General features: G+C 50.4%; 4 protein-coding genes across 10 annotated transcripts; all 4 read right to left on the bottom strand.

The window, feature by feature from the left end:
• Positions 1-61,854: 61,854 nt before the first annotated feature.
• EPHB2 (EPH receptor B2) lies at positions 61,855-206,219 on the bottom strand. 3 transcript variants are annotated; one of them, XM_074892588.1, is made up of 16 exons: positions 206,041-206,219; positions 164,545-164,609; positions 160,099-160,783; positions 120,439-120,594; positions 119,505-119,840; positions 97,825-97,949; positions 90,128-90,290; positions 89,353-89,461; positions 89,048-89,163; positions 86,498-86,620; positions 85,830-86,077; positions 84,894-85,109; positions 81,825-81,974; positions 76,986-77,179; positions 76,166-76,321; positions 61,855-73,169 (listed from the first exon to the last, which is right to left on the bottom strand). In XM_074892588.1, the coding sequence occupies exons 1-16, from the start codon at positions 206,102-206,104 to the stop codon at positions 73,061-73,063; spliced, it is 3,015 nt and encodes a 1,004-aa protein (XP_074748689.1). In that variant the 5' UTR covers positions 206,105-206,219; the 3' UTR covers positions 61,855-73,060. The 3 variants fall into 3 exon arrangements, with proteins under 3 accessions (XP_074748689.1, XP_074748690.1, XP_074748691.1); XM_074892589.1 differs by having other exon boundaries at positions 89,096-89,163; XM_074892590.1 differs by having other exon boundaries at positions 89,096-89,160.
• A 26,438-nt stretch (positions 206,220-232,657) lies between these two features.
• C1QB (complement C1q B chain) lies at positions 232,658-235,332 on the bottom strand. 4 transcript variants are annotated; one of them, XM_074892756.1, is made up of 3 exons: positions 235,162-235,332; positions 233,751-233,910; positions 232,658-233,383 (listed from the first exon to the last, which is right to left on the bottom strand). In XM_074892756.1, exons 1-3 carry the CDS (start codon positions 235,330-235,332, stop codon positions 232,809-232,811), a joined length of 906 nt encoding a protein of 301 aa, XP_074748857.1. In that variant the 3' UTR covers positions 232,658-232,808. The 4 variants fall into 4 exon arrangements, with proteins under 4 accessions (XP_074748857.1, XP_074748858.1, XP_074748859.1 ...); XM_074892757.1 differs by having other exon boundaries at positions 233,751-233,913; positions 235,162-235,211; XM_074892758.1 differs by having other exon boundaries at positions 235,101-235,201.
• A 988-nt stretch (positions 235,333-236,320) lies between these two features.
• On the bottom strand, positions 236,321-238,492 carry C1QC (complement C1q C chain). The gene is made up of 3 exons (XM_074892731.1): positions 238,389-238,492; positions 237,560-237,749; positions 236,321-237,323 (listed from the first exon to the last, which is right to left on the bottom strand). Exons 2-3 carry the CDS (start codon positions 237,738-237,740, stop codon positions 236,767-236,769), a joined length of 738 nt encoding a protein of 245 aa, XP_074748832.1. The 5' UTR covers positions 237,741-237,749; positions 238,389-238,492; the 3' UTR covers positions 236,321-236,766.
• Positions 238,493-239,660: 1,168 nt separating this feature from the next.
• On the bottom strand, positions 239,661-241,926 carry C1QA (complement C1q A chain). 2 transcript variants are annotated; one of them, XM_074892775.1, is made up of 3 exons: positions 241,805-241,926; positions 240,861-241,029; positions 239,661-240,716 (listed from the first exon to the last, which is right to left on the bottom strand). In XM_074892775.1, exons 2-3 carry the CDS (start codon positions 241,021-241,023, stop codon positions 240,148-240,150), a joined length of 732 nt encoding a protein of 243 aa, XP_074748876.1. In that variant the 5' UTR covers positions 241,024-241,029; positions 241,805-241,926; the 3' UTR covers positions 239,661-240,147. The 2 variants fall into 2 exon arrangements, with proteins under 2 accessions (XP_074748876.1, XP_074748877.1); XM_074892776.1 differs by lacking the exon at positions 241,805-241,926 and adding an exon at positions 241,586-241,699.
• Positions 241,927-286,696: the final 44,770 nt, after the last annotated feature.

Genomic DNA, 286,696 nt, shown 5'->3' with positions numbered 1-286,696 from the left:
TGGGTACTGTGTGTCTGGGTCCTGGCTGGTGAGGTCCCTGCACCACTGGCCATGTTATTGTCCTTCGCTCCTGGTTTCCTGTCCCGTAGGAAGCAGACAGCCCTCTTGCTTCCTGACAAGAACAAACTCCTTTCCATACATTTGATTTATTTAATACATTTAAAGAAAATGCGTTTTTTCTTCCTCAACTTCCCAACGTGTTGATGCAAAAACATCCTGCTCTTGGAACATACACAGTCATCAAATGTACCTGTCCTAGATGCCACAATCTTACTGAATATTTGCAGGTTGTTAATACACATGAGGTAGTCCAATCTTTCTGCCACTGAAAAACTATAGACTACCTACTGTGCATTATGAGATTTTTGACAGTTACCTCAATCTGCAGGTCCTGGATTCATGTGATTACTATCCACCATTTCAGTGAAAACCTGTATTTCTAACCCTTTTGGTTACAACATGAAAATGCCATGCTAAAGGCTGATTCTAGAAGATAAATGAAAAGCCAGAAACTGTTACTCCTGGCCCCAAAGTGTCATCTATTTCTTTTACGTTTTAGATCTGCTGATGCTGAAATTAATTTTTTAAACACTGGGAAATTCCTTCCACTTTCTGGAGCATAATTATGGCAATCTGACACATCCCATTCTTTTCTGTATTTAAAGCTACACCAAGCTACACTGCATTTAGACTTTGCAATTCCAGGTATACAAAAAAGTTTAGCATCCCAAGCAGGTATCTTTACCATGTTTGCTTCTGGGAGAACTTTATGTAACCAGAAGGAGCCCTGCTAGCATGAGATCCATGATGCACTGTGTGTTTGCACTGTTCATAGGACCTTGTGTGAGAGCCAGATGCTCAGAGGCGTTGTCATGTTGGCAGCGCCTGCTACAGGCTGGGCATCCCTCCAGGCTCTGCCAGGGAGCAGCAGAGCCCTGAAGTTTTGGGTTTCCTCTTTTTCCTCAGTCACAAAGCAAGATGAAGACTTTCTCATCTCAGCAAGGGAAGGATGAATGTGAATTCCCATCAGTGCTCTCACAACAATAATGAAGAGAAAGGAAGAAAAACAGTAAAACTGAAAGCATGATAATTGCCTTATTTCATCCAGCTGCCTTGGGCCTCAGAGAAACTGCTTGTCTTTGAGGATTAGGCCTGACCACATGCCTCTGTGCAAGGATCTTTGCTATATCTACTGCGGATTTAGTTCTGTGGAGAGGAACAAGGAGGACCATGGCATTTCCCTCACTTCCCTTCTGCAGTCTGGTGTGTGGGCATGCAGCCACTCCATCCAGGCAGCAGCTGCATCCAGCTGGATTTGCTGCTCTCCCAGCTCCTCTCTGCTGCTGGGAAGACACAGTAAAGAGACCAAAACCCAGCACGAGTAGAATCATAGCATCACTCCGGTCAGAAAAGACCTTTAAGATCATTGAGTCCAACTTTAAACCTAACACTGCCAAGTCCACCGCTAAACTGTGTCCCTAAGTGCCACTTCTACATGTTTTTTAAATACCTCCAGGGATGGTGACTCAACAACTTCCCTGGGCAGCCTGTTCTAACGCTTGATATAACCCCTTCAGTGAAGAAATTTTTCCTAATAATCTAAACTAATCTAATATACAATCTAGAAAAATGACTCTGTGATGTAAGCACTCCTTCACACCCTGTGCCCTGGCTGTCATGTGTGCTCTTTCATGGGTTAAAAACACCTTTGTATTTTCTTGGCTCAGCAGGATGCTAGCATTGGCTCGGGCCACAGGGAGGGGGTCTAGACTCAGTGCAGAGAACCCTGACCTGCCACAGGCGAGCAGAGCCCATAAAGCTCTGCAAAAAAACCTCCTGTGCTGGGTCTGAAAGGGGCTTCCCTCAGTCCATGGAGCAATAGTGAAGGCACCACCACCACACGTCTGTACAGATCACAGCTGGATCCAGCTTTGGCTCCCTTTCCTCTTTCATACATGTCTCAGAAGTCTGCAGGGAAGCTGGATTTTTACTGAGCCGTTTCAAAGCTCTCTCATTAACTGCTTGCCAGCAGCCAGTTCTCTGATAATGGGTATCGCCTCTGGAAATTGCAGCCCCATAGCAACAAGGAGTTTAATGGCTATTATTCCTAAATGAAGGACACAGCTTTAGTAATCCACCTCTTTCTTCTAGCAAAGACCCTTAGAAGTGATGATTTCCCTTCACAGGTAAGGCAGAAAAATACACACAATCACAGGTATGTTAAAAAGACACAGCCTGGCCAGGTAGTGCAATTTTTAATATTTCAAAATACTGCTTTTTTTTCTTCATGGAGTCAGATGAAGATACAGGAATCCTGTAGGCATTTTGAAAATTGAAAGGTGCTGATCTCCCTTGCAACAAACAACAGGAAATCTGTTATCAAGGGTAGGACTCATTTCATCTGATTTCCAACAGAGACTTTTGGGACCCTTTTCCAGTGCTTGTCCACTTTCAAGTTGAAGAAATTTTCGTGTATGACCCACCGTATGGCAACATATGCCCATTGCCACTGTCCTTTCTCTGTGCAGCTGGGTCTGTCTCTGCCCTTTCTGCAGCCCCTTCCGACAGTGGAAGATTCTACTAGATCCCCCTCAGACTCCTCTCCTTCTGTCAGACCAAACCCAGCTCTCAGCTCCCCTCATGTCTTGTGCTCCAGCTCCAACTACCTCAGTGACCCTCCTCTGGATCAGGTCATCAACATTTCTCCCATATCAGGGGGTCCCAAAAGTGAACATGGCAGGTGCACCCACCCCGATGAAGATGGGGTCTCCTGGCTGTTGTGACAGAGTGGCTGCTGATTTCAAGCCCTTGTTCTCAGGTCTTTACGGTAATTGGGGCCTTCAGCCAATAAGAGCTGATATTGATAACAGATCAGATTTGACTCGGGTATAAATGGAATCCCCTTGGGGAGCCATTTTGAGCCAGTCCCCCCTGGATCAGCATGGCTGCGGTCAAGGATTCTCTCCTTGGATCAGGACGCCGCCCAAGGAAAATCCTTGAGGTTGAGAACCCTCAATTTTCAGGTGAGTGATTGAATGTTTTGGATTGTTGTTAAATCCTAGGAATTTCTTGAACTGACTGTGCAGTAATAGTTTTCCTCTCATTGACATTCAGATCTAGCATTTATTAATGATTGATAATGAATGAGAATGATCTGTCATTCATTAATGATTGCAGGAGTGCCAATTGATTACACTTAAAATAAATTTTAAGTATTTGTTCTATTTGAAAGCTTCTGTAACAGGTACTCCAGATTTGCCCTCATGAGTGTCGCGTAAATGGGAAGAATCACTTTGACTTGCCAGCTATACTGGTGTTAGTACTGGTGTAATAGCCCAGTATTAAGTTAGCCTTCAATGACAGAAGGGTGCATTCAACGCAAGGACAGAAAAATCTGGAAAGATCATGTACAGCTCTTTTGCACCACCCTCATCCCAGCAGGCAGTGACAGGCAGGCAGCATGATAGTGACAAAGATGCTTCAAGGCATCCTGAGGGGCTCTGGACCTCATCAGGCACTCAGGCTATTTTCCTGTCCCCAGTAAATCCAAGCTGACAACTTCCCTCTCCACAAGACAGACACATAGACCATCGTCCCCTACTGCAGGGACCCCTGGTGCAACACTGCTCAACCCTGTCTCCATGATCTCATGCCACTGGCTCTCACAGATGAATTCCCTTCCCCATCAATTTCTGCTCATGCAACAACTCTGTCACCCCTGACATGGCCAGCAGGGAATTTTTAGCTTCCTTGGACATGATAAACTGATCTTGGGAAGATGAATACCCTGACCAGCTCCAGCCAGAATGAAGTAAAACCATAGGTTGTCCCAAATGTCCCTAGGATATGTAGTGGCCTCACGCTGCACATGCCCAGGACTATCCTGTTACTTTCCTTCCCTGCCTCCCATGTGCCACCTTCACCCCCCCCATCACCAATGGAATCAAAAATAAGAATAGTTTGAAGTTATGGAGAGGGCTGGTAAAATTGGATTATCAGCTTGCTCGGGTGGAAAGAAAGGTTTTAGAGAAGGTACAGGGTGGGAGAGAGTTGGCAGCATGAAGGTGCGCATGGATAAGCAAGCAACCCTGGGGAGGGCCGAGGACAACCAGCAGAGAAGATACTGGCTGGATGCAGTATCCAGTGTACGTTCTCCAACCAACCTTCCTCAGCACCAGGGAAATCACAACACCCCTGGGTCATTCTTTTGACCAAGTACAACTCCACCCGGTGAAAGCACTCTCATCCTGCAGGTTGGGCCTGGCACAGGGGGATCCTTCATGCATGAGTGTTCGTGTCTGTGACACCCCATGGTGTCACTGGGCTCATGTGTGGGTGGGGGAGCAGCTGACTGTGGAAGCAGATTCATGCAATACTTGTCCTGGGGTGTGCCTGCTCTGACAGAGAGGACAAGATGCACAGCGACAGTGCCTGACCCCTGTGGCCACCTGCACTCACCAAGGTCGATGGCACTACACATCCTAATAAACACACAGCTTGGAGGACCATGACTGGCTTAGAAATATGAAGTTTCTAAGAGTGTTTCTGCAGCTTGTTTTTGCAACTCTCGAGATTGCATCGCCTGCCTTTTTTATGTGCCAATGGGGCTGCAAAAGCTTTCCAAAGTTTTTAATGAAAGCAGCATTTCTCTCACAGTCATCCTGGGACTCCAAGATCTGGGAAACTCTGAATAGTATAAAAGTCATAATAACCTTTTAACATCCTTGTATATCCTCTACAGAGTGGACAGAAGGCTTGAGATCTATATCTCACTGAAGAGCCACCTAACCCAGACAGAGAATTCCTGCTAGATACCAGCATGACCCCAGGGAGGAGTTTCATAGCAGCTGTGCACCCCTTCTCAAAAGAGCAATATCCTGGAGCATATTACAGGATACTGGAGCTGGTGTCTGAATGTCCCAAAAACAATTAGATACCAGTGTACAGTTAACCACTCCAGCCAATTTCCATGGTTGTGCAAATGAAGTCACTGCATGTAAGAAGAGTTTATTCAAGTCTTAAAAGCACAGCTTGAAAAGCTGCAGATTCAGTGGCAGCTAATGCAGGGAAGCTTCCCCTTCCCGAACCCAACGAAGCGTGGGGGAATTAGGGCAGGTGCTGGGGAAGGATGTGCAGGGCTCCCCAAAGCCTGGGTGCGCAGGCTGGGCTCTGTTCTGGGGAGTGACCTCCCCGAGCCTGCGTACAGCTGGTGGTGTCTGGGCTTGTGCAGCCTCACACTTGCCACACACACCAGCCTCTGCCAAGCAGCACACCCACAGCATGACCAGGGACAGAGGCAGAGAGATGCTGCCAGCAGCACCAGCTTGCCTGCTTGCACTGTGCAGGCTGAGAAGGTGTGGGCACCCTGTACCCCAAAGAGGTGGCACTGGGATGCCTCACCTGCAGCCTGACCCTGGCTGCTGCCGACTGAACCAGCCAGCGACCTGCTCTGCCCTGCCTCCGGGTACTTTAAATAGGTCAGCAGCAGGTGACTGGATGAAATTACCCTTCATTTTATTGTAAGGGAGCTGCAGACGAGGTCCTTCCCTGTGGCTAACAGCAGGGTTTTTCAGTGACAATGTAATGATTTTAATCCAGCAGTTTTTATTAACTCCTCATGTGCTGTGTGCCTGTGACAGTTCAACACCACCAGCCGAGTCAGGAGGATGTTGTCACTGCTCATAAATGTGCACAGGGACATGTCCCAGACATCACTGTGGGCCACAGTGGTACAAACACCTCACTGGGGAGCCAGTGAAAAGCCTTTCTCTGTGCTCCCCTGACTCTGCAGAGACCAGCAGCCAGTGTGGAGGTCTATAACAGTGAAGTGCCAGTTTAGCCTGGAGATTAAAACCTCTCAATTTCTGAAGGTAAACAGAACAACGCTGGTCTTCACATGTCCCTGGGTGCAGTGGACTTTCACTATGGCAGAGAGCAAGTAGAGTCACAATAAAGGGCATCAGTATATGGACACTGTGGGGGCACTAGGACACCAGGAAAGGCAGAAGTAGGGATTGACTGGTGGACAAAATTAGCTCTCATTGTGGGTGAACATGAGGGCAGGGATGCCTCACTGGGGAAAAAGAGAAGGATGAGGGCTGAGAATGAGCTCAGAGCTGGAGCAGGCTTCTGGTGTCAGGTGTTCAGTGAACTGCATAGAGGAGAAAGAGAGTAAATCATGATTGTGTGAATCAAAGAGGACTGACCTGTCTTTATCCCTTGTGTTTTGATGTTAAATCTGCCTTATTTTCCCAGTCTGCAGCAGACCTCTAGAAGAAGGAAAGCTGACATCCCACCTAAGATGAGATAGCCCTGAGCAGTGCTGCTGGGAACCATCCCCATTTGGCTGTGGTCTTTGCTGTGGTCACTTCTGCTCCTATAGAGGCCAATACTCCAGTGGGGATCTCTGTGCTTTCCCGATAGACCAGGTTGGCTGAGAAGAATGGGGTCAGTGGGGAAGACTCTATGTAGTTTCTTCCAGATGTCTGCATCCAGTTGTTTCCACATGTTCTCATCACCCAAAGATCCTTTAGAAGCCAGCAGAGATCAAATAAGCAAACCCAGGAGAGCCCAGGGTACAATTTACATGTTTTAAGGTAGACATTTATAGCAGACATCTGAGTGGTACCCTATGACTGGCCATAGTACTTAATAGGATGGTTTCAAAAATCTGCCTTAGCTGGTCCCAAGAAGGCAAAGAAGAGGGGCCTGTGGTTCTGCATGTCCCACAGGCCCTACCAGGAAGGGTGGTAAGTACCCCTGATGACAGCAGCATCAATGCCTTGAACTGTCAATTCCGGTTTTCACCTTTGTGAAGCAACGTAAATGAAATTCCCAAGCAGGGGCTCCAGCCTCTCATACTGCCCACTGTTGAGCACTGTTGAGGCTGGGATTCACGCAACTGTCATGCATTTCTCCATTTTAGTAGTGGACTGGACTGCAAAAGTCTGAATATTGAATGCTTGGCCTCGGCAAGCCCAGTCAATAAATGCTGAGAAAACCACTCTCTGTAGCGAACATGTGGGATTTCCAGCACAGAGAGCAACACGAGGGACCCTGGTTTAGCAGGTGCAGCAAAGAGGCAGGAGACAGTCTCTGAGATGGGCAGATCTGGAGAGGCGAGTGATGGGATCCAAAAAATTGAGTTCACCATGTCAGAAGCTGTCCTGTGCGAGATGCTTGGAGTCCCAGTGCAGCTATCCTTGCACACACATGAGTGCAGGAGGCTGAGCTGACTGAAAGGTGACCAAATAGCACTGCTGCTGGTGAAGGTAAAGGCAAACTAGTCAGCATGCAGAAGTGACCCTATGGTAGAAGTTCTCCATTCTGGATAGGTCAGAATCAGATGGTTTGGACTAAAGACACTTAGAATGACGATATCTGGGGCAGCAACTGGCAATGAGAAGGGTTAACGGACATTTTTATCACCCTTCAGCATGCAGGAGGGCTGCATTTCTCCTCTCTTTTGGTTGAGGACCCCTTACGCTTTTCCAGAAAAGTGTGGGAGAACCTTAAGCCAGGATAGTTTATTTGAGACTAGAAGACATAAAACCGGGGTTTCCTGGGAGCATCTTGATCTTCGAGTGTGTACAGAGGCATGAACTTTTGCCCATGGAACTTGCTCTGGATCTCACCTTATACATTGGCTCCCTGAATACTACCATGGCAAGTTTCTGCCATAGGAGTTAGCCTCTGGCTACTCTGAGACACAGCCTTCTGGCCTAGTCTCAGAACAGGCATTTTAATCTTTGTTGCTAAGGATAAATAAGGTCCATAGAGACTGTGCAGGGCTAGTGTAGGGCAGCCCACCTTGGACTGGAAAGGGGAGCAGGTTGCCAGGGGCAGCGTGTTCAGCTGAGGTGGCCCCACTGCCAGACGGACCACGACAGCAGCTGTGCTGGGACAGTCCACCACCTGTTTCTGAAATTGGGACATTCCCAGATCCCAATAGTTAGCCCAGGAGGCAGACACAAAAGAGGATGTAAAAAGGACAATTAAGCCAGTATAGTGTTTCCTGCCACTGAAAAGGGGAGGCATCCTCTCCTCTTGTTGCTCTTCCTGCCCCCCCACTCTTTCTTGACTCCTCTCCCTTTCAGTATCTCATGTGCTTGTCAACCTTTCTGCAAGGGGGTTCAACTCACAAACGTACTCTAGGAGCACCACTGAGGTGTCTGCTGAGCACCTCTGAAGAAGTGGAAGGTAAAGCAAGACCTCCCCCTTGTGCTGAGCTGTCACATCATTGGATCTTTTAAAACTGCAGCCTTGGACAAATGTTGCAGATGTGAAATTATTAAAGGAATAGTCTTGCAGAATCCAAAGAAGAAAATTCCTTTTGTTTCGACAGGTAGGACAAACTTACTCAGGTCCTGCAACAGAATGGTGGAGACACTTTGCCTCTTCTGAGTTGTAATTGGGTTTTCCTGTTTGTTTCATAGGATGTCCTTCAAGCTGGAAAGGACCTTAGGAAGTGATCTAGTCCAGCCTACTACTCAAACCAGGGTCAGCTCTGAGGTCACACCAGGTTAATTATGGCTTTTTCCTGTATTTGGAAACCCACAAAGTCTTCTGGTCTTCTGACAACTGGTTTGGTATCAGTATGGCTCTTTTGAAGTCTCCTTAAGGAAGATTAATTGCTGAAAGATATAGCTGATGACTACTGTTTCCCATTGGCCTGAGTTTTAGGGATATGACTTAAAATCTTACTAGCTTGCCCGGGTGGTAGCCTGAATGCACTGTAAACAATGGTGTCTCCTGGCTCTCAGTCTGGGAAAAGAGTGGACACCATTGCTCCATGTCCATCCCACTGAACACTGGTGAAACTGAGGCACAGAGGAGAGGAGGGCACCCTGCTTCCACTGTGGCACGGAGGCAGTTCAGCAGCCCAGTGACACAGGCCTTTTTTTAACAAGTGAAGGCTTTCCTCTTCCCTGTTGCCATGGGATGAGTGCAGGGCATGAGTAGGCTGTGTGCCCAGAAATCCCTGCAACGCATGCTGCAGAGGACACATGCACTTATTCAAAATGGGGAAAGCCTCTGTGCAGCTGCTCCACTCCAGGATGGCCAAACAGCATGACTGAGACCTGAGATATCTCCCACAGCTCCCACAAAAACTCGGGCAAGGAATAACTGCCACTTATGAACCAGTCTTGGCTACATTTGATCTAGCCAATAACCTTCAGAGTAACCTTCTCTATTAATGAGATTATCCAAATTTATGGTGAGTATTGGCCTTTCCATCTTGTTTAGCATTTCTCTTGCCATTAGGCATTTGCTCTGCCCATGGCATATGGGAAGGAAACAAGCCGTGAACTCAGGAAGGCTGGAGATGAGAGGGTTCTCAGGGAAGGAGAGCTTGGAGTTTAAGTAGTAAAAACCTGCCATTGCCATCAGCAGTGCCAGACCTGTTTGCAGTATGCCTATGGACTAGGTTCACAACCATAAAGTTTCCTTCCTGATCTGTGCTACTCTTCCACAGCCACAGTACCAACCAGCTCCACATGATGCATTTAGCATGTTAACCTTGTGCTGCTGTTGTGGAAATCCTGCCTCACGCCAGCATCTTATGCAGTTCTGACACATGCCCAGGACAGCAGTCTGGCTGTAGCTGTGGTCTTTGGCTGGGTGAACGTTTCTGCTCCATTGTCCATGCCACCCTGAAGGCCCAGGAGACAGGTTTTTGTTCCACCCCACAGAAGCCACTTCTGCTTTGGGGGAAGAGCAGACACTGCCGACTCTGTTGTCCAGGGGACATGGATGGCACTTTCTGCAGAAGCAAACACACCATGACAATGCAATCTATCTGTGCTCTGTTTATTTGGTGCTTTGTACAGCAGCTTCCTTCTCTTTCACAGAGCACTGTGTAGTCTTGGTTTTATTTGGTTTTTCTGTGCTCTTTGTTTATTTGGTCTTCACAGCCCTGTTCACTTTCAGTTCATGAGTTTTCATTGCCACCCTGCAGTTTGTCTTCAGATACCTACTTGGGAGAAGGAAATACAGGGAAATGCTGGACATGCCTCAGGAGAAGAGGTAGCCAGCAGCAGTCTCTGATGTGTTGTTGCAAGACCTCAGTTAGTTTGTCCTACAAGTTGAAGCCAAAGAATCTTTGGATAATGTAAGGATATTTCTCTAATCCATCACAGAATCACAGAATCATCGAGGTTGGAAAGGACCTTGAAGATCCTCCAGTCCAACCATGAACCTCACACTGACCGTTCCCAACTCCATCAGATCTCTCAGCGCTGGGTCAACCCGACTCTTCAACCCCTCCAGGGATAGGGACTCCACCACCTCCCTGGGCAGCCCATTCCAACACCTAACAACCCCTTGTGGAAAGAAATACTTCCTAATATCTAGTCTAAACCTTCCCTGGCGCAACTTGAGGCCATTCCCTCTTGTCCTGGCACTGGTTTCTTAGCTCAAGAGACTCATCCCCCCTCTCTGCACCCTCCTTTCAGGGAGTTGTAGAGGGCCAGGAGGTCTCCCCTCAGCCTCCTCTTCTCCAGACTAAACCCCCCCAGTTCCCTCAGCCGCTCCCCATCAGACCTGTGCTCCAGACCCTGCACCAGCTCCGTTGCCCTTCTCTGGACACGCTCGAGTCATTCAATGGCCTTTTTGGAGTGAGGGGCCCAAAACTGAACCCACTCACCGAGGGGCGGCCTCACCAGTGCCGAGCCCAGGGGTGCAACATCCCTTCCCTGTCCCTGCTGGCCACGCTATTGCTGATACAAGCCAGGATGCCATTGGCCTTCTCGGCCACCTGGGCACACTGCTGGCTCATGTTGACACAGCTTCTGGCAGAGGTTTTACGTTGGGCAAGTGGAAGTGTGAGACATTTGAAAAAATACATTTCTAATGTCACAGTGCAGTGATGGGCTGTCCTTGCATTCGTTACTTGAGCAGGGCTGTGTCCCCCCTACAAAGACAGTCATGGTGCTGATACCACATCCAAACCTACAGAAACAGCATATGAAGTGTTAGGTTTAACCTTAGTGAGACTCCTACTCATTTCTTGTGCTTCACCTATCTAACAGGGAAAGTGTGTTAAATTAAAACTAAACTGTTTATCATTTGCACATGATAAAAATACTACTCACTATGCAAACTGGGTATAGAGAAAATAGGAGCCCACTCATGGGCTCAATATGCATTGCAAACCAGCTTTAGCTCTTCAGAAATGGTGGACAGGTCTTCACAGGTTTCCTGACAACTCTGTACAAAACTTAGAGCTGGGACTTACTACAACGTCTGGCCTGGGATCATTGAATCATAGAATGGTTTGGGTTGGGAGAGACCTTTAAAGATCACCTCATCCAACCCCTCTCTGTGGACAGGGATGTCTTTCACTGGATCAGGTTGCTCAAAGTCCCATGCAAACTGAGCTTGAACACTTCTAGGATTTGGGCAGTTCCCGCAGTTCCTCTGGGCAACCTTCTCCAGTGTCTCATATGTCATTTCCTCATTTTCTCACATGTCTCATATATTAATTTTGGAGTGAGACAAGGACAGCAGAATATAGTCCCAGCCTTTTCTGTGTAAATGCAGTCTATCAACTGCTGTCCCAGGGCAGTGGATTCTTGCTGTAATGTACTGAAACATTTATATTGTTGCTCACTTTTAACCTCCTACTTAGTCATATATAGTCACTAAGGCACACAGACATTGGGTAACTTGCCAAGAAACTGATGGTATGTGCTGATTTTCAGATAAATTTACATGAATTTGCATACATCTCCCTCTCAGTTTGCATTCATTCCCTGTGATGTCCTCAAGAACAAGTAAAATATTGTCTAGTCTGAATGAGTCAAAATTTTCTACTTCTCTTATGTTTTCTCTTTCTGATATTCATGTTTCATCTACTAGTTGATTTATTTTCTTCCTTTTCTGCTGCGTTTTCCACCTCCCTTCCACCTTTAGCTATCATAGCGATCTATTCTTTTCTACAGTGTAAAACTATTTTTATCAAAAATTATTCTATCAGTTGTTCACAAAGCAGGTAGTATCCCAAACTGTGGCACTGACTATCCAATTTACACAGCACTGGTTGTTCACAGACATTTGTTCACAGACAATTTTAATATGCTGCTTCGTTTTTCATTTCCTTTCCTGTATAAATAGTTCTCAAGTACATGTCTGAAATTGGCTTGGTGAAAAGTTTCAGGTAAGTAGAATTCCACACAAACAAATATTGAAGAAAAATTATCCTAATAGGTATTTGCTGTGCAGGTGAGAGAGCCGTATGCAAGATCGCAGACTGGGAATGTCTGTTCTGCAGGGAACAGTGTAGGTCTGGGGAAAAGCAGATGTTCCGGGAAATGTCTTTGAGGACACTGTGGGACCTGACTGAGCAAGAGCTAATGCTATTTTGGACATTTTTTTCCTAATATCTTACCTGAACCTTTGTTGTCTCTGTGGCCCTTGTTTTATTGTTTGATATCACTAAGAAGTGTTTGGCTTCATTCTTGGTGTAACTGCCCTTCAAGTATTTGGGGCTGTGAATACCAGCCCCCCAGCAGCCTCCTTAACAACACAAAACAACTCCTTTTGCCTGTCCTCAGGCCACGTGTCTGAGACTCCTAACATTTCAGCCACCCTCTGCCAGACTTCCTCTGTTGTTTTTTCATATCCTTCTTGTTCCAGGAGTGGGCTCGGGGAACGGACAGACTATTCAAGATGCGACAATAGAAGCACTGAGTAGATGGATAAGGTAACTCCCTCCTTCCTTCTGGTCACAGTCCTAAAGCAGCCCTGTTTGTGGTTTCCCTTATTTGCCATGAGAGTGCACTGTTGACTCAATTTCAGTTTGTCCTCCTGCTGGTCCTTCTCAGCAGGACTGACTGATTGCTTCCCAGTCTGCACTGATGCCCGGGGTTATCCTGCCCTGGGTGCAGAGCTTGGCTCTCCTAGCAGCTGAACTTTAGGAGGCTCCTGTTGGCCCAGGCCTGGAGTTTGTTGAGGTCCCTCTGGACTGAAGCTCTGCCATTCACGTGCCAGCTACTTCCATATATTTTGTGTTCTCTGCGAATTTTGTGAGGGTGCGTCTGAACTATCACCCGGAAAACATATGAAGATAACTATAATAGTCCGCTGCTTGACTCTGGGATACTTTGATTGTTACTGGAAGTCAGTCATACTTCAGTCTGATTGTACCCACTGATTATTGCCCTTTGATACGGTTGGTCCATTGCTGCAGCCTTTAACTCAAGATTTTTCATTGTATTATCTCAATGGTGCCCAGCCTTTCCTGAAACTAGTTTTCTATTCTACCACCTCATGTTACCTCCAGTGCTTCTCATCCCATTCCCTCCACTTACCACCTCAGCTAACTCTTCACCTGTGGGATGCACCGCTTGGCTTGAGTCAGACTCTTTCCATCCTGGGATCACTGCCACATTGTCTGTGCTCTCAAATCACTGCCTCTTCCCATGATTTCTGATAGCTTCCCTCCTAGGAGCTCCCAGGTACAGTCAGGTTTCGTGAGACGTGTGTTGCCCAGCCATGTTCTGGGGTGCAGAGCCAAGGTCTGGGAAGCCTGAATGTATTCCCATGTGGGTCTGTTTTCTCTGGCCAGGCATTATCCCAGTTATTTGCCATCTCAGTGCATCTCATCTGCCTTCCACTGTGCCTGTACACTGATTCATATGCTTCAGGGAAAAGGCCTTTACAAAGGTATCTGTACATGGCCTATTTAGCTAATCATGATAAACAATGAGAGGGAAAATCTACTTCAGCGATCAGGAAGGAACTATTTATGGTCAGTGGGACAGAGGAAAAGAGATGGTGATATTCTCAGACCTTCCCCTTTATATAAGATTGTTGTCATGCTAAGAGACACTCTTTCCCTGTTTTTAAGTCATAGGTGAAATACTTGCTTATTTGTACATATACTTAATACCAACTATAAAGCACAAATCTAATCAAGTATCTAAATCATATAATCAAACCCTTAAGAAAAACCTAAAGATTACTCCATGCTTGGCATATAAATAGATGCCACCAGAAACAGGTGAGGCCCTCTAAGACAGGACTTCCTTCTGATACAGGGGACTTTGCATAGGGAGTTCTGCAAAAGGTGTCATTTGGGGAGCTTAGACTCTAGCAGAATTGTAATTATTCCATTGCCACAGAGGGAGGAGGGACCAGGGCTGATCCTGAAGGATGTAAAGTTGGAAAAGTACTTCTTTAGCCAACCCTCATGGAAGGGAGTGGGCAAGTGCATTTTGTCTTGATTAAGGAATGACGAGGATATTCTTCAAATTAACATTTATTAATCTCACCCTCTCTCTTTTGGGGTAAGATTCAAACAAGGGGAACAGTGAGCTTTTACTGACAGTACTAGCACAGCACATGTTACAGCCAGGACATGACATTCAGGAAGCCCAGCATCAGACACCTGTGTGATGAAGAAATATCTTTGGCTTTAATTAAACCAGATGAATTGGGAAAGAAAAGCAGACAAATTTCTGTTAGTGGGTAAATACAGCTATACATAACTATGCAAGCTTTAGCTACAAACAATATTTAACTGATGTTTAGAGTTAGTATTTCAAGCTATGTACCTTTCAATTAGCAATTTGCTCTGCTAACGGTTTTTAAAACTAGGAGGGAAAACTGTAAATGTAATCTCTATCTAAGAAAAAAACATTTATAACCTTACTCACCCCTCAAAATGCATGCCTCCTCTTTGGAATCAGGCTTTTTTTGTTTAGGTCAGTTCACTGCCTTTTTATCTGTTTTGTCTGCAGAATTCCTCAGGGCATCTCACAGCAGGCAGTGTACCAAGAAGGGTTAAACAAGCTGGCCAGTGTGCCCAGAACGTTCTTGACTTTCATTACTTGTTATGGCATGTAAGATAGAGAACCCATCATGTTGTCTTTAAAGGAAAATTGTGTTCCTCTCCCTGCTTTAAGTGTGTCAGCAAACTGTTTGTGAAGAACACAATTTACTTAGCCTTTCAAAAGCCTTCGTCAAAGTTCCTCACTAAAGTCACAGAGAGCCAAAGGCACCTCATGAAACTCAGTCATATGACAAACTCCAGCCAGCCGGGGACTACAATCAGACTCCCTAATGTGTTGTTGCAGAGGAACATGTGAACCTAGAAAATGCTTTCTTCCAAATGCCACCATCCATCTTGCTTTTGCTCACAGAAGAGCTGTATGAGTTGTCTTCAGGTAAGCACAGGCTGATTAAAAGGACATGACTGACAACAGTAAAAGACAAAAATGTTGCTTGCACAATGACTCGGGTGACTTGTCAGCAGAAAGCCTGTCCTCTGGCAGCTCTGGCAGCCACACACCACAATGTATGGGCTGTTTCTTCTCCTGTTATCCCAACAAAGAGACCAGATCCACAAGAGACCCAAAACAAGGAAACACAGGCAACAGAAAGCAACCTCACTGGAGAGTTAGAGGTGAAGCAAGCAAAATTCTAAAGTAAAAGGTCACGTTGCAATAAATGTTGACTCCTAGGTCAAAACTACTGTCCAAAAACCCCTTTTCCTCACCAATCAAGAGCATCTCCAGAGGCATTGTAAGGACACAGTAGCTGACACTCATTGGACAATGTCCTCCATGCTGTACACAACTGATCTTGTTGAGACCACCTGGGCATATGTGTCCTGATGTTTGTAAATGTGCATGTGAGAATGCAGGTGGGCAGAATCAACTTCCTTGGAAAGTTAAATTAAATCAAATCCTTTTCTGCTTCCTCACAATCTCTCATTGAGTTTTGGTACACTCACAACATACAGTCAGTGCTGAGCTCCTTCCTGGCTCTACATTAGCTTGCAGAACAGAGCCTTTCTTTTGCATTCCTGCAAAGGTATGACACTCCTTGGGGCTAGTTTGCATGGATGGATTGAGATATTTTCTCCACAAAGGGCTCTGTCCCTCTTCCCTGAACCACAGGGTGCTTGTTCCAGCTTGCATGCAAATCTCAAGAAAGATGTATTTCTGCAGATGTTTTCTGTGAAAAGCCGAGAGGTGAGCAGGCCCAGTGCCTCCCAAGGGGTTAGCAAAAGGCCAGGCTGTCTAGTCTGAAGATATCTGACAGCACAGGGTGAAGTACTAGGTCTACAGGGAAAAAATAAAGCCTGCTTCCGAACTCTTATTTGCCTTTCTCTGCCTGCAGGAAGAAAACATCTGATGGGAAAGATGAGAGGCAACGACTTGGATAGCAGGGAGAAAGACGGAGGGCTTGGCCAGGGTTGGAGACACTGCCAAAAATCTGTTTCTCCAGGCGGCAGGAAGGGAGCAGTTTAGGCCTGAGTAAGACACATCGTTTTCCATGATAAGGTGGCAGATTGTCAGGGGGCCACACATCATAAGTCAAAGACCTAGTGGTATATAATTGCATTTCCCAAAGAGCCTGCAGCACTTACTTCCTCAGAGAGCTTGGTCTGCTTACCCCAAGTCACCTAGCACTAGGGGCTTACGTGGGCCATTACCACAAGCTAGACACACAGTGTCCATCGCTGGAGAAAACCTGTGCTTGGGATTCCATGGTGACTATCTGGGGCTGTGGGCATCCACATGACCTCTCCATCACATGTCTTTGGACATTTGGACTCTCTTTCCCACAAGATCGTACATGTTCTGCCTTTGGTTTACTCATACAGAAAGGGCATGGGACCTGTTATATGGTAGGAAAAGTCAGCAGCAGTGATACGGTTAAATTACTGGTCAGATCCAGGTTTGATTCCTGGTCTCCTCTACCTTCCTTCAGACCATCACATGCTTCAGGGCCAGAGAGAATTGACGAGTCAATGTAGTTTGGCTTCGTAGTAGTAGAGACTATTGCATTTTGCCCAAATGTTATATCCAGAGACTTCAACTATGCCTTGTCTTCTCCAGAGAGCAAACTTCTGTGCACCACAGAGGGTGAGGGGCAGAAACCAATGTGCAACCAACAGCCAGGCCTCATTACAGCAGAGCATAACTAAGAGAGACATTCCTCGTTGAACCCAGTGGCTGCATGGCAAGAGGTAGCCCATGAAGACATGACAGGGAAAATACCTTCATGGAAGTCTATCCCTCCCTCCCTCACTGTGGTGTTAGTGGCTTATGGAGTAAGCCCAGAAGTCAGAACAAGGTACACAGTGCTCTGTGAAGAAGGAAGTTGCTGTACGAAGTCCCAAACACATCCCTCACAGGGGATGGAGGTAATTAAAACAGCTGAGCCCCAGTTATCCCTTCAGACCTTCTGCCACTAAACCCTCCCACAGTTGTGCAAAGGATGAAGAGCACTGAGGAGGCTGGAGGAGATAATCAGAGGCTGTCAGTGATTTTAGTTCTGGCTGCAGCCCTGTGCAGTGAATGTCACCTTGAACGTGCCCCCTCATGCTTCCGCACAAACGTAAGCATTTTCTCATTGCTGGTTGACCATAGCTGATCACCAGCTCCTACCCCAGTTCACCAGGGAGCTAACACTGGCATTAGTCTGTATGCTGAGCTTCATTCCTGATATGGGAGAGAGAGAGCTTTACCCTGTCACATGCAGATCGGTGCTTTCATCTTGGCCTGAGGGAACTGGGAGCTGTATTTTCAGGACAGGTCAGAATAATCTGATAAAGGCCACCTCAGCCTTTCCCACTGACACAGATGCTCTTTATTGTGAAACACTGAACTCTTGCCCAACACTGCAGATCCAGACAAGATGATCCTGCAAGAGCCAGAGGAAAAAAAAGGCTGTAAATTAATTCGGCTAAACAAGTTCCCATCACAAAATCCCGATCCTTTGATTCAGCACTGGTGAAAAAAAAAAAAATACAATTCCCTGCAGAGTAAAAACTGACATGGTGAGCTGCTGCAGCAGGGAGAACAAATCCCTTTAGGGTGAAAGGTGAATGGTCAACAGATCAAAATTCAGCAGTTACCAAAGACGGGGAGGCTCAGAACGATGACCTGCAATTCAGAACAGAGGTGTATCTTACCATCCTGCCATCACTACTGCCACAGGGGGCTCAGAGGCAGAGAACAGAGGAGAAAAATCATTCCTACGTACAGCAGTGAAGAGCTCTGTGCTGAGAAAGGAACTGCATTCATCCACACCGTGGCCTTACCCCAAATGTTCCACTTGGGCCAGCTCAGGTACAGGCTATTTGCTTCCTAGCCAGCCCAGGGAAACTGCTTGGAAACATTTTGACGTGTTCCAAGTTACTTTTCAAGTAAGTCATTGAAGACACTAGGTCAGCCTGAAACCTCTGTGAATTTTAACAGCAGCACTAACACCATCAGCGGAGCTGCACTGATGTGCACCCACAGAGTCTCCACCGTTTGCTAGTGCCTCTGCTCCTCCTGACCCCTTTCTGGTTCAGCGTAAGGCTATATTGTATTTCCACAGGAACAGCTTTAGTTGGAGATACCATTCCTTCTGTATAGGCCCTTTTTAACCTTTTGAATCCCAAATACTCTTCTGGGCCTGACTGTTTCTTACATAGTTCATCTCACCCTGGTTGTATACCTATCCTGCACGAATACTAATATTCATCACAGAGTTTAAAAGTGCATTATGGCTTAATAAAGTATGTCTCAGTCAAGGAAAAAGTCAGCTCACACAGCAGAAGAAACTGTTCCTTCTAAAGTGACTAACAAACTCATCAAACCATTTCCCATAGGAAACCCGTTCCAAATGCATGTTGGCAAGCCGTAGGCTAAGACAAAAGTAGATCAATTTGTTAGATAAGTTGCAGACTGTGGACAGTAGGATGGCATAATTCTGTTTTTCTTCTTGTGACAGGCAAATTTAAGACCCAGGTTACCTTAAATCATATAAAATTATTTGTTAAGGAAATAGTTTTACTTTAAGGAAATGAAGATTTACTGAGTCCTGAATGGCATAGAAAAGGGGAAGAATTCAGAGCTGTAAGGAGTTAATATATTTATAAGCGCACTCTCTAAAAGGTACTCAGTAAGGATGTATAAGGTACCTCACAAATAATTCAGTGTGTATACAGAGCCTGAAGCTGCCCAACACGTCCATGTCCCCTGAGGAGCACTGAAGACAGTAAGGATGGAGGGGGTGGGGGAAGCAATGGTCTCATGGGGAATATGATGGAGCTGTGATAGCTGAGAAGCAGAGTTTTGCCAGCACTGGACTTCAGCCCATGTCCTTTGGTAGTTTGTAAACTGGTAATCAAAATTAATACTTCCTGAAGCACCACTGCTTTCTGTGAGCGGAGAGACTGCTGAATGATCAGATCACCCTGTGGTCCTTCTCGTGGCACAGTATAAAGGTCCTGGCTCTGCTCAGTTGGTGCAGAGACCAGTACTTCTCATAAATGATTTACTGTTCATTGGCGAAGCAAAGGACAATATTGTATTTGATGCAGATTATTTCTTTGATTTTACTTTTACAAGGAGTAAAAGGAATAAATGCACCTTGTTCACCCACAAAGAAGAACCAACGAGTGGGGCTGGCACCTGAAATAAACAGTTAACTGCACAATAACATGAACAAAAATGCAATAAACTGTGGAAGGTGTTTTGTAAAAAGATTCCTTTTAATTGGTTCATGCAACTAATGCTTGATTTGATGAACCTGCCATTAACTCCTCAGTGTAACTCTGTGGCTGGTTGTGTTAACTCCTTGGCTGGGACACAAAATTCACCATGTGAGTGTAGTAAGTCTCAGACCTGGCTCCCAAGTCATGTGCAAGAAATAAAGCCAAACTTCACAATATCTTGTTTCCAGCCTTGCTGGCCCTCACATAATCAAACTGGAAGTTAAAGTCACTGCTAGAGGCATCACGGAAGGTCTGCATAGGTACCTGCAAATCAGGCACTTATCTGAACAAATTTCCCTTGTGGATTCCTGTCCAGCTCTACCAGTGGAATCTCCTATGTCTGCATTTCTCTGATGCATGCACATCCCCTACTACACACTCTTCCTCTACAGATATACCTGCAGGGCTGGGGACTTTCAGCCCAAAATGACTGAATAGAGGCTTTTTACTGAAGAGGTGTACCTTACAGCCTTGGCTGTCAGTGCTCCCGCTCGCTGCCCTGCTGCCACCCCTGCTCACACAGCCACCAGCGTCAGCCTCCGCTCGGTGTGGCTTTTTAGCAACTGAGTCACTAACAATGGCAGGGTCGGAAATGGTCACTGTAATTAAGGTCTTTATTTTCCAACACGTTTCACTGTCAGGCATGCTCCTGAACTTTTGAACTTCCCTGTCATTGAGCTGGGACTCCTGGGGATGCTTTTCTGCTACACTTTTATCCTGCTGTTATTTCCACTTATCCCCATCACCTTGGTGCTAATGGATACCCAAAACCCACAGCTAGCAGCTTTAGGTGGTGAGATGGAAGCTCCGACCCTGATGGCACACACAGATTCCTGGAGCTGACTGTGGTTGTGCCTATGACTTCATATTACTGGGGCTACCCTCAGCTGTAACTACCTACGTGATAGATGTTCGATCTGACACACTGTGCTTCATCCTCAGTTTAAATGCCCCCATCACACAGATGGTAGATCTATCCCTGCATACACCTGATCTTTCTAAACATGATTTTTCACTGCCAGTGACAAGGACTTTGGACTTTCCAAGTTGCCCAGAGAGGTTGTGGAGTCTCCATTCTTGGAGATGTCCAAAAGTCATCTGGACATGGTCCTGGGTAGCCAGCTCTAGGTGGCCCTGCTTTAGCATGGACCAAATGACCTCTAGAGATCCCTTCCAGCCTCAACCAGTCTGTGATTTTGCTATTTTCTGATGGGTTTGTCAGCCCAGCCCAGTGTACAAATATGCTAGTTGAGACTCACATCAGTAAACCGGAACGGCCCAGTGTAACATGTAATTAAGCTGCAGAACTCAACACCACAGGGTGCCTTTGTTGCTGAAAGTTGTCATGGGTTCAAAAAGCAATCAGATGGATTAATAAAAGAAAAAATGCCACCTCTGTTTTTAAAAACTCCATAAACTACAGACACTGAGAGAATACACTGAGGAATTCTGAAGAATAGTTTTGTTCTATTCTTGCATCCACCCTAAGGTATCCACCACTGTCTTGGTGGGAATTGTCTGGCCAGCTGGAGTGTTCCTGCAGGACAGCATGGTTGGAAGTCAGACTGAAGGGTACCTGCATATATCATTCATCTTAAAATTTAACTCCTCAGGAAAGGCTAGAATTAAGAGATTACCTCCCAAATCAAGACTTCAGCTCCAGTAGAGCAAGCTGAAACCTGCAGGTTCTGTTGAGATTATCCAGCACTCCACTCCTTGCCTAGGGCTCATTTTTAGACACTTCTGCTCTTTGACCTAGTCTCATGCTCAAGGGAACTGCTCAAGCAGGATGCTCTCAGTTCCTCTCATCTGTGTTCTGGATCTTCTTCCATCCCCCCCCTTTTTAAGGTCAGTTGCAGAGTTGCATGAAAAAAACCCCTGAAGACCTAACTGGTAAATTATCTCTGCTGATTCAAGGTTTAAAGCAAGCATCAAGCAGTGCTTTCCCTTCATCCCAGATTCAAAATAAGATAGGAAAAACCAGAATTTGCATGATGTTTTAGAACAGTAAGAAATACATCCAGACAGTGGTCCAGAGGACATGTCACCTGAACGGACAGTCAGACTGAGCCTCCATCCAGGTCTGCACAGCATCTTGGGGTTCACCTGTTTTGTTTCACGTGGAGTAACCTGCAGTTGACCTTCAGTCTAGCACTGAGGTGGAATTCAAGACTCTGTGTCCCAGAAATGACTCAGCTGTCTCTGACCCCTGCCAGGAGAGGTGGTGGCCTTCTCTGCTGTGGGAGCAGATGAGCACGGGGAGTGTCACATGTCACTTATTCCTGCAGTTTTCCCTATTCCTGGGATCACTCCCTTGACACATAGCAGTGCAAGCTTCTGTGCTCACCTCCCTGTTCTTAGTCTACTGCATGCTCTTCTGTTGCCCTCTACCCCAGTTTATTTCACAGCTATGACTGTGCCTGGAGACAAACCAGGCTCAAGAGCTCTCCACGGGATCATTTGAGTTAAAAGTAGTGCCCAGCTGTGATGGTAGAGGTTGGGGGGTGCCACTGGATTTCCTGTTTGACAGGGACTGTCAATATGGTTCACAGAGTGAGGATGTGCTTGTAGTGTCTGGGGTCTGAGCCAGCACTGGGAGGGAGGGGAGCAATGATGGGAGGTCATGAAGGTGGGGCAGTGCAAGGGACTGGAGTGTGCTGTATGGGGATTAAGATCTGTCACTGTCCTCCAACCACTCCTGCCCTAGGGAGACTTCCCCTACTTCCACTCCTGTAAAGCACACATTGCTACCCAAACTAATTTTCATAAGGTTTACAGATCCCTCATCTGCTGGAATAAACTGCCTCTAAGGTTGCAGTGAGATTAATCTGTGGCTCTCAGCTAATTTTGTATTGGGCTTCTGGAGAGTGTCTTATCTGTCTGACTTGTACCTTCTCTCTGAATGCTGGTTTTCTGCATCATTAGCCACTAGCAGAGTACGTGGTTAGTTTAGTCTTCAAAGATTCATGAGTGAGGACTCAAGCCAAGAAAAAAAATGCTTTCCAAAGTGGTCTTTGAGACATTTTGGAAGGATTACATTTAATTTCTAGCAATGTTCCCACCTCTCGTGTAGGTGAATTCCTGGTGTGATGTGTTAGATCAAAGACTTCAGAGACTTTGTACGTCTTCCCCAACTCTGTCCCCAGACCTTATTGGAATTGTATGACCTAAAGCTGATCACAGAATCACACACTGGTTGAGGTTGGCAGGGACTGCTGGAGGTCATCTTGTCCCACCCCTCTGCTCAAGCAAGGTCTCCTAGGGCTAGTTTCCCAGGACCATGTCCAGATGACTTTCAGACATCTCCAAGAATGGAGACTCCACAACCTCTCTGGGCAACCTGTCCCACTGCTCAGTAACCCTCACAGTGAAACAGTGTTTCCTGATGTTCAGACAGAGACTCCTTGTTTCCATTTTTGCCCATTGCGTCTTGTTCTAGCACTGGGCACCACTGAGAAGAGCCTGGCTGTGCCTTCTTTGCACCCTCTCTTCAGTTATTTACATACACTGATCAGATCCAACACCCCCCCCCCCCCAGTCTTCTTTCTTCCAGGCTGAACAGTTCAGCTCTCTCAGTCTTTCTTCACGAGAGATGCTCCAGTCCCTTCATCATCTTCATGGCCCTTTATTGGACTCTCTCTGCCATGTCCATGTCTCTTTTGGGTTTGTCAGTGAGTAGAGGGGCTGAGCTGATGTGAAGAAGGGACAGTGTTCACCATGGGATATGGTAGTGACCTCCGTCATTCCTCCCTGCCACCACAGACCCCAGCCATGGGTTTTGTACCACAGCCAGCACTGGTTGGGGACCTGCCCACAACCTTTCAGGGCCCCAGTATTCATCCGCAGTGGGTTTCTGCCCTCTTGCTGCATGCAACACATCCTGCAAGCAACGCATCTCACTGTGTGATGCATCCTATGAGCAATGCAGCTTGGTGCATGCAGTGCATCCTGCAAGCCTGCAAGGCTCTTAGATGAAACAGGAGCATTCTCAGCTGCTCCACCGTTAGTGGAAGCTGACTGCAGCCTTGCAAAGTCAAGCAGCTCTTCTCTGCCTCTCATGCACACCAGTAATCTCATCCTGCTTCCTGGCCAGAAATGTGTGGTATGAGAGGGCAGGTGACTCCTGCAGCTCTCTGCTCCTTGTACACCTTCACGTGCAGAGCGGTGGCTGCCATGCAGCAGCCTCTTCTCCAGCCCATCGTCCCCGCTTGTGCCAGAACTCTGGCAGGATTGAACAGCTAGATTGCATGCAGCCAGTCTGACACTGAGTGTCAGCAAAACCATGTTTGGACCTGGCATCTTCACGTGATTTCAACAGACAGAGCTCTAGCTTCGGTGTGACAAGTCCTGCTCTTCCCTTTCATCAGGATGTGCATGGGTCAGGGCTTTTTCTCACTGCTCAGGTTTTTCAAAGGATCTACATCAAAGCCAGCCCTTGGTTTCCTCTGTTTCTTTAGTATATCTCACAATGGTCTTGTTAAATCACAGAAACCTTTTCAACTTTTTTCCTTTCTTTCTCTCTCTCTTTTTTTTTTTTTTTTAAATCTTTTCATTGAGGGGGAAATAGATAAGGGAAGGTGGTTGTTGGGGGAAGGAAATTTCTTCCATAACATTTCTTTAGTGTCTTGCTTATCAAAGCAATGGAAAAGAAGCACCAAGGAAAATGTAAGCAGATGGATGAAATGTGTTCCTTTTTTTCTTTCTTTTTTCTTTTTTTTTTATGTAGCTTTGGAGATGTGCCTTTGATTTTCTCACCTTTCTGATATTTGTCCCCACCTTCAATCTTCAATCTTCAAATCTGCAGCTGGGGAACTGGCAAGAATTGCCCCAGTCACCCATGGAATATCCCTTTCATTTTTCTTGTCTCAAACTCCCAGCTTACAGGAAAGCTGCTAAAACCAAAAAATCCCCATATTTGTGTTAGGTTTCCTTGAGCCCGCAGGAACCTGATGCAGCTCTAAGAAGGCCAAGCTACCCTAGGGCTCACACTTCTGGTGTGGGTAATTTGGCCCAAACTGGGCATGTTGGGTTGTGTTAAGTCATCTAGGTGCCTGTCAATAAAACCAGTCAGCTCCCATCCCCTCCCTCCCCCCCCCCCCCCCCCCGCCCCCCAGCAACCCAGACCAGGACATATTCTCCAGGGTACCACCCACTTCCAGGCAGCTCTCTTCTGAATTTGTTATCCTTTTTCATTTGGCTTACCTCCTCTGAAGTTTCTTCCCTCCTGACATGAAACTGGAAATTTTCTCCAGACTGCTACAACCACTGCACCTTATACCACCTTAAGTTTCCAGCCTAAACTTAGATGGCCTCTGAATTTATCCCTATCTTTCCTTGGGCCACCACTACCCAATTGCTTAAAGCATCGCCTTCTCAGGTCGACTGAGTCCCTCAAAATATTTACAGATAATAGTCCTATCTCCTCCACACTGTCACTTTGTTTCTGGATGAAGCATGTCTTCTAGTCTGCTCTCCCAACAGTCAGTCCTTCTCCTGTGATAGCCCTCCTGAGGGATGTATCTTGGGTGGGATGTGCAGTAGGTATGCTGAGGCACAGGTCAGGTGTCCTCACCACACACCAATGTAGATCAAAAAACCAGATGGACATGTACCAAAGCGAACTCTTCCACTTGTTCCCGAAATGGCAGCACAGACAGAGCTGCATTAGCAAGAGCACAGAGGGAGGGATGGGGAACATGGGTTATTCCCATCTGCTCAACAGTCCTGGGGCTGCATCTGAAGAGCTGTGGACAGTTTGGGGGCACTCCAGTACAAGGGGATGCCAAGAAAGCCTGCGGAGTGCGGTGGAGGGTCGCTAAAATACCCAAGGGTATTGAGTTCATGGTGTATGAGGGAATTGGGTCTGTTTGACCTGGCTGGGGGAGACTCTATAGAAAAGGTGTGGTAAAAAATCTCTGACTCCGGAGATTTTTAAAACTTGACTGGACAAGGCCATGGGCAATCTGATTTGACTTTGAAGTTAACCCTGGGGAGGGATAAGGAAGATAAGTTAGAGGCCCCCAGAGGGCTTTTCCACCTTTCTGTGACTCTGTGAAAGTAAAAGCCAAGGTATAGGGCAGACTGCCCATGCAGATGCCATCTTCTTTACAGCTGTTTCAGCTACATTCATCACCCAGAGCATACCTGACTGGAGGTGTAACGCAATACTGCTTGAGAGGTTTCTAGTTCATTACATGTAAACTTCCCTGGGCTGGTAGGAAATGCTTCCTATTACACATTGTGAGGATTACACAAGACTTTTGTGGTCATTTCTCACACAAATTCAGCCAAATGATGGCGCCACGTGATCTGAACCACCCTCTAAGAGCATGGTTCCTGTATTTCCTACAAGATGTGCTGTTTGTATTCCTCTCCAGAACAGCACCCAGATGTTCCTGCCAAGGACAACAACGCTGTGCCAGCAGGAACTGCCATATCAAGCAGGGACCATCCCTAGTTCTGCCTACACACCTTATCTCTGCCAGGGGCTCTGCCTGACCCTGTTTTCCTACCTGATAGAGGAGGCCATGCTGGGAAAAGCATCCATTTCTTCCTCTGGTTCCTATAGGTAAGCCTTTAGAGAAATGTAGTCCCAGAGAAGGAGCAGATGAATTGAAGAGCAAAAGTTGGAAAATGAGATGACAAGAATCTATTGTCTTTCTATGACACCTCAGCATTAGAGAACTATCTATTGGATCAGTTTTTGGGTCTGCATGCATAAAGACAGCTGCTGGGAGTTTAGGGTTGTGGAGTTATCAGGGTGGGTGGGGTAAAGGGGATCCTCGACAGTCTGTGTAAAGGGTCTGGGTTTAAAATCAGTAATATATCCAAAGCAGTGAGACATTGCTGGATGTTGCGTGATGATAGCAGAACAGTGTCCAGAAGCTTGCAGAGGGTGGGGAGGGTGTTACCGCCTTTTCTGATTGTCCTGCCATCATAAACTGCCTCCAGCGTACCAGTGTTCTCATCTGCAGGTACACAGCCTCTGGCTCTCCAAGTCCAGCCCCAGAGACTGGCCCAAATCCAGACTGGCTCTGTTTGCTCAAACATGCCCTTGAGCAATTGCTTAAAACTTGTCTTGGACTGGGATCAAGCACTGTGACAGTACATCCTAACCTTACATCTTATCACAGGTTAAACCGGTCCAGTCAGGAAAGGTATTTTAACATTAACAGTCTGCTTCCCTTCCTCATTCAACCCTTACCATAAAAGCTGACAACTTCTCTTGATAATTTTTTGGTATCAGAGAAAATCAAATGTTCTCAGATGTACACAAAGTATTTCAAAAGTACTAAGCCACTAGAGAAGGGTTCAGCAGGGATTCCCCAGCCCACCCAGGCCTTCCTAAGTGAGAAGCAAAGCACTGCTTCCCCAGTTCTGCCTTTGGCTGTTTTGTTCCCACATTTGTTGTAATTTCAAAGTACTCTTACCCTAAGGGGGCAGCTTACAGTGTCCATGCAATTGTCAGCAAAGTGTTTCCTTAGTCTTAGGCTGAGCCCTGCAAGTGCTGAGTGCTGAGGTCCAGCTCCAGGTTGCCAGCACAGCATGGAGCAAGGACAGGCACTTTCTGATCCAGCACCCGAGAGAAGGCAAGTTGTGTAGGGTGGGATTCACAGGAGCCACATGATGCCACCCCGCAGAGCCAGCCAGTAGTAAGCACAAACATGTCTGAAATTCTTGTTTGCCTGGATTTATGACAACTCTCCAAAGCTAGAGCTCTGGAGAGATTCCAGGCTCTTCTGGGGTTGGCTCTGTGGCTCATTAAAGTGTAGCTGGAGGTGGGAAGAGCATCAGCGTCTTGTACAAAAGCCTAATGGGCAGAACACGCTCCTGTGAAAAACCACCAAAAAGGCTGCTTGTGATCCCCAAATCCAGAGCTTCCCTTCCTTAGAACAGTGCCCCAGCAGCTAGGAGGGTGCTCTGATGGGTGGAGGGTATATAGCCAACCACTCTGCTGTGAAGGTGGCCACAGCAGGAATGTAAATGACATAAGTACAAAAGAAGAAGAGGCAAGATGTGACCAGACTGTGTAACCTTGACTTTAGGGATTTCAGTTAGGAACTGGGGGAAACTGAGGTTTCTTTGCTTCCCATTGGTTGTCAGATGTCAAGTAAACACTGAGCAGAATTAGGGACACAGGGCCCAGAAGTCAGAACTACTCATGGGCCTGTCCAGCAGAACTCCTTGTAACTGCTTTGCTGGCAGGCTGGGGAATTTGCAGTCCCACTGTGCAGGATGAGCCATGACTGATACGGGACCACATTCCTGGGATGGGTGAAATATGGGTAAAAGCCAGCATGGCTTGAAGCCTTTCAGAAGCAGAAAAAAGAGGAAACAGCAGTGGCCTGGCAGCACGATGGGAGGGTGGAGGGGGCTGCCTTTGAGTGAAGCTCATGTATAATTCCCTTCTCCAAACCTGGAAAACAGTGTTCAGCCGGTCTCTCCCCTGCTGGCTAAGCAGACACAACTGCAGAGCAGAGGAGGCTCTCCTGCCCTGAGACAGCTTCCTGATGAGAGCACTATCAAAACCATATAGGGCTCAAATATCACTTCCTATCAAAAAAATTTCCTTGATTATTTCCCAGCTAAGTGAAAACCTTTGCAGGAGCCCAGACATTGCAGGAGGAGACAGGGGGAATGGCTGTGAGGACAGCACAGGGCAGCCCCATCTCCTAAACGCTTAGCTAAAATTGTTCCTCTCCCAGCATCAGTCCTCTTGCTAGCCAAAGCTTCTGCTGCAGCTGAGCATGGGCCAGAGCATGTGAGCCCTTGGGCAGCCCTATCAAGCACTTGAAAATCACCAAATATCCTCTGCACTCCACCCATGGTCCCGCATCAGATCCAGTTTCTCCAGCTGCCACAGGCAGTGTGGACAGCACATGCAGAGTGGGCAACACAGCCATATTATATGCTATTGTCATGGTCACGGTGCCTCAGTTTCCCAATTTCTTGCATGGTGAGAAACCAATGGAATAACTTCCTTCTACTGCAGAAGATAAAAAGAAGTGGTTGCTTGGTAGACAGGACTCAAAGTCTCCAAACAAGGCATAATCAAAAATGGTGTTTGGCATTGGTACTGTACTCCAAAACAGGGAACATAAATTCTCCCCTGCCTTTCTGTCACCTGCTATAGATTCTGTGCAGTTTGCATTCTTTCCATGGAGGCCTCTCATCTAACAAAGTATCAAATGAAGAGCAAACAGTAAATCACATGAGATATTTCCAGGGATGTTGGAGAAGACATTTCTAACAGCACAAATTCTTCCTCCTTCCAGAATATCGTTGCCTTCCAGTGTGAGTGTGTAAATCTCTGCCACTCACTCTGTGACTGGCTTTTGAAACAGATCTCTGGAAATCTTCGGTGGGGACACATCATCAGGCAAACCAAAATTACCCATAAGTAGGAGTGCTGGATAGAGCAGAAGAACCCATGGTGCTGTCGTTAATAGCTATTGTGAAAGGCTGGAGAATGGCTGGAAACAAATTTATTCACTGTTATCACTTACCATATCTCCTGAAAATTTGCCTGGCTAGGCATCTTGCCTGATAATAAACCTCATTCTTTACCCTTATGATGCTCTGTGATGCTTCTCTCTAATGGGTGCAGGTACCCAGGGACAGAACCTGGCACCTGTGTACAAAAACGTCAGTCCCATAACCGGACAGGAATTAGGGAACTGGGACAGTGTGGGCAGTGGATCAACCAGTGGTGAAACAGACACATGGGAGCAGAGCGAAAGAATGCGTAAGGCTAAGTCCATAGGAAGAAATCCCTGGGAAGGAAGGCAAATCAAGAGACTGAGCTAGAAAACTTAATGCCTGGCCCAGAAAATGAGGGAAAAAGGAATAATTGGACATGAAAGAAGGAAGGCTCGGAGTAAGGAAAGCTAGCCACATGCAGGGGATCACAAATAGAGAGAAATCATGTTAGCTAGGGTCAATATTTCACATACTCTCCTAATCACATCTTCCTAGCTCTTTCAGCAGGAGCCCAGGCCAGAGCACTGAGAATTCAGTATTTCTGATAATGGAGGACCCCAGGCTCTTACCCAGGTTTGGCTTTTCAGCTCATTAGCTGTGCAGGGAGACAGGGAAGTGGAGGACAGACAGGAGTCAGGGAGATGAGACCCCCTCTCTTGGAGATTATATGATGTGCGCATCCATGTGGGGAGGAATTACCTTGGCCCAATAAGTGCAAGGTGTTTTCACACTTAATGCGTTTCCCCAAGGTCTCCAGCAAAGGTGTCAAGGTGAATATCAAGCAGACCTGAGGAGCCCCAGGAACTGGGCTAAGGAGGCAGTTGCCATGGTAACTGAGTGGCTTATAGGTAGACAATATTGAATGATATGTCACATTCATAAACTCACTGCACTGAGGCAACGTCTCAGAGGAGCCGTTAAAACAAACCCAAGACAGAGCAGAGAGTGAGCTGGGCTGGGGCTGACCTCCCGCTGCCACGCTGCATGCACAGACACGTGTGTTGTGTTGGGGCGCTCCAGGAAGCGGGCACAGATCTCCTGGTGTGAGCATGGTTGTGCTCGCAGGTGTGTTTGCAGCCAGAAGGGATGCACAGGACTGGGCTGTGGCTGTTCCTGGGGTTCGGTTCCCTCTGGATGCACATCACAGGCGGTGTGCTAGAAAGCGCATGGCCTGATGCTTTGTACTTTGGCAGGGGACATAAACACAAGCGATGTCCTGAGCTGCAACCAGAGCTCTGCCACCAAATCACACTGTGCCTGGGGCAGGTCGCAGCAGCAGCTGGCCTTTCCCATTTGATGCATTCAAAACAGCACAAAAACTATGATGAAGTCACCAAAGCATAATGATCTGATTTTAAGGAGCAGCGATTTCCTTGGTACTGGGACAGAGACAGACCCCTTATGCTCATTTTGTGAATGGCACCCAAATCTCAGGTATCAGAGTGATGGAGGACATGGACTTAGAAAAATTTCCACGGACTTTGTCCTTCCGCTGTGGGAGGGTCTGTATATGATGCAAGGTCCCATTGAAGGACTCTGAAGATGGCAAGGACATAGTCCATTTGACCTGGCCCCAGATATCATAGATAGGTCCACATTTGAGCCAGAGCCGGGCCGTGGCTGGAGCAGAGCAGCACACACAAATGCACCAGGTTTGGATAAGGGTGTTGGTTTGAAGATGGTAGAAGTGTTACACATGGGGAGCTTGTATAGGAATGGCAAGGTCCCCTGTGCTTCTGGATCTCGTGATTCTTCTGCAAGTACAGAGTAGGCTCAGGGTTGGCCTTAATTTCCTAAAGAAAATTCCTCCAGTCCCATAGGACCTCACCTACTTGCAGGATTCAAGCAACTGCCCAGCCTCAATTATCTCCCTCCCATACATGCAGTGGAAACAAATCTGAGCAAAACACATTTAAAAAAAAAAAAATCTCTTTATTAATAACAAATTGAAAAGATTGTAATTTCTCCCTAACTCTCTGTGTATCCAAGGCAAAAATCATGGAATTATTTTTCCTCAGCACTGTTTTCAGACCAGTTTTGCTAAGTCAGCTGGCAGAGGGTTTCACTCTTGTTCATTAGCTTAGTAGAGCACCAGTTTACAGTGGTGATGGATCAAATCCCTCACCTGTCTGAATGGATTTGATCCCCAAAACTTTAACACAGTGGACTACTCAAGATTTTGTGGTGAGGGATCTTCCAAATTGAAGCTGTTCCCCTTAGGACATGGTGCTAATGAGAGAAGAACCCTTTATCTTACCGATTGAGGCTTTATACCTATAGAGCACTGTATGCCAACAGTAAATGGAAAGAGCAAGAGAAATGTTCTCGCTCCTCCGTGGTAGCAGACAGCTAGTAGCTGCCATCTGGTATCAGACAGCCTGTGGTGGGGTATATGTTCAGAGGCTCAGGCAGAAGATGGATATGAACCCAAGCTTCCCACAGTCTGCACCACTGCTGCCTGAGCAGGGCTTTGGATTATCTTTCCTGGTTTTGTGGACAATGTCTAAGTCTGATGGGAAAGAACCAACCAAGGGAGCAGGGAATGATGCTGCTGACTGCAATGGTGCTTATTTCTGGGCAGAGGTGGCAACAGAGCTTCTGCAGAGAAGAGAAAATTGCCTCATTACACCTGAAAGTTGGCATTCTCCATTGTTATTTCACATGGTATGGGGAGAGGTAGGGAAGTTCAAAAGCCAACAGATGGATCCAAACCACAACATTATATTTTAAATTCATGTCCTGACCTAGCTCAAGATTAACCTTTAGGATAAGCCTTACTAAAGAGAGCTGAACAGTGGCATTTCTCTCTGTTAGCACACAGTGATACCTTAATGTACTTAGGATGTTTATGTTCCTCCTTCTCTCCTGGAGGGATCAGGTCTCGAGTTCCCTGAAGCCCACACCCTAGTATTGTTCACAGCACTTGCTGGACACAGCCAGTGAAGTGGCGTCACTCTGCATTTCAGCAGCAGCTCAGCACTGAACAAGTGAGCGGCCACACCCCGCAGACCTACATAGAGGTTGTATGGCATATATTCAAACCCCGGCTTCCCTAGGCCTAAACTGGGAAGTTGGTGCTGCTGGGCACAGGTCTGGACTATGTAGAACATGTCTTGCTGTCACCCTACAGCACAGAACTGAGCCAAGATCATCCCAGAGATAGGCATCTAGTCCCTGCTCTTTGGACGTAATTCTTTTCCTTATTGTCCTGGTTTAACCAGGATAGGGTTAAGTTTCCCCAGCAGTGGGGGAGGAAGCTCTAGCCGGGTTATTCATATGCCATGCTGATGTCAGGTCCAGGCGCCAGAGTGCGGGAAGAATCGGTGATCACGTGGGGTTCACGCCGCTGGGTTTTCTCTCACTGCTGTATTGGTAGATATTTTGCCCCGTTCATTGTTATTACTATTATTGTTATTGTTGTTGTTTGTTGTGTTGCTATTGCACTGCTGTATTAAACCTCTTCTTATCTCAGATCGGGGCTTTGTATTTCATTCCCTTTGTGGGGGAGGGGTAGCGGCCGTGTGGTCTCAGACCCCGGCAGGGGCTAAACCATTACACTTATCCATTAAATGTCAAATGTAAAATGCCTAAGCAGTTAGAGCAGAACCTCAAGGCAAGTTTCTCCATCAGGTGCCACACAAGAGACTTCTACCTGCTTGTTTCACACACCTGTGAGTTTTATGCTCTTTTTCCAGTTTCAAAATAGACACAGTGAGTGAGGGCGGTGGTGGGAGGTACTTCTGTTCTCCTTTCCCCAAATAATACAGATTTCCCCTAATACAGATTTCAGCTGGGAGGTGGGATGTAGCCCTTTGTTTCTCGGGCAGGTGCTCTGATTGCAGGATATGACACAGTCATAAGTCTTTTATAAGATAGAGGTCTAAGTGTCTCAACATAGGAATAAGTTTCACGCTCCAAATCCCAGTTTCACAAGTTACCTGAGTGCTGCTCTTGGATAGACACATGCACTCACGTGGAAGAAACTCCACACAACCTATGTCATTGTCATCTCCAATGTAAGGACGCGGATGTTCACGTGCTCAGCATCGTTGTCAGAAATCCTAGTCTCTGATCCTATTTTTTCAATATTCACTCTAGTGTATGCAGATCCCCCAAATTCAGCATTACAAATCCCATCCCTGGATTTGGGCTGTTACTCCTCATGTCTGGTAGTGATGCACACAACAGAGCTAGAGTCCATCATGAATTTAGCGAGATCATTGTCATGATGAGGGAGGAGTATGGACTAAGAAGGAAGTTGAACATTAATAATAGCGGAGAAAATTTGTCTGTGTTGATGGATGGTTCTAGTATGAGAAAATCTAAACAATTTTATGCTGGACTTGGGAAAATTTGTGAATTGGGCTAAACCCAATGAACCCGAGAGCACCTTTATGTTTCTTTGTGCCCACAAAACACATTGCAGAAGCATACAAAGGAACTTCTTTTCCCTCTCTGATCCCAAATAATTGTTTCAAAAGACGTAGCCTCTTTTAATAGGTGTCTGTACTGGGTATTTGTGACGAGGTTTTGGTAGCGCAGGGGCATGCAGACGTGGCCACTGTGGGAAAGGTCAGGGGCTGCCCTGTGCTGGACACAGCAACGGACCCACCATAGGCCAAAGCTGAACCAATAAGTTAAGTGTGTGGTGCCTCTGTGAAAACATATTTAAGAAAGTGCAGAAAATGTTGGATGGAGAGAGCCAGAGAACAAGAAGTGTGAGAAACAACAGAAGGAACATCAGGATCAGAGGAGGAGGTGCTGCACGGCAGAACAGGTGTTACGTGCAGCCTTGTGGAGGACCTGTACTGGAGCAGATGGATATTCCTGTCAGGAAATACAGGCTGTAGGGGACCTGTGCTGGAGCAGAGGAAGAGAATGAGAAGAAAGGGGCTGCTACGTACTGACTGCAACCCTGTCCTGCACTGCCTGTTTCGCTAATGAAGTGGTGGGGTGTAAGTTTCAGTGAAAACAACAGGGAGAGGACAGGTGCTTGGAGTGAAGTCAACCCTGGGAAATGGGGGAGGAAAGGTGTTTTCCTTATTGTTGTGGCTTGAGCTCAGAGGGCAACTGAGCACCATGCGGCTGCTCATTCCCCCTTTACCCCCCAGTGCTGAGAAGGGAAAAATAAAGCAAAGGTGCTGCTCACTCCCCCCTTCCTCCCAGTGCTGGGAAGAAGAAAATAAAGAAAAAGGCCCAGGAAATTGATATAAGGACAAGGAGGGATGGCCCCTTCCATTATGGCACAGGTAAAAGACAGACTTGTTAGGAGAAGAAAAAAGAACATAACATTTAATACAGCCACTAACAACAACAGGTAACGCACAGAGCAGGACCATGAGAAACATTACCACATCTTGAAAACACCTTTCCCCAACCCTCCTTTCTCCCCGGGCTCAGCTTTGCTCCTGATATCCCTACCATCTCTCCCCCAGTGGTGCAGGGGGCAGGGAATGGGGGGTGCTGTCAGTCCTGCTGCTTCTTCCACCTCGGAGCAGAGGGAGGTTCTGGCATTCTCCTCCTGTCCCAGCACGGTCCCCCTCTCACAGCAGACAGTCCTGCACAAACTCCTCTGACATGAGTCACTCCCTCAGGCGTGTGGGTCCCCGCTGCGTGCTGCGGTCCTCCTAGCACCAAACTACAACAACAGGGCTTTCTTCCCACAGGGTCCTGGTCTTCTTTGGGCGCAGTCACCTGTCCCAGCGTGGGGCCCCCCACAAGCTGCAGATTGGCCTCTGCTCCACCATGGTCCTCCACAGGTGGCAGGAGGGTGGCCCTGCCATGTCACCACAGGATACAGGGGAGTCTCTGCTCTAGCACACCTCCCCCCCTTCCTCCTCCTTCCCTCCACTGACCTCAGTGTTTGCATAGATGTTCTCCTCACAACTCCACCTCACAACTCCCACAACTCCTCCCAGGTTCCCCTTCTTAAATTCGTTATCACAGAGATGCAGCTAATTGGCCAGGCCTTGGTGCAAAAGCAGGTCCGACTTGGAGCCAGGGGAGCTTCAAGAAGTTTCTCACAGGACACCACCACTGTAGCCCCCTCCTCTGCTACTAAAAAACCCCCACCACTCACTCAAACCAGGACACCTATGTGGTTTAATATTTGTCTTTTTGCTTCCCAATACCTGAATCAGTAATTGAATATATATGTATGTTATTTGGCACTAAATTAATTTCCCCAAGTCAGGTCTGTTTTGCCTGCAATGATATTTGGTAAATGATCTCCTGTCTTTATCTCAACCCACAAGTATTCTCATTCCTGATCTTCCAAATCCATTTCCTGTCCTGCTGAGGGGAGGAGTGAGTAAGCAGCTGGAGTTTAGCTGCTAGCTGGGACCAACCCACCAGTGTCCACTCTTTGTTACCAGATGTGTAAGTCTGCCTACATCAAAAAATGTTTTACCAGACTTCCTTTGCCAAGTGTTTCCATTCTGCTAGTGTCTGCTCATCATTACATCATTACCACACTGACCTCTGTTTCACCCAGAGCAGGCCTCAGCTGTGATGCCAGACTTGGCTTCAGATCTCTGGTCCTAGAGCTGAGCCATGCATACGTCCAGCAGAAACTCTTACATATTCTTCATTGGAGAATTAGACTTTGAAATGTCAGCTAGGTTTAAAGCTAATGTTTTTTAGTAATATCACATGCTGTAAATTTTTCTACACCTAGGCTACTCGTTCAAAATCAGTTCTCTGAGAAGTCTCTATTAGATACACACAATTCTCTATACCAGCAAAAAAGTAATCTCATATACAATACAGTGTTGTATTTAACCTGTTTTTCCCAAATACGCAACAGAGCACACACACTTATTTCTTGCATCATTATTTCTCAGTGAAGCACGACCCATCTCATATGCAATCTGTGTCATTCCTACAATTTTGGTTTCCAATGTACTTGGAAAACTTCTTAATGCTATTGATTGCAACTATGGATTTTTCTCTGCTGACCTTAACTCCCTTTATCATTTTTCTGTTCTCTTAAATGTCTGCTTTTCAGAGATTTTTAGGTATTCCCCCACTCCTACTGTTATTTACAGCTTTTCCTTTTTCAGTAGTTCAGCTTTAGTCAACTGGGAGGTGGGGAGTCAAGCAGCAGGAGCTACTGTTGCTGAAAAGAAAAGATGAACCCAGAGGAAAGAGGAATGTGGGACAGACAGATGGGGCAAGATCGGGGGTGTGGTTTGGCTGGGATACCTTTAGGGTCTGGAAGAGAAGAAATGGATGTGTGCCTAAGAGATGAGATTGCTCTTGGCAGCATCACAGCCTACATACTGAAGAACTGCGACAAGCAGTTTGGAAATGTGAGCGACTGGTGGTCTCCCGTTGTCTGCAGCTGTGCTGCACAGCTATTCTGACCATGTGGGAATCTCAGCGGTTTAAGGTATAAGTGATATGTTGCCACTTCATTGATCCAGGCAACACTGTCCAGCTGCAGGGAAGGGAGGCGGGACACGTGGAAGAAGCAGAAGGAATGGCAAAAGCTGCTCCGTCCTGGATACGCACAAGGAGCAATAAAATCAGTGCTGGACACAAAAAGAGAAGATGGGAAGAAAGCAAACACTCATAAAAATGAGAAACATCCAAAGGTTAAACAGCGTAAAGTGAAGGACAAGCATCATGATATGGCATGATAGTGTCTAGGAGAAAGAACAAGTCCAGCACTGGTGTCCTTCCCACTGCCCAAAACTAATTCAAATTGAGAATAATAAATGCTTCCAGATGATGAAAGCATGAGGTGAGGGACTTCTGTATAACTCCCCACTGTGTTTCTGGAGCACATCTCCTTTCTTTGCCCAACAGAGGAATCTTCTTTGGAACCCATTGCAGAACATGAAAAGCCGCAGCCCAAAGCCAGAGGACCCATTTGCATAACTTTATGCAAAATGTAAGAGACATCCCTGTAGTTCTTAGAGCTCCAATCCATCATGTTCCCCTAGCGAAAAATACTTTTTATGCTCTAAGGCCATTGGCTGTCTTCTCCCCTAATGTCCTGCATTCTCTTCCTTTTCCTCTCTCCTGGATAGTTCCCCCTCCTCAGCAGATCTGGCTGAGCTCTTTGGTGATGTTGTACCCATAACTGATATAAAGCTATATATCCCTTACTCTTTTCCACCACTGACTGCTACCACATATCCCTCTGAAATTTTCCTTAAAGAGACTATGAGAGGATGACCAACGTCCGTGTCTGTCAGAGTGGTGAGGCTCTGATCTGGCAAAGCAGCCTGTCGCAGACAGACACCTCTGGCCAGGAAATCCTGCTTGGAAAGTAGTATACATGAATCTGAGCCCAAAACTGTAACCTGCAACCAAAAGCTGTGGGTTAGAAGTTGTTTTAGATGAACATACTGGCCGTTGTGATAGGTCCTGCACAGCTCCACACAGACCGAGTTAGGCAAATAATACTTTAAGCTACTTTTTTCATGTTTGCAAACTGCTTATACATAGCTATAAGCATAAAAGTATTTGAATGCAAAGAGAAAAGTATCATTTGGTTCATGTAAGGTCTGGGTGGTTCACGTATTACTCCAGTCTCCTTTCTTAAGTAGAGGAGGCACCACACAGTACAGAAGCCAGCAAATGCACAGGATAGCAAGCCTTCCAGATGGGGAAACTGCACACAGGAAGCCACATCCCATCCACTGAATAGTTGGGTGTGCAGTGGGTTTGGCCTACCTTTTCGTTTTTTTGTAATTTAATCCCACAAACCTTGTACATTTTGAAAAGTACGACTAGGGAGAGACGTCTGCTAACAAAAGCTGCAGCTGGAGACAAGGAGGAGAAGAAGAACATATAAAAGACAGTCACCCAGTCTACAGGAAGAATAATACAAAACGTAATTGTACTTTGCAAGCAGATGCCCTTTTTTTTTTTTTTTTTGGTTGGGGAGCAGGGGAGGGGCAGGGGGCTTTGTGTTTCTTGGGTTTTTTTTCAGAAAAGAAGATTATGGCTTTGAAAGAAATTGAAATAATTAAAAACAAAGCTATGGAGCTGTTAGAAGAGTTAGCTAATCAGGGCCAAAAAATATTTCTGCACAAGATTTAAAGGAATTCCTGAGGCTGTTTATCCAATGTCTTCAGTGGACTTTGCATCAGTCCTTACATCTGTACTAACAGCAATTACTAAGAAGATTAGAACGTTACCCATTGGTGTCAGGAATGCTAGTCCCAGAAAAACAGTCTAATTAAGAATCAAATAATACAGCATTTAGGTAAATGCAGTGCAGCTTGATCAGGTCAAAACATCACAGCTCCTGAAGGGAAAAGTATGCCTTGTTAACCTGAAAAAGTTAATAAAATTGGAGAGCAAGGTGACCTAAATGCATGTAATTTACTTGGGTTTTTGAAACACTTTTTATAAGGTTCCTCATAAAAGACTGCTACGGAAAATAAATAGGTATAGGGTAAAGGAAAATGATTCATTCGATTAATAACTGATTTCATTAAAAGATACAAAACAAATAAATGTAATGAAAGTTTTTTCCCTAGAGTAGCAGAGGTAAGAAAAGGGTTTTCTCAGGGAGCCATTGTTCTTTTTTATAGTCTTCAATTAAATATTAAAAACTATGTTAATTATATTGTCAGTGCAAAATATACATTTAAAATATAGGAAATGCCAGTTGTTCAGATGTCCCTTGTGACAGGAGTCTGAACTGTCCATAACTTTCAGATGGCTTTTCTTGATCCTCTTCCATAAACACCCAAAGAAGCTGCTCTTAAAAACAAAAAAACCCACCCCAGATTTTATCTGGAAAAATAACAACAAAAAGGACTTTTATTACATTCTGCCCTCCAGATCTGCTTATATTCTGGGCTGAAATATCTCTGTTCAGGAAAAGTCATGGCAGACACTATTTCTCATGAACCCTTCTGTCTTCAGGAGCACATGCCTGCCACACTGACCACGGTCTCTTGTGGTTCAGGCCAGTACCAATGCTGCCATATCACGTCCCTCCTTCTCAAAGCTCCTGGAGGACTTCACCAACATACCAGCCTCTGACATGTCCATAACTCCTCTGGAGGAAAGATGACTTGGAGTTTGATATTTCAGATAGCTGGAAGGGAGGTTTATAAAGAAGTTAGTCACTGTCAAAGCATCCAATGTTGAAGTGTGAGCCTAGGTCAGACAAAGATGAGAGGCTTATGAGTTACATTGGTTCTGAGGGCTTCACACAGGTATTGCGATGCATAGGTGATCACCAGAGCCTGCAAAAATTCATGGCAGGTGTACAACCAGTTGTTTTCTGGGTGGTCAGTTTGGTCTTGCTGCCCACTCTCAGCAAACCGCCACCATTGGGTCTGTGATAGAAAGCCCATGTGGTCCAGTTCTGGACCCAGAACTGATTTATGTGCATGTATATAAGGCATATGAGGCAGGACGAGGGGTAATGGTTTTAAACTGAAAGAGGGTAGGTTTAGTTTAGATATAAGGAAGAAATTCTTTACTGTGAGGGTGGTGAGACACAGGAACATGTTGCCCAGAGAGGTTGTGGATGTCCCTCCCTGGAAGGGTTCAAGGCCAGGTTGGACGGGGCTTTGGGCAACCTGGGCTAGTGGAAGGTGTCCCTGCCCATGGCAGGGGGGTTGGAACTTTAAGGTCACTTCCAACCCAAATCATTCTATGATTCTATGATTGCTCTACATACTCCCCAGAGCATTGAGAAAGTGTCCCAACAGGTTGGAACACCAACAGTCTGAGGCAGGAAAGTGCCATTGGTGGTGCCAGTGGTGCAACAGTGACCCAGGCCCATAGGGAGGCAGTGACATTTGTGATATTTTCACAAACTGTCTATAGAAGGTTCACTGAGGTTGTGTAGCAAGAAAAAAAAAAAAAGCAGGATTCACTAAGGAGCTTGTGTTTCCTTTAACCTTCACTAGAGATGGGGAGATGTTGGAAGTACAGCATCTTTTATGGCAAATGATGAAAGCCAAATGTGACTGATTTATTTCATGTGTCCCATTCAGAGAGGTATTGTGCAACTCACTGAATTCTTGAAAAAAAAAACCCCAAATATCACAGAATCACAGAATCACAGAATTGTCTAGGTTGGAAAAGACCTAGAAGATCATCCAGTCCAACCATTGACCTAACACTGACAGTTCCCAACTACAGCATATCTCTAAGCACTAAGTCAACTTTACTCTTAAACACCTCCAGGGATGGGGACTCCACCACCCCCCTGGGCAGCACATTCCAACACCTGACTACCCGTTCTGTAAAGAAATGCTTCCTAATATCCAGTCTAAACCTTCCCTGGCGCAATTTGAGGCCATTCCCTCTTGTCCTATCACTTGTTACTTGGTTAAAGAGACTCATCCCCCCTCTCTGCACGCTCCTTTCAGGGAGTTGTAGAGGGCCATGAGGTCTCCCCTCAGCCTCCTCTTCTCCACACTAAACCCCCCGAGTTCCCTCAGCTGCTCCCCATCAGACCTGTGCTCCAGACCCTGCACCAGCTCCGTTGCCCTTCTCTGGACACGCTCGAGTCATTCAATGGCCTTTTTGGAGTGAGGGGCCCAAAACTGAACCCAGTCATCGAGGGGCAGCCTTACCAGTGCCGAGCACAGGGGTAAGATCCCTTCCCTGTCCCTGCTGGCCACACTATTTCTGATGCAAGCCAGGATGCCATTGGCCTTCTTGGCCACCTGGGCACACTGCTGGCTCATGTTCAGCCAGCTGTCAATCAACACCCCCAGGTCCCTCTCTGACTGGCAGCTCTCCAGCCACTCCTCCCCAAGCCTGTAGCGCTGCTGGGGGTTGTTGTGGCCCAAGGGCAGCACCCGGCATTTGGCCTTATTGAAACTCCTCCAGTTGGCCTCAGCCCATCGCTCCAGCCTGGCCAGGTCTCTCTGCAGAGCCTCCCTACCCTCGAGCAGATCAACACTCCCACCCAACTTGGTGTCGTCTGCAAACTGACTGAGGGTGCATTCGATACCCTCATCTAGATCATCAATAAAGATATTAAAGAGGAGTGGCCCCAAAACTGAGCCCTGGGGGACACCACTCGTGACCGGCCAAATATGAGAAATGCTTTAGTAGAAATGTTAAATGGTACAAATATGGGGACCCCTGCCTTCTTCATGAAGGTTGTCAGCACTGTAATAACCATTACCCAGGTGTCACAGTTATTTTCTGAAACAGGAATAATGCAAAAAGGTCCATCTATTGCATCATATAATATTCAAAAATTTTAAGGTTGGAAAGGACCTCTGGAGATCTCTCGATCACCTCCATACTACAAGCAGCTCTGTATTTAAAGACCCATCACATTGCTTGGGGACTTGTTCAGTCAAGTTTTGAACACCACCACTGATGGAGATCCCACAGATTGTTGAGCCACTGTGCTGGTTCCTGGCCAAAGTTTGCTTCCCCCTTGGTCCTGGTAGGCTGAAATGACATAGGTTTTCAGAAAACAGAAGCTTATGTGACTGCATGAAGTACCTCCTGTTCCTGTCCCTTTGCAACAGTGTTTTTACTTCAAGTCTCATGTTTGAAATTCACCAGCAGCCTCCAACACAGCACAGCTGATACCAGATACATCACAATATTAGACGATAAAGAGGACAGACTAACAACTTACTTAGATGTCCTCAGAAATAATGCAATTGCAGAACCAAAGACATTCTAAACTAAGATTAAATTGAGAGGAAATCCAAAGAACAGAGCAATCTGGAAACTAATAATCAGTGAACATAGCCTCCTACAGGTAGATTTTCATCTTCTCCTTGTATCGGGCAGTTTGCAACCTGACCTTATTGTTGATCCAGACAAGGCTTTGACACTGTCTTGCTTTGCCACTGCATTAGCCTCTGCTTTTCTCATGCGCAGTAAATGTTCTGATCTCATGGGATGGACGTGGGAAACATATGAGCTGTCTCATGACGCTTCGACAGCAGCTAACTACGTGGCATTATGGGGCTACATCCCGTGAAAGGATGAAATTCTCAGTACTTTCTGCACAGGGCAACGGATGCCTGACATCATGTTTCTAATTAAGAAACATGAAGGAGAGATTTTGCTCATTTGCAGAGACAGTGAAGGAAGCCACAGTTGACATATCAGACTGATAAAAAGGTTATTTTTCTCAGGGCATGGTTAATGATGCAGAGCTAGAGTAGTTTGACTGTTGTAATTATACTCACTATTACTCTTATTTGTTTGTAGGATGGTAATGCCTAGGAGTCCTGCTGGAGCCTGGAACCACGTTGTGCTAGATGCTGCACAGACACATATCAGAAGCAATTTGAGAGACAGTAATATAAATGGACAAGACAGAGAGTGGGAGGAGAAACAGAGGCACAGAGATAAGAAGAGCTTCCTGTAGATCATTTAGATCATCCATGAGGTGAAGCCATCCAAGTCTCTAGTGCTCTGCCCACCCACCTGGGTGAATGGATAAATCCCAGCTTTGAAAAAATGCTGTTTCTCCTAATTCTTTGGCCACAATTCTGACATTTAGATATTTTTTCCTAGTTGTGACTGGAAAGGTGAACATTTTTTATATCCATTCTACATCAAAATATGATATTCATTGTCATAATTCTGGTTTTTTTTGACACTATTCATAGTAACTTCTACCCTACACTAGAAGAAAAATGTAGCATACTATGAAATTTCAAAGATCACAGAAGACTTCAGAGCTTTTCTAGAAAGCTGTTCCAAGCAAGAAGAGTCAGAAAAGACAAAAACTCTCTAATTTTGTATTACTTTATAAAGCCAGACAACTGCAGTTTAGGCTATGCAAGCTGCCTTTCAGAGAGAATGGATGATTTTCAGAACGGTAAATGGGCAGGACAGGGCCTCAAATCTTCAGATGATGACTAGCTGTATGGACTGAGAAGGTATCGGACTACCAGCTCAAAAGACAATGCCAAGAAGTTAACCAATACCCAATGTCTATTAAAGTGACAGAGACCTGATACTCAGTGACAATGTGAGAAAAAACAAACTGTCAAGCAAACTTTGGGATGCTCATGTACAGGACCCAAACCAGTTATGGCACGTGGAAGGGCAAAACAGAGGCATGAAAGTCACAGAGGTACTGAGAAACCTCAGGGATGATGGAAACCAGTGTGGCTGGATGGAACGAGGTGGTGCTTTGTGTTAACAAGAAGCAGAGAGTAGAGAAATGAAATGTTCTGGCAGGGACAAAAGAGTGCTTTGATGCAAACCGCTGCCAGGAGGGATGGCTGGAGAGAGAAGGAAAGTCTCACTAGCCTCCTCTGTGCCCCTAGCTCCACCCCAATCATCATTAGTCTCCATACAGTTATTAAAAGCATTAATGGGAATTATGGGATACTTTAAAGTCTCAAAAATGGATTGAAAGATAATTACTGCTTATGTTGGCTCAGATGTTTTAGGTGATGTATTTATTTGCAAAGTAAGTATAAGACCATTTTAAACCTAGCTCCTGTATGGGTTTAAATGTAATAAAATTTGAATAAAGTGTGATAGTGAGCTGACTTTTCTCACTTTAAATTTCAAAATGGACAAAAGTAGGTCTAGAATAAAGGTTTGGAAGCTTAGAAAGGCAAACTTTGAAATCTAAGGAAATGAATTATTGAGTCTGATAAGCAGCTCTGGGATTTGTGTGCAGAGAAGGCATAGGTACTTAAAATTCAAAATTCAAAAGGGAGAGAGAGCAATGAGAAGAGGTATGTTTGAGAGGTTATAAACTGCAAAAAGATAGTAAGAATGACCAAAAACCTTTTCACATAGGAAATTAAAATTAATAATAGTAAATGGTACTTAAGCCACAGAAACCAAGAGGAACAAAGAGAAAATTAGGACAGTTGCACACGTGATGCAAAACTAGATCAAAAGTTACTTATTGCTAAGACTGAAAATATTATTTACTGCAGTTAACAGCAGCAACAATGTGATATCAAGGGCATTAACAGGAGTCCCAGTGTAAACAAGGGTAGGGCACTAGGCATGATATCATCTGAAGGGAAGCCACTATCTCACCTGATTCAGGTGAAAAATGAAAAGCTGATTCCTACCTAGACCATTAACAGCATTGGCACGCAAAATGACAAATCAAGTAGGGACGATGTATAACAACTATGCAAATCAGGGATAGTCCCCATAATGGGAGAGCAATAAATGTGAGACTTCCGTCCAGAAGAGGTAAAGAATGATTCAGACATGTGCAGGCTTGTTAGTTTGACATCAAAGTTTTGGAACAAGAGTAGATAAAACTAAGAAAGATAATTTACCAAAGCTAAATTGTTTCAGGATAGTTTAGCAACATTTCTTGGTAGGACCAGCACTCCCTTACACAAGGGATTTGGGCTGTGGAGCTGAAAGTGAATAAAGGGAGCCTGCAACTGAAGAGGTAATTACCAGAAAAGGAGAGGTTACCTACAGTGGTGCTCAGAGACAGTTCTGAAACCACCACTGTGACAGAAGCATATGAAGGCTGTAAGAGACCTCTGGAGATATAACCTCCTGCTTAGAGCAGACCTGACTTCAAAGTCAGATCTAGTCAGTATGGGCATGGTGGCCAAAGACTGAGCATTAGGTATGAGCTTCATGATTTGCAGGTGACACAAAACTGGGAAGTACTACCAAGCCTGACAGAAGAACTGGATTATGCTGTTGATTGAAATGTTTCAGATGAGGAGACATTTGATAACACAAAGCAGAGTCATGTCCTCAGCGATTCTCAACAAAGGTTGCCTTTTTTTGTGCTTGCTATAAAACAGGGGTTCAGGAGTTAAGAAATCAAAATGCCTGAACTGTTAGTGTAAGGAGGGTGGGAAAAGTTCTAAGTGTTTGCATATGGCTATTCATTTTTTCCACTATAAATACACTGGAGAGGCCAGCCCTCACACTCATTTGAGACATGTTGCACAGTTCTGCCACTTCTGTTCAGAATTACTTTAGGAGGAAATGTTCATGTGACAGAAGGAATGTATTTCCTGTGTGAATATCAAGGAGAAACAGGAACTGGGTAAGTTGGGAGATAGGTTTGTAATGATGGCTGGAGGTGGATCACGAACAAGTTTGGAGTGGAAATTAGTAGAAACCTTCCATTTCAAGAACAAAGTGCACCATGGCTATCAAGTCAGCATTCACCCAAAAACCAGTGGCCAACTCATCGTATCCCACACAGGCAAGCAGAGGAGAAGCCATAACAGTAGCAAACATGTTAGGGTCTAGAGTCACAGAGAAGTGCTTAACTCTCCCAGCACCTGCAGGTGTTCTGGCAGACAAGATCAGAATAATAACATCCCGTCAGTCAGGTACATGGATATTCTTGCACCATAGTCTTCATCACTGTGGCTAAAACATCTTTGTAAGTTCCTCTTTTAGGGAACCTGGCAGTAAACCTGAAATCACTGTGTCTTCTGGAGCATAGATGGTTTGGTTGCCTCATCCATCTGCATCCTTCTGCCCCATCTGTATTGTGTGGAATAATTAGCAGCTTTTTAATGTAGAAGAGTCCTGTGCCTAAGTAGTCATCTGTGATACACATGATGCAGAGTTTCAGCCAGGGAAGCAGAGCTGTTGGTGAAGCTGCTGACAGAGCTGGCATAAAAAATATTGGTATTGATACTGGAGCATTTTCTGAAGCTTTAAAAATCCACCACCCCAATAAAACTACTACTGGACCTGTTATGATCAATCCATAGGCCTGGAGAAAATGCATTTCCATTTTCAGTTACATTTGGTGTCATGAAGCAGAAGCAAATGTTTGAATGAAAATGCTCACAGTAATAGAGGCATTTTATCTACTAGATATAGGTACAATGTGGTTAAGTCATTATCAAGTCTTAAATGGAAAGGTGCTCTACATGGAGATAAACTGGCAAAAAGGGGAAAATTACTTTTTAAAGTACCAAGATTATGAAATGCTTTCCATTAACTGGATCCGACATATGTTCCTTGTTCTACACAATCTATCAGATTCTAAGGAAGATTTCTTCTAAAGCTAATAAAACCATTTCTGAAATATTCACTCTTTGCTCATTTGCATTTGCTTACAGAAAATTTTGTCTACTGTAAAGACAGAAAAGCAGTAATTATTTAAACTAGTTTGAGAGATGTTTAGTAATGCTTTGATTAAAATATCAATTTTAGATACCAGTAAGTTTGTGAAAAGCAGAGCGTTCAAATCATAATGACTTTTTTTTCAATAAAAACTTTCATTTTGCACAAATGATTTTGAATGAAAAGCCCTTTTCATATAAAAATTTCAGACACTCAATAGAGCCGGTGCAGAACTGAGGTCAATATGGTGACCCAAACACATCATTATAAGACAGAAAAGGGGCACATCCCTGTCAGATGAAATATGGATGAATCCACCTCCACAAGAGAATAGTTTTATTATATGGGTGATGCCCAGGTAGATCCTACTTGCCTGGAAAATTGTCCTGTAGGACTGACAAAACTTTGGTCAACAATGAAGGTGAAGGCCATTTGGAAAAGGCAATGTCAATCTAACAAATTCATATGAACAACCAAGCTCAAAGTCAGCCCTGGGGTTCCTCGTTTCAACCTACCAGGTAACAATCAGTAAAGGAATTTGTGGGGTTCCCTAGTCTGTTTCTTCACCTCTACACACGAGGAATTACACATTTATCACTCCTGATAAAAATTCGTCTAATCTGTACTTTAAAATATTCCACAATCTCCCTGGTGACTCTGACTTAAATCTTGTCATGCAAATTAAACCCAGTAGTTTCTAGGCTATTCGTAATGGATATGGAAGCAAGGCTATTCCCTCATTCTTTTCATATGTCCCCTAAATCAGCTCTTCCTCTGGACAAACATCTCAAATCCATTTTTTTCGCTCAGAGATCTCTATCCAACTGGTCTACCTCTTTCTCAAAATGTAATTCTCTAAACTGTCAATAGTACTCCCACTGTGACCCTGCCCACTGAGTACAACAAAATGATTAATGCACACGCTTAAAGAATCGCATATATATATATATAAATATTCTTTTCTTTTTTTCTGTTTTCTCTTTCAACAGCAATGTATTATGCCTGGCTCATGCTCACCTTGTGACCCATTATTGCTTCCCAGGTCCTGTTCTACAGTATTATTGCCAAGCTAGAATTTTCCTGCCCAATACTTGTTGGAATATTTATTCTCACCTGTAAGGAACAGCATGTTGCATTGGTGTGTATCAAGCTGTACTGAATTTCTTCAGTGCATTTCTCCATATTGTCAGGATTATGCTGAATTTTAATTTTGTTCTTATGACTGTCCACCTTCAAATGGAGTGAACAGAGGAAGAAAATAGGTGAAGTTGTTAGATGAAAATAGCAGCAGCAAGAAATCCTCATTTACAAGATGGGAGACTTTGGTGGGAGTTTTGAACTGCAACCATTAAAATGGGTATCCAGAGGTTGATTTGGTCTTCAGGTCAAACCAATAAGATTTGTAGCTCAGAAATATTGTGAATGACTAACCATGACTAACTCCCTCCTTTTACCTGGCAATTACTTTAACGTAGAGAGGACATGAGATGCATTACCTGTTTCAACATTAGCAGTCAGCTTGGAAGAAATATATTAGATGTGGAGCTGGCCAGAAAAACAGGATTTCTACCTTTTCTCAATAAAACTGTGCTTCTGAGACAATAAATTTCTGAGAGTATAGCAACAGTAAAGGTGACGTAGGTGTCTGCTTCACTAATGAGCAACATCCCAGGCTCTGTGCCATCATCATCAACCGAGACAGGCGTGCACCACATCCTCTCCGTAGATTTAGTGTAACTATCAAGCCTTGGATCCTTAAAAAATCAAAACAAAAACCCAAAATGAAAATATTTTGAGCTCAGTAAAAGTGTTTTTGCTAACAAGACTTCATTTAATTAACAGATCTGTAATCAGGGCTGATCTGCTATGAGAAAATCCTGTGCTGATACTTGCTGTTGAGTAGGAACACATGGGAAGTGAAGCAAACCCACAGTCAAGCTGCAATAATCGCTGGGAACTGTCTGAAAAATATTCTCTGCTGAATTTCATTTCCTCATCTTTTTCTCAAGCAATCACCAACACCAATTTTTGAGTGAGGGCTGAGTAATGTTCCACTGTTTGATCCTCAACAGTCAGTACATTCAGTATTTCTTTCATTGCACAACTAAAAGCAGACTTGTTGCATGCAGTCTGAACCAAATAATAATATAACTGGAGGAACGGAGGGGAACAGATGGATTCCAAAATGAAAATAATTCAGCAAATGCAGCAACAGCAGAGGCATGTCTTCTCAGCAAAGCCGTTCACATTGTCATGAGCTCATCTTTAACCATTAGAAATTTCTCAGCCAGAGGCCTGTCCCAGCAGTTCATATCTACACAGTCCCAAATGCAGCAGTGTGAAATACCAGTGCTATACTGTCGTTGCAAATGGCATCATGGAAAGCAATAAGAGAATAATCACTAGCGGGTGTCTTAGAGAATAATTGCCTCTTAGGTTTTTTTCCAGTGAACATTGCACACCCCCAAAAGAACTGCGTAGATACTCGTATAACTAAATGCATAGTCTTTCTTATTTTAGTTGTTTGAAAGAGTCAAACAGGTTTTAATGGGCTTATTATCACAGCTAAGGAGAGGAAAGAAGGTACAGCTGCTAATGTTGGAACAGACAACATATCTCATCTTGACCTTCAGCCCCCTTCACCACTCCACCCTCTGTCCCTGGAAAAATCCCCACCCAATCGTGCCGTGGTGTGAATCAGCACCTTTCTCTGGAGCTCTCCAATTAAGATTCAGCAGTGTTTGGAGAGCAGCAGTCAGCCCACACTGGACTAATTAATTTTTCCTGCCTGAGTAATTACAGTCCAGAGGTGACCATGAAAGCCAAGCAAATCAATTTGTGTTTTACTGAGATACTCATCAGTCACGGAGCACTAACCAAGAAGAAAAAAAAATGACCAGAGGCAGAGCTGGCCCCTGAACAACGAGCAAAAAAAGTTGCTCTAAAACTGCTAAACTTCTATGCTGGAGATAGCAAACACAGTTCACAAATTTTTTTTTTTTTTGGCCCAATCTTTCGGTTGCTACACTCAACCTCTTGAAAATTTAAACTTCCTCTCCTTCACTGGCACGCACATCCCATGCAACTGATTCATATTCTAGCCAAAAACACTTCAAAGTTCAGTTTATAAAGATGAACATGATCATTTTGCAAATGTCTCAGCAAGTGTTGGGAGTGACTTTCCTACTTTCCAAACAGAGACAATCTGCTGCTCTGCTGAACCAGTGCAGCTCAACCTATTTTCCATGAAAAACTTTTCCAAATGTGCCAGGGATCCAAGCAGACAACTGTCTCCACATGCTACTTGTTGATAAACTCACGAAATGAATCTCTCACCCTTAACAGAGAGCATCCCAGAGAAATATTGTCTCCTGAAATTCAGTTTTCTTTCTTCCCCATAGAACTTTTCCATGGAGTTCATGCAAATCCTAGATGAAGAAGCAAGTGGTTTTGGCTGGTGGTATAACAGAGATTGAGTTTTTCCTACATGGCAAAGAACTGGGACATGTGGCTCTCCCAGAACTGGGTGTGAGGATTTGTGGACAGGAGCTATCTCACTTGGAAGAGTGCAGGTGGGATGGATCTCACTGTAGAAGTGCCATGGCATAGTGCCCAGCTCCAAGTGATTCTTCTGCCCAAGTCAAACCAGGTGGAGCAGTCCAATGGTGTGCATGTGTCCCAGAGCCACTAATAAGCATGCATTCAGCCTCAGTTTTGGTGGCTAATTGTGATAAGGGCAATCCTGCTAGCATCATGTATTTGAGCTTTCCTGAAGTCTGTCTCAGCATGCCTCATCTCTTAATGGAGTCAAGGAGGGAATAACACCAACTTAGGTATGGACCATCATTGTAGAAGTCAGATATTCCAGCTCTTCTCCGAGAGATGCAGCACCAGAAAATATAGAAGCAACATCCTACATACCACCTTTTTTATCCTGAAACACCTGGATACCATCAGCTACAGACAATCCACTGGACATTCTTGAAAAAAAGATTAATATTCAGGGGATCCATGAAGACCCCTGAGGAGCACAGGGTCTCTGTCCAGTCACACATGTGCCCTTGCTTCAGTCTACAACTTGTGCCAGAACCAAGTGGAACCCTAGAGCACAGAAAGGATAGTAAGGGTGGTTTAAGGCACATCACAAAGAGCACAAATATAGAGAAGGGTGCAGGAAGCCACTCTTTGAACTGGAGAAGGTGTGGGTCTACCTGGCTGCAGAAATGTTCTTTATCTTTCCAGGCAGAACAGTGAACTGACAGGAACTGAGATGTAGCCTACACAACATTCATGTTGCTGTGATGTTAGTGTCCCTGAATGAATGTTACTGCCACTGAATAAGGGTTTGTTTGCAAATATTATGACCTGGAAGTTCTTGTAGAAATTTAGAAATGGGTTGTCTCTAAGCAATTGCACTGTGTATTCATATGCAGACAAGAATACTCACAGTAGGGACAATGAGTTAGACTACCACAAGGAAGCTGTTGACTTCCCAATCAGAACACCTGTGACAGAAAGATGTGGGTGACATTGCAGAAAGCTGAATAGAAATCACGATTTCTAGTGCAGCGGCTAAGGTATATTTACCCTGGGCCTGGAGTGTACTGCTAGTACATTAAAGAAGAGCTGGTTGGAAAAGTGGGTCACAAGCTGCAAAGATAGAAAGGTTAAAGAAACCACCAGGTCTGGTTATCTGAGTAGGATTGCATCTTGGTAGTTAGAAAGAGGAGCACAAAAAAGAAGATGTGATGAAATGGTAAATTGGGCACAAATTGAGTTGTCAGGGACAAGAGGTGGTCAACAGCATGGGAGTCAGACTGTTAGAAGTGAGTGGTAGGACAAGGAGGTGCTTTGTCACACCAGGTCTTACTATCCCTATCTATGAGTAGTCAAGGGAAACTTTTTATGATCAAATAAAAGTCTTTGGCTGTCAGAGGGGAAGTGTGACTCCCTGCCTGCTGTGCAATGAAATGAGCTGTCACAGAGCTGCACTTCTGTGATATCCAAACTGAATCACCTAATCAGCAATATTTGTCTATTTCCCCTTGTTATATTGTGTAACACCACTGAGAATTTGGGCTCCATCCTCTCTGTAACTGCCTTCAGGTAGCTGCAGATACTATTAGTCCCTCTTCACCTGGATAACCCAACCCAACTCTCTTCGTGCGTGCTTGTGGGCCTGGAACATGTGTCTGACCATTTTCGTCACCATCTGCTGGCCTCTTTCCTCTTTCTCCATATCCTTCTTGAATTAGCAGACAGGGTCCCCAAAACTGGCCACAATAAATCATGGTTGTCCTCACCAGCACTGACCAGAGAGGAAACTACTTTCCCTTAATTCTGCTTGCCACAATCCTCCCAATGTTGCCCAGGACATGGTTTGCGTGATCTGCAATGAGAGCAAGCTCTTGGCAGACATTCAACCTCACATCCGCTGTTTCCTCCAGCAGGACCTGTGACTTTTCAACAAGACCGAAAGCATCCAATGCTATCTGACAAGGGATCTGGGCTGTTTGGGATTGACTCTGGGATGTTACAGTGCATGGATAGACCTGAACAAGTGGAGAAGACTAATCAAGTGCATCTCACTGAACCATTCTCTTTAAAATATATGTGTATGCCTATGAACTCATGCATGTCTGGATACATATACATGAGCATGTGTGCATGTGTCTATGATGATGTGGGGATAAGTCTCCCAACTGCTTGCTGCCAGGGCAGATGGTTGTCTCTATAAGTTAGTTCAAGGCTTTGAGACTCTTCTGTAGGATGCATTAGCCACATGTTTTATTTGAACAGGAAGCTGAGTGGCTTTGGAGCTGTTGAGCACAAAGCACAAAGTGATTGCTGCCAGGATGCTCCTGTCATGTACACAATCCTGCTGCCAGCCATTTCAGTCAGGACTCATAAAAAGTCAGTGGCAGGGGCAGGAGGAGAACAGGATGGAGAAGAACACTTCTGCCCCACCACTGACCTCCACATCCTCTTGTCCAAGAGGTGCTCCGCAGTGGGACAATGTTCCCCTGATGAAAACCACCATGCTACACCGTGAACACGGACTGATTCATGGAGAAAATGCCATTCTCTGTTGAGGATTCTGCTGAGGTTTGGTTGACTGTTCTGTGCCTGAGGTCCCATAACTGTGCTATGGAAAGGCTGTGTGGTGATCAAGGTGCCCATCAGTGGTACTCTGCCCAGCAGCTGAGTGACCTGATGCTCTGTTTAAATCCATGGCTCATCATCCAGAGAAGCCATTTACTATAAAAAGCTGATCTTATTAACTACAGTGAAGTTGGTATTTGGGGGTTTTTTGGGGTTTTCTTGTTTTCTTTTTTTTTTACCATGCATGGAAGCTGGTTAGGTTTTTCTTGGCCACCCAAAATGACAGCCCTTTTCCAGAATTGACTTTTCTTGCCAACACATTTATTTTTAGACTTAATTGCTTTTCAATTCATCCAGATGAGCATGCTTTGAAGAAATACTGCATTTGGAAAGGCACAAGCCCTGAGATCAGCAAGAACTTGTGGAGAGGGAGGAAATTGCTGGAATTTTTGCTTTGCTCTTTCTCCATGTTTCCTTCCCATCATTCCTCCTGCTCTCAAGTGAAAGACCTTGTTTTTTTGACTCTACCCACCTCAGTGAAGCGGAGACTGAAGGCACCCTGAGGCACTATTTCCACAATGAATGGCACACCAAGAGCTTTTTGTACTTCAATATAAGCAGCTTGCAGTATGGCAAACCCACCCCATTGGGTCATAGAGGTTAATAAAAACACAGCAAATAATTTATCAACATGGTGGTTTGAAAGCCAATGTTGGTGACAATTAACAAATTTGCATCCCGGAGTAATTATATTTTGCTATAAGATAAAAACCTCCCCAAAATTATCCTGCCCCTCATGTAATGGCACCAAGAAGATGATTTCTCTTGACGCGCTGAACTTTTGAACCCAGTGAAAAAATCTTTTTTAGTTGTACGAGAGAGTCATCGAAAGTTCATTGCCCTTTCTCACATTTGCACCACCAAAGGGACATAAGGAAAAACATCAAGTGTAATATCCGTCAATGTTAGTGAGGCATTCAGAATACATCACTGATGCATAAATAACCCAAATGAAACTCCAGTGGCAGGAGGAGGTTCTGGAAGAACGGAAATACACAACAATATTTAATTATAAATTGCATCAAAATGATTGTCTTTACTCATCAAAGGACTTCTCACAATCATTTCTTTGGTTCAGATGTGAGTCTGAAATCTTGGGTGCCCCCATCTAAAAGCACTGGATTTTTCTTGGTTCACTGGCTACATTTTCCTGCCAAAGCTCATAAAAATCCAGACACCAATTTACTTAACACGAGGGGTGTGAAATCCCCACTTACGGAAGGAGAAGTTAATTGGAAAAGAAAAAAAATCATAAATCCAGGCCACTGAGCAGTTTGAATTGGCAACCTCTCCTGTGACCTTGATTTGTTGTGTTTTTAGTTTCCTGAAATGTTTTTCTCAACACAAGTTGGATGGAAAAATCTCTCCACTGGAATCACCACGCATTGGCCTTTCCTATGCTTTAAACAGAGCAGCAGGTGTGTACACATCATTAAGGCAAATGCTGATGAAAAAAGCCTTCTGACAGGACTAGCAGAAGAAAGCAGACATCCAGCTTGAACAGTCCATCAAATGGGAGCCCAGGGCTGCTAGAAGTGCTCATGCAAATAAAATTCTCTGGAGCACCTTTATTTCTATAAGCAGAAATTCAGTCAGGGATAATCCACAACATGAGCTATTGAGGAAGGTCAGGCTACACTGTCACAAAGTTTTCTGCTGGTGGGAGACACTCTGGAGATTCTCAGATGAAAATGCTGCAGCAATATGGCCCACAAAAACATAGACACACCAGCCTGTCAGAGATCCCAGTTACCAGAGGCAATGCCAGTGAGGCTGAAGAAAGCACAGGAGGATGTAGACCATAGATTGGTCTTGCACTAAGGAAGAGATGATTTTGACAGCCTCAAGTCAAAAATAGACTGTGGGAGATGTTAATTTGAAGAAAATTAAAGGCTTCCTCATCTGTAATCCCTAGAGAGGCTCTTGTATTTCTTTCTAATGTATGTCTGTTAATTAATGAGAGTAAGGCACTGTCACATGAAACCCAAAGAAAGCTAAAATTACTGCATTCCCTCCTTTTTGTGCCATTACTTTGATTGTTTGGTGAGGGATCCCTTCACTAATTCTACTTACTCACTGCATAACATTGCCAGCCAATAGCTTCTCCCCTTGCTGGTGAAGACCACTCTTGGTGAGTCAGCCAGCATTTCTATGGCTTTCAGTGGGACAGGATCTGTAAAGGAGGCAGGGAAAAGCTACTGACAGTATTGATTTGAGAATGTGATCAGAAATAATGCTGGGTCATTGAGAGATTCTTTTTAGCCTGAGCATTGTGTCAGTAATGATAGACCAGGCAGCTGTAACAATCATCTGCTGTGGAAGAAGGGCAAATAGCATGTTCATGAAATCAGCCTGTGACACTCAGCTGACCTCCAGAGAGTGATAACAGTGATAGATAATGAAACAGAGGGAATTATAAGAGGATATAAATGCAGGAGAAAGAAAACTTGAGGCTTGGTGTGGAAAACTGTAAATTATTTGAGGATTATTTGACAGATACTCAAGAAGCAAGGTAACCAAATGGAGATGTTGTACTTAAAAAGTCTGAGATAGGGATATATGGCACATGGCACAGGCTAGGGCAGGGACAGAGATCATTGAATAATCGTAATATGGGTGTATGGTATAAAGAACAAGGGTGACAAAGATACCTTGAAGTTTTATGTCTGATTGAAAGTGGCAAAACAGTTGAACAGGAGATTTCCAAGAGAGGAAAACCAATTCCTTTCTGAGTGGTATAGAATGAGACACCTTTTTTTGATGTTTTGAAAAGTTGCAGAGTTAAAGGCAAGGAAGAAATAAAGTCAGAGCAGTACCTCCTCCAGCCATAAAGTCGGCAGAAGGGATAGGAGAAAATATATACAAATAATTATTTTCTATCTTCAGGTATTTTAGACCTCTTCTGTTTATTGAAAACCAAGTGCAAATGCAAACTTTCTTTCCATGTACCAGTGAAACAAATAATAAAGTTTATATTTTTCCAGTGAAAAAAATTAATTATTGATTAATCTTCTTTCTCCCCCCCGCCCCTTCCCCTTGATAAATATTGAAAAAAGATATTTCAACCTGTATAAAAGAGTTTCAATCTTGTTTCATCCTCCCATTTTTATTCCACTAGGATGTGCTGTCCATATGTATTTATCGTCATGGTACAGCTCACTGAGACTTGCTGGTTGTTACCAGAGTTCTGGGCATGTTTTATCTGTAATAATCCATTGCAATTTCCTACAACATACCCGTTTTTTTTTTTTTTATGATGTTATTTCTTCTCTAAAAATTCACATTGGTCTTTTTCTAATCACAATTTTATCCTTTGTCTTCCTCCAATAGTCACTCACAATTGCTCGCTGCTGGATGTACATTTACTGAGTTCTAATTGCCAGTGGAACTGAACAATTACATACACACATATGTATATATGAGTATATTTCTTGCTTGCAACAAATTTGCAAAGAAGGAAGAAATCAGGAAAGATGGAAATGAGTAAAAATTCATGTTGTTTGGCAAGTCCTTTCAACCAGAAAGAAAGGGATTTTTTTGAAGTCCAAACATTTCTTCTTAGACCCTTGCATAGAGAATCATCTGCCTGAACAGTCAGACTGTTTACTCGTAACATTTTCAAAATGAAACAATCTTACCTTTGGTTCAGAATAACATCTGTAAACATTCACATTTGTAAAGCAAAAAGAAGAAATGACACTTGGAGAGTCTGTAGAACCAAAGAGGAAGCAAAAAGTGTCATTTCCAGTCTTAAGAAATACCTCAGAGATTTTGTGTGTGTGTGTGTTTTGCTTTATTTAATGAAAACAACAAAACGCAATAAAAATAATTCCATTTTGATTTGAGCATACTGCCCTCTTTCCTTGGTTTGGTAAATTAGCAATTGATTATTCAGCTTCCTCTGTAAGACTACTGACACCGCATTTATTTACCTCTCCCATTCCTCCCGTTCAGGGCATTCACAGCTCCACAATGTCTCATGAATAATGTACTAACTAGCATAAACGTGACATTTTCATATATGTGAAGTGAAATGATTAATTGAGACCCGCAGCATCCTACGATCTATGTTATCTCATCCTGGCAGTTTATATATATTAGATTGACCTGAAATACACTTTTAATTGATTTTTATCAACAAATGCAAAGAAGTGCAGTTTCATTTTTTTACTGTGCTTGTAGTCATCCTGGATCTTCACTTAAGTTGCGCTGCATTTCATACGTTGATAAATTTCTCCCATCAAGATCACACACAACACCTTATGTATATATTAAAATGTTAAACAAAATATGGCATAAAGAACTAAGAGAACAAAATACAAAATCATGCTGCTTAAAGTCTTACTGAAGTAGATATATGTCAACAATGGCAAAAAGAAGTTTGATACACCACAAAAAAAAGAATAATCCAGTACTCAGAACTGGGAAACAGCTTGGATATGAATTTTTTTAATAGTCCAAATTCATCACTAATTATCAGTGAAAATTTGGAAAGAAGAGGGTTATTATAATACTATAATTATTCATTTGAATGTCTCTAAAGAAAGATATGTGTCTTCTTCTGAAGGCCTGTGACAAAGGAAGTTGAAGCCTCAGAGGCTCTGGTTGCATATTAGGAAAAGATCCTTTCCCAGGAGGGTGGTGCAGCCCTGGCACAGGCCACCAGGGAGGTGGGTGGTGTCCACCATTTGAGTCTTCCATGAGTCATATAGACAAAGCCATGGTTGCCTTGATCTGATGTTGGGGACAGTTCCAGTGTGAGTGGGAGGTTGGACTAGAGACACCAGAGGATCCTTCCACCATCCCCACTGACATCTCTAAATAACAGGATGACTTGGAAGATGAGGGGACAGCAGAGCAAATACCCACCTCACTCTTCGGATGGCTTTCCACTGAACGTTTCTTCTGCTTATCTATCGCCCCAGACAGCCCAAGAACTTGTGCATGGCAAGACACATTTTCTGGCATTGCTGTATGCACAGAAAGCACCACTTCCAGGGTCCTTTTAGTATTCCCCCAGAAATACACTCAGACAACTTTGGGCTGCTTGATAGCATCCTTGATGGAGAACAATTCCTTTGAGTCCAGCATCAGCTCAGTCCTTGGTCCCCATTCCTATTCCAGCATTTCTCATTATGCTGTGGTGCCTGGGAACATACAGGGATCTGCATTGCAAACGTGCATGGAGAGACCTGAAGAGTCAAAGCTTTCATCATGTTCCAATACTAAAAGTGCATCAGAAAGGACTTACAGATCGTAAAACTATTAGAGGGTGTAAAATAGGAAATACAAGTGTGTACTAGATCCTGTCCCTAGGCAGCTGAATGCAGTAACATAGTGAAAAAAGATGAGCTTTCAGCAGAACTGGCCCAACAATGAGCTGGGATGCTCATTGTATTCAGTTTGGCTACTAAATGTCCTGACAAGAGTTATGTAAAGGATGAAGGATAAAAAAACCCTTGATGAGAACAATCAAGGCCCTTACTTATTTCTCTTGGTGGCAGAGGTATGAACAAAGCTGCTGAGCACAAGATAAACAAAGTGGAGCAGACCCAGAGGTAAGTGGAGAAAACATGAAAATACGAGGCAAAAATGGGCCAAAACTGTGAAAGACAAATAAAGAAATAGAGAAGAGGGGAGATAAACATGCAAAGGAGGAACAGTGCAGACAAGGGATAAAATGCCTTAAGAAAAATGCCTCACAATGGGCTTGAATCTAATAATCATAGGAAGATCAACCATTATGCAAGAGTCTGCAGACCAGAGAAACCCAAGGAAAGAAAGCACAATACCTGGGATACAAGCAGTGGCTCAGAATCTTAGATTTTATACATTTATGACACTAGCACATTACAAAATGGCAGAAATATTTTTTTAAAGCTCTGACTAGCACCAGATAAGAGTAAAACCTGCAGAGGCACACAAGCAAACAGGAAATTGAATGGGAAGTAGACATCAATGCTTCTGCAAATGAGCTGGGCTACAAAGACTTGCACTGCATTGTGCCAAGGGAGAAAGCAAACCCAGAGCTAAGCAAAGAGAAATTAAAATTTCATGCAGGGTCTAAGGCAGTGTAAGACACAAACATACCAGAAAGGGTATTCATCAGCCAAACAACACAGGAATCATTGCTTTCAGCAGTAAATTAAAGGAATCCTGACATGAAATGAGAAAGCTATAATCCATACAAAACCACAGGGGTGAAACAGGTAAGCAAACATAAAATATTCAGAGCAGACAATATGATGCATCTACTAGCAAGAGAGAAATCCTTTCTGTTAACCCAGTACTACAGACATTTTTACAACTTCAGAGCTAGCAGTTTCAATATGTGATGAGCTTCAGATGCAACTGACCTCCTACGCACTTTCTCTTGCACAGAGAAGACACGACCCTGAATGAGGCTGTGAAGATGTTGACCTGACAGAAATTGATATTGCAGAAAGCATCAGCCACATAAGTTGTGGCACGGGTGAAAGGAGCCCACAATGCACCACGTCTGTGATCTTTTCAGGGAACCATGCCTCAGGCTATCACAAATATTAAGACATGCTGAGGGTTTGTGTTGCAGATGAGAGCAGACAGATCACCAGATCCTGATGTCTGGGAAGAGAAGCTCAGTTGGGAGTACACGGAAACCATTCTGAAGTTGAAGGTTGTCCTTCAAGGTGGACTTGATTATGAAAGGTAACACTGACTCCACAAATGGATCCCTGGTCATAATGCTTCATGCTCGGTGGAGAAGCTGAAGTCAAGCCTTCCTTCCAACTGAGACAGCAGGGAATTTAAAGTTGTTCATCCTGTGACTCTGCTCTATCTAGTATGAAGGCATTTAGCATAGGAATAGGTGGTGCTGTCATACTGCCCCCAAAAGTGTGCAAGGAGAGGTGAGGCGAGTAAGATGGTTTTGAGCTGTGCTGCATGTCCTGCGCAGTCCAGCAAGTCACTGAGATGTCTGCATCTCCTAAGGCAGAAATGTAGGTGCTTAAATGGTTACGCACAGTTTTAGAGATCATGATTTAGCCATCTGGGGGCTGACCTCACATGTGGGTCTCAACCAGATGGCATCTGCAGGGAGAGCTGACACATGGAGATAGATCTCCCTCTAATGTCACTCTTCAGGTCTCTATAATTTTCAAAAATTGCAACCATACATACACGTGATAGATTCTGATTATGCAGCAGCTTCTCATCAGTGTTTTTCCACTGATGTCCACTGAGCTATGCCTGACTTGCATCAGTGTGATGGGAGAGAAACCTAAATCGCTCAACAATCACTAGCGTGTCTCTGTGGAGTGTAGCAGAGAAGCTTTTGGGGAGATTTTGGGCTGTTGTTTGTTTAACAGTTGGCTTTAAAAGCAGCAAGCAGACCGGTTACTTGGGGAATGGATGACAGAGGACAGAAAGAGCATTGTGCTGTAGACTGACCTTCCTGGGTCAGGAAACGAAAAGCTTGTAGCCCAGGAAGATCAAGTTTTTACATGACACCAATCCTGCTGAGTTTTGTCCTTAATGGTTTGCTCTGAAAGCAAGGAAGCAGGCTGGAAGCAGTCCAGGTAAGTCCAGTTTCGTATTTGGACAGCAGCATCATTCCCCTCCCCAGTGGTCCCCTGTAGTGCCAGATATTTGGATGTTGCTATATGAAAGACACATTGCTCTTATTTATCGCGAGCTTTGAGTACAAATATTCCCCCTTCCAGCATATTCTGCAAAATGGCGCCTCTATCATGTTTGTCAAGTGGTTATGGGCTCATGAGGTTCCCTTAATTGTTTGCAGGTGCTTTACACATGCAGTGCAGATGGAAGAACCCAGGTGACCAGGGCCTTGCAGCATTGGACATTACAAAGATACTTTGGAAGAGTGGGTGACCTGATGCAGAAAGTAGGGCTGGGAGGAGAAATGGAGTGCTGAGAGGGCTCATGGTACAATAACTGGTCATGGAAGAGCCAGGAGGAGACTGTCTGGTCCAGACTAATACATCAACCTGGCACCAATATTGCTGAAAAAGTGGCTTACTTGGGAAGAATTTCAGGTGTGCCCAAAGAAGTTCCTGGGAGCTGGTGCTGGCCCCATCATTTGTTCAATAGTTTTCCAACAGAGATGGGATCTTGCCCCAGATGGAGATAACTGAAGTGGCCAGTGGGGTGGGAGGTGAGCTTTCCAGACAGGAAAGAAGTTAATGCCTTTGCTGCCTTGCCAAGACCCTCCTCTGTGCTTGTTCTGCATATGGGCTAAGGGTCAGTGTCTGGGTGGGCGAGCATCAGCTGCACCCACTTCCATATGGCTCAGAACTACTTGGTCCCTCTCAAGGATCCCATTTTTTACAGTCCTCCTTCTCCTGTGGCTTGTGCCCCTTGCTGCTGATCAGTCTGGGGCTCTTGGGAAGAGTTGTCACTGCAGGAAACAAGACTCTCTAGCCAAGCACCTTTAACGGCTTTCCAGGACTCCATGAAAAAGGGGAAAACTTATTCCCCGTTTGACTACTTCCAGATTTGTAGTGCCAGAAGGACTGATGTGAATAACAGCCAAATAAAACACTTGCTAGGTTCATTGTTTTCAGTCTGATGCTTCCCATCAGTATTTCTCGTTGACAAAACATTTCAGAACTGTTATGCATTGATCATGTGCAGAGATTGGAGTTGGCAGGTTCAGGTCTTGACCCAAAGACTCAGATGTACATCCAGCTCCTGCTTTCTAGAAGTAGCTGTACAGAAGTGTCTTATGACTGCAGAAATATTTACCTCAATTATAAACATGCAAAACTAAGCTTCTCCTAACAAGTGCATGCAGAAATTTCTTTTTCCTTTGGAAAGGAAGTAGGAGGGTGACAGAATCAGACATCATAGATCTGTGATTATGAACTAAATTATTGATGTTCTTATTATCAGTCAAACTCTTTATTGTGTCTGAATGTTAAATTATGACAGCTAATGGTCTATACAGTCTATTTGGTATATTATTTATATCAATCATCTAAACTACACCTAGTTCTCTCAATGTGCATGACTTCAAGGGTTGAAAGATTACTGCAGAGAATTTGTGGATAGTTATTAAAATAAAAGCATTGAGTTCATTTCCACAGAACTTGATCCTTTCACTGATTTACAATGATCATTTAAATATGTGATTTTCCTTTTTTTTTTTTTTTTTTTTTTTTTTACATGCAGGGCTGTCAAGGGAGCAAGATTCTCATGAAAACAGCTATGATTTACTTACAACATGGGGTTCAAGTTGCTTAGACACTGCATTGCCTTGAGTTTTCTCCTCCTCTTTACAATTGTTTGTCAGTGTATTGGGCAGCTGAAATGTCATAGGACTAAAATGTCCCCTCTTGCTCCATGAATAATGATGTCCAAGCAAAATTATCACTGAAATCATAAGTTCAAATACTCAAACCTGCACATATATATTTGTAGCATCTTTTTAACTAAAGAACAAAGACAAACAAAGTGTTCTTCTGGATAATTTACAAGTGGAGAAAATGGCTACCTTTGTCAAAGAATTATTCAGACTAAAGGGTTTAAACAGGGTAACAGTGATATCAGTTTATCTTGAAGTCATTTCCCAGGCACTAAACAAATTCTAGGCATGTTGCCCTCTCTCAAAGAGCTCAATATCCTTCATGTTTGTCTACCATAATATTTACACCTGAGTAGGATTATTGGCAAGGGCAACAGTTGGACAAAGCACCTAGAAAAGAAAGCCACAAGAAAATGTTTCAAACTTTACAATTCACATTTATTTTGAAAAAATGTTTTGTTAAAAATACTCCTACAAAGGCATTGGAGCAGCAGGTTTCTGTTTCCTTTATAAATACATCTGATTTATTTCTTTCTTTATTTTTCTCAGTAACATTGACAGACATCTGACGAAGCCAGGGGAAGCCCTGGTCTGAATGGAAGACACATCCCTGTGTAACAAGGACCTGCACACTATCTCCCCATTCACAATTAAAAAAATACAAATACTGTCATGAAAAGTGTTACATTGTCCACAGGGCCACGGCCAACATACCGGATGATGAAGAGTAGGAAACCAGGGTTGGGGATGCCCCTGGAGCCCAGCTAATGTATCCTTGGACTAGTGTTAGAGGGATGACAAGATGTAGCATTGACTAGACACACTTGTCTTTGGGCAGTTGAAGGATACACATAATTTCCCAATCCTATACTGCCAGCTGCTTCCAAAGCCATGACAAGGGCGAGCCCGGCAAAATCTCCTCTCCCTACAAACCTTCCCTCGGACATAGGCAGCTCTTCCTCAAATCTTCCAGTGAAGGCTGACAGCTTCACACCTTGCACACTGGAGGAGTATATGAGCAACCCACAGTATCCCAATGCCCTAATAGGCAAGAGGATTTGTTGCCACAGCGCTCAACCACTCTATTCCTGCTACATTACTGCCACCTCCCCATCTCATCTTTCAGACTTCAGCACAAGGCTTCCTTCCCTCCCTCCAGGACCTTGTGTTTTCTTCCTTACATTGCTGACCTGGGCTTTAGTCTCTGAGCTAGGAAAATATCTTCCCTTCAAGGACTCTTTTAAGATGGAAACATAGACAGCTATGTTGACTCTTCAGTTCCTCAGAAGTCCATTCGTATATGGCATCTGGGGCTGCAGAGGACAGATTGACTATCTGTGTCCAGCTCATCCTGCATGGAGGTTTTTGAGCTCCTGGTTGCAACTCACCTGTGTCCCGCACCCCACCACCTCTCAGACCATAGCTTGGCTGCGTGGGGATCACAGCTTTCCTTGGGACAGTGCTTTGAAACACCAGGCTCCTTTCTCCAGCAGGAACTGCTACTGCTTGGCTCTGGTTTCAACCACTTGAACACTCCCACAAAACTTAAAATGAGGACTCAAAGCACACCCTGGGTAGACTGACTTCATAGCCCATCCAGAACAGACGGCATGGAGGGAGTGACACAAGACTGGCAAAGCCTTTCCAAAGCAGACCTGGGAATAGAAGTAATGTCCTCAGATTGATGGGCGTGCTCATTTACCTGTGTGTAAGAGGCAGGGTTGGACCCTTTTCCCTGACCTATTCCATAGGAACATTGACCAAGGATCCTGACACACCTGCGTTAGTTTCATACAACTTTTTACTTCTTTACCCAGGAAGATCTGGGATGCAAGGTGGCTGACGTTTCCAGGGAGGAAAGGGAGGAAGACAGATAGGCAGAGGGGGGATTTTTTCATCAGAGGAAATGTAGCTAAAAACAGGTTCCCTGCAGAGACATGCTGAGACAGCTCCAAGGAAGGGTCTCCTTGGCGAAGGCCCAAACCTAAAAAAAACCATCCAGCCCTCCTATACTGTACTATACTATGTCCAAGGAAGGGACAGAGGGCAAAGAAATAATGCAGAGAACACACAGCTGATAATGGAGGGCAAGTAATAAAAAAGAAAAAAGTGCAAGGGTCACAGGTTGTAAAGAGGATGGAGGAGTCACTGAAGGAGGGCATCCAACAGAATGCTCCCCAATGCAGGGGTCTATGCTTGGATCCATGAGTGAAGGAACAGACCCAAACCCCCAGTCTCTGATTTCTTCCCCTCCAGCTCCAGCAGGACAGCAAGTGGTGTGCTGTGATGTGTGGTCTTTGTTGAGGAGGGCCATTATGAAGAGGAGAGAAGTGAAGCCAGGACCTCAGCAAAAGAATCTGGATGATCTAGGAGAAGGACCACAGCCTGGCACACTGGAGATGTGTGCACCAGGGACTGCCCTCCTTGCAGAAGGGGTACACATCAGGGCACCCACAAACTGCAGTTGTCTGAGATCCCAAGCTCATGTTTAGTCTCTGCAGCTCCCTCACCCTCCAGGAAGTCTGTCCTTCCACCCCTGCTCAAGCCAGGTTTGTCATTGCCCAGATCTTCTCACTGTTTGATGGGACAGGGGTGACCAGACTTTGTCTGTCCACTCTGCACAGAGCTGATCCTGGGTAGGGTGAGCTGTGGTGTCTCACTTCCTTCCACTGTTGAACAGCTTGGAAGAAAAGTCTGGAGCTTGAAGGCAAGATGGTCAGTGTTTCTACTGGCCTGAGGGACCTAGCCACAACCTGAGTGTGTGACCCTGAACAAGTTCTTACTCCAGAATCACCACAGTATTTTGGGAACTCCTGACATTTGAACTCAGCTGTTCAAACAGGAATTGAACCCTGACTTCTTTGTAGCTGTCAGCCTTTATTTCTCTGTACCTCAGTCCTGTGGAAAGCTTTGGCTTGCCTCTAGGACATGTGCTTTACAGACTGTGAGGTGCTCAGGTGTGGTGGGAACAGATACAGTGGTCACTGGAAGCTGGGCTGGACAACATGAAACCCATAGCCCTGCAACTTGGTTTCCTCACATGAGGGTTGGGCTGTCCCACAATAAAAGCTGTGATTCTCATATGACCTCAGTGCTCCTGGGATCATAAACATGGGAGCTGGGATTTTCAGAGAACAAAAAAAACATCAGACAGATTATAAAACCATCAGCTAGAAAGACACTGGCCCTCTCCCTTCCAGTCCCTACTGGAGATCAGAGCCCAGAGCAGGCCAAGCAAGCAAAAGTACACCAAAGATTGTGTCCCTTCCCTGCAGCTTACAAGGGTCTGCAGGGTTACAGGACTACAAAGCCAGGGACCTCTTCAGCTCTAGATAGGCCCTTCTCCCACATTTCTGGGCTGCTCTGCAGAGGGAAATGAGTCACTGCCCATGTCAAATAGTTTTTCACTTATGCCATCAAGGTAGTCTAAGCAACAGAAGGTTTGGGTTTTTTTGTCTGGTTCTAAGCTGTCCCCAGGACATAAAGAAAAAATTCAGCTTCAGAGCTGGGCCAGCACTCATAACTGAACTTAATGCCTGTCTGTATCTTGTTCTGGAGCTCCCAACACTCAATGCCTGCTCTGCAGTGCCTATGGGATTTCACTGCAGGCACCCAGCCCCACCCTGAGTTACTCCATTGCATCGAGACCTCTTTGTCCATTTTAGAAGCTTGTCCCAGGCTCTGCCCCTACATTTTCATCCTTAAGGCAGCTCTCATGGGTCCATTTGGACTCATGGTTAGATACCCAAGCAACCAGCAGCAACTGCTCACACAGGCTGAGCCAACCTCCAATGCAGAGGGGCAACAGTCTCACTGTCAGAAACCAAACCATAGCTGAGAAGGGGAGGAAGGAAAGGCACCTCTCCTTACCCCAGCAGCCCTCTCTGTGAATCAGGTTCTCTGAATCATAAAAGAAGGTTTGAGGAAAGGATGTTTCCACAGAGAACTTCCACATCCAGAGCATGATGGACCATCAAGACAGTCTCCCTTTTTGTGCCACTGCTGTTGTTTGAGGCACTGATGACATACCGCGGCTCTGAGTCCCAGGGATACCTTGTGTTACACAAGGAATTGGGAGGAGGAAGCACGTCGTTTCCTCTGACACAGGAAGCCCTCTGGCTCCACACAGAAATCCTTCACCAGAAGGAGTGAAGAATGGAAAATCAATGATGCTCGATAGAGTGTTTGGGCTTTTAAGAGATTTAAAATGTGTCAGACCCAAGAATACAACAGTATAAAAGAAGTGTTGTAGGAATTCTGTTATACACCCCATGCCCCTAGACACCCATGACCCAGAAAAACTGGAAGAGGTATTTTTGTGTTGAGGTGGCATATACAGATTTTTCTTCCACACCAGTCATCTTTTGAATCCAACTAATGCTTGGTATCAACGTGCTCCAGCAACGAGTTCCACCCTTCAATCATTGTGCTTTGTGCCAAACAATATTCTGCTTCACCTGCCTTAGTGCTTTTACTGTGAGAAATAGTGACTACTGCTTATTCACCTTACTCACATCTTTCCAGATTTAATGGCATGAAATTTTTTATCATCGTGGTTTACCTCTGCCAGACCAAGAATCAAAAACTATTTATCTTTTATACCTCTCAAAGACTTCTGTCTGTTCCTGAGGCCCATATCTGTATGCTTCTTAGTTTCTGCGTATCCCTTTTAGTTGAGGAGGACAAAAGTACCACCACTATTCGAGAAGTCGGCACATCAGAGATTTACTGGCTCATAACAACATTCCTGTGTGAAGGCTACTGAGTGTTAATATTTGCTAGCAATTAGAGACTTCACGTTTATTCTCCACTAGCTAAGACCAAGCAAGGGTGTGGATTTGCCACACCATCTGTCTCAGGCTGGTCTCCACAATGTCTGCGAGGCACTGCTCAGTTGGGGTCTGGTGCTTTTGTCAACCTCCATCTCCCAAACTCACAAGCCAGCTCACTCACTACAAACTGGAGTCAGTGAGCTGGAAGTGCTGAAGAAAGGTAATTTGTGGGAAAATGGTGATTTGACTAACCCCAGGTTAGAATACTGTGCTTCTCCCTAGTCCTCCTTGAACTCATTCCATTAGTTTTTGCTAACATAGATGTTTGGCTATTAAAGACTCGACAAAGTTTAATCCTTTCCACCTAGACTTAGTAGGACTCATCAAAGTATGACATCTGTGCAGGAATTGAAGACTGACCTTAGAGGTAGAAGTAGAAGCTACAGTTGAGGCAACTGAAAAATTCCTGAAATTTACTGCAGTGAAAGAACTGGAAAAGGATCAATCAAACATTTGTTGTTCTTTTTTCATGAAGGCAAAATGGAGTTCCTAAAAAAAAAAAAAAAAATGAGGCATGCAAGGTCAAGTCTTGTGGCTTGTTTGCAGGAATGACAATCAGGGGCACTATGAATATCTAGCAGTCTGTGGTTAGAGTGAGCAAGTCAGTGATCAGACAGTGCTACAGAAGTGGGACTGCTGCTGCTACAAAGCACAGGACTGCAGAGAAATTTCTTGCAGAATTGAAAAAAAAAGGGAGATAAACTGCTGAATCAATTGTAAGACACCTGAGAATGCAGATTAAGACAAACAAATACTTGTGGGGAGAGAGGACTTCTTGCTTCCAGTCCCAAATTTCTGCAAATAACATTTGTCAGTGGAGTTGGCAGGAAGAACAGAGGGAGAGCATTAAGGTAAATTCCAGGAAATATTTGCAGCATGCAGGGAGTTTTCTAGGAGAACTATGGAAGATCGCAACATGTATGGAAGCAAACACAGACCAAAGTTGTGTCCTGTCTTTGGGAAGGGCTTAGTTACAAGAAGAGAAGTCATCCTGGAGAAGTCTAAAGACAAGGCCAAAATGTGACTGAAGACAAAAAAAGGTATATTCTGCATAGTAGGATGATTCTAGCGCCTCTCAGCATTGACAAGACGAAATCAGCAATACAGAAGAGAATTTTTTTGTGAGAATGGCTTGTAAGACAGCCAGTGGCAGAATTGCACTGAATTGTGAACACGGTGGAACCAACATGACAAGAAGATGGGACCAGTGCTCAAGTCACAACTAGAGCACCAGGACAGAATGTGGTTGTGTTGACTGCAAGCAGATACAGCTCAGATCATGCAACTCTGAGGACATGTCATTTGGATTAATTAATTGATAAAAAGGACTACTGGTCCTAGAGCTGAAAGCATGTCAAACACCAGTTCACTAAGAAATTGCAGTGTAAAAGGAGGGGAACACAGCAAAGAAGGTAATTTTTAGGATGTCTTTAATGGTGTTGGATAACTGTCAGTAGAATATAAAAATGAAGTTGGTGCTACATTAGTTGTTCATATAACTTTGAAGGAAGAAATGCTGAATCTTGTATGTGAAGAACTTCTAAGTATATAAAATCTTTGAAGATGGAAGAAGACCTACACTAAATCAGCCTCAAGTTAGACACTCAGGAAGGAAGATGAAATACATTTTAAAAATAGACTCCGCTAAAACAAACCAGACAACAGTGATACTTCCAGACACTCTGGATTCATACATCCAAGGCAGCCACAGATTTATTATATCATCAGAGGACACAACTGTTAATGATGCAGCAGAGTTCAAGCCCTGACTCCAGGTTTTGTATAAATCAGTCTGGAAAATATAAGAAGTTTTCTCAACTGCTCAAACCCCCCAAGAGGTTTTCTCTACAGGCCACTGCTAATCTGCAGCCTGTGTGATAATTACTGGGAAAGAACCTTTCCTTTAACACCAATTCAAAGAACAACTTCAAGGGGTGTGGAAAAAGCATTGTTAGTACAGCCAGCTCCTAATACTGATAAACCACCCTCTCTCCTTAGCTCATGACATGCCAGACCATGAGGCAACTCTGCACTTAAGCAGCCAGTGAAGAGCAGGATCCTGCTGTCGTGGCTGGCCAGCAGACCCTTTATGGCAGACCTTCCAAGCCAGAGCTATGTGAAGATGTAGCCCCGCTTTCTCCCCAGCCTTGATTGGGGTACTATTTTATATGCTCCCCTGCACATGGTTCTCTCGCTAACACTGGTGCATACTGGTCCAACGATGCTAATATAATGACTGCAATGGAGTTGTGGGATAGAACTCTACATTTGAATTACAATACTAAATTAATTCTCCATAACCAGTAAACCCTGTGACAGCCAGCCTTGTGCACGTATTACTGCCATTGAAAGCTACTGCTCAGTAGTGAGGATGCTATGAAGAGGAGAAGACAGACTGCGGCAAGCAGCTCCTCAGCTGCTGAAAACCACTAATGTCCATTAAGTTTATGAAAGGTAGTTTTGAGATTTTACTGGGGAGGGGGGGAAGATAATTTGGGGAGGGGGAGTGCCCTGTTTCTGTGTCCCCACAGCTGGCAAGGGCAAGTGATTCCTCATGGCAGTGCTGTATCTTACAAGTTTGTTTTTCCTTTTGCCTGGCACACCCCCCTGCTGTCAATGACAGCTAAAGAAAGGGCTGGCGGCAACAGCTGAAAATGACCCACTGAATATATTTTAACTTCTTACTATCCACATATGCTTTGCTTTCTCCACTCTGGCCCCTGATGCTCTGTATGATTTGAACTTCTCACTGGCCAACCAACTTAGTATTTTCAACTTAGCATCCTGCTCAGCTATCCTACTGGCTGCCATCACCAGACATAGGTGACCCTCAGCAGCAGATGGCAGTGGGAAACAGAGGAGGAGAAAGGCAGGTCTGGGAGGTAGCTTGAAAGGTGAGGGGAAATGTGAAAATTGCAACAAGCTGCCTGAAAAATCTCATTGTGATAATTTTTGTTAAGTATTCACACATGCACACATGCACATGCACAACAGTATTTCACAGTGTCAATGTTAGCAAGTGCCTTTTCCCCTTGTTACATGTTCTCCCCGTGAACTTGAATTTTGCCATTAGACTGTCATTTCATAGCAGTACATTTGATACCCATTAAATAAATATGTTAAAGTCACTTCAGTGACTCTGTCCTCCACTGGAGCATGCTCCAGAGGCATTTACAACCAAAAATACTTTACAGGAACTTGGTTTTATGGATCATTTCTATTTTAGGTCCAGTTCTCCATTAGTCCTACACAGTCAAATATAGACGGATGTCACAGCGATGTCTGGTATAAACAGATGGGAATGTGCTACTTTTAGTACCAACACCATGTGATTTTTGGTCAGAAGAAGAGACAAGGACGTGCTTTCTCTGTCCTGCAGACAGCTGCCACGGCTTTGGTGAGTTGTGGCACTGAGCTCAGTATGGTCCCATCCTTCACAGTGGGTTGGGTCTGGTAGGTAGATGTGTATAATGCTAGCCAGTGAGGAGATTCAGTGCATTAAGACAGAATGTCTCCAAATTAAGACCTGAAGTGCCCTTCCAAGCCCTGTTTAATAATGATGGGCTCTAAAGGGATGCTGCCTGGCCATTGCTCCTCCTTAGTGTCTGCAGAAATGTAAGGGATGGAAGAGAACAGTCACGAATTGTCTGGGAAGGACAACTGAAGGGCATCATGTGCTCCTTCCACATGGCTGCTCCACAGGAATTTGCTGGTGTTTTCTAGACAGACAGTTCTCCTTGCGAAGATCCCTTGTAGCTGGTTGGCCATGACTAGACAATTTGGCACAGCACCACGCTTCCCTCACCCTGGACTGCCACCAACAGCTTCAGACATGCCTTTGGGAAAGACTGACAACTGTTCCTTGTTAAAATACAGCATCTACAATGTGAGACGGAGATGCACCATGTGTGCAGGTCTCACTGTTGCTCCGTACTTCTACAGGACAGGGTGCACGGAGAAGCTTCTTGTTTCTCTGTGTGCCCTCTGCAAGCACTTCGTGTGGTTTAGTTGACACCATCAATTTTTGCATGTTGCTCTTTCAAAGTTGAGTCCATTTCCTGACCAGGAGCAGCGCTCTTTAAATGCGAAGGCATTAAAAGCATCCCTTTGTTAGATACACAGGCTAAAACAGGCTGGATATAGGACAGAGCTGATTATGTCCAGGCAACACCTGCATACAACATGCCTACAGTCCACTCATCCCTCACTCCACATCATATTCTGTCATCTGAAAGAGATGTAGAGCATTGGCATTGCTGTTAGAGGGGATGCTCTGTGGGCACCGAGCACAGAATATGTCCCTGTGTACCCTGCTACTGATGTTCACATGACTACAGATGCACTTTTGGAAGCAACAGGGAAGTACAGTATACAAATGAAAATACAACACTGCACTAGAGATTTCAGATGAATAAGGGCTGGAAGGAAAATTCCTCCAGTTAAGGTCCCTGCTGCTGAAGCTGTGCACCAAACATTGGGACAGCGCAAGAGCTAAGCAGAGACATAACTCTCATTTGTAGGGAATGGTCTGCTGCCACTCCTAAGTGCTTCATTGTTGGACCTGGTCTGAAAATGGAAAATGCTAAGTATTTCATAAATGGCCTCATATTTTATAAGCAGTCTAGGGAGGTGATGTCTGGCCACAGAGGTCTAGACAGCTTGGGAGTTTCATCCACAGCAGACACTTCCTCTTGGATTCAGCTCCTGGAAAATACAGCAAACCAGCTCCCAGTGAACATGCCTTCAACACCTCATGCTGCTGAAAATGAGTGGAGGACCCTACGAATGACATGGCAATGGCAGACAAGGGCTTGTAAACACAAGTTATGCTGGCCATGCCCAGGAGATGTGTAGAAATAGGCCACATGAGGCCAGAGGAAGGTGAGTGGTGGTAGGCATGTTTAAAAGGATACGAGGTGGTGCTGAACACAGAGAACAAGCCCGATTCTCATTTGTACCCTCCTGTGCTTGGTTGGTGGTATTTACACATACCAAAGACCTGGTCAGTAACTAAAGTATTTATTTCAGTTATTTAGAAAGCCACTGATTGACCATTCAGCTTCAACCACAGCATTTTGCATCTGGAGACCTGGCCTACTAGATCAGAGTTTTTGCCTTTGCTGTCCCAGGCTCTCCTCGAGGCGACTGGCTGAGACTGAAGATGCCTCAGAGCCCCCAGCGCATTGTCTAACAAATGGACTGGGTCCCCAAAGGGCACAGAGCACATCCACAGAGTTTGGTTACTGCAGCGAACCATCCACACCTGACAGCTAACACAATTCAGACTCCGAGAAACCACATTCCGCAAGCTCCTCTTAGAGGACCAGGATTACCCTGCTTTCTGTGGTCCGTGCACCAATCTGACACCTTTCTAAGCAGTCAGACATTTCCAAAGGGCTCTGACAGCCAGCTGTGGAGTCATCACTCTGTCCCACAACCCATCAGCCCTCCCCTGTCTTTCCCTCCCCCCTGAAAAAAAACCAACCCACAAACCCTCTGTGATGCTGCTCACCCCTCCACCAGCAACCCTGAATCAAGCAGGTGGTCATTTCTTCTTGGCGAACAACTGGAAACCCAACAGTCAGAAACATCTGTCAGGCCATGACAAATTGCAAAATAACAAACAAGCAAACAGGAGGAAATGTGCATATAAAAAAATGTTTCTCCTGGCATATTGTCAATAAGCTGCAATTTTTCCTTCCACAGAGAAGGGATTTAAGTTCTTGAATGATATGATTCTTGGAGATGTAATTTCTTTTTCATAAAAAAAACCCCCAACCAACCAAAAATTTCCAACCCCAAACTCACAAACTGGTGTTAACAAAACAAGGTAGAAGGACAAATCTCCCAACAATGACAACCAAAAAATAAAGGTACACGTCAGCATTTGTAATCAAAAACTACTACATACTGTACTTGGGAAGTCTTCTGGGAAAAGATCATTGGCATCTAGTGAGGACATCACTAAAAGTCTTGTGCATATGATATGTATGAGACAATGATGCCATTGGAGGGTGGATGGACGGACCCTTAGGAAACTGTCACTCACAAAACTGTTCCATGACAAGAGAAAATAAGAGATGTAAAAAGGATTGTTTTTTCCCATCCCCACCCCCCCAAAGCGTTACAGATTCCTTCTCATTTGTCGGAAACAGCCTCTTCTAGTCTCAGTTTATTTGTTTTTAAAAAAAAGTCTTCAGCTTTTGAAGAAGTCCATCAATTTCTGAGATGTACTTGGTTCCACAGCACCAAAGAGCTTCAGCTCTCTCTCCCCCCTTTGATTTGTTAACAGGGGCTTTCGGGAAGGACTGATGGCTGCAGGACATTCCCAGAGCCACGATCCCGTATGAGAAAGAGAAGTGCTTCTCATGACTTTTCTTTGCATTCATCTTCTTGAAAAAGTCTCATTGCTCCAGAGGCGTCTGGGCCCAGCTGCAGCAGCCTTGTGCAAGAGGAAACAGATGAAGCTGCTCTCTTCCTCTGGAGACTCCCATTGGTCTTGGAGCCCTTTTCAAGAATGCAATTGCTTTATTATTATTTAAAAATATTTAATAGGTTTTTTTTTTCAAAATATTTGTCTTTTTTTGTTCCCTTTTTCCGTTGCTTAAATTCTAGAAGCTCTTGGCGACTTCTCATTGTTGATGACAGGGCATTTCTTCCTGTTGCCATGATCCTCAGAGCAGCTGCCTGTCTCTGGTCCATGCAGAACACTCAAGAACTGGAGCTCGGACGTACAGGGGCAAAGGGGAGCAGGGCCTCAAGGAAGAGGAGTAGGAGGACACGTAGCTATCAAACCTCCACAGACTGAATTTGGTTCATCTGTGCTCTCATCACCTGGATACTGTTCAGAATTTTCTTCTGGTGTCCTGCTAAAGTGACCCCGACTCTCAGAATGTCCCTTTGGGAGGAAAAGAAACAAACACAGCATAAATATCAGAAGACATTTTCTCACAACAGAACAAGCCCATATATGAGCATGGTGTGTAGGGAGCCGAAGTCTCCACAGATTTATTCCACAAATGCAATACATGCATGCAGACCTGGTCTACTCTTTCTCTTTGACTCTTCCTGGCTTATCCTCCCAATCTTTGCATGTGATACCTACCTGCAGCACCCCCAGAGTATAGGAAACCAAATACCACAGGCTCTGCTCACTGCTTGTAAGTGAATTTGCCTTAGGTTTTCTACCTTTGTATTATTTTGTTTCTTTCTTTGCGTGTTTGGATTGTCTCATTTTGTGACACAGTAACCCATTTTTTCCATCCCTGGAGACATATGAATAGGATGTGCTACACCTTCATCAGTGTGAATCTCACTCCCTCATCAGCAGCAGATGATGGCTGTTCTTGCTACTTTCGCTTTGATCTGATGAGGCCATGAAGTGATAAACTTTTGCTACTTATCCTCTTTGCTAAATCACAGCAATCTAATTTTTGCACTCCTATTTTTAATAGATATTAGGCATCTGGGAAAAATAAAGGTCATGCCAAGAGCATAAGTGTGACTCTGCATTGGTCCTATCTGTGATCGCTCCAGCTGAGTTTGCTACTCATCTCCCTCTTGGTGGGTAAATCTCAGTCATGAATTATTCTGATCAGGGAACGGATGGCATTCATGAGCCGTGACCCATACCTGACTCTAAGGACTTTTAGTTGCCTTTTCTTCTTCTTTGAGTGTTAGGAACAGACTTTTAAGAGGAAGTGTGACAAACCCATTGCCTGTTTTAGACTGGAAGTCAATGGGCAAAGAAGGGTCAACAGGAACTCCAAGGAAAGGTGGAAAAAAATCCTCTAGCACAAGTGGCACGTGAGACTGTCTGTTTGTTTTAGAGCTTGCTTTAGACCTCATCTCTTTGGTCAAACAAAAGGAGCATGAAGAAGGAAAGCTGGGCATGGGGCTATGACACAGATTTACACATTCTGGTTGGTGGTAACTGCTTGGAAACACTACTGAAGCATGCTTCAGCCCATTCACTCTGACTGGTGTGAGAGTGAACATTCAAGACACAGCTTTGCTGCTGCCCAGACTCCTGCTCAGCAAAGCAACTGGAAACCTGCTAGCACACTACACAAGTCTGGCACCCACAATGGTATCCTTCACAGTGACTGCTTTTCTTGCTGTAAGGGCTTTCCATTCCCTCCTCTGCCCCAACCAGACGTGCTGAGCTAGGGAATCTTCCTCCTTGGATGCATTTGGCACTTTGACTTTTGCTTTTGTTCTGATTGGCAACAAAGCCCAAAGTCCTCACTGATGTTTGTAAACCAGAATAAGACTGTGGCCCTGCACAACCCTGTGCTTCCCTAAGCTTTCTGCCCTGGACATAGTCCTTTGGTGGCCCGGGTATCCCAGCATGCAGACAAACCAGTAAGAAACCTTTCAGTTTCAGGTCAGTGTTGAAACCCTGGATTTGGTGAACTGAATTAGTCTTCAGTAGAATTTACACTTTGCTGGCTATCCAAATTTGAAGAAAACAGTGTCTCATGGCAATTAAGCTCCACTTACATGACCATCTACTTCTGCAAAGACCAGTGACCATCAGAAGGTGGTTTCAAGTAATGTTGCAGCATGATTTCCCAAGGAAAAAGGACTTGGAGTGTCCTTCTCTCTATTATTATGTCCAGCCAAGCAGCTGAGAAATGTGGAAGGGAGGTTTGTCAAAACTGGTGATGTCATGAGCTGAGGATACTCTTGTGATTGTGATGAAGGCACTGGGAGAGGACTTGGAAGATACTGTGAGGGACATGGTAAGGAACTGGGAAAAGGGGCAATTAAGGCACACTGAGCATGTCTGTGAAAAAACAGACTTCATTAGTTGGACTGCCTGCAGAAATGTTTGTTCTTATATATATATTGCAAATAGCACAACCTAGGCAGGGTTGTGGTGTGGGTGTGATGTCCCAGTTTGGTCAAAGTTCTTCCCTATCCTTCAGATTTTATGGACCCTCCTTCTGTTGCGTGAACACAGCCTGTAGTGTGCCAAAATCATCCCCAGGGCCCTGGGGTTGTACCACAGATGTACTGAAACAGAATTGCCATGTGAATTTCCCGGCAGTAAATAAGAACGAAAAGCCAGAAAAGGTCAGTTTGGCTGTTTGCATTAATGGATTATGATTCATTGCTAGATTTAAAGTCTGAAATTAGGCACCAAATCCAAAAACCTTTCTGGTTACCAGGCATAGAGACACTGTAGTACTTACAGATGGCTTTAATGCTTGGCACTTTCTTAGACAGGGCTTCTAAAGCTAACTGCAACCAACCACAAATCTTTCACCAGAGGCACCAAAGCCCCAGCTAGCCCCAAGGGATTTCAAAAACCACCACAAATGGATTTCAGCTGCCTGATTTCTCTGAATAACTTGCTAAGATTTTGCCACTGACGGATGTTTTTAGTGGATGCAGAACAATTCAGAGCAAACTTGAAACCATCTGGACTTTCAGAGGCCTTTCATAGGCAGAAATTTGTTTGCAGCGTGCTTGTCTCCATCGCTAATACGCCATACATCCAAGAGGACTGCAGAATCTGAAAGTGCTCTTGAGTGGCTGGAGAATTGTCTGATGCTGGCCTGGAATCTCCATTTGTTCCATGTTGGAGTTTTGGAGACCCTTGTGAGGGTTTTCATTTTCACAGTGGGGACATGCAGCATGATAGCATGGAAATTAATTCTGCAGATACAGAGCAACAGACAGACACACCGTCTGGAGACAAGACAGAACCTGCAGAACAGAGTAGTTCTGCAGAAACTAAATAGACTAAAAGTGGATCCACAAAGCAACAAGTTCTATAAAAGTAAAACTACATCATGTGAAAATGAAAACTAATCCAATAACGACCAATTGTTGTTAAACTACTGAGACTTTTTCTTGTGCTTTGGGACTAGAAGCCTGAGCACTTACTCTACAGTCATCTGAGATACTACATCAAAGGTGGTGAAGCCAGCACTGGCAAAGCTCTCCTTGTACTGGCTCATCTTGATGGCATCCAGCCATTCATCCACAGTGTTGAAGCTGGTATAATCCGGGATTGTGCGGTCAAGTAGGGGGAGGTTCATCCTGAAAACAGAAATGGGGAATGAGCAGAACAGACAGTGGCAAGCACCCTCCATCAGCTGGAGGGACCTGGACCAGCATCACGCACAGTGCCTGCACCACACCATATTAAGAAGTACCACCCAGAAAGCACTCCATTCAACTGAGGGAAGGATTGTGTAGAGCATCAGAGAAGTCTTTCTGGACCAGTTTGTACAGGACAGGTAGGAATCATGAAAGACAATGGGATGCAGCTCTAAAATCCTGGCTGTACATTCTCATAATGGGGCCAGTGCTTCCCACAAGTTGGTGTATCCCTACCCAGTCCAGGGAAACACCATACTGCCTGACAAAGCTTTATTTGCCTCCGCTGCAGGCAAGATTGGACTACCACACCTATCCAGAAATCCCATGTATATGAAACCGAGATGCTCCTCTAACTGTGCAGAGTACACTGTCCAATTCAATAAGCTGTCTGTGTTCATCAGACCTAACCTGTCCAAGGAGAAGGACCAGAGTGACCTTGACATCTTTTAATGCCCTTCCTATAAAGGACCAAACAACACAGGCCAGGCTGCCTCTAAAATAGCTAGCGTAGAGAGTTGCAAGGACGGTACCCACCAGGACACAAAAGACAGCAGATCTGCAAATAGAAGCCAAAGGACAAGAGGAAGGCAAAGATACATACCCAGAGGAGAGAGGGGCCATGGCTTTCAGGCTGTTAGGATTTCGGATCATTTTATCTAAGGTGTTGACAATTTGCCCAAATTTGGGTCTGTGGTTTCGATCCTTCTGCCAACAGTCAAGCATCAGCTGGTGCAGGGCATTTGGACAATCCATAGGCGGTGGCAGCCGATAGTCCTGCTCGATAGCATTTATCACCTGAGAGAGGAGAAAAAGAGATCAATACAGTTGCAATAAAACCTATGTAATTCATAATGTTCCTTTTCTTAGATTCTGAGGGTGACTGGCAAGGCCAGCCATACTGCAGGAAGGCTGCTCTGCCTACGCCTAGTGCTGCCTATCATCTCAGCCACCACCACACACTGCTCCCTAACTCCCAGCCCTCTGCATGTCATGTCATCCTGTGAGGTGATGCCAGCCTTGCTCAGCTGGCATGCAGCCTTTCTGACTACTTGTGATGAGCCATGCTCATCAGTCTCCTAATCTGAGGAAAGAGCATCAGAGTCACAGAATCACAGAATAACTCAGGTTGGAAAAGACTCTTGGGATCACAGAGTCCAACCCTCAGCCCAACTCTACAAAGTTCTCCCCTACACCACATCCCCCAACAGCTCATCCAAATGACCCTTAAACACACCCAGGGAGGGGGACTCCACCCCCTCCCTGGGCAGCCTATTCCACTCTCTGACCACTCTTGCTGTGAAACATTTGTTCCTCATGTCCAGTCTGACCCTCCCCTGTTGCAGTTTAAAGCCGTTCCCTCTTGTTCTGTCACTAATTCCCTGGGAGAAGAGACCAGCACCAACCTCTCTACAACGTCCTTTCAGGGAGCTGTAGAGAGTGATGAGGTCTCCCCTCACCTTCTCCTCCTCACACTGAACAGTCCCAGCTCCTTCAATCGCTCCTCACAGGATTTATTCTCCAGGCCCTTCCCCAGCCTCGTTGCCCTCCTCTGCACTCGCTCCAGCCCCTCGAGATCTCTCTCGTATTGGTGCCCAAAACTGGACACAACACTCCAGGTGTGGCCTCACCAGTGCAGAGCACAGGGGGACTATCACCTCCCTACTTCTGCTGGTCACACTATTCCTAATCCAAGCCAGGATGCCATTGGCTTTCTTGGCCACCTGGGCACACTGCTGGCTCATGTTCAGCTGCTACATCCCTACTACTTTGAGAAGGATGTGTGAGCCTGCAGCTCCAGGCATGAGAAAGGTGAATCAGAGAGAACGGTTCATGGTTTTGGACAGGTACACAGCACAACACAACAGCGCAAACATCTCCATCCAGTGAAGGGTCTGCTTGTGAGTTACAGACAGGGGAAGGTGCCCCTGTGGTTTCCTTCCTCCAGTGGTGATTTCAACTCCTGCCAACAACCCAGCCCTTTCGGGCGACAGGGTTGTGCCATGGGACAGGGCTGGGTGCACTGAGCCAGCAGTAAGAGCTGGGTCCCCCCATAGTCCTGTGCACACACAAACTGAAGCACACAGTGGGGAGGACCAAGACCTTGGTCAGTAGAGCCAAACACAGGGGAAGTTTGCTACAGCATGCAGAGAAGGGTTGCAGCACACCTTGCCTAAACCATGCTGCAGCTCTGTGGACCAACATAAGAAGGCTCTAGCTGGTGCCTGTTTGGGCTCTCCTTGTTGCACCACATGACCTGGGAAAACGTCTGGTCTTGCAGTATTCAGTGGAAACAGCACACACACAAGGGCTAGAGGATCTTCTTCAAGGGAAAACCCATCTCCCTGTCACTGTGCACCTGTAGCCTTCCATCCTCTCCTGGGTAATCAAGGAGGATGGAGCTGCACAGCTTCTTCCAGGGGCATATGTGCCTCCAACAGAGGCATGTGAAAGGCAGGCTTCTCCTACCTTCTTGGTCTTATGAATCCTATGGTCATACACACAGCACGGGCACTGAAAGGCGAGCAGAAGGAGCCTTGGACAGTAGAAACAGGCTTGTGATGGCAACAAAAACCAGAAGTGAGGGTAAAAACCAGAACTGAGGATCCTGCAGTAACTGAAATCGGGGGCGGCATTTTGAAATGACCAGCTCGCCACAGGGATGATAAAAAAGGGGAGTGAGATTGACAGAACATCTCTCAGGCATCAGAGGAAGGACCTCGATGTCTCTGGCTATCCTCACCACGTGATCAAGGCTGCCATGGCTTTGTTCAGCCATGTCTTGCATACTTCCAAGGATAGAAATCTGCCCGGTGGGCTACCCCAGAGCTGTACCACCCTCCTGGGGAAGGACTAGACATACCCATCCAGCAGCATGGTGAATACACAGTTGAGAAGGAAGGCTACATAGGGAAAATTGCAGTTGGGCCTGGGAGAGCAGCAGGGAAGGATTGGTAGAGAGGAGACGCTGTAGGTGCTTTGGCAGTAGAAGGCTGCTGCTCCAAGGGAGGGTAGGTGGCAGATCCATGCCAAGCAATCCAGGGTGTGAGGTGGGGCATCTGGCAGGGTTTACAATGGACTGTGGCTTCAGGCAGAGAATGGATTGGGAGGGTGCTCCAGACACTGATGTGCATGGCCAAGGTGCTTGGCAGGCTGACCCAAGACAGATGGGGGCTGGCACCACTGCTGCCAAAATGTGCCAGATGGATGGACACCTCCCTCCCCTCTGCCCCTCTGGCTGGACATGACAGTGTCTCACTGGGCCTGTGAAGGTTCGACCTGAGGCATTGCTGGTGTGCTTTGTGCAGCTCTTGGCTCCCATTCAGGGATTCTCCCAAGAGTTGCAAGCTGTCCGCTGTCCCAGCTCTGTGGATGCCAGATCTATTGGAAACAGAGGGGAGGGGAAGCAAGGGGGGAGCAGGGCTGAGGAAGATCATTATGTAAGCATCAAGCACTCATCTCTGGCGTGAACTGAACAGTTTACTGACAAGCCACCCGCCTTGCTGCCATCAGACACATCCCGCGAGGGGGCACAGGCTGCACTCTCTGTCTCCTCTTCCACCCAAGCCTCCCCAGGCGCTTACACCCCAGGGTCAGGAGGCTAATCTGCAGTGAATATCCACCACGTGCTCATTCACAGGGAGGACTGGCTACAATTAAGTGGTGACAGCTTCTGGGGAACAATGTCCTGCGGCAGAAGAAGGGGAAGAAGAGGCTGGGGACAGGTGCCACACAGCAGGCTGTGCTGAAGAGATGGGCATGGGCTCTGCCATCCCCACCAGCTGAATCAGTGCTGCCTGCAGCAGGAGAAACCTTTGAGGGAAGAGTCCAGGGGAGGAGGACAAGGGAAGGGGATGGCAGAGGGCTACACATACAGAGGGATGCTGAGGCAGGGAGAAGGGCAGTCACACCTGACTGCAGAAACTGCTTGAAACTGCAGGCGATAATGAAGCATTAACAGGAAGGGAATTGTCCTTTCTGAGAAGGGCATACCCCTATCCCCCTCGCCTTTGGCTCAAACAATTGATGCAAAGACTTTTCCGGTATGCCAGGGGCAGAGGAAAGGCCATGAACAGCCAAAGATGCTTAGATATCATGTATGTGCTCCAGGCACTGGGGACTCACTTGAATAAATTCCCCACCAGGCACTAGGGAGGAAAGTGTCCCATGCTAGAAAAACTTTATGTGGCATGGATGGAGTTATATTGACTTGAAAAAGGTCTGATTTGCCATCAGGGTGGGAGGACTTGCAGAAGACAGGTGAGAGCTTGGCTCTCACTCTGTTCCTGTAAGGCAGGGTTTTTCAGAAGCCCACAGGATGATGGAGATGGAGGTGGCAGTCTGAAGGCTTCTAACGGACTTCCCAGAGGCAGCTCTGAAACAAGCTGGAAGCCAGGCAGATCCTGTAACACGCAGGTTTGCAAGACCCAGGCTTGCAGCAGAGGGGGAGGACAAGCCTCTGCACCAAGGGTCTTCCCAGAACTTGGTGTTAGATTCTGAGGGTTCACAAGGTGAAGACCACATGAAGAAGGGCAGGTCTTCAGAGAGACAATGTTACAAGAGGCCTGGGAGCTCCATAACAAAGGGGTTTTCTGGACACACACGTGCAGGTGTAGCACTCTGCATGACACTCATTGCCACTGGGTGGATGGGCTTTGACCACCCAGGTATCAGGTTAAGAGAAACAGGGAGAACGGCATTGCTATGGTGAAGGTGTGGACTGCAGCCACAGGTCTTCTTTGCATGGAGGCAAGGACTCACAGAAACCGCCTGGATCCCAGGGAGCAAGGAGCACACATAACAGCTCCACCTGAATTAGAGAAGAGTCATAAAGTATTTAAAATTAAGCATGTTCTGAAATACCTTGTGGTTTTGGCTTCTACCTGTGTACAAGTTGCTTGGCTTCTTACACATCACAGTCCAAGCTCATCATGGGAGATTAATTAGCTTGCCATCTAGTGAAAGATGTCCTTGACCATGGCAGACCATGGGTTGGACTAGGTGACCTGTAAAGGTCCCTTCTAACTCAAACCATTCTATGACTGTATAATGGACTTTTACTAAATGCCTGTGGTCTCCTGCAGATGAAGATCTGACTGCTGCTCCAGGAGCTCTCAGGTCAATGGCAGCATTTAGTTTTCCACCAGCCTGCTCCCTTTCCTCCTGGGCATCTGTCTACCACCGCTGAGGGTGCTCATACTAACCCTGTCTTACTGCAGTGGGTGTTGTACAGTCCCTAACCTCTGCCACAGCAGCACAATGGGACCAGAACAAAAGTGAAAGTTATCTCCATTACTTCTTCCAAAGGTGTTGACCTTGGACGCATGTTCCGTGACAGAGAAGGCTCCGGACATGCCACAGGCTGAGTCTAGCTGTAGCCATGCTTTGGTCTTGCAATGCTCCCAATTTCAGTGTTTCTGCTCATTGCTTATTAACAACTCACATCTTGATTGGTCATATCCCAGTAAGGCCGCTCGCCATACGACATCACCTCCCACATGACTATTCCGTAGCTCCAAACGTCACTGGCCGATGTGAATTTTCGGTACTGAATTGCCTCAGGTGCTGTCCACCGTATTGGGATCTTCCCACCCTGCAGGAAAAAAACAGAGAGGATGGTAACAGAAAGAGCAAGAGTAACTGAAAAAGATGAGTGTCCAATATTTGTCTCCAATACGCCAGTAAAATCCCAGAGGAAGGGACCACAGGACTATCCCTAATGCTACATCAGGATGGCTGTGGCTGTTCTAGCCAAGTCTGGGAAACTTTCAGGGATGATGATTCTCCGCATTTGTCTGGTGACCTGTCCTGGGGCTGCACCACCCTCCTGGGGAAGAAACTTTTCCTATTACTCACCTTAAACCTCCCAAGCCACCTTTGCTTATTGCCCCTTATTATATCATCTGGTACCACCGCAAAGAGTTTAGCTCCATCTTCTTCATAACTGCCCTTCAAGTACTGCAGGTCACTTATAGGTGTTCCTTCAGCCTCCTCTTCATCATATTAAACAAACCCAGCTCCTTCCACCTGCCTACTGCTACAGCAGTCTTTGGCATGACAAAATGCCCATTGTGCTAGTAGGGTCTTTTGTAGAAAAATGAATAACCACAAATGTAGAAAAACCAAAATTGATTCCCTTTGAATCTCCCTCTATCCTTTTGCTGTCACCTGGCTATCTCCAGAGAAGAATAAAAGGAATTAAAACACAGCCTCCTCTTCAGCCTTCTACATCTGTAGACTTTTTGAAGTCAGTGATATATCATTCTCTTGAAGTTCTCATGTGTCAGTTTGTTGATAGATACATGATCCAGCAGTTTTTGATCCTGCCCCTTTCTGGAGACAGAGGCAGAGTGAACATCTTCATTAGTATGACCTGAATGGTCACTGATGGGAAATGGGATGGACTGGGTGGGCACTGGCGTCTCCGTCATCCTGCTGGGCAACAGCAGCTCTGAAGAAATCAGCAGGACTCTCCGCTCCCATAGAGGAGTTATGCACCAAAGCGCACAAGAGTGGTGTACACAGCATGGGGCCACAGGGACCACAACGCTCTGCTTAAGCACTTGCAGCCTCCTGATTTTCCACCAGGGTCTTTGGACTTGAGCCATTCACAACTCAAGAGACCTTCTGAAGGGAAAATCTTCCCCTGTGCTGAAAAATAAGCAAAATTGTCTGTGTTTTGTGGCTGTGAGAAGATTAAGGAACATTATATTTTGTCAATGAATAACTACCACGTCTTATTAAGGGTCTCCTAGGACTTAATAGGACTCAGACCCTATACGTGCTAGAATAATGAAAAAAAGATAATGTTCCTTAATCTTCTCACACCCACAAACCTCCGACAAAATATTTTGTTTTCCACAAGAGAGGGAGACCAAGCATTTCATACCAAAAAAGATGTCCTCTCCATCAGGCATACTCTTAACAGAGCTCCTGACAAGCAGTGGATTTAAAAAAATGGCTAAAAAAGAAGTCCTAAAGCAGAAATTACAGACTGGGCATATTTGGAGGATACTCATGGGAACTCACTTCAGTGAGACCTCCCACCTCTCTGGTGATCTGACCCAGAGCTTCACCATCCTGTTCGAGAAGGAGATTTTCCTAAGGTCCAGCATGAACCTCCCAAACCATAGCTTGTGGCTGTTGCCCATCCATGGACACAAGGTCTCTGGGGTAATTATAATAAAAAACATTCATGCATCTTGGGATGTTTGAGGATGGTACATTTTGAAGAGGAAGATACTGTTACTTCTGGTGCTCTGCTATAGTGGGTACACATATTCTATCATTATAGATAATATACATCCTGCTACAGTACCCACAGTTCAAGAAGAATAAATTAGAGATGACAGAAAGAAAAGCCACAGGCACAATAACAGAAATAGTAAACACCAGAAGGTTCCACGTATTTAGCTTAACAAAGAGAAAGTTAACAGGATATAAGGATCTTGTTGTGAAAAATAAGTGTTGCTAGTGTTTCTAGAAGCCATAGGATGACTGTATAAGATCAAACGGTTGATGTTTGAAGCTACCTAAGTTCAGATGAGAATAAACACGCACATTTTTAGGTGTTTTTTAGGTATTCAACTACTGTTACAACTCACTAAGAGCTATGCCAGACATCTCATCACTGGCAGCTCCAAAAGATTTGGGAAGGATGATTTCCTATAGATCATGCCCCACCTCTATCAACACTAATTTCCAAGAAGTCCTGTCATAGGTATTGCACACAGGCATTGATCCCGTAGCATCATTGCAACGTGATGCTGTAGGCCTTTGCAAACAATGGTGTTTATGAGAACTCCTGGCTGCAATCTTACTGAACCACAACAAAGTCTTCAAATTATCCTTTGGTCCCAGTGCACGTTCTACAGCCTGAGACAGGCCGTGAATCCTTGGTGGCACTTGCGTCACTGGCACCGTGGCATTCCTGGGAAGCTGTTATGTGATCATGAAGCCATTTCTGGGAATGTTTCTCTGTCTAACACAGACTCTCTAGAAGATCAGTATCTAGTCCAGCATGCATCCATACTTCAATCTACCATTCCTGGGGTTAAGCCACTGACATGACATCAAACAGTATCGGCCTCACAGACAGCAGGGCAGCATGACTGGACCAGTGATGGTAAAAAACCTTCAGACTTGGTACCCCAAAACCAAATCTGTCAGGGAAGCATCTTGGAGGACTGCCAGCTGGGCCGTACTGGGCAGGTATAACGCATCGTCCCAACTAAGGGCTTTGTCGGGGACATGTATATGTTTGCAGAAATGTTTGGAAGAAGGCTCAGTTACCACAGGCCTATCAACAGCCACTGGACAACTGGACAGGACCTCGCAAGAGAACATCTTCCTTGGTTCATTTCATTGGTCTTTTTCCTCTGGCACCTTATTTCCATTGTTGGCACCCTGAAAAAGTGCTTCCCACATCAAGGGGGGATCTTCCCCTTTCCCTCTCTCTCACTGACTCCCTCCTTCACCACCCATCCCTCCCCCTCTGGAAGAGCAGCTTTACCAGTGCACTGGTGTAGGTGGGATCAGAGGTGTCATCCTCTAGAAAACGGGAGAGGCCGAAGTCAGACACTTTGCAGACCAGGTTGCTGTTCACCAGGATGTTGCGGGCAGCCAGGTCCCGGTGCACGTAGTTCATATCGGCCAGGTACTTCATGCCTGCTGCGATGCCCCGCAACATGCCCACCAGCTGGATCACTGTGAACTGCCCATCATTTTGCTTAGGGGAAGAGAGGGAAAGAGTCCACATGAGAGGAGCAAATTCACAGCCTGCCATGGTCAGACAAACAGCCAGTAGCCTCTTTCTACGCTTCCAGTAGCCTCTTTCTATGCTTCATGTCGACACACCTATGCCACAAGTGCAAAAGTTCCCTCTCAAAGCAAGAGGGTGGAGAGTGGAGAGCTCACAGGGGCTGGAAGTCACCCTCACACACCCTATGGGCATCACTACAATGGCTGCTGTCACCCAAAGGTGGCACATCTGCCACACCTTGCACAGGAGGGTTCAGAAGGGGCAATCTATTCCTATTAAGCAAGCAGGTTATCTTCCTCCAACACAGTGAATCATCCATTTCAAACTCAGACCTATAAATATTTTGACAGAGCAGTTGGAGGTGAAGTCCTGTTGTGTTAAAGCTATGTCAGACTGTCCCTCCATGTCCACAGAGGCAGAGTTTGTACATGCAGGCACGTATACAGGTAGGCCCAGCCTTTTGCTAGTATGAGCAGACAGACACACGTAACAGATGACAGCCTTGATGCCACCTCTACCTCTGTTCCTGAGACACAGATCTCTGGACTATGAAGCAGCTGCCTCAATGGCAGGGGATGCTGGTCAGTGAAGGGCACAGTTATACTGGCAAAGGAAGGGAACCTTCCCCTCCAGTCCTCCTCTGGCCCAACACAATCTCTGGAGCTGCACGCTCCTGGGATCTCATACCCGCAAGAAGGAGTCCAGTGAACCATTCTCCATGAACTCAGTAATGATCATGACTGGTGAACTCTTGGTGACAACCCCCTCCAAGTGGATGACATTGGGGTGGTCGAACTGCCCCATGATGCTGGCTTCACTCAAGAAGTCCCGTCTCTGCTTCTCTGTGTAGCCAGATTTCAGGGTCTTGATGGCCACAAAGATCTCCCTTTTGCCAGGAAGCTTGAGATGCCCACTGCACACCTCACCGAACTCCCCTGTGAACAGACGGAAACAGGTAGGGCTTGTCAGCCTCCCAGACCTCTGCCTTTCTCCCCGAGGGACCCTGCTCCCACAGGCTCCAGCCATGACTGCCCTGCATGCCCCTGAGCTGACCACCCACCACCTGATCTGTGCTTCCTCCCTCACTCCACACCAGAGACCTCCCTTCTGTTAGACTCATCACTGGTGAGGAGCAATGGACACGGGACCATATGCACATCGGAACTCCTTGTCTAGATGTACTTGCTGCTCCAGACCGGACCACCTTCCCCCTGCTAGTCCAGGCTGGGGCTAAGTGTAAGACCTTACTGACACCAGTCTTCCCAGTACATGTAAAGCTAACTCCTCACCAAAGCCTGAGACCACAAAGGAGACTCTGCTGCTGAGGGCCAGCCAGCAATTCACAGTTCACCTACCTGCCCCGATCACCTGCTCGATTTTGACACAAGAGATATCGATTTCTTTTGCAAATTCCCTGACAGCCTCATTGGGATCTTCGTAGGTGAACGGATCGATATAAATCTTCATCCCTGGAGTCACTGCATAAAGGTGAGGGAGAGAGTCAGACAGACAGATGCAAATAGCACGACTGATGACTGGCACCAAGGAAAAGAGAAACCTATTTGTGTGAGGGTCTTTTTCACTTCAGCAAGTCACATAATCAAGGGCATGAAGCAGACACAGCAAAGCAGTTTGAGAAACAACATGCAGAGCCATGTTTGCACAGGACTATTAAAGCTGGATTCTAATGAATATTGGCCCATAAGTCATTGTTGGGGCAGTGGAGGCCTGCATCATTAGCTAGGACTGAAACTGTGACCACAGAGAACCACCTATCTTCTGCAGCAGGATTTGGCTTTAGCACATCCAGAGGAAAAGCAAGAGAAGCACTTGCTCTCAGGAGATGGTGCATAGACACAGCAATGTCACACCATGCTCATCATGCTGCAACACTGAAGAGGACCACTTATAGAGACCTCAGCTCTGCCCCACTGGCCTTCTCTGTGTGCAGCTTCCACCTCAGCACACTGTCCCATCAGAGGCATGGGAAAACGGAGGAGGAGACATGGGCTCAGCACTCAAAACAGGAGATGGTGAAGGTCTTGGGATGTAAACTGAGGCACACGCTGCTCTTGGTTCTCTACACAGAGATCTATAGAGGGGGCAGCTCTAGGTGCTTGGTACTACTGACACAGTAACCAAGCCAGACTGACTCCTCCAAGGGGGTGTCTGTGACCCTTCGCCGGGCAGCACAAGCAGGACGGACAGCCCAGTCTGCCTGAGGCTGGATTCCCTCTTGATAGCCTCAACGCAGCCAAGAAAAGCTGTAGGAGACACTGAGGAACTTGCAAAAGCCAAGAGCTTCCTGCTAGTAGACCAGAATACACAGTGACATGTTTATGTGAAAGGCAATGGCCACGGGACCTGGTGAGGTTGGACTGCTGATGCCACCTTGCACACTACCTATACCACGGGACAGCTCTTACCTGCAGCCCTGCACTTCTCCCCTTTCTATATTCATTTTGCTGGCCTCTGGCTTGCTCCAAAATTGAGGGTATTTGGAGACAAGAGCTCACACCTTACTAAATAAGGAGCCCAACACAGAACCAGAGACACAACTCCCTGCTCCACATGTAGGATGCTGGTAGGATTCAGGGGAGTTGCTGCAACGCTTACAGGCTCCCCATGCCTTGGCAAATTAACCATAAGCTGTAGCCTCTCCACAGCAATCACTGCTGGGGAGCCGAGCAGGGACTGTGCCTTGGACTGGTGGTGTCTTGAGTGATGATGTGGCCAAAAGGCACCCCAGGCCCGTTATCAGTTTGTCTGCATCCAGTGGCATCAAGCCTGTTGCGACAGTCCTGAAGGCACAGCTATTAATGCCATCCCCGCCTGAAGCTGTCATGTTACACACCAGACCCCAGGAAAAAGTGAGAATGCTTGTTTACACATGCAGCATGGACTGACAAACAACTGAGAGTTACATTTACATAATCCTTCCTGAAGGGTGTCATTTCTCCCGGTAAGTTATAGCGATGCAGCAAGCACACTGCTGCTCCGGCACAGAGCTGCAGTTCAGTGCTCTGCCTTTTGGGAAATGCTTCCTAAGTAAATGCAGAAGCAACAGCGAGGCCTGTGCTGAAACACTACTGATGTTTTCCATTCTCTGAATAAGGCTCAGGTCTGCACAGGACCAAGGTATAAAAAGGACAGAAATCCTGAAGCTGCAAGTATAACGTGAGGTAAATAACAACAGAGATTCGAACAAAGCGGGATTACGGTGACAGGTCTCTAGTGAGGGAGGAGAAAGGCATTTCAGAGGGCACGCAGCCAGGGATTAACGAGGGGAAGGAGGATGCACTGGGGTGAGGCAGGGTGCGCAGCGAGGCCAAAAGCAGGAATGTGCTGGATATCAGGGAGTGCCTTGCAGTACGCAGGGATGTTGGAAGAGGGAGGCTGCAAGAGAGGGCATGTTATCTATTGTATTACGTATCTATACATACAGATATGTCTCCATATCTACTAAGATTCTGGGAGCACTGGGATGGGCTCTAGCAAAGGCACCACGAGGTATGTGGGTTCCTGCAGAAGGACAGCACTCTGCAGGAGGTGGGTAGGTTGGGAGAGGGGTCTCACTGCTGCCCGCAAGCTGGGCAAAGCTCAGGAGTCAGCAGCAAGGCAAGGGCTGCACTGCAGAAGAGGGTCAGGCTTCAGGGGTGTGTGTTGGATGTCACAGGGGTCTGTAGAGCATGCACAGGTGTTCACTGCACAGCTGGCATCCGACAGCATGCAGGTCTGGAGAGCACGGACTCTAGGAGGCAAGGCAGGGATCTAGATCACAAGGGACTGGTGGGGGATCTAGACAGCATGGAGATCCTCTGCTCTACACATGCACACGCCTGCCAGGCTGGGCGGCCTGAGCCCTCCCCGCACGCCACAAGGAATGAGTGAACAGGAACACAAACCGAAGAGAGAGCGGACCCCCAGGCCTGGTGGGGGGCCGCGGTACGTACTGTGGCCACTGGTATAGTGCTGCAGCTTGTCAGTGTACTCAGAGTCAGCACGCTCAAAGCCCCGTCTTCTGGAAAGAAAGGGAGTCCTGAGCACCAGTACAGGTCCATCGGGGCTGAAAGATGCACTGCAGGGGCATCTTTTTCCCCTTCACCTTCCTGTCCCCATCCTCCCCTCCACTAACCCTTCCACCTTCTGTGTTCATTTGCCACCCCCTTGCACAGCCCCAGCCCCGGGTCGTGTGCTCAGACTGACCTACCTGTTGCACACAATAACGATGACGACTACAGCAATGAGGAACACCAGTCCTGCTGCGGAGGAGCCGATGATGAGCGGCAGTTTCTCCTGGACACTGGTCTGATACTCAGCTGGCATGCAGGGAAGAGGGAATGGGTTAGTGCAGCACAGGATGGGTCTACACCAAGTTCATCAAGGTCAGAGCATGGCCCTGAGCACTGCCCACATCTGCATGGCTATTGCTAATGGGCTTCCTGGCATGGGTTTGGTCTGAGCTAGTGCTCATGCTCTCCCAGGCATGGCTTCGGTTGGCTATGACAGGGGATGTGCCCCAGCAGGAAGGTAGGATGGAGCTATCCCTTTTGAGTGGAGAGTTTAGTCCTGTGGATGCATGCTGTGCCTTGCTTCTTGGCCTCAGGGCCAGAAAACTGGCTTGGCCTGTTTTATTTAGCAGCACAGATTTAGAAAATAAAGACCCAGGTCTGCATTTGTCATCAGCAGCTGTGCACATGAAAATCATAAATTTCATTTCCTCTAAATCCAACTGAGTGGACATGTCCCCACGCCAGAAAACCTTGGCAGAAATTGGCCTAAATTATGTGATTCCCTGCATGGACCACCAAGTGCCAATGCCTCTCTCCAGGTCTTGCCAGGCTGAATAAATGCGTATGACTTGTCAACCCACCCTTGAAGGGACTAGCAGCAAGGGGACCAGCACTGCTGCCAGTGCATCTCCATCTTGTCCAAGTGTCTCTAGACTCTATGTCACCTTTATGCAGAGGCAGCTGAAGACTCACCTTCAGTCATGGTCTGGAAATACATCTTGCCACTATACCGGCCATACCCGGCCACAGTACGTGCCCGCACCTGGAAGACGTAGATGGTGCCAGCTTTGAGGTTTTGCACCGCCACAGTGTTGGTGGGGCTCTTCACTGTTGTCGAATTTAACTCACTCAGATCCTGCCAAGAAAATACAAATCTGTCATCAGAAAAATAAGTCCAGAATCAGGTGCTGCATTTCTAGAAGGAGGAAGCGCAGGAGAGCAGGGTAGCACGGGTGGAGAGCTCATCATGGGGAGACCATGGGCCTGAACAAACAGGTCATTCCCGACTGCTGGTAGGGAGATACAAAAGCAGAAATGTGAGTATAGATATCCCTGGGCTACCCACCACCTCTCAGGAAAGGCTCTGTTGAAGCTGTTAGCTAGAAAACTCAAGTCGCTTCTCCAAGCCTTGAGCTCAGCAGGGATGGGAACTGCTTTGCTCTTCTGTGCCCACTTCCTCTTAGCACTGCCCTCCTTCCTCACCCCCTCCTTCTGTGCCTGATCCAGCCTCAGCACCCTCTCCATTTGCTCTTCCCCATCTCCCTTTGCCTGTGCTAGAGGTAAAGCCCACCTGAACACAGGGTTTTGGACCTCGGGAGGAGTACTGCTACCACTGCTACCATCGCCCTACCCAGGGGTCTGCTTCACCAGGGACTGTGGCTAGGTTTTCAAAGTTGGGGAACTGAAGAGCACATTTAAAAGTGACAGTGAGACTACTTCCAAATTTTTGTCCTGACCCTTGTCTGCAGTTCTTCTAGCTGAGGACTTGAGCAGTCATATCATAATGGTACAGATGGTATTGCACTTGTGTAGGTGATGGATCCATCACAGCCCTTGGTACTTACGCCTTCAGCTGAGCATCCAGAAGCACTAGTAGATGGGCAAGGATCCCCTTGTGCTAGCCACTGTACAAGAGAACAGTCAGCTTCTGTTTCCCCCCAGGGACATGAAGAAACAGGTCAACAGAGGAGGTTGAAAGAGAGTACAAGAGAGTACTGACTGTGATCAGGGGAAGGTGGCCAGTTGCCTGGCAGCCATGAAGTCCTGAAAGTCAGTGCAAAGCAGCAATATATGCAAACAGCACAATGTTTCTGGAAAACAGAGAAATCTTATGAAAGCCAAGCTGTGAGTATGAGCCCCTATAAAAGGAGGCTCAGGCGCTAATTTTTGAATCAAATGTCTGTAGCTACATGGAAAGTGCTCATCCTTTCTGGTAACACCTCTGATCTAGCAGGCCTATGAGCAAGTCCCTGAGATCTGCTAACTTCACTGCAAAGGGCTCAGCAAGCCCAAGAACTCCCACCCTGCACAGACTCATCAGTGAGGTGAGATAACCTCAACAAGTAGGCAGGAACTGGCAGAAAGAAGAAGTCAGACACATAGTTTGTGCAATCCCATCAAGTGGGACTGAGGGTGTGATCAAGGGACTGGCCTTTTGTCTCAGCTGTGAAACTCCACTGGGGGGCATGGAGGGATTTCTTCTTGTTCCATGCTACCATAAGATCAGAGTGAAATTCCCAGTGAGGAGCAAAGCATCCACTCCTCCTCACCAACTTCTTCTGCAGTGGACTCCTAAAGGACAGAGGGTATTAAAGAGGCAGTCGGGCAGAAGGTCCCATCTTGTGATAAACCAAAGTTTCTTCACACAAGGTGAAAGTTGCACAGGCTGCTTTCTTGTGTTGCTTTGGGTGCCTGCAGGCAACAGTGAAGCAGAAGTCAACGGAGAGTCCTGCGCCCAACTTTGCACACCCTTTGCCTAGAGAGGGCTGTGTCCTTAGCCTCAGCTGCTGGACTACAGGATGAGTCAGAGGTTGTCTTGCCTACCAATAAACGATGGAGTTTGGCTTTAGGGGCTGCTGGTCTCCTTTCTCTTCTCTTCTCCACATTGCTAGTCATCTGATGACTTTGCTTTCACGTTCATTCACTTCTGAGAACAGCACTGGTGCCTTCACTCAGAGGATCTGCACAGCCAGAAACTGTGGTATCAGCAACATTACAGGTCCACAAAGAACAGTCATTCACTATGGGGCTCCACACAGCAGCCCACATTGAACTGATGCTCTCCTCATGTTCATGGCAGAGCCTGGTGCTTTCTCAATTAGTCATTGCACTGTAGCAGAATTGCAAGAGCACTGGTGTTTACAAGATGGATTTACATGACCTGGGTTCGTGCAGACTATTTGCCTCAAAGCTGCAAAGCAGCTGAAAGACAACATTCATGGAGTTAATTTCTTCTTGTATTAAGCTTTTGGTTGAGCTTGGTGTGGATGGCTGGTAAGAGAATGGTCTGGCAACAATGTGTTTCTCCAAGTGCGCGGTCAAACTCGGAGGCTTGGAAATACCGATGGCACATTATTCTACAGGGTAATGCAGAGCAGCTCCGCAAATGCCTGAGAGACCTCCACTGTTAACAGTGTTCAGGAACAGTCTTCTCTTCTAAAAACCACAACATCAGTTTTATCCATCTGGACCTAGTGCTGAAGTTGCCTGGGTATCACTGGGGTGTTTGGGAATTAGACTAATGACAATGAAAAGCTCAAGTACAGGTACACAGACAAGAAAAGAAAAGATGAGCACACAGAAAACCGATTGTCTTGTTTGTCTGATCAGGCCTCAGCACTCCCTTGGACCTTTCCCAGGCAGGGTAGGAGAGAAATAGGTCAGGAAAAGTTTACAGTTTTAGTGCTCAAGGACTTGGATGAATCCTCCCAGGCCCTTGCATGGCACTAACAACACAGTTGTTTTAAAATTATTTGTCCAGCTATTTGAGGGAACCTCATGCCTGCTCCTGGAGGACTTTAAATTGAATGCAATGGCCATACTTGCAAGATGGTTTATAGCCTGGGAAATCGATGTCTGTCTATGTGAGGAAGGTGTGCTCATAACTGTGCTCTCCTTTAATCCCAGACAGCAAAGAAAGAGCATTTACACCTCTGCACCTTTCCTTGTCAGACCCATTCTTTCCCCTTGGCATATTGCTCAGTCATCAGCTCTCCAGCGACCCGTGCATTCACTTCAAACACTTCTCCCCTTTCACCCCTCTGTGCTTCTCCAGCAGCTCCAGGGCATCCCAGGTGGTTTAAAGTCCAACTCCAAGCTGTTGTTTTTTTTGCAGAGGTTTGTGGGTGGGTTTTTTTCCTGCTGATTTTGGTTTGAGTTTGGAAATCCTAATTCAGGTAACACACTTCTTATTTCCTCATATGTTTGACTTTGAGTCCTCATCTAGTTCCCTTTCCCACGAGTCAAATTTAAGCTGAAACCAAAGTCTGAGCAACAAAGAAAGAGTTTCTTGAAATATGGATAGTCTTTGAAATGCCTGAAAGACTTGCAAAAATAGTTTCTAAAAAGTCATATTTTATCAGAAGAAAAAAAAAAAAGGCCTAAGAAAAATGTCAACTGTCTTAATTTGGCAGACAGCTCCTCTGTGCGTCTGCACAGTGGCAATCTGCTGTGGTTCCTGATGCAAACAGAGCCACACGTACAAAGCCAGACCAAGGCTGTGTGCCAACTCATCACACACATCTGAATTTATGCTCCCATGGGATCGAGTGCATTAGGAGGGATGCTCAGATGTGGTAAACAGGCTCCTGACAACCCCCCTGGGGATGGATCCATGGGGTCCACAGATCCTGGACTCTCACAGGGAACACCACTTGTGGAGAGATTTCAGGAGCATTTGGTCTTCCAGACAAGTACCTGATCAAGTGCAGTGTGGTAAGAGTGTCTGGATGCCTCTCACAGGAAAACAGGCCTGGACAGAAGCAGCGTGGGTCCCGGGCGTGGACTGGGACTGCAGGAAAGTTATTGCAGGGCTTCCTCTTAATCTTCTTATCTCACAGTTTTCCCCAGACAGACCTCCCTCCAAGGGTTTGGGCAGCATGGGGGAAGGGGCATCCCAGCTCTTGCTCCATGCTGGAGACACCAGGCAGCAGCTTCAGCCCCATGCTCGGGGATGCTGGTGTCCAACACTGCAGGCTAAAGACCAGGAAGGTCCTCTGAGCCAGCCCAGGAGCAGTGCTTCCAGCGTCCTTGGTAAGAGCCCTCGTGTCATCCAGTTCTGGCTCCTGCTAGAAGCTCCTAAGCACCACAAAGGCTACATCCAGCTCTACTCTCACCTCCACCTTTAGCTGCCTCAGGTTGCCCCTCCCTCACCCTTCAGCCCCCCAGGCAACCCATGCCCTTCCCCCAGTATTGGTTAAACACATCAAAGGGCTACTGTGACTCCTAAAACATTCACACTGGTGACTGAACTGGGCACAAGGGATGGGTTGAATGTCTTCAAACAATTACAAAACGGGTAACTTACTGCATACCCTAAGCCCAATCATTTTGCATAACAAGGAGAGCTAATTATTCTTTGTAGTGCTTGACACTACAGTGGGTCTCCAGTTCCCACACTCGGGGATGAATTTGGCAACTTTGGACAAAAACTACTACGCCCTTTCTAAATGAAGGCAACGCTCACTTTTTTAATAAGACAAACATTGGCAGGTGCCTCTTGGAGGTAAAAAACAAAATACATTAAGGAGAGGACCATAGAGAGCAGACATGTCATTCATCTGCACTGATTTGCTCTAACTACGTGTGAAAGAAAATCGTAATGTTGCCTCTGTACAGGCATTTTTAATAGCATCTAATGATAGCAATGTTATAAATAAATAATCTGTGAAATGGAAACAAAAATGTACTTTTGTTTCAGGTATTGTGAACAGCTCTGTTAACGCTAAAACACTTATTCTATTTTTTTTTAATTTAATTTATGTCTTTATATAGAAGAGAATCCATTCAAAATGAAGAGCCAAAACACTTTTTATACAAGATGCATATGCTGCTATTCTTATATTTGAACTGTTTTCATGCTAATAAAATATAATTTTCTACTGGGGAAAAAAAAATTCCACTAGAAACAACTTAACTAGCTCCAGAGATATTTTCTGAGCATTCATAAGCACATGGGACAGTTTGCAATGAAACATTTTGGAAGAAAATCACCTCTGTACAGACTGGCAGTCGAGTGAGAACACACCTGGGATGTGTCATACACCCCATCCAAATTGCAGTATTGATGGGAAGCAGGGGAAGAGCACGGCATAGCCAAAGCTGTGCGTTTTGGGACTGTTCCCAGGGATCAAGTAAACGGCTTTCAATTGCAAAACTTAGCACTAAAATGGCTAGACTAACATGAGATTCAGCTCTGCCAAGCAGCCAGAGAAGGATACAGTGTCATTGCATTGTTAAAAATCCAGAGGGCTCTTGACTGACCAGACAAAGCATATGAAGACCTTGAGTGTGCAGCTGGGACCCAGGAGCAAAGGCTAACACATGCAGAGGAGTTTGGGGACAGACAAACCTGCTGCCATTGGCCAGGCCCTACCTCTAGCTCTTGGTTATTTTTTAACCTGTTTCCAAATCCTCTGAGGTTTGCTTGCTGTGGGACTAAGCTTTGACCCAATGATCCATTTCTGAGCATGACATACATCTTTAGCTGGGGAAGAGATAAAGGCATGTCTGCCTACTTCAACCAAAGCACCAGCGAAAAAATATACCGAGAGGTTCAAATTATTCTGCCCCTCTGCTCCGCTCTAGTGAGACCCCACCTGGAGTACTGCATCCAGCTCTGGGGTCCTCAGCACAGTGGATATGGACCTGTTGGAGCAGGTCCAGAGGAGGGCCACAAAAATGATCGGAGGGCTGGAACATCTCTCCTGTGAGGAAAGGCTGTGAGAGAGTTGGGGTTGTTCAGCCTGGAGGAGAGAAGGTTCCAGGGAGACTTTATGGCAGCCTTTCAATACATAAAGGGGGCCTACAGGAAAGATGGGGACAGACTTCTTAGCAGGGCTTGTAGCAATAGGACAAGGGGTAATGGTTTTAAACGAAAGGAGGGTAGATTCAGACTAGATAGAAGGAAGAAATTCTTTATGATGAGGGTAGTGAACCACTGGCACAGGTTGCCCGGAGAGGCCGTGGATGCCCCGTCCCTGGAAACAGTCAAGGTCAGGATGGATGGGGCTCTGAGCAACCTGATTGAGTTGAAGATGTCCCAGCTCATTGCAGAGGGGTTGGATTAAGTGACCTTTACAAGTCCATTCCGACTCAAACCATTCTATGATTCTATGGAATACCAGGACAGAGAGTGCCTCAGCACCAGCACGTGGGGCTGCTTGCACTGTCTGCCAGGGCTAGTGCTCCACCTGAGAGCCTGCTGCCATGAAAAGAATCGCCTGAGCATGGCTTGGGCCACTTGTCCCCACGATCAGGGCCGCTCTGTGCCCTATGGTCTGACAAGCGGGCAAGCAGATGCTCACCTTGCGGTTGGCTGCAAAGACCAGCCATGAGTAGCAGCTTCCCCTTTAGACAAAAATTCCATTTATTTACAGTCTCCCCAAGAAAACAAGAGGGAAAGGGGAAGAAAGAAAGAAGGGGAGAGATTAAGAGAAAGTAAGAGAAGGAGAATGAACTCCCCGAGATCTTCTGTCTCTAGGTTAAGGGTCCCCAGGGAAAGGACCCCTCTTGCTTTCCAGATCTGTCTTGTTACCTACTCATCCATCTTGCCATATATTCTGGGATCATTTCCAAGGGTCAAATAAATGGCTGTGATTTATGCAATATAGGTCAGGACCTATTTAACAGCTTACAAAGAAGCTCCCCCCCTCCCCATTCTCCCTCTGGCTCTTGGTGATGAGAAAATAGGTCACAGGCAGGCAGTGGGGGGTATTAATCATTTCTTCTGGCAACTGCTGGGAAAAATATTTTCAGTTCCATTTAATCATAAAGCTTTTTAATTAGTTAGTTTGCAATTTTTAATGTATAGTTTATAAGCTGTTGTGCAAGGGGGCAGATTCTGGAAGGAGAAATCTCCTGCTCCCCACCTCCCCAGGGTAGCACAGATGAAGTTCACCAGCCAGGCAGAGCTTGGCAGGTCCCAGGACTAACATCAACATGGTTTCAGGTCTCTCAGCAGCCACACAACTCCAGCTCCATGGGATGGACACTGTGGCACGGACACTGTGGCACAGCCCTGGCTCGCAGTCCCTCTGCTCACCTGGGCAGGGAGGAGGTGGAGGGGCACGTTCCTCAGGGATGGAAGAGCCAGAGCTGCAGGACCCCTTCACACCAGCCTCCCCCAGCTCCACAGTGCAGTACGTACCCTCCATGGAGTATGGGACAGCTTCCCCCTGGTACAACACCCTGGATCAGGCTCCTGCACACAGATACCAACTCACCTTTGGTGTAAATGCACTGACGGACAGCATTACACAAAATCTCAAAGACTGGACACTCAGCTAATGTGGTCCAGCCTGGGAGCAGATGCTCCCTACCATCCCCGTTCCCCACTAACGCCCCAGTAGGGGAAAGGGAAAAATTAGACCCTGGCTACGGAGCCCTCCCTGCAATGGGTCCACCTGTCACAAGTGCTGGAGAGGTGAAGGAAAGAGGTCCTCCAGAAAGACCAGCAAATTCTTCCACACTTTGTCTACTCAGGGTCACTGGAACCACTGCTGGAGCCCAGAGGGTTGACAGCCACTGCCACCCACATGGCCAACCACAGCAAGAGAAGTAACCTATTGATCAACCAACTGCTGTAGCTGGCGTTATGCCCTTCCACAAAGCTTTGTACCACCTCCTCTCCCAAAAACCTGTGGCTCAACCCTGCCAAGGTTCTGCAGTACCTTCTCATAATATTGCAGCTCATAATCAAGGATGACTCCGTTGGGCTGGTCAGGCTGAGACCATGAGAGGGTAATGCTGTCCACGGTGCGGCTGACCTGGTGCATGATGGACACAGCTGAAGGAGCTAGAAGAGAGAGCAAGAGAGAGGCCTCAGTCACATGCCTGCACGGGCAGGACCCGCATCCCCTGGCTGGAGGCAGGCAGGTGTATTACTGCTACTTAGAGCTACTGAATTCGCTTCCAGCAGTGGCAGGGCTGTCCAGGGGTCAGGAGATCCTGTCTTTTGCTTTTTGTAGAGAGAAGTTAGGGGAGAACAAATGTTTCCATTGCTCACTAAGAGGCTGTAATTCGAAACCATGTATGGCAGCATCTCGGGCAGGAAAACAGATCATTCCCAGGCAAAATGAGCCCAGGGTGGGAGCAAACACAGTTTTGTTTCCCTGGAAAAAGCACTACCAGCCCAGCAACGTGCAATCCTCCCTACTTGCCATGGGGAAGTAGGGAGTTTTGTACTCTGACATTTGCATAGGGAAGCTTTATAAGGCACAGGCAGACTCAGGAAGCAAGCAGCTCCTCTCCACCTTGGTGTGCTGGGTCTGCAAGTTGCACATGCCAGTCAAGGGAGGTGCACACAGCAGCCTGAGCATGCAACGCAAACCTGACCTGACACGCTGACAATGGGGAGTTGCCCGCCTCGTCAGAGTGCCCTGGAAATAGCACACCCACAGACGCCACTTGTCCCATGGAGCACAATGGGACCTTCCAGCAGCTCCTCAGACAGCCCAGCCAGCTGTCCACCCCTCGCACTGCCCTGCATTGCCTACGTGGCTTGATACATGGCCAGGTAGGAACAATGCAGTCTTGGCTGGTGTCACACCGTGGGAAAATTGTCCTCCAGGGACCTGTGCTAACAAGCCCATGGGGCAGGGACCACATCGTGGAGCTGCCACTTCCCTGGGAAACTCTGACCAGCTCAGATCCTGCTTGCTGTGGACCAGGCCAGGGGAGCAAGCAGCCTGGACTGCTTTTACTTTGGTTGGCTCAGGTGTCGGTAGCAGAGATGCCACAGTATTGCAGGTATCAGAGTGCAGCCCACCACCCTTGCTGGACGGGCTGATTCACATAGATGCCCGTGCTGCCTCCTCTTCTCTGTCTGGGACCGGTGAGCTGAGCACCTGTCCTCACCCACCCTGCTGACGGTACTGCCAACACAGCCTCCACAGATGTCAGTCTGGAGGCCATCCCACACCTCACCCAGCACCAGCCCAGCCTTGGAGAGTGCTAACTCCAGCACAGCATTAGCCCTGGCACGCCTGCCAGGGCAGAGTCACTGCTTCAGCAGCTTCAGGGCAGAGGGGAAGCCTCAGGGGTGGGAGAGGACTGGAAAGTGGTAGCGAGAAAGCTTCCCCATCACTTGCATGCCAGGCCTGGTTACAAACGGATGCAGAGAGACTTGCACTCAGAAGGGCTTTTACCAGGTCCAACCCTTTCAATATTTCATGGAAGAACAACTCACTTGACAGCTCTGAGAAAGAGCTTGGAGGAGCAGCACACAATGCAAAGCACCTCTCACCTATCTCCAGTCTGGTTTCCCATGGCATCACGAGCAGCGACAGAAACCGTGCCAGCTGAGGATTGCAGACACAGCAGCAGTAGGACTGCGCTACTTGGACCAGCCTGGCTGCAGCATGTTCTTACACATCACTGTAATGAATTACAGCTGAGAAACTCCTCTCAAAGTACACCAGCAAAAGCCATTTTTGTGATCCACTGTCTTTGCCTCTTAACTACAGGTTTTCTGGATTCAGAGAAGCGTAGCTCCCAGGATGTTTAACACCTGTGTGCCAAGGGGAATAGGGGCCAGGTATGGGCGAAGCAAAACCTGCCACCACACTGCTGCATCATTTCCCTTCATCTCCCTGGGTTTCCCCACCTTGAAGGAAGGTGCAATGCAGATCAACCTCACCAAAGTGTTAGCCATCTCTGGTTTTGTCCAGCACTTAACTAAAACTGAACAAGGGCAGAAAACCTCCATCATTGGAAGTGCTCAAGGCCAGGTTGGACGGGACTTTGAGCAACCTGATCTAGTGAAAGATGGCTGAGACCAAAGCCTCACCTCCTCCCAAACATCAGTCCCTCCATCCATTTCTGGTTAAGCCAAGACTCATTACGCACCAGTCCGAAACTCTTGTCATCATGGACCTTCCCTTGCTCCACGGCATACAGCACTGCTTCCCTCCTAGCTCAATGCCACAGTCCCACTGCTTCAGGGCCCACATTTACAAACTCCTGGGATTAGTTTCTCATGCTGGTGTTACGATAAAACACAGGTAACGTTTCTGGAGCCTGTCAGCTCATGCGAGAGCTTGCTGCTTCCTTGTCAACACAGATTGCATAGGACATCCACAACCTCCAAGACAAAACATTTCTCTCTCTATGGAGAAATGCCTTAGAAGGAAGTTGCGACCAAGCTACAAGATTGTCCCACAGCAGGGATGGGGACTGGACCAAGACGGGTACGCAGACTGTGGTCTCTCTAGCACATCTGAGCTGTACACACTCTGGGAACTGATCCCACACTCATACAAGCTATTCCAGGACAGAGGCTGCACACACCCAGACCTGTCCCACCACAAAACTGGGATGTGGCAACATCCCATGATTTAGATAGAGATTCAATGGCTGACCTTGCAGCTGGAGAAGCTCCTCAGCTCCAGGTCCCTCGAGGTAGGAGTGAGATCCCTGGGATGCTCTTCTCCCACTTCCATGCCTGTATGAATCATTTGTGACTAGCCATGGCCAGGCAGCTGCATACTCAGTGAACCTGCCCTTGCCTTGCTCAGAAAAAAAGATGCAAATGGATGAGGTGGGGCTCATCTAAGGAGCCTTAATGAGGCAAATGCCCTGCATGTTGGGGAGGAGGCAGGTGAGATGAATGACTACAGCAACTTCAGCACCCTTCCTACACCTGGGGCAAAGGAGTGTCTCTGCATAGGCAGGAACCTCCACCATTGCATCTTCTCAGTAATTGCTCTTGTTATCACAGACATCAGGGAAATGCACAATAACAAAATCACAGAAAGCTTTAGGTCAGAAGTGACCTCTGGAGGTTTCTAGTCCAACCAGCTTGCAGAGTAATTTCAAAGTCAGATCGCTTTGATCAGGACCATGTCCAGTTGAGATCTGAGTGTGCCACAGGCTCTCAGAGCACCAGCTGTCTCACTCTTGTGGAGAAGAAACTTTTCTTCACATCCCATTGGAACTTCCCTCATTGCACCTTGTGGCCATTACTACTGTCCTCTCACTGTGCACCTCTGGGAAGAGGCTGGCTCTGTCTTCTCTTTAAACTTCCTTTTGAAGTGGAAGACTGTAGCTAGATGCCCCTCAGCCTCCTCCTCTCCAGGCAGGCCAAACCCAGCTCTCCCAGCTCTCCTTATATATCTCGTGCTCCAGCCCCTGGCCCAATCTAATGATTCCTCCTGCTCGACCTGCTGCAGTCTGCTGATGTCTCTGTAGTACTGGGGAGCTCCAAAGTGGACACAGTACCCAGTACCCTACATGTGGCCTAATGAGTGCCAAGCAGATGGGAACAATCACTCTCATTTTTTTGCCTGTGTTCTTGCTAATAGAGTGCAGCATGCTGCAACGCTACAAAACATGGTCCTTATCACACATCTTCACCACAGGTGAGAGCAACAGCTTGTGCAGAGAGAGGTTCCCAATTCTGTGAATAAGGGATGTGCTGGGACTGGATGTCTGAGTTTGAAAGCAGTTTAGTGGAGTCAGCCAGACCTCAGAGTGACTTTCTGAAGTCTGGTCAGAGGGAAAAGCTCCTAGCTGGATAGCAACACAAACACTCAAGCAGCTCTTGTCCCCTGGAGCAAACAGTTCCTTCACAGCCAGCTGCAAAGCTAGTGAAGACCCATGAGTCTCAGACTCTTCACCACTTCTAAGGCTGGAAGATCCTGGTTCCTGTTCTCTGCTCTGCCCCTAAGACCACATGGGGGACCTTGTACAAGTCCACATTATCCCTTTGCACTGCCGTTTCCCACCTGGGAAAAGTGGCTAGCCATCTTGTCTCATTTTTGCTGCCTGCCTGTCTTATCTAATTTTACTGAGTACTTTCAGAGGCAGAGACTGTGCTAAGGAGTTTGGTCCCCCAGCAGTATTTAATGTAATATAATAGTTAAAAAGGAAGGAGATGAAAACAGTCAAAGTGAACACAAAGAGCATCCAATCTGGCATAGTGCTACCTGGTGATAGTCTCACTACAAGGTGTGCTCCAGCTCTGACAGAAGCATCAAGCACTTTGTGACCAGCCTGAACTATGATGTAGAAAGGGCTTTTCTGCCACGGGACATGGTGAAGTGACAAATACAACAGAAAAGACTGTGAGACACTTCCTGACATGTGATGAACTCAGCTGAGCAAACATGGTAAAAGTCTCAAAATATCTAAGCTGGCTTTCCTGAACTATTGTTTCTGAGCAAACCCCTCCATTGGGTTTCTGATTATTTCAAAGCAAAGATTTTACAAACTGCAAAAAGGACCAAAATAAATTTAAAAAAAGGTCTTTGTTCTTCCAGCTGTACCCACCAGAGTACAGCTGGGCTGCTAATGCCAAAGATTCACCAGCAGCTTTTAACCTGGCCCCTGTGGGAGCACCGCGACTCCTCTTTCTTCCCTTGTGACAAAAGAAACAGAGCTTTAGGGACCACTGGACAATTTCCAGGTTGGAAATGGTCACTAAATTGGTGATAATTGTCCAATGCACAAATTGACCAGTGCTGAAGACCCTCCCTCAGCTGTTGGCTGGCCTCGTTGTCCCTTACTCATGGATTTTCTTACTCTCTGAATTACTGTGCATGGGGAAAACGGATGCTGGAAAAGGGACCTGCCCTGTGACACATAAAGGAGATCAGATTTGGAGCATTCCAGCTCTCAGAGACACTATCACTTCGAGATGTCACTCACATTAATGTGTAAGTGGAGGCAGATTTATCTTGATGGTTCTCCAGGTGTATATGTGCAGCAACAATGCAAAAAAATAAAGAGCTCCATTTCCACAGCAGATGGAAACTTACTTTTCATGACTGAAACCCTTGAGCCCCAATGTCACTTGGAGGCAAAATGAATCATTTTGAGTCCTTGAAAGGCACTTTTCTACATCCTCTTTATCTGGGACGGCTTCAGATTCTTCAGATTCCTCTTAGTGGAGTCCTGTGGTTTCTCCAAATTGCTGGAGAAATAAACCAAGCCAAAACCACCACTGGAGTGTAAAACAAGCTTAATGAAAATCCTCTAATGTAAAAAGGCAGATGACCTGTCTCCTGCTGCAACAAAATCTGCAGTGCACGGGGAGGGGAGGCAGCCAACATCTCACACGTGATGACCTCTCTGGGGCATCTTGGGAGGGATGGGAGGGATGCTTCCACAGTCATCACCTCAAGCCTCCACACTGCCACACAACACTGATCACAGACAGACCCTTGTCTAGGCTGGGCCTTGGGGCTTTGCCAGTTTACCTCAATCCACCAGGAGCTCAGCAGACTTTCTGGGCTTGGGGGCAGCTCTGCAGGATAAATCTCTGGGGGTGTTAACAGCTCTTCTTGTCTGGCTTTTCTGTGTCCCACACAGGGTGAAGGAAGCTGCCTGAGCTCAGCTACTGGAAACACTTGGGGAGGAAGGGGCTCAAGATGTGCCCTGTTCTCAGGTCTTGCCAGGAGAACCACATACCCATAACCTCCCCAAACAACACACAGGTATAACCACTGAGTTTTATCAAGGCTGTAATGACAGCTAAAACAGCACCGTCCTCAAAAACCATGCTGGCTCAATGCCACAAAGTGGACATGTCCAGGCAAGAAGGTCCCAAATCCCACCGCACAGCATATTCAGGTGCCTTCACAGAAAGATTGGGATCTTATGTCCTGCTTGACTCCCAGGAAAACTCAAACACTTACTGGGGCAGAAACATAAAATCACAACAGGGTTTGGCAAGAGAAGCACCAGAGCCACAAGACTGTTCAGCCCATTGAGTATTTAACCTTCCCCAAAGCAGTGCAGCAGCTTCAACAGCACAGAGGACAAGGCTCCACGCATACCACAGGGCTGGTCTTGCCAGTGTCAAGGTGGGTCTGATAGACATCTTGAACTGATGTTCTAATCTAGCAAAAGGCTAACAGGCAAGGAAAGTCATCCTGTCCTCTTCTGGCTGTGCTCTGCACCAGAGCCATGTTGTGGACTAAGTCTACTGGTGAGACAGACATAATGCAGGCACCATGGTGCTCCAGCCTCTCCCTGGTCAGTGTTTCTGACCTACGTAATCAGCTTAGGTGCATTATTCATGAATGCTGAAGCAGTTGGACTAAATGATCATTGTAGGTCCCTTCCAACTGAACTACAATATTCTATTCTATTTTATTCTATTCTAATCCTAGGGACCATGCTGGGGAAAATGATGAACACTCAGATGCCTCCACACCAAGCCCATAGTGGAGCTGTGAAGGCTGATGGGGGAGATATCTGCCTCTGGATTGAGCCCTTTTCTCCCACTGTCCCCCTCAGTTCCCTATAGCACCAAATCCCAGAAGTGCTGGTGGAATGGGACCCCTGGAGTCTCTGGTCCAACCCATCTGCTGCATGATGATCCCAGCACCACATCAGGGAAGGTGGAGCTTTGTTAGCTGAATCTCTAAACCTCCAAGGTTGGGGGCTTCCCCAGTTATCAGTCTCTCTGTATTAGTACCCTTTAGTCTCTTTTCATTAGCTCCAGAAATAAAATGCCAATTTTTGGTCATAAAGCACAATCTTTCTCTGTCACATTACTGTAAATGAGCCCCACCATGTCCTGCCTCCCAGTCATGCTAGCTGAGGCACATTCAGCATTTTAAAAAGCATGTCTTCTAAAGGAAAAAAAAAAAAAAAAAAAAAGAGACCAAAACTTCAGGTCTGGGCCCTGATTATGAAACTGAAGTCACTCCAGCTTTTGCTAATGATCCCTAACAGCCTCCCTGCCTTACAGAACAGCATCTGGAGTGCGTGATGGCGCTTTGACTCTGCTTTCTGACCTGCAGTTACTGCTGACAGATGTGTGAACTCGGAAAAAATCCTCATCCCAACCCCTGAGGACAGCGAATGGGGTAGAGCCTCTCGCAGCTCTGCACCAGGAGTGCAGCTGGGCAGATGGAGGCAGGGCAGCTACTCCTGAGGACAAGAGGTGACAGCTTCTCATAGCTCAGCATATACTTCCACATAATTAAGAAGTTATGATTTGTTCAGGAAAGGGATCCTATTTTAACCTACCTGCAACTGTGAATCTCTCTTGCCTGAAAGCATCTCCAGGTCTCCCTCTGATGGAGCTGCTCCGTGAGGTTGCTGTGACATGCAGACTAATTCCTCTGTGGGCAAGGACCAGGAAGCACCATGCCCACCAGCCTCAAGGGCTACTAAAGAAGTCTCTGCTAAAAGAAACTGAAACTCCATGTGACACCAATCCATCACAGCAGAGGCAGCTTAACTGTTGCTGATATCTCTGCAAGAGGCTTTGGATTTTTTAACTAAAGATTTGCTCGATCTCAGGTATGGACAAGGGAGCACGTTGGTAGCATTGTTACGCCTAAGGCCTGCTATAGCCACTATTTTACTTCCATGCCAAATAGTTACTTCTTTTTGGCTTGCCTGCTGAAAATGATAAAAAAGATTAAGGGAAAGAAGGAAAGGGAAGAAGACAAGAAGGAAAGAAATCTGACTTTTGCAGGAGAAATAGGCACTTTCTAATCACAGCAATACCTGAAAGAAGGTCATGTCAACCACAAAACCCAGGGCAGCTTGATGGGACAGTGCAAGAACATGTTGATTTTGCAGAAAATTGGGAAAAGCTACTGTAACACCCAGGTCTGAACATGTGCACAAGACTGTCAACAGAACCCAAGCAGTGAGGTAAATATAGCTGAAATGCTTGTGGTTGACCCTGTGCATAAGTTACAGACCGACATTCCAGTTTTTTTGAGGACTTCAAATTATGATGAGCCCACTGTGCCTCTTGGGAGGTTTTCCTCATGGTTACTTGCTCTGTTCTAAAACGCACATATTATTTTCAGGTTGAAATTTATGGACTTCAGCTTCCAACTGCTGGAACTTTTCTAGTTTTGCTAGCTAAATTAAGAAGTCTAGAAGCAGAATTTTGTCCTTGTGGAAAGAACTGGAAGATCATTAAAAAAATTTCTTTTCGTCTTCTTTTCTGTAATCTAAGTAGACTGAGTTTCTTGAGCACTTCACAGATTTATCAGCCCACATATCAGTCTGATGACTCTCTTCTGAAACTTTTCCAATTTTTTATTAACCTCCTTTTCAAATATAAACCTCAAAACAGATCCAGTAGCCAGTAACCATCTCTCTTAACTAAAGACAGCATCCACCTCCTCACTCAGGTTTGATATTCTTCTGAGTGCGTCCAACATGACACTTCTCTGACTCAGCCCAGTCCTCAGACAGCTTGTGCAGAGCTGCTGTTCCCTCTCTGCTGTGCACCTTCACTGTTATTTTTTTTAACAATGCCCTGCAGCATAGTGGAGGAGATAACTGCTGGCTCCTTCACTCCTTGCACCTCCTTGCTGATGCAGGATCGGACCAAACGTCTGGGGATGCAGGCTGTTTCTGCATTTCCTATAACCCCCCACCCGGTGTCCTGTGGGGAGCGGGGTGAGAGATCCTAGATGCATCCAAAATTAGTGTAATTGGTGAAACTGTTATGTAAAGCTTAGGGCAATTCATTACGATAAAACTGACAAGAAGCAGCAGGGGGGCATCACACAATGAAGAATTGTACTGGGTGAATGAGAACTAAACAGGCCCATTTTCCTCCTTGGTTTTATGTCTCTGAGTTGTACTGTTTAGAGACATTCTTAGGAAGCTCATATGTTTCCCTCCCCAGCCTATCTCCACAAAACCAGGTTTTTTCAATCTGACTGAACAAGACCAGGACTCCTCAGGACATCTGCTGGGGCACCTTCCTCTTTTATTCAGACAGCAAGAGCTTCCATCTGGGATCTGTTACCTTCCTCCCAGCCCTGCTTCTTCAACATCCTAAGGTGACTTCCTTTCTATCCCACTTCTACCTTTTCAGTACAGAGACCAAGAATAAAGACATGAAAGGGTATCAGGACTCACTTAATAGGAGAACAAGCAGGCATCTTCCTCTTTGGGCAACATCACCCAACACCCTGTGCACAGTCTGCCCTTGTGCGTGCTGGATCCAAAGGGACCCATCAGGGCTACAGGCATCCTATTGCTAATAGGCTTTGACAGCAGAAGACAATTTTCTGTGTCAGGTCCTGACTCTTGGGCCACCACAACTGCCGGGGGCTGCTGCCACCGGTTTTTAGTAGGTCTGACTCCCTGTGATGTGATGCTGTGAAACAAGCCCATCTCCCGCTACACACCAGATAATGTCCACAGCACTTCAGGGCCACTTCAGAGTCTCTAGAGCCTCGGTGCTGCTGTGGAGCCATGGAATGTCACACTGTGTGGGCTGGGAAGCTGGACTGCCGCTGTAAAGGGAATAAAACTGGACAAGACTCTGCCACGAGCCAGAGCAACACTACAGGGAACAGCCCAGGGTCTCAGACTCCCCAGGCAGCATCTTCTGCATCACTCCCTGGCCATTTGATGGGGGGTAGGACTGCGTGGCTCCAGCCTCTGGACTGCCTGCCGGGGGCCACCAGGATCTTTCTGCAACTTCTCTTTCATGATCTTTATACCCATTTGAGATGCTGCCAATTGCAGTCTGCCCCCCATTTTGCAGCTAGCCCCCCACATCCTTCACCTGCCAGTCCTGCAAGACTCAGTCTTTCACTCCTTGCCTGCCAGCGTGTCAGCGCTACTGAGATCCCGGTATAATCAAAGCATCTCCATTCCTCTGCTGACTTAGCTGGGAGAGTCAGGTTACAGGCAGCAAAACCCCTATCTCTGATCACTTTAATACCACTAACCCATGTCATGTCAGACAGAGTCAACATTTGCTCTGGAAAACACTCATGACAGAGAGAGAGCAAAGCCAACTCAGCCCATGGCCTCTCCTCAGCAACACTTTGAAATTACCCAGGGGAAAAAAAAAAGAGGTGAACAGCTGGGAGTTTTCCAGCATCTCCTCGGAGCCCTCCTGACAGATCTCGGTCCCTGGAGTGTCAGGTTACCGGACGGGGGGAACTGCTTTTATTATAGGAGGGTCAGCAGGGAATTCTGGCATTTTCAATTACCCGCATGCAGAATCGGCTGTGATCCGAGGTCAGGATTAACTGCGTGACCCCCAGCTGAAGACAGAGTGGCAGGGAAATGCACCATGATGCTGCAAGGCACCAGCTAGTCCAGAGGCCACGGGACAGGGCAGTAGATGGGGAGATGTGGGGGAGAAAGTTGATGACAGAGCATCTGGCAGTGGATGCCTGCAACTGCCCTGCAAACATGGCAAAGAGAGAGACTTAAAAAACCTTGGGATAAGAGATCAAACTTCTCTCCCACTGCCTTTACCCAGCGACTCGGCCTCACTGGGTGACCCAGGTAGCTCCAACACGTGGGAACAACATGGGGAACGGGATCCCCTGTGTGACCAGTGAGGGGCATTCTTCAGTACAGGGTTCCCAGGAGGTCCCAGAGCTCCTTCTGCACTTCAAGCCTTGCACAACACCAGAAGCTCGCTCTGGTGAGACTGAAGGGTGACGCTGTGCAGCAGTGAGAACAATGGTGTGACCTGTCACGGAGCAAGGCTTCCCTGATCTTGAAGCCACAGGGCCTGGAGACATCTAGGCTGGGATCCAGGCTTCAGCAGCACCCGAAAAACAGTGTCTGAAATGGCAGGAGCACACAGGGCCTCCATGCGAGGCTGCAGGCATGTGAAATAGGCACATGGGACTTAGGTGACCTCTGTTTCTCAAGCATGGAAAGAGTGGAAAGCTGGGACAACTCACTCTGCACATCCCTGCAGACCTGGATGTCTGGCGTATCTCACCCAAGGGACGCCTAATCCAAATCAGCTCTCCCTCCTTGCCCCAAGGCATCCCAGTCCCACAGGACCTGTTACTATCCCTGTGCAATGGTCCAGCTGTCCCCAGTCCAGGTCCCATCACTGACTGCCCCAGTTCTTCATGCTTTTACTAAGCTCAGAGTCCAAAGGCATCTAGGTATCTAACTGAAACCAAAATTTTTTGGTTAAAAACTTCTCAATTTTTCACTTCTCCAGGTAAAGCTCTCTGCTGACATTTAAGCATTGTAGGCTTTCACGCCACGGGCCCTCTTGGAGAACAGATTTGAATTTGGGATGCCTTCTTCCATGTGAGCATTGAAAGCACCACAGTAAGGAATACCTGGATGAGGAAGGGAGGAAGGGAAACTTTTCCTGACCTGCCCTGAATGGCGACCCTGGTGACCCTGCTCTGCATGGGAGGTTGGGCTGGAGACCTCCAGAAGCCCCTCCACCAGCACTTCTGTGTGTGTGACTCTCTCCTGCTAAAAGGGTTCAATACTGCTTGGACTATAAAAACATTTGTCCACTCAGTTTCTTTCCCAGTGTCCTCCCCTGTGATGGCATGTTCAGGAGCCTTTTGAAATCAATTACCTCCAGCAGAAGCTGAGGAAAGCAACCCAATGGGATGACAGCACTAGGGCTCTTTAATAAACAACATCTGCCCTCAAAGCAGCAAAAGCCTCAGGTCTGGGATGTTCACCAGACTTGCTAGAGCTCTAGAAGACTGGTATTTCATAGCCTGTGAGGTTTTTGTTTCCAAGGTTCCTGGCAAGGTGGCCCCATCAGGCTGGTACCCATGCTGTTTGTATGTGTTGAGTGTCTGGAATATTTCCCAGCAGGCCCAGCCTCCAGTCCCTTGAGTTTGTAACTACAAACACTGGAAAATCTTAAAAACATGGCAATGCAGTCCAAAACTGGTCCTGGCTCTGGCCCCATTTGAATCAACGAAGACTTTGGTGTAGATTACAACCTTTAAAGGAGTTCCTAATGCCACAAGCCCAGTGACTTGGCCCAGGCAGATGAAGGCTTTTGGCTGTCTTTATGTTCTTTGTATAATTGAGTTTACAGGCTTCATCTGCGTGCTGCCATCCTGCCTGCAGAGGAGGGCAGGACTTTGTTTTCAGCTCTGAGAGGAGGTGCTCCAGAGGACCTGAGCATCCCATCCTGCAGCCCACTGGAGTGGGTTTGGGGTTGCTCAGCACCAAGGTTGTCCCTACCTCCCATCCCCCTCTCCACGTGGAAACCTCACCTGCTCCAGATCAAGGTGAAGTCATCAGCAAAAGGCTGGTGGAAAGCAGGAACGCTGGCAGGAGCCAGCCCTCTGTCCCTCCAACTTGTCCCCAAAGATTTTCAATAAAATGCTGCTTTCCCAGAAAGTGACAATTAAATGCAACCAAAACTGTTCTTAGGAGCATACTGATTTTGAAATTTAAAACACAGAAAACTTAGACCAGAGAAATGTCTCTTGAAAGAGTGCTGTCTGCTGTAGGGCATCCCCTTGGAGTCACTGAGTCTTGCTAATTTGAGACTGAACTTGTTCCCTTGCTCTCTTTCATGGTAGACTCCACTGGGCTGACCTCCCTCTGTGGGGGAAATTTTTGAAACATCAGAGTTTTTTCTTGGGAAGAGCATTTCCTGCCCAGCCCTACCAACGCAGCAGCCTCCTGCACACTTGCAGTGGCAGTGATTAACATGGACCGGGCTGCAGTGAGACAGGCACAGCGAGGATCTTCCTGCCTGAACTGAGTCAGACAGAGACTTATCATTTTACACAGATAGAGGGGACTACTAAATCACAGGAACTCCAAGATAGACCAAGGGACAACTGGCCAGCCGGCTGCATTAACCCGATTTGCTACAACCATCTATTACGGTCCACATAAATGCACCACTGAGCAGCATCACCTCCCCAGTGTATGCTCAGCTGTTCAAGCACTGTGACCCTGAAACTGGCCTCCCGTGTGTCTGCAACCTTCCCTACCTGCCTCCAGCATCTCCACCTGCCCGAGTGCTGGCACTCGGTGCCTCGTTCACAAGCAAGGCAATTAGCACTGCGGGTTGTGTTTGCCAAGTGCAGCAGTAAAGATAAATCACCCCTCCTGAACACATAAGCAAAAGGTGAGCTCCTGAGCCACTCTGTCAGCTCCCAGCACTTGCACACAGCAGGGACAGTGGCACATTGATGAGAAGAGGGGGAGGCGCTAGTTCACCAGAAGGGACTTTTCACCCCATCCATCATGGACGGGCTTTTGTTTTCTGCCCAAAGTCAGCTCCAGATGCTTTGGAACAGGTTTCTGAAGCCCCAGGCAGGTGTGGGAAAAATGATCCTCAAACTCACAGAGTAATTTATGCAACAGGGAAGCCTGGGAGTCAGCAGGTGGAGGAGCCTGCAGAGCTGGTAGCGGGCGAAGAGCATCTGCTAGGAAAGCTGTAGCAGCGCAGCCCATACCCTGCTTTGCCAACATCCCCCCAACTGCCCACTGCAGGAGTGGGAAGAGGAATCCTGAAGAGCCAGCAGCTGGTAAAGCTCCTACCATCTGGGAGCCCTGGCTGCAGATGGTCTCCAGTGGGCAGAGGAGAAGGGACTTGGGCATGGCAGGGTCCCTCCTGAGCACTCACCGCCAGCTGCTGCAAGCTGGGGGGATGCAGCGAAGGCAACAGGCTGAGCCACCAAACAAGAGAAGGAGGGCAGCAAACGTCAAGACGCATCAGGTTTTGGTAGCAATGGCCCTGTGTACAAGGCAGTCGCGGTGAAGGCGGGAGCTGGCGATGAAGGAATGAGAAGAGGGAGACAAGAAGGGCTGCAGAGCCAGGATGGTTACGTGTGTCCATGGTAAGGTAATGCTGGGTAAGAGAAGCAGCCACAGGGATGTCACAGTTTCAGGATATTTTGGAGCCTTGGAGCAGGCCAAATTGCCACAGAAACACAGCCAGTGAAGTCCCCAAAAGAAGAAACCTGGGATTTAAGGGAGGTCAGTAATAGTCCTACAGTAGCTCAGCAGACACATTCCTGCTTGCTTTGTCACACAGGCTTCTGCCCCAGCTCTTCCGCCTGGGAGATGTCTCCACAGCTCAGAAAATTTCTGCTTTTCCACCTAAACACTATCACCAGCAACTCTGTACCATCTGCTCTTGTCCTTCTGCTTTAATCGCTCCTCTCCCTTTCTGGTGCCCCTCCAGCCCATCATGTCATTACAGGCAGCAAATAAATCTTTAAATAAATCAAGGCTGAACACACAGTGACTTTTTGGTCTCCTCTTTGTATCACGGGCTTTCCTGTGTCCTGCTCACCTGATCAGCCTTTCTGTCTACCTGCTACCATCACAGTTCAGCTCTCTTGAACACCTGGTTAGGTGTGCATGCAATGACCACACAAAGCTCCACCCAAGCTTTGTGCAATGGTAGGGAGTCTTTGCTACGGCTGGTGAACATACTGTGACTGATACAGACCAGTCTTGCATGTGTTTTTTTCACATTTTTTTACACTAGAGAGTTGTCTCCTTCCCATGGTCTGCCACCAGGTCCTCCTCAGATGTCTCCAACTGACAATTGCTGGTGTTTTTGTTGTTGGGCCTCAAATGTCTGGCCTCACCATTTCCATTGCTGAATTTCACCCTGATTCTGTTATTCCACCTCTCAGTGTCTTCTTGGAGGTACCACAGTCCTCCTCTGTCCTCCTCTGTCAGTTTTGTGCACAAGAAATACTCTACCAGATTTTGAAATATCAAGAAGTATGAGACCACTTCTCATGGACCTTAGTCAGGCACCTCAGTTCAGCCTGATGCTTTCCCATTTGGGTGGTAGTGATCTCCCGTTTAGGCAGTTCCTCAACAGACTTCCTGTTTTACTAGTAGTTTTCCAAATCAAATGTTTTACTGGTGTCCAGACAGGCAGAGTCTATTGCATTTCCTTAGAAAATCAGTGATCTCATTGGAAAAAAAACCAAGAATAAGCTACACAGACTCGTGTACAAGGGCTTGATGGGCCCTCTGTCTCTTGATGTCTCAAGTCAAGACTGGTTGCCTTTCTGAAAGATGCTTTAGCCAAAGACAGGACTGAATGTGAGGATAATTGATATGCAGGCTGATCTAAAACATCTCTTGGCTTGAACCATTGAATCTTAGCATAACAAAGAGCTATGGCCATAAATCATAGCTTGGGAGGTTCGGCTTGAACATCAGGGAAAATTCCCTCATCAGGGGGTGGTGCAGCTCTGGGACAAGTCGCTGGAAACATGAGGAGATCTCCATCTTTGTGGGTTACCAATAATTGTCTACCCAAAGCCATGGCTGCCCTGATGTAGTGCTGGCAGCAGTCCAGCCGTAGGTGGGAGGTTGGATGGGAGATCTGAAATGCTGGGATACTATAATCTCCTGCCTTTCATTTTTATACTGGAAGGCAACAAGAAATAGACATTCATAGCTTTTAAGTTCTGGAAAGCTCATTCCAAGTCTTCAAGGTGATTTCTGCATACACTTTCCCAGGTTGTTGTTTCACAGATAAGTAATTCCTGACTGCAGCCAGCTCAGGGCAAGGCTGGGAGCAGCATGAGAGAGAACTGGGGATGCCATGACTCCCTGCTTGTGTCCAGAGGAATGCAGGCCTCTGCTGTGCATCCCCCTGAAGGAGGACGCCAGCCAGATCTGATGCAAAATGGAAGTGAGAAGATAAAAGCAAGAGTCCATGTGCCCGAGGCCATGCAGTTCTCCTCTCTCTGTCTAGCCTACAGCATAACTAATGTGACAAGCAAACAACAACCTGGACGGCTGGTGAGAAGTGCTAGTCCCTACCAACTTTATATCTTCACCTTGTCTGCTACCCTGGTTCCACCCATCTCTCTCCTCACCCCTCCTCCTCTGACCCCTCCATGCTCCCTGTTGCATTTGGCTGTAAAGTTCATGGACTGTGGCTGCAAGGGATTTTTTTGGTTGAAGGTGAAGGAAAAATCCTCCCTTCTGATGTTTTGCACTTCTGAGGATCTGTCTCACCTGTGCTTCATCAGGCATGGCTGAACTCCCCAGCCTTTGTGTAAGGACCAGACGAGGCTCAGTCCAGTCACAGGACATTCACAGCAGAGCAGAGCCATGGCCCACGTCCTTGCTTTGGACCACTGAAACATTCAGCTGTCCTTGAACTCACAGGCACCTCTGAGTTTTGTCAGGACAGCCCTGTCCAAAAGACACTGCCTGGCTGGGATGCAAGTGCCTGGGCTGTGATAGCACTGCGAAGCAGAAATTCAAACCCCAGTGATGTCTGGCGTGAACCTGGTGCACAGGTGTGAGCTGCACATCTCCCCAGCCACAGGAGCCATGTCACAACATACTGCTGGAAAAGGCCACCCAGAATAATAATGCAAATAATCATAACAAGTTATCTGGATACATAGAGGGAGAAATCGTGCCAGTAAACTCCACTGCTGTGGATGCTTCTCCTGATGGGTTTATCAGGGAAGTGTATCAGTTTCCTCTGTCACACACTAGCTGATATTCACACTGTATTAGCTCTTTTTTGGCTCCGTTTGCAGCCAAGAGCCTCTGACATCAGAGTTAATCCTCCCTTCTTATCCTGTGTGACACAAGAGTTGCTCACAAAAGGGACACATTCCCAAAAATCTGGACATTCTCTTTCCTCTGTCACTGGGAGGTCCTGAATTTGTCTCTGGATACTCCAGAGCCCAGGGTTTTCTCCTCCTTTCTCAGATCACAGAAGCCACAGTCTGTTATCAAGAGGTGCTCTTTTCATCTGCTATTGAAGTCATCCCTGCCTTTCCCTCTGCGACTTTCCCGGGGCACTCAGCCTGCCTGCGGTGCAGATGGAGCCTGCAAATCCCCGCAGCACTAACACTCCCCACCCTCCCTGATCCTCCCCAAAGAATGGCCACAAATTAGCAAGCAGGGGCTGTGTGTTGTCACCAGCAAGAGGGTTGATGCCTGGCATGGCTTTCAATTAGTCAAGTGTCATTATCCTGAGCTCTGGGCCACGCTCAGCTCCTTGACCTCTGGCTTCCCTCCCTGCTCCTTCCCTCTTGGGATGCTGGCATGGCTCTCAACCACCCTCTTGGCACAGATCTTTTGTTCTGGCACGGCTGAGAAAGGGTTTTTGGTGACACCTGGTCTGTGCATGACAGGCTTGTTTTCTTTGGCCACATCACGGTCCTTTAAGACAGGATTGGCTGTGTCAGATGGCAAGTCCCAGATCTCCCTACTTGGAGAGTTGATGAGTTTTGGGGGAGAGGTGTCACACAGCTGCAGGGTGCAATAGGCAGGGAAGCAGAGGTTGAGTTGGGAGATGTACAGCATGGAGCTGGAGGTCAAGAAGCCTGCTGAGAAGAGCAGAGAGAAAACACAACCTGGCCTCAGAGGTGACAGAAGGTATGTCCTAGGAAGGCATTGGGGATCATGCAGAATTTGCTGGAAGAGGTAAATTCGAGTTGGCTGAAGACCGACCAAGGAGCAAGGAGGTGGTGGGAAGGGATGTTTATTCCAAGCTCTTTTTATTTCTATTTTGCTGCTCCTGGTCCTTTCTAATTTTCTACACTTTGAAAAGGGAAGGACCACACCTCCTGTTCTAATAAAAACTGTTCTTCTGGAGGCTAAACACCTTTAGTCTTTTTAGGACACTCACTGCAAGAAAAAGGTCCAGGAAACTGCCTCTGAGCACACGCTGGCACTGGCCCCTCTCTTTTGACCAACCTTCTCCTAAGAAGAGAGGTGACCTGTCCCTCAGGGCTCCTTTCCACACCAAGGCGTCTGGACTGCTGATCACTTTGTTGGTGGAACCGAAAAGATGACAACGCTACAGTGAAATGCAGAGAGTAAATCTGGGTAATCAAAGGTCAGCATCAACCTAAGTAGTCTACGGCCAACACCAACCTGGTCAATGCAGAATGCAAGGCCATGGGTCCAGGAGGAACTGTAGAGGATCCAGCCAAGGGTGACTGAGGCAGCCTGGGGCACAGGGCTTATGAGACATGGAGAGAGCTGGGCTGGCTGAGCCTGCTGCTGAAGATATTAAGGGTGAATTTAATTGCAGTTACAACTGCTCAGAGCTCCGTTAAAAGAAGGTGGAAACTCACTCTTCCCAGCAGGGGTAGGTGATGCAACAAGGGGCACAAGCCACAAATGAGGCTGGAAATTATGAAAAGCATCTTTCCCAGGAGGGTGATGTAGTCCTGGGACAGGTTAGCAGAGAGGTAGAGTTTTCCAAGGCTCAGCTAGAAAAAGCCAGAGCAGATCTACTCTTGGTGATAGTCCCGCTGCAAACAGGAGGATGAATCAGAGACCCCAGATGTCCCTTCCACAGAGCCTGATGGGATTCTATGGCCCAAATTAGGCACAGCAGCATGATTTTGTGGAAGTACCTCTTTGTCAAACTGCCTTTGATTTTTTTCCTGAACTCATGAGTTCAGCAGAGTGCACAGACTTAAAGTGTATGAGACACTGGGCTGAGCATCAGCATCATCTGCAACACATTAAATTAGTTTTAAAGAAGGCTGGAACTCACACTGTGTCCAGCACAGTAGAGACAGCACATCTCCTTAAAATTATTAGAGACCTGGGAGATGATATAAAAACATTGCTGGCTTCATAAAGTGTCTAAAATGGCAGCGTTGGGAATGACAACCTCTGTGCAGAGCAGTGATCATGGCTTGATGGCTGAGCCCATGAAAACGATTATAAGGTTGTGCTTGGGTCTGGAAACCAAAATGCAGGTCTTGCTTGCAGGATGGGAGACTGCATCAAGAGAAGCAGTATCTGAAGGGACCAAGACAGAAGCCACCAGGGAAGTAAGAGCCACCTGTATGGCTGAGTGAGGCAGCACTTTACACTTGGATGTGTAAAGGGAACAGCGAGACCAGCAAGGAAGGTAGTTCATCTGCAGTAGGGCTGCTGCTGGGTACAACATCTAGTTCAAAAAGAGCTGTGGGAAGATCCACATTCTGAAAAGCCACCTCATAGCAAGAACAGATGATTCAGCTTGGTCTAATTACCTCTTATTTTTCCTTGAAAGAAGCTACCCACCGCCTGTGTCTACATGAGGAGAGATGTACCACAACACAACAGCAAAATAAGTCATGTTGCTGTAAAGGCAATTAGTGAAATCCAGACCTCACTGGGGAGGGGTACAACAGTGATGACGGCAACCATCTTTCTCTGGGAGAACAAGAAGGTGAATGGTGTGTCACCTCCTTTGATCTCGTTTCCCTTTTGGGATGACGGTCACCATACCATCACACCCCCCAGTGCAACTGCTCCAGCCACACTCACTACCTGCCCTCTGGTTGCTCTACGGGGATCATTTTCTTACTCTCTTACAGCAGCTTTTTCATGGGATGCTGAAGAATTTATGATAACTGAAGGTTAGAGATGCTGCTGGTGATGTGGCATCTCTCCTCAGCCCCAAACCACCAAGCACAGGTGGTCCCCCAGCAGTAGTCCGTTTATCCCTGGGTGAACCAGGGCAATTCTGCATTACTTTCTTCGGGGCTGGGAAGTCCCTGAAGGCCAGTGGAGCGGGCACTTCGCAGGGAGGCCATCGTCCAGCTGTGGCAGGAGCACAACCCCATCACGTGTTCTGTCCTCTGCTCTGCCTGAGATGGAGCCCCAGCTGGCTGCTGAACACAGAGCAAAGGCAGAGGGAAGCTGTAATTGCTGCTTCCCCTAGGCTCATTCCTCCCCTCCTTCTGCACACTCGCCTCTCCCCACAACACCCCCCATTCTCCTGTCCCAGCTCTGTCTTTGTGTCTGCAGCTTCTGTTACCAACTGCTAATGATCTACATCAAGGCTGCCAGGCGGTGCAGAGCGTAAGCAGAAGAATTCAGAGCCTCTAATTACAGAGGAATTAGCAAGCAGACAGTTACTGTTTAGTGCTAATGAATAGATACATTAAGAGAGACATCACACAGGCTGAGAAGTGTGAGCCCTGATAATAAAGGAGTGTCAAACAAGGAAAACACAAGGAGGAGGATCCAGGAGACTGAAAAGGATTCGCCTGCAACTCAGCTCTCTGATTTTGCTAAAGTGGAAGTAGCCACAGGCAGTATATGAAGGTAACAAGCACACCATATAACTGCAAACTGCAAAAGCTGAGCATAAATAACTCATCTATAGCACAGGACCACGCTGGGGGTGTGCAGAGCTCCTTCCCAGCCCCAGGTAGCATCGCACCCACCCTATTCTCCATCAGCCATCTCTGTAAAGGAGGCTGCAACAGGTCACTGTCCCACACCAGTTCCTCTCTCCTCATCACGTGCGGACACATTCCTGCTTGCAGTCAAACCGCAGTTCAACGCTACGCTAAACCTGCCTTCAGGGCTTCTGATGACCCTGCTGCTCCAGAGCTAACTTCAGATCAGAGGTCACTCTGCTGGTTCCTGTGTGTCCAAGACATTTTTGCAGGTTACCTCTGTCTTGGCACTCTCAGCCCAACCAAGTGATGTCCATCTGCATCACTGCTGCTTTACCCCAACTAAACACCTCCTGTCCCCTGCAGCCAGCACACACCACGGTCTCCAGGCAATCCAGTGAAAATGGAATCATCCAGGACTGACAAACTCAGTCTTGAAGGTCATGCAGCGTCCAGGGCAGCCTGGGACATGTTCACACTCCTCACACACTTGCCGCAGCGCTCAGAGGGACCACAGAAACTTGCTTGTTCCCGTGCAGGCTTGTACCTTATTGGCATGCTTCCACCGTGCAATCAGACTAAGCAAAAACCCAGCCCCAGTCTGTGCTCCAGCTCCAGATGGCTTCCAGGTGGGCTGGGGGGAGCAGCCCCTGACCAGCAGCTCCAAGGGGCATCCTGCCACCAGCACAGCTGCTGCCTGGGGGCTGCTGGTGGATCTTCCTGGAGCAGCACTACCCTGATACGTCCCTTCCTCCAGCAAAACCACCCCGCACAGAGGGAGCAAGGCAAAGCCCCATGTCAGCAGAGAGCTGGAGACCCTGAATGACTTCCATCTCTGATGCTTGGTCTTCTTCACCAAGGTGATTCTGCAGCAGCACAGGATCTGGAGCAGCTTTCCAGATGGTCATCCCATGTATCCATCTCCCAGCCCCTTTTCTGTGCAGCTTTCCTTCGCGTTCACGGCCTGTCCTGGCTTTCTCCGCAGTCAGAGCAGAGATTTCAGCTTGTGTCAAAATGCTGGAGCTAATCTAACCTTTCCCCCTCAGACACCAGGAGCAGTAGCAGGGGCTGCAGTAAGGCTGCCAGCAGCAGTGAGCGCTGCTGCTGTGTCTGCAACACACCAAGAGGCACGCAACTGATGCTCCGAGGCAACAACCTCAGGAACAGTCACACACCCAGCCCCAGAGAGCGATGCTGAGGCACCAGGGGATCGTGACATGGGCCGCTCTGCTGTGGTGACAAGAAGGGCAGCTCTGCCTTGGGTCACGTTCCATCGTTTCACTGAAATAAGGGATGTTTTTCACACCTGAGGCTTGGGATTAACCCAGAAACTGCCAGGCCCATGCACTTTGGTCATCACCAGCGTTACAGAGCAAGTGACACAATGCCACATCCCAGCCCACCTCTTGTCCCCTTCAAGCCCTGTTCACCCCACAGGGTTTCACCCAGCACCTCTTGACCAGGAAATCTTTGCCCACCACCTCCCCTTCCCAGGCAGGTCCACTGGGAGACACAGGTCCACGTCTTACCAGCCTGGTTGGTGGTGATGTTCACTGATGCAAACTGTGGGGAGAAAGGGCTCTGGTCGGTGACGCCGTTCACCGCCTGGATCTCGAAGGTGTACTGGGTGTGGGCCAGCAGGTCGCTGATGTAGATGCGGGGCTCTGTCAGGCCCAGCTGGCGGGGGGCGAACTGCACGTTGTCCCCACAGCGTGTGCACGCCCCACGGCCGGAGCCACAGCTCTTGCAGATGATGTTGTACACCAGGTCCTCCCGGCCCCCCGAGTCCCGCGGTGGGGTCCACTCCAGCATCAGAGAGGTCTCGTTCACGCTGGAGATAACGGCTTGGGGGGCAGACGGGATGGCTGCAAAGGGAACAGACAGAACGCTGTAAGAGCCAGAGCCCTGCTCATCACTGCAGGACCAGCTGCACCCCCTCCTTTCTCCCATCCCCGGACAGGACTCCAGCAGGCACACACTGAGCCAGGTGCTTCTCTTGATGGCAGGGATGTGCAAAGCAATCTGGACAGCCAAAGGCAGAAATGGGAACAAAACCTGTCCTCTTAACTCAGGCTAATTTGATCATGTGGCACGCCTGGCAAAATTCACCAGTTAATTTTTGTAGCATTTGTGACTCCTGGCCTTTGCACTAATCTGCATGACAGCACGCAGGTCTTCTGATCCAGGTACAGAGCCAGAGTGAATTCATCCCCCTACCTAGAACATCACAAAACAACCCAAATTTCTGTCCTTTTTGCAATGTTTGCAAGTGCAGACTGGCCCAGGGTAAGAAAGACACACATCTGCAAGGCTCCTCTGGACAAGGTGCTCTGAGACCCCTGGCCTCCTCCGAAATCCCACTGTGACAGATGCCTTTGTTAAGCATCCCTCGGTGCTTTGACTGATGTGTGTCTCCTTTCCCAGCCACATGCGCCCCTCCCCAGTTGCCCAGAGCCCACATACTGGTGCACGGCATGTCGACAGGATCTGCATCTGCCCGGTAATATCCGTTCCGGCACACGCAGTTAGTGGCCCCTTCCGAAGTCGTCCGGCTGTTAATCGGGCAATGGATGCATCCTTCATCCCCTTGGCTGGCCTTAAACATCCCTGACGGGCAGCCTGGAAGAGAACCAAGAGCAGCGGTAAGCAGCAAGGACAGGGGCTGGCGGGGACACCCAGAGCCTGGCAGCGGTGCCAGAAAACACCCTTCTGGGCTTTGCAGAGTCCAAAGCCAAAACCTGACAGTTTGAAGTAAATAAAGTGGAGAGGGAGCAGCTGGTTTGAAGGCTCTGAGGAGGCAGGAGCCGCCTGTAGAGATGGGGAGACCTCTCCCCCCACTAGTCCCCAACCACAAGTGCAGAACAGGGGCCACATGGGGAATCTTACAAATGCAAAGGGGATTTTTAGCCACCGCCCCGTAAGAAGATGCGAGCGGCTGTACCAAGTCAGACCAAAGGTCCACAGTCACCAGAATCCTCCCCCCAACACTGGCCACCCAAGGAGCAGGGCAGGAGCCAGGCACACGCACTGCCCACAATACCTTCCCTCCCTCCAACGATTTATAGCTCAGGGACTTTCTAAGAGGCAGGCTGTTTGCATTTAACATCCCTTGTGGGATGTTTCTTCCACTAAGTTACACAGTCATTTTTTTATTCCATGCAAATGTTTTGCACCCATTTTATCCTGCAGCACGGAGCCCTACGGTGTAACTGCATGCTGCAGGAAGAAACTGCTGCCCTCTGCTTTGAAGCTGCCAGCTGCCATTTCATTGGATGCAATCTCACACTTGCACTGGCGGTGAACACTCAATCGTCATCCATCTTCCCCATGACCCCTAGGCACAAACCTCTGTCAGGCCCCAAGCAAGTTGCATAACATTCACTATTTTATTCTCCATAACATTCACTATGCATAACCATAACATTCACTATTTTATTCTCTACTCTTTTCCCATAATTAGCAATGTCCAAATTATTTTTTAACCACCAATGTTACCAACTGGACTACCTATTACAGCCCCAAGGTCTCATTCCTGAGAGACATCAGGCCGGCTCACAGCCTCTGTGCACGTGTGTGTGATGCTGGGGTTGTTTTCTCCCATTTGCATCACCTCAAGTCTATTGAATTCCAATTTCCTTCTCATTCTCCAGTCACACGGTCTCATAAGGTCCTTTTGCAACTCCACAGCCAGCCCTTGTCTTCATTACTCAGTATCATAAGCAAATTGTCACTTCTGCCATGACTGGCAGCAGCGTGCTGGGTTCAACCTCCACTGGGGCTCAGACCTCTAAGCCACTCACAGATGAAGAAGACGCTCCATTAGCAACAGCCGCTCCAAAAAATGCATGTCCAGCCATGCAGGGAGGATGAGGGTAGCATGGGGGGTGCATGGTGCCTACAGCAGCTGGGTGGTGAAGGCTAGACCACAGTGTGAGATGCAGTATTAACAGATACGGCACAGGTGGCTGAAAATATCACTGCAAAGCTTTAAACACCAGAAAGTCCTTTCCAAGTCAGGGGATCACCAATGCCAAAGCCAAAGCTCGGCAATAAGCATTTATCAGCACGGCTCTCAGTGATTACTCTTGGTTGCAACTTTCCTCCGCTGCTAATTTCTTGTGCAGCACAAAGAGCCTGGGGGGTGGCAGGTGGTCTCTGCACTGAAATGAGTTAAACAAACTTCTACTTCAGTTTGCTGCCAAGGCTTTCAGGAATGAGGCAGATCAGAAAAACAGCCTGGGAAAAACGTACGCTCGGGGTTGCTGTAAGCAAGAGCTATTATTGAGAAGTCTATTTTTTTCTTTGGAAAAAAAAGGTATTTTTTCAGTTTTCATCTCCCTTCCTTCAAAATTATCTTGACTTTCCAATGAGAAAAGCTCTACAGAAAAATACCATCAGCCTTCCTGCTTGCAAAGTCCCTCCTGCCTCCTACAGTCAAAGGATCTGCTAAAAAACTGGCTTCTCTTCATGTTGCTGGATATTTCCACGCTCCCTGTCCCCTATCCGCCATACGTCTGACTCCATTTCTGACCCTATTGCCAGCATGTCCCTCGGTACAAGCCCATCTCGGAGGGTGTTAAGCTGTTGGGAGAGGTGATGGCTGTGTAGCTCTGTTACAGGGAAGTGATGGTGGCGCTGTAGCTGAAATGATAACAGGGTCCCTGTACTAATACCAATTTTTGAAACACAATAAGATTAACACACAAAATTGCTCTAGTCTGACATCCAGGGTCACTTGATCAAAGATGTTTTAAGACATGGGCCTTCCCGAAGCTTACTTTAAAAATAACAACTTTCCTATAAGGCTGCTTCTGCATCAAGATAGAGATACAACAAAAAAATGCCCATGCTGCTGAGATTTAGCAACTGGCCCCAAGAGACAAAAAACATTTTCCTGGTTCTGAACATGAGCCAGCAGTGTGCCCAGGTGGCCAAGAAGGCCAATGATATCCTGCCTTGTATCAGCACTAGTGTGGCCAGCAGGGACAGTGAAGGGATCTCACCCCTGTGCTCGGCACTGGTGAGGCCGCCCCTCGATGAGTGGGTTCAGTTTTGGGCCCCTCACCCCAAAAAGGCCATTGAATGACTCAAGCGTGTCCAGAGAAGGGCAACGGAGCTGGTGCAGGGTCTGGAGCACAGGTCTGATGGGGAGCGGCTGAGGGAACTGGGGGGGTTTAGTCTGGAGAAGAGGAGGCTGAGGGGAGACCTCATGGCCCTCTCCAAGTCCCTGAAAGGAGGGTGCAGAGAGGGGGGATGAGTCTCTTGAACCAAGGAGCAAGTGATAGGACAAAAGGGAATGGCCTCAAGCTGCGCCAGGGCAGGGTTAGACTAGATATTAGGAAGTATTTCTTTACAGAACGGGTTATCAGGTGTTGAAATGGGCTGCTCAGGGAGGTGGTGGAGTCCCCATCCCTGGAGGGGTTGAAGAGTAGGGTAGACCCAGCACTGAGGGATCTGGTGTAGTTGGGAACTGTCAGTGCTGGCTTAATGGTTGGACTAGATGATCTTCAAGGTCCTTTCCAACCGAGATGATTCTGTGATTCTGTTTGGCCTGGCACAGGCTGACGGCTGCAATTAATATTTCTACGTGCACTGCTCTTAGAGCGGGAGAAAAATTGGGGGCTGAATGATTTTTCACCAAAAATACCAAGCTGGGATGCTAAAACCCTTTGCACATGGCATCAAAATACAGCCAGAAATTTTGGCAACTTTATTCCTCCCAGGAGGTCCCACACACCAATACGGGATAAAACAATCCTGGAAAATCAGAACTTCTCCAAAGATAAATGTTCTGAAATCATGCTGAAAGACAGGAAAATCACAGAAATCTTCTCAAGTAGTGACAACCTCCAGAAGTAAAATAAACGAACATTGTGTTCAAAACTGTTTTGTTCCCTCCAGGTTTTCCTCTGGATGAGAAAAGAGCTTTTAATTTGGAATCCACCCAATTTCTTGTTTCCAGAGTAAACAGCAAATCAAAACTGAAATCTTCACACAGGGTCTAAACCTCCTCCTGTTGGAGCAGCGTGGATGTTCTCATCCCTTGCTGGAAGGCATGAGAACACCCATTTTCTGCCCTGGGAGGTAACAGCAGCTTTGGGACATGCTGCTCCCTCTTAGGCTTGCAGTGAGGGCAGGGGCAGAGCATCCCTAGGAACTCCTGCTTGGAAGGAGAGAATTGAAACAGTGGAAGCACAGAAATTTCTACTTTATCAGAGCATCCTTCATCCCAGGAGGGCGATTACCGTGACAGCGGCTCTGGCCCCATCACTGAAGCAGAGGCAGTTTGCAGCTTCCCACGTGGTGGGTTCCCACATCTCCAGCACCAATCGAAGGATACTAATAGGGGTTCACAGGAAACATATGGACCTTTAATTGCCTCACTGCTGCAGGTAGGCATGGATGGCTGCCTTGCTAGGGTACAGCTCAGAGACAGCAGCGGGTTTGCTAAGAATACTGACTGTAGCTCTCTCAAACAAGATTGGAAATGCCTGAACAGTGCTGGGTGTCCTCGTTTCCCATTCACCCATTCCCAGGGCACAGAAAGGTGGTTGTGCCTGGGAAGGGATGTGTTTTGGGAAGGGAACACCATGGAGAAGGACCCATGAGGAGCCCTGACCTGCATTGCAGGAGGACCACGCCAGGGATCTGGGAAGGAAGGCCACTTCTGCAGCATCTGCTGCTGCAGGCAATGCTGGCACGTGGCTTCAAGCCCTCCTTCCCTGTAGCACTGCCAGGGCAGTTCAGCGGAAAAAGGCAGCCCATGGCCCACCCTGAAGGAAAAACCTTTGGCCAAACAGGGAGGGGCCACAGAGGGGTTCCCTGTTTGCTGGCCCTATGTCCCACTGCCTCTCTCTAACCAACTTTTTAATTAATCCAGTGTGAGCTGAGCAGGCTCCAAACAGGCTCCTCTGCATTAAAACCTGCCCTGTCCTTCAGAGCCCACACCAACCACTTCTGCAAACAGCTCAGAGCAAAGACCTCTCTCTTGCAATAAAAGTTTCCAAAATGGCACCTTCAGGCTGTGCTAATGGCTCTGAGGAAGGGTCCTCCTCAGCTCCCTTTCCCTGTCTTTGTTTCTCCTGGCAGCAAGGCTCCTTCCACTTGAGCAAGGCGTTTTTAATGGCTGATGGAAAACAGGCAGCCCTGACTCTGTCAGTTAGGATCCGCCAAGAGTCTTAAATCCCCAGCCTTATCTCCCAGCTGTCTCTCTTCTCCCTCCAGGGCCGGGGGCAGGATGGCTCTGCAGCCTGACATCGTCAGCATCCCTGGTGCTGCAGGACCCCAGAGCTGGTTGCCTCAGCCCCATCCTGCCTCTTGTCCTCCCCTGTGATTTTGGGAGCCCTTTCCCATGGCCCTCTCCACTCCCACTGGCATCCCACAAATCCTACGCAAACCTCTGGCTCCCTTGGCCACGCACTGTGGGACTGCGCCCACACCGAGCCCACGCCCAACAGGTACCAGCTATCTGCTCTTATAGAGAATAAAGAAAGCGATGTCCTGGGCCATGCCAGGAGGAGCATGGCCAGCACATCGAGGGAGGTATTTTCACCTGCCAGGCACTGGGGATGCTGCAGCAGGTAGTTTGGGGTTGCCCAGTTCAAGGGCAATATGAAGGAACAGAAGAGTCCAGGGAGGGTCAGCAACATGGCCAGCCCTGGGGCACAGGGCATACGAGGAGAGGTGGAAAGAGCTGGGATGGGTTTACTGGGGTAAGGGGGAGATCTAACTGCAGCTGCAGCTATTTGAGGGTAGATGCAAAGAAGACAGACCCAAACACTTCTCAGGGTGCCAGACTCTAACAAAGGACAAGGACCAGAAGATCAAACTGAACATTAGGAAAAGCTCCTTCTCCAAAGGATGGTGCAGCCCTGGAACAGGTCACAGAGGGGTGGTAGATATCCTTCCTTGGAGGAGATTCACCTAAACGCCATGGCTGCCTTGAGATAATGCTGGTGGCATCCCCGCTGCAAATGGGAGGCTGGACCCCAGACCTCAGAGCCTCCTCCACCAGCAGTTGTAGGTCACTACTACATCCATCTAGGTCACTACTGCTCATGGTGTGTGTGTATTTATGATGTTGTCCTGTGCAGAAGACTATTATGTCCAACCAGCTCTGAATTTACCCCTTTTTATTTTCATCAATTATGCCCTTCTCACAAGATGAGGTGGGTGTTGTAATGACATTGTCACTTCTCCTATATTCTTCCCCATTCTGTCCCTTACACCTTGAACCTTGTTTTGAGTTCTGCGTGCAAATGGGTCTCACTTTCGTCTCACCTGCAAAAGTTGCCCAATCTCTGCTTGTTCCTGTCCTCAGGCCTTCACACGATGGTGTTTGTCACCTTAGCAAAAGGCTGGCCTCTGGACAACCCACAGGAGCGATGCTGCCCACTGCCTTTGGGTCTGCTTAGACGTCTGCCATGGCCTGGACATTCTAGTGCTGGAGGGAGGAGGACTCAGTCCTGCCTTGCAGTGCAGGAGGCAGGTGGTAACACCCAAGCTCCCCGCACTTGGCACTGGAGTTGGCTGATAGCTTTGAAAGAGAGAGGATCTTGGACCTCTAGGTGCCAGTTCTCTGCACTCAACCTTCCTGGGGCCGCAGAGGTCCTCCAGTTTCCCTTCTGATAAATTTAATTAGCAGCCTACACTGTTACCTCATACTTGAGATAAGCAATTAATCCCACTGCCAGGTGCTGTCACTGCCAACAACTGACAGCATTTGGAGAGCAGAGGATAGAAATACAGAAGGGAAAACAGGGTTAAATGAGATTAACTGAAGGGGAATGTGGTGCTCAGATGACTTCTGTGATGTGGATTAAAGAGTTGTCAATAAAGGAAGAAGTCACAATGCAAATGTTCCTGTTTAACCCCGTCATTCTCCACAGGACAGAAATAGAAGCAGACGGCACAGGCCTGCAAAAGCATCCTCCTGTTGCTAGCGGCTTTTAGACAGGTTGCCATGCCGTTGACTGAACCAGAATCCTGCACCTTACCAGCAACTCAAGGAGACCAACTGGGTTGCATCATTTCCTCCACACACAGGCACCGCTGCTCTGGCCTCACAGCTGGAGGTGCGAGGACTCCAAAACCCACATCCCCTACAATAGTGCTCCCCAGAGGTGCCCCCCAAGCCACCTCATCTGCCTCCCAGCTTCAGCCCAGGGCTTCTTCAGATACAACCCCCCTGGAAGTGCCCCTGGCAAGGATTTCCACACTGCAGCCTCCTTGTCTGCAGCTCACCACCAGCTGCTTGGTTTAAGAGGTTACATCATATTCTCACCATCATCCACCTTTTCACTTGGTCCATGGACGGGCGCAGAGGGGCAGCAATGGGTCACCGTGGGGCTGTGACAGGACCTTAGTACTGGGGTGTCACAGAGGTTTGGAGAGGACTGGGCAGGGCAGAGTGATGCCATTTTGGGAGCTCCCCAAAAGAACACACTGGAAAGTCCTGCAAGGGACAAATAGTTCCCAACCTTCTCGCCAGGCTGTCCTCAGCCCACCCCAAACGAGCTCCAAAGACCAGGAAAACTACATAGGCCAGGGATTTGGCCTTTTCCACGCCACGGGACAAACCAATAGTGGTCATCACACACCGACCCTGCAGCACAGCCTGCTGCAAGAGCATCACCAGCCTGCTAACCAGGACAACGTTAGGCAGGGAGGACCCTCTCCCAAACTGTCACAGCTCTCCCCCAGTGCCAACACACCAACAGCAGGGCTGAGGCCTCACCTGGGAGAGGCTTCATGCTGGGGGCTTGCCAGCAAATCCCTCCTGCCATTTCCACTGGGTTCACAAGGTCATCTCCCCGCTAGCACGGCTCAGAAGTTCAAGCATCTGGTGAGACTGCTGCACCTGTGGGCATGCACACCTGCAAGCCCCCCCGCTGACCTGCTCTGGGCAGCACATCCATCAGCAGTGACGGATTCAGCTGTCAGGAAGAAATGCCTGGAATTTCTTACCTGCCCGGTCAGCTTGCAACCTCCCCAACCCATCACAGAGGCTCTTAAAAAAGAAATGGAAAGCTTTCTGTCCCTGCCTGAGAATGGGGGACTGGGGTCCTGCCAGCACCCTCAGCGTATGGATGACAAGGACCATAATCCAGCATTTCTCCTGCTAGAGCCGTTCAGTGGACACTCGAGGGGAGAGGACTTCCCTAACCAAAGGAGACACAGAGCTGTATGTTCATCATGCTGCTGTAGACCACAGGTGACTGCAGCCCCCCAGGCACAGCTCCCAGCTCACTCCCAGAGATCAGCATCCCTGGGCAAAGGCAAAACCAGATGGCGAGTTTACAGGTCCGGAGCACAGCTCTGGGGGCAGCAGATACTTTGGACCTCCTAGCTTCTGCAGACACCCCAAGAGCACTCTAGGATGTAGCTCCAACACCAAGCTCAGCAGCCAGCGGCGCTGTCCTGAAACATAACATCCACCACCCTGGGGATGTTGGGTGCTGCTGATCTAGAAGCAATCCCAGTCCCAGCACACGGGGTGATCAGGATGCCACAAGTACCTGCACAGTTTCACCACAAAACTTTCTCGGTGGCTTGGCATGCACATAAGAACCTAGAGCTTCAGATGCTGGAAACTGGGATTGCCCTAGGAGCCCTGGGTGAGCATACGGAGCGATGCCAGCCTACGCCAGACAAGGTGCCAAGCCATGAGGTTATTTCTGTGCAGTGACACACTAGCAGATATACCAAATGCCACACTTGCATTATTCAGCCTCTCGTTTTCTTCTGGTGTGGACTGATGTGTTTTCCAGCCTCTGCACGACTGCAGGATTTTTTTGGCTTTGCTTTAGATTCCTCACAATATAGTAATTTATTTTATTTTGATGTTTTAAAAAATGCTTTTCAGGCAAGCAGCATGTCCTATTTCAATAGATGTAAACACTGCAGCACTACATACTGAAAGAGAGGTTGTTTAAACAGTAAGCCAACTTTCTCCAAGTGGTCTCCAGAAGAATTTAGGACTTTCACATTTTGTTACTTTGTTTGGTCTTGTTTAAATGTTTCCCAAGGCTTCTGCCTGGGAGAGCTCTGCCTCCGGAGGGTGGTATGTTAACCATTACGGGAATGGCTCCCAACCTTTTAACACAGGGAAAGAAGCAAACCAAGCAAGTGGTGACATCAAAGTTGCACTGATGGAAAACCCCTAATCCTATAAACCCTTCCTGCTTTAATTGGTGTTAAAACAAAGATAATCTTATCTCAGCCCTATAAAAGAAGGGATAGGATGTACTCTCTAAAAGCCTTTCTAAAAGCCCTCATAAACTTGACAAACATTCCATGTTTTGAGTCGAAGGAGAATGGCTTTAATCCTAAAGGAAACATGAAAGTAAAAAGGGAGCTTTTCCTGGACAAGAGCTCTTCAAGTGGACAGTCTCCCCAGCCGTCTTGGTGCAAATCCGGAGTCACACCCCCAGCACCATGGGGCTGCTGGGGACAGGAATGCACATCCACCAAGACCAGACACAGACTCAGAGAACCAGAGCAGCCAGGGACCACATCTCCAGGCGCAACCAGAGCCAGGATCAAGCCCCCGAGTGGACTTGTGCCTGCACCTACAGGGACCCCCAGTGCATCTGTGGCTGCTTAATGTTTTTATCTGCAAATCACCTGTCTCTACCCAACTCCCTTATCTCAGATGTTGGGAGGGGCAAGTTTCAGGGTCAGGGGTGCAGAGTCTGAGATCAGGTCTCTGAAGGACATTCCTACCTGATCTAGAGGCCCCAATCCCTACAGCCAGCACGCACACGTGTTGATGGCACTACTCCCAAATTGCTCTGCCTTGACTTCCCATAGCATGAGGACCAGCGCCCTCCCACCCCACGCTCTCCTCTCCATCTCCAGCAGGCACTCTGCAGACCTCCCCTCTAGGTGCAGTTTCCAAGGGCACGAGCAGCTTTTCCAGGTGGAGGTGGGGGTGGTCAGGAAAACTTGGAGTGAGCATGTTTAATCATTATGTTTTAATGCTGCTTAGCACCCAGTTTAGACAAGTTTAAAACATGCCAGCTGGTTAAATGCCAGCAGCCGCTTTCCAGATGACAACATTGTTCTTTGTCAGCGCTAGGTGTTGAGTGGAGCTGGCATAAGGGCTGATTAAAAATGGTTAGTTATGGTGGTTTAAACCACTGGGGGTGTAGTTGCACAGTAACTTTCCTTCCCAGCCTGCAGTGAGTGGAGAAGCCGTAGGCAGGCAGCACTGCATGGGAAGGGAGGTCACACACTGCCCAGGGTGGTTGCACACTGTCCACCTCCACTTTCCAAAACGCCCTGAAGGAGTATTTCTGAAGGGCAAAACACAAGAAGAACCAGCCTTCTCCAAAACAACCTCCCAGGTGCTCTGGCACTTGTGAGATCTTTATGGAGTACCATGTCCAGTTCGGGGCTCTTCAGTGCAAGGAAGACACTGGAGCGACTCTAGGGGGGGCCACTGGGATGGCTGGAGCACACAGTGGGTGAGGAGATATTGAGGGTTGGACATGAGCCTGGAGAAGAGAAGACAAAGGAGAGACCTTACTGCTGCCTTCAGCACCCAACGAGAGGGTGTAAGGAAGATGAAGCCAGACCCTCAGAGGTAGGACAAGGCCCAAGGTGGCACATGGGAAATTCCAGCTTGACACAAGGAGAATATTTTTCTTCACGAGGGAGGTCCAAGTATTGCAAGGAGGACTCAGAGTCATCCAGGGCTCTACATCCTTGGAGACAGTCAAAGCCTCTCCCAAGGGACCGGGATGCATTCCTGTCACTCTAGCTGCCCACTACCAACAGAGCCTCCACTTCTCAAGCTTTTAGATGCCCAGCCCGCCCCCTGCTCAGTGGACCACCACTTCCCGGCTGTGGGGGATACGAGCACAGCAAATGGGGTTACGCAAACGCACTGCTGGCCTGAAGGCAAAAAAGAGCCACTTACAGCAAGAGTGCAAAGGTCAAGCAGTTGTTTGTAAGAGCAGCCTGGGGGAAAAAAACCTCACTTTTTTACTTTGCTTAAATTCATGGACTTTGCTAAATCAGTCACTTGAAATCAACAGTCCCCCTCCCCAAAGCCGAGTCCCTTGGTGCTGTCATCACACATGCCTCATGGACCACGGTGCCAGGCTGCGAGTCCAGCTCTGTCTCAGAAGTCCATCTGTCCCTGCCACCTTTGATTCATTCACGTCCGAACAGGCACACTTCTGGCCTTTGAACGTCTTTGAGGCTTCCCAAACAACCTGAGCTGAAGCAGCTTCATCCAGCAACAAGCTGCTGCAGCAACGTAGTGAGATGGACTTTGAACTGACGGGTTTTGAGCGTGAAAAGGGCTGCAAAAAAAGAAACCAAAATCACTGTGCTTCCAGTCAGCTGACTTGCTGAATGTCTGGGGCTCCTTTGAAACCCCCTGCTCCAGAGGAGATGAGGATGTACAGACAGCCTCTGAAGAAGTCCAACCCTGCAGAAACAACATCAGCTTTAAGCCAGGGCTGGAAAAGGAGTGTTGGGACTGCAAGGTTGACCATGAGCCACGTCTCCTCCTCTAGAGAGGGCACAGCTAAGAGCACTGGTGTCTGTCACTGCACCCCTCCTCATTTATACGGTCTGCCTGTCTGCAGCATTATTTAGAAGCAGTCAGCATACTATCTGCTGATGAAATAGAACACACAAAGCATTGCAATTGGAAGGCTTCACAACAGGTAGATAAGACTTTCTAAGCATGACAACCTGAGTGATAGAAATTTTGGAAACGGCAGGAATAAAGCCATTTGAGCCACCGCCTCCTCACCCCCCAGGCTGTCGTGCGCTGTGCGTGATCACGGCCCTTACACTACACAACTGTGTGCCACACACGCATAGGACAGACAGGACTTGGGAGCACACTGGCTTCTGCAGTACCAGGCAGCTGTGTGCATAGGGGCTATCACCATCAGCAGGAGAGAGGGAAGCAGGAAGAAAGATAAAACCAGGGCAAACAAAACCTCTCTAGAAGAGCTCATCTTTGCCCTTATTTGAAAGATTTTTTTGGAAAATGTGGATAGCTGTGTGGTAGGATCATCCCTACTGGCATTGCCACCGTGTTCAGGGTCCCTGGATGCCCAGGACCTGATTTGGACATCCAGGCTGCTGCATGTTCACAGCCTCATCTGAGGTCAACCCGTCCCATGGCATCACCAGTCCAGGGGCAGTAAGATCCTAACCTGACTCTGCTACAGCTCCACCTCAGACATGTTCAACCTTTCTTTCTACTGACCTGAGCCAGGCACTTGGAGGCTGGGCAGAGAGCACAGAAGCCCAAGGAAGGAAGTCATGGCTTTGTAATCAACACACGTATTTTTGACAGAGAGCAGGGAATATGATGCAGGGTTGTACAATGAAGTATGAGTACAGAAAAGCATCAAACCCCCCAATTCTTTTCAAACAGCAGGTCTGACCATCCTGCACACTGAGAAACAGCAGCATGGCCCTGTCAAGATCACCATGTGCCAGGAATATGCATGTAAGGGGAGTTAAAGCAGGGATTTTACATATTCTTTTCTAGGGAATCTTTTATAAAGCCTCCCTATTCTGCACAGCTGTAACGACTTCTGCAAATCACTCTGTAATAAATACCCAGGAGCAATTTCCACCGTCAGCATTCCTCTACACTCCATGCATCAGTTTGGTAGTGGTGTTTGTGCAGTATCAAGGGTTGCGAGGGATCAACATCAGAAGGAGAAGGTTGAACCCTAGATCCCCTGGTTCTCATTTCACTCATAACTTTCTCCTAAAGGATGCTCTGATGAGGGAAAAGCAGCAGCAAATCTGTCTATATTCATCAGAAGCAGTATGGCAGGACCTGAGAGCCAAGCATGCACGGTCAGAAAACACAGATGGGAAGAGGCAATTTTCATCATCTTGTAATTCCCCGTATTTGGGCGGGCTTTGCCTGCATCCATCAAAATGCACCTTTCACACCTGAAAGCCTTCTTCCACCAGATTTCATACTTCCATACTCCCAGATTTTCATACTCCCACTGGAAAGTAGAGAGACCTTGGAAAGGCACCACAAGCAACTTGAGATGGAAAGAATGTGACGTTGCTCAAACATAAGGTTGGGAGTACGCTGGCTGGTTTCAGCTGCATGAAAGTTGACCTCAGTTCCTGCCTCTGTGCATTTAAAAGTAACTCTCAGTAAATCATGGGTCTTCCCCAGTTTCCCAGATTGTCAGGGCTCTCCCATCGCACTTGAGGGCTTGCTGCCAGCACAGGGCATGCAGCATGAGCGCTGAACAGGTTCCCAGAGATGCCAGCAAAGCCACCAAGGACAGAAAGTACAAATAAAACACCATGAATAATAACCAAGATTGCCTCAAAAAAAAGTTGTTGTTGCCCCCAGGAAAACGCAATTCGTATTTTTCAGTAAAAATTAATTCTGGCCAAGAAATTACAGTGAAGGAATAAAAATGCATCTTAAAAAGTCACAAAGTGGCAGCAGTGGCTTTAAATTAATAAGCACAAAATAGAAGCAGTTGATAAGAGCAGCTAAACTGGTCAGTGGAAAAAACAGGGCACATAATCTTAACAGCAACAGGATGGAAATCAAGAACGCAAGAAAAACGAAGCCATAGTAAAGACATGTGCCTGTCCCCAAAAATTGTCCATTGTGACACAGAAAGGGATATATAATAGGAGAGTGGATGCATAGAGAAGGATCATTTCATAACCGACACTTCCCTAAAATTTTCCATTCCCCCTGAAAGTAGGAAGAATATCAGCGACTGGCTCCCAACGCCAGGCAGTATTAGATGACTTGTACCCAAGAGCTTTAAGACTCAGCCAAGGAAAACTGTGATGCGAGTGCTGGTGTTTATGAAATCAGCCATAGTGAGACCATTTCAGAGGACCAGACATGCTGATAACACTGTGGCGTATGATTTTCAAGGGTAAGAGGTGTTTAGCTCTCTTGGCCAAGATGATGCCACCACTGCCAGGGGCAAACAGTGGAACAGTGACATCATATAAAACCCCTGATATATTTTCTTTGTGTTGTGGGGTTTCATTTGGAGAAGGCTTGGTTTACTGGTCACTGTGCAGAGTGAGATCAGAGACACTTGGTGCGCTGGTGAGGTTGACTATCGTCCCAGCCCCATTTTGCAAAAAGTGGTCCTCAGCACCATGTGCCACGTTGAAGAAAACAGGCGGAAAAGCAGAGAGGTTGCTGCAGAGAATGGGCCGACCGTGACAGCCCAGCATGAAGCTGCAGCAACAGAACAGTGAGATCCTCAGATGGAGGAAACAGAAAGTGCCCAACACGCTGGGTCAGACTTGGAGGTGATGTGAGAACTGCACATGGGCAACGTGGTCCATCCACCAATTTCCTGGTCCCTCAGCAGCCTTAGAAAAATATAGATAGATTTGGGCTTCTTAATCCAAGCACTGAGGTCACTTGCTGCAAGGAGTCCCAAAAATCCTTCTCCAGGGACCTTCAGTGCATTTTCCCCAAGGTTAGCTGCTCCCAAAGCCCACAGCATGGCTGTGGCTGACACAAGGATTTCCTCCACCTGCAGAGGAGACAGGGAAAGCAAGCACGCTTGCCTAGGTCACAAGCAGCTGGGTTATTCAGAGCAGGGGCCGCGGATGGAGAAGGGTTTTCTTTAAAGCGCGAGGCGCCTGGAGCAGTTCCAGCCAGGGCTGAGAGCAGGACAGATGGCAGAGCCCCGCTAATCCAGGCAGGCAAGCCAAGCCCAGGACTACGCAGCTCCCTGGGACGCTGCCAGGCATGAACTCCCACTTTAAAGGCCTCACTTGCTCTTACAGATTAGCACAGCCCCCCGAGAAGGTCCCATAGGGAGACGCTCGTGTTTGAGAAGATTTGTACCCTGCCTGATGAAGGATGCTGTACTGGAGAAAAGAGGGGAAATCAGAGCCAGGCCCATGTCCCATTACAGGGGCTCCTGCTGCAATCCTCACTAATGGAGTGCAAAACCCCAAACCTCCCCACCCTGACACATCTGCATCCTTCAGCCTAGCAGAGCGCATACTGCGGCGTAGGGATGTTAACAAGGAATTCCATGCTTCTCAAGGTGAGGTCTATGTCTTCTCCTCTCTCCTGCTCCTTTTGGCTTCGTCTGCAATACAGAGGCTGGTTTTCCATGGAAAGGCAATGTTGGGGGCAAGGACACGCAGACTGACTGCAGTTGGCTTGCAAGGCAGAGCTCTGCTTGGCAGGACAAGGACCAACAGACCCTCTTGTGCAAACAGTGACTCTGTCGGGACTAAATACAAGGTCCTCACAGCAATCTCTAGGATGCTAAGGCCACCTGCCTGGTGAATTCTCCTACTCTGCTCTCTCTGGGGTCCTTCTCCCTGCTGTGTTTGTTCCTGTTATTTCATGCTCCCATGGGAAACCATCATTAAGTGTCTCCCCAGCTTGTTCTCTGCCCACCCTCCCACACAAGGATCTCATCAACCCTCACACTCATCACAGTGTGATGTCTGCTCTCCTGGACGTGGAGCCTGCTCTCCTCCTGTGCTGGTCCCCAGCACTCTCCTGCTGCCCAGCTCTGGAGTCTCTGGCTGGTCTAACAGAAGGTGCAGGGGATGTCCCCTGTGGGAAGGAGGTATCACAAAAGTGATGAGGAGGAAAGTCCTCAGTGGCTGCTCTACACCTGGTATTGGAAATGCCAGAAGCCAAATGAAGAGGTAGGCAGTAGCATGAGGGCTGTGGGCCCTCCAAACCTGTTGGCCAAGCAAGGAGTAGTGACCAGCTTTTTGTGTCTCAAGGAGACCTCGCACAATGCAGCTCATCCCTGGTTATGAACTCCTCTAGGCAATGAACGCTAAACCCAAGCAGGCACAGACATGACAAGCAACCCACACTCTTCCCCTGCACTGAAACAGGGAAGGGATGGCAGAACATCATGCCATAAAATATGGTTGATGCAGACAAAGCAGCAGCATAAAAGAGCATGGGGGCAGCTAATGACATGACCCTCAGCTCGTCTGCGGTCCCCTGTCCAGCAAACACAGCCTGTCTTGGAGGTGGCAACATGACTGGGGACCAACAGGCCTGGGGTTGTGTAGCAGTGGTTATTCATCCCTGGGAAAACACAAGCAGATGGTGCAGACCAGCCTTGCTTCTCCCCGGTGCTAGGGTGCCCGGCTGGCCACCACTGCCCCGCCAGTCCATCCCAGTACAGACAGTGTCATGGTACTGGAACCCAGATGCTCACAGGACTGCTCTCTGGTCTAGAGCTGAAAATTAAATTAAAACCGCAACAGGGACAGTTAATTAAAGCAGATTAGTGCGAGACTAATTAGGGACACTGACACTGCAACCATCAAGCCCTGCGATGTTAATTAGCTGTTCATTAATGTCAGCTCCCTGTTCAGTACAGAAATATGAACTGCCTATCTCCTGGGCTTCATGCACAGCAGAGCGCACAGCGTCACTCCGTTGCCTCCTCTGAGGGCACACCCAGCCTCTCGCCACCTCCCAGCAGAGACACTGTCACCATCACCAGCGAGACTCACCACCACCAACAGTGACACCATCCCCACCACCCAGCACAGGCACAGCCACCACCAACCAGCAATATGCTGTCACCATCCTGAACTGCTACAGCCACCAACAGCCAGGAGGTCTCTGTCCCCACCCAGCAGCAAGACCATGCCATCATGAACAGCATGACACCCCAGCACCACCTGTGAGCATCTGCCATGTCCCTCATTACTGGACACCATCCCCCATGCCACTATCAGGGAGCTGAGTGGTGCCCAGCACCTACCCATAGTACTCCCTAAAACCAGCACCCACTGACTTCCACAAGATGGACCATCCTTGCTTCCCCTCAAGCTCAGCCTTGAAAAGGTACTAGGAGATAGAATCATAGAATCATTTAGGTTGGAAAAGACCCTTAGATCCAACCACAAACGTAACGCTGCCAAGTCCACCACTAAACCAAGTCCCTAAGTGCCACATCTACATGTCTTCTAAATACCTCTGGGGGTGGTGACTCAACCAATTCCCTGGGCAGCCCATTCCAATGCTTTGACAGCCCTTTCTGTGATGAAATTTTTCCTGATATCCATCCAAACCTTCCCTGGCACAACTTCAGACCATTTTCTCTCGTCCTATCACTTGTTTCTTGGGAAAAGAGACTGACACCCACCTTGCTACAACCTCTTTTCAAGTAGTTGTAGAGGGCGATGAGGTCTCCCCTCAGCCTCCTCTGCTCCAAACTAAACAACCCCAGTTCCCTCAGGCGCTCCTCATACGACATGTGCTCCAGACCTTTCAGCTTCCTTGCCCTTCTTTGGACATGTTCCCATCCCACCACTGTGCCCGTAGTAGGGACACAAAAAAGAGGGCTGGAGGACTCTTAGAGAGACAAAAGCAAAAGAAAGGAAATCCACCAAGCTCCTTGGTGTGACTTTCCATCACCACAAGAAACTCTGTCCTGCCTGGTCTGGGAAAGGCAAAGAAAAAACAAGCAGTTGTACCTCGGATGCCAAGAGCACACACAGGTGTATAGGGAGCACACAGTGATTGTAGGAAGCACACAGGGCTGTAGTGAGAATACACCGGCTGTGACGAGCACACAAGGCAGCACGCACAGGCTGAAGGGAGCACACATGGGCTGTAGGGAGAAAAATATGGGTGGTGGAAGCAGACACAGGGTTATACAGAGCACATGTGGAGCTACCTGGAGCACAAACAAAGGTTGTAGGGAGCACACACAAGGATTGCAGGGAGCACACAAGTGCTGTAGAAAGAACACAGCCCACACATGGTTGCTGGGAGCCCAGGCAGTGACTGTACGGAGCACACACAGGGTTATAATGCACACACACGGAGGTTGCAGGGAGCACACACCGGCTGTAGGGAGAACACACAGGTTGCAGGGATCTCACACAGCCTGTAGGGAGCATACACAGGCTACAGGGAGAACACACAGGCTGTAGGGAGAAACAAATGGGCTGTAGGCAGCACACACAGGGCTGTAGGCAGCACACACAGGCTGAAGGGAGAAGCACACACTGGCTGTAGGGAGCACGCGCCAGCTGTAGGGACCACGCATGGGGCTGTAGGTGTCACACAGAGCACTCTAGGGAGCACAGACTGCCTGTAGGGAGTACACATGGACTATATAGAGTAAATAAAGCTGTAGGGAGTAAACACAGGTTGTAGGGAGCACACACAGGGGTGTAGGGAGCACGGGAGGGGCTGGAGGGAGCCCATCAGTGGCTCTCGGGATGGTACTATTCAGTAGCGTGGCGTGAGCTGCAGGTACCACGCACAGGCCCCCACCTCGATCCTCAGACAACGCTCACCCCAGCTCACATGCAGCCCACCTGGGAGCCCTACAGATGCCAGGCTTCAGCCCAGCCGAAGGACCTGCCCCACACATCCCCCAGCGGGGTCCTGGGAACACGAGAGTCCTCCTGCGTTTGGTGATGGGCATAGTGGTGAGTGCTGAGCTGTCACCCAGAGGAAATGCTCCTGCAGTGGAGCATCTTCCAAATGCATCGCAGCCGCTAGGCTGAACCAGCCCAGAAATCCATGCACACTTCTCAAACACAGCCACATTTTCAACCACACAATTCTGCACCAATTGTCTCCAGAACCAAGCTGCATTTTCACATCCTGCCCTGGAAAACTAGCAAGGATGCTCACGCTTTCTCCCCTAACCTGTTCCTGCTCCAGCACCGCAAAAGCCTCTTTGTATGATCCATCCATCACCTTTAGCCAGCTCTGGAGAAAAAAAGTGTCTTGTGTGTCTGGTGCAAACTGGTGATGGGGTGGGAGCTAAGTGAGGACGTCCTAATGGGAAGCAATCAGACTCCACTGCTTCTCCTCCCCCAGAGCATATTTAGAGCTTTCAGAAGGAAACAAAACTTGTTTATCTTAATGCTAATCAATTTATAGCAATCAAAATAAAACCCATTAGGAGCCATTCCCCATTTGAATTTCAAAGAGGTTTCTGACCCCAGGAGGCTCTGAGCTGACTGATTAGAAATTTCTGACACTAATGTGTGTCTTCGAAGGGTCCAGTGTGGCTTTAATTCCTCTCTCCTGAGACAATGATCATGTGTTAACATCTGTCAGCCCCTTCCTGCACTTAGGGGAGGGGAAATTCATGAGCATACTGAGTTGCATGGCACAGCTGGGGAGAAGGCAGCATTTGCTGGCTTAAACAGCTTCCAGAAATCCCTTGGGGCAAATCATTTGCATGATCCTTTTCTCCTTGGGCAAAAAAAGCTGGAGTGCACCAAGAAATAAAAAGCACTGATGCAGAGCAGAGGCAGCAGGTGGAGCGGTTAGAGCTCAGGGCTGGGATTTTGGCTTTTGCATCTCAACTTTGCCCCTGACTCTTTGTGTCCTTGGGTAAGCCTGCTCTGCGTGAGGGTAGCAGTGGAACACAAACAGTTAAGAAACATATAGGAAAGATTTTTTATTTGCAGCTGAAGACAGATGTAGGGAGGAGCCTCATCCTCCAAGATGGAGCATGATTGGTCCATCAGTGTTTTGTATCATGGTGAAGACTACATCTGCCTCTAGTTGAGGACAGAGTTAAAGCACAGAAACCACCAGTCCTGGCACAGGGTCCTGCACAGCTGGGGGACATGACGTGCACGTGAGGGCACAGATGATGCCCTGCAAGACATGCTGCCCTGAGGGCATCACCCCTGGTGACCACAGACCCATTTGCTGGAGCTGGACAAATATGGCTGGGCAAGAAAGTGCATTTTTTTGGCAGGGAGGTTGAAATAATTGATCCAGCAATGGAGGGATTCTACCCATTTGCTGCCACATTTCTTTGTCCAATGCAAACAAGCTGAGGGTGGCCAAACGCATTTAGGCTAAGGGTATATGCATGGTCACGTGCACCTGCGTGGGGGTGATCGATGAGGGGACAGCACAAGAACAGCATAATCCCTTGCACGCTCTTCCATCTGTACAAAGAAAAGGGGTGGAGAAGGGGTGTGAGGAGAGGGGGTAAATCTGTCCATGCAAAGGGGATGTAGCAAAGACCAGCAGGCAGTGGGCTCCCTGCTGCCTCCACGTCCCCCCTGAAGCTTGTCTCCCCCAGTAACAGCCCCCTCTGCAGCATTCCCAAGTGGGACCAACTGCCTCTCACTTTCAGCAGATTAAAGCAACTAATCTGGTTAATGAAAGCAAATCAGCCCAAACAAACCACTCTCCCCTGCAGCAGGGCGGTGGGTCACCAGGAGAGAAGCTCTCCGCCCCTGCCCAGTGCCTGGCGCTCCCAGCGAGGATGCTGAGGTGCGAGGCCTGTCACCTCCCCAGCAGGCCTGCAAGGCGAGCGGGCACGCGAGGATGCCCCTGGGACTCAGCAGGAGCCTTCAGCCTCTGCCCCCACGTCATCCGGGAGACAATCAGCCAGTTTCATCGCACTGGCCCCGGGTGCAGGATGCTGAACCTGCAGGACATGGAAAATCGGTCTGGGGTGGCAGGGTCAGCTGGTACGAAGCGCCCTGGGAGGGAGAGGGAGGGATGCAGAGGCAGGGCTTGGTGGGGGCAGCGAGGGGTGTCTCAGCATGTTCCAGTGGATGCTTTGGGCTTGTCTCGGGGCAACACACTACAGACAGCACATCCAAAGGGGGCTGCGCTGGAGGCTCGCTATCCTTCAGGCCCTTCAGCAGTCCAGGAGCCAGGGGAAGAGGAGTCTCTCCACTGCTGACACCAGAGCGAGGAGCCGCTGCCTGCCAAGCTGCTGCAGTAAGCCGCTGCACAGATTTCACGCCCCTTTGAACACCTCCCTCCTCTACCAGTACCTTCAGCTGGGCAGCCCAGTGGCCACAGCTCTGGTAGCCAATGCCCACAATGCCAGCAAGGGATGGGAGGCACGGGAAGGGCTGTTGGAAACTCCTGCACGATGGTCCCCTCGGTGGGTGCTGCCCGCAGGGACCAGAGCCCAGATGCCGAGCTGACACTGCCCACCACTCTCACCAGCACTGCTGGGTCTTCTCAGCCCCCCGGGCTGGCTGGTCCCTCCACAGCCTTGCACAGATTGGGGGACTCGGGGGCTCTGAACCCCAGGGTCCCGCACTTCATCCAGGTGCCCTTTGATGAACCTGATGGCTGGTCCTCAGCTAAAGCCCAATGCCAGCAACAAACCATATTGTTTTACATACTCCAAACGTGGAGAAGTCCCTCTTACCTCATTAGCTTGCTCTAGTGGTTAATCACTTAGAAACACATGCCCATTTTTTTTAATTTGTCTAGCTTCAGTTTAACCCTGCTGGTTCTTGTTATCCCTTTCTTTGCCAGATTAAAAAGCTCTTCAGAGGCTGGTGTTTCCTCTTGGTAATCATCTCACCTCCTAATCTTCTTCTGTTTGAGAAGCTATTGAGCTCTTTCAGTCCCTTGTGAAGGACATTTTTCATGGCTCCTGGGACCATGTTTGTGTTTCTCTGCAGCACCCTCCAGGTTTAGTTTTCGTATCCCTCTTGAATCGTGAAGAGCAGAGCGGCCTGCTCACGTGGAGGCATTTCTCTGACCTCAGTCTACAGGACAGTCAAATTTTGCATTTAACTTCTTCATAGGAGATGGAGCTTAGCACGACTTCCCAGACCTCCTCATTTACTGCTTATGGTTTCACAGGTTTTATCAGCAGAGATTTTCAACTCCCTGCTATATGCAGTTACAGCAGGTCTGGCTCTGGGCACTGCTGACCTGTGGTGAGGTCTCCTGTCCCCCCATCCCATGCTGCCACCTGAGGAATGTATTTAGACCCCAAGCTGGCTTCAGCAGCACAACAAGGTTTCTCTATTCATCTCCAGTGCAGAGGTGTTGCTCGGGTCAAGCTGGATCCATGGTCCTAGCATTTGATTCTTCATGGCATCTCAGCAGGGCTGGTGGGAAGAGACCTCTGGGGTCTCCAGGCCAGTTTCCAACTCATAGAAGGACTATGCCCAGCCCTATATTATGGCAGCTTTAGCTGTGTGCAGCTAAGCCTTGGAAATCCCTGAGGATGGTGATGCTCAACCTCTCTAGGGAACTGCCTCAGCTTTTCCAAAGTCCATCCTGAGCCTCTCAAGCTGCAGCTTGTGGCTGCTGTCCCTTCCTACACAATCTGGCACCACTGATGGGGGCTTGGCTCCCTCCTCTTTTAATTGCCTCACACAGAGCTGTAGCTGTACTTAGATCCCTTCTTGGGTTCTTCTTCACCAGGTTCCCTCCACCTTGCTGAAATCTCCTTGTGCCAAGCTCCAGCCAAGGGCTGAGCAACCCACCCTGTCAAAACTGCATCCCTCCGCTGTTCTGCACAGCACATGATGCGATCCTCTGCCAGCTACTCAGGCATTGGGAAAGAGCCTCCTGAGACAAGAGATAAAGTGGCTCTGTTAGCCTCATAGTGGTTGAAGAAACCACACTGAGATCTGGAACAAAGTTCGACATGTCCAAAAAAACACCATGCAGCCAGAAAATCCCAGCAATGTGATGTGTTTCCTAGTGGCATCCAGAGTTCAGGCCAACTGTGACAGCCACTGCATAATGCATGAATAATATCCCTGTGAACACACATATTCATGCAGATGCTGAGGATGTCATTCATCGTGGTGCTGGAACAAGAAGCCACCCTGAGCACCCATCCGCAGGCTAGAGCAGGGGGTGACGAGCGACAGGGCACAGACTCCCGACATCCCCAAATTAGCCGGGTTTACCAGAGCTACACCCACTCGCAAAGAGTGACAGCAAGATCTCAGGGTGCTGAGTGACTGGGCAATAACACGGCAAATGAAATTCAGTGGTGACAAAAGGAAACTAATGCACTTGGGGGAAAAGAGCCCTAATTATACAAACACAATGATGGGCACTAAATTAGCTATTAACATGCAGGGAGGAGATCTCAGCGGCACTGGAGATAATTCTCTGAAAACATCGGTTCAAAGCTCATCCATCATCAAAAAAAATGAGAAAATGTAAGGAATTATTAAGAAAGCAACACAGTGCAAAACAGGAATGTTATTAAGCCATTGCACGGAGCCATGTTTTGAACAGTGTTTGCTGTGGTGGTCACCCTTAGACAAGGTCATGAGGTAGATGACAGAAATTATTAGGGATACAGAGCAGCTTCCATATGAAGAGTCAATCAACTCAGGACCTTCCATTTGAAAGGAGACCACTCAGGGAGGCAGAAAAAGCCATCAGGAATATAGGAGACAGGAATGGGAATAGATTGCTTGCAATTTCTTACTGTATGCAAGGACATATTTTTTAAGATGGTGCATAATTAAATTGCATAACTTACTGCCACAAGATAACGTGAGCACTGAAAATATGAACAGCACACCAGAAGACAGGAGGAAAGATTTCTCTATCTATCCCTTATTTCTTCTACTGTCTAGCCAGTACAGACCCCTGCAAACCAATAAACACCAGGGTGTTTCTGGAAAGGTCATATTTTTCCATCACACACCAAATCACGCTCAACACATGGGAAACTCTCAGGCATCTCCTGGATGTGTTTCTGGGTCTGCCCACACCAACTGGTCAGTACCCATGGGACCTCCAGCTACCAAGAGCTGCACTCAACAGTTTCCCAGGGGACATAACCTGGAGGATGTCCACTTCTAAAGCATGTTCCAGCCCCACTAAACAGTCCCAGCTCCTTCAATCTCTCCTCACAGGATTTATTCTCCAGGCCCTTTCCCAGCCTCATTGCCCTCCTCTGCCCTTGCTCCAGCACCTCGAGATCTTTCTTGTATTGAGGTGCCCAAAACTGGACACAACACTCCAGGTGTGGCCTCACCAGTGCAGAGCACAGGGGGACTATCACCTCCCTGCTTCTGCTGGTCACGCTATTCCTAATCCAAGCCAGGATGCCGTTGGCTTTCTTGGCCACCTGGGCACACTGCTGGCTCGTGTTCAGCTGCTTGTCAATGAGAATCCCCAGATCCTTCTCTTCCAGACAGCTCCAGCCACACCTCCCCTGATGTCACACTAGGGACTGTGGACTGTGTCCCTGGAGCCCCAGCATCCCATCATGTTGCACTAAGGACCACGGACTGTGGCCACAAAGCCTCAGCATCCCACAGATGGAATGCTGCAGCAAAAGGGTCTCTGAAGCCCTGGGCTTTGCCCTTGCAACGGGTGTCCAAGCCCACCCATCCGCTGCCCATGCTAAACACACAGCACGGCACCTGCACATGCATTTAAACCTGTTCTAGGAGGCTGCTCCAACTCTTCTGCTGGCCTCCAAGAGTCTTCTGTGGAATAAGAAAACACCCCAAAACAGATCAAAGATGTCCAGAGAGAGGCTGTTTAAGGGGAAAGAGCTTCTGGGCTTCCCATTTGAGGGGTATGTTTCCCTTCATGCTCAGCCCAATGATTAGTGTTCACCAGGGAATCAGAGCTGGAAAATGAATTTGAGAAGACAGAGCAGTGTCAGGCTGTTAGTAGCTCAAAAAGGATCTTGGCTCCCCTGAGCCTGAAGGCTGAGCACTTACCATTCAGGCCCCCGTGATAGATTTAACAACCAAATGCTTCCAAGGCAGGCGGTGGCCTGCCTGCTAGGCTCTCCCGCCCCAACTCCTCCCCAAGGAGACCATTAGCACCTGAAAATGGAGAAGCCACGGCCTTGGCCTCAGCATCTGGGGTTGGACGCAGCACTGCAGAGCAAGGCTGGAGCCATATGAGAGCCAGGGCTCTGAGGCAGCTTCACGCACCGCCACTGCACCAGGGCTCATATTTTTGGAAACAGCATCCCAGAGGGCTGCAGTGGATGCTGCTTGTTCTTGTGCCAGCCCTGCCTGTTTTGGAGAGTTTGGTTAAGCTCCGTTTGGCTGCCTCTGAGTTATTCAAGCACAGAAGGGGTGTTATTGGTTACAGGACGTTTCAGATTTTTCTTCCAAGCACAGTTTGGTCAAGAAAGCGTAGGCAGAGGAGGGCAACGAAGCTGGTGAAGGGCCTGGAGAATAAATCCTGTGAGGAGCGATTGAAGGAGCTGGGACTGTTCAGTGTGAGGAGGAGAAGGTGAGGGGAGACCTCATCACTCTCTACAGCTCCCTGAAAGGACGTTGTAGAGAGGTTGGTGCTGGTCTCTTCTCCCAGGGGATTAGTGACAGAACGAGAGGGAACGGCTTTAAACTGCAACAGGGGAGGTTCAGACTGGACATGAGGAAAAAAATTTTGAGAGAAAGAATGGTCAGAGAGTGGAATAGGCTGCCTAGGGAGGGGGTGGAGTCCCCATCCTTGGGTGTGTTTAAGGGCCGTTTGGATGAGCTGTTGGGGGATGTGGTGTAGGGGAGAACTTTGTAGAGTCGGGCTGAGGGTTGGACTTGATGATCCCGAGGGTCTTTTCCAACCTGAATGATTCTGTGATTCTGTGATTTGGCCTGCCTGGTGGAACTCTGCAACGAGGTGAAGCAGCCTCTTTACACAACCATGCCAAGTCATGGCTAACTCAGCAGAGCATTATTTAAAACTATGTATTCCAAGTTTACAGCCTGGGTCTGCTCAGTCCCATCTATGGAGTCAGGGTCAAGAGCCACCTTCTTTGCAGCCCAAATGCCTCCATTACCAGTCACATCCCCCCCCCACCCCTTCATTTCTCTTCACACCTCTGGCAACAGCCGCTCTCCCCCTGCAGTGCAGCATGTGTGCTGCTTTACCACGCAGGAGGTTTTACAGGAAAGGCTGGACACAGACAGGCAGGGTTGCTCCAGGCTGCCCTGCAAAGCCAGCGCTGCACCTCAGAACACCCTGGGAACCCAGGACACCCCCTCCTCCTCCTCAGCTGCTCGCTAGCCCTAATGCTGATAATAAAGAAACCTCTGTGTGTCTCCAGGGAACCGGGACTCAGAGAGGGGCACAAAGACTCCCACAGCTGTGTGTTTGCAAACAACCCAGCTGAGCTGTGAAGAGGGGCTGAAAGCAGTAATTGTCTTTAATTAAAGGAGGTTGGAGGCATCTCAAGCTTTGACAAAAGACATTTCCAGTCTGCTAGCAGCTCCAGCACTCATCACTGCTGCAGCCGCCACCCGGCCTGCAGGTTTGAAGGAGACGTGTGACGGTGGGGACGCGGACACGCCAGCCCAAGGGTGCAGATGCAGCGGTGCCAGGGCAACGCCACACACCCGCAGGGCACGAGAGACGTGCACACCTGCACTCCAAGGAGGATCCAGCCAGTCAGCTCACAGCAGGACAAAATACCTGGGACCCCTGCAAGCCTTGTGCTTTGCACCAGATCTGAGTCAGATGTGCCTGTGTTGGGACACAGCAGCTGTCTGAAGGTGTCCCACCCTCCTGCTGGACCTGGCTGCACATGTCTCTGTCTAGGGGTGTCACCTCCACCCTGGCTGGTGTCTCACCCCTGTCCTGATCTACCCTCGTCACCCTCCTGCAGTGGTACTCGCACGTCGAGGTGCCGTGACGGAGAAGCCACAGCGCACACAGAGGTGATGCACGCAGGCAGAGGCTACACACCAAACACCAAGAGTGCTATTACTGCAGTTCCTCCCAGGCTAATTAATTAATCCTGCCCATTACTGTGCTACCTGGGCTGGTGTGGAGCTCTGTCATGATGCTGCATCCTTGCAAGCTCATGTTGAGCTAAGCAGCCCTTGCCACAGCAGGAGTATACACCACGCCAGACACGCTCATGTATGGATGCTGCCCCCACCCCGGGAGCCCTCTACCAGGGCTGGACCTCGCTCCCAGCCACACTCTGAGTTTCAGGGAGACAGTAAGCAAGCTCAGGATGCCGAAATGTCCCCCTTCCCTCCTCTCCTCCGCGCTCATGGATGAAGGTCCCCAGGGAGAGCATATTGCCCACCATACGCCGCTTCCTCCCTCTCACCCGCATTTGCTTTTGGCCTTCCAACATATCAGCGTGCAGGAAATCACAGCTCCGGTTTCCATGGAAACCCCATCTTGGCCCCCCCACCTCCCCTAAATGTATGCAACACAGTTGGGCTGGCGCAGCTGCGGTGGTCCCACGTGTCCTGCTACCCCATCCCTGGCTCAGTAACCTCCTCCTGGTTTCCACCAAGGTCCTTCCGATCCCTTCCCATAGCAGCAGCCAAGGCAGCCCTGGTGTCAGGCAACCCGGTCTGGAGAGAAGACTTCTGCTGCCAGAGAAATGTGCTGCGCTAACCTCTCTTCTTTAGGCAGGACCGAGCGGCAGAACTGCAGTTGCATCCAGTCTGAACCCTCTGCTCAGCTTTGCACGTTATGCTCTGACTGCTTTCCCACGCATACCCCCTCTTCCCACACTCCCAGCCACTCGATATCTGCCTTGCAGCTGGAAGCAGCAGAAAAACAGCCCTTGCACATGAACAAATCCCTGCCGTGGCCTCTGCAAAAGTGCAGAGAGCCAAATGCACCCAAAATCATTAAAGCTCTCGAGCATGCTGCGTGTGAAGCGCACGTGCATTGGGCTTGTCGTGTCCTAGAGGAACCACCATGCATGTTGGGCAGGTCCCCATGTGCATATTTTTGCCTGGGAAATCCTGGAAAGAGCAGCCGTGCTCTAATTCAAGAGAAACAAAAACAAACTGGGATCGCTTCCATCTGAGCCAGACAGCAAAAACCTTTCCAGAAGCAAAAAAAAGACCAGTTCTAATTATAGGGTATCCTGAAGATACACACGCTCAGATTTGTCACTCTATTTGCAAATTAATACTCACAGTGGCAACGCGAGTAAGCAGTGGGCATGATAAAGTTCCTCTTCTGGCCTCCTAATCCTCTTTAGAAAAGCTGAACAACCACCGAAAGCAGTAACCGAGGGCAGACCAGTGCACCCTGCTATTTCCAGCACCGCAGACCTTTTGCAGGTCCTAAGGCTAGGATCTGCACAGCTACAGCTGGAAGACCAAGCTTGAGATTATTTTTCCTACAACAGCTACGCCATCTCTTATTCTTCAGTCAGTGCCACAGGTCCTCTCCTAGGGTGTAAATTGAGAGTAAAACACCAACATTATTGCTTGGATCAATGTCCGAGCTGACGTAGCTGATGGTAACGGCATAACAACTGTGCTTGTGAAGGTGACTGAAAATTACAGCATTGCTGCCTCCTCCAAACAAGAGGAAGGCTGGCGAGGCACCACGCACTAGGAAGCACACTGTGGACTGCAAGTAGCAATGCAAAGGCAAATTAAGGTAATTTTTAATCCATCATTGGAGTGCACAGCAGGGGAAGATGAACAAGAAGCTTCTCTGGGTGTGAGTCACTCCCTGATTGTTTCTCCTAATCCTGTTTTCCCTGCTTTTACTCTTTCTGTTTGATTAACGAGGACTGTGTGCATACACCGAAAGGCTCAGAATTAATGTTGCTTGCCATGTTGCAAGGAAAGGCCTGCAGCAGTAGCATTTCCACTGTGGGAAACCCTCCTCAGCTTCATGCCTTCAACTACAGGAATCCTCTGGGTGATGGCTGGCATGAGCGAGCAGCTCTGGCATCCACTGCCCAAGGCATCACCTCCTCCTCCTCCTCCTTCGTCATAGCTTCCTGCAAGCCAAAGACAGCGCTATAGGATTGTGAACCATCCAGGCAGGGATGAATGGGGAGATTATCTGCCAAAATAATGCTCTTGATCATGGTGACAGCAATATGGACTCCTGTAGAATTGTCACCAGCACACGAGACTGGAGGGATAAGGAAAAAGGGAGGGGAGGGAAAGGGGGAGAGGAAGGCTCATGAAAAATGGGGGTTTCCACTGAAATACTTCAAGAGAGAGATCAGTACCTTAGAAATCCCTGGTTAAGGGTCTGATGCCCAGCAATGTCCTGCATCCCGCCTGTCCCTTGACGCTCCATGCAGCTGGGCACTTTGGGCCGCTGCACAGGGGACCAGCCCACATCCACTGGCTCTGCAAGCCCCAGGAGGATGCAGACACTGTGCTCGGGAACAGCTCTCCTGAAGGGCAGGGAGAAAGGTGGAATGGCGTGATGGAAACCACCCGCTGAGGTCTGAGAGCAAACATGCCCCTGACGCTGCACAGACCCTTCCCGTGTCTCCACAGAGAGCCTCCTGGAGAGCCGATGCTGTAAAAAGGCAGATACCGTGCATTTAATGGAGTGTGCTGTTTGCTGTTTGACAAATATTATCTGTTACTACAGCCGCTTCAGAAGTCGCTACGATCTTTTCAAAAGCCATCCAGGCTGGGAAAAAGCCATTTGGAGCAAAGCATCCGCATTACTCTACTTTATGGGCTCCACTTCAGGCTGCACTTTAATTCTTACTAATCTTGAGGGTTTGGGCATTTTGATAGTTTGAAATTAATAAAGCCTTTGTCACGTGTCTGTTTATTGTTCACTCTACTCCTGCCTCCTGTCACAGCTGCAGGTGTAACAACCATGGTACTCCTGGGATCATAATGTTTTGAAAGGAAATTGCTAGCTTTCGTTTCAGACTTAAAAATTGTCTTCTTGAACACAGGGTGTCCGTGAGCTCTCAATGTGACAATAGTCTGAAAGTGCAAAAAGACTGCAAGTAGGACTTTGTCATCCTTGAAAATTTCAGTGTCTGAGTTCTGAAGAACCAGATATTCCCTCAAAATGCATTTTGGATTTGTCCCACTAGCCATAGGAATTATTTCTAGCCGTTGCCCACCAAACCTGTGGACCTCCAGTGGGACCCTCACCAGGCATGCCCATCACCTCCCTGGCTGCCACTGCACCATCACTTCAGTACCCACAGCCCACTGCAGAGGGGAGACCCAGCCCAAGTGCTCAGGATGTGCTTGAGCGCAGAACCATACACTCAAGAGTCAAGATCCCTGTTGGCCAACTGAAACCATGAGACGGGTTTTGCAAAGGTGTATCTACTTTCTGACACAAAGAGCAAAGTCAATACCCCCAGCCAATATCCCAAGGACTCCAGGAGGATGCTAACATCTTGGCAGGTGTCATTTCAACCCATTGAAGCAAAGAAGAGCTCTCTGTCTTTGAAGACCTTGAGTCAGAGACCTGGAAAGGCTTCAGAGGAGTCACCTACCTGTAGAACACATTGTGTTCACACAGGTCCTCCTTTAGGGTGCCTTTCAAAGAAGATGCAGGAGGAGCAATACACTGAGTTGGTAGCTCTGGGTCTCAGTAGGACTTTTTTCTGTCTCCCCTTAACAGGGTGCTTTCAAGATGCAGTGACTTACAGTTTCCTGCTCAGGCTATACCTTGTTCCCCATTTTCCAGCCTTTACAACCTGCCATTCTGCAAATTACTAGTTTCTTATGTACTACACCCAGTTCCCCCACTTCCTGTTCAGATGCTGGACTCCAGCAAGGGAATCCGAGCTAGGTGGGCATGGAGCTGCCATTCACTTGGAGGAAGACTCCTCCTGAAGCTCGCTGGTAGGGAGGAAGTCAAGGATGCTGGTTCAGAGGCCCTTCTGCTTGTAAATGTATTCCCAGTGCGGCCACAGCCCGCCCAAAGCACAGCAGCGCTTTGCAGCCCTGCCTTAAACCAGCTGCTGGCCGCATCCCATGGTCTGCCGGGCTGTGCCTCTTCTTTCATGTTTCTTCTCTTTTTAATACCTAACAACATTTTTTGGTTTTTTATTTTCTTTTTTTAGACACCAGTTCCCCAAACGCCAAGAAATGAAGGCAACAAGGGGATGCCTTAGACTCACCGGACAGCACTCCCAGCACTTCTGCCTGGTTTTGCTCCACATCCTTCAGGAAACTCCTTCCTTACGATGTTTAACACCCAAGGACGCGGTATCGCAGATCGGTGTCACTGAACTTAAGGTCTCCTTCAAAATGTGAAAATGTGTATTTTGCTGGGCCAAACCTAATATAACATTGTTTGAAGTTTGGTCTATGTAAACACTGCCATCGTGTGAGCTATGAACATTTTGATTCCATTTGCTAACCTTTATGGGGACTTTTATGTATACTTTCCAGTGATATACTATCTTTCTAAGGCATATGGGGAACAATAAAGAGTTTCCCTGGAGCTAATTAAGCTAATCATGGCTTCTAGATTAAATTTTCTGTAAGATTTTTACCTTGCATCACTAATATGAAATAACTGTGCTCTTACAGAGCTATCATCTGACATCAGACCAACTTTAAACCAGCATCTCTCTCCACAAGGAATTGTCTGAGGGTATTTCCCAAAATTAAACGTTCAAAATAATCTCTTGGTTTTGGCCCGACTCACAGAAAAATCTCAAATGGAAAAAAAAAAAACCCTCAAAAGCAGTGTTTTCTCCAATTTCCCTCAAGCTACATAGGATGAAGAATATTATTCTCTTGCCCCACAAAGATTCAGCACTACACTGAACTCAGGGAAAAACCCTCCTTGATCCCCACATCTCTGAGTGTTTTGATACAAAGGAAAAACTACTGGTAAAAACCACACTCCCTTCATCTTATGGCAATAATGAGTTAAAATCCTGGAAGCCTGGGCCTGGATCCCAGCTATTCATTCCAGTTCTTATGTTTACCACTTTTGTCAGGAAAAAAAAAAAAAACAGGGAAAAAAAAAAGGGGGGAGGCCTATGAAGGAGAGAGAGGAGAAGCACGAATAAATGCTGCTCTCCTGCCGGTGTCGGCACGGGATGATGCCAGAGCCACTATTCCCCACTCACACGGGTGTAGCAAGACCAGGAATGTGGTATTTGATCCAAAATGCTGTTTCATCTGTAAAAGTAAGTCAGGGGGGGTGGGGCGGGTGGATTTTCTTATCAGGACAGACATCAGAGGCTCCCATCGTTGCACCCTGGGCACAGTTAGTGCATGTGGAGGGTCAGAGGGGACATCACTCTCTGGTGGAGACCCTCCAGCTCTGCTCTCACTCATCTCCTCCCACCTTCTTGCTGACCACAGCACCATGAAATGCCTGGGGAGTAAGGATGAAGGGAGCAACCTGTCCCAAAGTGGGAAGGAGAGCAGAGACCTTTGTTTTGCTGCAAAAGACCTTGCACAGAGAAAACAAAGGGCTTATGCAAAGGGACTGGGAAGCACCACCTATGGCAGATAGTTGCAATGCAAAACTCCACCATGTCTCTCTCAGAAATCCTGGGGGTGGCCATCTCTTCCATCAGGAAACTCCCAATAGGTTTTGTTGGACCTGAGATCTCCACCCCTTCCTCCAGCCCGAGGGATTCATGACTTGCCCATATTAATAAATGAGAATATTCTGTTCCCCTCCAAGCTTCCAGTGGGCTGCTCTCAGGTTCTCTTCTGCAGCCTGCTGGGGTCTTTCCTACACCTTCACAACAGGGCTGGGAGCATTCCGCAATGTTCCTGCTGTTCAAAAATCACACACATGTCCTGGAAAACCTCGTCTCCTCCCTTTCTCTCTAGAGAAAAGACTTTTGTGGAAGGTCTCAGCCTGTCCTTTGCCTTGAAAGTAAAATGAGAAAGCACTTCTCATTTCCTTTGCTTGCTTTTGGCCATGAAGGTCTAGTCCCTCAGAAGCAGCATTTCCTGTTCTGAGGTGAGTTGTCCATCTCCCTCCTTCAGCAGCAGAAGGCTTGCCTGATTCCTGGACGCCTGTGACCCTCGTTGAGAGGTCAGCATCTCTCAGGGCTTCGGACCACCAGGAAATAAATGCCTCAACCCTGCCATCTGACACCCCCTTTCTCTGCTAGGCTCCCCGTGGTCCTACTCCAACCTCCAGAAGCCCAAACACTACCCAGGAATGTGCAGAGAACAGGCTGGCATCTCCTCCAACTCCAGGGTGCATCAAGCAGGCTTGGAGTGGTTAATACTGAGCAGCTGCAATCCTCACCACAGCCCTAATTGGATTCACAACATGGAGGGGTCAGCAAGAAGCAGGAGGGAGAAGAATCAAAGCAATGTAAAGAAAGACGCTGTATTCTTGCTTCCCAGACGGAGAGGGAGGAGAGGGAGAAGCCCAAAGAGCAGTATCCACAATGACATCGAGCCACGGCCGGCTGGGAGCATTCAAATTGTCAACAACCCTGTAGAAAAGGCAGACAAATTCCTGTTTTGTACTTGGGAAGAAGCCAGGTGATGTAATCATCTTATAGGATGATGGTGAAATACTTTCCATTCCAGCAGTAACTCAAGATGTTAAATAGCAGCTCCTAAAGTTAAACATTGTTAAATCAGTATGTCAGGATAGCATTTACCTAAAAGTTTTTAAAGAGATGGCTCATGAACCAGTGGACAGTTAATGTTCACTTTCCACACACCATGAAGTAGTAGGATGTTTCAGAGATGTAGGAAAAAGCTATTTGTTAAATGAGGCAGTCTTAGCTATTTTAGGACTGCCACTGCAACGTCAGTACCAGTCAAATAAGGATGTGCCAGCTACAGGATTTGGTCAGCAAAGGATCAAAGGAAGGTAGTAATAGTTGTTCCAACCTACGTACATTTATGGAAAACAGATTAATGCAAATTAGCTTTTTATGGTTTTTTGATGCAATTACAAGATTGGCTGGGAGAGGTAACAGCGTTAATGCAACTCACCCAAACTTCTGCAGAGCATTTCCCTTGGTAACACATGATATTTTGATCGAGAAATTAGAGGGTCCACCAACACTGTGGGACATATTCAATGCATTAAAACTTGGCGGGCTGATACTGCTATGGTCTGAGATCTAAGCAGGGAATGTGCAGAGAGCAGGCCTGTTTCTACTAGAGCCAACAAATTTGGTTCATGCCTCTGGGCTATTTAACATTTTTATCAATGACCCAGGAGAAAACCCAAAGCATTCCCAATAAAGTTAGCTGATGACATGGAAGTTGTAGTGTGGTAAATACTGAAGATGATGGGTTCCTGATACACAGCAATCCAGATGCCTCAGTGAGAAGGGCACAAGCAAGGAATGTGCATTTCAGTACAAACACATGTCAAATCACACCTCTGGGGACAAGGATGCGGGCCACAGTGGTTATCTGCTCCAAATCCCACCAGGAATGACAAAGATCCATCAAAAGCACGCAGAGCAATGTCATTGCCAAAATGATTAAAGCAAAGGGGGGATGTAGGAAGAGAGAAATCTCAGTATCCCCTCCAGTACTCAGCTAGTCACTATGAGCATCCTGTACATGGGACGGTGGATCTGCCAGCAGAAAGGCTAAAGCAGTGCCAAGGGCCAGGAAGAGCCAAAAAAAGTGGCTGAAAACCTTACCAGAGGACCAGAGGCTAAGGATCGCTCTTAAACAGGCACATGGAAAGCAGAGGTGCAGTGATGGACAAAGTTCACTGAGGTCCGAGTGCCAGGCACAGCCAGGGATAAGACGGCAGGAGAGACTGCTGGAAGTGTTTAACGGGCAATTCTCCATCTCTGGAAACATTTACATCACTATTGGTTGTATCTGCTCCAGCTCAACCTGGAATGCTTCCTGTAAGAACTTAATTACTCCTAGGGCCTTACAATGTATTGGCTGGGTCCAGCATTATCAGTGGAGGCCCAGACCCAAAACAGAGCCAGAAATAGCCTCTTATCTTCAAAACATCATGTACGTATGGGACGCTGTAAGACAGCTAGGACATACCCTTCTCTGGCACGTCAGAAAGCTGCACGCCCCTCCAAGCCCTTAGCACATGCTTGCTGCCCTCCAAAACCCCAGCACAGCACATCTGGGACAGATCCCTGCTGCTTCCTCTGTGCTGGAGGAATAGCTCTGGGTGCTCGACATCACTGCCTCTGCACCCATATCCCCAGCACACGGTGGGATGGTGGCAAATCTGCTGCACTCCACCTCAAAATAACTTGCAAGCACAGGCAGGGAAGCTCCTCATGGAGCTCAGCTGTAGGACACATACCTGCAGGGGCATAACCCTACCAAAACCCACCAGCCCACCCTGCACAGCCCCAGACCGGGACACCCCACGTATCAGCCCACTACAGCAATAACGCCTGAGGTCACACTTCTCCCTTTAGGCTGGACTTGGGCTGAGTCAGTGCTGGAGCTGACCTGGGAGTATCCAGCTGGCTCGGTGGTGGAACCAGGCTGTGGTGTTGGTGAGGCTGGACAGGACCGGCACCAGGCTGGGGGCTGGAGCTGGGTCAGGACCCCCACATCCTCCCTCCTGGCTCTGCCCCCCAGGGAAGGAGCAGGAGGAAGGCAGTGCAGGCTCCAAAGGGACATACTGTTGAGCCCTCAGGCTCCCCACAGGGGTGGCCTGGCTCCACTTTGAGCTGGAGAAGGCAGGTGACAGCCTGGATCTTCTACAGACCACCTAGGTGACCAGGTTTCTCCTCTTTCCAGCATGGAACCAGCTCCTCTCCTCAGAAATGCCTGTGACCCCAAGGGATGATGCCACAGTAAGACAGTGTCACCACCAGCTTCTGCAGGGTAAAACCATCCCTTGTTACCGTGGCAAGACCAGGACTCCCTGTGCTCGGTGCTGTACGAGTTCAAGAAAGAAGAGCTGCAAACGCAGCGATCAGACACATGGGCAGGTGTCCTCCGAAGATGGAGGGGAGCTGGAGATGGACACAGGGTTCAACAGTTAGGACCAGCAGCCAGAGTCTCCCATCCCTGAGCAGGCAGAGACCCTTGCAGGCAGCATTTGTCTACTGTCCAGTCCAGACAGCGAAAGCAGGCAGCACAATAGCTCTGCCTCCGCCGTTGCAGAGGGGAGCCAATGAATAAGGGAGGCAGAGAGAGAAATGCGCTTAATATGCTGCATGGGAGGGACAGGCGGGGAAGAAGGGGGGAGGCGGCAGACAAAGAACAGGGAGATGGAGAAAAAAGACGCAGGCAGGGAGCAGGAGAAGGTGAAGCGGAGAAGCGGGGAGGATGGGGCTGGGCGTATCAGGCTGGGGGGGAGGCGGTGAGGGGAGGCGCGTGCGTGGAGCCCCTCGCCAGCGCAGCGGAAAGGAGCAGGGGAGTGAGTGGAGGAGCACAGTGAAGAGGAGCGGGCAGCCAGCCCCTCGCAGGGCCCTGCGGGATTGGCGAGCAAGACCCAGCAAAATGAAAATCTCTTAACCACACAGAATTGTTAACTGCCCCCAAATCCTTTTGTGCTGGGGCTGCAAGCTTAGAAGAGCTTAAGCTGTTAGATGCATGAACTTCCTCCATAAATATCCCTTGTGTACAGTGCCGTGGGCAGGCCTGCACTGTATTAGCCAGATGAAAAGCCCAGCAGAGAAAATGAGCAACTCCTTCCAGCACCTTGCAGCTGCACTGAGGGGCCGGCCATTGCTTGGGATGCCCTTTTCCACCAGGATTCCCTGACTGGGTAGGACCAGTGAGCCATGTCCCCCACGCTCCCTGCCACGTCCCATTTGGGCAACCGAGCCATGTGAGAGCACTTTGCCCCGAAAGCCAGCTTGGATTTGCTTTTGTTTTGCTTCTGGAAAGGGGCCCAGATTCCCTCCCGCCCCTCGAAACACGAGAAAACCTGCTGGCCACATGTACGAGTGAGTCCCCCAAAGCAGGCAGCTTGTACACTGCCTCCGTGGGCACTGGGGACAAGGACACGGTGGGAGGTGGGCAGAGGAGCAGCGCTGCATCCCGCAGGTCCTGGCCGAGTTGGGCTGGGGAGCAGAGCCCTTCCCCTGCTCGACCAAGCCAGGGCGACCAGCCCCTTCCCCAGTCCTCTGTGGGGCTCACTGTGGGGGCTGGGAGAGGATGGGGATGCTACAGATTGTCCTGCCAGCTCCATGGCTGGCTCTCCTCCCAGTCCCCACTCTCTGGGGGATGCTGGGGGAAAACAGAGGGTGTGTCCCCGTCTGGCACAACCCTGGGGTCCCATCCAGCCCCGATCTGCAGCCACACGTGGGAAGGGGAAGGGGGAGGGGAAGGGGAGGGGGAGGGGGAGGGGAAGGGGAAAGGAAAGGGGGAGGGGGAGGGGAAGGGGAAGGGGAAGGGGAAGGGGAGGGGGAAGGGGAGGGGAGGGGAGGGGAAGGGGAAAGGGGGAGGGGAAGAGGAGGGGGAGGGGAGGGGGAGGGGAAGGGGAAGGGGAAGGGGAAGGGACGGGGAGAGGGGGAGGGGGAGGGGGAGGGGAAAGGAGAAAGGAAAGTGGGAGGGAGAGGGGGAGGGAGGGACAAGGGGAAGCGGAAGAGGAAGTGGAAGGGGAAGGGGGAGGGGAAGGGAAGGGGAAGGGGAAGGGGAAGGGGAAGGGGAAGGGGAAGGGGAAGAGAAGGGAGAGGGGAAGGGGAAGGGGAAGAGGAAGGGGAAGAGGAAGGGGAAGGGGAAGGGGGGAGGGGAAGGGCAGGGGGAAAGGGAAGGGGAGAGGAGGAGGGGGAGGGGAAGGGGGAGGGGGAGGGGAAAGGAGAAAGGAAAGGGGGAGGGAGAGGGGAGGAAGGGACAAGGGGAAGTGGGAGGGGACGCAGAAGGTGAAGGGGAAGGGGAAGGGGAAGGGGAAGGGGAAGGGGAAGGGGAGGGCAGCCCCGGAGCCAGCTGCCCCATGGAGACGGTGGGCTTCTGGCCACCGCATGATTAATGACCGCAGGGAGCGCAGGGCCAGGCGCATGCCAGCACTGGCTGGAGAAACAGCTGCGGAGGTATCAGACCTCCCAAAATCCTGCTGCTGACAGACAAAGAGGAGACCTGGCCTCTCCCTCCACCTTGGCCCCCCTGCTTCTGCCCACGCTGCCTGGCCAGGCTGCAGGGACAGGGCTCTGGGCTCTGGGGCGTGCAAAGGGACCGTCCCCTGGCGGGGCTGGCAGTGGGATCCAGGAGCCCTGAGAAACTGTAACTGCACCACAGCAAAGCACCGTGCAGGGCTGGGTCTGCTCAGGTGAAGAAAAAAAAAAAAGGCTGAGATGGAAAAACTGACATGAATCATTTTGGCTTTCTGGTGTTGCTGTGAATGTTTCACTTGGGCCTCATAAAACACCCATCTTCCCTTCAAGGCTGGGATTAGCCAGGCTCCCTTTCCACACTGCCTTGCAGCAGTACTTCCTTGCTGCCCCTGTCACAGAATCACAGAATCCCAGAATCACCTCGGTTGGAAAAGCCCTTGAAGCTCCTCCAGTCCAACCATGAACCTCACCCTGACCGTTCCCAACTCCACCAGATCCCTCAGCGCTGGGTCAACCCGACTCTTCAACCCCTCCAGGGATGGGGACTCCCCCCCTGCCCTGGGCAGCCCATTCCAACGCCCAACAACCCCTTCTGCAAAGAAATCCTTCCTAAGAGCCAGTCTGACCCTGCCCTGGTGCAGCTTGAGGCCATTCTCTCTTGTCCTATCGCTTGCTCCTTGGGTCAAGAGACTCATCCCCCCTCTCTGCACCCTCCTTTCAGGGACTTGGAGAGGGCCATGAGGTCTCCCCTCAGCCTCCTCTTCTCCACACTAAACCCCCCCAGTTCCCTCAGCTGCTCCCCATCAGACCTGTGCTCCAGACCCTGCACCAGCTCCGTTGCCCTTCTCTGGACACACTCGAGTCATTCAATGGCCTTTTTGGAGTGAGGGGCCCAAAACTGAACCCAGTCATCGAGGTGCGGCCTCACCAGTGCCGAGTAAAGGGGTGAGATCCCTTTCCTGTCCCTGCTGGCCACACTAGTGCTGATACAAGGCAGGATATCATTGGCCTTCTTGGCCACCTGGGCACACTGCTGGCTCCTATTCAGCCGGCTGTCAATCAACACCCCCAGGTCCCTCTCTGACTGGCAGCTCTCCAGCCACTCCTCCCCAAGCCTGTAGCGCTGCTGGGGGTTGTTGTGGCCCAAGTGCAGCACCCGGCATTTGGCCTTATTGAAACTCCCCCAGCTGGCCTCAGCCCATCGCTCCAGCCTGTCCAGGTCTCTCTGCAGAGCCTCCCCACCCTTGACCCCCCAGCTGGGTGTCATCTGCAAACTGACTGAGGGTGCACTCAATCCCCTCGTCTAGAGCATCAATAAAGATGTTAAACAGGAGTGGCCCCAGCACCATCCCTGCTACAGCTGGAGGGCACTTGATCACCCCAAGCTTGGTAGGCAGAGACATTCAGTAGACAGCGAAGAGTAACTCAAAGCACAGATATTAAATGACACCTGCAGCACATCAGGACCTGTAGCTTGACACATGACCAGCCCAGCCACCAGTAGGAGACATGGTGCCCTCTCCAACGGGACCATCCAACCTGAAGTCCCAAGCAAGCATGGTCTGTCCTCCTCTCCAGTGTGTCCATCTCCCCACTACCAGCACCTTCCCTATGCCTGCTTGGTGCTCCCTGGCCACCCCTTCCCACAGCAAGAAGAGAGGGGATGCAGCTCCTTCCTTGCACTCTGCGATGCCCACTGACATATCTATAATTGATCTTAGAGAAACCCCAGCTCTGCTCAGAGTGTGCCGATGCTATCGAAACTGTAATGGGATTTTGATGTTCAGCCAGGACAGGAGGGAGAAGAGTCTGTTTGCCAAATGCTGTGGTTTGCTCTGTGCATGGTACAGTTGCCAGTGCCCATTAAACATGCAGCTCTCAGCTACCCATCTCTCTCTTGATAACCCCAGCAGCTCCTTTCTCAACCTCCCCAAACCCATGTGTGACTGGGGAGGGGCACAGAGATGGGTTTAGGCATGGTACTTTCAGGGAGGGCAGTGCAGAGCCTCTCGCTTGCCTGGGACCACGCTGGTGCTCAGCGTGCTGAGCAGGCACTCCAGGAGTCTGCCTTGAACATCTACAGCGGCAAGAGAACACGTACAGGGCAGGAGACCTCTGGCTGCTAAGGGAGCTCGGGGGCCAGGCTCAGAGGTGCCCAGGCTGGAGAGGTGAGCCTGGCCCTGAACAGCCTGTGACCAAGCACTACCCTGGGTCATTTGCACCTCACCAGGGAAATGCTGCAGACAACCTGCTCCTTCACACTCCACTACCTTTGGGTGCCTGCCCTCCCCCTCCCCTCACCCCAGAAGTTCAGCCCACAGCAAGGCACAGGGTGAAAACCAAAGTGAAAACAGCCCCAGTATTTTGGGAGGTGACTACAGATTGATGGTATGCACCATAGCTACACACACGTGTCCCTCCAAGACCTGGAGAGCACAGAGGGCACCAGCAACAGGCCACCACCCCTGGACTCAGTGGCTCTGAGGACCCAGAGGTAACGCAGAGCCTCTGCAACGGATGGATGAGCCTGGGGCTGGAACTGAGGAACTGGGGAAGGAGTCAGTGTCCACACACATGCTCCTCTCCCACGTCCCCGTGTGGTCCTCTCCCACCCCTGCCCAAGTAGGTCACTCTCAGGAGACTCGTTCAGATCCCAGCTGCAAATCCCAACTGCCACCACTGGCACGACCCATCAGCAGCGAGTCAAGCGCAAGGACCGAGACCGAAGGCAAGCGGTTACCTCTGCAGACAGTCCCATTTTCCACTGACTCATAGCCCGCCCGGCACATGCAGCGGCCGATGGGCACCAGCCACTCGCCATCCCCGTTGCAGTACAGCTTGATTGGCACATCCACCTCCTCTGCGTTGGTGATGCATGTTCCCCGGGCTGCCACCAGCGAGGTGCTCTCTGCTCCTGAGAGGGTTTCTTGGAAGACAGCCCCATTCTGGATCACACGGGGACACTTGCGGTAGAAGACACGGACAGCAATCAAGGACATGCAGCCTCCATAGTCCTGGAAGGCCAGGTAGAAACCATTCTTGGAGACAGGCCCAAAACTGCGCACCTCAGTGTTAATCTTCATCACCCGTCCACCTAGGTCCACCTGTGAGAAGCTCTCGTCGGCAGCAATCGTGTCCACCTTCATCCAAGGGTTCTCCATCCAATTAGGAAAAGTCTTGGTGGCCGAGTCAAAGTCAGACTCAAAGTAGTAAAGATTAAAAGTCTCCTTACAGGAGCCTGGGACATTAGGGATGCTGCTGCAGTCCCGGACAGAAAATTTCATCTCCACATGGATGCGGTGCGCTCCTCTCCTCCGGATGTACTTGGTCCGGAGCCAGTTGTTTTGGCTGGATTCAAAGACGTTGCACACCTGGTAGGTGCGAATCGTGTTCATGTTCTCGTCGTACCCGCTCACCTCTTCCCACTGCGGACGGGACACAGAAAGTCAAGTGGCTGCACTGAACTGATGTTCCCCACCCACCTCGCCTCCTCCCAAGCCCACTGCGTGTCAAGCGGGCAGGCTGGGCCAGCACCAGACGCCCCACACTGTGCCCACCCCATCATACAGGCAGCCCCACTGGTGCCCCGTACCTCGCCCTGGCACAGCTCCCCACACCTACGCACCTCCCTCCCGCTCCAGCAGGGTTTGACCCACACTGCACACTGGGCAGGCTCCGTGCCGTGGGGACAAGGTGGCCCAAGCCCCCAGCAGAGCTCGGGTCCACCTCGCTGCCAGCAGCACTGTGCCCCATGCCCGGATTTATGGCCAAACGCCTCTGCTGGGTGGCAGGGCGTGGTGGGGCCACGCATCTCCTCTGCAGGCAGTAATGGCTTTAGCAGGGGCTCCCGCCCGTGGGCTGCACTGTACCGCAGAGCGTCCCGGCAAAGTAACACGATGCCTCTAGCAGATGTATTCCCACTGGTGCCGCTACGGTTACAGACGTGGCAGACAGGACCCGCTTTCTCAGGAGCGAGTAACACAGCCGTAAAACCTCCTCGCCTGCTCCAGCCGGAGCACCAGTGCGTGCTGCTCAATGGGCCAGTAGCCAGAGGCCTCCCCCCAGAGTCAGGAGGGAAGGTTTATGGGAGCCTGGCTGACCCTGCTGCGTACCCAGAAAGGGAGATGCTGGACTAGATCCCACCAGTAGCCCTCATCCCTGCCCCTTCAAGGGCCAACATGCTTCGGGGTCCCTCCTGCAGGTGTGCACAGGTCCCAGCCCCAGCTGTCCTAAACTGGATCTATGGGATGTCCTATGAGCCGTGGCACAACAGTAGCATCCTTCTCAGCAAGACAGCTCAGAGATGACATATTTCCCCATGTGAAGCTCAGCCCAGCTCCCCCCAGCTGACTAAAAACTCTGGAGGAGTCTCTACAGAGCTCAGGGCTGATGTGATGCCTCCTGGCCCTGTCCAGCTCCCTGCCCTTTCCCCAGGCTGTTGTTTTCCAAATCCTTCCGTGCTCATTGTTTTCTCCATCCTTTGCAGGAAGGGGAGACTTCAGGGTGGTGCACCAGGCCAGGGCAGAGCTGCAGCCAGCACTCTGCAATGAGCACAGACAGGAAAGGGTCCTCGTGGGAGGAGAACCTTTCACCCAGCTCATCAGAGCATCTCCCTCAGCCCAGACCTTTATGGAGAGCAGAGCATCTCCCTGTGCTGTCCCCTCTCCACCCACAGCACCCTCATGATGCTGACAGCAGGGACTGGGGTCTAGCTATCATGTGACACAGTCCCAGCCAGCTGGAACAACTTCTCGTGAACTTGTTCATAAACCTGCTCAAGTGGAAGCTGAGCTGTTTCCTACGGATGTGAAACCATGAGCACAACCCTGCCCTGGATGCGGGATCACAACACCCAGGCCAGGGCAGCAGCACAGCCCCAATCCAGCACCAGTGCCAGGACTGAGGTCCGCAAGGAAAACCCTGCAGGAGCACAGCACCCCCAGCCCCTCGGCCTGCAAACAGCCTCACAAGGGCAGCCAGGACTGCAGAGACAGATTGTTCCTCGCACATCAAGCCTAACAGCCCAACAGAAGGCTGTCAGGGAAGATCCCCAAACAGCTCCAACCACTTCTGATTGGCAGTGGCTGCTAATCTGCTGCCATCGCTGGGGGAGGAGGAGAACATCCTTGCAAAACACAGGGGGAACACTTGCTTTATTTTCCAGAAATAAATTTGGCGTGGTAGTGGAAAATCGCAGGATCTCCCCAGTTTTTAGGGCACCAGCTAGGAGGGGATGAAGGAATCAAGGACAAGGCAGAAAGAAGCAACTCCCTCCCCTGCCCTGTCTCTGACGTGGCGCTCTCTCACCTGGACCACTCCGAAACAGCGTGTCAGCCACCAAGACCCAGGGATGCCCAGTACTGCCCCACACCCATCCACCCCTGTATGGCCCCGAGGGAGCCTGAAGAGCTCAGCCCTGGCCAGGCAGGAGCAGCACATGGTGGAATGAGAGTCTCTACAGCTTGGGGATGAAGAGTAGACGATGGAGGCAGGGCATGGGTACCCCTACGAGCAGCATCGGCACCTGTGACACGCACAGGGCAGGGCATGATGCACACCCAGGGACCTGCCCAGAGGTGGGGATGGGAGACGATCCCACCAGCAACACTGGAGCTGTGCTGGACTTCCCAGACAGGCATCTGCATCCTGACAGGGATGGGGGCCCTGGGAGCACCTCACGGGGCAGGCTCAGGACCCCCAGCATCCTCCTGCATCCCTGCAGCAGTGAGCGGGGGGGCTCCCGAGCTCCCTTTTCTCAGCTGGGAGAGAAAGTCACCCCCGTGCACCAGCCCCTGCGCTTCCTCGATGCTTAATTAGAAGCCTCTCCCTTTCTCCTCTCTCTCTAATTAACGTGCCGGGAGCTCAAAAGAAGAAGGCAGCACAATAATACGGGGAGACGGCTTCCAGCAGGCCCAGGCCTCATTACCACGGGGCTGGGGAGCCGGGAGCAAGGCGTGCTTTACATATGGAAACACCACAAACAAGAAAGGCTGGGCGAGGAGAGAAAAAGACTTGACCTCTGCTCCTGCCTATTGTGCACCCGTCATTCCCCTTCGGCGGCCGGGCTGGCGCTGGCGAGGCGGTCGGGCTTGCGGGCGGGCGTGGGGCTTTATCATGGTGATGGGGGAGCGGTGCCGGCAGCGCCCGCGCCCCAGCACGGCAGGGCAGCCAGGCTGCTCCGGAGCTGGGTTTAATCTCCCTGACGGAGGCTTTTCTTGGCCGTTTCTTTTCTTCTGCCAAGTCTGCTCTGGGAGGGGGCTTGCTGTCAGCCTCGGGGTGAGGTCCACAAAAATGTCTTCATCCAGCCCCTGTGGAGGGTGGATGGAGGGCAGGATGGAGCCCGAGCCACCATCTCCATGCACAGGGATGGGACACATCCCCAGCCTTTGGGCGGGCTGGATTGGGCCACCCACATGTGAGGGAGCAGGTCTGGGGGTGTTGGGCACTGGGGCTCCACGCTGCTGCCAGCCAGAGCTGGGCAGGATGCTCTGAAGCACCTCGATGCCCCACACAAACCCCGCGGAGGTGGCTGGGGCTGCTCCAGTTGTGTTGTGAGCAGGAAGGTGCAGAGACGCACTGCCTTGTCCAAGCTCTTCTTTTAAGGAGCTTGCTCTGGGTGGTCTTGGGATGTGGCTCAGGGGACTCTTGGCACCAGTAAAGCCGAGAGACAGCCGCTGCTGAGACAGCAAATGTTCCTCCATGAGATGCCAGGGACGCTGGACAGTCATTGCAGGGCTTGATCAAACAGCTGCTGTGGGTGCAACCTCACGGGCCAACGCCCTTATCCTTTTCTGCTACATGTGACAGGCAATGGGATAACAAGTGAGACACTGGGGACAAATGATAGTGGCCTTGGCATTTTGTTTCTCCCCATCCCTGATTTTTAAGTGGCTGCAGGCCAGCTTTACGGAGAGTATGATTCCTCCACCACCACATTGGCCTGATGCTGTAGGCTGAGAATTACACTCCTCCAGCACTGGGGTATTTTTTAGAAGCATCACCTCCTAGAAAGCTACTGGAAACCTCAGCTGTCATCCTCTTATACTCTTCCCACTAGACTTTTCACATGGCCAAGGCACTTTGCTTCAGTGACTGACTTTTGTTGAGTCAACCCACCTATGTTCACGTGGAGCAGGAGACCCCCAGACCAGGCTCCGCGTCCCCATAACGCGACAGGATAACTCACCCCCGATGGAGGATGCACTGTCCAGCCCAGCTCTGCCGTTGCTGTTGTGGAGTCCATCAGTGTCTCTGCAGGGGGAAGGTGAAACAAGGAGTCAGTGGCTGGCTGGTGAATGGCCTGAGGCTGGTGAAAGAGGTGGAGAGGAGCCAGCCCAGAACTGCACCCATCAAGCCCAGCCTGCGCAAAGCCCTCTGGCCAGCTCTCAGCTGGGAAGGAGCCACCTATGAGTCCCTCTACCCATCTGCTTCCCCATCCATTGCCCATTGCTCCCTGGCCCCCTTGTCTCCTGCAATGCATGGGGGCACATGGTCTTCCACACACCAGCCCAGCTGGACTTTCCTCCTCAAAATCCAGAACCAGGGTACCACAGCCCTGGAGCAGCTCTGCTCCTGCAGATGAGAGGCCCAGCCAGAGAAGGTTTTTTCCATCACCTTCTAGTTTCTTTTGCAAAAGTTGGATATTTTTTCTCAGCATTTTGCATGGTAGGCAGAATCCTTGGCGATGCAGTAGCACACGGGAAGGAAAAGCACTTTTAGAACTTAAAAGTACTAAAAAATTAAACCTATGTTAAAGCTGGTTTTCCAGGTGATTTGGGTTGAAATAGTGCTACTGCTGGCCAGTACACAGAACTCTCCCTAATCCACATGGGCAGCAAAGCCTCCTTGTCCTTTCTACACCTCATCACGCCTCCAGCGCTGAAGTTTTTTCATCCCAAAAAGCTATAGGTTGGCCTAACTACAATGATGGCATGAGAAGGGATGTTCAGGTTATGGCAACGCAAAACTTGGCCTAAAGTGTGTAGGTGTTCCCCACCCACCATGGGAATTTGCCAGACAGCCCCACTGGACAGATACTTCCACGAGTGGTTTCCACAATCTGGGTAACTGTCCATCCCCCAGGTCTGCAGTTGCATTTGTTGCAACATGGGGATTTTTCTGCACTGTGCCTGCCCAATGCTGATGTTTTAAGAAAACAGGACAATATTCTGATGTTTAGGAAATGGAGTTTAGAAACCATGCCCAAAGGTTTCAGCACACCGAGGCTGGTCATGGGAAAAGCGTGATGCTTGTGGGACAGACTCTACAGGCCAGCATACGGCCAGTGATTCTGTGGCTGAGACCAAGGTGATGCCCACGGAAATTATATCCCTCTGCTCTGTAGGGAGAACGTGAATCTGCCCCTGATTTCAGCGCATGCACTCAGGACGCTAACTGGAAAGCATCCATCGACCACATGCACAAGACACAAACACGAAATTTGGCTTGCAGCTTCACTTTCCCTGTCCTCCCAGTTAATGCAGGACAGGCAGGGAAACAGTCCGTCTTTAGGGCTCTGCAGCTCCTAAGAAGAAGTATCTCATGCACAAAATGTACACCCACTCTGTGTCAGCTCACTGAGAGCGATCAGCCAGGAGAACCCCAATATAGTCAAGATCTCCAGCCACCATCCTATAACCCAACAAATAGTGCCAGTTTCCAAGGCCACAACAGGGATGGAGAGTTACTGGCTGTAAGCGTGTCCTGTTGCTGCTCCTCACCACCAAAAATCAAGCATCCTGCCGCAAATCCCCCAAAAGCATCTCCACCTTCTCCACTTTCACTATGTTGAAAAAAAACAAAGGGAGAAAAGCTCAGCCTTGAGCAGACCCATCATTTAAGAGACAAGCCTGGATGCAGAAATGACTGCTGTTCAGCCTGCCCAACAGCACACATGAACTCCCCTTTTCCCATCGGCAAGCCAGAAAGTGACTCGGCACAGATATGCTCCTTGCACCTACTTCTGGCAGTAAATCATTTTCAGACTGTGGGTTGCTCGTTACTCCTGGTTAGAGCCAGTGGTTTCCAGTTCACGGGAAACCAGGATTTCAAAATCTGGTTTTATTCCAAGAGTAGAAAGCAAAAATAGTTCTTTTCAAATTTTCCCACTAAGAAGAGTTCTGGAAAACAGCTAGTCCACAAATGTTGTCATTCAGATTTATGAAATTTCTTTTTAAACTGAGTATTTGTTTACATAGTTTGATAATTGTGTTTATTTTATCAGAGGATCTGGCTTTTTCATTAAAACACCAGTGGCACTTTGATCTGAAAGGAAAACAACATTTTTCACACAGCGCTAGCTAGAAGCTGCATTACTTTAAAAAAACCTTAAATTTGTTACTTTATCTTAACTATCATTGACAGTCATGCATAGTGAGTATATTAATAGCAGTGACTCTAATGTAAAAGAAGATATATTCCAAAACAGTATGAATAGTTTCCCAAATAAAAATAGTATTTTGAAGCATTTTGCATTTTTAAAAACCTTTTATTTAATGAAAACTCAGTGCAATGGAAATGTGCCCACTGCATCACTGCAGAGCACGCTGCCCACAGCCCTCGCCGCTGCCCCTTATCCTCAGCTGAAGAACTGTACATCTCCTTGGAGCTCTGCAGCCGCCGCAGCTGGCCCAAGGACATCTTGTTTTGACACAAGACAAGGAGGAGTAGAAATTGGCAGGTTTTAGGCAGGTTCTTCCAATGGTCAATTATCTTCTCATAAAAGAGATCTCCCATTAATTTTAGTCTGAATTTACACTGTTTGGCTGCCAGCTATTAGATTTCCTTTTACTTGTACAAAGACTCTGCTATCCAAAACCTCCTTTCCCTCTTGTGGTGCTTAAGGGTGGCAAATTAATCATCTCCCAGATAACTAAATTAGTTGAGCTTCCTTATTCTTCCACCCTAAACCAGGTTCCTTTCTTTGAGGCTCCTGTTTATCAACCTTCTATGTGTAGGGTGGACCCCAAGAATCTGGTTTCCATTGCACACAGCTTTAACACCATGATGTGCCTCTTTTTTGCACAGCTTCTCTACCAAATTGCTGCCCTGGCTAAAGTACCATTTGGAGATGGGTTGGAATGTTAGCACTTATCAGGAGCTGCCTGAATTACACAACATTGTGAATAACTGGTCCCCAAGAATCACAGAATCATCTCGGTTGGAAAGGACCTTGAAGATCATCCAGTCCAACCGTTAACCTCACACTGACAGTTCCCAACTCCACCAGATCCCTCAGCGCTAAATCGACCCTACTCTTAAACACCTCCAGGGATGGGGACTCCCCCCCTGCCCTGGGCAGCCCGTTCCAATGCCCAACAACCCCTTCTGCAAAGAAATCCTTCCTAAGAGCCAGTCTGACCCTGCCCTGGCGCAGCTTGAGGCCATTCCCTCTTGTCCTGGCGCTGGTTCCTTGGCTCAAGAGACTCCTCCCCCCTCTCTGCACCCTCCTTGCAGGGAGTTGCAGAGGGCCATGAGGTCTCCCCTCAGCCTCCTCTTCTCCACACTAAACCCCCCCAGTTCCCTCAGCTGCTCCCCATCAGACCTGTGCTCCAGACCCTGCACCAGCTCCGTTGCCCTTCTCTGGACACGCTCGAGTCATTCAATGGCCTTTCTGGAGTGAGGGGCCCAAAACTGAACCCACTCATCGAGGGGCGGCCTCACCAGTGCCGAGTACAGGGGCAAGATCACTTCCCTGTCCCTGCTGGCCACGCTAGTGCTGATACAATCAGAATGAACCTGGTTAGCCTCACTGACTGGAAAGGTGGATGTGAAGCCAGCCAGGATGGGTTTCAATGGTAGTGGTGGGTTTGCTCCATCCTCCGTTGATGGCTGACTTCAGAACATGTCACTGCCCAAATAACAGCCTGCCACAGAGCTATCTTGCCCATATACCTGGCCAGGAGCACCCCTTAACCTCCACCTGAGGTTGAGGAGGCCATCTCCAGAAAAAATCACTGTCTCACCCCTGAGAAGTTTCTTATTTCCAGACAAAAGAAGCTCAATTCATTTCTCCAGCAAACAAAACCAGGAGTGATGTCCAATGAACCAACATATCACTCATCTGCAGGGGCTTCTCTCTGCCTCTCTCCCAGGCTCAGACCTGCTCAGATCTCCACAGCAATACACAGTGGGAGGAAGATCCCATGAAGATGCAGCCAAGTCCTGCTCTGACATCCCATCCTGGAAGTGCTGGCACAGAATCTGAACTAGCAACCAATAAACCAGGAAGGTTTAAAAAAGCAAGACAAGGCCTTACCACCCACCTCAGCCATGCAAGAGAAAGGCTGAGATTCCCCTGGGGGCTATTCCTCCTTCAGCTGGATGGGGTTTTATTGCTGCAGGGGGACTGCTTATCAAAGAGGAGTTTGCAAGATGATTGATTGTGGTGTGCAAGGATCTACACCAGGAGAAAGTAGCAGCAAACAGAGCTCCTTAGCCTGTGAGGGAAATTGCAGCTACAGCTTTGCCTGGAAGCTCAACCCGGTAAGACATGTGAAAAACAAGATTCAGTTTTACCATGGAAGGTAATTGCCCCTGAAGAGTAATTGCCAAGAGGAGCAGATCTTGCACTGTTTGCATCCTTCCTCATCCTGGGTGAGCCAGGAGCTGGAGAAGCACATGTTGCAGGAGCACACATGGGGCAGGAGGTCGCCTTGGTTCCTTCTGGACATTAAGGTATGATAACCAAGGAGATACTCATGGACACCTCTGAGTGGATGGGTGACTCCAGGCACCAAGACGTCAGTCATACAGAGCTCTGCTACATGTGAAAGCCCCACTCGAGGTGTGATAAACCCCAGGGAATGGAAACCCACCATCCTCCAGAGGCAGCTCCTCCACCTGTGGCAGTCCCAACGGGGCTGCCCTCAGCATGCTCAGCCCCTTGCAACTTCTGTGCCCGCGGTGACCTGTGGTGGGCTGCCATGGCCCTATCTCATCCAGCAGGGCTCCTGATCCTACCTGAAGGCTGCCCCACGCTCATACCCTGTCGCACGTACCCAACAGGACCAACTCCTGAACTGGGGACAACACAGACAGACCAATTTCTGGATGGGAAACCCTAAGCGCAACTGTTAGTGCCCTGACAACCATGGAGAGGAGAAGGTGCCTGCTTCAACTAGCTGTCACAGCCAATGCTTTCACAGGTGCCATCCTGCCAGTTTAGGCAGTGCCAAATAACAGGGTGAGGGGCTGGTGCCTCAGCAGCCCCATAAAGACCCCCCTGATAACCAGAACAGAGCAAACCTCTGGCAGTGATGGTCACAATATGGAGCAAAGCCACGTGGGAGCTGCAGGGGTGGGTGTCTGGCCCCCAGCCCATCTCTGGTGGCTGGCGATAGCTGCAGCTCAGTGAAATGCTCTCTCTGGAGCAGCATTTTCTCAATATTGTTGTTTGTGTTCTTCCCTCCCGCGTGTTTATCTGCAGATTCACATGCTACCCACGGCATTATAAATAAATCTGCAGCTGCTCGAAACCAGCAGACGCAACTCTGGCCTGCTTCCCACCAGCAACCGCGCTGCTCCCCACGGGACGGTTAGGAGATAAGTGCCTGTCCTTTTCACTTTGAAGATGCTTTCAATAAGGAACTTTCTGCCAGCACTGGGGCCCGTTGCCGGCACTGCTGCTCGCTACGAGGGCATGCCAGGGCCCCGGCTTAAGCACTTTGCATCTAAAGATGCATCATCACCACCATACCACCACCTTCAGATGCTCAACAGCTACGCTAAGACACCATCAGGCTGATGACCTCCTATGTCAATGACCTGGGTGGGGGACTCCTATGCTTCTGCGTGGTCTTCCTCCTGCTCAGCCACAAGTGTGGGGATCTCAGCTGCACCAGCTTCTCCCATCTGGCCAGATCCGGACTGAGACTGGTGGGCAGACCTGGGAGGGGAGGACAAGACTGGGATCACGGTGGGTGCTGTTGGTGACTGGGGACACCAGCACGGGATGGCCAGGACTGGGGATGGAGAATGACAGGACCAAGGGACAGTGGAATGGAGGCTGGAAGGACAAGGGATTAACAGAGGAGCTGTGCATGTAGCAGACACACTTCTCTGTGTCCGAAAAAATAACTTCCATGGAGTTTTGCCAATTTAGACCAATTTAGAGCATCTGGCCCCGAGTTTCTCAGAAGTCCTGGCAAGTCCTTCACATTCACAGGCTCCAAACTCATCCAGATAAAGAAACAGCTGGACAAATAAATAGCCCCACAGATAGCTGGAGCCTCCACCCTCATTTTTCCACCCACAAGTTTTTCTCTTCCCCTTTCACTTCTCACGCCAGCTCCTCCCTCAGGGTAGGAAACTTGTCAGCATTTTAATCCTGGTACAATATTATTAACACAGGGAGCAAGCTTCTCGGTTTACCCAGGATCACATCAGCTGTGGTAAATGCTGGACGTGCAAAGCAGGAAAGAAATTGCCCAGACCTGGGCTGGCAGCAAAGTCATCCCAAGGCAGATATGGGGGGAAGACCATGCCTCATCACCATCTCCCAGACGTGAACTGGAAGCCCACCTAACACACCTCATCAGATCAGTCCAGGATGGAGGGATGCTGCAGAGCGGGTGCGGTGCTGAAGCCCAGCCAGGTGGAGCAAGACCAGGATCCACACCAGAAATGCCGCAGCTTGGGACAAACTCCTCCGCACAGGCACACGTGCTCCTGAAACCGTGTTTCCAGCCTGGCCTCAGGCACAGCCACCACATCCCCATGCAGGGGGGGGCGGCTAATGAGAAACCCGTCTGTCTCCCACCCCAAGGAGCCCTTGCCACAGATCTATTTACCCTTCCAGAAGTTGAAAGGCCCCTCTCTGCCTCCTGTGCTTTACTGGAGCCTTATTATAATATTTTTGCCAGCGAGAGCTGAGAGGGGCTGAGCAAACCCAGTGGCCCTTCTTTGCAGCCCCGAGCTTTGCTTTGCCTGGCTGATGGCCAGCGGAACAAACTGAAATCCAATCCCCCCCCGGCTGACCCGCTGGCGCGGGAACAGCATGCTGCATTGTGAGCCGGCGGCTACAGGATATTTTGGATACTTCACTCAGGGATCCACTTAAACTCCAAGAGGGAGAGTGATTGATAGGGAGCGAGAAGAGGCAGTTGACTGCGATGGGACGGGGATGACATCTCGCCCCATGCCCAGAGCCCAGAAGGCCACCTCAAGGGCAGCCGTACTGGGTTGTGCCAGCGGTCCTGGTGCTGTGGACCCAGCAGACAGATACCTGGTTATTCTACACCCTTCTCTGAAAAATTAGCTCCAGCCAGACTCAGAGACCTAAGAATAAGGGTGATGTCCAGCATCTCCATCATCCAGAGCACCTCTGACCTGCCAGCCAGGCCCCCAGGATGATAGTCCTGGGGGTTAGCAAGGCACAGAGCGGGGAGGGCTGATCCCAGAGATACCACACAGCGCTGGCAAAGGAAAGATGTCACCACTTTTGGGGAGCCATGGAGCCTTTCTAGCCCCTCAGTTCACCAGGACGTCATCCAAGCCTGCCTGCAAGCCCTGTGAAACAGGAGTCAGCCCCAGAGCCAGCTGGGGAGCAGGGGACGGTGTTGGAAGCTGGTGAGGCTCAACAGCACCCACTGGGGTGCCTTCACCCATCTACCAGGTGATGCTCAGCTGCATGCGACACATGGAGACAGGACTGGTGTCAAACAAAGGGATGTCCTTAAGATGCCCCGTCCTTAGCACAGCAGCTCAGCAGCCTCACTGAAAATTCACCCCTGTGTTTTTTCCACACCTTGCCGGGTGAGCTGCCATGAGCCGGGCCATGCTTTCCCCATTCCCACCTAGACCCCTCCCTTTCCCTGATCCCCCATGCCTTGTCTGACCACACACATCACTTGGCCCATCCTCAGGGGATCAAACCCAGGGCTGGTGCTGCTGTGCAGAAAAGGGGACCACTGAGGCCATTGGTTCCCAGACCTTGGGGGAAATAAGGAAAGCAGGGCTCAGAGCAGAGCTGCACCAGGCCATTGGGCATGCAGCATGCCAACGGGTGAGCCAGGAGCCAGGGCCGAGTGTGGCCGCCAGCCAAAGCCAGCACGCTGGGAGGAGCAGCTTTACATCTCCTCTTCCCAGCCCCTCCTCTCCCTCCTCTGAAGCCATCCGTCACCACAGGCGTTGCCCTGCATGGTGCTGGCTGCCCCACTGCTGGAAAGTTCAAAACCAAGGGGAAAGCCTGACTCAACAGCCCCAGGGGTCCTGCAAGTCATCCAAGCATGTATCCTGCTTTCTAAGCACCCAGCTGACCATCACTGCCAGGCAGGTAAGCGCTAAGGATTGCCCCTCTCATCTGCCCAACCAGGCGGGGTATGGCTCAGCTCTGGCTCTCAGCTGAGAGGGGCTGGGGGTGGGAATTCAGATTTTGTGATCTTTCCGTCTGGGGCCTCTGCTGAAGAAGCAGGTTAGGCTGGATGGGAGGGAGGACTACACTCCATCCGGCTGCCACATCGCCCCAGTCATCGCCGCAGATGCATCCTTTCTGGCCCCAGTTTCTTGACACTGTGCCCCAGAAGTCAGCAGAAACACGGTAACACCACCAGAGACCCCAGAAAGCTGCTCCAGCAGCACCAGGGACCCACGGTCCTTGCTGGCAGCATCTGTCCCAAAAGGAACCGGGACTTGTAGGTGGTCTGAGTTCAGCCGAGGGCAGGCTGCCGGGAAGAGACAACGCAGATGCTAAATGCCAGCAAGCAGGGGCCCTCCTGCTGCTGCAGGGAATGCAGTAGCCACACAGAGAAGACACAGATGCAGACGTTTAAAGCCATTGCTACTGTCAGTGCTAATGACTCGGTCCCTGCAGTGGCACTGACCTCACTGTCTACGAGACACCTTGCAGGAGGGAATCCCAGGGTTAAGCAAGTGTTGTCCTGACCTGCATCCAGCCTCATCCACCCCATCAGGACAGGCCCAGCAAAGACTAAATTCCTCACTGAGCCATCTCCCCGGAGGATGGAGTGGGGCCCAAGAGCCCTCCCAACAGCCTCCAGATCTCTCTTCCTCTCTGGGGGTCACAGCGGACCTCCAGGAGGTTGGAGACTCCACACCCATGAGCTCTTTCTACAGATGCTCCATCCCAAAGGAGCCGGCAGCCTCTACCACGCGCTGCCCTGGCCTAGCTGTTAGTGTGACACAGTCACCGTACGGGGCTGACCCCGCAGCACAGGCGGACACACGGCTGTCACCGCTGGAGATGAACACAGAGCCACTACCCTTGGCACGCAGCAGTGGATGCCACGTACAGCTCCTGGCTGCAGCATCTGGGGGAAGCAGTTGCTTTATAACATAATAACCTGCTCCCACCACTGTGCTCTGGGGCCAACTGGTACAAGGTGTAATGCCCAGGGTGCAGAGCTGCACCACATAGTCCCCGTCGTTACCCTAGACCCACTCTTCTGTATCTCTGGGCACAGCGGCGAGGCAACCCCAGGAGATTTGGGAGGCAGCAGGAAGCTCAGAGGCTGCAGAGCGTCACCAGGTAAGGAGCACACGCTTGGCTCTGCAATGACATCCAGACCTTTTTCCCACTAACCCCTGCCCGTCATCCAAGGCGATGAGCGTTGAGGGGACCAGGAGGAGTGACATGAGCCCAGGGCATGGGTTTTTGGCCAGCTCTGCTTCCCCTTTTCCCTAGGGCCAGTGCCACCAGCCCCCCTCACCTGGAGCAGGGACACTGTGTTCAGCGAGCCCCTGTCCTCCTTCCCAGCACCGCTGGCACTAAATGAGGTTTTGTCACCCTGCATGGTGGTGCGGGCTGCAAGCAACTTGTTCCCAGCAAGCTCTGGAGCCCTGCTCAGCATCCCAATTGAGCTATCCTTAATGGGCTTCAATTTTAATTTGCTTTTATTGGAAAACACAGATGGTGATCCCCCCTCTCCCCCCAACCCAAACACATACAGGGTAATAACATTTACGGGAGAAAGATATTATCTCCAAACACAGCCAAAGCTCCAGTAAAGGCCCCACCACCATGCAATGACACGCAGCTGCGCCGCACAGCCCTGAGCCTGGCTCGTAAAGGCAGGGCCACACAGAGCCACCAGCACAGCGGGGACGAGGGGAGGCAGGACCAGGGTCCAGCGAAGAATTAAAGACCAGGAGTAGCCCCTGGTGCAGCCAAGCAAGCCTGGCAGAGTAACCTGGTTAACGTCGTCCACGACTGGGTCTTTGCAAAGAGAAGGAGGCCTGCACTGGTGTATCCCCAGTCATCAGAGCCAGCCCCTGCCTGCAGCCTGGATGGCTGCTCCAAGCATCCCTGGCTCCAGCGAGGCCCCTGCTACAAGGTCATGTCAGAGCTCAGAGTGGCTGCAGGGCGGTGACAGCAGCACAGGGACAGGCAGCCAGGCTACACAAGCCCTTGCAAGCTGGGGTGGGGGGCTCCCCAGTAAACGAGCATCAGGCAGCCCTTGGCTTGCACTGCACCCACTTGGGCACCCAAACGCTGGTGCCTGCAGATGCCCCCACTCCTCCAGCACTGCCAGTGCTGCCACACAGAGCCCCAGGCCCCCCTGCACACCCCCCCGCCACTGAGCACGCAGAACACATGGCTGAGCAAGGATGCCCTCCGCCGCACACGTCTGGCTCTGTGCATCTACCTGACAGCCAAGTATTCCTGCTTTTCACTGTTTTTACTGACAGGCTGTAAATTTGCTTCTGGTTGGCAGCTCCAAGCAGGAACGGCTTGGGAGGAACCGCAGGGCCAGCTGCAGACTTGTGTTTGCCAAGCCGCGCAGGGATGTCCCGCGCCCTGGGCTGGCTGTGGCAGCGAGGGGCTTCGGATCAGACTCCTGGCCATGGAAAGCCTCTCCCCAGGACAGACACAGTAAATCCAAAAACCCCTACAAGGAGCTTGGCTTCCTTCTAGCTCCTCCCAAGGCCAGGGCATCTCTCTGCCACCATCCTTTTGGTATCTCTGGGGGTTTGCTCACAACCGCGTCAGGAACGCAAACCCTGCCTCCCCTCCAGGTCCCCCCGCTGCAGATAAAGCCACAGCAGAGATGGCAGCTGCGGGCGGTGGGTATTTTTAGCAAGCTGCAAACGTTTCCTTGATTGGGAAAACCCCATCTTCAATACCTCACCACAGAGAGGGCTTCCTCCTTCATGCCTGCATAATTCATTACACGCTAACACAACCTCCCCAGGCAGCAGGCTGAACCAAGGAGATGCTCCACCAGTGGATGCCGTGAGACTCCTGCTCGCTGGCGGCCCTGCCTGGGGGGGTTGTGTCCATCCATCTATCCATCCATCCATCCATCCATCCATCCATCCATCCATCCATCCATCCTAGCACTGCCCACCAAGCAGGAGCCGGCCAGCTGCCCTCCAGCAGGAAAGAGCATTCCCAAAGCAGGCAGGGGATGGGCTGTGGGACCACAAGGAGAGAGAAGCCCCTCCAGGGCTGAAATCTTGGGTACAACTTCCATCTGCACCACAGCTGCCATCACGCGTAAGGAGCTGGGGGACCAGGGACTGGCACAGGAATGGAGAACATCCACACGGGGACCTATCTGCAGGTCTGCAGAGAAGCCAGGAGAAGGTGGCAGCAGCTTATGAACCACCTCTGTTCCTCGTGAGGCTGGAGGATAGCATCACCAGGGTCCAGGCTGCCACTGGGATAGGATCCAGGGGACCCCAACGCTTGTGGAGACACATTTCCATCACAAAACTAATACAACCAACGTGGGGCACTGCTGAGCAAACCTCATTCTGAGAGCTCAAGAGGAGGGCATCAACGAACCGAGGATGAGCAGTTGCGCAGGCAGAGAAAACCATAATCTCGTTACACGTATGTGGGAAGAGATTTTTGCACCCACCAAAAAGAAACACACACAGAGGTGGAAAAGGGGTAATTTCCAAAAGTTGAAAGGGATTATTAGCAAAAATTGATTAAGGGGGAAATGTAAACAAAAACAATGAAAAGTAATTACAGCTAGTTTAAGAAGGCTTTGCCAAAATCTCATAAATCTGAGATCATAAAAGAAGGCGTCTTTAGCTAAAAATTATCTTGGCTTTGAATAAAAGAAAAAAATTGCAGTAAAAATAAACATATTGTATACATTAAAACCAGGGGAAGTTGGCAGCAGTAAATTAGCAGTTATAAGATGCAGACAGTTGCGAAAGGATGTATCAATGAAAAAATCAACTGCCAGCAAACATAAAAGAAAGAAAACAAGGAATTTTTAAATACACCAAAAGCAAACACAACCAGAGCTGTGGCAAGGTGACTCCACGGGGATGTTCAAGCGTGAAGTCAGGCAGCAAAGACAGATACCCCAATGCGCCGGGCAAAACCAAAGGCAAAGCCAGGAGGAACAAGCAGATGTGGCGGCTCCAGGCTGAGCCTGGGCTGCAGACGGGGACCAGCAGTGGCCAGGGGATGCAGAGAGCCACGGACCCACCCGAGACCCCTCTCGCTGGCAGCATCCCACCATCCAGGGCGGCTGCTCACCCTGCCCCACCCAGGAGTGAGGGATGCGCAGTGTCAGGGCCACATTAGCAACTTTGGAGTTGTATCCTAATAGCAGCATCACTCCCAAGACAACTATTTGCTCTCAAGCAGCTCCTTTGTGTGGTCAGTGGAGCCGCTACAGACCTGCAAGGAGAGGACAATCCCAGGACCAACAGTTCTCCTTTCCCTCACCAACATTTTTTGATGTGCACCAAGCAGGGACAGGGCAGTCCAAGGATGGGGAATGATTTCATAGCGTCCCACAGGGCTGGAGGAAAGAAAGGAGCTCAGGAGTCTCAGTCCAACCCCATTCCCACCACAAGACTGGGGCAGCTGGGGCTTTGCCTAGCTCACTCTGAGAGAGCTCCAGGGATGGAGATGCCCCAGCACCCTGGGGACCTGCTGCAAAGAGTTTTCCAGCTGCTTGGGAAGCCTTTCCCAGGCCAGGAGGATGTCCAAAGCATGTGGTCCAGGTACTGCCTGCAGAGAGGCCATGGTGGCTCTATAAGTACTGCTGCAGTATCCGTCCCAGCCCCCGGGCACGATCACCAAACCCTGGGAGAAGAAACAACCCTCAGCTCTGCAAAAGCTGCAGCAGTTGCTCAGACAACTCAGGAGAATAAATCCTGTGAGGAGCGATTGAAGGAGCTGGGACTGTTCAGTGTGAGGAGGAGAAGGTGAGGGGAGACCTCATCACTCTCTACAGCTCCCTGAAAGGACGTTGTAGAGAGGTTGGTGCTGGTCTCTTCTCACAGGGGATTAGTGACAGAACAAGGGGGAACGGCTTTAAACTGCAACAGGGGAGGTTCAGACTGGACATGAGGAAAAAATGTTTCACAGAGAGTGGTCAGAGAGTGGAATAGGCTGCCCAGGGAGGGGGTGGAGTCCCCATCCCTGGATGTGTTTAAGGGTCGTTTGGATGAGCTGTTGGGGGATGTGGTGTAGGGGAGAACTTTGTAGAGTCGGGCTGAGGGTTGGACTCGATGATCCCAAGGGTCTTTTCCAACCTGAATGATTCTGTGATTCTGGGAACACCTTAGCAGGAGTTAAACCAGAGAGATGCCTGCAGTGTTAGCTGAGCAGCCAGGATATAGGACAACATGACAAGCATCAGGGAGGGTGGACCCAGTGCTGAGAGCTCTCTGGGCCAAAAAACAGGCTGTTTGGCCCTGCGCTCCCCATGCTGCATTGTTGCTTCCTTGCTCTGTATCTCAGATGCTTTGTCAAGGAGGTGCAGCAACAGGGACACCCTCCCGAGCAAGCTTTGAGGATAAAGCAGCAGTTATCAGTGTGGATGTTGGCCAGACATAGCTATGAGCTCATGGCTCCTCTGCATCCCTCTGCACAGCCAGTGCCAGCCCCAGCCAGTGCAGAGCTACTGTGCAGCTGCAGGACTGGCAAGCATGAGCCATCAGAGTGCCCTACAGGCAGGAGTCAAGGTGGGGAAGGACAGACTGCTCTCACCGTGCTTCTGCAGTGGGGAAGGTCCCTGTTTCGCTGCCTTTTCTTACTGTGGGTAAAAGCCCCTTGCACTTGTCACAGCACTGCCCAGCTCCTCCAGAGCACGTCTGTGCAAGGAGGAGGTATTGCTCTTCTCCAGTGGCTGGCAGGGAAACTGAGGCAGGGACCCCTCCCCACCTCCCAGGAGAGGCTGGAGAAATCAGTGAGCATGGAGCACCTTGTCCCTTTGCAATGCACGGTTTTGGCTTGGCACTGATCAGCATCCCCTGGACCCTTCCAGCACATGACATTGAGGTGACACCATGGCAGTTGGCACTGCACGTGCAAACCAGAGACACACACCCCAAAGCAAACTCGCCCACAAGCACCTGCAGACCCCACGGGGAAGACACGCCATCTCCCTGGCACCCCAGACTGCCAGTGCTCTTTGCATGGGTGCATGCTGGGGACCATGGAAGGATCCACTGGCTGCATCCCCTCTCCCTCCCCATGTGGAAAACCACCCTGCCAGGAAGAGAGCAGCCCTGCACCCTCCGAGCACCAAAGGATACTCAAATACCTACAGTTTTGCAGGGTTTAAGGTTTGCTGCCTGAGCCTCATAAAAGTACCACACTTCCAAAAATTAGTGTACTGGGTGACCGAGGTGTTACCTGACAACCTCCTCAGCCTTGACACGGGAAACCAGGTGAAGTCTTGTGCGGGGAATGCACCATCCCCCAAATTCCCTACTTAGCATGAAGCAGTCTTTATAAATCAATGTCTGCAGGAGGAAAACACGTGAGGGAGCAGCAAGTTCATCCTCCCCTTGCTGCTGCACTCCCAATGATCCTTGAATTCCACAAGTGTGATGCGAAGGGATCTCTGGAGGGCTCAAGCGCCATCCCCAGCTCAGGGAGGGACTCTGAGCTATGTGCTGGAGCACACAGGGATGTGCCCAGACCCCCAGGAGCACTAAAAGAAGAGGACACTGCTCTTCTCCCATTTCCCAACACCGCGCTCGGTCCTCTGCCATCATGACACCTCTATCCTCGCCCACGCTTTCAAGAGATGGAGCCCCCTGAGAGCATCCCAGCATGTCTTGCTGTCACCATACAAAAGCCTGGGCCAGCCAGCGGCCACGATGGCCAAGCCATGGGAAACCACCAGCCCCCTGCACTGCTGTCAGTGACGCTGGTGCAGATGGGCTGCTGGCTCTGGGATGCACAGGGAATTTATGGCAGGCAATACATGTAGCCTGGCCCGAGGGTGGCCACTGAGATGTCCTCAAGACCAGACTTGCCCACCAGGCAGAGCGCAAGCTTGCACACACAGCTTCGTGCATGGTCATCGCGTCTCCTCCAGAGCACCTGGGACCACAGCACACCCCACAAAGCTTGACAAGCTACCAGTGCCATGGAGAACACAAGAGGCTGTAATGCCACCGCAGCCCAGATGTGTCCCTCCAGCTACCTGTCCCTGAGATAGGCTGCTTTCAAGCAGAGGGTGAGCACAGCCCGGGGCTTGGCAGCAGCACCGCTCCTCCAGACTGGGAAGCCAGAGCAAATCACAGAATCACAGAATCATTCAGGTTGGAAAAGCCCCTCGGGATCATCGGGTCCAACCCTCAGCCCAACTCTACAAAGTTCTCCCCTACATCACATCCCCCAACAGCTCATCCAAACGACCCTTAAACACACCCAGGGATGGGGACTCCACCCCCTCCCTGGGCAGCCTATTCCGCTCTCTGACCACTCTCTGTGAAACATTTTTTCCTCATGTCCAGTCTGAACCTCCCCTGTTGCAGTTTAAAGCCGTTCCCTCTTGTTCTGTCACTAATCCCCTGGGAGAAGAGACCAGCACCAACCTCTCTACAACGTCCTTTCAGGGAGCTGTAGAGAGTGATGAGGTCTCCCCTCACCTTCTCCTCCTCACACTGAACAGTCCCAGCTCCTTCAATCGCTCCTCACAGGATTTATTCTCCAGGCCCTTCCCCAGCCTCGTTGCCCTCCTCTGCCCTCGCTCCAGCCCCTCGAGATCTCTCTCATATTGAGGTGCCCAGAACTGGACACAACACTCCAGGTGTGGCCTCACCAGTGCAGAGCACAGGGGGACTATCACCTCCCTGCTTCTGCTGGTCACACTATTCCTAATCCAAGCCAGGATGCCGTTGGCTTTCTTGGCCACCTGGGCACACTGCCAGCTCATGTTCAGCTGCTTGTCAATGAGAATCCCCAGATCCTTCTCTTCCAGACAGCTCCAGCCACACTCCCCAAGTCTGTAGCCATGCAGGGGGTTGTTGTGGCCCAGGTGCAGGACCTGGCACTTGGCCTTGTTGAAGCTCATCCTGTTGACGTTGGCCACCAATCCAATCTAGCCAAGTCTCTTTGTAGAGCCTCCCTATCCTCATGCAGATCGACACTCCCGCAATCCAGCTGATCAGCAGGCGCAGAGCCTGCCCACAGGTGTCCAACACCTCTCACCATCCACGGGGCAGCGTGGCTGATGCAGCAAGAGCCCCATGGGAGATGGGCTGCTGCTGCGGGCACTGGGGACGCCAGTCCCATGGGAGACTACAGGCAGCCTCACAGGGCACCAAGGCTCTTCCCATCCCACTGGAAACCCTCCCCTGCAAACACTGTCAGGCTCTGCTGGCTTCACTAAGTCCCTCTGGCCAAAACACATACCTGGTTGCTCACTGAGAACACCTGGAGCATGAATGCTGCCCTCTGAGCTGCTCGCCCCAAATGCACAAGGCAAGTCGCCCCAAAATCCACATCCCAGTGGGCAGCGAAGGTGGGGACCAGCTGGTCCCAGCTCTGCCAGGAGCATCTCCGCACCCCATCACACCCCATCAGCCCAGGCGCTAGAAAACATCTCCTTGGAGTGAAAAATACCTCCCCAGTTCACGGGAGGTACCTCTCCTACCCACAGAGGATGCAGCACTCCTCTGTGTCTCCTGATTTATCCTGCCTGGAGAGCAGAGGCACCAGGGCTGGCTGCCTCAGCACAGCCACCCCCGGCAGAGACAGCAGCAGGATGCACAGAGCTGCTGCCCCATCTATCCGCTCACACTGCCTGGGATTTATAGATGAATAAAAACCCTTTGGCTGAGCCTTTGTTTACTCCTCTTGGAGAAAATAATTAACTCTTGACACGGTTCTGACTCACGGGACATGGATTTAAAGAAGTTGGTAAAAATGTTCTTAAAGCTGCCCCACTCCAAGCATGGGCAAAAGCAAACTATAATATTCCCTGTATCACACCAGGACAGTGCCAAGCCTGGCTTTGCCAGCTCCCCACACCCACTTGTTCCCATGTCATGATGTCTTCAGGCCAGGACTGATCCCCAGGGAGAGTCCGCAAGGAGCAAAGCCCTGTACTGGGGAGACTGGGAAAGAAGCCACAGGGGGATGGGAGAGGTGGGGGACCGACAGAGGCCAGCAGTGCCAGCCAAGGGGATGATGGCTGCTGACATCCAGCTGGTTTCGACCACGGAGATGCTGGGCAGGTGTGAAACAAGACAGTGCCTCTGGTAACTTTTTTTCCTTCAGATACCTGCGTTTGCCTGATGGGTCACTCATGTGGAAAAGCCCCCTAAAGTGAAACGTTGCATTGCAGAGGCACAGATGACAGGAGGGGGCACTCAAACAGCTCAGCCAAACACATGGGTCCTCTAAGGTGGCACCTGGGATGGGGCAGAGCCCTCCCCAGCATTCGCTACAGGGATGGCGCAAGGCTTGCAAACGCTCATTCAGTGCTTGGGGGCAACACCTGCCTTGGCCAACCCCCCTACAAAAAAAAGGGGTTTCCTGCTCCCCACAGAGCAGAGAAACTTCAGACCCTGGAAAACACAACTCTGATCACCCACAAACCAAATGCATGAACAAAATGGCTTCGACCCTTTTTTGCTGCAGGGGAGAGCACCCTGGGTCCTGACCCCCCCACCAGCTGGGAGGCACAGGAGACCCCACCTGAGCCCTGTGGCCAGAGCTGTCTGCAGTGGGACTGGTTGTCACAGACGTGGCAGCGGGTGTCCAAGCACAAGGACGGGTGAACAAAGGCCAGTTCACGGCTCCATCGATCAGGAGGTCAGACGGGTGAAGCGCGAACATCTGGTCCAACACTCTGCCCAGCACCGGCCGAAGGACTTCCCCGGGTTTATTTAGACAAGGGCAAGCCTTTCAGGAGGAAGCATCCAATATTGCTGTTAAATTTTCCAGGATGGAAAGCCCTCCCCAGCCCAAATTTGTGCCTGTGGGGCACAGGGTAAATGCCAGCCAGCGCCACAGCAGCTGTGAGGCATGCGGCGGGGAGATGCCCATGTGCAGCAGGGTAACCCTGATCAGCAGCTTGTATCCAGGCATCTTTGCATTTATTTGCATAACCCTTGAAGCTGAAGTTTCAGTAAGAAGTGTATTATCAGGGAAGTTTGCTCCATGGTACCTGCAGTGGATGGGGCTCACCCCATCCCAGCCAGCCCAGCACACTCCTGCATCAGGCAACGGGAGTGGGGCTTTAGCGTGAGGTCTTGGCATCCGCTGCAGCCAAAAGCAGGCTCACATGTTTCTAAGCCAGCAAACGGCCTGCCCAGGCTGCCAGGCCATCCCTCCAGCCCAGCACGTGCCCAGGGACGTCTGGAGACAGAGGGGTATTAGCTGGAGGGAAGAGCCCCAGGGGTCAAAACCGGTTTATGAGAAATCAGTCACCTTTGATCTACAGATTACGAGCAATAGCGAATCGACTACATCCCTGGGTGAGCTGCAGCACAGTTAATTAGACACGTTATTAAAAACATGCTCCTCTACCAGTCTGAATTAGTCCAGCTTCCAAGCCACAGAGTCTGCCCTGCTAAATTAAACAGACCTTCACAATTAACAACCCTTCCTCCAGGCCGGTACCGGCAGATGAGGCAAAAGACACTCCTTAATCTGCTGGGTAATGCAAACGATGGGCAGGTTTTCCACACCTTGAGTCATGACCATAGCTGGTTTATTTTTATTTTGATTCAGCTGCGGACACCAGAAAACTGATACAGAGGCATCCAGGACTGGCCTGTGTATCACAAGGAAAGGATAAACTGGTATGTCCTGGCTCACCAAGCAAAGACCTGATTAGCTCTTTCCCTCCAGGGAAATGCATTTCAAAGGTGTTTTCAGGACCAGAGATTTCCCCGTTAGCACCTCCTGTCCCATAGCTGTGGACCACACTTTCTGCTCCCAGACAGACCATGGCGATACTCAGACCCCCTGATGCACCAAACTGTCTCAGGTGTAACCAGCTCATCCTCTCCAGCCTTTATTACTCTCCCAACACTGTATTTGCTGCAGATGGGGATCTCATTAGCAATGCTGCCCAAAAAGTGGTGATAAACCACTGGGCATATGTTCCTATGAATCGCAAATTTTAAGCCCCTTCAGGACATGCCTGTAAATCCATTTCTTGCTGGAGCACCATGGGAACCCTCCCAACACTGCTGAATTGCACATAAATGGCTTGAAACCCCTACTTACCTCTGCAACAACTCTTAGGGTGACTCATCCATCCCCCAGTTTGAAAGCATCAGGTGCTGCCCACATGTTTTTCTCATGCTAAAGCACTGTGTAGCACTCATCTCCATGAACTCCCCATCTTTACGACCAGCCTAAGCAAGAAGGTATGTCCTCAGCTTTGTGTCCCATGATCATGCAAAGCAAGTCCTGCTGCTGCCCTGTTCCCCCAAACCCCACATCTCCACCCCACATCTCCACTGGCAGAGAAGAGAACAGACAACCCCGCTTGAAGACCATTGCTGTGAGCTTGGTTTTTTCCTTGGTACACATCCTCCACGAGGCTTCATAGCTGGCTGTTTCATCTTACAAGAGCCGTCCCAGCTGCCCACGAGACTCATGGGGACCACGCACGCCAGCTGCAGGACACAGCCCTCCCCAGCATCCTGACCACCTGCCAGCGGACGAGCCTCCGCCTCGTTCCCGGAGGCTTTTATTAGAAACACGCAGTCACGAAACGTTGCAAGTGGAATCCATTACACAGCGTTTAGTACGTATCATTTGTATTTCACAGCCGGCAATCTTTCTGATTTCACAGAGAAATGGCTGTTAAAAACCCTGCTGGGGCCGATGGGAAGGAACCAGTGTGCCAGGTGGGAGCGGAGATGGAAGGAGCATTTCCAGGTCCAGGGTGGGCCTGCTCCCATGTCTGGACATCTTTCACAGCCACGGCCTCTCCAGCCGCATCCTCCACTCTTGAGATGCTGTTGACATGCAGGAGAAGGCAGCTCTGCTGTCCGCAACTAATTCACCCCCATCTGACTCAGGTGCTTTCTGCAGCTGGGATATGATTGAAAATTGTTACTCCAAGGAAAGAGAAACTGAAACACTCCAGTGTTTAGTTTAGCATCACTCCTGTGAGGTATTCTGGATGTCTGCAGACATTTCTAGTTCATGCACAGCAGGAGTGCTGTGAACCATGCCCTAGAGATAAATCAACTCATGCATTAGCTACTCTCCCACCTCCTAGGTGCTTCATTCCCCAGACCTCCAGGACAGGATCTCTGGGGCAGTGGGGATCCATGGCCAAATGGGATTGTCACCATCAGGGCAATGCTATTCATGTACCACCAACATTTGAGTAAAGAACAAAAAACAAAGACATGGTTTAAGCCCTGAACCTGGCCATTCCCATAAAGATGCAATTTTCTAAAGAAAAGGCTGAAAGGAATGAAGGGAAAACAGCTTTCACCCATGCCCAGCTAAGCACAAAGCATCTCATCCTACAAAACAAGAACAGCAAGTAACTCCAGGAAGGGCATCTTGACCCAAGACAGACCTTTTCAAAATATAAATTATGACATGTGAGGTTCAAGTTGGATATTAAAAGATTGTTTAGGACATTGTTTGATCGGGAGGGCCATACAGCCCTGAGGCAGACCACCAGAGAGGTGGGGGATCTCCAGCACTGGGGGCTTCCAGGACTTGGCTGGGCAAATCCACAGCCACACTGATCACTGCTACAGCTGGGGCAGGGGGACCTTAAGAGACAGGGACACCAGAGCTGGACATCTACTCTGATCAGATGAAGACTGATTTACTAACGGAGTTGAAAAATCTTGCTCTTCTGGAAGGCATAGCAGGACCCCAAATCACTTCCCCAATACAACATCTCCTGTGTAATGATGCAAGCCACTATCTCATCCAGACCACTACTTGCTACCCCAACGGTCCCTTTTTCTGGGAAGTGAAGCTACAACATGCAGATCTGAATTTTGCCCACAAGAAGGTTGGCTGGAAACACAGGTGGGGAAACACTTCTTATACATCACCTAGACCTGTCTCCAAGACCCCATCTCACTGACAACACAACCCCTTCTGCCTACTCCAAGATGCCCATTTGTTTAGTATTATAACTTATTTGTGTTTAGTATTATAACTTATTTGGTAGGGGAAAAAATATCATTATCATGTTTGGGAGCAAAAATTGTGCAGATGCACAAAGACAGCAAGACATGAGTAAGGCAGGGCCTCCCCTGGTCTAACACCAGGCTCATCGATATGAGTGAGTCTCTGCACCTTCGCATCCATCCTGCACGTTCTGAGGCTCACCCACCCTTCAGTGGATACCAAAAGGACTCTTCTTCCTTAACCAGCAGCAATGAATCAAGTCAGTTGAACTTGCACAGTCCAAAACCAACAGAGATACCAGCAGATGTCTAGCAGGAGCCAACTTCTCAGGTGAAAGCTGTTTTTGGCAGGGCAGCAGGTCCTTCTCCATCAGCAAAGCAGGGCACGTCACCTGCTAACATAGGCTACTGCCATTGCACGTCCTCTCAAATCCAGCCATCAGTGGTCTTTCTTCAGTCCTACAGGACCCCATTCAACTCACCTGACACCGTGCCTAACCCAATGCTGAGGCAGTCTTGGACTCCCCTCTCAGTTTCTGCAAGAAATCTGGCCAGGGCTCCTGAGGAGGAGGATGGTGAGAGCCAGGGAGAGGTGAGTACAAGGTGACCAGCATGCCCAAACTGAACTGCCACAGCAGACTCTGCTGTCACCTCCCCAAACCATGTCTCCTCCAGCTTCTGGCTTGTCTACAAAGGAGGGGGTCCAATCATGCCATCATTGGCATGTGACTCCATCAGAGCTGGCACTATGACTAGCCTACATCCAAAGAGGATGCTGGAGAAGACACCTCAGTTCACACCAGTTCAGCTGAGCAATGATTGGACCAATACAAATCATGAACGTGCTTGGTATATGAAACGGTACAACACCACATGTGACGGAAAACCAACACGTGATGGACACAGAACCAACGACCCAGCTCTCATCACCAGATTTCTGCTTCTCGCACTGCCTGTAAACATTGGTGCCTTGTACCTGTCAATATCTGTCGTCATTACACTATATCATACCCTGAGATCGGTGAGGACAGGCTCATTACATAATTTTAATGCACAAAGTGCATTAAAGACCCTGAGGTCTACAATTTCGGACCTCATAATGACACAGAAAGACGGCTGAATCACTGGACTGGAAGCTGTAATTGCCCCAGAACCAGAGACCACAGCCTGTGTTGACCAAAGGGAGGACAGGCCAAACCTGAAATGGCTTTGCCCATTGCTCCATATGGATTAATCTCCCAAATCTCAGAAAATTCACAAGCAGGGTCAACCAGGAAACCGGAGTGAAGAGTACAAATGAAAATCAGAGGGGTTTAGATGATCTTCAGAGGTCCCTTCCAACCCAAACCATTCTATGATTCTATGACTAAAAGAAAAGTTTAAATTACTTTTTTTTTAAAGGCTACAATTTGACAATCTAGGAAGACAACAACTTCAAATGAAACCAACCTCAGAGTAACAAAGTGCTGGTGACCACCACACATACAAAGGCGATGCATGAGAAATGGAAGGAGAATAAGCAGGCAACCCATATTTTATTGTGACTGGCATGAAGTGAAGCAAGTTAATAATGGAAACCTATGGAAAAGCCATGTCTGGCATGGCTGAAGACAAGAAAAGGTTATGGTGGTGGTGTTCATTTAAGCACATAGACAAAATGTTAAGTAAAAATGTTAAAATTCTCAGAAACATAGAAAAAAACATTAACAATGCCCAGGAATGGAGATCTGGAGATCATGTCACTTTTCTGGGCTCGCTTCACTGCTGCACCATTTTGAGGGAATTTTTTTTTTCTTTTTAAATTTTTTTGCCCTTGTACCGGGTCTGGCTGAGCCAGAATTGGTTTTCCCCTGTAGCAGCCCTCATGGTGCTGTGTTTTATGTTGGGAGCTGGCAGGGTGTTGATAGCACACTGGTGGTGTGGCTACTGCTGAGTGGTGCTCACACAGCACCAAGGGTCTTTCCAACATTTCCCCCCCCCCAGTGGGACGGGGTGGGCAAGATCTTGGGAGGGGACACAACCAGGACAGCTGACCTGAACTGACCAAAGGGATATTCCAGACCATATGACGTCTGCTCAGTATAAAGCTGGGAGAAAGGAGGAAGGGGGTGGGGTCACCCTTGGTCTTCTGAGGCAACCGCTACACGTATGGGAGCCCTGCTTCCTCAGAAGGCCCGACATCGCCTGTTCATGGGAAGTAGAGAATAAATCTGTTTTCTTTTTGCTTCCACGCGTGGACTTTGCTTTGCTTTGTTTACATTAAAACGGCTTTTGTTTTACCCACAAGGGTTGTTTTTTTCCTATCTTATTTTCTTTCCCCTTTTTTGTCCTGTTGAGGAAAAAAAAAAAGGGGGGGGGGGGGAAGTGATAGAGTGACTTGGTGGGTACCTGGCATTTAGCCAAGGTCAAACCACCACAGCCCTACATGCAAATCAGGGCTTCCCTTGCTGGAGTTCTTTGCAACAGTTTGGGAAGGATGGCAATGGTCAGCCTGTCTGTGTCTGTATTAGGAACGTAGGATGTTATTTCCATAGCCCTCAGGAGGACACGGCTGCTTCCTCCCGTTAGCAACGCAGAACTCCTTAGCTCATACTTAACTAATGACCCAGGGACCATCTGGCTGTAATTCTCTTAAAAATCACACACGCCATTTGCAAGCATCTAGCAAATAACAAATGCTTTGGTCACAGCTGGAATGGATGCATCAAGACCACACGATGACCAAACAACTCGGCTTTTCTACACAGACAACCGCCTCATGGAGGTGGAAGAAGCCACAGCCACCATTTATCTTCATTTCTGAGCTTTTCAGTTATGACACTTTCATAAACAAGCTCAAGGAACCATGCCCACATGAACCTCCTGTACGACACCTCCACAATAGGTTGAAAAATCAAATTCTGGTACTAGTCATTAACACCAAATAGGAAGAAAACCACAAGAAAGCTCCACAGACTGGTTCCAGTACCAGTCAATGTTTGCATGAATAGCAAACCTAGGCAGCTCTTTCCAGCACCATGTTTCCAGAGAGTATCTCATCTCCTTTGCCAAGGAGGGGAGACATGAGGCCAGAAGTGCTTTGGAAGGCAGGAGGTGACTTCAAAAAGATCTTTATTACTTGCAACAGCAGCCTGAGGATCCATGAGCCCCACCAGCCAGGGGAGAGCATGAGGCAGGGGACAACTTCTGACTGAGAAGTATCAGAGCTCATAAGGCTCCAGAGTCTAGGATGGGGAAAGGGAGAACTGAGATAATCAAACACATTTCACAGTGACAGACTCAACAGACTTCAAGAATTAGCAAGGAAGAGTCCATGCGAAGAAAGCTGGTAAGTCCTTGAGGCCAGTAATGTATCTCAGTGAAGAAGAATCACGTTTAGAAGATGCACTGCGATTATAACGCGATGAAATGGTAGGCTTCAAGGTCTCTCTCAGCCAGAAATCACTTCTGGGAAAATAATGAAAATGCTGATGTAATTCAAATCATAAAGAATTAAAGAACAGGAGTATAATTACCACGAGTCAACATACTTCTACAGGAAACAGGTCTTGTCAAACAAATCTGATTTCATTCTTCACTGAGATTACAAGTTAGATTGGTGAGAGTAGCCATGTACAAGGCAGGAGGCTTTCTGACTACCAAAACCAGGAGGCGTGACAGCAGCATGGGGGAGCAGAGCCAGCCATCCCAGCAGCAGTCTAGCCGTTGCCTGGGCGTACAGCTCCGTATCGCCAAAAACATGCTAAAGGGATTAAAAGCTGATTAGCTGGCAGGTTCCAAGCAATAGTTCCCAGCGTTGCACCTCAGTGGACTCTGCAGAAACCAGCCCCAGGTTCATTTTTGTCTTGCAGTCAGCATGATGGAGACGGATGGAGGAAACCGATGCAGAAGTATCTAATGCTCTTCCAGGCTCGCAGAGCATCCTCAGGTAAAGCATATGGGAATCACCTCCCTTGCTGTTTGCCATATGAAGAAATAATGCTTCCACTTCCATGCAGATGTTAATTTTCTACAGATAGTAACGACAGAGAGAAAAGGGCCTCCAAGGACAAGCCAGATGATCTAAAACAGCTATCCCAGGCAGGTGGACTGAATTGCCCTCTGAAGGATACTAAGGGAGGGGGTCTTGCTAACAGCTTACATGAGAAACCTCACTTTTGTGCTGGTGATTAAATTGACCAAATCATCTTCAAAGGAAAGTTGGGGGGGGAAACCACAGTCCTTAAAAATAAAGTCTGTTGGGAAAAGCACCGTAAAGTCTGGCCTCCTCCAGCAAACACCCCTTGAGCTGGTGTGGCTCAGCAGATGTAAGCACCATCCAGGAAGAACTCCAGATGGTCCCAGTGACACAGCGGCACTGATCAGGGACAGCCCCCTGTGCCTGGCTCTGGCACCGCAGCACGAATGTTGTTCCCACCCAACAGACATTCACTGTGTGTAAAACAACGGGACAGCTTCAGTCCTCTTCCAAGCAGGCAGGTATCGTCAACAGGACTGCCATCCCAGCCAGGACTTCCTTGGGAGCCAGGCAGATTAGGGCTAGGTCTGGGTGCGCAAACAAACACCGCCTTTGTTCTTCCTTTCCAGGACGAGGAACATCCTCAGCACCACCCACATCCATCCATTCCCTGCCCTGTGGCTCCCCAAAGGGTAAATGACAAAACTCAAAGCACCCCAAGAAAGTCCCACAGGTGGTATTGAACCAGGAGCTCTTCCACAGCAGGCTTCACAGGTGAAGGTGAAGGTGGAGGTAAAGGTGGAGGTGAAGGTGGAGGTGAAGGTGGAGGTGAAGGTGGAGGTGAAGGTGAAGGTGGAGGTGAAGGTGGAGGTGAAGGTGGAGGTGGAGGTGAAGGTGGAGGTGAAGGTGGAGGTAGAGGTGAAGCTGGGAGCGCACTCATGGCTAGAAAGGGACCACTTGGTGCCCAGCCCAAGCTTTAGGATTTTCAACAGCTTTTGGGAACCTGCTCAAGCTGCAGCAGAGACAAGACAGGTCTGTGGTGTGCTGGGAGATGGGAGAGGAAGACTCCCAGGTCCTTGCCTGCCCCAAGATTAGGGAAAACTCTCCAGCACCCCAGTAAAAGGCAAATCCATATGGAAACAGCCCTCAGCAATGGGGAGGGAGCAGCTGCTGTTGTCAGTGCCTTCTGGGCTTGTCACGACCGCCTCTTACCCCCTGCCTCCCCAGCCAGATCCTCTGACATCCAACACCGCCTCTGCCAAGCCAGCCCAGTTGGGTTCCCCCACTAATGCAAGCAGAAAAGCCATCCTTTGGGGGCTCCTTTCAAGCAGTGCCTCCCCCCTGCAACAAAGACTTAGTCAAAGCAAATGCCAGACCCATTAAGAGAAAGGACCTCACAGCCAACAGAGGAATGCTTGGGCTTGATGGACTGTTTATAGAGTCTTTTATAGGAAGGATGGGTAACCTAATCCCAACTACAACATTTTTTACGCTACTCTATGAGGGTTCAGCTGTGATTAAACTGTTGGCACAGTCCCATGGCACATAAAACCATGGAGACCAGCAAGTCTCATCCCTGCCGGAGCTCTGCAAATGCAAGCGGCAAAACTATTCCAAGCATTAAAGTCCGGCGAGCCCCGCCACAGGCCATCCCTGCTCACACCTCCAACGGGCCTCACTATCTTCAGAGACCAAAATAAAAGCGACTCAGCACTTGCTGTGCTGATCTCTAGTGAATATTTACTCCTGCTGCAGTGCAGAGCAGGACAAAGGACAACCACCCCTCCAGGACTTGTTTTGGGTCCCAGAAGCTGGGTGCAGGAGATACAACTGCTCTTGCAAAACTGTGCTCTCGGCAGTGGCCTTCAATGTCCTTCTCTCCTAGAAGCAGTCCCAGGACCAGCATGGGGTCCTCCACCACCCTCCTAAGACATTGGATAAATCCCATAGCAACATTTTCTGAGCGGTTAAAACACTTGATTTTGAGGCAACCTCACTAAACTGAAATGATCCCAGCTGTGCGTCCCCGCTGTCTCTACCAAGCTGCCACTCCATGGCTGGAGCAGAGACCGTGGTCCCCAGCATGGGCAAAGTCCTCACAGGAGCCAGCTTCCAGGGAGACGACACCCAAACATCTCCACTTGGCTCAAGCAGGTGTTGACCCAGGAAACCATCCCCACCTGGGACAAACCACCTCCAGGGTGCTCTCATTTGACTGAGAAGGAAATAAAGATTTGGAGGGGAAGAGGTTGGAAGAGTGGGTACCTCCAAGCCCAGGCTTGGCACAGGGTCACACCAAACCCACGCTGGAGGACAGGCTTGTGCAGCAAAGAAAAGTCCCCCCCTCCAGACCCTCAGCTTAGCTGGAAATGGGAAAAGAATTGGGGGGCTGGGGCAGGAACCCCCTCTGCCACGACACATCAGTGGGGACTGTACATGGGACTGTGCATCCTCGGAGCAGGACTGCTCGACGTCAGACTGGCAGGGTCTCCCTCGGCGCCGCTGGTGGGTGGGATTTCTTCAGGCAATTTGAACATGATGTTTGTTTCATTTTATTGTTATAGAATTGGAATAGAACCAAGGCTTTTTTTTTTTTTTTTTTTGGCTTTGTTGACTCATCCATCAGTTTGACTGGTTGTCCTCATGATACTCCCTAGCATGGTGCATTGTGTCCTTCAGGGCCACCACACACCTATTCCAGGTGGGCTCCCAGTGCTCATGTTAGCCCACGGCCACGCAAGGTGGCCTCTCAGAGTGAAAGCTTTGGAGCATATCGAGCACAAGAGCCTACCATCGATTTCAAACCCTTCCTCTGCAGCAAATAAAGACACCACCACCTGACAAACCCTGCCTTGAGCATCCCCAGCCACAGCAGCCAGCAGAGGGACATGTCCCTCTGTAGACAGCTGGGCTCTTTATGTGGGATGGGACTTTGACAGTGGTTTTATTTTAGCCCTGCGCAAGGATCCAGCCCATTCCTACCACCAATGGGAAGGAGACCCTGCAGCGCTTTTGGAGGCTATCACCTGAGCCCATGCACCCACGGGGTTTCTCCTTCCAGCACATGTAGCACAGACCCCAATGCACCACGGGCAGGGCAACGGGCACCTCGATGGAAGCACACTGGGGTGGGCACGCTGCCATGGCTCAGTGAGCTGCCGGCGCCCCTGGGAGACCCACAGCAGGGGCCAAGCCCTTCTCCACCCCTCTGGCCACCGAGCGATTCAAGGCTGGTGGATGACACACCCAGGGCTGACCTCACAAATCCCTTTTTTTTTTTCCCTTTTCCCTCTCTAGCCCACACACTGAGGACCTCCCAAACACACAGTAAAATGCCAGGTCAGCTTTCCAAGGGCTCAGCACCCACAAGTGAGAGCTCAGGTCATATTTAGGCTACCCAAATTACAGGGCGAGACTCCTCCTCGAGGGTGACCTGCTTTCCTTCCCCTGGCACACGGGCAGCCCCTGCCACCCCATCCAGCATGCCATGGGGACATGTGGGCTCCACCAGTCCCTTCTGTTGGTCCCTAAACGTGCCACTCCCAAACCTACCGCAGCCCCTGGCAGTGTCCCTTACATCCCTTATTTTCCAGCCCAAAATTCAAGCCCCCACCTGCAGCCCCACCTTTTCTTACACAAAGACATATGGAAACTGGGAACAGCAAAGCAGCACTGTGGGACCCAGCCCAGAGACATTGTACTTCACTTCAGCCCCACAGATAAGTAAGGATGGGCTTCTCCAATGTCGAGGGATGAAAGTAAATGCCGGGGATGAGCTGGCTTGCTCAGCTTTTGCCACATGCCCATCTGCCCCCCACATCCAACACCCATGAGCTGTGTACCACCAGGATGGGGACAGTCGCTTGCTCAGCCCAGAGGGACCAGCCTGGATGCACTCCCTGGCAAAGCCTTACTTGCACATGTCTACACCTCCTGCCTGCCCTGTGGCTCACCATGAACCAGTGGAGCCCAGGAGACCTCCCCAGCCACTGCTCAACCCAAGGAGGAGCATCAGCAACCTCCCAGAGCAGTGCAAAGTTTAGCCAAACCCAGGAACAGAGACCAGACGACAAACGGGAGCAGCTGCCAGTAAATTCAGCATTTCCAGAGGATCTGTTTATCAAAAGCTGTCGCTCTCCAGTCAGAACAGGTGTCAGTCACAGCAAAATCTAGTGGCAGCTATTCAATAGGAAGGCACAAGAGTTTGACATCAGACCAAAAAAAAAAAATAAGCATTGTTACCAACTTCTGTGCTCTCCATCTCGCCTACAGCCTTGGAAAATGAAAGGTGAAGAGCCACAAGGAGGAGAAAACCAGGTGTATCAAGGACTGGCTCTGTGCAGCAGCAGCGCAGCCACCCAAAGGCAGCATCTCCCCACCACGAGGTGATGCTCGGAGCAGATCTGGCCCCCCTGCGACAGAGTCACATCACCAACCATCGCCCAGCTGCCACGGGTGGACTCAAAGCAGCGCTCACCTATCCCAGGACAGTTTTCAGCACACACCTGAGCTGGCCTCATCCCAGCCGCAGACTCTCTAGCTGCCCACTGCCTGGAGATTTACACCGAGCGCAACACAGAGCAGACCCTGCGCTGCCTGTTCAACACTTCCCACTAGCCAGACACCAACCCCTACTAATGCTGCCAACATCCTAATTAGCACCTTTCCTGTGCCTGCCCTGCTCCTGACTGCTCTGCATCTGTCCAAGGACTCTCTCTGAGGTTCCCCGAAGGTTGAGCAGACGACTGGGGACAAGTCCCGTGGATGCTCGGCACACCTTCCCCTCCAGAGCAGCTGGCACTGCCTCCTCCTCCAGCCCACGCCAGCGCCCCGCTGCTCTGCTATGTGTCTGCTGTCAAGGGATTTCCACACGGCATCATGCACACTTCTGTGTTTATCTTTCCTGAGCCTCCAGAGCGGTGCTAACACGCACTGGGGACGGGAGAAGCCCAGGAGGGTCCCTGTTACATGGGGACTAGCTCTCCCTCTGTAAGGCAGTTAAAGGAGTGAGCTTTGTCCCAGTTTCAGCCTGGACAGGGCAGCTCCAGGCTCTGCCCTGGGAATGCATTTGCCCAACCTGGCTGCAAACTGTCCCTGGTGGAGCTGCTCTGCTCTGCCTGCCTCAATCCCCCTCCCCGCTGCCACAGCTTCACGCCCCATGCCAAGCTCGGAGGGGCAGACATCTCATCCCACCATCCGACACACTCCAGCACCGGGCAGTTAATACCCTGCCACCAGCCATTCCCCACATCCAGGCACCAGCCACTCCCTGCTCGCCAGGGAAAAATAAAAAAAACCCCACATCACTAGTTTGCTTTGCCCCCTGGAGCTGTACCCGTTTCTACACCAGAGCAGTGAGGAAGCCACGTGTCTGCTCGCATTTAACACGCAGGTGCTCTCTCAGCGTGCAGCTTGCGTGCCAGGGCGTGCGTACAAAGGCTGGGGACGGACGAGCACGCGAAACCAGTGCTCAGCCACCTGCAAGGGCACTCGGCAAGCAAGCAACCTTGGAGGTGGCGGGGATCCTGCAGGAGAGATCAGCAGGAAATGCTTTCCTCAAAGCTGGCATGCGACAATTAACTCTCTGCAGCCTGGCCAGCCCCGCTCCCTGCAGGCAACGCGCTCCAGCCAGCTTGTACACCTTGTTTTATCTCATCCACGCTGCTCCCAGTTCACGCATTTCTCACAGAATCACAGAATCATCTCGGTTGGAAAGGACCTTGAAGATCATCTAGTCCAACCGTTAACCTCACACTGACTGTTCCCAACTACACCAGATCCCTCAGTGCTATGTCAACCTGCCTCTTGAACACCTCCAGGGATGGGGACTCCACCACCTCCCTGGACAGCCCATTCCAACGCCCAACAACCCGTTCTGTAAAGAAATACTTCCTAATATCTAGTCTAATATCTAGCCTAATATCTAGTCTTCTCCTGCTTGTTTTGTCCCCTGAAACCAGACAGACTTAAAACAAGGCAAAGATTTATTAAGTGAGGAACCACCGTAAAGGTTTTCTAGTTGCAGTTGTGGAGCCTGGAAACAGGATTACAAGCAAAGCAAATCATGAAACGTGACCATCATCTCTGCACGGCAAGACGTGACCCCTCACGTGATCCGGCCCATCTCACACCCAGGCATGTGACGTGCGCTGGCTGGGGCAGCCATGTGCTGTGTCGTGTGTGCTTTGCGTGGCAAGGTTTTGGTAGCAGGGGGGCTACAGGGGTGGCTTCTATGAGAAGATGCTGGAAGCTTCCCCCATGTCCGACAGAGCCAAGGCCAAGGCCAGCGGCTCCAAGAGGGACCCGCCACTGGCCAAGGCTGAGCCCTTCAGCGATGGTGGTAGCGCCTCTGGGAGAACGTGCTGAAGAAGGGGAAAAAGACCTGTGCAACTGCAGCCGGAGAGAGGAGTGAAAATGTGAGAGAAACAACTCTGCAGGCACCAAGGTCAGTGAAGAAGGAAGGGGAGAAGGTGCTCCAGGTGCTGGAGAAGAGATTCCTCTGCAGCCTGCGGTACAGCCCACAGTGAGGCGGGCTGTCCCCCTCAGCCCATGGAGGTCCACGGTGGAGCAGATCTCTACCTGCAGTCCGTGGGGACCCCATGCTGGAGCAGGGGGATGCCCAAAGGAGGCTGTGACCCTGTGGGAAGCCCATGCTGGAGCAGGCTCCTGGCAGGAGCTGTGGCCCTGTGGAGAGGGGAGCCCACGCTGGAGCAGGTTTGCTGGCAGGACTGGTGACCCCGTGGGAGACCCACGCTGGAGCGGTTTGGGAAGTGCTGCACCCCGTGGGAAGGACTCACATGGGAGAAGTTCATGGAGGACTGTCTCCCATGGGAGGGACCCGACGCTGGAGCAGGGGAAGAGCACGAGGAGTCCTCTCCCTGAGGAGGAAGGAGTGGCAGAAACAAGGTGTGATGAACTGACCACAACCCCTGTTCCCTGTCCCCCTGTGCCGCTGATGGAGAGGAGGTAGAGAAAATCAGGAGTAAAGTTAAGCCCGGGAAGAAGGGAGGGGTGGGGGGGAAGGTGTTTTTAAGATTTGGTTTTATTTCTCATTACCCTACTCTGATTTGATTGGTAATAAATTAAACTAATTTCCCCAAGTCAACTCTGTGTTGCCTGTGACGGTAATTGGTGAATGATCTCCCATGAGATCATGGTATTTTCTCTTTCCTGTCCAGCTGAGGAGGGAGAGTGATAGAGTGACTTTGGTGGGTACATGGCATCCAGCCAGGGTCAACCCACCCCACCCGGCTCACTTGCAGCCACCCACCACCACATGAACCTCTCCATGATGTCCCGGGGCTTCTTCAACCTCCCCTCTGCTGCACTCAACTCGTTTAGCTGGCCCAAACCTGATCTTCAGCAGACTTTCTACCACACCTTGCCTCAGACCAGCTACACATGTATTTGTCAGTCCGAAGCGCCCCTAGCTCTTATTCAAGACCACAAACAGCTTCTTCGCACACATCCTCAGAATAGGTGGTAGATACAGGATAAACGCATTGTCAGCAGGCACGTTCTAGGACCAAGCCCTCCCCCTGGGTCAGGCTGCCGAGTCCCATCACTCCCACCCAACAGCTCAAACACTGGCCGTGCAAAAAGCTGAGCTTGCAAGAACAAGATGCATCTCATGAGAGAAAGGCTTGGAGCCAGACTCGCAGGGGCTGCACCTTGTCCATACCCAGGGAGAAAGAGCTGCAGGCTCACGGGAGCCAGCGGCAGGGAAGGATGCTGCCAGCTCCCTCCAGGAGTACCAGCCATGATGCCTGGAGGGAGATATGGGTCCTGGCAGGACACGTACTCTTCAGTGAAAGCAGCCACACACCTGCAGGTATCTTCAGGGCATCCAAGGACTCCCTGTCCCCTGCCCAAGACAGAGTGTTCCAATTGGTCCTCCCTTGTCCCAAGAGACTCTGGGATAGGAAGAACCTGCACACCTACACCACAGTGCATGTGAAGCTTCTCATCCACAGCTTCCCACAACCCTTGTGCACCACAGCTGTGGAGGATGGAGATGCCTTCTCTCTCCTGCATCCCTCTGCTGAAGTTGTCCAGGCTCACAGAGGGTCTGGACAGGGGGTGCGGAGGGTCCAGCCCCTGTTCAACCTTCCTCGTGCTCCCTGGCTCTCCTCCTCCTCTGCCTCACAGCACCAGCCCCCGCAAGAAGGGTCCCTGCAAGCCACAGCGAGGACATGCAACCAGAGCTCACCAGGCTCTGGCAGGGCCCCACACACTCTGGGGACATGTTTTGGGAGTTGGGGTGACATTTCCCACAGAGCAGCACTCGTTTCAGCCTGCTGCTGAGCAGACGGACCCCAAATAAGCCTGGCCTAGCTAGGCGCAGGCAGTGAGCTGCTCGGCATGCGATAACCCTCGCCTGGGACACAGCGTGTCCTCCAGTCTGCTGCGGGCTGGGTGTTCCCGTGGCCCCCAAAGCCTGGGTGGGAGCAGAGGAGAACTAAGCCCTTTGCGGCCAGCCCGAGCGCCTCCCCCTCCTCTCCCATGCCGGGGGCTCGACAGCCAGCCGCAGGCTGCCCAGGAGCCCGGCTGCAGAGCCCATTGTTCCCTTTGTCTGGCCTTTTGAGCAGGAGCCCGTGTGGCTCAAGGCGTCCCCTCCAACGCGGGGACGTTCACACGCTCAGCCACCCTCGTCACCCCCCGACCCGCTCAGCCAGCGGGTGAGGGGCCCAGCACCTCCCCTAGACCCAGCCTTCACCCCCCCAGGTGAACCCAGGGCTGAGGGTAGCTCCTCTCCCCCCCCAGCTCCAGCCAGATGCTCCCACCCTCCGAAACGCCAAGGAGGGCAAAGGTGAGTGCCCACAGGGGACCTTACCCCGGCCCAGTCACCCTGCCAAAACCAAGAGCCTGCCTAAGGCGGGAGGGTCCCCCATCATGGCCAAGGCGATGAGCACCCAGAGGGACATGGACCCCTCCAGCGCTTTGCCTCAGAAGCTGGAGATGGTCTTAAAAGCCAAGCAGGGAGCTGGGGCGGGTGGCGGGGTCCCCACTGAGCACGGCCATCCAGCACCAGAGCCTGAAGAAGATGCCTTTCCCTTTGGGACAGACCTCAAACACCACATGTGTCACAGGAGGCTGGGCCAAAGGGATTCCCGATTTCCCTCCCATCTCGCTGCTCAGCGAGGAGGTGCAGAAAGCTCCCTGCATTCCGCAGCCCAGCACCAAGGCCTTCCTGATACCCCTGGGACCCAGGACGGGCAGGGGTGGGCTTCACCCTGCCCAACACTCTCCTGCCTCCGCCCTCCATCACTCCTGGTTTTAAACCTGCTGCAAGAACAAGTGAAAAAACATAAAATAATGAATCGTCCCCCCTTCATCACCCTTTTCTTCACACCTCCCGTGGTCCAACGCACCTCTGTGCCCCCCCCCCTACATTTTTCCTGAAGCCCCCCCACCCCTGTACCTCTCCTGTATAAGCATCCTCACCCTTCTTTCCCAGCCTTTCCCAGTTCTGAGTTGATGCTTTCAAAGAGCCATCCACAATGACTTTAAGATCTCTTTCTTAAAATGCTAATAAGTAATTTAAAGACTGCCACTGTGCATGCATGGGTTTAGGGTAATTTTTTCCATGTGAATCCCTTTTCATTCATCACTGACTACATTTAATCTGCCACTTTATAGCCTGGTTATCCAGTGTCATGAGATCCTTTTACAATATTTTAAAGACAACTGTTGTTTTTATCATCCTGAATAATTTTGTATAATCTGCAAACTTTCTCGCCTTCAAGTTCCCACCCCTTTCTAGCACATTTATAAATACATTGCACAGCGCAAGCCTCACACTGACCCCTGTCCAGTGGGAAAACTGACTCTTTGTTTCCCCCTCTTTAAGATTTTAATCCATAAGAGAGCCCTTCCTCTAAAATTACTGCTCTGGATTCTCCTGGATCACCCAGGGAGCTCTTCTTAAAGGATGCTCATCCCATTTGCTCTGGCCCAAATATTCATTTTACCAATTTATTTTAAAATATAAGCTCCTGGGCCGTGACTTCAGGGCAGTCTCTCAGCCCTGCCCTGGGAAGGAAAACTCCTTGGCAGGAGTCCCCTTGGCTGCGGCCATTTGCGGGGACACTAAAGTCGTTCCCCATCTTCCCAAGCGCTCCATCCTGGTCACGTTTAACCTCCCAATTCTCATTTGCTGAGGAGGAACTTGGAGGGATAATTAATTTCTTCTCACAAGTTATTTTTCAAACTCCTCTCAGCCTGCCATATATGGTTTTACATTCACCATGCCACAGTTTCTGATTTTTTTTCTATTTTTCCCCTTTTAGACACCACTTCCATTTTCTGAAGAACAGCTTTTTACCTCCAGCGACCTCCTTCAACTTGCCATTTAATCAAGATTTAAAAAAAAAATAAATAAATCCTCATAAGTTAAACAGCTACGTGCATTTATACTGAGCTTTAATATCACTTCCTACATCATGTGCAAGTATTTACTACGTTAGTTGCACTTTCGGCGAGCTCCTTCACTTTGCCTTACTTACAAAATGTTACTATGCAGTATTTTTAAGTGCTGACCATTTTATGGATGCAATGGTCTGTCTCTAAGAGAAGTAAGGTGGAAAGAACATAATTTATTAGACTGACTGATAAAGCTTAACCAAATTTTGGAGCTCACCAGCCCCTTCTCGTGTCCGCTGGGAGACTGAACCTGCTCCCACGGAGCCAGCCTCATGCTTTGCACCACATCACACATGATGCTCGGGTCTAAATCAAGAGATCGTCCTCTCACGGGCTTTCTGAAGAGCCGCGATTATTCACAGTCACTAAAACTATAATTTCTGAATAATGCCCCTACATGACATTTACGAAGGCATGGACCATCCACAATTACAGGTGTGTTTTCTGCCCTCATGGCCTGTTTCATCTCCCTTAACGTCTGGGAATCGGTGCTTCAAGTCAGGTCAGAGGCTCAGCAGAGACCTAACGCGGCTCCCTTCATCCCCGAGCACGGGAATTCAGGGAGGGGCGGACAGCACGGCATGATCCTCACTTACTCCTTCGCCTCCGTCCTGCTTTGGATGGAGGGGAGGGGGGGCAGCACACCCCACACAGCCACCCCTGTGCCTGCACCCTGGCACAGACTCCATCTATCCAGCACGTTCCTGAAACACCCGACATTGATATAAATCGGTATCAATATATCCCTGGACATCATCCCCCTGGGGCACCTCTCCTTCCCTGCACCCCCCCAGCAACCGCTTCATGACCCCCAGGGAGTCCCTGCCCACCTCCAGCATCCCCAGCAATACTCCCTCCCCGTGCTCCCTGCATCCCTGGGTACCAGCCAGGGCAGAGCCCCCTCCCAACCCCCTCCCTGTCCCCCCCGCCCACGCCACACGTCAGCACCTTATCGCGGGAGGCCCTGCCGTTACCCCCTTATCTAACAGCTGAACTTTTGCCTCCGAGGATCTCCCCGCTACCCCCATCCTGACGCGATCCAACGGGCAGTCGTGCTTCGCTCTGGCGTCTCTGCAAACTGAAAGCCAGGTTTGGGAGGGATTGCAAACCAGGATGGGAGCCGACGGGGGTCTTTCTTGGTAAGAAAGGACTTTCTGTGGGATGGGAATCCTGCACCCACTCCCAGACAGCCCCACGCACAAGCACCCATCTCAGCAGGGTCGGTCTGTCAGGAGTGGGCGCGTGTTGGGGCAGGAGCGTGGGCTCAGGCTCTCATTTATCACAGCTCCGGCTGCACTCGCACAAAAGCACTCAGGCCTCGGGAGGTATCTCAGCATCCAGTATTTACCCAGCTCCTCAGGCAGGTTCCACAGCCCCACTGGTGCCCACCCCTCTTTACAGCCAGCTCAGGTATGTGTACACAAACGGCTGCTGACTAGTGCAGGCAGATCCTCAGCCTGTCTGCAAAGGGGGCTGCTGCTCCCATCCTCGGGGGACAGCCCCAAAACCCCTTGGCAGCATCCCCAAGGCACACCCACATCCCCTTCGCATCCCCAGATCCCTCTGTAGGGTGTCCCAAGGAGCTGGGAGCCATGAATGGCCACATCAGCCCTGAGACCTCATCCCCTACAGCCCTGTCCCCTTGACATGTCCCTCGAGCATCCATTCCCTCAGCTTTTATCACCCAGAGAAGCTGGAAATACAGCAGGGATCAGGAGTAACTGCTGCTCCCACCTGGGAAAAGCGGAGGAGCAGAGCTGCAACGGCAGCTACACGAATGTTTAAACCCATTTGGTCTCCAAAAGGAGTTTTCTCCCCTGGTTGCTGCCCCAGTAAGGCAAAGGGCAGGCGGATGTAAAGAATGCACCTTGTCAAAAATTAACCCAGGATACAGGGATGGGGAGGGGAGGCAGGGGCAGGGAGACAGGAAGCACAGGGCTGACCCGAAACCATGGTGTCTGCTCTGCACCTCAGTCCCATTTGTGATAAATTCATTTCCAGCCCAGACTCAGGACAGCATTTGCAGATCTGGAATTCAAACACAGACAGATCCCTGGACCTGCTGCTCTGCTGCATCCCTCTGGAGCACGCTGGGCTCGCTGAGATGCTCCCACAGCTCCTATGGTCCTGGCACATCCTGGGCACATGCAACCTCCCTAGAGCACCAAAGTCAAAGCAACAGCCCTAGTGTGACCCGTAACCCCAAAGAGATGGCTAAAGTCTTCCTCCACTGAGACCGTGAAGCCAGACACAATGAGGCACAAACCAAGCCCTGTGTTCGCTGGCATGCCCCCCCCACACCGCCCCTGGCCCTGGAGGAGGCTGCAGAGGCGCTCAGCAGCGGGTCACAACCATGTGTACAAGAGAGGTGACCGTATTTTAACACTAAAATACATTATAGTATACATAAAATACAATATACTATGTGTTATGTACATGTGTGCAATATAATAAATGCATAATATAGATTGTGTACATTATAATATATTATTAACTACACAGAAACACAAAGGTCCTGAATCCAGCTTGCTCAGAAATGGGTGTTTGTGTCCAGCGCTTCAGCCACAGCACGCCCCAGGGATGCCCACCCCAGGAGAGGACGTGGCCCTCCCACCCCAGCATCCCTCTCCAAGCCCAAGGCCGGGCTCAGGTCACAACCACCCGGCACAGAAGGATGCTCGACACCGAGTCCCCTCGCCCATGATGCTGCTTCCCAGCACAAGTCGCATCGGGCAGTTCTCCCTCACCCATCAGAGCCTGCCGCTGCCTCCGTGTGCCAGCTCCTGGGCTGCCTGCACCCTCACAGATATTAGGGCCATCTCGTTTCTTCTTTTGCATTTTTTGGCACATGGCTGGCTTTCCTCCAGCCCTCGGGAAACTTGCCAGTGCCGCAAGGTTTATGAAAAGTTAACTCCAACTGGGTGAAGTGCGCCTTCGGGGTTTTCTTCCCCCCTCGCACATGAGTTAGCTGGGCTGTTGATTTTAAAATATCTAAGCGTCCTTCCTAGCTCTCCCCAAAAATACCTCGGAAGTATCAGTACTCCAGATACACTCGCGGCATATGCCAGCGGGAATACAAAGAGGAGCCGTTAGTGATAGCAGCACTGTTACCAACCGGTGTGGGATCCAGACCCTTCCAGGACTCCTTTGTTCTTGACTTTCTGGTTTTGGTTTTTTTTTTTAAAAAAAAAAAAAAACACACAAAAACTTTCCTTTTATAAGCCTGAACTTTCTCAGCTGCAGATACATTACCTTGCAACTGCCTTAACAACTGTACACAATTCTTAACCTCTGCTTTATGTACATTGTCATCCACCTCCCTGTTTTCCATACTGATTTATGCTTTACGTTCTTTACACATTTCCTTTTAACAGAGCCGGTTTTAACCAAACAGCCTTTCCTCCCGAGCCCGAGACATGCATTCTGCTGGCCAGTGAGTAATCAACTTCCAATTTTCATGCACACTCCTGTTTATATTTCCTTCCCTATCGGCTTTGTTTCTAATTAAGGTTTGTTAAATGCAAGTGAATATATAGCGTACAGAGAAATATAAAGCATGTAGATAAATAAACACCCCACACACAGGCGCACTGGCTAAGGCTGCACTTTCAACCACGGATCCCAAAGCACTTTGTCATGTTCATTAACAAAACCTCACGGCTCCCTTGGGAAAGACGCTTGTATTATTTTACGCCTTGTAATTAGGAAAACTGAGGCACAGAGGAGACAAGTGAAATTACCAGCATTACAGAAAAGCTCTGTAGCAGAGCTGAAAACAGGACTCAAGAGGCAGGATCCCCGGGCAAATAACCAGGATGCGCTTTTCCCCTGAACGAGCCTTTTTTGTCCCCATTTTGGCCCTGGGAATTTGCCGGAGCTGGTGGTGGCCGTGCAGAGAGTGTGGCCACAGAGGTGCCCTGTGGCTGGGGGGATGCGGCGGGGTCCAGCCACTGCCTCCTCAGCCAGCGGCTGCTGTTGAGTCAGTCTGCCCACACCAACAGGGCCCAGAGCATCCAGAGATGCAGATGGATGCTGCATCCAAGCATCCAGGGAGCCCCGGGAAGAGGCAGCTCCCAGAGGGGAGGAAGGAGCAGAGGTGCCTGGGGAGCGGCATCCCACGTGCTTTCACCTGACCAGCTCGCCAGTGGCCTTTGCAAGGATGGAAGGGCTGGGACACGGTAGCTGGTTACCCACACCAGCACCATGAGCCGCCATCGCAAACCTGCGACACACACACACAGCAAGGCAGGAGGCAACAGCAGGGGCGTGGGGGGGACCCCACTGAACCCAAATCAACGTGTTCAGCCCCAGACGGGAACGGTCGCTGGAAGCACGGTGAGGGGCTGCCGTCAGCCATCTCCCTGGGAGCGTCCCCATCCATGGATCATCTTACGGTGATCATCTCGGGCGGGTGAAGCCCCCTGCCAGCTCTGGCCGCCCTCTCATCCCCGGGATGTTTATTCCCCATCCCTTGGGATGAGCCCAGGCACCCATGCACGCAGTCCCCGCTGCTCCCGCCATGACGGTGGGAAGGTCACCCACGTCTTCAAGCAAGAGCTGGTCACCGACCCCCCAGCACCATCTGGCAGGTCCTCTCGGCGTGCAGGAAGGGCAGGGCGGGTGGAGATGTCACCCCATCCCTACACAAGGTGCCCAGCTCCCTCCCACGCCGTAGTCAGCAGCACCAGCTCCGCACGGCCAAGCCCGCTCGGGCCCCACTGGCCAAGCACAAACCCCGTTGTAAGTGTCAACGCCGCCAGCTGATCAGGCCAATGTCCCACGTGGACATGTATGCTCCCACAAACAGGCTCATCGCCCCAACCCTCCCCCCCCCCCTAATTAAAAACATACTGGGATCATTCGAATAGCATAGCTGGCTAGCGCTCTCCGCTGCAACGTAAATAGTCCTATTTATGCCAAGCTCCCATATTGTAAATATCACGATGTATAGCTGGCCAACCCATGAGTCATCTCCCAAAACTCCAACTTAATAAATGGTGCCTCATCCATGTTCCAGACAAACACCGTCCGTGCAGCTCCCACCGCCCGGCGCCTCCACGCCCAAGGCCAACCGTGGCCGCCCAGCCTGCCCGCCAGCCCAGCCAAGCCGGGGGGATGGCAGAGCCACCCCGGCACCTCGCCGCCTTGTCCACGGCCCTCGCACGACGGGCAGATAACCCGTGGACCGCGCTGCTCCGGGATGAGCCGGTTTTTTGGCCTGACACCTTGCCCAGCCCAGTTCTCCGTCGCATCCCGGGGTGCCCGTGCAGCCGGCGGGCTGGAGGCACCAGGCACGGCTGAGGTGGGCTCGGGGAGCGGGAAGACGAGTCGCCCCCTTGCCCAGAGCCCACCAGCGGGCTCCCACCCAGCGCCTTCCCCGCGCACCCAGCCCGCAGGAGCTCCCACCTGCCGCCTGGCTCTGCTTTGTCTGAGCACCGGGAACCCGGCGGGCAGCCCAGCTCCTCCCGGGGCCGCCGGGAAAAGCCACACCGCCAACGGGGAGCCGGCCCTGAGCTCCAGGATGCCGGCAAGGCCTTGCCGAGGTGCGCCCCAAAGCCTCTCCCAGCCGCCAGCAGCGGGCACGGCGTGGCAGAGCCCGGGCATCCCTAGGACGGAGGCTCCGCGGTACCCAACCGGCACCCGGGGACCTGCCGCGGGGGTGCCCAGCCTTGGCGATGGGGATGGCGGAGAGAAGGGCAACGCGGCGAGCGGGAGGGTCTGGGGACGGGGCGTGGGGGGGGGGGGGGGACACGACGACACACGAGGGGCCCTCAGCTCCGCACCGGGCTCCGGCGGCAACACCTCCAGCTGGGGCAGCACTTCCCCAAAACTTCGCCTCCCCTCCAGCGCTGCGGAAGGGGTGCGGCGGGGAGGAGGAGGAGGTGGTGGGGGGGGGTAGCGCGTAAAGTGCCACCCCCCCCCTTCAAAAAAAGGGCGAAAGAAAAAAACCCCGGGGGGGGGGCTCGCCCTGCCCCAGAAGGGCCCCCGCCCCCCGCGGCCCCCCCTTACCTTCCACGGCGGCGAGCAGGGGCAGGAGCGCGAGGGGCAGGCAGCAGAGCCACAGCGGCCCCATGGTGCGCGCCGGGCCGGGCTTCAGAGGCGGCGCGGCCGGCGCTCCATGGGGGCGGCGGGGGAGCGGCGGAGCGGCGGAGCGCAGAGCCGAGCCCCCTCGCTGGGGCCGCCGCCGGCGCGGGCACGGCCGCGGGCACGGAGCGCACCGCCGGCCCCGCCGCCGCGGCCGGGCCGAGCCACCGCCGCCGCCGCGCGGGGGAGCGCCCCGCGCCGCCCCCCCCGCGCCCCGGGCGCCGCGCTGCCGGCGGGGGCGGCGGGCGGCGGGCGGCGGCGGCGGGCGGGCGGCGGCGGGACGGGGGGCGGCGGGGGGCCGGCGGCGCGGCGGGCGGGCGGCGGGCGGGCGGCGGGCGGCGGCTCCCCCCGCCCGCCGATGGTTTCTCCCGGAGCTGTCGATCATCCAGAGAAAGCCGTGATTTCAGCCCAAATCTTCCTCGCCGGGGTTGACTGCGCGCCGCAAAAACCGGGGAGGGGGGAGCGGAGGGGGGAGCGGGGGGGCGGGGAGGTGTTCCCGGAGGGATGCCCCCGCCTCCGCCCTTCCCACCGCCCGCAGCCCCGCTCCGGCCCGGCGGCCCCGGGCTGAGCATCCCTCCTCCATCCGGGGGGGCTCCGCCTGGCCCCCGCCGCTGCCCGCCGGGGCGGGCGTGGGGCGTCCCGGGAGGGGCGACGGCGGCGGAGGGGAGCGGGCAGGCTGCGGGCAGGGCCGGCAGGAGAAAGGGACACGTCCAGCAGGACAAAAAAAAAAAACCACAACAAACCCAACACAAAACCAACAAAAAATCCAAGGAGTTGGCAAAATCCGTGGCTTGTTGCTGGCAGGCTCCGGGCGGCCCTGACTCCCCCAAACCCCCCTGGACTCAAGTCATGTGGGGCGGGAGCTGGAACTCCCTCGTGTCCCGTGAGGGGCAGCTGCGAGTTGGGGACAAGCCCCATTCACACCAGATGGGGTCAGCCAGGACTTCCCCAGAAGGTCCGGCCTGAGACCCAGCCCCACCGCTCCGCCACACCACTGGTGCCGGTAGCCAAGCCTGTCCTTTGGGCACCTCATGAGCCCAACCCTCTTCAGGACATGTGCGACTGCTTGCCCCAGCAGGTCCCCTCTGCCACCACCCAGACATCTCCTCACCCCACCCACCCTGGCAGCACCCACTTCACACCCAGCAGTGCCCCTCTGCTCACCTCCCATAACTGTGCCCCCGTTTGGAGGATCTTGTGTCCCCGTCCTGGAGGATCTTTTCAGGGAAGGTCACACCCTGCGCATGGAGCTCTGCACAAGCTGTGCAAGGTTCATAGGTCAAGAGCTGAAGAGCCACTGGACTGCCAGGAGGATCCCTTCCCCTCAACACACCAAAGTGTCTCGTTGTGCTCTTCCTTGTCACTTTGCTGCACCATCAGCTTGAACATCTTGGCTTCCCTGCCTTGACCCATTGCAAGTGACACATTTCCTGCCAACCACAGGTGTGTTTGAAGGAGGTCAAGGCTCCCTGACAGTGTTGGCCGTATGCATGAGCCAAATGGTCTTTCCCAACTCAGTTGTGGCCAACTGCAGGCTCTGATGGCCTTTCTGATGGCTCCTATCACTGCAGATGTTACTGGTCAGTGCAGCAGCCTCCAGAGAATCCTGTGGCCTAGCTCCATAGAGTGTGGAGAAGTTTTCGTCTTTAGTGCCTCATCGCATGGAGAGTGCTCAGTTCATTACAGAAGGAGGCCTTTGGTCTTGCTGCTCCTGCCTCCAGATGTGTTCCTCTCCAGGGCAAGGAGACCAAGCATCCACACAGTTACCCGCCATCCCAGCGCTCTCCCAAGGCTCCCCCATTTCCCAGGCTCTGTAATGGTCCCCTCGCTCCCCGCTGCTCTGGAGCACCCAGCATGTCCCATCAGATGTCAGAAAGCCCTCACCATTTCCAAACTCCTCAAACCATCATTTCAGTCCTTCTGGGTCTCAGGGCTGGTTTTGTGTCCTGCAATGCATGTCCCAGAGGATCCACCCAGTTCTATGACGCGAGACCCTAGAGTCCAAGCGCAAGCAGGAGCCCTGTCTGTTTGCCAGAGTCCACCCAGACCCTCAGGATTTTCTTGCAGCTCTCCAGGGCTGCGCTGCCAGGCACAGTGGGAATTTTGTCCCAAGGGAACAGTCACTGGAGACCTTCTCTGTTCTTCAGCTACTTTGAGCATCCCCTTAGGCTGCTGCTACTGGACATGGGACCTTGGACTATGCAGACGTCTTGCCTGACTGCTGCAGTGACTTTGAAGCTCTTATGTACTCCTTGGAGTCTAGTTTGTCCTCTGAAGATGCTCTTCAGAGTCAGCTCTGTGTCAGGACTGTGAGCTCTGGTCCCACCTCACGCCTTCACTCTGCTCCCAGGAAGGGCTTTCTATGACTGTTACATCCCTTCAGCGTCCACAGGAAGGCCTGCCAAGGCCCACAGCTGCCCTCAGAAACTTGGTGTTGCCAGTGCAGGGGGTGCCACCAGCCTCCACCTTCTGTCCTGCAGCCCACAAGCTTCTCTGGTCACCAAGCCAGCAGCTCCGAGCAGACTAGCAAGTGCCACAGAGTGCCAGGCCATGATGGGTGATGCTGGACCTCCTCCAGTGTCCGCTTCTGCACCTTCCTCTCATTCTGCACCAGAATTAGTGGCCTCCGTGGAGGATGGTCATAGACCAGGGAGCACTGTACGTCCTCACTGCTGTCCTCGGCCATCCACGACAATGTGAGCTGATGCTCTCCTTGCTGCCATCTGGTGACAAGTGGCCGCAGCACTGGGTCACATGAACCTGACCACCATCAGGCAGCTGGTCCCAACTTGGGAGGCAAGGCATATTGTTTTTACTGGTAGTTGTTGCCCACATCTAACCCTTGGACAGCACTGTCGTGGGACTCTCAAACACTGCTGCAAAGAGCGTTAGATAAAGCCTTGTCTGGAAAAAGTAGCAGCACTGGGGTTACAGAAATGGGACAGCCACCACTTCAGTTGCACCTATGTGCTAGTTTACATCAAGAGGTGGCTCCCAGGCAGACAGAGCCAAGAGAGATGACATCTAGGGGACATTGAAACGAGTTTGGTGGTGATGCATTTAATGTAGCATTTTCAGTTCCTGGTGCAGGAAGAACAGGTTTCATTTGCACATGAAGTCCTTGGCTCACCACACCTGGAGGAGGTGGCTTCCTCTCACTCTCTGCAAGGTTAAAGAGGTGCAGCAGGCTACAGCCAGGAGTCAAGGGAGACACAAAAGGAAGCAGCATGAATGAAGCAGCATCTGTGCAATGGGCTGTTGTGCACAGCCCCAGGGCTCAGGGCTGCCATCCCAGGGCCAGGAGTGAGAGGGAGCATCACCCAAGGAGCCCCGGCCACCAGGAAGATCCAGGAGAGTCTTCTTGTTCTTGGGCTCCAGGAAAGCTCCTTCCCCCAGAGCTACTTGATTGAGCTCAGTCCCCCAATTGAGGGAGAGGGCAGTTAATTTTGGATGGGAGGAATCAGGAGTGAGTCCCTTGGTGGCACCTAGAGCAGTAAATCTGCCTGTAAAGACCCACTGAGAGCAGGCAGGCAGCTGGTCGGGGGCCATGGAGAGACGCCCTGTAGGAAATCAGCACCCTTGCTCACGTCTCTGCATGCGAAAGGAAAGCTTTTCAGCTCCCGGCTGAATCCCTTGAGCTCCAAGGAGCCTTGAGCTTCCAGGGGCAGGTTGGGAGGAGGAAAACACGAGCATATTTTTACAGAAATTGGAGTCTCCCTGCAGCAGAAAATCCCGTAAAAGCAAGACCCAGGTGAAAAGCAGCTTCAGCTGTTCTGGCTCTGGCTGTGACGGGCTTGGCCCCAGGCCAGTAAGTTAATTCTGCCTATTAACTAATAGTATAGTATTGTCGGCAAAGATTCATTGCTAAACTTATGTTTTTAAGATATCACTTATCATTTAAACACTTAACTCTTGATCCCCGAACATGTACAGGCACCATGTAGCCCTGCAGCCATGCTGCAGATAACCAAAGCCACCGCTGGCTGGGGAGGCCAGGCAGTGTTTAACCCTTTTTCCCCTCTTTGTCTGAATGATAAATTGCCTTGAGCAGCACTTTCCAAAGGAGAGCAGGCCCTCCTGCCCAGGGACCGCTTATTATCACCTACTTAGTGTTCCCCATCTCAGCAGGGATGGAGGAACTGTTCCCAATGGTGGGTTTTTCTAACCTCTGTGAAAGGTGTGTGAACAGCAAGAGACCCCGTGGATCTATGTGATTGCAGCCTGTCACCGAGAAGGGCCTCCCTCTGTCCTTCCTTACCGCTCCCCATCAGCCCAAATGCTCTGCAGTCTGGTGGAGAAGCAGGTCTGGTCCTTCCGGAGGAAGGGTGGGAGCAGCAGGGGCTCCCCACTCTCCAGGGCTGAGCCCTAGGTGCTGCCCAGCACCTCGCAGCTCAGGATGCCCCGTCCCTGACCTGTATGGTGAAGAGACATTTTTTGGGGACCTCAGACCTCTGCCCCCATCCCACTCCCCTTCCCAGAGAGGACCAGCATCTTTACCAGTTGCAGTGATCTCCTGCCACCATCCAAGCAGGCATTGGCTGCAGTCCGCCGCCCTTCCCACCCCACTGGGGACATTGTGGTGAGGTTTCTCTGTGCAGAGTTAAACCAAGATAAGGCTTTTACATCCCTTTATGCTTTGTGAGGGTACCTGGCCCTGGCTGGCTTGTGCTGAAACGTGACACTGGAGAGCCGTCCTCACTCAACCCGTTTAGCTTGTTGCAGGGACCTGCCCCGGGGGGGAGCTAATGGAGGAACCAGCAACTCCCTCTCCCCTTCAGCTCTCTCCTCCAGCATTTCTGAGCTCATCTATTGCTAAATGAAAGATTCATGCATGGTATGAACTCTGACACTACCTGGTAGCAGAAGCTGGGATGAGACAGAGAGGAAAGAAGCAGAGTAAGAGGATGACATGGGTCAGTGGAGCATCGTCCTGTGCTGAAACCCCCAGGAACACAGCAGAGCCCCAGACAAGCTTCAGATGATGATTTAATCTCTTTGGGGAGACAAGGGTGGCTGCAGAGAGGAGCGAGGAGTGGAAGATAGTCACACTTCTGCGGCCGTTGCAGTGTCTGAAGTCTGAGGTTTTAGAGCCTTCAGCTAAATTAGGAAGCAAAAGTCAACTGGTAGATTGCATTAAATATTTGAAGAGTATTGCACTCCTAAAATGAATGAAACTTTTGAATGGTATCCATGGGAACAAATTAAAGAGAAGAGGCACTTCTGAAGCATATAGAATAGATTTAGAACCATAGAATTGGGCAGGAAATTTTGGATGTTTTGTTCAACAGCTAATCTGAACCCCACTTATGATGACAGAACGGAATGCAGGCAGGTATACCTTAGATGAGATGGGTAAACCTTAGAATAGACACTGCAGAAGTTAGCTGATCGTGGCTGTATGTTCACTGGCTGTAGACTTAAAAGAAACTTTTGGAAAAGTAAAGTCCTTTGGGACTGCAAACATGTCAGGTCTTCCTGAAAAAGTTGATATCATAAATGAGCAGGACCTTACATAGATAGAAAGAAAAAAGTAAAGATAAGGCAAATTTAAGTAAAAGCATATAAATAACAAGGAACTCCCAATTTCCCAGAATGTAGAGAAATGTAACAATCAAGAATGTAAGTTATTACTCTATGTTTTAAAAAATCCATAAAGAAAAAAAAAGGAATTTAGATATACAGCAAAGAATAGGTGGAACAGTCACCAGAATATCATGTTATGTATGTGAATCTAATCCAGAAGACTCTACAGCCATGAGGACTGACTGGCAGAAGGTGTTTTTTGTATTCTGGAAAATATTTCCATTTTAGTCCCTGATTATTTTACGGTTAGCCAGAAACAGCAATGTTAGAGAATAAATCTGCCCAGTAGGTAACCTCTGATGAAAAACTGCCAGGCATTATACACTGACAGAGGTAATGACATAAAAGGATGCACAATTTAATTGCTGTCATTTTTAAAGATTTGTAAAAGAAAAAGATATAACCTAAGCTATTTTATGGCAGGGCATTCACAGTCCAGAATTCTTCTGGAAAATAGTTTAAAAGTTGTTCAAAGAAAGCTAGAAAAGCTGAAAAGTCAAACTCAGGTCTCTGTTCAATACTATAAAATTACAGGGTGGCATCCTTGAAATTGAGAATGCTGAAATGACATTTAATAGGTAACTGAGTAGAAAACTACCTGGTTTTTGTCATCGCTGGTGTTAAAAATAGGAGTTTTGCAAATGCTTATGAACACTATGAAAAAATGCAACACTATGTGTTGTAATGTGTTATAAAGCACTCACGAGCAAAATCCTCCAGTGCCCCGAGATGGCGTAGGTTTATGAGAAGGCAAATTCAGGATCAAAGCCAATGGCATGTTGTGAAATTGCTCTTTTCTCCTAAGAGGTGATTACTACGAAAAGGCAGACCTGAAGGAGGCAACCACATCTTCCACATCAGAAGGATGGATAAGAGATAGGTCGTCTGGGTCTTTCCCAGGCTAAGGGAGATGCTGTGGCATGGAGAAAGCAGAGCGGTGTGCAGGCCAAAACCGTCCAGGGTCTGGAGATAAAAGGTCAGGAGTCAGTGGAAATGGTGCCACGTGCTGTATAATAGGCATTTCACATTTTCTCTTTGGCTGTGGGAATATCCACTCCGTTAAGATTTCAGCTAAAACACGACTGAGCTGGAACAAGTTCTGCAAAGTGAGAGAGCCACTGGATGCCGGCAAATGCACACACAAGCTCTTCATGCTAATATTTACTTACTTACCTATTTTTATTGAAGACTCATCACAGCAATAAGCTCTAGCACCGAGTTATCCTCTCCTGCCCGCGGACAGCTGGGGGATGAACATGGGGTGTGTGCAGGGAGAAGCACACAGAGGCCAGAGGCAGGAGAGTGGTGGGATGGGACAGGGCAGATCAACCATGCACAAGCACCGTGGAGGTGGTAGGCAGAGGGAGCAGGTCTTTGAGGAAAGAGAGGCAGGGGCTTGTGCTGAAAATCTGTGCAGGAATAGGGAGTCAGTTTGGGGCTGGGCAGAGGGAGAGGAGGCATCCTGCAGGGCTGGAGTACTGCTGGCCATGGTGCAGGAGCAGAGGCCTGCTCCACGTTTGTTCACCAGCAGGAGATGGGTCTGGCAGGGAGTGGGGAGAAACGCTGCCCAATTAGCCAAGATGGATGGAGCACGGCTGCCCCTGGAACAGCCTGTCCATCTGCTCTCTGGGTTGCTGCCCTGGCGACACGAGGGACCTGCCAGCAGAAAGGCGCTCAGGTGACTCCTGTCCCCTTGACACACTGCCGTGGCGTCACCAGGACAAAGCAGAGCTGGTGGAGAGGCTGGTGCGAAGGTCCCTACCATGGGAAACCTCATGGTTTCATCCTTTCCTCAAGCCCTTCAGTGTTGCCGATGGAGGAGGCTCTTTACATTTTTCCACTTGGTCCTTGCAGCTGCTGGGATACCCTCAGCCCATTGGCATCAGCATCCTGGCTGATCTTTGAGAAACTTCACCTTCTCAAGTGCTCCTTCAGGGGACTCTTGTGAGCACCTGGGGCTGCTGACTCCCCCCCCCCCGCCGCGCCCACAGGAGGTGTCCATGCTCCTGCACTGCCACAGCATGAGGGCTAAGCCCCTCGCCACCCTCTCCTGGCACCAGAAGGGGACCAGGTGTCTTGAGGGGTGCCGTGGTGGCCAGTGTGACACCAGTCTGTACAGAAAGTCCCAGGAAGACACAGAGCACTACAGAGCCACAGCCTGAGTCTGCTCGTACAAGGAAGAGGGTGTGGAGATAAACACATCAAGACACCTCTGTCTTGGACAGAGTTAAAGACACCTGGGTAAGTGCTATCTGCTTGGGGAGGGTCCATGGGGCTTCTGCAAACCCCTTGAAGCCCTTTAGATCGGTGCAATCTGTTATTGTCATCTGCTGGAGTTTCCAAAGACTTTCCATTAAGTCCCTTGCCAAAAGTTTTTTAAGGAAAGCAAGCAGCCAGGGGATGCAAGGGAAGTTCCTTGGTTTTTTAATTGAAGAGATGGTAGCAGAGAGGAGTAAGCAGCAGGCACTGTGAGAAGAGGGAGGTCACCAGTCAGTCCTTCAGGTTTGAGCTGGCACCCGTCCTCTTCAACAGTCCCAGAAGTGGCAGAAATACAGATGAGCAGGGAGGTGACAGAAGATAAGCAATGCATGCGGGGAAAACAACCATAACCTCACTTGCACGCCAGCAAGCTGGCCGGTCTCTGTCTTTTCCCACACACGAACCAAGGCTGTCAAATTAAACTTGTGTGAGGTCCAGAGCCAGGTTTGAAAAGATTAGGGTTCAGGAGTAAAGGAGGTGATTCTTCACGTGGATGGAAGATGAACTGTGGAGCTCCTTGGCAGAGAATGCTGTGGATACACAAAACTCACAGGGATTCAAGTGGAGACTGGACAAGTTCTTGGAAGAGAGATCCAGGAACATATAATACACAGGAAAACCCATGGAAATGAAAATAGTTGGGAAGTCTTTGATATAGATCTTTCTGGGCTCATGCAGCCCCCCAGCCTGTCTGCCATTAAAACCCTTCCTGGGCCCACGGGAGCTGTTGTAGATGCTGGAAGGGAGCAGCAGGTAGCTGTAAGGGGACCATGGGTGCTCCATCCCTGGGAGGCACAGCAGCCACAGACCTCCAGCCTTGGGATATGGGGGCAGGGATGTGTCAGGCTGGCTGTGTGCTGAATGCATTGCTCAGCAGGCAGACTAGAGAGGAAATAAATCAGCCCCTGATTTACCTGGGAGGACAGATACTTCTTCTCAACTGGTTTTTAATTTGAAGTCAATTTTCAGGACCTGCTGTTCAGATGTCTCTGAGATAAGTGATCTGTGTTGCTCTTAAGTCAGACAGGATTCCTCTTCTTTTCAGACCAGCAAAACTGTGCTCTGTAAGTGGATGTTCCAGCTAATGAGGTGTTAAGTGTAGAGAGAATCACAAGTACTTGAGGGCAGATCCAGCTGCTAGTAAAACCAACATCCAACACCAAGGTTTTCCACAACTTCCAGGAACAACTTCAGAAAAAGAAACTGTCCTAGGGGCAGGATCAACAGAAAAATGGGAAATACAACCACAAAAATATGACCGTCATGCTACATATATTCCCTTTCTTCTGGCCAATGGAGGAGTCTGATGACAAAGGGCGTGCTTGGAGCAGACAGAAACAGTGGCTTTTAAACTTGCAGAGACAAGGGACCCACTGGCAACAGCCTCCAGAGCCTTGAGATACCACAGTTTTCTGAAGAAATGGCCACAGAAGATGTAATGAATTATGTCAGGGAGGTTTAGCACATGTTTAGCTCCCCAGGGAGAATAGACACTGTTTGGGCTTGAGCTAGGTACCTTGCTTTGTCGTCAACCAGGAGTCCTTAGCGGTGTCTTCAACGCTGCAGAGGAACAGCTTCAGGGCTAGCCTTGAAGCCAAATTTATCATCTGCCCACTCTGCCTTTGGAGCAACCCAAAAGCCCAGCTGCACCCACACTCTGTAGCACTGTACTCTGTCCCTCAACAGGGAAGGGCCCAGCAATCTCTGTCCTCTCCATGCTGCAGTTTGCTTCTGTGCAGAACAGGTAGCCCAGGAACGGCGGGACCTGACACCACCCGGCACGAGGACAGGGGGGCTGCACAGGCAAGGGGAACGCCAATGCGACACACTGGGCTTTGTGGTGATCTGGTTCTCAGGATACTTCCACATCACAGAATCAAAAAATCATGACAGTATTTTCTGAAAGGGACCTCCTTAGTCTTGCACCATGGACACAGGCTCAGCTGGCACATCAGATGGACATGAAGGTTAGGGAGAAAGGCCATGAGGAGTCTAAAGAAGACCAGATGGGGCAGAGCAGTGTGAACGTTCTACAAATGCAATGTCAGGACAGGGATGTCCCAGCATGGGACCCAAGCATGGTGGATGGAGGATCAGAAACATGTAGAAGAAGCCCAGCAAGTCCCCTCAAACAACAACCTCTGGCAGATATCCTGCTGGCGGGGCATCACCGAGTGATGCTGAGAGGTCCACAGTACCCTTGGGGCAGATGGTAGGACACCAACAGCTCCAAGACTCACTTAAGGGCTACAGCAATGTAAGGAAACCTGGGGCTGCAGGAAATCCCCTGGAGGGTTTCCAGGACTTGGCCAGACACAGCTGTGTCCGCCCTGATCTAGTGTTGATGACGGTCCCGCTGCACGTGTGAGGCTGGACCAGAGCCCCCGCGTGGCTTCCCACCACCACCTCTAGGATTTGTGTATCTGATGAGCTGACCTTCTCTGGGCCACAGATGCTGGGATTACAGCAGGAAAGGGAACAGCTATTCCTGAGGCTCCTGAACCTATTGCTGTCCCTCTGCTGCAGGAGGATAAAGACATTTCTCCCAAGCAAGGCAGCCCCCCAGGCAGCAGGGATACAAGAGCTGAGAAAAAGCCTCCAGCAGCAGGACCCTCACTGCCATCGCAGCACGGGAGAGCACTTGGCATCGGCTGAGAGAGGTCACCAGTGGATGGAGCCCTGGAAATAACACAAAACTGGCAGAAAGCCAGCATCTCTTGCAGCGCTGGCGTTTATCTTTAAAAATAACAGTGACAGCAGCCCCACTTTGCTGGAAAATGCCTGCCCGGTGCTGGGATCCTGCAGCCTTAGGTGCCTGACTGACAGAACTGGGCATCCTTTGGGAGTTGAGCTGTATTATCTGACGAAGGGGGATTATGCTGTGAAAACTGCTCGTTGGGGATTGTATATTAACAGGATATGCTCGGCTAGTTGACAGGAAGCAATAAAGTAATTTGAAAGAGACTGGGAGAGAGTGTGTGAGTTCCTGCGTCTGTGTTAAATCACGGCACTAGATAAGCAAACAGCGCAGCCCTGGAGCGGGGAGGAGCGCTGCCAAGAGGGAGTTGGCTGGTGCCAGAAATCTCCAGGAGCTGTTGGGAGTCCAGCTCGAACGTGGCGTGGAAACCAGTGGGATTGCAATTGCAACCCTCCCAACCCCTGCGGGCGCTGGGGGCTCCCGTCTTGCATCAGGCAGGTTGGTGGGTCCTATCGCTTGTCACCCCAACTCTGCACGTGTGCATGAGTGGAAAGAGCATCATTCGGCAGCTGAAAGACCTCGGTGCCTGCTTGCAGCAGCCCAGCCCACCGGCCTTTCAGGGGCTCAGGGAAGGAGCTGCTCCTCCCAGCAGATCCAGGCCTGGAGGAGGAAGGGGAGGAGAGCCAGGACGAGAAATACGTGCAACTGCAAGAAACGGCTGCGGGAGCTGCTGAGTGAAGGGCGAGCCAGAGACTGCCTGCAACAATGAGGGGAGCAAGGGGGGCTGTTGAAAAATATCAGACGCTTTGCATTCAGTGACTGGCACAGATTTAAGCACCCTGCTCGGATCCTGCCTGGGGGAAGTGGTGCCTGCCGCGTGTGTGTCAGAAAGCACAGTACCTGGCATGCCGTCCCTTGCTCAGCCTCCCACGTCCTGCTGGAAACAAATATAGCAAAAAATCAGCAGCATTCTTTGCTCTTGTAGAGGCTTTGCTGGCCTCTAGGAGGGGACGTTTACAGGCCTTCTGATGCAATCTCCAATCCTTTTTGTCAGGGATATACTTTCATACTCTGTGTGACTGCCCGGGGAGCTTGCTGCCACAGGATATGAGTGCTGCAGGATCTACATAAGTGTTTCTGTTTAGTGGAGGCTGAAGACACTCAAAGTGCTCTCTTCAGAATAACAGAAGTAAAAAAACCCACATATGCTGCCTTCTACCATAGGCAAAAAAAGCCCAACCCTGATTCTCAATGAGTGTTGAACCTTTTTTCCCATGTGTTAAGGGCTCCTACCTAGGCTGGTAGGCAGGACACTTCCCTTGGCAATGGATTATGCCAAAAACTGTATCTCACTCTGAAGCACCTAATGCTGCCCCTCTCAGAGAGAGTCTCCTGGTGCACAGCAGCGGTCCAGTGTGCACTAGGCACTCCTCCATCTGACCAACATGTTCTCCAGGAACGAGCAGCAGTGAAGTCCTCACAGTCCTGCAGCTCTGCTAGGAGGGGGCTTCCCTGGAAGCTGGGAGCATGATGCAGGTAGACATCTACATGCATTGGAAAATCAGTCCCTGGTGGTGCTGTTCATGAGCACGCTGGTTGCATTTCATAGGGCATCACAAGTCCCCCCTGCTGAGGAGGCAGTGGTGAGGGGGACAAAGGTGGTAGATAACTGGAGGCAGAAACGGTCAAACAGACACTGTGAGGTAGGGCCACATCCATGCATTCCATCATTGCCCCCCCTGATCAGCACTTGTTGATCTGGTCCAGCAGACGGTCCACACCTTCCCATGAACCTGGCCCTGGGCAGTGGTCACAAGTGTTGGCATTAGTGAGCCCCCAAGATGGTGCAGCCCCTGCCTGTGGAGCTGGCTTCCTCGTTTTCAGCCTAAGTCTTGACAAAATTTAAATTTTCCCTAGTGTTCAGTGACTTCCAGCAGTTCTGGTCCCAAAGAAGAACTCCTCCCCAAGAGCACCATGCAGACCAGCAGGTCAAGGTGGTGTGGAGGTGTTGATGCCTAAACATTCCTGAATTTAAGGCAAGTGCAGGCTCAGAGGGTGGGATGGAGAAAGCTTCCCCTTTACTGGCCAGGAGGTCAGAAGAAGTGGTTATATGTACAGAGCGAAGCCCAGGGGCTGTATGGCAGCAGTGGAGCAGGAGAAGGAGTGGGGAGTTGTGGGGTGGTCAGTGCTGACCTGTCTTGAACTCTCATGAACTCTCTGTCTGACTGTCGATGGCATTAACCCAGCAGTTCTTTAACATCAGAGCTGGGTGCTGTGCTGTGTGCACACGGAGGGCTCTAAGGCCGCTTGCTGACACTTAAACAGCAGCTGCGTGATATCCAGAGCTCAGTCCTCCTCAGTCCATCAGCACAGTTCTCCACTCACATGAAGTGTCTGCGCTTCAGCAGAGCAATGGACATGCAAAAGACTCAGAGGGCAGCAGAGGTGGTGGAGTCTTTCCCTCCCTGCTCATCCCCCAGGACTCCTGTTTCAATGTACATTTATCTGCTCGGTCTCTCCCATCTGTGCTGAGATTTGGAAAAGAGAAAACACTTCATTTCTCTGTCTGCAGCTCTTAGTTATCATTGAGCACATCGGTCATAGCACACCCCTGTCTGCACATCTCTCCATGGAACAGAGCGGAACGGGGTGTGTGCGTGGTGCAGGGGGAAATGTAGAGAAGCCAGCTCTTGGAGAGGACATGCTCTGCTGTATGACTGGGTAAGCACTCTTCCACTGCCAGAAGACAGGTGCCTCTTCAGGAGGAATGAAATGCATGGGGAGATAAGTGAGTTGAGCTGAACTGAAACAGCTTGTGTTTTTCTCAGCTTTAGGGGCGTTTGGGCCACCTGTAGGGAGAAAGGAGGTCTGGGATCATAGGTGGGAATGTACAGCCTTTGCTGGCTTACTTAGCCTTGCAAAGCGCAGGTTTAGCTGGTGTAAGAGGAATTGCCTGGGGCTAAGTCAGCTCCTTTCTCTGACAGCAACAGCAGGGGAGCGAGCCAGGAGGCTCTAGCCTCTTCCTTCGGCTGAGTGGTGGTGCTGTGCATTCAGACAGCATCCCCAGCCCTGAAGTGGACATCGCCTGCTGTGACGTGTTGTGGCATAATGGAGCTCTTCGGGCTGATAGACTGCAAAGAGATCGGTGGACACCTTTTGTAGGTCCTGTTCGGTGGCTGGGGAGGAGGCACTGCGCCCAAGCTGAAGGTTTTTGCTCTCTGACTTCACTCACTTCATTTCACTGGTCCCATTGCACTGACACTGAATCCCCAGTAGAAAGAGTCACCAACAATGTTCTTGTGCCCCTCCTTCCTCCCACGCACCTCACACAATTTTTGGAATAGCCAGGCGGGACACACGCAACTTGTTCTCCCACCTGTGGAAGAACTGCTCCAGCTGGCTCTTCCAAATGCATCTAGGCCAGCCACAGCTCAAAGTTATCTGATGGTCATGTTCAGCAGCTAAACTGAGCCTACCCATGAGTCCTTCTCACAGACCTTTCCTTCCACAATTAGAATGGACCAGGCTGTGCTGGTGAACCAGCCAGCTATCTGATGGATACACAGGTAGTCCCCAGAGCCTGAGAGATGACACTGCAAGCTCAGGTTATGTGTCGTGCAGCCCTTCGCTTGGCATCACCCAGCAGACTGGTGTGGGTAGCCTGTGGTGCCCTCCAGAGAGGCTGTTTATCCTTCACCTTCCTTATCTCCTTCAGTCTGTCGCTGTTTGTGTCTCACACTGTCTCACCCTGGAGAGCTACGCAGAGACTGTCTGACCTTCATCACCAGCTTGGCACCAGGAGTTACCCAACCTGCTCATGAGTCATTTCTGCATGCAGTAGAGAACAGCATCCTCCAGATAATGGACATACCCACTGCTATCTACCTGTGATCACAGGGCTTTGGAGCTCCCCAGATGGGAAATAACTGCCACTACTTCACCCCTGCATGCTTTCCTCAGCCACATTCTTGAAAACCTTAGGGACCCTGATGGGACTGCCCAAAGCAGCCACATCCCAACCTCAGCCCCGCTCCTGCTCACGTCTCCCTGCTCCACTGCCTCCCAAAGAGACCTAATGCAGCCTGGGGCACCCTGATCCTCTTTGCTTCTCTAGCACTTTGTCCTCCTTCCCTGACATCCCCACCCAGCTGCAGGAAAGAGTTCTCCTAGTGCATGACCCAACCACATCACAGCAGAATTGGAAGGGCTCCTGGAGCACTGGCTGCAGGCCACCAGAGAGAAAGGACCACTCCCTGGACTGGACCGACGCCAGGCTAGAAAGAGACAGAAGCTGCCTTAGCTGCAGTAATTAAATCCTCAGCCCATACGAGAGAGAACATCACGTCTTCCCCACTCCCTCCATACTGCTACAGTATGTGCAAGTCACTGGCATCACTAGACAAACACATTAGTCCTCCCCATGAGAGGCAGAGAACTTGGGCTGGGCTTAGGTTGCCTGGTCTTAATTTCCTGCTGTGCTTTCCAAAAGCACCCACGCTGGCCTAACCTTCATGATCTGCTCACCCATGTCCAAGCACCGCAGAGCGGCTGCGCTGAGCCTGGGGAAGCAGAGGGCAAATCCCTGGTGTAGACTGACTCAGTTTAGACACATTCTTGTACTCACCAATGCACAATGCAAAGAGAGTTGAGGCTGCAGGACAGGCAGGAAAAAGAAGAGGTCCAGCGAGTGCAAACCTGTGGGAGACAGCACCTAGAAGTGGGTATCAATGTGTGTTATTTACTGAGTCACCTTCATTGTCTGCTTCTAGGGAGGGACAGATGGTTTCTCCAGACAGGACTAAAAGTATCCCTGGCTTTCCCCTGTCCTGGTGGGAAACTCAAGTCCTGGTTAGCTTTGCTCAGTCTTCATAGGCACTGAAAGCCTCAATGAGATAAAGTGCTGCCTTGACAGACACGAGGATTTCCTTCCCCTGCCTGGGTGCCTGGCTCTAGGCTCTAGAAGCTGCTTCCCACCATCTGCTGTGGCCCCACGCATGGTTCCTCTGGTCCTGACAACTGCTGGCTTCGAGAAGTATCGGGCAGCTGCTCACACTCTGAGAGTAGGACGCTGGATCGGATCCCGTCCTGCTGACCTCATCTGCAGGAAAGGTGCCATTACTCTGGCTTCTGAGGGCTGTGTGATGCTGGATGCCCATGAGCCTGCCCAGAGCCCCATGAGGCTCCCTAATGCCCTGGGAGTTGTGCAGCAGGACTGCAATGCCCCAGCGTGGCTCAGCTTGCATGGCTCTGAACACCACCACGAGCACATTGGCTTTCCAGGGGGCCAGGTCACCACCACCCTCCTACAGTCCCACCAGTTCCCACCAGGTCGCCACCAGTCAAGGCACCATTAACCCATGGAGTGTGTTCCTCTGTGCCCAGGGGACCAGCATCACTCTTCTGCCTAGAGGCACGGGGCTCTCTCCCTGCCCACCTCACTCCCCCAGGAAGGGTGTCCCCCCTCCCCACTCCCATCTCATTCCTTGGGGCCAAGGGGGAGCCAGCACTCATTCAGCCCCCGCCAAAGCTGCCTCCCCCTCCCCGCAGTGTCGGCAGAGCTGCATTTACTGCTGGGCTCTGCACCGGCGTGGCACGGCCTTTCTTCCTTTTCATCCCTTTCTCACTCCCTGAATACGCTTTGCTTGCTTTGGCGGCGCAGGGCAGGGAGAGCCCGTCTCCCCCCCCTCGCTCCCGGGGATCCCCCCGGCAGATGGGGCCGGGATATGAATGTGCACACAGCGAAGCCCCTAAGAGGATTTGCTGGCGCCCCTTTCATTGCGAGCCTTTGTGTGCTGCTCTACTGCAGTGGGACGCCCCCGAGTTCTCCCCCGGCTTCTCTCTCTTCCACTCCAGAAGAAAAGAAAGTGCCTATAAAGGCCTTGTTTGTCCGACTTGTTTGAGGGGACCATATTGCTGTAGGTGCCGCAGGTCCCGGCGTGACAGCGTTGCCCCTTTGAGAAAGGGTGACGTGTGGCTCCCTCCTGGGAGGGTCCGAGCAGGCGGCTTAGCCAGGCGCTGGGAAAAAAGGTTTCAGTTGCATTTCAATGTCCATTGAACCCTGAATCTCTGGCGATGGGTTTTACAGGGGCTCTGCAGACAGACAAAGCCACCGAGGTGGAGGCTGGGAAGATGCTGTGTGTCCGGCAGCGGGAGGAGGACCTGCTAGCCCCCCAAAACCCCATCCGGGAGAGCCGAGCAGGCAATGTTGCTTTTCCTATGACATCTAGTGGTAAAGCCGGGGAAGGAGGAAAATGTCGGCTGGGTTTTCCTGGCTCAAGCACAGCCGTCTCCTGCTGCGGCATTTTGCCCCTTTGTATTGCAGCAGACAGTCCCCGGTTAAGAAGGAAGCAAAACCGAGCTGCACAATAGCCTCAGCAGCCCAGAAACGTCAAACAGCCCACCCCCAAAACGTGCACTTGCCCCTGTGCCTTGTCGTGGATTTTCAGGGCGTACAACAGGCCCCCGAAGCGTATGCTGAGGCTGGAAATGGAAGTACTCACAAGCACACCTATCGCCCTTCTCACTCCGGTCTGTGCTCCAACACGTCCCCTTGTTTGTTTGCCAGCTGCTCGAAGGCAGTTATATGACATATAGATCAGGGCCAGGAAAATTTCCAGTGAAGGGTAGTGCACGCACCGTGTCTTGCAAGCACTGAAACGTTAGCAGCAGCCAGAGGCAAAGTGACCACGCACCACGAAACGTGGCTCTGACGATGCTCGCAAGGCATCTCGCCCCAGCTAAGGTGGCCTCCGAGCTTGCACGGTCCTGGCAGGGGGGTGACACGCTGTCTGAGACTGAATAACAGCCTGTGCTGCTCACTGCTTAGCCAAACTGTGTTAAGGTGTCAGCAAGAGCTTCAATACCTTACCAGACAATGGAAAATCCACTCTGAAAACGTTCATCATTACTGTCTCCACTCGGGTTTTCGGTGCAATTTCTGACTAGTTACTACACAGCAGAGCATCCACCAATAGCTGATGGATGTTGTTCCAGGTCAAAAGGGACAACAGAGCCTAAATCCTGTTCTGTACAGCCTATCTCCTGCAGCAGATCACCCTGACTTGGCAAACGGGGTGTGCAGGATGGATGCGCCTGCAGATGCAGCAGGACATGCAAACTTCAGGACCACACTGGCAGTGGGACAAAGAGACCAGAAGTGAGGATAAAAGAGGGTGCTTTGGTGGTCCTGCGCAGAGGCAGAGCATATGTAGCCTTCATTGAATCTCGCAGGCTGTGCCGAGAGGCTGTGCCAAGTAGTTGTGGCACACTGCGAGCAGCCAGACATGCAGCTGAACCTGGCTTGTTGGGCTGGAGGTTGATCTTCCATGGCTGAAAATTGCAAGATGAAACCTGGGGGGGCACTGCCTGTGTCCTGTGACATTTACTTCAGTCCCTCTGAGCACTCCTAGACACAAGTGATGCTGCAGCAAAACCAGGGTCAAGGAAACACCTTGGACACTTAAGAAGAAGTGGGGCTTGGGGAAATAAAGGTGATTTGACAGCACCCACATTTTAATGCTGTGAGGGAGAAAAATTATCGAAACCCAGAACAACACAAGCTGCCTTTAAAAATTAAATACATTGAATCCAGAATCACAAACACCAAAATGTGTTAATAATAAGTGGGCGATGCTTCTGTCTGCCTGGGCTCAGGGTGCTCGGATGCTTTGGTAGAGCTCCTTGGGGTCATGAATGCACAATATTCAGACACATCCGATATTCCTGTAATTGCATTTTACTAGGGGAATGCTACAGCATTTCAAAAACTCCCCTGGCATTTGTTTCTCCTTCAAAAAGGCTTTTCTTTCCCCTCTTTCTCTGCTCAGTGAGGACACAGGTCCTCCTCTGAATCAAAATAAAATAGGTATGAAATGCTGTTAGCAAAACACTGGCTAATCGTTTTAGCTCCTTGCTTTTCAGCAAGCCTGAGAGACAAGGGTGATGGAGGTGGAGACTGAAGGACCGAAGCAGAACTACCAGGACTCATCCTGAGCCTGGGGACAGAGTTGGAGCAATTGTGGTGGATCCACATGGACGTTAGAAAGAGAGAAGACTCCTGGTTACCTAGCCTGCCCCAGGAGAGCATCCGAGGCTGGGAAGGGCCAGCTGATCCTTGCCTTTCTCCAAGGAGCTCTTCTACATGCAGGGCCAGCACCCAGGGTGGGGAGGAGGCACCCAGCACTGCACCCAGAGTGGACAACGTTCTGCCCCTGCATCCCAAGGGACTGTGCTCTGCTGTGGGCAGCTGGTGGCACTGGCAGGTCCCCCCTAGTGCTAAGCAAAGCTCAAGTATCATCACAGGAGCAGAGTCCAGGTCTTGGTGGATGCTGGGGGCTTCCCACTGCTGGTGCCTGGTGCTGTTAGCCGGGGGATCTCCAGGAGCCAAAACACTGTGCAAAAGCCCCGTGTTCCCAGGGTCAGACTCTCCGTGTCCAGCCCTCATGGCCATCCCCAGGCTGCAGGGATGGATCCATGGCACAGGGTCACCTCGCACAGCAGAGGACACCAGGCCATGCCATCCTGCTGGCAGGAGGTGCTCGCTTGAGGACGTGCGGGGCTGTCGGGCTCCCTCCCGCTCCTCTGGAAGTGCTGCTGATGACCCGCCGCTGTTCCTGTCTCCTTGGTGACTGCACATGCCAGCATATCCAGACAAAAGCTCTCCTGGCACATAATGGGAACAGAAGGGAGAGCTGGGCAGCGGCATTCAGCCCTTGGGGAGCTGCTTTCCGAGCGCTCACCCTAGGGCTCCAGCTCCTGCTCTCTCCGAGTCATCCAGGAGCGCAGACTCGAAGATAATCCCCGTTCAAAAACCAGATGGGTATTGCAGGTGTGTGTCCGTGCGTGTTGCACACATCTCCCCAGGAGCCTTCTGTGGTGTAGCAGCCCTCGTAAGGTTGCACATGGCCATGTCTCACTGCGCTGTGGCCTAGCTCTCTTGGGTTTTGTTTGGTTTTTTATTTTCCTCTGCATTGAAATGCAAGATTTAGGGCAGCGGGAGGCAGCTGAGAGCAATCCTGGAGTCCTGACTCCCGGCTGCCCAGCCTGCTGCTGCGTTGCTCTTGCGCTGCATGCTGAGACCGTGCTGTGCTTTGCATGGTGTTTGTGTGGTTTGAGTTCGGTGCATGTGCCTGCTACGTGCCCTGCGTATTAATTCATGTGAGCTTCTGACTCGTGTCATGGAGACACATGGCTACATGTATGACAAGAATGGGGCTTGGGGCTTGTCTCACAGCCTCACATAGGCTGAGGTGACAGCGCATCTTCCTGTCTTCCCGTTCCCCCAAAACGAGGGGTGAAACTCCAGCAAGGCTGGTAGGACAGGGCACGTAACACAGCAGGGTCTGCTCCTCCCTGTGGGGAAACTGAGGCATTCAGGGGGGTCACTGATGTGTCCCCAGTCACTCCCAGGAGCTAGCAGTAGAAGAAAAAAAAGGTCTGCCTCTCCTTTCTCTTGCAAAACACAGAAAACCTCTGGAGAGGAGAGCGGGGCATGTGGGGCTGTCCCAGACCCGCGTTATTGCATCTCCAGCGCCAGTTTTGGGGTTTTGCCAGCAGCCCGGTCCCACATCACAGCAGGGAGGATCCCCAGCACAGCAGCGGATCTCACCCCTCCGGGACCACTGGGGTGGGGTGGCAAACCCAAACTCGTGGAGGTGCATCCCCCGAGGGGTTAAGGAGATGCACTGGGACAGGCAGGACCGAGCCGTACTCCCACCAGACTCTCCTGCTGGCGGGCACCAGGGCGGAGGCACCAGGCACAGGAGGGTGGGAGGCAGCGGGAAGCAGAGCGGAAGAAGCTGAGCCTGATGTCGAGGCGAGCTGTGCCTGGAGCTGAACACCAGCCAGGCTTCCCATCCCTGCACATCCCCATGGAAACCTCGGCCCCACCACCCCGCCTTGCACCCGCACCGGACTGTGGGTCACCAATGGCCGCGCTGGCCCAAGCGATGTCCCACAGGGGCGAAGTGACTCTCCGTCGTCACCCAGGGCCGGGGCTGCCAAAGCTGCAAAGGGGTGAGGGATTGAGCTCTTCCCACCCCCCCTGCCCACACGCAGCCCACACCACAGGGTCAGGGATGCCCAAGCATCCCTCCCCCGGCAGCATCCCTGTCGCCTCGGTCCAGCCCGGGGTTGCATGGGGTGCCCTGCCGCGGGGTCCCGCCCCAGCAGGATGGCACCACCCTACAACCCGCTTCTGCTTGTCCTTCCCCTCCCGCTCTCCCTTCCCAGCACGAGTCCCCTGAATGCTCCATTTGAAGCTAATTCCGGCTGAAATCTGGTTTGCTTTCCAACGTTGCTGCTTTAAATTGGAGAGATTGACCTTGTAGCAGGAGGTGACATGCAGATGCACATCAGCAGCCCGTCAGAGCGGGCGGCGGGGGCTGGGGGGGGTTGCAGAGCCGCCTCGGGGACAGGCCAACTATTTTATGAGTAATTTAATATCTGGAACACAGACTTTTCATTCCCAGAGATCTGCTGGGGAAAGAAAGAGCCTTTCTGCAGCCCCGCAAAGGCTGTTCCTCATAAGGAGGCAGAGCAGGAAAAAAAAAGGGGCTGTGACTTAACCCCTTGGTGGCCAGCCCAGAGCAGAGCCTCGGCAGCTCCCAGACCTTGCAGAGGGGCCAGGAAAAGCAGGAATTCCCTGTGCAGCTCAAAGTGGGAGACAAGCCAGCCTGAGTTGCTCCAGGCAAAAGGAGTGATTGCTCCTTCCCATTCAAATTCAAATCCAAGCCTGAATGAGGATGGGGGAAACAAACTTATCAGAAGCCCTGAGGTTAGCTTTGGGATAGGAGGTGTTGTCTGAACTCCCTTCCTTGTCTCAGACTAATTCCTGCTGGATCAAACTCCGCATGAGTCACACGGAGGTTGCAGTCAGTCCCATTCTCCACTGGAGCCAGCACACCCAGGGGATCCATCTGGGGAGCTCCTGCCCTGCTGAGACTGAGGCAAACGTGTGTGGCCTCAGTCCCCACCTAATCTGTGTTGGTCCTGCTGTGTCTCATCGGTGTCTGTAACTCTCAGCCACCACAGCCCGGTGCACTGCCCCAGTAACACCTCAGCCCAGAGCACACCAACACTGTGGCACAGCACTGGACCCGTGCAGGGTTTCCCATATGCCTCCTGCTTGTTATCACGGTTTGGGGAAGGGGAGGGAAGGAAGAACACCAAAAAGTGCAATGTCTCACTACACAGCACCGTCCAAGGACCGAGGAGGTTGGAGCAGCCACTCTCTTGGCAGCAGCGACTGTGCCATGGTGCCAGAAGGCTGAAGGGAAGGAAACGCTCGTGGGCTGCTCAGGAGGGAGCCGCTGGCGAGGGAAAAGCATCCCTGCATCTAGGAGCAATGTCATGATCCCCGTGGGAGAAGGGCTGTCGGGCAGGGTTTGTAAGGGAGGCTGCACTCCGTAGCCTCTAGACACGCCAGGCAGCCCAGCTGTGGCCGTGTGGTTGCCAGCAAGGACCGAGGAGAACCGAGAATGGTTTAGGAAGGGTTCTTCCTTGGGTAGCAGGTATTGGGAACTGACCACACTCAGCACAAATGGATCAACACCTCTGCAAGTGCCACAGCGTTTACTAGTGATCAGACCGTGGGACCAACTTCCCTGGCTCAATCTTGCTGACAAACAGCATGAGTGCACTTTGATCTCTCTAGTTCAGCTTCACTTTCTGTTAACACTGAGGCACCCAGCGTGCTCCGCCACATCAGATCCTGCCAGTCCTGCTTAGGCCTGGACTGGAGCTTCAGCACAGAGAAAACCACCAAAACCCCAGCTAGATGATGCAGGGGAAACCTCCATGGGTTATTCTTGCTGATTGCTGTTGCTGTGTGCCTTGAAATAGGAAGATTTTATTTGAAAATCCTGACAGCTCTCTCCCAGTGTCTTTGCACATCAGTGGATTTACTCCAGTTGAGCTTTGGACCAAACCAGTGCCTGGTTGCAGGTAGTCCCCAGAAAGTGACCTTCCCACCTGCTGCATTTTCATGTCACTGGACACCTTCATCTGGTAGTGATGGGGCAGGGTGACTGGGTGACATGGCTGTGCTCTGGGTTAGCTCTGCCCCGCTCAGCTCACCAAGTCCATGTGACCTCCAACACTGAGAGATCAAAGCACCCCACGGCTGCTTAGCTGCAGCTTGGCAGAACACTTACAAACCTAAAACTCCTGCTCTGAAGTCACCTCGAAACACCACCCGCCTCAACTTCCACCAGAGCATCTGCTGAGCATCTGGTGGTTTTCTGTCTGGGCACATCCCAGACCTTGGTGGAGGCCTGACTCCACAGACGAGGGTCACAGCACCACCTGGTGAAGCTGTACAGTTTAGCTCTGGCTTAACCATGAAGAAGTATTGCTGCTCCAGTTTCAGCTGTGATGCTATTAAAATAAAAAGAAAAATCAAAAGGGAGAGAAGAGGAGCAGCTCATGCGTGTCAGGGCAGATCTGCAGAGAGCATCCACAGAGCAGGGGGAGCGCGCAGTGTGAGTGCACTCAGAGCAGCGAGTACGTGCAGGGAGTGGGGTAAGGGTACAGTGTGAGCACGGACAGAGCAGCAAGTCTGTGCCCAGAGCAGGGTGAGTGTGCACGGGTGAGTGCTGTAAACATGCAGAGTGCTGCGAGCGAGCACCAAGACAGTGCAGGCGGAGAAGGTGCACAGAGCTCTGCGACAGCCGACAGGTCCCGGCAGAGAACAAAACCTGCAAATCTACTCAATGGGTGCAGATGTGGCCAGGTTAAAGTTTGGTGGGTGACTGGTGCTCATACGTACAATGTAAAGAATTAATTAAAAATGCAAATTGGTCCTTTCCCCGAGAGACAGTGACTGTAGCTTGCCCTGTCCAACATCCTCACCACCAGGCTGCACCTGACCCTGCAACAGGTTTCTGTCCGACTCCTCTGTTAATGGTTGTGTTGTTCCAAGGTTGCTTTGTTTTGCATGGAATAATTAATTACGTACCACAGGGCAGCGCAGGGGAGGTTTGAGAGCAGGGCTGGAGCAGTCCTGCCCTTCCTGGGTAACATCAAGCAGCAACGTGTGGCTGGCAGCGCAGCACCTACCTACCCAGCGAGGTTTGAATTTTTCTTGCTGTGGCCCTGAGCGCCACTAAGGATCTTGCACAGGCTCCTCCTGTGGATGGTCCCATTCGAGGGGGCATCTGCAGTTTGGCTCTGGCCTCAGCGAGTGCTGTAACAGCTTGCGAGGAGGGGATCCTCTCCAGAGGCCCTGGGGTGGAGGCCTGCGGCTTTAGGGCTTCCTTCAGGGTTATAAACACTCTGCCTGTGCTCAGAGGCCCTGGAGGAACTGAACGGTGACGGTGACGTTGCATGGACCACCACCCGCCCCAGCTGCTCATGGCCCTCTGGCTCTCTTTTCTCATCCATTTTGGATACCTGAGGGGGGTGCTGCTCCATGGCCCATGCAGTGGCAGCTTCAGGGAGCAGACAGCTGCTGTCCCATGGAGCTAATGCCTGAGGTGGCACTGCTGGGTGCTGGCTGAAGCCCACAGGAGGAAGCAGTGTCCTGTGCACCTCTGTGTTCCAGCTGGTGCCTGCACTGCCCTCTAACTCTCTCCAGGCACAGCCAAGACCCTAGAAACTGTGTTTGGCTTGTGCTGGTGTTAGGTCAGACATTAGTTTTAAAAATAAAACCAGCTCCACTCCAGAGGGGTCCTGACAAAGACCTTTTCAAAAGTCAAAATTATTATAGCAATTACTCAGAAAGGCAGAAAGCTTTACCTTGCTGTCCACCAGCATCCCAGATCCCAGCCTGCAAAGCTTCCTTCTGCCCCTGGCCTGTCCTATTTCGTGGGGTTATCCTGGTGCCAGAGGAAGACTTTGCATTTGTCTCCGTTAAATGTCAGTAGGTTCCTGCCAGCTTATTTCTCCAGCCTGTCAAGGCTCTCTGAGCGGCAGCCCTGTCCTCCATTGACTGCTCCTTGGTTTGGCGTCTCCTGCAACCTGCTGAGGGTTCAGGAGACTTAGCTGGTGTATGCTGCCCAGACTGTTTTGGGGGTCAGATACCTACTCTTTTCCTCCACCTGACCTGCTGACCTGATTTTATTTGGCATGCTGTGTCTCCACCTGCAAAACGACATGAGCATTTCAGCTGTGTTTTAAAAGGAGCCCACAGAATCACAGAATCATCTAGGTTGGAAGGGACCTTGCAGATCATTTAGTCCAACCGTTAACCTCACACTGACAGATCCCAACTACACCAGATCCCTAAGTGCTATGTCAACCTGCCTCTTGAACACCTCCAGGGATGGGGACTCCCCCCCTGCCCTGGGCAGCCCATTCCAATGCCCAACAACCCCTTCTGCAAAGAAATCCTTCCTAAGAGCCAGTCTGACCCTGCCCTGGTGCAGCTTGAGGCCATTCCCTCTTGTTCTATTACTTACTACTTGGTTAAAGAGACTCATCCCCAGCTTTCTGCACCCTCCTTTCAGGGAGTTGTAGAGGGCCATGAGGTCTCCCCTCAGCCTCCTCTTCTCCACACTAAACCCCCCCCAGTTCCCTCAGCCGCTCCCCATCAGACCTGTGCTCCAGACCCTGCACCAGCTCCGTTGCCCTTCTCTGGACACACTCGAGTCATTCAATGGCCTTTTTGGGGTGAGGGGCCCAAAACTGAACCCACTCATTGAGGTGTGGCCTTACCAGTGCCCTCCACAGGGGTGCAACATCGACCATCTCTGCCCTGACTTTCTGATAGGAGATAGAGGTCTGGTGGCTGCACCCCTGGAGACAGAAGGCGCAGATTTTGCTGTGTGGGAAGGATGAAGCAGCAAGGTGGCGAGGACGAGACATTAACCCAGGGCCGCAGGAGGCGGCACTAATCCTGCCCGGTGCCTCCTCCCAGACCTTGCGGGCAAGGCAGAGCTGAGCCTCACAATTCTGCCCGGTCCCTGCAAACTTTGCCTTCCCAGCCGTGGGACAATGGGCTGTTGGGTGAGGGCTGATCCGGTCTCCAGTGCCACCTGCCGGCACATCGTCTCGGACAGAACCTGGAGCCTTGGAGCTGGCCGTACCAGTGCCAGTCACTGTCCTGCACTGGGGCAGGGAGACCTGTGCAGCCCAGAGCTCTGGAGCCCTGGAGCCGCAAGCAGAGCTTAGTGGCGATGCTTCACAAAAACCAGTGCATATCCCACCACCCCCGCCCCCCCAAGACCCTTTATCATCATCCTCTTCATCTAGCCCCTTTTAAATCCCAGATCCCCACAAAAATTCTCCTCTTCTATGTCCTGAGTGCTCCATGTACACCCCCATGGGCTTCACACCGCACAGCTGCCACAGCCACTTGCCCACCCAGGTACAATGCTTCATTGTCACCTGGGACAGGGACATCCTTGGGGTCTTCAGCTCTTATTCACGGGGAGATCTTTGGGTCCATCAGCTCTACTCTTAATAAAGACATCCCTGGGACGGCTTGGCTGTGCTGTAGGACCTACACATGCTGGTCCTCTGCTGGGGTTATGGGGCTGCTCTGGACCCTGCCCAGCTGCACCAGGGGACAGCCATGTGCCCCACCCCTCTTCCATCATGGCATCAAACTCTGTCTTCCCCACATACACCTGGCTCATCTTGACACAAGCTTTGACAAACTTCTGTGGATATTCTTGTCACCACTACCCCAAGATAAAGTCTCAGAGGTTGGTGTCCCCAGATCCTACCATCCTCAGGACTATCCAGTACAGCACCATCTCCAGCGTCTCCCCATCTACCACCAGTACCCAGTGGCCTCAATATTCCCACTATGTTGTGTGTCCCACCCCCTGCTAGAGACCAGGCTTCCTCTCTGTGTTCTCCTAACCCTGGGCTGGGACTTTCTCTGGGTGGCTCTGGAAGGAGATACTCAGCAGGAACTGCATGAATTGTCTGGCTCTGCTCAGCAGTAATGAGATGCTAATGAGCCGAGGCTGCACCCAGGGGTGCGGAAGGCAATGCCCTGGTTCTCTGAGCATTATGAGGGGGTAAGGAGGCAAATCCAAGGCAGGAAGAAACCAGCAGCACAATGAGCTGTCATTTAATGTGCAAGACCAGCAGCAGCGTGCTTAGGGCACCAAATCTGGAGCAAAAAGTCATTTCCAGGGGAGTCTTCAGCCCTGCGGGGACCAACCAGCAACAGGAGAAGGGCTGCAAGAGGGACCCATTCAGCAGGCTAAACCTCGGGGAAGATGAGGAAGCCAGAGAAGATGCTGTCGGACCCTTCAATCCCCACCAGGGAGTTCTTCTCCGTTGGCTCCAGCCAGACAGACTCATTCACTGCCATCTTGAGGACCACGCCACCCGTGGTGACCTGGTAGCTGCTGTGCACGTAGTCACAGAAGGTCACCACCTTGTCACCCCTGCTGCCACCCCGGCCCTTTTTCACATTGAGGCACAGGTTGCCCCTGGAGGTGACGTGGTAAGTGAAGTAGTAGATGCCCGGGACCCGGCAGGTGAAGCGGCCATACCGGTTCTCGTAGTGGCCCTTCTCATTGGTGATGATGCGGTCGAAGCGGATGGGCACCTCCCGGCGTGGGTAGGAGCTAATGGTCCTGGCAGCAGAGAAGGCGGACTTGAGGGTGGCCTGGTAGTCACCAGAGTCCCCCTGAGGGCCAGGGGGTCCCATGGGACCTGGTAATCCCTTTGAACCTGGTGGGCCACTGGGGCCGATCTTCCCAGGGTGCCCTGGCAATCCTGGGTCTCCCTTCTCCCCCCTGTCTCCTTCATGCTCCACCCGGCCAGGGGGACCTAGAAAGCAGGAGGAAGAGTCATCATAGTTGCAGCTGAGCCCCCACGGGTCTGCAGAGGGGGCACTGGGAAGGAAAGAGCAGGTACCTGTGCTGGGGTGTGGGTTAATGGAAACCCCTGCCCACCTGGCAGATGTGACACCCCTTGCTCTTGTGCAACCTTCCTCCCCAGGTTCCTCAGGGTGCTCCAGCCTGTCCAGCCCCTTCTGTCCCTGAGCATCACCCCCACCTGGTAACGCCCCAGAGGGACTAGAGGAAAATGGATTACGTTCCTAGGACCATGTGTCTGGCCTTGCCTTTTCCTGGTCCTTCTTGTGTCCTTGGCATTCACAAGACAACGTTTTCCCCACTTGCAGCTTCCTACTTACCTTGTTCACCCTTTAGGCCATTCTCCCCATCTCTGCCATTGCTGCCAGGCTGTCCTGGTGACCCTGGGATGCCTGGGATGGTGCCATAGGTCTTGCAGAGTGTGGCACTTGCAAGCTGCCCTCCAGCCAGGCAGATCAACATTGCCCACACAGTCTGCATCTGCTGGAACACAGAAGGATGTTGAGAGGCTTGTCTTGGGCAGTGGGAGAGATGGAGAAGGCACTCTGTGCTGCTCTGGAGGACAATGACTAGAAGCATATTTGGGCAATACCATCAGGGAGAGAAAACATCCTGCTGCAGAGCCAAATCCGCTTTCCTGATATAGCCTTGGAGGGACCAGCCCCTTTGGGCATGGGAAGGCTTGTCAGTCTCTTCTCACTCTTAAATTACCAGTTTACAAGTGCCCAGAGCTTCAGCCAAATGAATATCTGGGGACAGGTTAACCTGTCCCAGAAGTCTGATGTCCAGCCTGACCATGCTGCTGCCATGGGCATGTGCTGCAGGTCCCTACTGCTCTGAGTCCCTGCTACTCCCTCAGAGGAGAAATGCTCCATCCCATCTTAGGACCACACCTGCAGGGTAAAATCCTTCCCCAGGCGAGAGCAGTTTCATCATCTGCAAGGGGATAGCTCTTGCTTTCTACCAGCGTATCTGAGGGACAGCTTTAGTCTTTGCAGATGGCAACGTAACCCCCAAACCTGCCCTCCTAAACCCTGTGGATTCCCATTGTGCACTGCCACATGCCTGCTTCATCCCAGCAGCATTGCTGTATCTGGGGACAATCATCTAGGCTTCCAGTCCCTGGGGTCCCACCTTCCTTCTGCCCTCCCTGCATCCCACAGCTCAGCTCCTTCCCCCAGCTCCTGCAACAGGTGCATGTGTGATAAGCACTGGGCATCTGGGGGCTGTATCTGGATATCACATCACCCCAGCCACACTCTCTGGCCTCAGGTGGACTTTCCCAGCACTGAAACTCTGGTGTCAGCAGGAAAAGAGGTCAGTGACTTGGATCCTCTAGCCCACAGCAGCTCCAATTTGGATGTGACAGGTATAAGGACTGATCTGCTGGCTCCCAACCCAAGTCCAGGCAGACAACAGGAGCATCTCAGGGCAGGAGATCACCCCCAGGGCACCTTTCAGACTGATGCTCAGTCCCTGATCACCCCTCTTGGCCTTTGCCATCTCCTTACTCCCTCTCCCCCTTTCCTCAGGCAAAGCAGGAGATGTCAGGGTCCCATCAGGCTTCTCCACCACTCCCAGCCTAGAAGCCTCCTTTCTCTTCTGCCCCAAGCCACAGCAAAATGTCAGTGATGCAGAGGCTGACTGTCACCCTGGTGCTGCCTGGTTACCTGTGTGCTCCTATCTGCAGTGGGGAGCTGGGGCTCAGCCTTGCCGACGTCTTGCTCTTACCTTGAGCTTCTCACTGCACGGATGGGGAGATGGAGCGGGATACACCAACGTCCTGCCTGGAAATGACCACGAGATAAAGCAGAAGTTTGCTACAAGGGTTATTGTGAAAGGATCTGGGCCACATCCCTTTTTTATCTTTAGCTCCCACCCTTTCTTCAGTGGTACTTTCATATCCGCCATGAATGCTGTCCATCAGCTCAGCAGAACATGCTGTCCCCAAACAACACCCCGGGTCCCCCTAGGCATACAGCTCTGGCCCTGGGGAGAAGAGGGATGTCTGCTCTGCCCTGCAGGTTCCCTGGGACCTGCTCAGGTGTGCTTGCTATGGGGAACACTGCCGTGAGCTTCAGACGAGTTTGGGGTAACCTCTTAGGACGGCAGAAATGCGCATGCGCTTAGCTAGCTTCCCTCAGGCTTCTCTGCACATGCCCAGCTCAGCTGTGAGGTACTGGCAGGCCCAGAGGATGCTACAGGGTGTCAGGTTCCATCACCTTGAATCTGTCCCCCAGACTCTCCTAAATGTTGCAGATGGGAAGTGATTTCACCCTGCAGTAAAAGCATTTCCAGTCCTGTTTTCTGCTGATGCTTTGTGGAAGGAAAGCACAGGATGTTTGCGGGAGATGACCTCCTTTTCCGCTGTACAATTTGTGACACCAGGAGGAATCTCCATTGGGTTCTGGTGGGCTCTGTAACTTCCACAGCCATGAGTCAGCTTGGTCTGGCTCAGGGAAGCCAGTGCTTCCCCTGTCCTGTCCCTGGTGAGGCTGGGACTCTGGAGATGTCCCAGCCATCGGATGCATTGCTATAAGACTTGCTGCGTGGCCTGTGGCCCTCTGCAACTGAATCGCATCTACTTGGAGGGGAGGGGGAGTATCAAGGCCCATGCTTGGAGGAGTCTTAGTCCCCTCTTAGGTGGGGGTTCTGTGCATGGACACAGGAACTGTCCCCTTCCTGCAGTCAGAGAGGGTTGTGAGTGGTGTGTGATGCCCACTGATATTAAGCACGACTGGGCCAGCGAGGGCTCAGGGATGTTCTGATGCCATGCAGATGTCCAGATGTTGTGCACACACACACATGCACACGTGCACAGCACATCCATCTGGCCACACATGGGCTCCACCTGCAGAAAGGCAAGTCATGGAGGAAAAAACACGCTAGGCCAGGCACACTAGGGACATTTTTATTGACCCTTTCCACAGGCAGATTATGGCAAAGGTGCTGCGGCAAGCCTGTTCCAGGACACTTGGCTGTCCCTTGTGTGACACAGGTGGGAAGGGGAAAGATGCAGAGAGATCTCTGGCTCCAGCAGCAGAAGGTAATGTGGGGTTAGCAGGGTGAATGCATATGGCAGTGCCAGCAGGATGCTGGGGGCTTGGCACTCTGGGTGAAGATGCATCCAGATGTGCCTGTCCCCTCTGTTCAACGGCTGCCTGCGCTTGGTTCCCAGGCCAGGGGGTTGTGTCTGGCAGCTGGGGTTGACCCCCTTGCAGGGGCTTCCCACCCGGCAGAGAAACCTGAGGCATCAGCAACAGACTGGCGGTGAGCAGCAGTGTTTTCAGGGCAGGGTGAAGAGGTCAGCGTGCTAGGGTGGGCTCTGGTGGTCCTCTAGTCCGGGAAGAGCAGGAACCCCGAGAAGATGCTGTCAGAGTTGCCGACGCCCACCATGCCGTTGTAGTCATTCACCGCCAGCCAAACCTCATTCCCAGCACCCAGGCGGAGGAGGACCCCACCAGAGCTCACCTGCATGGTGTTAGTCTTGTGGTCACAGAAGCTGGCCATTTTGGTGTCGTCCTTGTACAGACTGACGCAGAGGTTGGCTGTCTGTGAGGTGTGGAAGACAAAGTAATAAAGGCCAGGGATCTTGCAAGTGAACTTGCCCGTGGCAGTGTTGTAATCATGGTTGGTGTTGGTGATGACGTGGTTGAACACCACGGGGACGTTCTTCAGGGGGTGCTCACTGGTCTGTCTCATCACTGAAAATGCTGACTGGTGCTTCTGCTTGTAGCTGCCTGGTATACCTGGCTCTCCAGCCATGCCCATTGTCCCAGTGTCTCCAGGGGGACCAGGGGGACCAATGGGGCCAGTCTTGCCTGGCAAGCCAGGGATGCCTGGTTCCCCTTTCATGCCCTTGGGCCCTTGTGTTGCAGGAGTGGCTGGGATGCCTGTGGAGCAGTGGAGAGTGAAAGGGAAACAGTGTCAATGGGAGGATGTGGGGAGATGTTCCACCAGCCCCTTCCCTGGGGCAGGAGAGGGTGGTTGCCTCTCTCCAGCCTACTCTCCTCCTTCCCTGTCCACAGAGGATGCTCTCCACTGCCTGAAAACCAAGGCAGACTGGCCACAGAGGACTCAGTGGCCCCCTCTCCAACAGCTTTCGTTGTTCTCCTCCTTGCTCACTCACCTGGCTCGCCTTTCGCTCCCTTCAGACCATCCCGGCCATCCTTGCCTGGCACACCTGGCATGCCAGGCAGGCCTGGAGCCCCATAGCAGCTGTGAGGGGCATCTCCAGTCACAGCAGACTCTAAATTCAGGAGTAGGAGGGTGAGGCCCAGACCGAGCTGCTCCCAGAAGCTCTGGCCCATTTTGGTGCTCTGGAGCATGGAAAGGAAAAGAAAGTGCTTAGGGTGAGGGGGCACAGGAGGGTGGCTTCCAGGCTATGGGGCAAAGGAGGTACTGTGCTACGAGACTGCACCAGGAGCACCTGGCTGCAATGTCTGGGCCCTCAGTGCCCCCCCCATACCAATTTCCAGGTGGTGGGGAAGCAGATATGTGGAAATGGACCCTGAGCTCAACCCCAGGGCAGCCCCTGATGGCACAAGGGTGGTTGGACTTTCAGTCTGGATGGAGCCATGAGATCTTGTGGCCAAGCCCAAAGCTCTCCCAGTCCAGTGTCCTGAATCCCCCGCAGATGAATATGCCACCACAGACTGTTACACCACGCAGCACTGAGGCTGGAGCTCCCTGGATCCAGAAGATCTCACCCCCCTTCCAGCAGCAGCCTGACTTTCCTGGCTCTGCCAGTCATCTGGGGATCTCCCAGGACAGTGCCTGGCCCAGGGGACTGCGTTTTCCCCCAGCAAGGGCAAGCGTGCATCCCCCCGCCATGACATGTGTGCAGCCTGGCATTGCCTCTGTCTCCTTCTCCTCCTCTCACATAGCCCAGCACTGTGCTGGACCCCCCGTCTCCACACAGCCCACCCCAAAGAGATGGACCCTGCAGCACCTCTTACCTCTGATGGGGGGAGCAGAGTACGGGATCCTGCTCTGTTGAGCCCTCTGGCTGCTGTGGGCACTGCCTGCTGGCACAGCACAGTGTGGGTGACTCTTCGTGACACTCTCCTGGAGGAAGTTGCAGAGTTAAGAAAGGGCTCTTGGGGGCTCAGAACACCCAGTTGGCCCCCAGCTGAGTTTCACATCCTCCTGCCTGATTGTTTCCTCTGAGCAAGCACTTTCCTGGCTGTCCAGTGAGATCTGCACTCATGTCACCGCAGCAACTCAAGGACAGAGGTGGGATGAGCCTCTGCCAAGAGATGTGCCACAAACCCTCCAACCACCATGGAGACTAACGCTCCACAAATCGCCTCCCTTTCACCCATCCTTAACTCATTTAGGAGGAGAAGGGCAGTGAGCAGACATGGAGCAGGGCCTCAGGACAGCTCCACAGAGCCTGTGCAACAGAGGGCTGGTGCAAGGTCATTGCCTGGCTCTGAAGGGAAATACTACACCCCTAGGCAATGGGACTGAAGGATGTTTCTCCTTGAGGGTTTCTGACCTGCAGGCTGGCTGGCCTCTCTGCACCTTGCCCTGTGCTCATCCAGCTCTGCTGGGTGCCGGATTTGCAGGGCCCCCAGCAACCCTGGTTCAGGGTGTTGCCCTTCGCAGCTGACCTGGCCTCTTCCTCATTGCTCCAGGAATGGAGACATTTGACTGCCCAGCATGTGTGTAGCAGCTCCTCCGAGTAGCAGTCCCAGGGTATGACATCTGCGTGGCTTCCCTGATGTTTTTTCGCTGCCTGACACCTGCCCAGCCTGCTATACTGCCCATTAGTCTCACTCCAAGCCAAAGAGAGAAGAGCATAGCCTCATAACTCCACCACCATCACCCACAACCCCATCAGTCACCCTGATATCCCTGTCCCTCCTTGCGGAAAGGCTGGAGGACCACAGCTGCCTTTCCTCTTCCTGGGAGAGTTTGGGTACTAACAGAGGACCATGCGGGTGGGTGGTCTGCTGCCTGTATTTACCCTTGTAGAGGACAGCTAGCGTGGAGTCATGAGAGAAAGGACACACATAGGCTAGTCCCAGAGATTTCCCGTTCCTCCCTGTAAGTGCCAGCTCTGTTTGTTCACTCAGTTCCCTCCTGTCCTTCTGCCTTTGCAGTTGGGGTCTGAGCTTGGCTAGGGGCAAGCTGGGATTGCTTCTCTCCCTGGGCAGCTTGGACAGGGGCCCAGGACATTGGTGGTTTGGGGAAGATGCACGAATAAGAAAGAAAACCCAAGCAGCTGTCGTGGAAACAGGTTTTATTTATACTGATGGGGAGGATGTGAGAGGCAGTAGGGGCCCGGCACCAGAAAGGTATTTGCAATGGTTAGTGTAGCAGAAGCAGTGGCATGCAGTGACTGCCCACTCAGGAGCAAAGAGCCACAGCTGGTGAATGGCTCCAGTGACAACTGGGCCCCTCCAGTGTGGGGTCTGAGCACCCAGGAGCAGAAAGGACTGCTGGGGCCAGGAGTCCTATGCCTCCAGGATGGAGCAGGCAGGCTCCGCACGGAGGTAACTGCTAGCAGGGGTCTCACTGCTGCAGTGGTGACCCACAGCCTGGCCACTTTGTGACACTGGTGGAAGCACAGGACCCATCTGGTGGCTCAATCTGGGGCTATCCCCTTTTTGCTGTGGTACTAAACCATCCCACGCACTCACAGGGGGAAAACGCATGCAGGCACACACACCGCAATGCTCTGGTGCTAAGCAGGTCCGGACTGTGGGTCCATCAGCCCGTCTGCGGGAACAGCATGAAGCCGCTGAAGACGCTGTCTGCCTCAGAGCCGCTGTAAATCTTGCTGCCCCTGACATGGTCAGTGCTGATGGAGACCTGGTCACCCACAACTAGGCTGAGCACACTGCTGCCCGAGTTCACCTGCAGGATGTCACGGCTGTTGTAATCGCAGAAGCTGACCACGTGCTCCCGGTTCTTGGTGATGCTCAGGCAGAGGTCCCCGCTGGAGACCACCTGGTAGGCAAAGTAGTAGAGCCCGGGGACGCGGCAGGTGAACTCCCCAGTCTCAGGACTGTAGGAGTTCTCCTGGTTGGTGATGATGTTGTCGAACACCACTGTCCTGCCCATAGACGGTGGGGACTTCCGTGAGGCAGAGAAGGCAGGACGCGGCTGCTCCAGGATATTGCCAACTTTCCCCTTGTTCCCCTTCGGCCCCGGCTGCCCTACGGGCCCAGGGAGACCATGCAGGCCGTGGTAGCCCCGGTTCCCTGGGATGCCAGGAAGCCCTGGTTCACCTGCATCCCCTTTGAGTCCCCGGATGCCCGTCCTCTGTGTTGATTTCCCTGGGGACAGGTGGTGAGAAGGAGTAGTTCATGCACATCTGACATCTCCTGAGCTGCTCCCACAGCCCATGACGCTCCTCCTACCAAGAGGAGGCTTGAGGATCCCAGGCCACCCACACCACACATCCCCAGGCTCCCTCTTACCTGGCTCTCCCATGTCACCCTTCTGCCCTGGCCTCCCATCTAGGCCAGGGATTCCCGGGAAGCCGTCCTTGCCATCTGGTGCCCGACACACGTCCTGCAGCAGGGCCATGCCCAACACTGCTGCGAGGGTGCTGGTCACCAACCAAAGCTTGAGTTTCATCATGCCTCCCTGCAAGCACAGGGGTGGGAGCATTGGGGATGGAGACAAACAAACAGCAAGCACACAGCTGCACCATGGACACAGACATGCAAGTGCTCTCATCAGATGCATGCACAGAGCTACCATGCCACCCGTGTGTTGTCCGATACAGATAGCTGGATACCACATGCAGTGGTGAAAATAACTTCATGGAAGGATTTTTTGAGGCTGTTTCCTTGTGTGATATGAAATCACTGATGTTACTGAAAATCTCTGACACGTGCCTATGACAGGGCTGTGGAATTGGAAAGCCCAGGATGGGGAGAACAACATAAACCCTTTGGTGCATGTCCTGGTGATGGGTGTTCACACATCAGATGCGTGCAGAGGATGCTGCTTCCAATGTTGGGGGAGCAAGCACTGATGTACAGGGCAGTGGTCATGTATGAAAGAGAGCACAGATGAGGAAGGGATGCAAAGAGACATGACAGAGGAGGGATAAACAGGAAGGGGGTAAACAGGCAAAAGGGATCTCCAACACACAGAGCTGGGAGAGAGGACGGATGTCCAGAGCACAGAGACCTACCCCAAAACCTGAGGTACTCAGCCTGGGACAAGCCTGCAGAGCCCAGTGATATTGACAACCACGTGGAGCAAGGACAGATTCCTGCAGCCCCTGCCTCCCTGCAACACCTTCTCCCCCTTTTCCTGCTTTAAACCCCTGCGGAGTGAGGAAGTGAAGAAAGGAGGGGGACAGGGTGGTGGCAGAGGAAGCATGTGTCCCCAGCTATTTGGGGTGACTTACCTCCTTGCTGGGGCTGAAGACAGACCAGTCTGAGCAGCAGTTCTGTTTGTTGGAAGCCCTTCCCTAGGAGCAGGGGGGAAGAGGAGCAGGGTGGGGGGGATCTACTTGCACGCACAGTGGTTTGCCCGGTTGGGAAAGAGAATTGCCAAGTTTCACTTTCTCTGCACAAGAGAGAAACTTGTTCCCCTTTCTGTGCTCGACCCTAGCTGTTTCCCGTCAGGGAACAGCTTGGTCAGCAAAAATGCAGGACCCGCAGCAGGGACTAGTGGTGACAGGGCATAAGGCAACAGAAAGGTGGAGGTGCCCAAAGGCATGCCACAGCTTTGTGGTGAAGGAGGCGACAGGTGACGTGAGCAGTAGGTGGCATGGCTATCCAAGGGATGCTTGGTGAGGCCCAGGGGTAGCTCCTGGTCTGGGTGATGGGCAGAGCGTGGTGGTCACCAGTACCCAGCCTTGTCATCGTGGCTGCTTGGGGCTGACCCCTCCAGATGGCCACCTTGGCACCACACCCTGATGGAGCAGAGCTCTGGAAAAGGGATTGTCAGTGCCTGTGTGGCTCAGCAGGGCCTCCAGCATCCTTGATGAGACATGTCCTTCCCAATGACCTCACTTCAGTGGTTTGGGGACCGTGTCTCTGTAATAAAGTGGGAGAAGATGGGGGTCTCTGGCACCTAGGTTGCTCCCAGTTGCCTTTGAGTGGCTGTGCCTTGCACTAACCAGATCTGTTCAACCCCAGGAGCAAAACCCAGACCTGCAAAATGTAAAAGCCAATGCCTCACACCACCGAGCCCAGGGATGGTGCCCAGGGATGTGCATTCAGCTCTGCCACAAAAGAGCCCCAAAATGCCACCAGTGTCCAAGCTCCACTGCAGCAGGGAGCAGAGGGATGGGACGTGCCCCAGTGACCCCAGCAGGTGAACATCCTTGGGACCCTGGGGACAAGCCAGGCCACTCCATGGGGCACGCAGTGTGTGGCTAGGAGGGGCTTTCTGATACATAGCCACTGCAGTCTCCTTTCAGCAATCCTGTGGCAGCTGCACTGACCTTCATGAGACAGTGGCATTTGGGTCCCCAAAGCAAATGCAGCAACAGCTGGAGCTCAGGGGAGGATGTTCAAGGAAAAAGGATGGCGTGCAGGCCTTGGGATTGGGGGGGGGGGGGGGGGGGGGGGCGGTGTGGTGCTGGAAAGGGGGGCTGGAAAACCCTCTGTTCCCCCTGCCTGCTGCCTCTAGAGGTCACAAGGAAGGTGTTGCATTGTTTAAAAAACAGCTGAAAAAGGGAATGACTGGTGTGAAACCAAAAATCAGCCCAGAGACCCCAGCCAGATGAAACTTCGTTCACCAGTGCATCTCCATTAATAATTACCTTTGGAGATCTGTCACTGAGCTGGTCTTTAATTCATTGAATATATGCCCTCTTAATGCAATATAATACACATTTTCAATCAAAATGTCACCCCATAATAAATCAGATGCCCAGAAGAAATGCAATTTTATTTTATCAGCAGAGTTCCTCTATCAACCAGACCTGTAATCGTGTCAAGAAAAGATGACAGGTGAGTTTGAAAAGACTTACCTTCCACAAAACAGTGTTTCTGGACAGTAATTGTATTTCTGCCCTAATGCCCTTTCTTAACATACAGCCAAAATGAGACCACTCCATCATTTCATCCTGGATTGATCGATGGCTGTGTCCTAGTGCTCCTGTGTCCTTTGTCCCTGACTGTCCTCTTAACCTTATTTAAATGCTGAGTTACAGGGGGCTGGTTACTGGTTTTCAGCATCTCCTGGAAGCTGGTGTTGGTCCAGACAGCAGCTCCTCCAGGTCCTTGAGACTCCTGAGCGGTGCTTTGGCTTTCAGCGTGCTGTGTTCAAGCCAAGCCTTCCTCTCCCATCCTCTGAGCATCTCCTCCTCCTCCTCTTGATCCGAGGCTGGAATGTCGGCAGCTCCAGGAGGTGGCTGCCTGCGGGCAGCCGCGGATGAGCCATCCCGGAGGATGCACAAAACCACCTCCAGCCTGGCACAGCGCTCCCTGCCCTTCCCATCGGGGTGTCACCGGGAGCGGGCGGTGGCCGCGGCCGGGGCCCGGGCTGTGGCAGAGCCGCGGGTGACACACCGCGAGGTGGCAGTGCTGCCCCGCCAGAGCGCGGCACCTCCGCCACGCCTGGGCCTCCCCCCAGACAGCAGCGGCGGGGGTGACCCCCCCCGTGTACCCAGAGGAGGGATGTCCGGCTGCAGAGGAGCCCACGGGCAGCTCTGCCTCGGCACCCAGAGATCACCCGGCGTGAGCCGGAGTAACGCAGCTGCCTCCTGCAAACAGTCGCAGTGGGGCCACAGACGCCCTTTCCCCCAGGCTGGGGGCAGTGTGGCACCCCCTGAGACTAGGGGAGAATCACAGAATCCTCTAGGTTGGAAAAGCCCTTGAAGCTCCTCCAGCCCCACCATGAACCTCACCCTGACCGTTCCCAACTCCACCAGATCCTCAGCGCTGGGTCAACCCGACTCTTCAACCCCTCCAGGGATGGGGACTCCCCCCCTGCCCTGGGCAGCCCATTCCAATGCCCAACAACCCCTTCTGCAAAGAAATACTTCCTAATATCTAGTCTAAATCTTCCCTGGAGCAACTTGAGGCCTCGTCAGTAACCTGCCTGGAAGAATCCCATGGGATACAGCCCTGGAGAGAAGGTGTGAGTGGTCATGAAGGCGTGGCAGGTTATCCCTGCTGCATCCCACCAGCACCACCATCAGCAGGCTCCAGCAGGGAGAAGGGGCAAGGACGACGGAGAATGCCCCAGATGGCATGAAATGGGGCCAAGCCCAAGGCAGAGGGGAAGGTGGATGTACGCTGGAGGAGCCAGAGGATGTAGGTGCACTGCAGAGCCCCAGGCAGCACCAAAACCAGCCCCAAAGAGGACAGCCCTGGTTCTGGGGGAACCTGACCACTCTGGTGAGCAGCCACGTCATTTAGGGCACTTGCTGTGGCCTCCTGGCTCTGCTGCAGACCCAGCCTTGCTCTGGATGGATTTTACCCTGAGCAGCCAGGATGGGCCATGGGGCAGCTCCTGCAACTCCTTGCTGCCCTTCCACCTGGTGGTGCCAGGCAAGATAGGTCAGTGTCATCTCGGCCTTGCACCCCTTTGTGGAGGAAAAGTGACCCCTGCAAAGCCTCCTCCCTGCATCGCCAGTGCCCGCAGGCACACAGGAGCTGCCTGACAGCAGACAACAGTGAGAGATCTTCCGCCTCTGCCTTCCCTGCTGGGCATCCCCTGGGGTGCTGAGCGGTGACAGGCAGTAGCTGCCAGAGGAGGATAAATCAAGCAGCTAGCACCTACCTCTCCCTGTACAGGAGACAGTAACAAAGGCAGGTGGTGGGAGATGAGCAGTAGTGGCAGGTTCAGCACACACCTCTGCTGCCAGTCACCAGCATCCCAGTCTGCCACCTGCACCCACCAGGAGGTCAGGACAGCTCAGAGCATCAGTGCTTCTGCAGTCACTGGTGGCTTAATGATGCCTGAATAACCATGAAACTGATTCGGCAGCTGTTGAGCTGGCCTGTCCCAAAATGCTCAACCCATGCTGCTGACCACCAGATAAACTTACTGTGCCATGCAATGGTGTTTGCATGAATTCTGGACTCTCCCATGCTTCTATCACCAAAACAAGAAGCTGGGATGGTTCAGGTGACCTGGAAGGGTTTCCTGACATGTCAGCTACTTGCCACGCGATGTCTAAAATGTTTTAATAGCTGTGGCAGGGAATTTGTTATTCCTAGGACAGGTGTTTACACAGAGCAGGTGTGAGGAGCAAAGATAGGTATGGGGTTTAAAAGCCAGGATTTCACCCTCCAGCCCTTGCTCACTGTCTCCTGGCATTGATGCACATCCCTGATGGCTCATAGGATGAGAGGACATAGATGAGTGTTGAGCAGCCCTGGACAATGCTGGGAAGGCTTGTCCCATCCCTCCTCCTCTTGTTCTCTGTTAAGGATGCCAGGGCTGAGATGTGCCTGGCAGTACTGGTGTTGCTCTGAGGCTGGTTCCCCCAGGGGAGAAGGGCAAACAGAGGAAGCAAAAGGCTTTTTGGAAATAGTAGGATACGGCCCGTGGCCCAGGGCTAATCACACTGGCCTCTGCAGAGGGCTGGTTAGCCCAGCATGGTGAAAAGTATGAGACACAGGACTATGGGCTGCAAGGAGCACCTGGCCTGTTGAATGGGAAACTGATGTGCTTGCTACCATGGCTCATGTTTGCCTTCTTCCCACCACTCAGGGCTCCATCAAAAGTCAATGGATGCATCCAAGATGCAATTCTGTCCATCTTAAAGTCAGTAAGAGAGATGACTCAAGATAAGTAAAAGAGATTAAAGTGCTGTAATCCTTCCTGCAGGCAACAGGCACTGTGGCTGGGTTGAGGAGCAGGGAGCCAACCAGGACCTCTGCAAAGCTAGGGCAGAAGTGCCTGTACCACTCCATGGCAGGGCACCCCTGGACTGAAGTCCAGCCGGGAGAAAAGTGATGGTCAGCAGGCACAGTGCTGTAAACCCCAGCAGGGCTGGTGAAAGGACCTCTGAGATCTCCTTTCAGCCGCTTGCTCATGGTAGGACTATTCCCAACACTAGATTAGGGTGGCTGTGTCTTTGCTTACCTAAGTCTTGAAACCCCCCCCAAGGACAGAGATCTCCCATCACTCTGGGCACCTGTCTCAGGACCGTACCCTGCTCAAGTGAAGAAGTCCCCCACACTGGAATGGGGCCTCCTGTGCACTTGTTTGTAGCAATGCTGTGCTTTCCTCTGGGCTGAGATGACCAGCAGTGTGCCCAGGTGGCCATGAAGGCCAACGGCATCCTGGCTTATATCAGAAATAGTGTGGCCAGCAGGGACAGGGAAGGGATCTCACCCCTGTACTCAGCACTGGTGAGGCCACCCCTCGATGAGTGGGTTCAGTTTTGGGCCTCTCACTACAAAAAGGCCTTTGAATGACTCAAGTGTCCAGAGAAGGGCAACGGAGCTGGTGCAGGGTCTGGAGCACAGGTCTGATGGGGAGCGGCTGAGGGAACTGGGGGGGTTTAGTGTGGAGAAGAGGAGGCTGAGGGGAGACCTCATGGCCCTCTACAACTCCCTGAAAGGAGGGTGCAGAGAGGGGGGAGGAGTCTCTTGAGCCAAAGAACCAGCGCCAGGACAAGAGGGAATGGCCTCAAGCTGCGCCAGGGCAGGGTCAGACTGGCTCTTAGGAAGGATTTCTTTGCAGAAGGGGTTGTTGGGCATTGGAATGGGCTGCCCAGGGCAGGGGGGGAGTCCTCATCCCTGGAGGTGTTCAAGAGGCGGGTTGACATAGCACTTAGGGATCTGGTGTAGTTGGGAACTGTCAGTGTTAGGTTAACGGTTGGACTGGATGATCTTCAAGGTCCTTTCCAACCTAGATGATTCTGTGATTCTGTGACCAGCACGGACCCTTCCTGCATGCTGTGCATGGCCAGATCCTGACAGCTGCCCGAGCACCACATGCCCTTCCCAGGCTAATCTCCATGCCATGGTCTGGTTTCCATGACATAACGCCTCGAAAATGGAGTGGAAGTTTCCTGCAGGCAAGTGTTAGTGTTAACTGGGTCAGTGGCAGCTGGAGGTCCGTGCCAGCTGGAGACCGTTACAACTTATTTCTATTACAACTCACTTTCCACAGTGGCTTCTCTGGGAACTCATCTTCCCTCTAACTGACCTGGCTGCCGGATCGATCCCAAGTTGCAAACTCACTTCTCACGTCTGGTCAATTTGGAGGCTGGCTGATTGCTGCTCCGAAGGCTTTGATTGCCTTCGCTTCTGGCCGGCGGGACCTCAGCGGGTGCCTCGCAGGTGCCATTAGCCAACCTTTGGTTTAGCAGATTTGCCAAGGAATACCCCAGCCAAGCTGCAGCACCGCTGTGCAGAGCCAGGCCTGATGTTTTCAAGGCGGGGGTGTGTTCAGCCTGAGGTAGGCTGGAGTCCTACTTGTCCCTCTGGCCCGTGCTTGAGCTCTTCAGCAGCAGCAGAAAGGATACGATTTCAGTAGCTCTCTGGGCTCTGGCTCCCAGGACAGGCAGTGGGCAGCAGCACCAGTATCCTCAGCACTCCCACGATCCTCACACATACAACATCCTCTCAGGCACTTTCATTAGCTCGACAGCTCATTACCTCTGTGGGCAAATCCCAAACTCTCTGCTTCTGCTGTGTTCCCTACGAGTTCACCCTCCTCTTCTCAACCACCTCCACTGCTTTCCAACGAGGAGACAGCCCCTTCCCCAGCTTGGACGGACACTGTTCCACTTGCAATGGCATTAACTGCTCAGGATCCCCTCCTGCAGGTGCTGCCTCAAGTCCTCTCCCTCCTCTCCTCAGGCAGAGGTCAAACTTGTGTCCTTGCTGCCAACTCAAAAGCAAATCAATCAACATCTAGGAGGCAATTGCAGTCCTCAGTGAGTCTCTGTGTGGGGGGCAATCACGTGGCAGCCCCAGCACCGACTCCCTGTCCTGGAAGTTATTCTTCACTCAGACTCTTAATTTCAGAGCTGCACTGAGGGATGGGAAGACTCACGGCTTCTAATTAATTACTGAGTTCCCTGTAATTGATGCAATTTACAGCCAATGTATCTATTTTATTGCACTGTGGAGAAGGTCATTCTGTAACACTGTTTTCTCAAACACCCTAGTGAGTGGCCATAAGCCATGCCCTGAAACTCGTCTCCAAAGCTGGGGGAAGTTTGCGCTGGGAGGCAGAAGATGTCTGTGGTCCTGTGCCCTGTGCCTATCACCAGAGATGTCCAGCCAGGAGATCCCTGGGGAACCACACGTGGCTCCAGAGGAACACACCATGGTGGAAGGTGGCTGCCTATGGACAGTGGGTCCTGGTCCTCTGGATCTGGGCCTGGTGAACACAGATGTCCTAGCGTGAGGATGAGCATAAGCTGACACATGCAGGACTGTACAGCTGGGCTTGATGCAGAATTTCATGTTACACAGACTGGGCGTTTTTATTTCCAGTTCAAATTCATCCTGTAATAAGACATATTTGTTTACATTCATCTTCACGAGGAGGTTTCAGGAGCCTTGGGATGGGCAGATAAAGGCAGTGGGATTTCTAGGGAGCTCTTATCCTTCCAGTAATCCCCAAGCTTTTCAAATTAATTAATTTGGAGAAGCCAAATGGAGCCTCTCATTTGCCGCAATGGTACAAGAAGATTAGCAGGTTGCCTCCTGTTCTCAGTCCAGAGCTGGACGGACCTCCCTAATCCCCTAAAAGCCCATATTGGTGTGACCGTGCATCTGTGTCTCCTCTCAAGTGTCACCGATCCTGCTCTGGTGTAGCATCCCCTGGTTGAGCCATATCCTTCCACTCGGAGCCGTGCTGATGTGCCTTGCTGGGGCTTAAGAGGGGATTTTACTGAGCCCTTCAAATTGTCTCACTCAGTAATTAATGACCAGGTTTCAGTTTCGGAACATGCACTTAGATAAACTGCAAAAGCACATTTCATTAATCTTAATTAATGATTTAAATACTCAGAAGCCTCTGCTAAGGCCCTGTGATTGATGGCAGCTAGCTGGCTGTACCAGCATGCTTTGGTCCCTTGGCATCTTTGACTGCACAGTGGGGGTACGGGCACTCACCCTCCTTGCTTTCCCTTTGCCTGCTCCCTTCAGATCGAGGCAGGTTACATTTCTGGAAGGTTTTATCTGGGTGCTTGATCGGAAAGTGAATGAGTGACAATTCATACCTTGTGCTAGACAGGACTTCTTCCCTGAATTTAAACTGTGTGTCTCTGTGTGTGCAGCCATAGCAGCAGTGCATGACAATAGCTAGGGCCGGTGGAAAACAGGCTTTGGGAGGGAAGAGCTGGGCACACTGGGCAAGAAACTGCACTTCAGGCCCCTGCAAAGCACCATCCACAGCCCTGCAGGTCTTGGACAGCAGCACAAAGGACATGGGGCACAAAGCATGTTGCATGCAGGTAGCACCAGGAGCATTTCCCAGTGCTGACACTGAGGGAAGACCTTCTGTTAGATGCACACACGCAGCTGTGAAATTGCTCATGGAAACGTGAATTAAGGGGAGGAAAGAGCCTTCCTGCAGTGACAGAAACCTGCTTCTGAGCCTGAATTTGAAGATGGCACCTTGCTGCACCCTGGACCTGCACCCTGCCTGCTCTCTACTTGCTGGAAGGGCTCTGCCCAAGGTGGTTTGGCCCACACTCCTGGCTCCTGGAGGAGTTAAGATAGAGGTATCTATCACACTTAAAGATGAGAGTGTGTGATAAAAGCTCATTTTCACACTCACAGAAGAGCACAAAGAGACAGTGGCAGGAGAGGGAGCCCAAACAGTACCCTGGAGCTACTCATCACAGGAGAGCCATCAGGCCATCAAAGGCCAATCTCCACAAGCCCAGAGGAGCACAGGTACACAGTGCCAGGTGGGAACCCAGATTACAGACCACTGAGGAGCAAACATCTTGTCTGGGCCCCCTTCCAGCCCCAGTGTTGAGGTGTGAAACCCATCACTACGATTCATTGGGAGCAGCTCCCCAGGACACCCCTCAGACGAAGGGGTTTGCTGCCTAGGGGTAGGAGATCCATCATGGGATGCAGGGGAAAAGCATTTTTTGATTTATTATGGACAAACTGGGTGTCTGAGCCCAGCTGCTGGAGGGATCCACATTGCACATACGTGTGTATGTATATACATATCTGAATAGATACACATATATTTTCTCACTAGCAGACCTCCATCCTGCTCAGCCAGCAAGGAGAGCAGGATGAAGCTGTTGGTGCTGTCAGTGTTCGTGTGGGTGCTCTGACTGTCTGTCTGTGACCTGTGTGGCCGGACAGGTATATAGGTGTGTAGGTATACAGGTATATATGAAAAACGCGTGTGCTTTGCATGTGCGTGCCTGCTGGGAGCACACACCTTCAGCCTCACTACTGGTTAGACCTGGGACAGGGAGCTGCAGCAGCCTCACCTCTCTCAGCTGTTGGATACAGCATAATATGTTTCCCACTAACAATAAATACTGAAACCAGCAATTTCATGATGAAGAGATTGAGAATCAGCGTAGTAACCACCTGCACTTGTGTCTGCTGGACCCTGAGTGCTGCATCTGCTGGATATACAGCCAGGGAGAGAAAAATCCCCTTTTGGAGACAAGACCAAGAAACTGCCCATGATGTTGTTTCTTCCAGGAGCTGAGCATCCTCCGGCTCCTGTGGGATCTCACTAGCTCAGTGCATGACACGCAAAGCCTCTTTCAGCATCCCAGTTACTTTGTGGTTTGGATCTGGAGGTGAGAGACTGTTGTCTGCAGATCTGCGGTGATATCTGCTTGCCTTTTCATTGAGACCTGGCTCCTCAACAACAAAATCATTGTTGCCTCTCTGGACATCCCCTTCTCTTAGAGGAGAATCAGGAAGGGATACACCCTTTCTTTCAGGTCCTCTGATAAAGATGTATCTTTTAAAGACCCACTTCCTCAAGTCATGACATTAAGCGTAAAACTCAGTTTCCACCTAAAACAAGTACATTTTTGCCCATCTGATGAAACCCAAAAACGTTATGAAAAGGCTGCTGTCAGTTTAGACATCAATAACTGAGGATGAGAATCCAAAATCAATAATGGATTTTAAGCCAGGCCTGGTTTGGAAGTCTGGAATAGATTTGGGGCAGAGCAGGGGTCTACCAGCACCCCCAGGGTGACACTGAGGAGCATTTCTAAATTTCTGGGAGATTTAGGGGCATAGACTATAGATGTCACTTGGAGTGGCAACATTCCCCCTGTGCCTCTGAGGTGCTGAGCAGCAGCTATGACCTTCTGTATGCCCTGTATGCCTGAGGCTGTGCCTGGGGATGGGGAGTCTTCCCTCGTGTTACGCCTCAGGTCTCAGGACTGCAGAGATGACAGCCTGGCTCTTGGGCTGGCTGTGCTGCATGTCCTCACCCTTTATTAAATATCACACTTTGCTTTGGATGCTGCTTAATTTCTAATCAAACCTGTTTGCCAGTGGTGGTTCCCAAGCCCCCAGGACTGTACTGCTGAGGGCTCCTGTGTTTCTGGCATCTCCGAGGCAGCATTTCTCTCGTGCCTTTCTGCCTCAGCAGCACTCTCAGCAGAGCCAATCCTGCTGCTTTCTCATCCAGCTCTACAGGGTCTTTGCAGGGGAGGAACAGATTGGAAGCACCAGCAGGACATCCACGCCAAGGGAAAGCTGGCAGGACTGCAAGCTGGAGAGAAGCACCCTGGGACATCCATCTTAACCAGACAGCTCCCTCTTCACGAGCGCTGGTGATAAATTTGCACCAGTGCATTTCACTGTGCCCTCCGATGGCTCAGCCCTGCTGTCTGGACAACCCCAGAGCCCTGCAGGGGTGCAACTGTGGTCTGCAACTAGTCGTAAATGGTCCCTCATGGGATGACCCCCGTGAGTGCAAACTCTCACCCCAGTGTCCTAAAACCAGACTCTGGAAGGAGGAGCTCTTGCTGTTTGATTGTGCTTAGCGGGGTGTTATTTGGATCAGACTGAGGACAGATAAATAATCTGCATGCAAAGTGCTTTCCTCATGCACAGCTGGCTCACATGACAGGTACAAGAATCAGGGAGCTGGGGAAGGTTTATTATACCTGGGATTATAGAAGTGTCTGACAACTGCTTACTGTAAGACAGCTAGAAGTAAAGGATGCTTTGCATTTTGATGAGACCCCTGCATGAGTGCACAGCAACAGCAGCCAGGAAAAGGCACTGCTGGGACTTGCTTTCCTTGTGGACCCCAGGGCTTGACAGCATCCATGGGCCAGCCTGCAGCCTGCACTGAGTGGCCCGAGGAGAGCGTGGGAGGTTGCTGAAGGATGGGGACGGTGCCTGCACACACCTCCCAGCCTGGATGGGCTGTGCTGAGGATGCTGTTTGGAGACATCTTTGACATGGCCGTGTCCCATTCTGCGCCTGGTGCATGAACACTGAGTCACCTGGCTTCGGCACCTTTCATGGTTCTCCCAAACCTCAGCAAGATGCTGCCTGCACTGCTCCCTGCCTGCTTTCTCTGTGCAGTAACCCTCCTGTGAGAGATGCAGATGCATCCTCTGTGATGACAACAGGGAGAAGAGCCAGCTCCAGCTGGGTGGAGTAGCTGGAAATAGCCTTTTATGAACCATTTTTAGCAGTTCATTTGGAGTTGTGTTTTACCAGCAAAACTTCCTCAGGCTGTTTATCTCTCTTAGTGGAAGGCTGTTATTATTGCAAAATGAAGCAGCATGTATGAAGTTCCTTGGCAGCACAGAGCCGGTCATACAGCAGGAGGGATGCAGGCAAGCACAGAGAGCGGCTTCAAAGTGCCATTATTAATTCACGCTCACATTCATTGTAATAACACCTTGAATCGTGGCAGATTCGTCTGGTGTTAACCACTTGGTGCAAGCAAGGGGCTTTCCAGGGGAAGAGGCTTGTGCAAAGGGGCATGCAGGCTTTGCAAGTGCAGCTCCAGGCTTGCTCAGCAAAGCAAGAGCGCAGTAGTACTGGTTTGACTGGGTCCCTGACAGTGGTGGTGGCTGTGCTTGTGATCAGCAGCCTTCACATCCCACAGAGGTTCCAGTTGGTGGGCACAGAGGTGGAGTCATTGCGATCCCATAGGCAGAGATGGCCGGTGGATGTGGATCCTCACTGAAAGTCTCAGTTTATCTTCTTTGAGCCTCCCTCAGCTCTCACTTCATAGTTTTCTTTTTGGCAAGGACGGGTTTTTTTAACGCACCCCTGCACTTCAGCCCAGCCTCTCCTCCTGTGTAGGCTGCATGGAGATTCATGCTCCCTAGGCAGGGTGATCCCCGCTACCCGGTTTGCAGGGCAGCATGCTCAGCACAGCCCTTTGTGGGAAAAGACAGATGCGTCCTGGTCCTGTGCTGACCCCAAACCCCTTGTGCCTTGACTAAGGGATTAAAAGACACTGGCAAATTGAAAAGCAGGGGAAGTGGGAAAGCAGTGTTGTTTTTCAAGCTTTTATTAGACTTTGAAGCTCAACTCCCTACTCTGGGTCTGCTGGGAGGACTGCTCCTGACACCCAGGAGAATAAGCACAGATTGCAGAGCTGTCTGCGGAGCACACGCGTGTGCGTCGCACACACACACGCAGGGTGCAGCAGGCTCTGCCACGCACAGCACCCGTGCAGGGTGTGTACAGGCACAGGAAACACGGGGAATCAAACACACCACCCTCACGCATGAATGATTCATACACTCTGCAAACACAAGCACTGTCACCCACGCTTGGGCACGGGGGGCACTACTCGTACCCCCTTGGTGTAGGGCACAGCAAGAAGGGTTGCACACACGTGCACACTGTGTGGGCACGTGTGTGATGGAAACATGAAGAGCTGTGGCATGCAGATACGTGTGGGTGCTGTATAAATACAGGTACAGCAAGGACAGTCACACACTCCCATGCACACATCCACCGCACGCTTTTGTCTGGATCTATTACTCAAAATAGAGTTGTTTTTTTAAAAAAAGTGTTACACCAGGGGAAAATGCACCCGTGACGGTGGGTGTGTTTGGCACAGGTATTTCTGCAGCTGACCAGCAGCCTGTCTTCCTGCCTGATTTCTGGCTGCTCTGCCAACAGGACAGGTTGAGGAGAGCAAGTCTTGATGGCTGTCAGCGAGTCTTGGAGAGAAAATTTAATGGCAGCGCTGGGAGCCAGGCTTCCTGGTGCTGGGAGTGTTTCTTGCCTGGGGGCAGGATTATGGATAGTGGCAGCAGGGTGTTCATGTCCCCCCTCTCCAGGCCAGCCGTGGAGGACATCTCCCATGCATGCTCTTTTTGCCTGTAGTATCACCCCGACAGCACTAGGGATGACCCGACCTGGTCTCACATTGTCAGCAGCAATATCAGCATTGTAAATGGCAAGGGAGGAGTTTCTGGTAGGAGATTTTCCAAACTGGTGGTGTCCAACAGGACCAGGATTGGTGATCTGAGCAGAGCTGTCAAAGGGGAGGGACAGGATGACCCAGCCAGAAGAGCGATGCAGCTTAAGGAGAAGGCAGGAGAAGGAAAGGGCAGGAAGCACCCTGCAGTCCCTGAGGGATTAAACCTGTAGTCCCAAGGACACAGTGGGCTGGAAGCACGAATAAGCCACATTTAGGGGGGTTTCAAAGGCAGGTGAAGGGGATAGAAAGTCCCCCAGAAAGGCTCAGAGGGAGCCCACAGCAGAGCTGAGTGCAAGGAGATGCCCTGGACCTGGCATAGCCAGGCGGGGACAGTAAATCCTTCTGAAAGCACTGTCTGATCAGAATATTTGCATTGTTTTTCTGGCCTTTTCTGATGTACTGATGAAGTGCTTTGAGGCATAGCAGGAGCGAATGCGCTTCCACAGCACAGCTACTCTGGGCAATGTCTGTTAAAGGAAGACTGCTCCTGCGTGCTTAGTTATTAAGATACATTATTTACAGGGAGACAGAGAGAAAGCAAGACGTTGGATCAGTAATGACGGTGTAATGCTGCATCCTGGCTAAGGCAGGCTCATTTCAGAAACATGCATTTTAACAAGGCCAGAGGCAAGGTCACACATCAAAGGCTGAGAAGGGTAGGCCACACTTATCAGATGGAGGCTGCATCCTGGAAAGCAGTGTCCTTGAAAGAGGATTAGGGGTTGCAGCAGACAAAGGTGCTGTTAGCTGTGGCTAATGGAGCAAATGCAGTGCTTGTGTGAGCAGGGGGTGCTGCAGAGGGAGATGACCTCCCTGTCCACCTGTCCAAGCCCTTGCAAAGACATCATGTGGCCACCAGCTTTTGCGGCATCAAGGAGAGGATGTTTATGGTGTGGGAGAGCAAAGGGGTGCCTATATCTCTGTGCTGTATGCAGATGTGCTGGTGAAGGTCAGGCACGACTGACTTTGTCAAGGGAAGGCAAAGACAAGCCCCCCAGACCCAGGCAGATGTCTTGCATCACCTGAAGTGTCACTTACTTAGACACCAAGCCCACAGACGTGTGATTTGAGACCCACTGCCCCAGCACAGTCTGATCATCACTGTCACTTCGTCTCACAGGACAACCAGAGCATTTCCGTGTAAGGCAAAGCAGATGCTCATTGATCAAAGTTGTAGCAAAAGGCAGTCAGGAAGAGGCACAAGGACCAACAACCAAAATGTGTCCAGGGGAACAAAACATACAGTGCAAATATGGATATACCTATCTTTAGATACATTTGCTCATACAAACCCCCGTGTGCTAGTCACCCACTGCCACTGATGGATGTGCTCTCCTCCCGATCCCACCACTCCTGCTCCACAGGCTGCCACCATAAACAGCTCAGCCTTCTGCTCCAGGGGGATTGGGTGGGTGAGGGGAGGCCAAAGAGGCAGGAGCGAGGACAGGGAATGAGGGCAGGGGACAGCATCACTTGATCCCCATGGCCAGATGGATGTAAGGATGAAGGGCATGCAGAGAAACTCCTTCCTAATCCTTTATCTTCCCTGTGCCTGCGAGGGCCACATGCTGCGTGTGGTGGAAAGGAAACCATCTATGTGGCCATTTGAGCATGAAGCCAGCATTGAGCATCAGGATGGCCTCGGGGGGATGTGGGTGATGCTGATCAATGACCGTGAAACTCTGGCTTGGCTTGAGCTTTACTTGAGGCACCTGGAGCTGCAAGTACCTATTTGTATAGAGGTGCTTTGCTGTGGCAGAGTCCTTCCTCTGACACCAAGGAGGTTCTGCATCCATTCCTTCATGCGGCATCCGTATTAGGTCACTCCTCTCTCAGACCTCAGTTTCTTGCTGCACTAACTGCAGAGGTCCAGGTCTCGCTGTATGGCAATATGGCAGAGCTCCACTGCTGCACAAGTGCTGGCTTTCATGGTGAGCTAATTCCAGAGTCACTAATTTAATAATGATTAATGACAGGTACACCACCCTTTCCTTCCTCCTTTTATGGATTAACAGAAAAAAACCAGAGTGGAGCTGGAGATTAATTAATTCTCTCAAGTGGAGGGGAAAGTAATCAGACTGAAATCAGCCTGAATTTAGGGCTTGTGGGGAAGCAGGAGGATGTGCTGAGTGACATGTAAATGAGAGATGCCCCAGCTCATGTTGGGTCAGGAGAGGTGCAGCTGCTGAGCAGATTCCCCAGGAAGGGCTGTCAAAACTGTTTTTGCAAATGTTGCAGGCAAGGCTGCAAGGGACATGTCATCCAGGCTGAACCTGCCTACCTGGGGTAGGTCAGGCCCCCACACTGGACCTGAGTGGCAGTGTTGGTAATTTGGTACAAAGCCTGGCACTAGCTTAACCAGGGTGCTCAGGGCTTACTGCCTGTCCTGCCTCCACCTGGACTCCAAAGTTGTGTTTCTCTTTGCAACAGACTGCATTGCAGCATCACCAGAACTGGTTAAGACCTGCCACAAAAAGTTGCATTCTGCAAATCTCTATGATTGTAAATTTTTTCTTTGTGTTTCTCATGTTTGCTTCACCTGGGAATCCCAGTGTAGGGCTAATCAAGGCTGTGGGGGTTAATCTGTCAGGTATCTAACTGTATTAAAACCGCATATCCTCCAAGAACATCTATTTCACCTTGAGAAAATATCTCCTCCCCTCCTTTCCTTCAAATCAGTTCACTAGCAGGGCGGAATTGAGTCTTATAGCTCGCCAAGGCTCAGGGCTCCAGCAATCTCCCAAGTATTTAAGCATGACTAATTGGCTTGTGCCTACCAGACCAGGGATTTAAAACCTGTATCCTATTCAAGTACTGGTTCAGGCCCACAACTGCTTAATTTCTAATAGAGTGCACACTCAGCCATGAGCAGGTGAGATATTCCAGAATGCTTTTCCCTTCGCAGTCCAGTGCAATGCCATCTCATATTGAGAATGGGACCATGAATCCTAAACCTGTGACCTCAGTGAAGCAGTCAGTGATACCGTGTCAAAATCTTTTGACATGATGATTCAAAAAAGAAACTTAAAGAAACTGAACTGTCTTAAATGCAAATAAACAGTAATTTTTCATCATGAAGAGAGGTTACCAACTGGGCCCATTCTGGGGTGTGAGCAATCAATGTGTTCAGAAAGGACCAGAGAAAGTTTTCTGGGGACACAGAAATCTTGTTTGGTCAAGGCTATGTGGGTCAGGTCAGGTTAGCCTGAGCCAGCAATGCACCCTTCAGCGATGAAGGCTGTCCTCAGATAGGCTACATTAGAAAAAACACACCCAGCACATCAAGAAAAGTTGTCGTTTCCTCTGCTTAGCACTCAGGGAGGCACAACGGAGCCCTGTGCCCAGTTTTGGCCACCCTACTGCATGAGAGATGCCAAGTCCAATGGAGACCACCAAAACTGTCAGGAGCTGGAGCACAGGACGTATAAGGAGACCAGCAGAACTACATCTGTTCAGCCTCAAGAAGGAAGAGATGGGTGAGATCTAACTGCATCTTTCACTGCCTTAAGTGGAGGTTTTAAAGGAGGCAGAGCCAGAGGTGTAGAGTGAAAGACCAGGAGGACACAAGGACAGCATCCAGCTCAATGGGACATAATCAAAAACTTCTTCCCTGTGAAAGTGGTGCAGCCCCAGGACAGGTGCTCAGTGAGCTTCCTGAATGTCTGTCCTTGGAGGTTTTCAAAACTCAGCTGGACGAGACCCTCAGCAGTGTGATCTGACTTTGATGCTGGGAAGCAATAACACCAACGGCTCTTGAGTTAACCGTTAGCGAGATATAGGTGAGGTCTTAAGGGCAACTGGACAGCTTCAGCTCTGGGGAGAGAGCACAGTCTTGGGAATGGTTGGAAAGAGAGGCAAGAGCAAAACAGTGACCTAATTACTGCTCCTGTATGATCATCAGAGACTTATTTACACACTCACAGCCTTAAATGTCCTGAAGACAAAGATGTGGGAGTTCACTGGAAGTCTGTTGGGAGACCTTGAGGACAGGACAGGGAGGGGACAGCAAGCAGGTGGGAGCACTTTCAGCAGGCAGGAGACAGGCATGAAGATGGAGAGAGGCACAGGATTTTGTAGGCTGGTATGGCTGAAACCAGGTCCAAGGCCAGACCTGTTACATCACATCATTTGTTCTACCACCCTCAGAGAATTATACAATGTTTAACAAATCATTTTCTCCTGTGTTTTGTGGCAAGAGCAGAGACAGGTCAGCCTCTAAGCCAGATGCTGCCGTCCAGTCCCCAAACTGGCTCTGGGGGATGCTCACTGCTCTGTGCCACAGGGGCAGTGAGTGACAGAGGATTGCCACAGCAAACCTGACCTGCTAGCACACCGGCTGCTGACACAGGAACAGGAACCAGCTTCGAACTACAGTGCTCTCTGAGAAGCCTCACCAAGGTTGTGCTGTCTGACAGGTGACTTCAGCTGTAGTGGTGCAGAGGATCCCTCAAGGGGATGCAGACTGGCATTTCCTGAGCTGGACCTGGGCCAGGAGGTGCGGAGGAGGGTGCAGAGGAGAGGATGGGAAGGATGGGATGAAGCTGGGCAGGTGGAGAGAAGGAAGGGATGACCATCCCTGGTTCTTGCCTGATATCCAAGCCTTCTGTCGAGGGAAGGCCACTGGAACCATGGCACTTAGGGGCAGAAGTAACAGCCCTCCTGGCTGCCTCTTGCAGTCCTACCCTGATTAGGGGCAATGCATATCTTGGCAAGGCTAGCAGGGGGGATGTGTCCCTGAGGCTGCTTGAAACCCACTTCTGAGAGCTACTCTAAACCCAGATGTGACCAGTGAAACTGGTTCCTCCCCAACCAGCCTATGCTGCTCCCTCTACCCACAGCATCCAATTTAGCACGCTGTGCTGTGCCTGCACCACGGGCAGACAGGGCTGCCTTCCACCCAGGGCTCAGGAATAGCAATGAGTTGTCCCCAGCACTCGCAGAGCAGCTCCTGCCTGCAAGAGCTGCCAGCCCGATGGGGTGCAGGCAGGGATGAGCAGCAGTTTCCAGGCTCCTGTTGGGAGTGACTGCTGCCTGTCCAAGCAGCCCAGATGCTCTCCTCCGAGAGCTTGATTCCCTGGGGCTTGGCACAGAAGCCTTGGCCCTGCTCAGAAGGAGGATGAGTTTATCATTTATTATTGATTGTCAAGAGTGGGGAGTGTCCTGCACGGCACAGAGGACACAGGGAGGAACACCAGATCTCCCAGTGCTTCTGCAGCAGTGTTGCTTTGTGATAAAAGTTTAATAAATTGAAAGACACAGTTTCCATTCCATTTGTAATTAACTTCTGCTGCTGTGTTACCTCCTAATTGTCTCTATTACTCCAGATAAAACTGAGATCAATAGAAACCAAAGTCTGGAGGCTGGGAAAGTTGCAATTAATTAATTATCTCTCTCGTGCGTGCATCCTCCATCTGGTAATCAAATCAGACTGGCTGTTCCTCACACAGGTCCTGGGCCCTCTATGGCTGCTGGTGTCCCATGAGGATTTTGAAGTGGGCTGAGCAGTGCATCCTGGAGCAGAGAAGGCAAAGGGACAGATCTTACTGTGCCATTGCATCCTTCGCAGGTGCTTTGTCTCTCCAGAATGGTCCAGGATGGATTTCACAATGGAGCACTTCTCCCAGGGTGGTGGCTGCACGTCCATCCCTCAGGCTCGGCAGTTTGTGCGGGGACACAAGCACTAGAAAACCCCTGAAGACAACAGTGCTGCCAAGTTCTGTCAAGACCCATCATTGCCTCTGGACTGTGACTGTGAACAAGGCTGAGAAGAGCCAGAAACTCTGGTTTTTAGCATGCTCAATGACACAGGGACTAAACCACCTTGCTGCCAGTTCCTGGAGTGAGCTGATCTCTGGATCCTCTTTAAAATCTGGAGTATTTCTCCCACTCCTCCTAATCCTGCTGCATGCAGAAAGTGCTTCTCCTGGATGCAGACAGCCCCACGCGATTCATGTCTGATCAGCTCTCCCAGCCGAAGCTGTGTCTACTCAGAAATGCCCTGCTGTGAGCGAGGCCAGCAGCAAGTCAGCTCTGCACCCTGCACAGCGTTGATCTGGTGGCCAGACTTCTCTGTGTCCTGTGTCTGAGGTTCTTGCAGTAGGCAGCCTTGGAGACAGCCTGATATTGAGAGTCGACACTTGGTAAGGATTTGTATTCATTTATACTGGTGTTCAGAGAAAATAATACCTTCTCCATGAGAAGATGATCACAACAAACTTACACAAGAGCCAAGCCATGGACACAATCCATCAGCATGTGGAGAGTCGACAGATGGTGGGTCTTCATGACCCAGACCCCAGACAATGAGTCCTGCTACTCCACTGCCATGCACTCCTTGAAAGCTGGAGGATTTCTTCCCCTCATGTACTAGTGGATACTGTCACGTTTGCAGAATCCAAGCAGACCTGAGCATCTTTCTCCATGCTTTCAGTTGCCTGTAGTTCAGGATGTACAGGCAAGCTCTGCGGGAGGGGTGATGCGTGGTTGCTTACCCCGATATCCCATCTATATTCTCCTTGTAGAACTGCTCACTGTGGTTTTGATATCATTTGCTAGGATGTGGGTGCTGCTAAATTGAGAATTTAAAAAGAAACACTCAGGTGTGCTGTACTGAATTTCAACACATCCTTCCCCTTCTACCATGTGCCAAGGACCTGCCTCAGCCACCTCTCAGGACTTCTCCATCAGAGGCCTTTTCAGGATGTGTCTGGCACAAAGCTGCTTTAGATCAGCTCCACAACGCCCTGTGGGACCCTTCGCAGCACAGCAGCTCTGTGCCTGGACCATACCCATGGGTGAGGTGAAAGGTTCAGGAGTTCCCTGTTTTCCAGCAATCCCCATGAGCTCAATCTGTGGTCTTGTCCTGTGCTTGGTGCAGACCCTTTTAGACAAAGCCAGTCTTTGGGTCACCCTAGCTGTATCTTTTTCCTTTGACAAGGCATCCCCAGCAGTATCAAGGTGATCCTTTCTAGTCTTGGGTGCCCATTTTACTGTCTAATGGAGATGTGAGATGCAGATAGATGTTGGCTGGATATCATCCACCCTACACCATCTCTGGCTGTGAGTTGTTCCATCTTGTTGTCCACCTATTCATCCCTGATTGCTTCATCCAGGTCCCCTAAAGTCATCCTTTGCCCTCAGAGGTCCCTACATCAAGAACTACCCTGCCAGAAGAAAACAATGTACCTGGACCAGGGGGTCGAGGAGAGACTGGACCACCTGAGTCAATCCCAGCTCTCTACAGTCATGGTAATCATGGATGTTTGCTCCAAAAGCACATTCACTGCACATTCCCAAGACTTGTAAAATATTAAGGCAAAGACGGGGTATTTTTGCAATACTAGAGAGGTATCAAGGAAGAGAACTGACAGCAGGCAATCCCTCTGGGGAAAATTCCAGCTAATCCTAGGAGAAGGTGAACTAAACCTATGGTACAGAGGGAAAACAACAGTATCTCTGCCTCTCTGGCTGGGGGACCTTCCTTTCTGACCTCGGTTATGGTGACAGATGTGCCAGGTCTGGCTGGTGTTATCTGGTACATTATTCCAGCTGTTTCTGTGCTCCTGCAGGGAAAACCAAGAGATTTGAGTTATGGGAAAAAGAAAATTATTAAGGAGAAAAATGGTTTCTGGCCCTGCAGGTGGTCAGCAGGACCTGACAAAGAGATGCTTGCAGGCAGTGATGGACCATCCTTTTCAGCCTCTCTGGGGCATGCTGTTATTCTGTCTGCGTAAGTACTCATGATGCAGACCTGCATTTCCAACACCAGGCTCGCTCCTGCCTTGACCCTTTGCTACGGTATTAATCCCAAGCCTCTTTGTCCCCTTCTCCCTGCTTGGGAAACCATTCCCCTTTGTGTGTTTATGAATCTCTTAATTTTCTGTGTCAACGTGGTCACAGGCAGTTTATGCAGATTTTATGTGGTAACAGAATTGTCACTGAAATTGGATAATCCCTTTCCATATTTAAAAGATCGTGATCTCCTTTCTCGACCCTGGTTGCGTCAGGCCAAGGTCTCTGTGCTCCTCCACTCCCCAAATCCTCCCAGCACTGCTGGCAACTGCCGTAGCTGTAGATAATAATGTAAGTAAGATCTTAACACTGCCGTGTACGTCCCTGTCTCTACTGCAAATGCTCTGTCTGGTGCATTGTGTGGCTGCATTAGCCACAGACTATTGGGAATCAAATTAGATTAGAGGAAAAAAGAGATATCAACTACCCTTGATCTCTGAGGTTTGAGACCAATTGTTTGTGACTAAGATCTTTACTAAGCCTGATTTGAGAGGCACATATAATTTGCCTGGAGTGAAACAAATTAATGGAAAAGCCTCTCAAATGAGGTAAATCAATTTTGGGGTCTTGGTCACACTTGTTAGTCCATAACTGCCTCTGCTGTCTTCCAATATGATAAACCATACTTTTAGGGCAGTACTAGACTACTTTGCAAGAACCTAAAAATGTAAATAGTGTTTAAAAATTTGTAAAACTTCTGCATTACCATCAGCTGAATATTAAGCTGGAGAAATGCTCTTTTAAACACTGTACAACAGCATTTCTAGGTTTTAGAAGTCTCCTATGGTTAAACTGCAAAGTGAACCAGTTTCTTGGAAACAAAGAGAAAGTAGTGTCCAAATGCAGAAAACAGAAATGTGCCCAGACCCTGGCAAATTAAATATTTTTTAAGAGCAACTTGCTAGCAGCTTTAGGAGGCCACATCGTCAGGAGGTTCTCATCTCTCATAGATGACAATGTATTAAAGGAAGACAGGAGAAGCACATAGCTCCACAGAAAAATAAAATCAGACATTTGCAGTGTCGTTTTGTACATCTATGATCAAGCAGGTTCCCACACCACGAGAGCTTTTCCAGGGGATAAAGCTGAGAAATTGCTTCAAAGAGAGGTGTTAGAGCACAGTGAGTGCCTGAAAAGTCGCAAACAGCCAGGACTACATATAGGACATTACTTCCAGAAGAATCAGATCAGCTACAAACTCCAATGTGTAACCTCCAATTGGTGTGGAAGGTGTCAGATGTGACATCAATCCATACAAAAATCTCTGTGACCATCTGGACAGCACTTAGTCAGCAAGTCTGAACGCCACACCAAGCACTTGGGGCAAACTACAGTGTGGAACAGATTTAATAGACACCTGGATAAATATAATTTATTAAGAAAGTGCCCTGAGATTTCTGTAAAGGGGAGTCAGGTCTCTCAGACCTTGGAGTGATCTTTAAAGAGGTCAAAAAGGATGCAGAGAAGAACTACATGGTCAACATCAGGTACTTGGATCTCAAAAGGCTGTGCCTAAGGTACCTCAGCAAAGGCTCTTATAGATGCTAAGGTGCCATGGTTCAGTTCTGTGGACTGATGACCAGCTTAAAGGAGAGAAAACAAAAGCTAGCAATAGATGTCCAGATTTCATGATGGAAGAGCTGATCGTCAGAGGCCCAGGGATTTAGGCACCATCCTAGGCTTGTTAGCATGTTTGTAACACCCAGAAGAGATGGTGAAATCTGAGGCAGCAATGCAAATCTATTCAAAATGTTCAGATCTGAAAATGACCATGAAAAACTGCAAAAAAAGTCAAAATTATGGCTGTCTGGGAGATAAAATGGTACCCTGAGTCCATGCCAAAAGACACAAAGTGATTCAGATAGAAAAGAAACCCAAGTTGTACACGATAATGGGCTCCAAATTAGCAACGACCACACAGAAAGGATCTTGCAGCCACATGGACCTCCTTGATAGTCCCTTGAAACTACGCCCAGCGGGAAAGAGAAAGGCAAATTTATTAAGAAAAGTGTTGAGAACAACACAGAAACTTTGGTACAGCTCCCATGAGTTGAACAGCACAGGCAGTTCTGGCCTTTGCACCCAAAAAATGACATCTTACAAGTAGAAGCAGGGCCAAAGGGGAGAGGTGTGATGGTGGGAGAGACAGAACAGCTATGAAAAGAGACTGAATGGATTAGGGCCGTTCAGCCCAGGAAGATGAGGGTGAGAAGGATGGAATGGAGATTTGTGCAGTCCTGCCAGGTGTGGGATGATGGAGGGCTGGGAGTTGGAAATGGGAATTTCTGGAGGACAGCTCTGCCAAAGGTGGTGGGCTGGCTCTGGGTGTCCTTGTCCTGTGGATTGCTGTGCTGCCATGGGCTACCTGCGGTGTGCACTGCCAGTCTCCATGCCATGCAGAGCCCAGTTGGCTGGGCTGGTTCTGGGCTTGATCTGCACCACTGCTTCATGTGAGACAGGCTGGGCAGGCAGCTACAGCCTCTCAGATGCCGCACCATGAGCCTGGGGAAACACATGCCATGACCAGGAGACAGTCCAGGCCAATCCATCCGCTGAGTTTGCTAGAAAATTGTTTCCCTGAACTGCTCATTTGCTGCCGATAATGAAAATTAGAGAGGGGTTTGTAAATCACTAACAAGCCAGGAGAGAGGGCTTAATTTCTTCTGCATTTGATTGATGGAGCTTTCCAAATCCATGCAGCCAGCTTCCATCTCCTCTGGGTAATTTGGGGGTGCACTGGCATCAACCTGGACTGGCAGATATGTTTGCAGGGCTCCACATGACGGTGGTCTGATCCAAGCTGAGTCATTGCTGGCACAGGACAACTTCTCACAGGCTGGAAATAGGTTCCTCAAGGACCTCCTTCAGCATGTAGATCCTGATCTCCCCTGGGCCAGGGCCCACCCCACTGAGACAGAAGCCAGGAGGATACAGCAGGATGTGATACATCCTGTCACTGCTGTGCCCACAGACCCTGAGCTGCTCAGGACAAGGTGCAAGTGTAGCACAGGAGGTGCTCCCAAGCTTGGGCAGCTCCAATGTTCTGTACAAACTTGCCCCCATCTCTGGCTCTGTGCAGCCATGTGGGCAGCAGCTCCAGATAAGAAATAGAGATCACACATTCAAGACACAGTTGCTAGCATTGTTTTCTTTTTGAAAGCTTGCTTTATTAATTTTATTTTTATTTTTCTTTATTTTCTTTTTGAAAGCTCATATCTTTTGTGCTCCTCATTTCCATCACTTCTGCCAGCTGTACCCCATCCCCACCCAGCCTCTCTGCTCTCCCAAATATGACACAGGTGACAAGGATGCTACTGTGGCTGGCTGTGCCTGTGACCCCGGTTTGCATTATCCGACACCCCATCTCATCCCCGCTGACTTTGCCGGGTACTTCACCTTCTTCAAGGAAGACAGTGCAGAAATTCACTGTTGCAGCCATTTGCAAGCCCGCTATACCATACCTGTGTCCTTTTCTGGTCCTCTAGCCTCTTCTCTCCCTGCGTTTGCACTAATCCCCTCCTGCCCATCTGCTGCCAGACTCTGAATTCCTCCTTGTTCTCTGTTTCCTCTTCCCCTACGGATGCTCCCTCCTTTTGTCTCACACCTGAATCACAACCCCCTAATTACTCCCACTGTGCTCCCCACCTCTGATCTCTCGTTAAAACACCCTACCCGTGTCATCTTCTCTTTCTTTCTAACTCTTTCTCCTTCTCTCCTCATACCTTTCCTCCCCACTGCCCCTGACAGATATTCCCTTCAGACCCTGGAGTTTTTGAAGGGTTTGCTTGGCCTTAACTCTCCCGTCCTCCCCAGCTCCTGGCTACGTGCATCTCTTTGGGGCCATCCTTCCTCCTGGCTGCCCCATCAGTAATAGACTGTTGCTCATTAAAGAAGCAGAGCTACACCCCTGTCAAGAAATGCCACGTAAAGAACAGGCCAAACTCTAGGCAGCTGATATGCTGGCAAATGCACAGTGGATTTTGGAAACAGCAAAGCCCTTTGTTTTGTTTCAATGACATAAATTGATTCCAGCCAGGGGCCTCTTGTACTGTTCTCCCTTTTCCACCACTCAGCCAGCATCTCCCACCGCACTCATGGCACTGGTGTGTGGAGTATCCTGTAGAGTAACACGGCCACCAACCTGCTGGGGATGCCACAGCATCCCATGAGGACCATAGGCCATGGTGCTTAGAGCTAGCTTAAAATGAAGTGATTCATCTCACAGCTGAAAACCCTCCACATTTCATCTCATTTTGCAAAAAAATGCTGATGAAACCACAAACTCCACAAGGAAAAGGGTTATCTTGACAGTCAGCCTTATTCACTCTCTTCCCAAGCAAACCCCCTCCAGGTCTCTGGCAGGGCAGAGCTACATCTCCCCTGACACAAACATTTTCAGCCCTGTGAGAAGCGGGTGACTGGTCCCATCATGCCACTGACACCGTGATGACATTTCCCCTCAGTGCCAGGCAAGGCTGGAGAACTGCGGTGACACCCAGCCGAGCCCCTCTGTGTTGACAGGGAAGATGAAACCTCTGCAGCAAAACCAGGGTTGTTTGTTCACAAATATCCTAACAGCCTCCTATTTTGCAAAGGAGCTGAGCGGGGGGGTGGGGGTGGGAGTACATGAAAAGCAAATGAACTTATGTTTTATGCTTTTTAAGATGTCTAACAGAGTACAAAAGTTCATCTTTAATAGGAGGGCAACACAGAGTGCTTAGAGCTGCGGTTTGACACAGATACAGAGCTCAAATGCCTTTGAAGTATCTTCTGATTCTTCATTCTGCCTGAAGTAACTTTAGATTTATGCAGCAGATGGGAAATAGTCCCTCGTTATGTGGCTCTCTACTCCAGCGCTGACTCCAAGATAAGGCAGCCTCACTGCATCTGCGCTCCTTAGAAGAGCTCTTAGACAGTGCTTTAGTCTTCAGGGGCCTGAATCTGTAGTTTGCATATTTTTTTTCTGTTTTTCTCTAAAATTAGTCTTGATAAGTCCAACATGTTGTGAGCATCTTCAAAGGAGAACGAGGGGGAGAAAAGTTTGTCTGTGGAGTAGAGGTGATTCATTTCAATTCGTTTGAAAACAGCTTTGTGTGTTTGGGGGAAGAGCTCATGGAGAAGCGATAGGGAATGGCCTTGCTGTGACCCCAGCCTCAAACACGCTGGCTTTGAAGAATTCGCTAAAAAAGCTTTCCTGCAACTCTCACAACTGCAAACCACACCCTCAGCTGCGCTGAGGTTCCTCCGAGGGGCTGCAAGGCGGGGGATGCTCCCCGAGGGGGCTGCAGAGAGAGGCCAGCGTGTGCTGCACGTGCTGGTGCTGGGGATAGCTCAGGCAACCAGAGGAGACGATGCTTTCAGCTTCGATTAGCCATGTGCCTGGATGCCAGCAGGCAAAGTCTCCCTGCCTGCACACAGGGGCTGCTCGCACGGTAGTGTGCACTCAGCAGTACCAAAATCCATCTTTCTCCTCTCCAAGGGCAAGTGGGGAGAAGCTGACATACATCCACCTTGTAGGCTTGATTTCTCCACCTGGACCTGACACCCGCATTTTCTCTAGGGGCTTCAACCCTCCCAGCCCTCCATCTCTTCCTTGCAAGGTGAGATGAAACCCCTCGCTCCCCACCACACATTGCACGTGCTTGTCTCACCTGTTTGAACACAGCCCCTGCAATGTTTTCATGCACTGAAGCACTCCTTGTTTCATCCAGCACGGCCAGGACAAGGCTGATGAGTCCCAGGGGCTGGTCCCTGAGTCCCTAGTCCTAGCAACTGGTCCCAGCAAACCAGCCTGACTCTGGGTGCCCCCATAAGATGTTGGCTGCTCCCAGAGGTACTTTGGGCCACTCCTGTGCATCCCCAGGAGTCAGATCAAATCATGGTTGGTGGGTGCTGGATGGGGCAGAGCAGTGCTGTGCCAGTTGTCACCAGGAAACCTTGTATATTATATCACAAATTAACTGAAGTAATTGAGGTTGTGCAAACACAATTTATCCTAGTAGGATTCACAGCTGCGACTGAATTGGCTTTGTTTTCAGCTTTGAAGTTTTCCCCACTGACCAGGTGCTGAGCGTTGTCTTGTTTACTCTCCTGTAGAAAGGCATCATTTTACAGACAGCTTGGCATTTCTCTTTCTTGCAGACTTCTCTGGAATACACCATGCTGGAGCATCACCCTTCTCAGATCCTACCCAACAACTTTTGAAGTCTCCTTGCCCCTGCAGGCACCCACCCAGGTATGTGAGTCCTGCTCCCTGAGACAGTGCTGGAGGAGCTGCTCAGCCTGGCCAGCCCAAGGTGTCTCGCAGCCTCCCGAGGTCCCCAGGCTGTTACCACTGCAGAAGGCAACTGGTGCTGTCTGGGAGGAGGCTGCCTGGCACTGCTCCTCTGGGGCATCCACTGGCTGACCCCTCTCCTGAGCAGCTTTGCAAAAACTCCAGTATATATGGCATGACATCATGCCCAGCTGCATGCCCTGGGCTGCAGGATGGTCACTTTGCCTAGTTATTGCTGCCTTGTTCCTGCCAGACTGTTCCTGCCTTCTGTATTTGAGCACCACAATGGAGAGCTGCTCAGACCAGGTACCCCACAGGCATCCCTGAAATTGCTTGTGTGAATGGGGGAGAGGATGGAGGGACTCACATAATTGAAACAATCCTCTCAATCCATCTTCTGCAATGTTTATGTCTCACGTTTTGTCTCTGATGTTCAGAGCAAGCTGATAGCCACAGTATTAATAACTTGTTTGTACAATAATTGCTGCTTAAGATAAATGATTCATAAAGTCCTACCATAGTCTTGGAAATGGTGTAAACAGGGAAAGCAGCTGGAGGACAGCAGTGGGATGCTAATGAGGGACCACCATGGGGAAGTAAATGTATGAAGACTGGGAAGGAGGGGGATTAATCCAGCCCTTAATGCTGGAGAGCATCCTGCTTCCAGTGCTCACCTGCAGCACAGAGACAGAGCCCGGGCTGTCCAGCCAAGCAGGGCATCAGTCCTGAAATAAGATGTTTGCAAGAGCCGCTATAAACCATGAGGGGCAGGAAGCATACAAGTACTAGAGCCAGGAGACAGTGTGAGCAGTTCTGAGATCTCAGCAATAAAGAAGGAGACAGAGGGGACAGGGCTGGACAACCAGCCCTGGGTAGCAGAAGGCAAACTGTCAGGTGGGACTTGCAACATCTGGCATGGGGGATGACCCCACCGACCTCCCAGCTCGGTTGAGTCCCTGAAGCAGATAAGGAGGTGGCCTGCTGTTGGATGGGAACACAGAGACCAGGAGCACACAGGCCATCTGCTCCGCCAGCTCTGCGTGGCTGTCACCAGCTTTACAGCTCCAGGTTTAACCCTCTGCATTGACAGAACACAACCGGTCAGGGTGGAGGGGCAGAGAGTAATAACAACCCTGGTTTCCAGGTGACCATAAAAAACCTTTGGGAGAGGGAAATTGTTATTCCACATACCAGCATACATACTCCTAGCACATCTACTGCTAACAGCATGAGCCGTGGTGGATGCTGGGTGGGAAGTGCTCTATTCCAGCCAAGGGACCAGTCTGAGGACAGGTTGCAGGAACAGCCTTCTGGGGTTGTGCAGGAGGCAAGAGCAGCATGAGGATGGGCTTCTGACCTGCCTCTGCTTCACCGCTCTCCTCTGAGTGCCCAGGGAGTGTGGGCACTCCCGAGAGGTCTCCGAGCACTTTCTTCTGAGCACCACTTGGAAAAGACCAGCTGCAGGGTAGCACCTGAAGGCAGATACTGGAAACAAATGTGCAGGACGTTTACATGTGCTGAACAACCCTGGTGGCCCCTATCAGGTCTGACACAGATGGCACCCCATGGAAAGGCAGAGGGCTTCCTCTGCCCACTGCTCTCCAGGCACCTGTTTACTAATAAAGCAGAGACTTCAGGAAAGCAAGACATGGTATTATTCAGCCTCTCACTGAAATTAAAAGAGCTGAAACTGGTCACTCTCCATCTCTCACAAGAACATTGGCAGAAATACATCCCTTCACTTTCCACACAATAACTTAACAAGGACTGAAACAGGTAAGCACAGTCCTCTGCCAGCATCCATCACTTTGCTGGATGTTGATGGAAAGGCAATGCAATGTTAGTGTCCCAGTAGCTTTTTAAGGCAAATTGCTGTTGAACAGCAGAAGTTACCACTTGAGGTCACCTGGGAAGAGTAGCTTGGAAGTGAGGCAGAACGATGAAAATGTCAGGGGGGTGCACACACTGCCATCGTCTCTGACTCAGGCTCTGTGGGGCCCCTGTGGAAGGATCCCTGTAGGGTGTGAGTAGGGTGCTGCACCCAAACGCAACCAAAAAGCCTTCTCAGTGCTCACCCCTCTTCAGGCTAGCCCAGTGTCTGAGGGTGCAAATCAAACACACGTAGAAAGCAGATGGACTACAAATTACAAGTTCGCTGGGACACCCAAATCAGTGATACAGGGTAGCAAACCTGTCCTGCTGCAGCAGAGGACCTTTCTTACCTTGTGCTTCTGATGTGGTGCTCAAGAGCATGATTTTGGGCTGCATCCCAACAGGAGGCCACACTCATGTCCCTGCAGCACCATCCTCTGATTGCATTACATCCAGAAAGCTTTCAGTCCCAAAAATCGCTGTGCTATGGCCCTTGCAGAGCAGCTGGTACCTCCCCATTCCCAAAAAGAAGCCCTTGAAAGCTGCTGAGACACTGACAGAGCAAACAGGGATGGTGACACTGTGTGTTTAACAGAGGGCAGTCCTGGGCTGTTGTAGTCTACCAGCCTGGGTCAGGATGCAAGCAGAGGTGAGTAGCCAAGGCACCTCTTGACTGCAAAGAAGATCTTGCAAACCTGACCAGGGGCTGGAGCTTGTATGTAGTGCAAGAACTGAAGCCACTTAAACCCTTTCAGACTGATTCCCATTTTTAAGGGCTCATGCTGTCAGGCCAAGGCAGAGGAAAGGTGTTGTGCTCCTGAACTGCACTGGGACCCAAGCTGGGAAAGACTGAGACAAAGGCTTTTGGTTTTGGGGTGCTCTGTCCTATGCCCAGCTGAACGTGCAGGCCTCTGAGAACGTAACTGCTCGCTGCAGACTGCATCCCCCTGCCAGCACCAACGCTTCATGCCACCAGATGTGGTATTAGGAGAGGACAAGAGGTGGCAGCAGCCCTCACCACTGCCAGCATCCCTGTGCAAAGGTCAAGCATCGCAGTCCCAGATTCTCCCAGCCCCCTCCAGACGAGGGTAAAGGTTGAGGGGACACTGTGGGGGGGGATGCCCGATGCAGGCAGGCACTGAGGCAGCTTCATGTCCCTGTCCCTAGTGCAGCGTCTCTTTCTGAAGGACTGGAGCTGATGCTGAGCTAGAGGAGCATCCATTACCCTGGGGCAGCACTGGCCTGCAAGTCCAGGACCTGGCTGAGACTCCAGGGATCTGGAAAGCCGGGTGCCCAGACGGCCACCAGGATTTGGCCCGAGGAGAAGGGACAAGGTTCTTGCATAGGACTGGCTCTGCTGAACCCCAGGAGCCTTGGGACAAATGAAGAAAATGACAGACTAGAGAGAAATTAATAGAGCAGAAAATTTGAAATGATGTGGAAATAATTCCCCCAGCTTAAAGAGAGCTCCTTGTATGCTTAATTTCAGAATGCAACTGTTTTCGTGTTGCTAAATTACAGTATCAAAGCGAGGGGCCCTGACTGGAGCTTATGGGACACGGGGCATTTCCAGGCGTGTGGCAAGCTCTCCCATCTGGATCAAGGTAAGGGCTGGGGTGACCTTAGTTTGCCACAGGGTTAGGGGCAAGGGGTGGTGGTGGCGGTCTTGGAAAACCCAGTGTGCTTTACGAAGATTTGTCCCATTAACCTTTCATCCCTAATTTGGGCCTGCCATAAGCATCTGGGAGGGGAGGACAAGGGGATGGGGGGGTTGGTGAGTTATCTGCTGGCCACTTCTTCCCCCACCCTCAAGAAACTCTGCTCCCACCTCTCCATGGGAGTTCCCCTCCCCTGTGTTGTGCCAAGAAAAGAAGCTGAGGCACAGCCAGGTTTGGGAGCTGGATGAGCCAGGAGGGATGGAGGGAGCAGCTGTGATGGGAAGGGAGGAGAGGGACACCTCTATTTTATGGAAACTTCCAGAATCCACCTGCTGTGGGGTCTGGTCCCAGCTGCAGGTATGCTGTTGATGCCCTGACCTGGCCCTCCACCCTGACATTTCTTTGGTTGGCACCTGGGACAGGCAAGGGCTGAGCTGGCCCTGAAAAGATGTCCCACTGCTTGCAGCCATCTGTGTGCCTGATCCTGATGGCTGAGACAAAGAGGGAGTGAGCACTGGGGACCCAACTCTGTCCCTTTACCAGGAACTGTAGGACTGGGATGAAATTCTCTCTCTAGGCACATTCCCCATCCAGGGGCCACAGAGAGCAGATACTTCAACGCCCCTGGGGAAAAACATACATCCATGAAAATGGTGCCCCCTGCACCCCATCCCAGCCCAAGAATCCCCTGCCCAGGGCTTGGTGGCAGCCCATGGACTGCTGGTGGGTGTCAGGGGAAGTGGGCACAGGGAAGATGCTCTCTCAGATGCTGGAAATCTGTTGGGAAGTCCCCAAGGAACTCCAGGGAGAGAGAAATCAGCTTCTTTCCTAACAAAAGAAGTTTTCAAGGTGTCCTTTAGGCTTCACAGCACACAGTGAGATTGATCTGTGCTCAGCCCCCCAGAGAAAATCACCAGTCTATGTTTTCTCTTTCCTCACACATAAATGGGCAGGAGCTGCCCACATGTCCCTGTCAGCAGAGCTGGGAGCAGGCAGCCCCAGGCAGCCAGGAGAAGGAAGGCAGGCAGGGCCAGCGTGGGTCCCGCACTGCCCTACACTGGGCATCAGAGCCACATCCAGCTCTGCCCCGAAGTGAGGGCTTGGTTTCCCCCTCTCTCTGCAGCAAACACAGCTGGCTACAGACTCCTGATGTGCAGGGTGTGAGGGGAATGGGCAGGGAGAGACACAGCCCTGGGATGTGGGCAGAGGAGCAGGGGCATCCCATCCAGAAACATGGCCCCAGACTAGGCTGGGGAGAGCACTGGAAAGAAGGAAATCAGGTTCTTGCTGCTAAAGCACTACAGACCTCTCCTGTGCATGCTCCAGCGCAACCTCCACCGTGCATGCATGACCATGCAGACCTGCATCCCTGATGGGACACTCCCAGTGAGGAAACCAGGGCAGCAGCTCCTCTGCTCAATGGCACTGGGCATCCAGGCAGCACATCTGCACAGAAAACTAATGTATCACAGGGATGCTGCAAAAAGCCCTGGATCAAGTGAGCAATGGTGGAAGGACCAGCTGGAGTGGCCTCTGTCCTCTTTCTGCTGAACTAGATCATTCCTGGTGTTCTTGTTAATCGAGCTGAGTGGAGGTTTCAGCCTTCCTGGGAAATACCCGGGCTTCCCAAGGCTGCATCCACAGAGCAGTTCATCCCTGCCTGCCCTACTTTCCTCCTGCTCACTGCTGAGCACTGACAGTGCTGTGTATTCCCCCAGCACAGGCAGCTTGGTGCAAGCTGGGGAAATTTCACTTTTATTACAGCAGATGGAGTCTGAAGCCTGACGTCTGGTAGAAGAGGAGCATGCCCAGCATCCTCGGCAGCCACAGTCTGCATGGGGCTTGCCAGCCACCCCACCAGACCACACCAGGGCAAGAGCATCTCTGGGCAGGGGACCATCCCTCTGCATGCCCCCAGGGTCAACGTTTCTGCTCTGATAACCTTGACATTGGCAACCAGAGGTCTCCCCTAATCATCCTCTTGCACACATCAGCTATTTACCTTTTGGACACAAATCTCAGGAGCATGGGATAGTGCTTCCCCTTCAGTTAGAACATTCCCAGTTTCAAAAACTCTGAATTTCCCACCTGGATTGAACCTTCTGGATGTTGTAGGGGGAAAGCCATCCCCACCCCCATCAAGGCTTCACTGGTGGCCTGGGGCAACCAGACAGTGAGGAGTGGAGGGTCAGAGGAAGGCAGAGCAAAGGGAGAGAAGGGAGAGTGATGAGCCTGCTCTGCCACTGTTCACCCAGGCTCTGATGAGCACAGCCCACTCATGCCAGAGCAGCACCTGGTGGCTTTAGTATGGTGGCTGGGAGAGGGACGAGGCTGGTGAGCTACAAGGGAGCATATGTAGCAGAGAAACCCTTGGCTCCTCGCTGTGTTGTGCCAGCAATAGCGTGTAAAGCGCTGTCTGTGCGAGAGGAATCGCGTGTCAAGTGCTCCCCAGGGCTGCAGGATCGCTGCTCACCACCGCCTGCGTCCGCCCCTCCCCTTCCCACATGGGAGGCAAAGGCAGAGCAGTGGAAAGTGTCTGGAAGCGGCATCCCGACAGGCAGCCCACTCGCCAGGCAGGGAGGCAGCAAAGGCTGCAGCTGGGGAAAGGCTGCATCCCTGGGCACAGCCCAGACTCTCCCAGACTGGTGACGTGCTCCCAAAAACAGCCACCCCAGGATTCAGGGGTAGGAACTGGGTCAGTCCTTTCGAGGCTGAAGTGCTGAAGTCAGTGCATTTAGGCTTTTTTATGGCGTCTCAGCTCTTGTCCCATGGCTGCTCCATTTATTTCAGCAGACTGGCCTATACCTGTTGTGCTTTGGAGGTCGCTCCTGCTCCATCCTGTTGCCTCCCCTCGGAGCGTGGGCAGAAGAGCATGGAAACCCCTGTGCCCTTGGCTAAGGGGCAGTGCAGAGGAGGCACAGAGAGCTGGCATACGCGATCCACCCACGTTATGGCGCTACCATTTCTCAAACTGCACCCGAGAAGTCACACCACATGTGGGCAGACAGAAAAATTAGCTCTGGAGCTAATTGCACCATCTCCTGAATTGCACCTATTGAAGGTCAATGAGTCTCTGGCCGGGAACAGAGCTGGCGGTGCGTGGCTGTGATTGAAATCCACATCTATGAAAGGACAGAGCTTTTCGCAGAGCAAAGCAACGCTAGAGAGGATGGACTGGATTGTTCCAGCAGGGAAGGAGCAAAAACACACAGCCTGGAGGGTTTGAGCTGCCAGGCCTGTCATGAAACAAGGCTCAGCCAAAGATTTAGGTTGGAAGGGCTCTCTGGAGGTCCACAGTCCAGCCCCCAGCTCCAAGCACGGCTGACTTCAAAGTTAGATCAGGTTGCCCTTGGCCAAATGAGAGCTGAAACTCTTCACAGATGGAGATTTTTTTGGCCCCCACCAGTACTGCCTGGGAAATTTTACGTGTGCACATGATTAACAGCACAGATGCAATTCAGGGATGCAAAAGGCAGAGGGAAAGTTTTCAGCTGCAAAATTACCCAGCCCTTTCCAGAAACTCAAGCATTTAATTTTGTGCAAAGTTCTGGTGCCTTTGATGCCTCCTGCTGCTGGTTGTGTGGGAAAGAGACAACCAAGATCCTGCCGAGCATAAGCCACGTGCTCATGTGTGCAGACGGAACCAGGGAAGAATAACTGTTCTCACACAAAGAAAGCTGAGGCAAGTTGGGATGCACAAAGTTTTAAAGCCGGTGGTACATATCAGCTTCAAGGTTACCTTACAAAAACATAGGGACAGAGAGACAGATGCACTATGATCTTTGCCGTGTCCCCTTCTCCCTGCCCCACAGAGCAGCTCTGGGGAAGCTTGTTACTGCTCATGTTATCCCCGATAACTGAAAAATTTGAATAGTAAGAATGTCCTTGCTAGGTACAATTAGCTCCCTGAAATAACCCATCTGAATTCTCAGGAGCCAGGCTTATCTTGCAGGCCTGGTCATTAAGAGAATCATCAAGATCTTGCTGAAGACAGAGCATTTATCAGCCTGTTCAGGAGCCGACCCTGCCTCTCCAGAGCAGAAGCAGAAGCTGTGTCCTTCATGCGGGAGGTACCTGGTTGCACAACTTGAAGCGTAGCTTCCACACCAGGCAGGGTCCAACCACCTCCTCCCTTAGCAGCTCTGCTCTGTGTCCAGCCAAACCCCATCACATTGTGAAAACAACTCTGTGTTTGGCCTAGGAAGGACCCGTGGCGAATGCCAGCCTAGGAAGAGGTAGAAAGCCAGATGCTGGCAGCAGCAGCGGCAAGAGCAGGCTGCAGGCAGCGGGGCTTGCTCCAGAGCGGTAGGAGGTGGCAGGGGACAGTGGCGGGCAGGGACAGGGACAGGAGGGAGGGAGTGGACGACCAGCAGGCAGGCAGGAGCAGCAGGCAGGAGCAGCAGCAGGCAGCGGGTGGTTAATCAGCCGTCTGCTTCCGTGACTGAGCTTGGTGTTTGCAGCAAAGAGCTCCGGAGACGAGAAAGCCTCTTGCTCATGAAAGAAACATCAGTGCTAATCGAATCAGGGTCCAGCCCAGCAGCACGCGACAGGCCACAGTGGCTCATTCATATTTCATGCTTTGCTCCACTTCAGCAAGATAAAGGCCAGTGCAAAAGGTGGGGGAGCCCTGCCTGGCATGGGTGGGACCCCAGAACCATGGAGGGAGGCCAGGGAAGAGGGGAACCAAAGGCTGAGCTGCACATGGGCTGGGGCCAGGGTGTGGGAGGGTGGCTGGGACTTGCCAGCAAGTCCGTGATGTCCCAGGTAAGCTCAAGTCAGCTCTCACTGGCTTTCAGGTTCTGTCCTCTGAAGGTCAGCAAAGCAAATGGGTTGCACGGGGCTTTGCTCCTTCTCTTCCACAGCTGCTAGAGGCTTTTCTTGGCCCCTGGTTGTGGGGCAGTTGCTCCTCAGTGCTGCTAGTGGTGGGTAGAAGCCCAAGATGGTTGTAGCCAACAAGATGAGAAGACAACACTCATGGCAGACAGCGTCTAGGGTCTGGTTGCCCCCCAGAAACATCTCTTTAGAGGCTTTGTTCTTGTCTGCAAGATTCCAGAGACTTGGGGATGGGGGTGTGGGGTGCAGATCCTACCAGCAAGCCACACAGAGCTACTGCCAGTGTAGGAGATGCAGGTTGCAGGTAGGGTCCTCAGCCTATGGCAGGAGCTGAACCAAGGTCTCTGCTGCAACAGCAAGGGGATGTGAGCAGCTCTGTGGGGTACTTTGCTGCAAAGCTCCCAATAGGGACGGTGGAGGAAGGCCTGCAGGAAAGGGAAGGCTGGTGGAGCCCATGTTCCAGGCTGATAAGCAGGAAGAGATAAAAACAGGATTAAAGGACAGGCAGGCTGGGAGTTAGACAAATGGGCGGGAAGCCATCTCCACTCCTCCTGGAGCTCTGACAAAAGGGACATGGGACCAAGACAGGAAACTCCTGGTTCAGATCCAGAGACTTGACCCTTTACTGCTGCCCATTCCCAGCGTGCCCAGACCAGTAAACCAGCTGGCAGCAGCTGGTGAGCCTGTCACTGGGGGGAGCCCGCTGCCTTTCCCTTCCCTGTGTCAGGCTTCCATCTCCCAATAGCGCTCTCTGCTTTGGCCTTTTACGTGGCTCAGAGACCCAGCATGGAGAAGTAATTGGGTTTCGTGGGGATATCACTGGTGCTGGCTCAGAGCAACCTATGGATGTCTGCAGGGCATTCCATCCATCCCACCACCTTTCCCTCCCTGCCTTGCTTCCACCCCTCCTCTGAGACCATCGACTTTGTCAGGAGCACCAAAAATAGAAGCGGTTCAGAGATTCTCACGCAGTTCAGTGGCAGCTGGTGGGTTCTGCCCTCCATGAAGCACGGCTTGGCCGCAAGCCAGTTGTCCTACTGCTCAGGCTGTACTCCAGGAGGGCACAGGCTGCCTGCTGTGGCCAAACCAGTGGTGCAAGCTACAGGAGCAGAGTGCAGGCAGATGATATGAAAAATCTGGGGGCTCCTGCACCCCACTGCAGGCATCAGACACTGCTGGCTCCCCCAGACTGCCCACACTGCACCCTGCTTTCAGCCAGAAGCCATATCCTGGACTCCCAAAACTTTCCATCTAAAACTGGTGAGATACTTCATCATCAAATAAAGAGGTCTGGAAGCATTCCCAGGCAGGACTCCCACCGCTCTGTGGTGCCAGGAGGGTCACTAGCAGGGAAGACATCTCCCCAAAGCAGACCTGTCCTACCCCAAGAAGATGTGGAGGCAGGAATGTGGCTAATCCAGGCTCAGGGGTAACTGAGCCATGCAGAAGCAGAGCAATGCCACCATGGAGCAATAGCAAAGGAGGGACTGGCAACAGCAGTCACTGAGGCTGGGGCTCGTCAGGGATTGCCGCAAGGCTGTGGTGCCCCTCACCCTCCTTCTAGGGCCACAGAGGATGCTAAGATGTTCTGGGCTAATGACCAAAAGGGTGAGACACTGATCAAACCTGACAGGCTCTGGGTCTCCCACAGGGCTGGGGTGTAAGACAGCATCCTGCACCGCTCAGCCTGCGCAGCACTGTGTGGACAGCAGGGCCCACGGTGGGACCTGTGCACAAGGAGAGGTCCAGACCTGGGGACCACATGTAGCCTATGGCAGCAAGGGGCTCACCTGAGGGCAAATCCAACCTCCTGGAGGTGACCCAGGGCAGGACATACCTGTCTTGACCCCCACAAGCGGGTTTGCATGGCCACTTCTGCCCACAAGGGAAGATACTGAAACCGCAACAGGAAGAAGAAAGGTTTGGGGCAAACAAGCAAAAACGTTAGCAATTTCTGGCACAGAACTTCCAGATGGAGCCTTGCCTGACTCCTCTTACCGTCAAGTCTGTAAACTCACAACACGTCTGCCTGGATCTGCTCTCTTGTCCCACGCTCTAGCTCCCAGCACCTACACAAAAACACAGGCTCAGCGAGAGACAGCCGCTTGGCAGAAGGGAGATCTGTGGGCAGTCATCACAAATGCCTCCCATGGACCCTGAACATCCTTAAAATCTGGGGAATCTCACCCCAGCTGTAATGCTGGCCCTTGAAAACCAGTCCCATGTGCCAATCCTGTGTACCTCAGGTGGTGTGTGCTGTTGAGTCCCTTTCATCAACTCTTAAATACTCTTAAATTCCCCACCTTGCAGTGCACTAGGATTTTAGAGAGGCTTGAAAGGTAAATGTGAATATAGACATGGTAGTAGGCTTGAAAAATCGAGCAAGAACAAGGGGATGCAGGACACTGGAGAGATACAGCTGGCACAGATCCACTCATCTTTCCAGGGGTGTTTTACCAGGATGGTGGAGAACTGGGGGTGGACCAGGTGCAGCTCATCCTTGAGCTGCTTCATTTTGCCCCTAACAACTTGCTTATCACCCCCAGCCCTTCTTCCACAGTTATAGGCTGAGAGAATAAAGTTTTTTGCCAGGGTGCACTGGAAGCTTGAGGTGGGGAAAGACTAGCAGCCTGGGGATGCTCAACAAGAGCAGGGTGGGCAAGGAGGTCTCTGTCCTGAGGGCAGGACTGAGTCCTTGTGCCAAAGGAGCAGCGTTGGGGGCTTGACTGCTAAAATGAGGATGTGTAAAAGCTGAGGATTTTGTCAGTGGTGGGAGCAGTCCTGGGAGAGGATCAAACTGAAGGCGCTGCTTTGCGAGGGCAGAGAGTTGGCGGCCGCAGCTGTCAGCACCGACAACAGAGGGCTTATCAAAGTGCAGGGAGCTCCCTGCAGCCCACCACAAGCATTGCTCAGCCCAGCCACGTCCATCTGTCCATCCTGTCCTCCCAGAGGTGGGCGTCTCTGACAGGCACTCTGCAGAGAGAAAATAAAAACCCAGGCTCCCCACAGCTCCGTGCCCCTCCTGACTCCTTGGTGTGCGTGTGCGGGGAATTTCAAAGAGGATGCAAGTCTGCTCTTCCCAGGAAGGAACTCTGTGTTACCATCCTCTTGCAGACAGGGCATCATCCCCATCACAGCTGTCCTCCTTGGGCACTGACCTGCTCAAAAGACATATGCAGAGAGGTGAAACCTGGTTACGAACACCACAAGATCCCCTCCCCACAAAGGATGCTTCACCACACTGCCCATTGCCCTCAGCAGGCTGTGGGACCAGCCCAGGGGGGCCCAGGAGGAAGGCGAAAGAGAGGTGGTAGGATGCTTTCAGGGAGCAGCTGAAGATGGTGTCAGGAGAGCATGGGACAAAGGTAAATTGTGGAAAACCAGAGCACATGAGCTACAAGTAGTCTTGGGGGCACTTTCCTTCAGGACAGTGTCTCAAGTCGCAAGTTGAAGAAGAGCTTTGCCTGCAGTGAGCTGTCACAAGTCCCTCTTTCATGCCTTCTCCTGGGCATATGTGGATGCAAGCTGAGGCTGTCACTGTCTTGTCTGTGGGGACACTGCTACATCGCACACTATTTCTCTGGCTGTCACCTATTTCCACAAAGCCTGTAGAAACATGAGCTCCTCTGTGCTTGCTGTCCTCTGTCACGTGCGGCTGAAGCCCACCACGGCTCCAGGAGGGGGACAGAGATGCAGGACAGGTACAGTCTGTGGGGGGATGCTGCCTACAACTGCGTTGCCAAACCCTTGCTGATAAAATAGGTGAAATGCCTTGAAATGTCTTGGAAAGCTGTATTATAACATTTTAGTGCTTTATGTACAGTATTTATTGATGAGATCTGCTGCTTAGAGATATTTCAGTGCCTGGAAATTTCACAGGGGCTGGTGAAAGGGACCTCTGGGTTGTCCTGTCCATCATCATGTTCACAGTTGGGCTGTCACCTGTCACAGATCAGGTTGTCCCATAGCACCATGCTCCCCTCAGACTCCTCCAGAAATGTGGCGTGTCCTCGCTCTGCTTGGCTGGGGTTCTGCCAGCCTCTCCTGATCACAGGCCCTTCTGCTGCCTCCCCACTAACCAGCACCCTCCTCTGGGGCTCTCTGAACAGGCAGTCCCAGGCCACTGCAAACACAGATGTCTGGTGCCACCTGCACAGTGTGGACAAATGAACCGCGGGCTGGAGGGGTGAGATCTGCGCTTCTGGCTCAGGCATGGGAGCTGGACTCTGAAAGGACAAGGGAAACTGAGGCAAGAAACAACACTGAAGAGACTAACACTTCACTTCAGGCTGGATGTCTCTTATCCCAGCAAAGCCTGAGAGAGGCTGTGCTGGGAACCACAAGCCATGTCTGTGCCTATTTCCTTAAGTATCGTAGTGTTGACAAAGAAGTGAACTGGAATCAAAGTGCCTGGAAAAGTTAGGATGCAGGGAGGATAGGAGCAAGGAATGGGGTTTTTTTGGCATGGTAAGAACATGCACAGAAATGTGCCCATGGTTAGAGAAGGGCCCATGCACCAGCAAGTCCCATCCTGTTTCCATGTCTCTGAGTAGGGGAGCCAAAGATTTCACTAGAGAAATTTTTTCCTTTGCAAAGATTATACTCTATAAGTCATTGCCTCTAGTTATGAAAAGCTCTTTTCCACACCAGGCATGGCTTGCCCTGGCCTCTTATTTCAGCTCCCACCCTACTCAGACCTACCTTGGCAACCCTGTGCTCCTCAGATCATTCCAGTTCCTCCTCCTGTCTCAGCTCTTCCCAAGTCTCTCAGTCACATCCTAGTTCACCCACATCTGTCCTAATCACCTTCCTTTTCCCACCACCCATCCCTCTATTCTCTCTTGAAGAGTCCCATTGCTTGCGTAAGATGCTCCTGTATGGTGGTAACACCCCTCAGCAGGGCTCAGCAATGGAGAAGCATCTATGGAGCCAGCAGGACTTGTCTCTCCTCTGGAGCATCTGAAGCCAAGGAGGCTGTTGTTCTGCTCCCAAGGCCCTGTAGAGCCCAGAGGTTTCCAGCTCCCAGGTTTACTCCTCCCCGCACCCCAGCAGAGAGTCACATCAAAGAACACAGCCTTTTGTTTAGGCCTTGTTTGAAGTTTGCTGGAAATTTTTGGTATGCATGCAGCGGTGTTTGACTCATGCTTGTTCCCGGAATAAATGCTCATTGCATTGCTCTTAAATGATTGGAGGCCCCCAATTTTAATCTTTTATTCATAATCTTCTTCCAGCTCAGACACAGAAAAAAACATGTAAATTCAAAACCTGCGAGAATTGAAAATTTCATAAGTGCTGCTGACCCTTTGCTGGCAGCTCTGAATGTGAGAGAAATAAAGGAATTGTAATGAGGAACCTCATCTTTTGATACCAAGTTTAGAGGAACCCAGCATTAAATGGGGTTTCATCCCTCCCTGCTGTGTGTCTCTGTGGGATGGGGTCAGTCCCACTGGGCGGGGAGGTGTAAGGCTGCTGCTCCTGCCTCTCCATCACCTCCTGAATTTCCACCTCCTCTCCTCTGCACTGAGAGCTGTAAGCTCACCCAGTGCCTTTGGAGCGTGCCCTGCCCGTGTTGCAGCACACATCGCTCCCCAAGCTCATGCCCCATCAGTGCACTAAAACTCGTCCACCCAAACTGCCCATGTCACTCCACACTCCCTCAACTCCTGTCCAGGCACAAAGACCCAGTGGCTCACCACCATCTGCACTGCATGCCCTAGCCTCTCCTCCTTGATACATCCAATTACCTTGCACCCTTCTCTGTGTTTGGGAAGGACATGTTACCTGTTATCTGCTGAATGCCACCCCACCCACACTCTCAGTCCCACTGCCCACTCCCTACATGGGCCACTTTTCAGGACAACTTTGTGAGGGGAAGATGGGAAGGTGAGGAGGAAATGAAACACATATGATGAGTAATAAGAAATCTATATGAGTGAAAGACTCTGGGGTCAGGAAGACATCAGTGAGTGCCTGGGAACAATTTCATTTTCTTTCAGCATCAGCAAAATAAAAATCTCTAATGTGCCATGGCTGGGAGTCTAAATCAACAGGTTTCAATGTCTTTACCCTTTTTGCATGTTTCCTGTGTGGTGTGCAATCCCTTAGTCTTTTTAACTCAGTAAAAAATCCTTGCTTTATTTACTTCCAAGAATAAGCAGCACAGTGTGTAGGGGAAGTGTTGCCAGCTTTGCATTCAGAAATCTTTCTGGCACTTGCAGGTGGTCTGCAATTCCCTTCTGGAAGGACCAGCATAAGCAGAAGATGGGGCAACTGTGCACTGGGATTTCCCAAGACACAACTGCCAGGAGTTTTCATCCAGGAAATTTGAAAGTCTCTGTTGTTTGTCTGGATATTGTGGGTATTTGACAGCCTGCTCAGAAGAGCAGGTGTAATTGTGCCTGGGTTGCTGGATGAGGTACCCATAAACTGCCGAGAGTGCAGAGAACTGAAGATCCTGCTCACGTGCTGCACAGTAAAATTGCACATCCCGGGCCACATGGGTGGTCTGGCAGAGTCACAGGTCCCTGAGGAGCTGGGCTGCGTGTGTCTGGGGATCCCCTGGCACTCCCTTCTGAATGAGATGCATCCCATGGACCAGTAGGACTACCCTGGGTGCAGGGATGGGATACATGTCATGGAACTGGAGGTTAAGTCAGGCTGAGCAGTCCAGGTTCCCTTTTACACCCAGTGGAGTGTATGAAGGCAACTTCACAAGGCAGGTGATGACATGCCTTTCATTTCCTTCTTTTCCCACTCAGCGCAGCAGGCGACTGCTCAGAGGGAGACCTCCTAATCTGAGACCTGTGTTTCAGCTCTGAAGCCTGTCCCATGTTCCCAGTCCCTGCGGCAGAAGTCAGGGTTGCTGCGGTCCTGACTCATCTGTCCCCACACCCAGCTCACTTGAGGTGGGGAGACCCTGACCTGATTGCAGAACAGGCACTTTTGTCAGCCTCTGTTCATCCTGGGATGAACTGTGCTGCTATCTCACTCCTTAATGGTGGTTTCCAAGATGTGACCTATGGGATACTTCAAAGCCCGTGTAGAACTCAACCCATAACCCTTGGAAGGGTTAAAACAGCATCTGTGGGTGATATTTCTATCTTACATCAGATTATCCTGAGTAATTTGCTTGGACATGATGCTAAATGACTGTGCTAAAAGCAGAGAGCGAAGGTGGTTTGGGAATACAGCCTTCCTTGGCAGACTAAGCTGGTATGTGATCAGACAGGAATCATATCAGTAAATAGGAAGCAGAGTTCACCATCTGTTAACACCATCCACGGAGCGCATCTGACCCCTGCAAACCTGCATAAAGTTGGCACAAACTGAGCGTGGGTGCAGAGCTAAGACGGGTGGCTCCACGCAGGGCTCTGCAGGTGCTCTGCAAGTCCAGACTGCCACCTCCAGGCACACAAAGCTCGCAGAGCCTCACTTGCTAATGACACAGGCGAATTTGGCCTGGACAGCTGTAAATGAAATGCTTTGGAGCTGACTTATTGGTAGTTTGGGGTAATATTGGGTGAGACTAGAAAAGAAAAGCTGTTTTACTAGGGAAGCTCTCAATGGTGCAAGTTGGAATGAAAGTCTCTTGGGGGACATTTAAGAAGGTGTGAAAATCCTGAGGGCTACTTTGATACATGAAGGGGTTTATTTGCTGTCATACCTAAGCCAGAGTTTCCATCTCCTCTCCTCGGATGGAAGAGTTTGCCTCTCAAGCAGGTCCTTTCCCTGGACAGGCTCCCACAGTCCCCTCCACAAGGCATTTGCTGCTGAGCTGTTTCCTCTCCCAGCCATCAGGTTCCCTGGGTGCCAGCCCTGTCCCCAGCCTGGCCAGACTGGACACCCACTGCCTGTGGTGGGGCTCAGCTTTGGGAACATGGAGCAGTGCGTGAGGTCTGGAAACACTGCTGTGTGCTGGAGAGGAGCCCCGAATGACTGGCCCTTGACAGGACTGCAATTTCATCACAATTTCTTCTAGAAGGGGAAGAAATGACATGTTAAAAATAATGACACAACCATCCGTCATCTTCCTGAGGGTTGTGAGCAGGGTGATGGTCCTTGCAGTCTTTCACATGGTGGTGCTGTAGTAGCTGGGGAGCAGCTCTGAAACCAGGCCCCTGCCCACTCAGAGCAATGCCCACCAGCCCAGCTGAGTGCTTCTGCCCCTGCCTGTACCCGGGGGAAGGAGCCAGGCCACCAGCATGATCCATCCTTCCATGAATCAAGTGTTTCCTTTGGGACTGAGAAATGTAAGAGAACTTTGTACATTCTGCACAGTGTGGATACTGGCTTCATTCATAGCTGAAATAAATTAGTGAAATATGGGTTGTCAGTGAACACTGACATGTCCCAGCATTCCCAGCTGTCCCACTGTGCCCAGTGCCAGCAGTATACTGTGAGCGAGGTGTGGCGTGGTTGCTGTCCCTGTCTGCATGATGGGGCGGAGGTCTGAGCAGAACCTGCCGAGCTGTGTGCACTGGACATGAATGTGGAGGAGAGGGATGAGGTGACCTCCAGAGGTCCCTTCCAACTATATTTCTTGAAGCCTCTGGCAGATAAAGGCTCAGCAAACTAGAAAGGTGGAACGTGATGCTTAAGGATGTGTTTCGGAGGTGATGGGGAAAGGAGTAGGGTCTGGGAGAGGACAGTCCTGCAGTCATGATGTGGGCGGCAGTGATGGGAAATGCAAATACTGAAATGGGGTACATAAGGGGAAACGCAGAGCTCAGGGCTTGTGGGCACAACCCTCAGCACTGGGGACACTGCCCAGGAGCAGCTTGCCCAGCCTGGGGGCCAGTGCTTTGGGCAAGGGAGCACCACAGAGAATGTTGAAAGGGCGGATTGGGAGGAAGGAGGCTCCAGGACTGGCAGGATAACTCACAGCATGTAGACAGCTGGTGCAAAGAGGGCTGGGGCACCTGGGGGGAGAGAGCTGCACAGCACCACGGGTGAGCCGGGCTGGCCTTTCCCCACAGTGGCAATGTGAGCAGGGCTGCACTGCCTGAGGACGGTCACCTCCATCCCTGAAGAGGTGCAAAGGCTGGGGATGTGTGAGCAAGCACTGACATGGATAGAGCCAACCCCACCCTGTGCGGTGGTGCTCTTTTGGTTTTATATGGCAAGAAAAATATGCTTCTTTCCCGCAAATGCCGGTGTTGTCTTTTGTCCCTGCAAATCATACGCTGGCAAGACCTTCACTGAAGGGCAGCTGGAACCACAGCTAAATGCCTACAGGAAGGGTTTTGCAAACCCTCCTACAAGATACTTCAGCTCAGACTTCAGGGGATGAGGGTTGAGGTTCTACTGGCTACTTTTTTTGCTTTTTTTAAAAATTCCTGAATTTCCAGGATAGGGTAAACCTGGGTCTGGGAAAACCCGCAAGAGGTTCAGAAGAGCCTCTGCACGCAAGATATCCTGTGCTTGCATGATCTCCTGTGTGAGATGCTCCTATGTAACAATGACTTAATGGTTTTGGGGAGGCTTCTCCCAGCCCACAGCACAGCAACCCCACCACAGGAAGCCTACAAGTGATCAG

This window comes from Strix uralensis, chromosome 23 (genome assembly GCF_047716275.1).
Source record: "Strix uralensis isolate ZFMK-TIS-50842 chromosome 23, bStrUra1, whole genome shotgun sequence".
Lineage (NCBI taxonomy): Eukaryota > Metazoa > Chordata > Aves > Strigiformes > Strigidae > Strix > Strix uralensis.
The sequence above is the reverse complement of the archived record's forward strand: the minus strand, read 5'-3'. Positions and strand labels throughout refer to the sequence as shown.

Bases quoted from the DNA above. Each gene is read 5' to 3' on its own strand.
- EPHB2 (XM_074892588.1), bottom strand. From the start codon at position 206,104: ATGGGGCCGCTGTGGCTCTGCTGCCTGCCCCTCGCGCTCCTGCCCCTG. The intron at 97,950-119,504 runs GTAAGACGTGGA...TCTCTCTTCTAG, and splicing joins CATCACCACCAACCAGGCTG to CTCCTTCAGCTGTGTCCATC. The intron at 77,180-81,824 runs GTGAGTTGTTAA...CTCCTCTCTCAG, and splicing joins GGGATATGACCAATCAAGAT to GTGATAAATGCTATCGAGCA.
- C1QB (XM_074892756.1), bottom strand. From the start codon at position 235,332: ATGAAAGTACCACTGAAGAAAGGGTGGGAGCTAAAGATAAAAAAGGGA. The intron at 233,911-235,161 runs GTAAGAGCAAGA...GTGTTCCAGCAG, and splicing joins CGTGCAGTGAGAAGCTCAAG to ATGCAGACTGTGTGGGCAAT. The intron at 233,384-233,750 runs GTAAGTAGGAAG...CCTGCTTTCTAG, and splicing joins TGGCCTAAAGGGTGAACAAG to GTCCCCCTGGCCGGGTGGAG.
- C1QC (XM_074892731.1), bottom strand. From the start codon at position 237,740: ATGGGCCAGAGCTTCTGGGAGCAGCTCGGTCTGGGCCTCACCCTCCTA. The intron at 237,324-237,559 runs GTGAGTGAGCAA...ACTGCTCCACAG, and splicing joins GGGAGCGAAAGGCGAGCCAG to GCATCCCAGCCACTCCTGCA.
- C1QA (XM_074892775.1), bottom strand. From the start codon at position 241,023: ATGATGAAACTCAAGCTTTGGTTGGTGACCAGCACCCTCGCAGCAGTG. The intron at 240,717-240,860 runs GTAAGAGGGAGC...ACCTGTCCCCAG, and splicing joins GGGTGACATGGGAGAGCCAG to GGAAATCAACACAGAGGACG.